The sequence below is a fragment of the Panthera uncia genome (genome assembly GCF_023721935.1).
Source record: "Panthera uncia isolate 11264 chromosome C1 unlocalized genomic scaffold, Puncia_PCG_1.0 HiC_scaffold_4, whole genome shotgun sequence".
NCBI classification, from domain to species: Eukaryota; Metazoa; Chordata; class Mammalia; order Carnivora; family Felidae; genus Panthera; species Panthera uncia.
In genome coordinates, this window is record NW_026057585.1 from 77,113,451 (window position 1) to 77,394,608 (window position 281,158).

General features: G+C 49.0%; 10 protein-coding genes and 1 long non-coding RNA gene across 29 annotated transcripts in view; 8 read left to right on the plus strand and 3 right to left on the minus strand.

Moving 5' to 3' along the window:
- Nucleotides 1-4,133, plus strand: part of CSF3R (colony stimulating factor 3 receptor) — a 475,591-nt gene extending 471,458 nt beyond the window's left edge. For 4 of the 5 annotated variants that reach the window (XM_049617480.1, XM_049617479.1, XM_049617482.1 and 1 more), the window contains 7 exons: nucleotides 577-765; nucleotides 1,144-1,245; nucleotides 1,872-2,018; nucleotides 2,133-2,273; nucleotides 2,510-2,603; nucleotides 2,843-2,924; nucleotides 3,342-4,133. In XM_049617480.1, the coding sequence (XP_049473437.1) occupies nucleotides 577-765; nucleotides 1,144-1,245; nucleotides 1,872-2,018; nucleotides 2,133-2,273; nucleotides 2,510-2,603; nucleotides 2,843-2,924; nucleotides 3,342-3,821 (1,235 nt within the window). In that variant the 3' untranslated portion in view covers nucleotides 3,822-4,133. The remainder of the gene's footprint in view (nucleotides 1-576; nucleotides 766-1,143; nucleotides 1,246-1,871; nucleotides 2,019-2,132; nucleotides 2,274-2,509; nucleotides 2,604-2,842; nucleotides 2,925-3,341) is intronic. The other variant, XM_049617481.1, reaches the window with a different exon arrangement.
- A 596-nt stretch (nucleotides 4,134-4,729) lies between these two features.
- Nucleotides 4,730-12,636, plus strand: MRPS15 (mitochondrial ribosomal protein S15). Its single transcript, XM_049617495.1, has 8 exons — nucleotides 4,730-6,257; nucleotides 6,535-6,579; nucleotides 7,665-7,740; nucleotides 8,637-8,685; nucleotides 9,162-9,246; nucleotides 10,436-10,494; nucleotides 12,039-12,230; nucleotides 12,480-12,636. The coding sequence occupies exons 1-8, from the start codon at nucleotides 6,122-6,124 to the stop codon at nucleotides 12,615-12,617; spliced, it is 780 nt and encodes a 259-aa protein (XP_049473452.1). The 5' UTR covers nucleotides 4,730-6,121; the 3' UTR covers nucleotides 12,618-12,636.
- A 4,032-nt stretch (nucleotides 12,637-16,668) lies between these two features.
- On the plus strand, nucleotides 16,669-42,952 carry OSCP1 (organic solute carrier partner 1). 4 transcript variants are annotated; one of them, XM_049617491.1, is made up of 12 exons: nucleotides 16,793-16,883; nucleotides 24,241-24,306; nucleotides 25,144-25,284; nucleotides 26,352-26,506; nucleotides 30,450-30,617; nucleotides 31,388-31,468; nucleotides 38,263-38,366; nucleotides 38,808-38,936; nucleotides 39,476-39,545; nucleotides 40,926-41,065; nucleotides 42,299-42,362; nucleotides 42,603-42,952. In XM_049617491.1, the coding sequence occupies exons 4-12, from the start codon at nucleotides 26,375-26,377 to the stop codon at nucleotides 42,717-42,719; spliced, it is 1,005 nt and encodes a 334-aa protein (XP_049473448.1). In that variant the 5' UTR covers nucleotides 16,793-16,883; nucleotides 24,241-24,306; nucleotides 25,144-25,284; nucleotides 26,352-26,374; the 3' UTR covers nucleotides 42,720-42,952. The 4 variants fall into 4 exon arrangements, with proteins under 4 accessions (XP_049473451.1, XP_049473448.1, XP_049473449.1 ...); XM_049617492.1 differs by lacking the exon at nucleotides 25,144-25,284; XM_049617493.1 differs by lacking the exon at nucleotides 24,241-24,306 and having other exon boundaries at nucleotides 16,801-16,883.
- Nucleotides 42,953-51,765: 8,813 nt separating this feature from the next.
- On the plus strand, nucleotides 51,766-54,337 carry LSM10 (LSM10, U7 small nuclear RNA associated). Of its 2 annotated transcripts, none has more exons than XM_049617498.1 (2): nucleotides 51,766-52,083; nucleotides 53,553-54,337. In XM_049617498.1, exon 2 carries the CDS (start codon nucleotides 53,576-53,578, stop codon nucleotides 53,945-53,947), a length of 372 nt encoding a protein of 123 aa, XP_049473455.1. In that variant the 5' UTR covers nucleotides 51,766-52,083; nucleotides 53,553-53,575; the 3' UTR covers nucleotides 53,948-54,337. The 2 variants fall into 2 exon arrangements, with proteins under 2 accessions (XP_049473455.1, XP_049473453.1); XM_049617496.1 differs by having other exon boundaries at nucleotides 51,863-51,953.
- Nucleotides 54,338-60,592: 6,255 nt separating this feature from the next.
- On the plus strand, nucleotides 60,593-100,563 carry STK40 (serine/threonine kinase 40). 5 transcript variants are annotated; one of them, XM_049617485.1, is made up of 12 exons: nucleotides 60,593-60,797; nucleotides 79,010-79,154; nucleotides 80,538-80,657; nucleotides 82,394-82,479; nucleotides 82,842-82,985; nucleotides 85,421-85,648; nucleotides 86,526-86,578; nucleotides 91,921-92,036; nucleotides 95,929-96,073; nucleotides 96,218-96,337; nucleotides 96,775-96,859; nucleotides 98,224-100,563. In XM_049617485.1, exons 2-12 carry the CDS (start codon nucleotides 79,151-79,153, stop codon nucleotides 98,440-98,442), a joined length of 1,320 nt encoding a protein of 439 aa, XP_049473442.1. In that variant the 5' UTR covers nucleotides 60,593-60,797; nucleotides 79,010-79,150; the 3' UTR covers nucleotides 98,443-100,563. The 5 variants fall into 5 exon arrangements, with proteins under 5 accessions (XP_049473442.1, XP_049473444.1, XP_049473447.1 ...); XM_049617486.1 differs by lacking the exon at nucleotides 60,593-60,797 and adding an exon at nucleotides 63,370-76,838; XM_049617487.1 differs by lacking the exon at nucleotides 79,010-79,154.
- A 6,434-nt stretch (nucleotides 100,564-106,997) lies between these two features.
- On the plus strand, nucleotides 106,998-109,231 carry EVA1B (eva-1 homolog B). The gene is made up of 3 exons (XM_049617525.1): nucleotides 106,998-107,162; nucleotides 107,564-107,669; nucleotides 107,897-109,231. Exons 2-3 carry the CDS (start codon nucleotides 107,603-107,605, stop codon nucleotides 108,328-108,330), a joined length of 501 nt encoding a protein of 166 aa, XP_049473482.1. The 5' UTR covers nucleotides 106,998-107,162; nucleotides 107,564-107,602; the 3' UTR covers nucleotides 108,331-109,231.
- A 136-nt stretch (nucleotides 109,232-109,367) lies between these two features.
- Nucleotides 109,368-122,765, minus strand: SH3D21 (SH3 domain containing 21). Its single transcript, XM_049618884.1, has 17 exons — nucleotides 122,654-122,765; nucleotides 122,352-122,450; nucleotides 122,040-122,227; nucleotides 121,885-121,948; nucleotides 121,516-121,634; nucleotides 121,155-121,245; nucleotides 120,925-120,980; nucleotides 120,790-120,835; nucleotides 120,539-120,639; nucleotides 120,333-120,419; nucleotides 120,127-120,169; nucleotides 111,220-111,313; nucleotides 111,080-111,132; nucleotides 110,849-110,943; nucleotides 109,852-110,690; nucleotides 109,703-109,766; nucleotides 109,368-109,624 (listed from the first exon to the last, which is right to left on the minus strand). The coding sequence occupies exons 1-17, from the start codon at nucleotides 122,763-122,765 to the stop codon at nucleotides 109,553-109,555; spliced, it is 2,223 nt and encodes a 740-aa protein (XP_049474841.1). The 3' UTR covers nucleotides 109,368-109,552.
- Nucleotides 122,766-123,477: 712 nt separating this feature from the next.
- THRAP3 (thyroid hormone receptor associated protein 3) lies at nucleotides 123,478-199,548 on the minus strand. Of its 3 annotated transcripts, none has more exons than XM_049617499.1 (12): nucleotides 199,428-199,548; nucleotides 172,366-172,471; nucleotides 143,571-143,738; nucleotides 138,323-139,228; nucleotides 136,057-136,770; nucleotides 134,938-135,110; nucleotides 134,079-134,190; nucleotides 132,961-133,045; nucleotides 130,808-130,995; nucleotides 127,716-127,911; nucleotides 127,145-127,288; nucleotides 123,478-125,072 (listed from the first exon to the last, which is right to left on the minus strand). In XM_049617499.1, exons 3-12 carry the CDS (start codon nucleotides 143,705-143,707, stop codon nucleotides 124,851-124,853), a joined length of 2,877 nt encoding a protein of 958 aa, XP_049473456.1. In that variant the 5' UTR covers nucleotides 143,708-143,738; nucleotides 172,366-172,471; nucleotides 199,428-199,548; the 3' UTR covers nucleotides 123,478-124,850. The 3 variants fall into 3 exon arrangements, with proteins under 3 accessions (XP_049473456.1, XP_049473457.1, XP_049473458.1); XM_049617500.1 differs by having other exon boundaries at nucleotides 198,456-199,548; XM_049617501.1 differs by lacking the exon at nucleotides 172,366-172,471.
- Nucleotides 199,549-222,329: 22,781 nt separating this feature from the next.
- On the plus strand, nucleotides 222,330-225,665 carry LOC125912783 (uncharacterized). The gene is made up of 4 exons (XR_007454828.1): nucleotides 222,330-222,514; nucleotides 224,069-224,231; nucleotides 225,272-225,313; nucleotides 225,581-225,665. It is a non-coding gene; the product is annotated as an uncharacterized LOC125912783 (long non-coding RNA).
- Nucleotides 225,666-226,662: 997 nt separating this feature from the next.
- On the minus strand, nucleotides 226,663-250,444 carry MAP7D1 (MAP7 domain containing 1). Of its 4 annotated transcripts, XM_049617509.1 has the most exons (18): nucleotides 250,150-250,442; nucleotides 235,941-236,291; nucleotides 235,672-235,740; nucleotides 234,457-234,620; nucleotides 233,613-233,727; nucleotides 232,060-232,170; nucleotides 230,781-230,903; nucleotides 230,518-230,684; nucleotides 230,272-230,414; nucleotides 229,406-229,734; nucleotides 228,943-229,120; nucleotides 228,717-228,855; nucleotides 228,479-228,583; nucleotides 228,153-228,206; nucleotides 227,936-227,978; nucleotides 227,743-227,833; nucleotides 227,428-227,621; nucleotides 226,663-227,259 (listed from the first exon to the last, which is right to left on the minus strand). In XM_049617509.1, the coding sequence occupies exons 1-18, from the start codon at nucleotides 250,193-250,195 to the stop codon at nucleotides 227,249-227,251; spliced, it is 2,433 nt and encodes an 810-aa protein (XP_049473466.1). In that variant the 5' UTR covers nucleotides 250,196-250,442; the 3' UTR covers nucleotides 226,663-227,248. The 4 variants fall into 4 exon arrangements, with proteins under 4 accessions (XP_049473466.1, XP_049473465.1, XP_049473464.1 ...); XM_049617508.1 differs by having other exon boundaries at nucleotides 228,943-229,093; nucleotides 230,518-230,903; nucleotides 250,150-250,444; XM_049617507.1 differs by having other exon boundaries at nucleotides 230,518-230,903; nucleotides 250,150-250,443.
- A 5,249-nt stretch (nucleotides 250,445-255,693) lies between these two features.
- TRAPPC3 (trafficking protein particle complex subunit 3) lies at nucleotides 255,694-265,662 on the plus strand. 2 transcript variants are annotated; one of them, XM_049617523.1, is made up of 5 exons: nucleotides 255,694-255,865; nucleotides 262,779-262,876; nucleotides 263,122-263,221; nucleotides 264,270-264,452; nucleotides 264,909-265,662. In XM_049617523.1, the coding sequence occupies exons 1-5, from the start codon at nucleotides 255,824-255,826 to the stop codon at nucleotides 265,026-265,028; spliced, it is 543 nt and encodes a 180-aa protein (XP_049473480.1). In that variant the 5' UTR covers nucleotides 255,694-255,823; the 3' UTR covers nucleotides 265,029-265,662. The 2 variants fall into 2 exon arrangements, with proteins under 2 accessions (XP_049473480.1, XP_049473481.1); XM_049617524.1 differs by lacking the exon at nucleotides 255,694-255,865 and adding an exon at nucleotides 256,009-256,137.
- The last annotated feature ends 15,496 nt before the right edge of the window (nucleotides 265,663-281,158 follow it).

The window sequence follows — 281,158 nt, forward strand, 5'->3', positions numbered from 1 at the left end:
CACACAGTCCATTCTGCCAAAGAAGATAGGAAGAAAGCCCTACATTTTCCCGGCTGGAACACGGTCCCTGCGTTAATTGCTCATTCTCAGGGGATCGGCCACCACCACCCCCAGGTTCCCCTGAACATGGGTCCTCACAAGGTGACACCAGAGATAACAAGAGCTCGTACTCCAACTTATGAGCCGCATGACCTTCGGCAAATTACTTAACCTGTCTCAGTTTTCTCCTTGATAAATTGGGGCCAGGGTAGCGCCTTCCTCCTAGGACTCTTAGCGGACTCAGTAAATTCACACGTACCAAGGCCCATAGCCGCACAGACCATGAACTACACAGCGTTAGCACCGATCCCTGTCAGACACTCCTCGGCACGAGGCACTGTGCCAGGCTTGTTCTAGGCATCATCTCATTTGATCTGCATCAGGACCCTTACAGAGGAGCAAACTGAGGTCCTGATGTTGACTTACTCAAGGCCACCCGGTTTGTAAGTAACAAAGCCAGGATTTGAACCCAGGCTTCTGGCTCTGGGACCCGCATTCTTCTTGCTTTTGCTCTCTCACCTCCTACCCTGTCTCCAGGCCCACCCCTGACCAGGCTCCACACCACAGCTCGAGATCCCCACAGCCTCTGGGTGGGCTGGGAGCCCCCCAGCCCTCGGCCTCGGGGCTATGTGATTGCGTGGGGCCTGGGTCCCCCCAGCCCCAGCAGCAGCAATATGACCTGGAAGATGGAACACAACGGAAACATTTCCAGGACGCTGCTGCAGGGTGAGGCAGGCCTGGGGACCTGGGAGGCAAGGAGGCAGTGTTTGTCAGGCAGAAAGCAAGGGGCAGGCTGAACCCCCCTACAGAAGAAGCAGACTCCCCAGTCTTTCTTGGCTCTTTAGTCTCGTCTCATACCCCCAGAATCAGGAAGTTCTTCCCCCAGTCTAGCCAGATCCTCCCTTTTCACAGCCCTGCCCTGCCACCTTCCTAGCTCTCCTCCTTTTCTGCCCTTACGTCCATCAAATGATCTGAAGAGATAGACGAGGCTAGCCCTGCAGCACAAGGCCTGGGTTATTCCCCACTGGAGGTCTGAGGTTAGCTTCTGATCATCTGCAGAGGTTAGCCCCTCACCAGGGGGCCTGCCCCATTTTCGCTCCACAGAGAACATCAGGCCCTTTCAGCTCTACGAGATCACCGTGACCCCTCTATACCAGGACACCGTGGGACCCTCCCAGCACATCTATGCCTACTCCCAAGAGATGGGTGCGTCAGCCACCAGGCCCCTCCCAGAATCCTCCCCTCTCAACGCCTGCCTGGGACCCCACAATCAGGACTATGAGGGAACATTTCCTTCCTCCCCCACCTCTGACCCACAGGAGACCCTCTCCCAACCCTAAGGTGACCCCTGGCTTACAGTGGACCCCTGCAGCCGGACAGAAGTCAGAAACTGGGGTGACAGAAACTGGGGAGTGAGTTGGGCAGAATTCACGAAGCGAGTCTGGCAAAAATCAACCAGTTTCCCTGAAAGAAATCAAGTGTCCTGTGTGGCAGAAATTAGAGAGAAGGCCCGCCATAAAGTCAGAGAGCGAGTGGCAGAAATCAGATAGTGAGCCCAACAAAATCAAGCCTGGCAGAAATCAGGCGGCAAGGCTTTGGAGTCAGAGAACCAAGTGCAAATCCTGACTTAGCCACTTATTAGCAGTCTGTGGAATTCAGTCAAAGGTGCTGGCAACATGAGGCTTGGGCATGGGTCCCCTTGGACTCTCTTCTCCCACTCCCCGCCATAGTGTGGCTCAGTTCTGGGCTCTGGGGAGCCACAAGATGTCCAGCTAGGCTCTCCACTCTTCCCTGCTCCCCGTCAGCCCCTGCACCTCTCTCTCTTCCGGCAGCCCCCTCCCACACCCCAGAGCTGCATCTAAAGCACATCGGCAAGACCTGGGCCCAGCTGGAGTGGGAGCCCCAGGCCCCTGAGCTGGGGAAGAGCCCCCTGACCCACTACACCATCTTCTGGACCAACGCTCAGGACCAGTCCTTCTGTGAGTCTCTGCTCAGTACCTCACAGTCCCAGAAGGCCTGGGAGGGGACGCCCAGCAGCCTTGGAGGGAGCCTCGGCATCTGGGCCCAGGCTGACCATTCTCTTCTACTCCCAGTCACCACCCTGAATGCCTCCTCCCGTGGCTTGGTCCTCCACAGCCTGGAACCTGCCAGCTTGTACCACGTACGCCTCATGGCTTCCAGCAAGGCCGGGGCCACCAATAGTACAAGCCTTACTCTGATGACTTTGGCCCTAGGTAAGGAGAGCAGGGGGCTGGCCAGCCAAGGCTGTTGGGAAGGTTCATCACCCAACGGATCCCTCATTTTGAGGCCTTGCCTGGATCTGCTAGTCTGAGGGAGGAGACTGCGCCCAACCCATGAAGCCCAGGCTGAGGGAGGAGGCCCATTCCTGCCCTCAGAGCCCAATCTGAGGGAAGAGGCCCAGCCCCACTTGCATGCACTCTAATCTCTTCTGGCTTTCCCCTCACCCCAGAGGAGTCTGAGCTGCATATCCTCCTGGGCCTCTTTGGCCTCCTTGTCTTGCTCATCTGTCTCTGTGGGGCTTCCCGGTTCTGCTGCAGACCCAGGTGAGTCCTCTCAAGACACCTACCACCTAGCTACCCCTGCCCACAGGGAACTGCAGGCTGGAGCGGGACTGTCCAGGTCCCTCTTTGCCTTCCCAGGCGTCGGGGCCCATGCCTGGCTCCAGCCCTGCACCACCTCTCTCTGTACTAGGGAGCCTTCAACTGCTAGAGCGGGTGGGAGAAAGGATGGCAAGATGGGAGGGGGCATGCCTGACCCAGCCTTCACCTGCCTTCTTCTCCAGCAGGAAGAATCCCCTCTGGCCAAGTGTCCCAGACCCAGCCCACAGCAGCCTGGGCTCCTGGGTGCCCACCATCATGGTTGAGGTAAGAACCCCCATGGGAGAGGGAAATGGGGCCGGGGGCGCTGGCCCAGGCTCAAAGTAAAAGGAACCTCCCCCAAGGATGAGTCTTCAGGCCTTCCCATCACTTCCTAGCAAGGTGCCCTCCCTCTGGAGTAGAGCAGATCCGAGTTTGCATCCCAGCTCTACCCATTTCAAAGCCTCAGCCATCTCACTGTGAATTGAGGTGAATCTCACACAGAATCATTGGAGACATGCACCGAGCTAAGTCTGAAGCCCATAGCACGCGTCAGGAATGTATGAGGTGCTTTGCAAGTGTCACCCTTTGGGCTCCAGCAGAGAGCAGCAGGAATATCCCCACAACTGGCCCACCGCAGGAAGGCACAGTGGCTGGGATGACTACGAGATAAATCATGTCCTCACCCCACGTCCTTGTATCCAGGAGGCCTTCCAGCTGCCTAGCTTTCGGGACCCCGGCATGCCACCCATCACCAAGATCACAGTACTGGAGGAAGAAGAGAAGAAGCCGGGGCCTTGGGAGTCCAACGACAGCTCAGGGACCTGTGGCCTCCCCACCCTGGTCCAGGCCTATGTGCTCCAGGGGGACCCAAGAACACCTTCCACACAGCCCCAGCCCCCGTCTGGCACCAACGACCAGGTCTTTTATGGGCAGGTGCTGGGCAGCCCCACAGGCCCAGGTCCAGGGCACTACCTCCGCTGTGACTCTACTCAGCCCCTCCTAGGGGGCCTTACTCCCAGCCCCAAGTTTTATGAGAACGTCTGGTTTCAGAACAGCCCCCTGGGGACCCCAGAGCCCCTCGTCCCAAACCAGGAGGATGATTGTGTCTTTGGGCCACTGCTTGACTTCCCCCTCCTGCAAGGGCTCCAGGTCCATGGGGTGGAGGGGCTGGGGGGCATCTAGCGCTTCCTGGGACCCCCGCCCAGGCCTGCCTCTTGAAAGGCCTGGGCCATCCAGAGGAGAGGAGAATATCAGTAAGCCCACCATGAAAAAATCATCTCATCCCAGAAGGGCAGGAAGACTACCAGTATCTCCCTATCTCTGGTCCCCAGCATCCTTCCTCCACCTCCCAGGCCCCATGGGCTGACCCTGCCTCTCACTTTAGTGGCCAGAGAATGCTTCATCCAACCCTGCCCACTAGCCTTCTGTGTTTAATTCCTGTAATTTTAGTCTCTTAAACCGGTTAAAGGTTTGGTTTGTTTTGGTTTCGAGAAACTCTTGAGTGTGCCTGAGTCTCTGTTCTTTTTCTTTTCAGGGCCCTAGCAGTGATGGGGGTACTTATCAGAACTGTTCGTTTGTGTATTCTTTCCTTCGCTCATTAATTCCACCAGCCCACATGTAGCATTTAGGTCCTGTGCTGGCAGCAGGGATTCAAAAATGATTTGGCTCAGTCCACCCTCAAAGGACTCCCATTCTAGTGGTGGAGACTTGAAAACTGGCCATTAGGGCACAGTGGCCAGAGTTATCTTGTGAGGGTGGGGGTGAGGGGTCACAAAATGCTATGGGATATGGGGAATACACTTCAGAAAAGACCAATCCCTATTGGAAAAATATAATTAAAAACAAAATCTCCTGGGTTGCCTGGCTGGGTCAGTCAGTGGAATGTGTGACTCTTAATCTCAGAGTTGTGAGTTCCAGCCCCATGTTGGGTGTAGAGATTACTTAAAAATAAAATATTAAATGTATATATTAAATATTAAATATATATATTTATTTAATATAAAATATTAAATATATATATATATATATATATATATATATATATATATCCTGCCAACCTAGAAAACCTCTCTACAAGGGTAGAAGAAAAAGAAATCTGTTTTATTATTGAATGAATATTAAACCAGAATGTGAAACGCATGTGCATCACCAGCAATCCCCTAAAGAGCTTGAAAAGACAGAAAGAAGTCTTACCCTTGTATATAGCCAGGTGGATACAGATTATTGCATACATTTTCTTAAGATAAACAGTAACTTGTCCTCAATGACAACATCTGTCTTTGTCACACAAAGTTCATCCTAAATTCTCCTGGTAAATGGGGTAGCCACGCAAGTTTACTAATTGTCTTTACCCAAAAGAAAACTAAATTTCTCATATCTTTATGAGAAGAGTCAGGTTTGCTACTCAGAGGCAGGCAGAAACTGGGAGACAGGGCCACTGCCTCCCTTAATGATTACATTTCAAGAGATGGCTCCCAGATCCTTGAGAAAAACATGTTGTAAAACTGGCAAGAGGCTTATTTAGCTTTTAAAAAGATTTACCAGTGCCTCAAAAGGGCAGAGAAAGAATTTACACTTACAAGTTTTCAAAAGTAAATGCTTTAAGCAAAGTGAAGGGGAGAAGAGCTTTCTCCCTCTTTGCACCAGGGAGGATTAAAATTTTATTTTTGTGTCATCAAAAATTTATTTTCCCTACTTTTAATTTGTAGTTGTCCTTACACCCCTCATTTCACCAATATTAACACAGCAAATATTTATCAAATGCCTACTATATAGCGGGTCCTTGGCACACAACTGCCTCAGGTAATCCTCCAACAATGTAAAAAACGGATACTGTTATTACCATTCCCATGTGATGAATAAGTACACCGTGACCCAGAAAGGTGGAGTGACTTGCCCACAGGATCATACAGTGAGTAAATACTGATGAGTAAAATGAGCTATGATTTCAGCCCAGGACTGTCCCATTCCAAAATCAACGACCTGCATCACGAGGCTAACCAGGCTGCCCGAGAGGAGGCTGGAACCCAGTAGTTCTTAGGGGGCCTCGTCGTGGAATACAGGAGGAGAGGAGGTGGAAACACTAGGCTGGGGGAGAAGAATATGGCAGCCCCCACGGGAGCCTGCAAAATGACCGGAGCCCGAGGCCAAGTACATAGAGTGGGATTAAGGGCGGGATGCCCAAGGGGGAAAATGGCATCTTAGAATTTATACAGCACCGCACACCACTGACCAGGCCCGCAATCACCCAGCCCCCAGCCCCGCACGGCTGCTAACCGGACCTCTCCCCTGGACCCAATCGCGCCGCACCCAAAGGGTCTTGCCTTTCCCATCCATTCTCTCGGTCTTCATCTGCTCCGGTCTCGCAACTGCACTCCACTGGTCGAGCCTGAGCCAGCATGGCGGCGCCCTTGTAACGCGGTCCGTGCCGCAAAAGGGACGGCGGCGGCCGTGGTGCCGGCCCCGCGGGGTCACAAGTCGGCATGCTGAGAACAGCGTGGAGGGCGCTGAGGTCGCTTCCAACCCAGGCAGTGGCCCAGGCTCCAGTCCGCGGGCTGCCGGGCGGAGCCTGCGCCAGGCCTCCCTTCCGCCAGTGGGGCCTTCCCTCTCCTCCTGGAGGTGAGGAGCTGAGAACCTAAGCAACTCGAGCAGGGAGGGGGGGTTGGGCGGAGATGGGGGACACGCGGGACGAGGATGGGGAAGAAAGGCCAGCGGGTGGGGAAGAAGTAAGACGAGGTGGGAGAGGCGTGGGGCCGCGGGGTGCGGAAGAAATGGGGCGGCTGCTAGGCGCCGAAGCGCCAAGACCTTGCAGGAAGGGTAAATGCAGGGGCCACAGAAAGGAGTCGAGGCTGGACTGTTTAAGGAGATGGGCCTCGCCCCTCTCTCTTCTGCACAGGTGTTATCCTTCCGGCCGTTCGCGGATATGCCATCCAGAAACCAGGTAGGAGCTCTTGGGGTGGGATTTCCGCGGAGAGAGGGACGTCTGGAGGGACGCCGGGTGGCCAAGGGGACAGAGGTGGCTACTTAGAACCACTCGATGGGGGTGGGCCAGAGGTCCTGAGCAGAAGAGCCCCACGTCCGCCTTGTCAAAAGGCTGTAACCTGAAACCTGCCCGGGACCGGGTGGGGGTGGCGAGCCGGAGCGGGAGCTTTCGGACTGGGTTTGAGTGAGAGTGAGCTAGCAGGGGGAGGGCGTGCTGGGCGTACCCAGGCCTACCTAGAGTCTAGTCTACCCTTCCGTGGTGGAGGGCTTGGTTTCCCCTTCCAAGGCAGTCTGCATCTCTCTTACTAAAGAGATCTCTCTTCCTGGGCACATGATATTGGGCAAGTTATTTCCTCCAGTCACATTCTAAAATGATTGTAGAAGTTATCTATTTGAGAGGATTGTTGTTAGGATTCAGTGATAACACATGAAAAGCATTCTTAGCACTGAGCGCAATAAATGCAGTCTATGTTAGCATTTATTGCTACTAATATTATGTACATAGCGGCAGAGCAGGGTCTGACTGGAGAGGACAAGTTATCTCCCTTGTACCTCTCCCTCATCCCCGAGGGAATAGGACACACACCGAGGCCCGAGGTCGAGGGTTTCCAATTTGTGCTTACATTTCAGGCGTCCTAAAGCTAGGGGTCCCTCCTCAATCCCCTTATTTCATTCATGCAGTCAGCCAGCAACCGTTTGTCAAGTACCTGTTCTACATGAGGCCGTGGACCAGACCAGGGATTCAAAAGGAGTCAAACTCAGTCCGTCCACAAAAGGCCCCATCCTGGTAGGGGATTCGATAACTGTAGAGTCAGAGACGTAAGAGGTGGAGGCACAATATGGGATTTTAGGAAAGGCAATCTACTCCCAGCGTGAAATATCAAGACAGTTGCCTGCGGCGTTTGCAGAGGAGAAGCTGAGCCCAGAGATATCCAGTTTTGCTTGAGACCCTGGGTGCCTCACGGAGTTGGTGACAAAAGCCAGAATTGAGGGTGTGGGCAGCGCAAGTTGACTCTTGGTGTTTTCCATCCCTACACTTGACAGTCCAGCGCAGCCAAGAAGATGACCCGCCCCCTTCCACGCTGCTCAAAGACTACCAGAACATTCCCGGAATTGAGAAGTAAGCAAAAAGAAATCTCTTTGATGAGGTAGGGTGCCCTAAGAGGAGTGAGGAGGAGGAAGGGAAGACAGTGACTGGTCCGGCCTGGCCCACTGTATCTGAAGCTTGGTTATAGAATCAGGCAGAGGACTCTTGAAGCCCAGGCTTGGTGAGGGTGAGTGGCAGGGCAGAATGGCATTCATGGAGCTCAATTTTTTGCCTTTTTTTGTACTCTGGTTTAGTTAGCAGGGAGGCAACATATCTCATGGGTCTTTGTGAAATCTCTCATCTCTGGATCCTCAAAAAAGCCCTCTGAGGGAAGAAACAGTGTCCCCCTTTTATACATTACCAAGTTGTCCTATGTCATATAGCTCCTAAGGGACAGAGCTGAAAGACACCAAAGCCGGGATCCTTCTGCTCAGTCCCTGCCCTATGCCCTAGGAGCTGTCCTGTGTGACATGAGAAGAAAACGATTATAGAATTGAAATGTCTCAAGACAGATTGAACCATACCTTTTGCTGAAATGAAAATCCTCCCTTTGCCCTCCCTGTGATGGGCCTGGAACACTCACACGGGCAGCCCCAATTTTGTGTAGTTATCACATCATTCCATGTTCTCAGCGCAGCACATCAGATTCATGCTGACTGTTAATCCCCGAGAAATGGCTCCCCGCTTCCATGGAGACTCTTTTGTCATAAAAGAAATTTTCAGGGGCGCCTGGCTGGCTCAGTTGGTGGAGCATGAGACTCTTGATCTCGTAGAGATCTACATTGGATGTAGAGATTACTTAAAAATAAAATATTAAAACAAATTTTTTTTAACCATAATTGCTTTTCAAACTAAAATGGAAACAGCATCGTTTCCTCTTCCTCCCCGTCCCCCCACACCTGTCTCTCATTGCTCTGGTTTCCGCACAGGTTTGACGATGTTGTAAGAAGACTCTTGTCTTTGGAAATGGCCAGCCAGGTAAGTGACCTGTGCAAAACCCCGGCCTCTCCTAGTCCTCTCCTCTGGGACTTCTTCCTACCGTGGTAACACTACCCCAGGCTTCTCAAGTCACAGTATTTATCCCAGTGTCATTCTGTGACCACTCGTCCATCCCCCAGACTGAGCATCTCGAGGGCAGGGACGGTCTTGTTCTCTCACTGTATCCCTAGCACCCGGCAAACAGTAGGTACTCAGTAATGATCTAATGCCTGAATGAATGAGCAAGGTTTGGAGACATTCATTCAACAAGCCATTTCACCTGTCATTGGCCTCGGACTCACCTAGATGTGAATAGCTACGTGCTGACCAAAGGCCTTGCCCTGATGAACAGAGTGAAGCCAGGCGCTGAACTTCATGGCCTAGGTTCTATGACTGTAGCCAGGGCCTGTGTGGTATGAAGGCTAGCTCTTAGGGGCTGGCAGACCACACAGATTCTCTGTCTCTATCCTCAACAGAAGGAGAAGCTAAAAGTCAAGCAAGAGCAGTTGATGAAGAAGATTGTGGCAAACCCTGAGGACACCAGCTCCCTGGAGGCTCGAAGTTGGTCAGGGGACCCTTGGGGAGTGGGAGAGCGGCGGGAAGGGGAGGGGGGTCTGCTAGCTGGTACCTGATCCAGGGCTCTTGTCTATAAGTACACTAGGTATTAGATGTGACTTGATAAAGGGAGAGACAAGAAGGACCCAGAGTGATGAAAATTGGACTCTGTGATGCTAGAGTCAGCGCCCAGGTCCCACCTCATACCTCTGTGTGAGCTCAGGAGAGTTTCCTCAGGAACCAAAGCTTGTCTCTGTGTCTCTCTCTACTCTGCAGCTAAGGTGGTATAAAGGGGCAAGTGGTCAGGGCCAAGATTCCACCTCACTCCACAGTGCTACCAGAACTTACTGTGTGTCCAGGAAGGGCCTGCTGTACTGACAGCATCTCCTTGGGGCCACCTTCCGCTTCTGCCTTTGCCCCCGTCTTTGCAATAAAGGCAGGGATCAAATATGAGGCTACCTAAGGAAGGATATTGCAAGAGTTTAGGAGATGAGTGAGAGCTGGTAATTCTGAAAACTCACTAGTGAGGGGTGCCTGTGTGGCTCAGTCAGTTAAGCGTCCGACTTCGGCTCAGATCATGATCTCACAGTTTGTGGGTTCGATCCCCGCGTCAGGCTCTGTGCTGACAGCTCAGAGCCTGGAGCCTGCTTCGGATGCTGTTGTCTCCCTCTCTCTTTCTCTGCCCCTCCCCTGCTCGCACTCTGTCTCTCTCTCTCAAAAAAATAAATAAACATTAAAAGAATTTGAAAACTCACTAGTCAAAAAACAGAAAGGTAGCCACTGGAAGGGCAGAGGCAAGGAGTAGACCCTTGATGGTTTGGGAATCTAGTCTTACTACATTGGGTGGGACCACCAGTGCAGCATTGAATGATTAACAATGATAGCATGGACAGTAGACTGATTCCTGAATTCAACAGGAACGCTCTAAAGTTTTACCATTAAGAATGCTATGTGCTATGGTTTGGGGATGATATGTTCATAAGATTAAGGAACTTGCCTTCCTTAGACTTTGCTTTCTGAAGGAAAGAGAGTCCAAAGTCTTTTGAGATCTTGAAATTCAGAGTGCTTTGGGAGTTGTAGAGAGCTACACAAGAGCACTGGTGATTGTTATTCCTTGAGGTCTTAAAACATAACCCCGGCCTGGGCCCTTCCTTCCTCTGTGCCAGCTCTCATCCTCTGTGGTTTGTGGTTTCAGTTGTTGCTTTGACCGTCAAGATCCGCAATTATGAAGAACACATGCAGAAACACCGAAAGGTAAACCTTGGGCATCGCTCCCAGCTAAACGCCAGCAGCCGGGGGAGAGGAGTCTGAGAGGTGAAGGACTCTGGGTCCAGAGAAGCAACTTGAGAAGCCAGATGGCCACAACGCCAAGGTGCCCGGCCCTCAGCTGCGGTGGAAAAAACATTCCCCTCCTGCCGCCAGTGGAAAAATGGGAGCCTTACCGTGCTGTGCTGAGTGTCACCAATGGTCAAGAATGCAGACTTCAGGGCATGACCGCAGCGTCTGGCACATAGTGGGTGCTCAGTATTTCTAGAATGCAGGAAGGGAGTCAGGTTGGCACTCGGTTCAAATCTCAGCTTTGCCACTTCCACTAACCAGATGCGTGACTTTGGGGAAGTTACTTTACATGCCCAAGCCTCAGTTCTCCTGTCTGTAAAGTGGGGAGCGTAGTAGTACCTGCTGATGGGATTGCAAGGACTAGGTGAAATAATAAAGCACCAGCATGGTCATATGAAGTGTTGAGCCTTGTGCAGAGCACCTCACGTGCATCAGTTCATTTAACCCTTAGAACCATCTTTCTATCCCATTTTACAAAGGCGTAATCTGGGCGTGGGGTGATTAAGTCATTCCTCAAAGCACACCACTGAGAAATGATGTGCTAGGACTTGAAACTAGGTGGTCTTGCTCTGGGGCCCATATTCTCCTTTTGTTTGTTTGTTTGTTTGTTTGTTTGTTTTGCAAAGAACACAAGTTTATTATCTCGTAGTTGGGGTTTTTTTGGGTTTTTTTTCAAGTTGATTTTTTAATTTGTGTTTTTTGAGACAGAGAACACGAGCGGGAGAGGGCAGGGGGGGTGGGGAGAGAATCCCAAGCAACTCCACGCTGCCGCGGGGGGCGGGGGGGGAGGGGGTCAATCTCATGAACTGAGATTGTGACCTGAGCCGAGATTCAAGAGTTGGATGTTTAACTGAGCCACCCAGGTGCCCCTCCAGGGCCCATATCCTTAACCATGATGCCATATCTCAGCACAGCAGTGGGCACAGAGCTACTGTAATTTAGGCAGCTGCCCATATTTTTAATAAATACAGAGTGGTCCGGCTCTGCATGGGCAGCACCTCAGGGTTCCCTGGAGCAGGTTGATCTTGCTTCTTGGCGAGGAGAGTTTTGCTCATTTGGAGTGTGAACAGCAGCCCTCACAGAGGAGCACAGACCTTCCCTCCTCTCCAGCCCAGCTGACACTTTGCTGAGCTGTAGGGAGGCTGAGTAGGTGGCGTAGGGGAAAGAGCATGAGATTTGGAGTAAGACCCATAGATGTGGATTCCAGACCTGACCTCACACAAGGTCCCTGCCTGGCACAGTTCTAGGACCTCCTATGAATCAGGTGACATCTTTGAGCCTTTATTTTCCCGTCTGTAAAATGGCAATAACAATGACAGTACCTACCTGAGAGTTGCACTGACATTTGCATAAGATTGTTGGGAGGTTTCAATGAGATGATGAAATGACCATCCCTTGTTACTGTATAGTGGCTCACACTTAAATAGGACACTAAAAGTAATATACCAACTCTCTCGCAGGACAAAACCCATAAGCGCTATCTGCTGATGAGCATCGACCAGAGGAACAAGATGCTCAAAAACCTCCGTAAGACCAACTATAGTGTCTTTGAGAAGACCTGCAAGGAGCTGGGGATTGAGTACACCTTCCCTCCTCCATACCACCGGAAAGCCCACCACCGCTGGGCGACCAAGAAGGCGCTGTGCATTCGGGTACGAGTCGGAATTGCTGCTTTCATTGGCCCCACTCTGGGACTGTGGTGTTAAGGTCAGAAGGGAGGGTAGTCTGTTCCTGACCGAGGCATGGAACTGGCCCCAAAGCCTTGAGGAGGCTCCCAGGCCGTCAGCCCCATGGAGAAAGGCTGATGTGACCATCCGGGGGAGTCCGTTCTCACCCCAGCTGCTCCAAGTCTGAGGTTTTGCATAGAGTTACAGTCTCTTCCTGCTCCCTTTCATCCCCAGGTTTTCCAGGAGGTGCAGAAGCTGAAGAAGCAAAAGAGGGCCTTAAAAGCTGCAGCAGCGGCAGCCCGGAAACAAGGCCAGAAGAACCCGGAGAGCCCTTCCAGAGCTGGACCAGAGGCAATCAAAGAAAACCAATAAATTGTATTAGAGTTCTGTCTTTCTGCCTTAAAGGATAATAGAGAAGGTGGGGCTCTGTGCACCGAGGACAAGGAGGAGGAATTTGTTCGTTCAGCTCTGGGATCCCAGGGTTTTAGGAGGCAGAGCCTCTGCCCTCACACACCTGAGGACACGTTCTCACAACACCCCTCACACACACTCACATAAACAGCGCCCTGTTGTCCACCTCCTTCCTGCAGAGGGGAGACTGAGCACACAGCAGCACAGAGGAAGTGTGGCCGGCTGGCTGGCTGGCTGGCGGCCGAGTGAGAAAGCCGGCTGTAAGAGCTGCCTTCTGGACAGGGCCCTGGAAGTTGAAGTAGAAGCTCACCAGACAGAAATGGGGTGGGAAGGTGTCCTGGGCCGAAGGAATTGCAAGTACAAAGGCAAAGAAGTCAGCAGGTGCAAGCTGTGTCCAGAGAACACTGGGAACAGGAAATAGAGCTTGACAGGGAAGTTGAAGCTGGGGTGTGAGAGGCTTGATATGCTGGCCGCCCTCTGGGGAGTGGGGAGACGGTCATGGTTTAAAACCAAAGGAGTGAAGACAGCACCAGGTCTGTTTAGATGGTTAAGCAGCAGCAGTGCAGGGTGGGGGATCAGAGGGGGAGCGATCAGAGCACTTTATTGTTTGGGGGGCAGAGCTGCTGGTGTTCAGGTTAAGAATCTGATAAAAGCTACAAGTTCTATCCATGAGAAACTGCACATGCGCAAAACATTCCTTATAAGTTCTGGGGAGTTACGAGTACCCCTTTTCCTGCAAAGTTCACCCATTCATACCAAGTGAAGTGTCAAGGCCTTGACGTCTGAGCGTGCTTGGCAGGTTTGCAGAAGCAAGGGAGACTGTCTAAAAGAGTGAATGAAGAGATGAGGTCAGAGGGAAAAGCAGACACCAGATAATCTAGACCTTTCTGGGTGTGTTAGTCTGCTCAGGCTGCCATTAAAAACCATAAACTGGCTTAAACAATGGAAACTTATTTTCTCAAAGTTCTGGAGGCTAGGAAGTCCAAGATCTAGGTGCTGGACAATTTGGTTTCTGCTGAGGAATCTTCCTGACTTGCAGATGGCCGCTTTCAGACTATGTCCTCACTTGCGAGGGGGGAAAGATCTCTTCCTCTTATAAGAGCACTAATCTCATCATGAAGACTCTACCCTCGCGACCTCATCTAACTCATTACTTCCTAAAGGTCCCTCCCGACATCATCTAACTCATTACTTCCTAAAGGTCCCTCCAAATACCATCATGTTAGGTGTTAGAGCTTCAATATGTGAATTGGGGGAGGTACACATTCAGTCCACAACAGCGGGGAAAAGATTCTGGAATTCATTCTGAGACGGGAAGCCATGGAGGAAAGAACGGGGGAAAGTTGTGTTAAAGTGACGTCCAAGGAGAAGTTGGAAACTTAGATCCAGGACTGCAGCGAGGCCTAAGCTAGACACAAGTTTACAGGTTATGTTTAGATGGTGAGTGAAACCATGGGTGTGGGTGAAATTGCCCAAGGAGGGAGTGTAAATGAAAAAGAAAGGGCCATGTCAGGATGGGAAGGATGATCTCTGAGGGCATAGCCTGACTCAGGAGCAGCTGAGGGGTGGGGGATGGTAAAGTGAGAGCAGAACAGAGAGGCTGGGGTCCTGCAGAATCAGAAGTGGGATGAGAGGCCCAGAACGGCAGACGAGCTCTTCAGATAACACCTCCAGGAACAGCGGGGAAGGCCCTTTATGGGGCAGGACTTGGAGTGGACACAGCTACATGGAGATACTTGCTGGAGGGCCAGGTGCCATCATATAAGGGGACCAGTGGAGAAGTTGAGAAAAGGGACACAACAGGGCAGACCCTACAAGAAAAGCATTGTTGTAAGTGCTTGTAGGCACAGTATCATCTAATCTTTAAAGTCACCTTCTCAGGGTGCCTGGGTGGCTCAGTCGGTTAAGCAGCCGACTTCGGCTCAGGTCATGATCTCGTGGTCCGTGAGATCGAGCCCCGCGTCGGGCTCTGTGCTGACAGCTCAGAGCCTGGAGCCTGCTTCGGATTCTGTGTCTCCCTCTCTCTCTGACCCTCCCCCATTCATGCTCTGTCTCTGTCTCAAAAATAAATAAACATTAAAAAAATTTTTTTTAAGTCACCTTCTCTATCCAACCATCCCATATTGGCACGATTATCCTTATTTTAGCATGGGAGAACTGAGGCTCAGAGGTTAGTAACTTGTCCAAGTTCACACAGCTGGTTAGAGGCAGGCCTAGAATTCAAGCCCACATCCATCTTTATTCCAAGCCTGTGTTCTGCTCATTTTACCACGTTGCCTAGGGGCAAAAAAAAAAAAAAAAAAAATGGCCTGAGACACCATGGAAGGAGTTTATGTTACAGCAAACTTAAATGCCTTTAGCAATCAGGCAGGTTAACATGATGTATGAAAGGCCAGGTATAGCTGCTTGATACATTCCTATCCCAATTATTTCCCCTTTTAAAACTGCAGATAGGCAAAATCAAATCAAAGCCTTGGGCTGCCACCTTTCAATGACCATATAGTATCCAATACTGAAATGTTGGTTAAGAACCAAAAAGTCTTCATGGCGAAGTAGTTTCAGTGGGATGGAGAGAACTGAATCCAAGTTGCAGTGAGGTACGGAGTGAGGATGTTAAGGAAATTCAAGTTGTGAGCGTTGACTACTTTTTTTTTAATGTTTATTTTTGAGAGAAAGCAGGGGAGGGGCAGACAGAGGCAGAGAATCCCAAGCAGGCTCTGAGCTGGCCCCAAACTGTCAGTGCAGAGCCAGATGTGGGGCTCCAGCTCACAAACCCTGAGATCATGACCTGAGCTGAAGTCAGACACTTAACCAACTGAGTTACCCAGGTGCCCCTCGACTACTTTTGAGAACTTGGCTGGGAAGGGAAGGGGACTAGAGAAGGAATGGGAAGGACTTGAGCTGTCAGGGCAAGACTTTGCAGTAGTAGGTGTGGTTATGAAGAAGATGTGCTGTTCCACTGAGGGGGCAAAGCCAATGAGATAGATGAGTTCTGCTGCATTAGGGGGAAATGGGGGAGTGCTGAAGATGTCTCTAAGAAGGTAGTTACAGTCAGAGTGGAGAGTCTTGAATGCCATGCCAGGCACTTAGACTACGATCTGGCAAACAGTTGGAAAGCACAGAAGGGATGTGTCATATGGAAAATGGCAACTGCTGAAATTTAGCCTAGCAGCCAGTGCGGGTGGAGAGAAAACATACTAATGCAGGCAGAAAAAGAAACGAAGAGATAAGTGTGGAAAAGATTTTGGAGGTAAAAGCAGAAGTGGTGACTGATAATAGGACCCAAGGAGACCAGAATTGTTAGCCAAGGCTCAGATTTCAAGTCTGAGTGGCTGGAGGGAAAGAGGATTCGTAGGTTTTAGAAGTATTGAAATTTACAGAAATGGTTGCTCATCAAAGTAAAAACGTACAGCAGAAAACAAGAAGGTGATGCTGGAGCTCATGACGTGAGTGAAGTGTGGGGTCGCTGCTCTCCAAGCAGACAACTGCTCGACAGTGTGAAAGGAGGGAGCTTCAGAGAAACCCCAGCACGCTTGCTCGCGGGGCGGCCAGGCGTGAACAGGACTGGTTTGCTTCACGGAGCACGAAACCCAGGTGGGACTTCACTCCAAGTCTCTTTTAGGACGGAAACGCAAGTTAAGGCCTTCTGGCCCTTCACCCATCCAAAAGATTACTGAGGGCTTTCGGGCATTTTGCACGATCTCAGGGATGCCTCTCTGCAACCTTGTGTGGCGGGTGACCCCTCCACGTATAGGGAAGGCCAGCCTCGCAGAGCTCGGAAAGGGCGGGGCCGGGATTCCACCCCAGGTCCGGCTGCCCACTCCGAAGTTCTGCTCGGGCTTTCCGCGTCCTCCGGCAGGGGGCAGCCCAGCCACCCCAGCTGGAGACGAAAGCAGCGCTCGAACCGCGAGTCCCAATCCACCACGGAGGCGGCAGCCGGCGGCCCAATAAGCGCCCGCCTCGGGCGCCTCCCAACAAGCGGCCCGCTGATTGGCTTCCTCGGCCACCCGCCGCGTTACCCTGGCAACCAAGCGAGGCGACGCGGCGGCTGTGAGTCTAGGCCTCCCGCCACCCAACCCCGGGGCTCGTCGTCTGCCCCGCTGGTATCTGGCACCATGTCGGTGCGGACGCTACCGCTGCTCTTCTTGAACTTGGGCGGGGAGATGCTTTACATCCTGGACCAGCGGCTGCGGGCCCAGAACATCCCGGGAGACAAGGCCCGCAAAGGTGAGAGGCTCCCGGCCCGCGCAGCCGGCCCCACGCCCCGCAGCCCGGCCCCCTCCCCGCCGCCCCGGCGCTCACAGCCGGACCCCGTCCCCCCAGCCAGGCCCCCCTGCAGACTGACCAACACCGCTGCACCCCGCGCTCCTATAGCCAGCCCCGTAACGCCACAGCCCCGTCTGGTCAGAGCCCCTCAGGAGTCAAATTCTCCAAAAAAAAATTTTCGCAGCAGAAGGATTAAATACCCGCGCTAAGGTATATTATTAGGGGACCTGACACCCTCACCTCCAATTTCCTCCCCCCCTCCCTCAAATTGGAGAGATGATCTCCCAATCTCTCTTGACAAATGATCCCTCCCAAATGTAGGAGTCCCAGCCGCCCACCACCTGGCGACAAACTCCTTGCCAGTCCAAGAATCCTCTACTCCAACGAGGTGTGGATTCTCCTGTCCTCTGTGTAGTAGCCTCCTTCATGAACTGGAGGCAAGTCTTGCTCATTTCAGAAGCTATTTCTAGAAAGATGGGGTTCTGGAATAACAGATAAATAAGAAAACACAAGTGACTTTTAAGTTATTCTCTTTACAATTACTGGAAGAGAAGGCAGTTCTGGAGATAATTATATGAGAGTTTCTAAAATGCAAACGCTGTCACCCATACACCCATATACCCCATATATATACCCATATACACCACGTCTAATTTCCAGAGAAATGACCACCCAGAACTCTCTGCCACCCTTATCCTCTCCCTCTTTTCCTTCCTCTCAACCAACATCCGCTTTCACCAAGTTTCCTGGGATTAAGTATGAAAGAAATCTGTATTTCAAGGTAGAGAAAGAAGAGTTGATATAAAGGTAACTGACATGACCCAAGATTAAAAATTTATTCTCTCCAACAGTCTGTATGCTCAACTGATGTTAAACATGCATATTCGGACGTTAAGCATACATATTCAGATATTCACTGTTGTGCCTGTGCGATTGAGTCCAAGTCTATGCACAAAGAGATAAAAAGAGTTCCCTGCAGCATACCCCCTCCATTCATTCTGCACACTGCCGCCTGTGAGCTTTCTAAAATGCAAATCTGTCCATACTCCCCGCTACTTAAAACCCGTTGTCAGCTTTCCACTGCTGTTTGGATGGAGACCCAAGTCTTCGGCAGGATGATTCAGGGCCCTCGCTGACATGATCTCTCTCCACCTCTGCAGTCCTACCTTCCACCACTGCCTGCCTCCTACTGTGTATCTTAATCATAGGTCTACATTTAAAGCATGTGCATTCAGATTTCCATGCTAGTAATCCCCATTCTACCCCAAACCTGCCATTTCTGTGCTAATAGTTCCCCTTCCATCCTGCATTTTCAGCTTAAGAATCATCTCCTTCGGGAAGATGGGGAAAGGGTCTGAGAATCCTCCCATAGCACTCCATGCATGCCTCTCCCTACCTTGTCACTGGCCATGTTATACTGAAACAGTCTTTGGGTGTCTCCCCCCAACGTGAGGGTTTTATTCAGCTTTGTACTCTAGCACCTAGCGTAATGCCTAGGCCAGAATAAATTGGTGTTGAGTCAGTGTTTGTTGAACTGATGATCTAAATTGGCTGTTTTATATGATGTTGCCATTTCTTCCTCAAGAGGCTTCTGTCTTCCTTGGCCCATATGTTCTGTGATTTCACTGCGCCTGATGGCACTAGTGAGCTGACAGGTAGTCCTTGCCCTGGCTGCCTGCATCTCAGAAGACAGTGTAAATTAGCAATTAAGAGCACACTCACTGCAGTCATACAACTGGGTTCCAACTGTAGCTCTGCCATTTAACCAGCTGTGTGATTTTGGAGTGTAACCTCAATGAGACCGTTTCTTTTTCCATAAAATGGGAATCATACATACTTACAGCAAAGTTGTAAGAATTGAATGAGATCTTGTATTCAGCATATTTTGCACAATGAGTAGCAGGTGCTGGCTTTCAAGAGGGGGGGGGGGGTCAGGACAAGACCCTCTGAATGCGAAGGGACCGGTTTCCTTTGTCTTCAAGAGCTATAGTCCTTCTGGGTTTGCTGAGCGCAGCTCTAGGGAGTTTCGGCCATCGTTAGCAATTCACATCCACTCGCTGGTTCCTTCCTTCCACAGTTTGGGTGTCAGACATCCTGTGAGATGCTGGGTGGAGCCTGATCCAGCCGTTCTGTGTATTCACAGAATTCAGGGCTTTGGATCAGTCTCATCCAGCAACTGATTCTAAAACGGGGCGGGCGGGGGGGTGGGGGGAGCTGACATATCTTCCTAACAACAACAATAAACATTTACTAAGCACTTACCATGTACCAAGGACCTCTCTGAAGACCTTAATCCCCACAGCTATACTATCCTTTAGGTAATACTATCCCCTTTTTACAGTTGGGGAAGCTAATTTGCCCAGGGTTACATAGCCAGTAGGAGGAAGAGTAAAGGATTTGAACCCAGGTCATCAGGCTCCAGAGCTCACACTCTCAATGAATATGTCCTCAACTGCTGCACTATACTTCCATACGTGGGGGGACTGTATCAGAATCATTGGGAGGGGGGATGGGAGGTGGAGAAGAGAGGGAGAGCTTTGAAAAACGTATCCAACATACCCCACTGATTTTAGGAAAGGAATGACAGAGGGTAGCTGGCTCATGGGGACTTGTAGAAGACAGTGACAAAACAGGGTAGAGGGCTCAGGATTCACAAAGCTGAGAGACGCCCTTGTGTCCCCCCCATTGAGAGTTGGCGTAGCTGCAGGAGCCACTGTGGCAATTACTGGCGCACAGAGGCCTATAAAACACCAGACACGGTAAACAAGTCCTCGTTGATGCCGTGAATGGAAATCATATTTCTTCTAGGTGTTTTCAGTATCTTACATGACTAATTGGTCTCCTGGAGGCCATCCCGCTCCCACAAGGCCAGCGCACATATTGCAGTTTTTCGCCACAATGCAGCCTCTAGTTTAGCATTCAACAGAAAGGAAGTGCCGTCTCTGTGGGGCAACTTTTGAGTGTTGCATATGAATGTCCCACGTTTTAAGCAATAGCAAGAATAATAAAAGCTGCCTTTGCCTCCTGTCCTCTCAAAAATACTCCTAAATAAGACCCTATTACATTTTGTTTACATTCCTCATTTTACAGAAGGGGAAACTGAGACATAGAGCCAGGAAGTGATTTTTCCAGGACAAGCAGATCACAGTGTAGTACTTACTGAGCAACCAAATGGTGGTAAGATTCTGTTTTTATTTTTCTAGTTCCAATTTAGCAGGCAGCTCTGGATAATCTTGAGCCTTCCCCCCATTCAAAATACTAAAGTGGAATTGTTGCAACCAAGTCATCAGGAAAAATAACAGAAAGTCAAGACATGGTTTTTACCTTCCTGAGGTCCTCAGGAGGACAGGGACGTGGGGCGCACAGCACTAGAGCGACCTCTGCTGGAGCTGAGTGTCATTGCCTGCAGGAGTGCCCGTACCCAGGACCCGATTTTGCCAGCAGCAGGGAGCCACTGTCTCTTAGAGTACCGGGCCCCTTGCAGCACCACCCCTCTGCCCACGAACGCATCAGGCAAGACCGCCTGTAAAATAAATGCCACTGAAAGACAGAGGATGTGGACATTATGCCAAAGAAACCAGTATCTGCTCCAAGAAGGCCAGGTTCTTGGTGCTGCTCCCCCAGTATTTTCTCTCCAAAAGCCTGTGACTTGTGGGGAAAAAGATGGTGAATTTTCCCAGAGGAGTCTAACCTTGCAGTGGGAACCTTTTGCCACCAGTTAGGACATGGCACGGGCTGTGCTTTCAAACTGATTTCTTAGGTGCTGTTGGTGATGTATGTTGAAGGCGCATGGATGCTCGATTATAACTTCAGAAATCACCTCTGAAACAACCTATTTTGCAAATGTTTCCAAAAGAGACCATTAATTACAAAATGTGTTTAAAATGTGGATGCAATAAATAAATAAATAAATAAATAAATAAATAAGAATGTGGATGCACGTAGAACCCTGCTTAGAGGGCGTGGTATTGGAGTTCAAGATTGAAATCTGCCCCCAGAAAATTAAGGAAAGAAAAAAGCCACATTTCATCCTTTATGGGTAGTGTCCAAAGTTGTGCGGTACAGAAAGCAGAGCCAGAAGAGAAGCCAGCTAAGTGTTTGATGCGTGTTATCTGCTTCATCCCCACAGCAACCCTGTGATGTAGGTGCCGTTCCGATCCCCATTTTACAGATGAAGAAACTGAGGTTCAATAAATTGCTTGAAGTTACATAGCTAGCAAATGGTAGAGCCGGATCTCAACCTATAAAGGGTCTTGATTCTCACGGATTTCTCCAGCCAAGTACCTTTCTCCTCATTTGGTTTCCTCTTGGCATGTCCCCACCCGCTTTTGTCCTCAGGGGCTTTCTTTTACAGTGGTCCCCTCATTATTGCCCTCTTTTTACATGGGAGTCATGCATCTATATGTAAAAAGTAAATCAGAAACAAATGGACATTTTTTCCTTTTGGTTCACCTTTTAAGTTTTCTATCTGGAGCAGTTCCATCTGTACTCTGGAAAGGGAAATCTTAATCAAAAAAAATCAGGTTGTAGAAAAAGAAAATCCTCTCTCTACCTACTCTGGGGAGTCTTCCTCATGAAAGTTAGTGTTTGTAAAAGCCTTTGAATAGTGTGTATTCTCACAGCATCAGAAAATGACTCCTCAGGCCTTTCAAGATCAACCCCAAGGTAGCTAGTTTCTCCTGGGTTTCCTCTCCCACGAGGCCCTCCTCTAAAAGACATAGCCTCTCCAGGGCTCTTTTGGAACTCGTTATTTACCTATCGTCCTTTCTGAAGTCTCAAATGGAAGGCAGGGTATCCGCATTAGACGTCACTGCCCACCTGCAAACTAAAGTTTCATAGGCCACAACGTCGGAATTGGTGTTTTTAAAGCCTCCTTGAAAAAAATGTTATTGCTTCATGAACTGGTGTTTTCTTTTTATATGCTTCATGTAGATGAATGGACAGAGGTGGACAGAAAACGAGGTATGCTATCTCTGGGCTGCATGCGTTCAGTCTGCATCCACAGGCTCACTCGGTCCTGTATCGTTGGGCTTCCTGTGGGACCACTCTAAATACTCCTAAGGGAAAACACAGGCGTGAGTTTCTCTTTAGCCAAGACGTTGGTTGTATGGTGGAATCTCTTACTTAAATAAATGCAGCACGTAAGATGAAAACCAAGCAAACTTTGGCCAAAGGACCATATGGCGCCCTAGGTATTTGTCTCTTCTCATCAGTGCCAAGTTTGACAGGGACCACCAAGACAGCAGCTACACATCTGGGGAGACTGTCCTATCCGGTAGTCCTTAAAACCATTACGTGACAGTATCGTGCAGCCAAAGAATTGCGCTTCGACACCGGTGCTCCTCCCCGAGCCGTTCTCCTTAGCACACAGAGATCTCTACTGAGCAACGGAGAAAAATGGGAGCCTGTGGGCTGCAGCATGCATGCACCAGGACCTAATCGTGCCAAATCTTCAGTTTCCCCTTCACCTACAACCAGCAGCAAACCTGAAAATTTGGCCAGTTCCCCAGAATAAAACCTTAGCCTTCCCCACCTTTAAATGTCACAAGTACCTTCCATCACTTGACATTTGGGTGTGGTTTATGCACGCCATCGGCCATCGTCCTCAAGATTTTAAATGCTCTCACCATACCAAGTATGCCGAGGAGATGACATACGTAATATGTAAGAGCACAGACGGTAAAATCAAACACCCATCCTAATTTCGCTTCCACCACCAGCTATGTGACCTTGGACTTTAACCTAAGATTCAGTGGTCCTCCTTGATAGAATAAGGAGAGTAATTCAGTGTTGTCTTGGGGTTTAAATGAGATAATGCACGGAAAGTTCTAAGCCCAGTGCCTGGAACATAGTAAGGTTTCAAAAATGGTAACCACCTGGAAGTAGCAGCTTCTCCCTTTTAGGCTCGGTTCCAAATTGCATATTCCCCATAACAATTAAATGTAGAGCAGAGGTAGTTGGTAAAAACCCAGTTGCCTTCAGGGGTGCGTGGGTGGCTCAGTCGGTTAAGCATCTGACTTTGGCTCAGGTCATGATCTCACTGTTCGTGGGTTCAAGCCCCGTGTCAGGCTCTGTGCTGACAGCTCAGAGCCTGGAGCCTGCTTCAGATCCTGTGACTCTCTCTTTCTGCTCCTCCCCTGCTTGTACTCTGTCTCTCAAAAATAGACAAACATTTAAAAAATTTTAAAAAACCCAGTTGCTTTCATCAAGAGAATTATTTCATCTAGGCCAGGATCCAAGAAAAACACACCTAAAGTCCTCGATACACTTTTATTGCATTTTACCACTTCTCTTGAGCGATTTTTGGCCCACCTCTTGACACATGGTGGAATTTCAGGTGAGACGTGAATTATGAAGGCTGTGAGTATACATAATTGAATCACTGGAATTTATTTTAACTTAGGCATTTAAAAAAATTTTTTTAATGTTTATTTATTTTTGAGACAGAGAGAGACAGAGCATGAACAGGGGAGGGTCAGAGAGAGGGAGACACAGAATCTGAAACAGGCTCCAAGCTGTCAGCACAGAGCCTGACGTGGGGCTCGAACTCACGGACCGAGAGATCATGACCTGAGCCGAAGTCGGCCGCTTAACCGACTGAGCCACCCAGGCACCCCAACTTAGGCATTTTTAAATAACAAGCAGAACCTGACCTCATAGTCAGAACCCAGGACAAGCAGCCCGATATGTTAAGAACTCAGCTACTAACCCTCTCTGATGCACCTGTTAAAAATTACTTCCTTCCCTGCCCTTAGTCCCTGCAGGCTGTCGCCTAGCTCCTAGCACATTCCTGCCTCGTGAAATTAGGCAGAGCTCATGTGAGTGCAGAAAGCTAACACCAAGACAGACCGACAGGTCTGCTTAAAATCGTTTCTCGGGTTTAACTTCAATACAGCATGGACTGCTTCTCTAGGGAAGGACAGCCTTCCGTTCCTCGTGCCCTGGCGTTTATCTCGAGTCCGGTACAGATTTAGGCCCGCCTCAACCAAGTGCTGGGTAAAGCGCATCGTGAGCTGTAAGCCTGTTAATTTGTGCCCCCATACTCTTTCCAAAGACTTAAATTTGAGAGGCGAGAGCCCTGGGTGCCAGAGCCCAATCATAAAACTGTCATTTCTTCTTTGGGGTCATTTGTGTTCACCGCTCTGCCCACAGAGACAGGGTGTGCTGTACTCCTAATGACAGGTAAACTTTCTGGTTGTTCTGGTACAAGGAGCCATGGTGATACGTGGCCTATTCACTTCCCAGAGGGAAAGGTTTCACTTTGCTTTTTACTTTGCCAGAGTGACTAACACTCACCCTGCCATTTTCTTTCTTTTAGAACTGATGTATTTGGGTCTAAGCTGCTAGGGACTCAAAGACTCTAGAGAAACGACCCAGCACCCAGGTAAATGGCAGCTTTTGTAAACACTGACATAACCAGAGCTGATGTGATTCTTCAACTGGAATTCTGCCTCTTTGGCACTCCTCCTTGCCCTACATAAATCTGGAAAATTCTTCAAATTCTTTCTTTTGAGGGCTTATATGTGGCTTTGCATTTGTACCTATTCCCTTGCAAATTCTGCACTTGATCTAGGCTATGTTCCTTGCAGGCCCTTGCTTGTTTTGGCCAAAGACAAAAGACCATTCATGAAGCAAACCCAGAAGAGTTCATATGTCCCCAAACTGTCCACACTGGGGAAATGTTAGTGCACATTAGGGGCATGCTGCAATGGGTTCAAATTGTCCGAGGTGACGCCTACCCTATATTGGTAATGGAGTTCTTCCTCACAAAGAAGATAGAGCCTAGAGTGAAGTCCTAAGGTCAAGTGTGAGTTCAACACTTCTGCAAGGAGCCACAGTCATTTAGTTCTTTTCTGTTAAAAAAGGTGGGGAGGGGGCTTCTGCTCTTTCTCCGTAGCCTTTCCATGTAAGATTTAAAAACAGCCTGGGGGTGCCTGGGTGGCTCAGTCGGTTAAGCGTCTGACTTTGGCTCAGGTCATGATCTCATGGTTCCTAAGTCCAAGGCCCGCATCAGGCTCTCTGCTGTCAGCGCAGAGCCTGCTTCAAATCCTCTGTCTCCCTCTCTCTCTCTGCTCCACTCACCTGCTCACACATTCTCTCTTAAAAATAAATAAATAAACATTAAAAAAAAAAAGATTTAGACACAACTAGCCCCCAGCTCCCCTTTTCCCCCAAAATGTTCTTCGAGATGCCTTTTTTTTAAGATTTTACTTTTTTTAAGGAATCTCTACACCCAATGTGGGCTCAGACTGACAACCCCAAGATCAAGAGTCGCACACTCCACCAACTGAGCCAGCCAGGCGCCCAGATGCTTTTTAGTGCTGGCCTGAGCGCTCAGGGTACTTCTATCCATGACTTAAAGGTATGACCTGACCACACTACCTTGCCTTCAGTCTCTAAAATTCATGGTCACAACCAATCACCTGGTGCCACCTTTGTGTGGCAAGAGAAAGGGGCATTTGTATCCTTCGGTGATAATCACTCATGTTTAGTAATTGATTTTGTATCATTATTCTAAATAATCAGTTTTCTTGCAAGTTTTAATTGCTATGAATGTATATTCTCAGTATTCATATACTCTCACCCTGAGGTCAGCATATATCTGGCTTAATTAAGAATAATCTGTGTTCATACATACCTGGTCCTATTTCTTGTACCAGATGGTTTTCCTAGCCCTCAACTAATGTTATTTGAGCAGCACAAAATAGTTAATTGAATGAGTGAATGAACGACTAGAATTATAGACACTTTGGTTTGCACATGCCTTAGGACTTTTATTCTCACCAGATGGAAACTTTCCATTTGAACAACACTGAGACATATCACCACAGTGTAATATCAATATTATAGATCAAATGTAGAAATCAAGGCATTCTAAAATGGTGCATGAAGTACATGTCTTGTAGAAACACTAGAAATCTCTAACCAGTGGGTAGACTTGTCTATTTTCATAAAGTATTTTTTCTTTAAACAGAGTCAATTACCATTATTGGTCCCATTTTTATGAAATTTAATTTTAAGTAAAAACGTTACAGATTAGCTAAACAGACAAAAAGAGCAATACTGCCTCTCATTTCAAGGAAGAGATCGAAAATGTTCATAGGAATCTTTTTTAAAGAAAGAAGAAACATTTCCCCCATCAAGTGAGATAATACCTGTATAAAAGTGGCTTATAGCCCCTAAAGCATGATACATTTATACATTGTCACATTTATGTTTGCTCTGGGACAGGCTCATAAGGCACTCTGGACCCCGCTTTCTATTGGGACACCTGTGTGGTTTATCCCAAGGGAGCACATCTCACCAGCACATCGGCATCCCCAGCTCTGCTTAGACCGGCCCCTGCATCCCATTCATACACAGAGACCATTTCCCGAATACAGCTTCCTCCAGTACCTCGCTCAGCTGTATCCTCTCTTGTCTCTACAGTTCTGCACGACATCATCTCAACCATGTTCAATCGAAAGTTTATGGAGGAATTGTTCAAACCCCAAGAGCTCTACTCCAAGAAGGCCCTGAGGACCGTCTACGACCGCCTGGCTCATGCCTCTATTATGAGACTGAACCAGGCCAGCATGGATAAGGTGAGAGCAGACAGCTGCCTCTGTCCCCTTGGTTGCACCTCTTGCACCCTTTGTGAATCAGCACAGACTGGGTCAAATGAGATGATGTATGCAATGGTGCCTTGCCAAAAAGAAAAAAAAAAAAGGCACTCACAAGTATCAGGTGTTGGTATTGAGTTTTGGAGTTAGAAAAGACCTCAAGTCATCCATCCCAACCCCTCTGATGTTCGTGTCCTTCCACCTGCCCAGAGAGGGCTGGCATCCGTGCCCATATTTGGGAACACAAGGAACACACCTAGGAACCTCAACCCAACACAGGTGCCCCAGCCTAAACACTAATTCTGCTTCATTCTTAACAAATCTAAGCTTTGTGATGAGGAAACCAGACATTTTTAAAAGCAAATTCGAGACTGCTCAGTCTTTACTTAGAACGTGAACATATCTATTCCTTTGGGGAACAAATTGTTGGGGCACTCTGATTTTTAAAACGATAATTTCAAATAAATAAATGGCAGAGAACAGACAAATCTCCTATTCAGAAGAATCTCCTGTTCAGAGCATGCTCTGCCATCAAGAAAGGAGAGCATAACCCCGCGCTCCCTGTGTGGGGGCTGCACTCAGTGACTTCCTTCCAAAGAGGCCAGTACAGAAGGGGAGGGGGACAGCTAACTTTCAGTGGAGAAGTGACAAACATTACCTCCGCCGGGACGATCAAGGTCCACGTCAACAGTGATGTCATGTCAGTAGTATGTACCCCGATGGGATGTGATGAGGATGGCACTCGACCCCCCCGAACACTCACAACCCCGGTCTAATCGTGAGAAGAACGTCAGATGACATTTGGAGGTCACGTTACAAAGTACCTAACCAGTACTCAAAGCTCGCAAGGCCACCAAAACCAAGCAAAGTTAGAGAAACTGTCACAGCCAAGAGAGGCCTAAGGGACCTGATGACTAAATGTAACATGGGGTCCTGGAACAGAAACAGGACGTTAGGGGAAACTAATGAAATCTGAATGAAATATGGGCTTCAGTTATTTTTAATAATAGCAATAACAATAATAATTTTTAAATAATTTATTTTTTAGTGTCTCCGTTATGTGAAGGTTTTAAAATCCTGAGGACTGACAGTGAGCGCTGAGTGTGCAAAATCAGTGCTCACTTAATGCTGGAAGCTGGGAACCTTGGGGAGACAGACTGGCTTTAACTGTGCCCTTACCCCCTCTCACTTACTTCTGGAAAGTTACTTGATCTCCCTGGGCCTCCGGTTTCTCATCTATAACATGGGGATAATAATAGCTTGTTCGTATCAGTTCAAGGAGGATCCAATGAGAAAACATAGCACACCTAGGCTTGGCACGTAATAGATGTTCAATCAGTGTTAATCATCTTCTCCGCTTTGCTCACTCTTCTGCCTTTAAGAAGGTCTACGTTTTCGTAGAGAAAGCACACAGAATTTGGAATCAAAAAACCTAGATTCTTGGGGTACCTGGGGGGCTCAGTGGGTTAAGCATCCAACCCTTGATTTCAGCTTGGGTCACGATCTCAGAATTCGTGGGATCGAGCCCTGCGTCAGGCTCTGCACTGACAGCAAGGAGCCTGCTTGGGATTCTCCCTCTCTCTCTGCCCCTCCCCCACTCACATGTATGCACACTCCCTCAAGAGTAAATAAATAAATAAAAATTTTTAACCTGGATTCAAGTATCTAGCTCTACCAGTTACAAGCTATGAGACTCAATTTACTGAATAATCTGAATTTTCATTTCTTCATCTTATACCTGTTTTTATCCTTGATTCCTTGCGTGGTGTCCTATCCACAGCAGGTGCTTCATGTCTGGCAATGACGGCAGAGAGTCTCAAATCTATATCTTTAGTATTTTATGTTCACACACACACACACACACACACACACACACACACACACCAGGGTGCTCCTCTTGCCGTAGGATCTGACCATCCTGAGTTCAAATCTCGCCCTGCCACTTACTACCAGCTATGTAAAATCAGGCAAGTCTCTTCGTTTTTAAACTTGGGCTAACCTCTCCATCATAGAGTCTGTGTGAAGAGTAAACAGGACCAAACTAGGTGATGTATGTGATCGTGCTCAGCACCACACTAGATCGTCAGAGCGTATAGTCTCCACCCTGCCTCGAACGTGCCAGTAGCTTCTCTCCCAGACTGCTTCCTTCTGCCCCGCATCCCCCAGACTGCCCTGCCACTGTCAGCATTGGCCTTCTCCTGAGCACTAGATGGAAAACGCATTTCAGACAGCCCTTATCTTCGTCCCCAAACCTAGTCAGGCAGTCGCCACATGGGACGCTTTTCCTTTGAAGAGTCACGTGTGTTTCCTTGCCCTGCCTTTTCCATGCCCACCGTCTTTATACCAGGCCTTACATCTGGATTACTCCAGCAAAGTTTCTTTCATTCTTTTTTTTTTTTTAAGTTTTTATTTATTTAATTTGAGAGAGAGAGAGAAACTGGGAGCAGCGGAGAGGCAGAGAGAGAGGGAGAATCGTAAGCAGGCTCCGCACCATCAGCACGGAGCCGGATGCCGGGCTTGAACCCATGAACCACAAGTTCGTGACCTGAGCCGGAAGCCCGATGCCGGATGTGACAGACCGAGCCCAGTTTCTTTCATTCTTGTAGTCACTAGATGTTATTACACACCTATCAGGAGCCAGGTACTAGCCAATCTCCCCAACTCCAGTCTCCCTTCCGTTCCATCTCATTTTATCATTGCCAGATTCACTGATCTGGCTTAACCACTACTTCTGTCACGACACCTCGGAAAAATTTAGTAGCTCTCTAATCCCCACCACGTCTAGTCCAAATTATTTTGCCTGCCTTGGAGCGCTTGGGTGACTCAGTTAAGCGTCTGACTTCGGCTCAGGTCATGATCTCATGGTTCGTAAGTCCGAGCCCCGCTTCGGGTTCTGTGCTAACATCTCGGAGCCTGGAGCCTGCTTGGGATTCTGTGTCTCCGTCTCTCTCTCTGCCATTCCCCCGCTTGTGCTCTGTCTCTCTGTTTCTCAAAAATAAACATTTAAAAAAAATTTAAAAATAAATAAGTAAATAAGTTTGCCTGTCTTTCTAAAACCTTTAATATTCTAATCTTGCCATACTTATCCAACTTTGTTTCCCACCGACCCCAGCACGAATTCCCCTCTCCAATCAGGCTGTCCTCCTCCTTCTCCCAGGAAAATAGCATACTCCTTGCTGCCTTCAGGCCCTCCTACATGCTGTTGCCCTCAGCTAGAATGCCTGTCCCCTCCCTCAGTCGGTGTGAACCTACGACTGCAGCCTTCTGCTCCCACAAAACCTATCGTGACCACTTTGGTCCTCACCAGTGTCTCGCCTCTTCCCGCTCATGGACGGTCAGACCCCATGGGGGGCTTGTTGATATCTCGTTAAGTACCGTTCAGCGTTTAAAACTGCTCCTACATGGTTGTGGGACCTTACATTTGCCACATGTGCACATACCATCTCCCTGCCTCCTCTCAGCAGTTCCGCAATGACAGGAAATTAGGGAATAATTTTTACACATGTGAAAGCTCAGGCTCCAGAGAGGTGGAGGGACTTGGCCAGGGCCATCCAGCACATCGGCCACAGTGGTGGAGGGCTGGCTTTTGGGTTTTCGCTCTCTGAGGCCAGCACCAGTCCAGGGCCCCGTGGCTGCCGATACTGTCCCAAACGTGTTCCATTAGCAACACATGTGAGCTGACCAGAAATCCTCCTTTTCTCAGGAATGCTCCTCCACTGGTCTGGCTTCATGCTCCTCCTGCTGCTCTGGCTTAATTACTAATGTTATCCCCTTTGACTCTCAAAAGTATCTTGGTTTGAGTGATCACTGACGTGGTCACCCGAGCTGTATGATATGCCGAGAACTGGTTTTCAGTAAATGCTTGACCGAATGATTGTATGGAGGTGCTGATGTCTACTTCTCTGATCCCCTTTATTTTGCTCAGCTCTATGACCTGATGACTATGGCTTTCAAACACCAAGTATTGCTGTGCCCCCGCCCCAAGGATGTGTTGCTCGTCACTTTCAATCATTTAGATGCCATCAAGGGATTCATCCAAGACTCCCCAGCCATCCTGCATCAAGTGGAGGAGATTTTCCGGCAGCTGACTGAAGTAAGAGGTCACCGCCAGCTCATCATCCCTCAGCCCTGTTCTTGTTCTCATTCCCCCTGATAAGAACAGTTGGATTCTGGGGCTCCTGGGTGACTCAGTCAGTTAAGTGTCCGACTCTTGATTCCAGCTCACATCATGATCTCACTGTTGTGAGTTCGAGCCTCGCGTCTTTGGGGCTCTGTGCTGACAGTGCAGAGCCTGCTTGAGATTCTCTCTCTCCCCCACTCTCTGCCCCTCCCTCCTCTCTCTTTCTGTCTCTCTCTCTCTTTCTCTCAAAATATAAATAAACGTCTTAAAAAAAAAAAAAAAAGAACAGCTAGATTCTATGACAGACAGAATAGGCAAAGCCTGCCTCTCTCCCCAAAATTCTAAAAATCTACAAGTATCTAAAAATAGATTAAAAGGTCATATAATAGGCCTTCCCATCTTATGCGCTCTCACCGTTGCCTTCAACGCTGGGAAAGCAATGACACAGAGCACGAGCACGGCCATTTTCTCCTGACCCTTCTGAGAAGGAGTTCACGGTGGATGTTCTGCTAAATCTGAACGGGAGAAGGGAGAAGTGAAGGGTACCATAATGGGGTCTCTCCCCCTGGGGAGGGAGCCGGGCTGGCTCTCCTGCCGCCCCTCCTCCCCCAGCAGCCGAGTTCCCTGAGTCCCCTGTTGGCCTCTCTGGCTCCAGCCCCTGAGTGCCCGCCTAGCCCTGCCTGTCTGCCCTTCCCACCTCACTTCTGGAGGTGAAGTGCTTCTTTCTGCTTTGCCTCTGGCAGACATACGGGGGCCTCTCTGCGGGGGAGTTCCAGCTGATCCGGCAGACCCTCCTCACCTTCTTCCAGGACCTGCACATCCGGGTGAGTGAGTGGGTGGCCCCAGGAGCACCCTGCCACTGCTGTCCTAGGGAAACAGGGTGCCAAGGGGCCAGGCAGAAGATGCCTGAGGTGGCCCAGTTAGTGGTGTCCTCAGCGCTCGGCTCCATGATGATAAAATTGCCGATAACAAATCTCAGCAGTTTTCAAATGGACCAAGGAAGACAGTGATATCGCCATTCTTGCCCAGTTACCTTATGTATCTCTTTAAAATATGGTCTGTTCCCTTCTCCAGAGGAAATGTGTTCTCCGTGGACCGGGGAAGACAAATAGATTTCAACTCAGAGGCCAATTTCATTTTTAACCCTCATGAATAATTTTATTCACCATAGATGGGAGTAATAATAACACCAACATAAATTAAGATCTCTCATAGTCATCGATTAAAATTTTAAAAAATATATGAAAGTACAAATAAGATTAAGTTTTGTATTGCTTTAAAATATTGAAAACCCTGCATCATATTCTCCTCAGGACGGTGCCTGTGTGGACATTGTTTTATGGATTGTGGTGATATAAGCAGCCATATTGATTTCTCAATTCTGACGAGATAAAATCCATTATAATGAAAAGACACTCCTAATAATAAGTTTATAACAAAATCATTAAAATATATTAAACCACAAAATATATTAAGCTTTAATTGCCAAGTAGGCAGGCAGTGAAACATCTGAATGTCCATGAAGAGAAATAGGAATCACATATCCTGACGATATTCCGCTGCTGCTCCGTTACACTTGGCTGGTTTTCCGAGGCTGGTCTTTAAAGGTGTTTCTGCTCGGCCGCAATGTCTGATTGCCTACACAGATTTTCTCTGTTTTCAAAACAGTCTTGATAGTCTTTAGATTTGTTAGTGGGAATCCACTTGAAATCCTGAGCAGTTCTTTACAACCATCCCAATCCCCAACCCCCTCAGCCCTCCAGAACCCTTGCAGAGTTGCCTCCTCAAAGGCGGTCTCCTCAGATCACCTACCCTCAACCAGACTCTCATTCCCATTCCCATTTCCTTCCCTCGTGGACCTCCCTCGTGTTCTTCCCATTGTTTCGGATGTTGGGACACATCATTCCATCTTTGCCTCTTCGTAGAATGTTCCCTATACCTCCCCTCGATTATCCACCGCCCTTGGAATCAGTTCATTCTGTAAAACTAGTCAGTCCAACACATGTTTATTGAGTGCCTACTCTATACTCACTCAGTGTCTGAGATACTAGGGTGAGAGATACATGGGTGAACAAGACAAAGGCCCTGCCTGGGGGAGGTTCTACACTAGTAGGAAGAGACGGGGAGGACAAGTAAGTCACATTCTGGTTCTGATAACTTTTAGGAAAATGACAAGATAAGGTAAAGTTATAGAGAGCAACTGGGATGGAATGTCCCTTTAGACCAGCAGCGTCTCATAGCACTTTCTGTCGCGACAGAGATGTTCTATATCTGTGCTGTCTACCATGATAGCCACTAGCCACATATGGTTATGGAACACTTAAAATACGGCTAGTGTGACAGAGAAACTGAATTTTCAAGTTAATTTTAACAGCCACACTTGACTGGTAGCTACTGTACTGGACAGCACATCCTTAGATGATAGAGTTAAATACATGTCAAGGGCAGCCTTTCTGAGGACAGACACATGAGTTGACATCTCAGGGAAGTGCATCTAAATTGAACGCACAGCAAGTTCAAAGATCCTGAGATGGAAAAAGCGTGATGTGTTCCTTGGACAGAGACAAAGCCAGTGTGAGTGAAGCCTATGTAGACAGGAGTGATACAGTTAACAAGCTGTGTGGCGTGGGCACTGACTCATCAGAACAGATGCCAGTTATAACTAAACTGGTACCTACCAGTTGACTTAGCTTTGTACCCAAGTGAGGAGTTTATTTTAAGAGTAAAGAAAACAAACATTTCAGGCATCCTAAGGTGAACAATAACGTGATCTGATTTGTGTTCTGGAAGATGAACTGTATGGGACAAGGGTGGAAATAGGACTGTAGTTAGGACACTACTGTAGAAATCTGGGTAAAAAATGAAAGTTCTTGGGGCCCCTGGGTGGCTCAGTCAGTTAAGCATCCAACTTCGGCTCAGGTCGTGATCTCACGGTTCGTGGGCTCTAGCCCCGCATCAGGCTCTCCGCTGACAGCACAGAGCCTGCTTCAGATCCTCTGTCTCCCTCTCTATCTGCCCCTTGTGCACTCTCTCTCTCTCTCTCTCAAAAAAAACAAACCATTTAGAGGCACCTGGGTGGCTCAGTCGGTTAAGAATACAACTCTTGATTTTGGCTCAGGTCATGATCTCACTGTTCGTGAGTGACAGCACAGAGCATGCATGGGATTCTCTCTCTCTCTCTCTCTCCCTCTCTCTCTCTCTCTCTCCCTCTCTCTCTCCCTCTCTCTCTCTCTCTGCCCTTTGCTCACTCATGCCCTCTATCAAAAAAATAAAATAATAATTAATAATTATTTTAGGGGCACCTGAGTGGCTCAGTGGTTGGGGTCCAACTTCAGCTCAGGTCATGGTCTCACAGTTTGTGAGTTCAAGCCCCACGTCGGGCTCTGTGCTGACAGCTCAGAGCCTGGAGCCTGCTTCAGATTCTGTGTCTCCCCCATCTCTCTGCCCCTCCCATGCTCATGCTCTGTCTCTCTCTGTCTCTCAATAATAAATAAACATTAAAAAATTTTTTAAATAATAATAATTATTATTATTATTTTATAAATAAAAATTAAATAAATAAACATTTTTTTTAAAGACAATGAAAGTTCTTGGGGCACCTGGCTGGCTCAGTCAGTGGAGTATGTGACTCTATCTCATGGTTGTAAGTTCAAGCTCCACATTGGGTGCAGAGATTACTTAAAAATAAAATCTTAAAAAAAAAAAGAGGGGCGCCTGGGTGGCTCAGTTGGTTAGGTGTCCGACTTCAGCTCAGGTCATGATCTCATGGTTCATGAGTTCGAGCCCCACATCGGGCTCTGTGCTGACAGCTCAGAGACTGGAGCCTGCTTCGAAATCTGTGACTCCTCCTCTCTCTCTGTCCCCTCCCCAGCTCATGCTCTGTCTCTGTCTCTGAAAAAATAAATAAACGTTAAAAAAATTTTTTTAAAAGAAAGAAAGAGAATGACAGTTCTTGCTGCCAGTGGAGATAGTGAGAAGTCTTCACATTTGGGGTATCCCTTCTGGGCAAGAGCAGTTAAGACTTACTGAGAAATTGGACATGGGGAGGGAGAGAAAGAAGAATGAAGAATGACTACGTTTTTGGCCTGAGCAGCAGGTGGTGCCATTAACTGAGAGGGGGAAAGCCTGAGGGAAGTATATTTGAGTAGAAAAATTAATTTTATCTAAGTTTGATTTGCCTATTAGGCATCTGAGTAGCAAAGTCAAATAAGCAATTGAATATATAAGTCATAGAGACGGCATTCAAAGTCTTCTGGTCTCTTGGTGGAGGCTGGTCATCCTCCCTTGTCCACAGGTAAAAAGCATGGTCAGCATTCCACCACCTTCCCCCTTGCTTTCAGATCATTATTCTCCTGCCCTCACCAGCTTGGCCCTCCCCTAGTGAGGACAGACCGGTAAGCCCGACACCACACAAAGCCCTGCACTCATCACTCACTGAAACTGACTGCCCAGTCACTCACCCATGTTCCCGGAGCATTGACATCCCTGGCTGGCTCTCCTCCTGGCCAGCAGAGTCCAGCCACCGTCCTGGGGAACGTGACTGCTCAGGGACATGCCTCATCCGGCACTCCAGACCCACAGCCCTGTGACTTTCATTTCCTCTTTCCATAGGAAACATGCTACCTGCCCCCAGGAACTCATTAGAGAAGGGGGAAATGCACTAAGTGCCTTACAGATGTTTGGTTTTAAAATAGAAGAGCGTAAAGAGGGAGGACACGGGGGTAGGGGCAGTCAGTTCTACCTCAGAGAATCAGAAAAGTTGGGGTGTCTGGCTGGCTCAGTCGGTGGAGCATGTGACTCTTGATCTTGGGGTCGTGAGTTCAAGCCCCACATTGGACGTAGAGATTACTTATATGTCTTTTTAAAAAAAGAAAGAAAGAAAAGTCTTCATAGAGGATCTGATATCTTTTTTAAAAAATGGATTTTCACCAGGCCCATGGGAAAATAGGAGCGGGGTTAAGTGGACATCCTAAGTAGAGAACACCATCTCAGTAAAGGCATGAGGCACATACCTGTTTGGTGTATTTCGTGGTGCAGAGGCAGCAGAAGGCTGCAAGCGTTTGGATATGGCAAGAACATAGGATTCAAGGAGGAACATGGCTGCAGAGAAGAACACGGGCCAACTGGACATTATCTGGCAGGCAGCAGAGAGTCACTAAAGCAGGAAAAGGACACAGCCTGATAGAAGTTTAGAAGTGTCTCTTCACGGGTGCCCGGCTGGCTCAGTTGGTTAAGTGTCTGACTCTTGATTTCCGCTCAGGTCATGATCTCATGGTTCATGGGTTCAAGCCCCGCATCGGGCTCTGCACCGACAGCGTGGAGCCTGCTTGGGAGTCTCTGCCTCTCTCTCTCTCTCTCTCTCTCTCTCTCTCTCTCTCTCTCTCTCTCAAAAATGAATAAACTTTAAAAAAAAAGAAGGGTCTTCACCGCAGAATGGAGGATGGCTCACAACCAGGTGAGGGGGGGGCAGGGAGGCCAGTTAGGAGGCACCTGCAGCGGCCAGGCCAGAGATGACGAAGGTCTGCACTAGGGACCAGGGTGGAGAGGAGGGGCCAGACACAAGGAGTAATTACTGGGTCTGCAGGGCTTGGTGACTGAATGCACACGGGAAGGTGGCGAGGAGAGGAACTCAGACGGCTGAGGTGGTGCCCTGGTGGCGTCAGTCGCTACAACTGGGAACACCAGAGGAGAATCAGGTTTGGGAAGACAAACGATGACCCTGTTCTGAGCAGGGTGTATTGGAGGTACATCCCACGGAACCCATAGGTAGACACGTCTAATAGGCAATGGGATAGATGCACCAAGTGACCAGGGCAGGAGACCAAGTGGCAGCTTGAGATCTGGGCGCCATCAGCACAGAGGTGAACACTGGGAATAGAGGAGGTCACTTGGGGGGAAAAAGGGTGAAAGAAGAGGAGAAGGACAGGAGAGCCACACTTAACAGCTGAGGACCAGCAGAGGGGCTGGGCAAGCAGACAGACCCAACAGTCCCATCCAGCCAAGGGCAGGTTGTCGGGTCAGACACAACCACACACTGGACTGAAATGTATACATTTCAGACCTGCTATGACATAGTCAACCTTATTAGAATTAGGCTCACAGAGAGTCTAGCACATGCATATATTCCCACTTCTCTCTCCAAATTTTCTTTCTCCATGCTTGTATTCTCATCTCTTGGTCACAGAATCTTAAGGTTAAAAATTCCTTAAAGGTCTTCCAGCCAAACCCACAAATCATGAGATCGTGACCTGAGCCAAAATCAAGAGTCAGATGCTTCACTAACTGAGCCACGCAGGTGCCCCTCCCATCTCTGCTTCTAAAGTGTCTTCACACCCACCTTCTTCCGGGCCCAGCTCCAAACCCACACTCACCCCTGCCCACTCCCATGCCTGTGGTCATTCTCCTCAGTGGGCTACTGTGCATATACCATCCAGCATATCCTGCTGTGTATTGTCCCCTGTTGCCATTTTACGCCCGGGTCCTGGGTCCGGTTGGACTGTAATCCTAAGAGTATTAGCTACCACGTATCGAGCACTTACTGTGTGTCAGACACAGCAATAAATGCTTTTTCATTATCTGATTTAGCAGGTAACACTTACCCGTTGAATACATGCTATTATCACCCCCAGTTTGCCAAACAGAAAACTGATACGCAGAAAGGTTGTAGAACTTGCCCAAAACTCAGAGCCAAGGAGTGGCCCAGCTGGGGTGTGAGCCTAGACGGTCTAACATCAGTGTGCCAAACTGCCATCTTACACACTCTTACCCCTTTGCATTTTCACTGCTTTGCACACAACAGATGCTTATTTTTGATGGTATTACAAATAAAATCTAGTCGAGTTTTAGAGTTTGAAGGGATCCTTGAATTTATCTCGTTTTACAGATGAGGAAGCCAGGATCCAATAGAACTGATTAACTACTGCAACCTTGATGGAGTTTCATCTGATCCAGACCTTGACACAAAGTATGCAAACCAGGGGGCGTCTGGCTGGTTCAGTTGGTAGAGCATGTGACTCTTGATCTCAGGGTTGTGAACTTGAGCCCAACGTTGAATGTAGAGATTACTTAAAAAAAAAAAAAAAAAAAAAAGCCAACCAGGAAGTAGAAATCAGCATATTATGGTGTTGGTGTTTGCAGTCACATAAAAGACCTTCAGACTCTAAGGCCAACCGGATCCAGATCCACCTGCTTGGGCCCCTTTCCACTGGTCTAGCACATGGCCGAAAGCTCAGGCTCCAGAGTCAGAAACACAAGGGTTGAATCTTTAGCTCTGCCCCTTCTGAGCTGGCTGGCCTTGAGAAAGTGTCTCAACCTCTGAGCTGCCAATTCCTCATCCTTATTGTTCTCTTTGGGCAAGTCCCCTCACTCTGGGAACCTCAGCTTCCTCATCTTTAAAACGAGGGTAATACAGCTCACCTGGAAGACTTGCCGTGCGGCTCAAAAGAAAGTCTGTTTGGAAAAACACTGTAACTCTGTAGGGCTAGTTACGCTGAGTCTTTCTCGTTGTTAGAAGCTCACTAGGTAACACCCCCAAGCCATTACACACTTTGCATCCTCAGAATGCTTATGTCTAGGAAAATATACCAAGAAAAATGACAAGAAGTGTATTTTTTCCCAGGTATCCTTATTTCTAAAGGACAAAGTCCAGAATTCCAACGGTCGCTTCGTGTTGCCGGTGTCCGGGCCCGTTCCCTGGGGAACTGAAGTTCCTGGACTCATCAGGTGAATTCTCAACAGTAATTGTCAGACCAACGTTTGGGGTGCCAGGAAACCCACATGCAGGCCACCACACAGAATGTGCCGGGTTCCTACCCGCCCCAGCCTTCCGTCAGTGAAGCACAGCAGTTAGAAGGTCAGGTTCTCATCCCAGCTAGGCCACTTAGCAGACACTTGAGGCCAACCACCCAGTTCTTCAACATTCACTTCCTCATCTATGAAATGGTTGCTGTGAGAATGAATAAGATAATAATGCTCTGAAGTGCTTACACAGCACCTGGCACATCACATGTCCTTGGTAAATATTGTTATTATTACCTCAACTAGCATCTTTATCTTGAAGGAGTGCATGAATCTCCTTTTTGTCCTGTAGTACAAAGAATAAAGAAGCCTCCAGGACTACCCGAGCTTGGAGAACATCCCATCATGTCATACTTTGTATTGTAGAATGTTCGACAGCAAAGGCAAAGAAGTGAAGAAGGTAGAATTCAAGCATGGTGGAAACTATGTCACTGCACCAAAAGAAGGTTCTTTTGAACTTTATGGAGACCGAGTCCTGAAACTGGGAACCAATATGTAAGCAAATTCTCCCTCCCCGAATGAATTCAAGTCTGAGGGAGGTCACTTCATTTTTAAAAACCTGCTTGACTTCCCCTATGAAAACCCCTGCTGACAAGTGAAATAATTTCCCCTCAGATACAATGAATGCAGAGCCCTGACATTTTCCAAGGGCCCCCAAGATGCCCAAACATCAGGTAACTCAACAGGTTGAAAAACAAATAATTTTAAATAGCCACGGAAGAGCACTAGCCAAAACCTTTGTTGCCATGGAGATCCAGAATGGCGTGGCCTTCACGTACTGTTCACGTTTTTTTCAGTAATCTACATTACTTTGCGAGAAGAGCCATTTCCACCTAACTTCACAGGTATTTTTCTTTGGGAAGCCATGAAATCTGCGTGGTTGCTACCCACTTAGTTATATTCTGTAATCCTGGCACATTTCTGGATGCTTTTTAATGTCTCAGGATAAAAGTTAACGTGCTGTATTTCTGAGTTAGAAACAAGTCAGTGTAAAAGGGCTGGACAGCGTTTTCACAGTTTTCTGTTGGCACCAGGTACAGTATGAACCGGCCGGTGGAAACCCATATGTCTGGGGCATCAAAAAACTTAGCTCCACGGACGCAGGTGAGCTTCTGCCCTCCTTATTCCTCTTCAGAGCTTGTTTCTAGACACAAAAACCGGGATGGGGAGAAGGGTGGAAACTCTAGACTTCAAAGCCAGCCAGTGTTTCCCTCATTGTTTACACTCTTCTCAGTTCAGCCTTGCAAGTACAAAGGCTTTTAATTGTAGTTTCTCATGAAGACTTCCAGTGATCTGACTAATTAGGTAATTTCAGGCTTGGCTCAACCACCATAATTAAGCTGGAACCACACACCAGGACACGTGAAACGGCATTGTACCCGTGCCACTAGGTCTGTGGTTGCTGAGTCTAGCGCTCCTGTGTTCTGATCATTAAACCGTCCCTTTGCAGTGCTACCCGACATAATGATGCGGTAGCTCCGTTCAAAATGGGGTTTTAGATTCTGTGAATGCCATCTTTATAAATTTTCACAGAATTAGCTACTAGCGAGCTATAGGACAAATCATGAAATAGTTATGTGCAAACACTTATTGAACGACTTCTGTGGGCTGGGAACCCAGGGACACAAAGCTGGCTTAGAAGGAGAAATGGGCCCACAGACCAAGGTGTCAGTATAAGCAAAGGCACCAAGGGACAAGAGAGCATAGTGGTGTTTGGGGGGAGCGGGGAGGCAGCATCTCTCCCACGTGGCTGGGTCATAACGCAATTGAGGCAGGTGGCCAGAGAGCCGCCCGTACCAGGACACTGGGGCCTGATCCCAAAGAGGCTTAAACCATTTGGACCTTGTCATTTAGGCAAGAGGCAGAGGGGTTTATCTCAAGCGAGAGAGAAGTCTACTTGAGATAATGGGCTGGTGGCAGAGCGACAAAAGAAAGGCAGAGTAGCGGAAGAGGCAGAGCAGGGGGCGGCTGGGTTAGAGGAGCCGGGGTTGGAAGGAGGGGTGAGGGTTGAGCGGGGCCTGACAGCAAGAGGAGGGAAGGGATCCCGGGTGTGTTCACCACAGTCACCACCTGAGGGCAGTGTGGTAGCTCCGATGGAAGCAGTGCCCTTGGACCTGGAGCTTTTGCTGAGGCTGCTTGTAAACTCAAGGGAACTAGACTGACGAAAGAGGAGGCAATGTTCTTCCTCTGCAAGGAGGAAGGTCGTCTGAGGAGAACGGTGATCCCTGGGGGCCCTCCGCTCATCTTGAAAGTGTGAGAATCTCTGGTTTGCTGCCTTGCTAAGGGTCCTTCTTCTTCTCATGTGGATTATTTCTGTTTTGGTTAAGCCTCTTTTCTATGCTTTGTTTGGACACATTTCTAACCCGGATAATGTAAAGAGTCATTGTTTTGCCTTGTTCTGTAATACCACCCTGGGTCTCCGGGGTCTCAGCAGGAAATGTGATCACCTTCATGTAGCTAAAAATCATGAAATTGTTTCTGCAGGAAAACATTGCTCCAAACCCTCTTGCTAAAGAAGAGCTGAATTTCTTGGCCAGGCTGATGGGAGGGATGGAGATTAAGAAACCCAGTGGCCCTGAGCCAGGATTCCGGTTGAATCTCTTCACCACTGATGAAGAGGAGGAGTACGTTTTAAACCTGTTTCTTACAAGGCATATATAAAAATCCTAAGTGTGATAAGAACCAAAAAAATGACCACTGTAACCAGTAACACTTAAAATATAGGTGTAAAGGTCACAGAGGAAAAACCAGCAAATTCAATAACCTAGTTAAAGAAGAATCCACCAGGGACGCTTGGGTGGCTCAGTTAGTTAAGCGTCTGACTCTTGATGTAGGCTCAGGTCATGATCTCACGGTTCGTGAGATGGAGATCTCAGCTCAGGTCATGGTCTCATGGTTTATGAGATCGAACCTGACGTGGAGCTCTGCGCTGACAGCACAGAGAAAGTATTCTGTCTCTCCCTCTCTCTCTGCCTCTCTTCTGCGAAAACGCGCACGCGCTCGCTCTCTCTCTCTCTCTCTCAAAATAAGTAAATAAACTTTCAAAAAAAGAAGAAGAATCCACCAGTATTAAATAGCATGCATCTTCTGGATTCATTCAAGAAATAGTTCTAATGTCTTACACAGTAAAGCATAGCTGAACAAGAAGTATCGGAAGTCAAGAAAATCATAGTAAGAAAAATCTGTTAAGAAACCAGAGGGAAGTCAGAGCATGAGTCTTTGGGATATGGCAGCCTCCTCCAAAACCAGTAGGGAGAGTGATCCACCCAGATTTATACAAAGCTTCATAGTTTGTAGAGCACGCGTGCATCATTATCTCATGTGATCCTCCTTGCAACCAAGTATTTGGGGTGGGAGTTGCCCTCTGTTCCTGTTGAACTAACTTCTTCCGTGCACTTCTGTGTGAGAGTCACTCTGGTGAGTGCTGGGGACACAAAGATAGAGCGTAAGACCTAGAGCCTGTCCTCAGGAGCCCGCAGGGTAGGAGGAGAATGCACACAGACACAAGTTAGTTCAGTGCCGAGTCATAAATGTTCTAATGGAGGACGTAGTGATTGACTTTGCACCAGCAGATGAAGGGAGTTGGCATCTGGGCTTGGTCTTGGAGTTTGCCAAGCAGAGGAAGGGGAAAAACATTCTGGCCAAGTTCAGTACATGCAAAGGCACAGAGACATACAGGGACTTGACTTTCTGGAGCATAGGGTACTCTGCTTGGGGATAGGACGGCCAGAAAGCTGGAGGGAAACGGCAGAAGGTGAGGCAGAAAAAATAGGCTTCTAAATTATCAAGCGCCGGTGTGCCACGCTGTCGGGGAGAAAACCCTAACCTTTGACCCATTTCTCTACTATCTCATGCAGACAAGCAGCCCTAACCAGGCCAGAAGAGTTGTCCTACGAAGTTATCAACATACAAGCTACTCAGGTGTGTGCGGGCGATTGCACAAGCCAAACGTTAGTCCCCTCCTCACCTCCTAATAACCTTGAACTTCACTGGCCCTCCCTTCTCTCTAATCAGCATGTATCTAGAGCCCCTAGCCTGGCAATCAGGTGAGGAACTGACCTGCATCACGGTGGCGGGATGAAAATTAAACACCAGGTGCACAGAGAGGCAGTCGTGCTGACACATCCCTTTCACTGCCTTCCCCTCGTGTTTCTCCAACAGGACCAGCAAAGGAATGAAGAGCTGGCTCGCATCATGGGGGAGCTGGAGGTCACGGACCAGCCGAGGCAGAGTGCCAGCAAGGGGGATGATCTACTTGCCATGATGGATGGGCTGTAGGTGTACTGGCCCGGGACCCTCGGCCCCCTGTGGGGCGGGCTCCCCAATAAGGACCCCAGAGACGCCTTGGGGAGCAACATGATGTCGCTGGTTTTCTCCGGAGTGAGCAGGTACCTCCCGTTCCTGTTTGTGTTGTAACTGAACTACACAAGTCTCCCTCAAGGAGCACAGTGTCCGGAAGGCACACACATACCCACGTTCTCACCAAAATATATTCTGCATTTTAAATTGGACCTTCTCCATTTTCTTCTGGTTTTATGGCAACCATCTAAAGCCATAGGGCCATAGGTTCAAGCCCCAGAGCCAGGAAGGGGGCGTGCCTGTTGCGGCTCTCCATTGGGGCTTTCCTGTGGATGCCTATGGCTCATGGGCACCTGTGAATTGTCACAAAACTTCAGGGCATCCTGGGATGTACTCTGCCTTGTAAGCGACTTTGAAATGCGTGGGGAAGGCAGTTGGGGCCCAGCTGAGACAGCCCTCCTCTGCCTGGCACCCCGGGAACCGTAACCTCAGAAGCAGAGTAAGTAAGGCCACTACAGGGAACACGCAGCTGGGCCCCCGCGCAGAGCATGTGGGTATCTGTCCTTCTCTGCACACCTCGCTATCCATATGCGGTATGGGCGTGTCCCATATGGAAGCGTGTGCCAAGGAAATAGTTTGCTTGGTATGTACTCTTCACCCCCAGGGTCTTCCTCTGCCGCTTAGTGTCCTTGCCTTCTAAAGACCCCCGGCATGATGTGCTGTGACACCCATCTCAGCTTCACCATCAGTGGCTGGACAGAGCCTTAAGTGAGTGGAATATGTGGGAGGTACACGTGGTGTGGCACTTTGCCTTTCATGTACCAGATGAGCTACTTCCCTTGGCGGGAAGCCAAGTCTAATTGAGATCCATGTAAAATATCTCAGGCCAGGGCAGCCCTAACTGCTTCAAAGAAGGAGCATTAGCCCACCACCACAGGCTCATCCTGGACCCAGTAACTGGCAGGCTCAGGGCCAGCCAGCATCCAGAGGTCAAGGTCTATTCAGTCCCATGGAAGAAATACCCAGAATGGCAGAAGGCAAGAGAGAAACGGAGCTGAGCCAATCACTGCCTGAGATCGAGCCAGCCACAGGGACCACTCGGGCCCCTCATGCCGTGGCAAGAGTGGAGGCAGACATAGTTCTGGAATGTGAGGGGCAGGGAAACTGCCCTTAGCCTGCCGAAGGCATAGCTTTTGGGTACAGAAAGATAAATCACTAAATGAACCTAAGTTGCTTCCTACGAATGAAAGTTACACTTCCTTACCTACAGAACCCCCCAGAAGGTCCCTTGGGGAGGAGATGCGTATCATGCCACCTGTTAACAGCTTACAAAGAGCCCTCTGTTTTAGCCTCTTTTAAGCACTCTGGCTACCAGTTGGGGTGGCCTGAAGGGGGGACAGATGAAGGGGAAGGCTCTTTCCTGTTCTGGGCCAGGCTCCCACCACACTGCCACAAACCGAAACTCCACGGCCTGCTCCAGGCCTGTCCTGGAGCCTTGGAGGTGGGCCACCAGCTGCTGAGAAGCAGCCACCTCCCTTCACCTATCCCAGAGCCATGCGGATGATTTCAAACGTGTCTGCTTCCTCAATAAATAAACAAGATACAGATCTCTGGTAGGGCAGCCTTGTGATGAGGCAACCTTTGCGTTTCATGTCTCTAGACTCGCACAGCTATTGAGAAAAACAAGTTCACTTGCGTGGTGGTTGAGGACATGCAGAGAAAGCAGGGGAGGCAGGAGGAGGCAAAGAAAACAGAAGACAGGGGTTGATCCGGCAAGAATGTGGACTGAGCACTAGCACTTCATCAGTGTTCATTTAAAACAAGGCCCCGTGTCCGAGGGTATCCTAACACAGTATTCAGTGTGCGTCAGGGGAAGGCGTCCCACGGTCAGAGTCAGGACACTGGGCTGTGGCCCCATCCCTGCCTCAAACTCACCATGGCCTCTGGGGCACTCACTCTCCCTGAGCCTCAGTTCCCTCATCTGGAAGAAAGAGAAAGAACGGGTTCACTGGCTTCAAGCTGGCGTTGAGTTTACAGATTCTTTGGCCCCTCCCCAGGTGGGAGCTGAAAACTGGAATCTATACGTATGCCACCCCCCCACTCCATGCTTTGGGGGTAGATCTACTCTTCCAGCTCCTTCTGTGACCGACCTCCTCCCAGCTCAGCTTCAGCCTGTTCCACTCTTGTTCACATAGTGTCGGAATGCCCTACAGATTAGTAAGGCAAAGTTCTAGAACGGTCTTCTGAACAAAAGGTCTTTAATGGCTCCCAGAAGAAAGACGTAAAAAGTTAACAGTGAAGGGGGTTAAAAAGGGTGGGAAAGAGCATTTAGCTCTCAGTTCTAAGAGGAAAGTCACCTCACATGGTCCATGTGAGTATCTAACAATTCTTAAAGGCAAACTCACTTTTTCCAACCCCAGCATGGGAACCAGATCCTGGAGATCCCCAGGTCTAAACAAGGGCACGTTCCTGCGTCCACTTGCACCTGGTTTGTGGCCAGTTTACATCCAGGAGAGAAGCCAACTTAAGCCATGTGAAACCACAGGAAGAGAAATGCAAATTTTAGAAAATACACCTATTTACCATAGTGCCTAATCATAAAGACCCAAATTGTTTTTTTATTAAATATAATTTTTTGTCAAATTGGTTTCCATACAACACCCGGTGCTCATCCCAACAGGTGCCCTCCTCAATGCCCATCACCCACTTACCCCTCTCCCCCCACCCCCCATCAATCCTCAGTTTGTTCTCAGTATTTAAGAGTCTCTTATGGTTTGCCTCCCTCCCTCTCTATAACTCTTTTTTTCCCCTTCCCCTCCCCCATGGTCTTCTGTTGAGTTTCTCAGGATCCACATATGAGTGAAAACATGGTACCTGTCTTTCTCTGCCTGACTTATTTCACTTAGCATAATACCCTCCAGTTCCATCCACGTTGCTGCAAATGGCCTGATTTCATTCTTTCTCATTGCCAAGGAGTATTCCATTATAAAGGCCCAAATTAAAATCTGAAAACTAATACAACCTTTACTTATCCCTTACTCTCTTTGTTTTAGGTCCTGGGTAACTCCTCTTCAGCTGCCAAATTCCTGGACAGCTGACTGTAGAGGGGGTCAAAGGGAGTGTTTACCAGGGATTGGATTGAGGAAACCCGGTCACAGTTGGATCTTCCCCACATAGTTTTGTGATTCGTGTGAAGTAAATTCTCAGATCATAACTCACCCCTTTCAGATGAGAATTTCAAAATGCATTCCAATGGCCCGTGGATTGTTTGATACTCTGGATTATTGAGTAATGTAACACTCCCCCCACCACACACACACACACACACACACACACACACACACACACATTCTTTTTGTTTCTGGCCTCTGGTGCTTCTGCTGACAAAAATAACATTACCTTCTCTGTTAGTTCCCCAAACCACACAAAACCCTAATTGCATTAGGCCTGGTGAAGCCACACAGCTGGCGCGGGCCCAGATGAGCCGGGAGCAGACCCTGGGCTCCTAAATCCTGGACGGGCACATTTGCCTCAGATCACTCCGCCCTCCTTTGTCTTTACTAAACTCTCTAACTTCCTTTTGAAACACTGGGGCTATTGTTTTTTTCGGGTTTTCAAGAAGTCACGGTAGCAGCCAAGGACCTTCGACACGGGTTTTCTGGGTGTCCTAAAGACCTCTCGGCTCCTGGGACAGCTGCTTCCTGTGCCTTCCCTCATCTCTCCTCCCCACTTCAGCGCATCTTCTATCCGTGCCCTTCTTCCCCTCAGTCACACCCAGCCTCCTTTCTGCACCTCAGACGCACCCCCAGCCCAACTGCTCCCACCCACACCCTGGGGCTCTGCTTCCCCAGGCTGTCCTAGTTCCTCTCTGCTCACTCTCCAGGCTTCCTGGCCGGCTCCCCTCCCCTCCTTCCTACATGCTCCGGTCACCACACAGACCCCTTCTCCCCTCCTCCCGGCTCTGCCCGCTCTGCCAGGTGCAATGGCCTTCTCTCCTCCCCATTCCCCTTGGTCTTTGGAAGGCTCTCGGCCCTGCTAAGTTCCATTCGCTTCCCAAAATTCTCTCCCCCTTTGGCCCCGGTGGCTCACATCCTACTTTGTGCCCACACTTCCCCTCTCTCCCTCGGTGGCTCCTGACGGAGGACTGTCCAGCATGATACAGATGCTGTTGCTGTGGGCATTTTTCAAAGTCTGTCAGAATGGCCAGGTCAATTGCCAGATGACCCCAATTTCACCCTTAGCCTCTCTCCCCGCCCGTCACTCTCCCCTCGCCTCCCCCCTCCCCCTGCCCCCCAGACACCCCCGCAGCACCCAACCTTCATTCTTCTGCCAAGCGTTTGCCTCATTTTCTTTCCGAGAGGCCGTTACTCTCAACTCTTTCTTTGACTCACAAATCTCCATGACCCCTGTCCTCGCCTCGGCTGCAGGTTCACTTTCCCTGAGATCTTCCACATCACCTCACAACTCGGTGTCCAACACTGACATCTTCGCTTGTTTAGTACATTTACTTCACTTTCTTTTTTTTTTTAATATATTTTTCAGTGTTTATCTATTTTTGAGAGAGAGAGAGAGAGAGACAGAGTGCGAGCGGGAGGGGGCAGAGAGAGAGGGAGACCCAGAATCTGAAACAGGCTCCAGGCTCTGAGCTGTCAGCACAGAGCCCGACGCAGGGCTCGAACTCACGGACTGTGAGATCGTGACCTGAGCCGAAGTCGGACACTTAACCGACCGAGCCACCCAGGTGCCCCACATTTACTTCACTTTCAAAAGGCATAGAGAAACTTCTAAAATTAAATATAATACAGAATAGGACAGTTTTCCATAGAAAAGGACTAGAAGCAATGGGTAGAAGTTACCAAGAACATCCGACCACGGAGTCTAATGCCTGGCAGCAAAGTGAGCCGCTAGTCACCAGTGCATCTTCTGAGCACCGTAGAGGGGTTTTAGGGCACTGGGTGCTGAGCTGGAGCAGGTGACCTGGGAACTGCCCTCTTGGGATTCTGTGATTCTCCAACAATTGGAAACTGAACCATTAACAGCTCATCTAAAGGGAACACGGGAATTCAAGGCTCCTGAAACGAACTCAATTCAAGTGGGCCCAGCACTAGTCTAGGTTTTGGGTTGCAAAACATTGAAACCAATTCTGGCTACTTAAGTAGAGAAGGAATCGACTTACAGGGCTCTGGGAACTCACAGTTATCAGGAAGACTGAAGCACCAGGAGAAAATGGCCAGGAAACAAGGATAAGCAGGCAGCAGAGGAAAGGACGCTGGCACCAGTAGCAACCCCAAGAATGAGGACTGGACGATGCCTAAAAAGTCCATGCTGGTTTATGTCACTTGCTCCAGATTTAGAACCTTGTAACGCCTGAGTTTAGGTCATCAACCCATGCCATAGCCAACAAGGATGAGAGACAATATCTGGCCCTGAAGTCATCTGGAGTGGGAAGCCAAACCCTACTCAAAATGCATAGCATGCCTGATTTCCCCAACTGTGGGGAAAGGAGTTTAGTGGCTGAGTAGCCGAAAAATGGGATCTCCCCCACAGGGTCATTCCACCATCTCTCTAGATAACCAGAGTTAAAATATAAATCATTGAGGGGTGCCTGTCTGGCTCAGTCAGAAGAGCATGAGACTCTTGATCTCAGGGTCGTGAGGTCGAGCCCCACAATGGGCATAGAGAGTACTAAAAAAATAGACTTAAAAAATTTTTTTTAGTCATCGACTTCTCCTCCTCCCACCCATCCTCCAGATCTAATCAGCCTCCAGGGAGTCTTATTATTCCATTCGGTCTTTAACATTCAGCACTTCTTTCCATTCCAACTGCTGCCATCTTCATCCAGATCCCTATCACCTTCTCACCACATTCATAAAGCTGGTGTTCCTCATGTAACCGTGGTTTGTAATGTGAAGCATTTGGGCCTCCTCAGGCTTTCTCCCTGTCTCAACACCCAGGAGACCAGTAGGGGAGAAAGTAAGATTTACATAAATAAGGGTGCCTGGGTGGCTCAGTCGGTTGGGTGTCTGACTTCGGCTCAGGTCATGATCTCGTGGTTTGTGAGTGTAAGCCCCGCATTGGACTCCGTGCTGACAGCCCAGAGCCTGGAACCTGCTTCGGATTCTCTCCGCCACCGCCCCCCCGCCCCCACCAAAATAAACATTAAAAAAAATTGTTTTTAAGATTTACATAAATAAGTATGCAAGTCTGCATACAACAAGCAAACATACAGCAAGCAATATGCTATAGGGGTTAGGAGTGAGACATCACTCCCAAACAGGGTTATCGGTGAAGACTTCAGAAAGATACAGCACTTGAGCCAGACTTTGAAGTAGGGATTGGACTTAACATCCAAAGACAAACAAGAGAGGATCCCAGGCAGATGGAGCAGGATAGCAAAGGAAGAGGCAAGAGTTCAGGGCTTGTCTGAGTTGCTGAGTGGCTAGGTCTAACTAGAGAGGAAGACAATGGGCCTCAAATTGTAGTGTGCATTGTTGGATGTGCAGATTCCCGAGCTCCACTTCTGATTCTGTGAAACAAAGCATTCCATCAAGGCAAGTTGTCCCCATACCACACTTTAGGAAACACTGGTTGGAGGGTTTGAGTAGAGAACCTGAAAAGAGATCCAGCTGGAAGGTGAGGTGAAATCAAACCAATGTCAGCACTGGAACCTTTATTCTGTTAATTAATCAAAAGTTTTCTTAGCAGGTAAGTAATATCATAACTGTGCTTTGAATCTGTTGGCAAAGATCATGAGACACACAGGCCAGTAAGATGGTTTTCATATTGAATCAAGTGAGAGAAAGAGGGTCTCAACTTGGATGGCGGCAGTCAGAATAAAAATACAAGTGAGGGGTGGGAGACGCACTTCCAAGAATTTGCAGGGATCAGTGACTGACAGGTGTAAGGAATAAAAAAATGATCCAAGTGATCATATTTATTCGGGGTGGTTGAATGGTTGAAAACTGGTGGTAGCAACCACAGAAATAGAAAAATTCAGGGCAACAACTGATTTGGGAAGAACTTGATAAATTTATCTCGTAGACATGCTCAGTTTCAAGTACCACTAAGACATGGGGGCATGAGCAACAGACAGCTGGAAAACGGAGTTTCATAGAGTGGACTGTGCCCGTGATCTAGACAAGAAACTCAGCACATAGTAGTAGACAACGTGGATAGATGTGACCAAGTTGAGGGTGGGGCTGGGAATACAGCCCAAGAGAAAGCACACGTGTTAGGAAGCAGGAGAATGAAATGGGGCTTAAAAAGAGAGGGAGAGAGATGGGAGAATAAACAACCAGAAATCCATAAAACCAAATGATACAATGCCCCCCGTGGGGGAGGGGGGGCGGAATACCAAGGAAGAGAATGGACAATATAGTCAAGCACTAAGAAGGACCATGAAAGTAAGGACTAAGGAGAGAAAGGTTCTCCTTACAAACCATCAGTAACCCCTGCCAGAGAAGTCAGTGGAGTCTTGGAAGTAAGCCAGATCACAGAGTTGAGTGAGAGGATGACGGCCCTAAGACAGAGTAGCGATTCTCAAACTTTTTCGAAGTGTGAAATAAAATTATAATATTAATTCATTGTAAAAGAACAATAATAGACCCATTAACATATTTTTGTATAAAAATGACTATTTTCGGGGGGGGGGGGGCGCTGGGTGGCTCAGCCCTTTAAGTGTCAGACTCTTGATTTCAGCTTAGGTCATGTTCTGACGGTTCATGAGATCAAGCCCCACGTCCGGCTCTGTGCTGAAAGCACAGAGCCTGCTTGAGATTCTCTCTCTCTCCCTCTCTCTCTCTCCCTCTCAAAAATAAATTCATTAATTAAAAATTTTCAACTATATTTTCAAAAAGAAAAAAATTGATGGGAAGAGTCACATTGTGCTGTGTTCTTGCAAATCTCTTTAATGCCTGTCATAACAGAAGTCAGTTAGATTTTCATATGTGCTTCTGCGTTCAGTCCCTTGCAATACGTTGTTTTGCTTGAAGTGCATGCAGGAAATCCAGCCTCACCAAGATAGGAAATTGGACAAAAGATTACACTTAGAGAACCACGGGTGTAGGGGCCTCCTGAGAAGTTCCTTGTGTGGAAGATTAGGAGAACCAAGAGCAGCTTGCATGGAGGAGGAAGGCAGTTTCTATTTTTAGGACGAGAGAGACCAACTGTGATCCTTGGGAGAAGGGGAAGGCTCGTGGGGGAGCTGGAAATCAATGAATGAGAGTGAAGGACTGAAACAAGCCTACACCTTAGGGAGCCAAGTGCTTTCATGTATCAATGAAGGTCAATTCTCCGAGATTGACATCCTTTTTTTTTTTTTTTCTAATGGGGAAATTAAAGCTTTTACCAAATGACCTCTGAAAAACGTAAATCAGATCATGTCACCCCCACTTTGATACCATCAACTGCACTTGTAGAAACTGAGGCACAAAAAGGATAATTAACTTGTGAAAAGTCAGCAGGGAGCAGATTTGAAGCCAGGCACTGCGGCTAGAGCCTGCACTCCTAACCGGGAAATCCAACCCCTTACCTTGGCTTACAAAGCCTTAAATGCTGAAGCTCTTGCCTTCGTCTCCCACCTCTTGGCATGCTACTCTCCTGCCTTACTGGCTTTTCCGTTTTTCCAAATTGGCGAGCGCCATTTCCCCCAGGTCCTTTGCACAAACTGCTCCCTCTAACTGAAGTGCTCCTCTCCTAGTTTTCACAAGGTTGGCTTCTTGTCATTGATCTCAGCTCAAACGTCACCTTCTCAGGACACCCCTGACCATCCGATAAGAAGCCACCCAGGACTGAAGGACCCTTATAATTTTCTTGTTTTGTTATGGACGCCCGCCCTCAAGTAGTTTTAAGGGTTTCCAGATCAGGGAGATTGTCTCCTCGGTCACCGCTGTTGTGCCCAGAGCCTGGGAGGAAGCCTCAATGAACATTTGTTGAAAGAATGAATGACTCCCGGGGAGGAGAGACTCCAAGACGCAGGCCCACAGTCGCCCGTGCGCGAGCACGCCGCCCGCGAGGCATTCTGGGGATTGTAGTTCTGAGCGCCGCCGCAGTGGCGCGGGCCGGCGCAGGCCGCGCTCTCTATGCTCCGGGAGGACCGAGCGGCCAGGCTGTTGCCATGGCTTCCTAGTCCCGCCGCGGGAGGGAGGCGGCCCCGCCAGGCGCTCGCTAGCTTCGGCAACTAAGCAGACCGGGAAGCGGAAGGAATCCGGCGCGGTGGGTCCCGGACCCCGGGGCGGAGCGCGGGGGCGCCCGGAACCCCGGAGAGCGGCGGGGAGCGGGGGAAGCGCTTCCTTCCCGATTTGCGGAGTAGATTCCATCTCCCCACGCCCACCCCCACTGCTCCGTGAGTAAAGGTTCTTCGCCGTCCCCATTTTCCCGATGGGCCAACAGGCTCGACGAAGCTAAGCGGCTTGCTCGAAGTCGCCCTCCTGGGAAGTGGCAGAGCCCGTCCTAAAGCCCAGGACTGCCTCTTTGCAGTCACCGGGCAGCCCTAACCCTCGCTTGGGCGCATTCTGGTGAAGCCTGCGTGGGGGGTCGTTACACACACACCCCCGGCCCAATCCCCCCATCGGTGGTGTGGTCTGGCTTGCCACGCTTGATGCCGTCCTGCACAGCCCGGCTCGGGTTTGAGTGAGGTCGTAAGGAGGAAGTCCCCACCACCTCCCACTCAGGGTCTGAAAAGAGGGGATAGACGAGACAGTCACGTTGATACAACATCAGGGCGTGTTGAAAGCAAAGTACGTTCAGTGAGATTCTGTTAGCCTCATTTAGCCTGTGGTTTCATAGATGTGGAAACAGGTTCAGAGACATGAAGTAACTGCCCTTGGTTTACAGAATTTGTAGGTGGAGTGAGGGTTCCAACCTATTTTTCTCTGCCTTCAAAACCTATGTGTTTTATATGCTGCCATGTTTTTGGTGTTGTTCTTTTTCAATTTACTTAAATGGTGGCTGCATGGTGTAGACCAGCCATTCAGGGAGCACGGGCCCCAGACCAGCAAGTCACTGTTAACTAAGAACATGTTAAAAATGAACATTCTTGGGCTCCACCTCAGACCTACTAAGTTTGAAAGTGGGGGGGGGGGGGAGTCCAGCTTTCTGCGTTTTAACATGTCCTCAGGTGATTCTGATACTCACATTTGAGAACTTATGGTGATTCATGCAGGGGTTATGATAAAGTGCAGATTCTTTCTGCAGGTCTGGGGACAGACCAGAAATTCTGCATATTCCTAACACGTGCCTGAGTGATGCTGAGAGTTCTGGTCCACAGACCGTATTTTGAGTAGCAAGGGTGTAAACGACATTTAGAGCAGCGGTTCGCAAACTTGGATGCATGTGAGAATTAGTTGGGGAGCTTTGAAAAAGAGGATACCTGGACCCCACCCCTGACCAAATGAATCAGAACCTCTGGGGTGTGGCAGCAGGTAAAAACTCACCAGGTGACTCTAACATGCGGCGAGGGCTCGGGAGTACTGGTGTGGGGTTTGGAGTCGGGCAGTCGTAGATTTGAATCCCAGCACCTCCGCTTATCAACCGTGTGACCTTAGGCAAGTCACTTAACGTCTCTTGGCCATATTTTCCGTACTTATGAAGTGAGTAGGAGTAATTCTTGGCCTCGCCTGGTAGCGTGAGGCTTCTGTGAGATGTGTACGGCACCTGGCATCGAAGGGTGTTCCACAGACACAGAAACCGGGGAAGTAGGCAGACTTGCAGAAGTCTGCGCTGGGAATTACGCGTAGGGCCTGGCGGAGGGGAGTTGGCGATTGGGCCCGCTCGCCTGCTACAGCTCCTGTCTGTGTGCTCCTCCTCCCGCAGCCGACAGCCCTCGGTGTGGAAGAATGGCCGTGAGCCACTCGGTGAAGGAGCGGACCATCTCTGAGAACAGCCTGATTATCCTGCTGCAGGGCCTCCAGGGCCAGGTGACCACTGTGGACCTGCGCGACGAGAGTGTGGCCCGCGGACGCATAGACAACGTGGACGCTTTCATGAACATCCGCCTGGCCAGTGTCACCTACACGGACCGCTGGGGGCATCAGGTCGAGCTGGATGACCTCTTCGTGACAGGCCGTAACGTCCGTTACGTCCACATCCCGGATGATGTGAACATCACGGCGACCATTGAGCAACAGCTGCAGGCCATCCACCGGGTGCGCAACTTTGGCGGCAAGGGCCAAGGCCGGCGGGAATTTCCCTCCAAAAAGTATAAATGAGCCGGCTCGACAGCAAGCCCCGTCCCCACTCAAGTTCCCCCGAGCCAACCGCCTGCGCCGCCTCCCTGCCCAGAGCCCAGAGAGCGCGCGGGGCCAGCCCAGAAAGGGGTGTCTCTGAGAGACACCCCTGTCACAGCTGCCTTTCGCAGGGTCCCATCTCCTAGGCCCCCCCTGGGATCCTGTCTCTCTGCCTGTGGCCTTGAGGCAGGGGACGTTGATCACCTTGTGATGATTTGCATCAGAATCTGATTTACTGATTTAGGGAATCTGCCGAGTAGTTTCCAACCCTCTCCCAGTGAGAGTTACCAAGTGTACTTAGCCTGGGCCACCCCTCAGTGTTCCGGTTTCCCACAGTTGTTTTGCTTTCTCATAAAACTTGGATGCAAACAAGTCCATGCCGTGTGCTTCCTCTGACGTGTGCTGGGCTCCGTCTTGTCCTGCCTAGTAGGGCAGTGGTGCTCACACTTGCAACAGATTGCAATCACCTGTCCCACCATCAGTTCAGATTTCATTGGTATGGGGTGTAGCTTCTGAGGTGATGCTAATAAGCAGCAAATTTTGAGAATTGTAGGCAAGTGCTTCAGTCTGGCCACATGGAAGGTGGCTTTTTCGGTGCAGATTCCCTGTTGAGGAGGTTGTTCGTCTCATTGCTCTTTCCTGAGGTAGAGAGGTTGAGGGAATCCTGGGCCCTCCCCTCAAGTGTGGCGGCTCAGCCAACAGCGAGAGATCAGGCTCCAGTTCTGAGAGTTTTGGGGTCCTCGGGGAAGAAGGGGTGCTCAGGGGTAGAACCCAAGTCTTCGTTGTAGCTGCCTCGCGGCCATACCAGCATGACCACAGGCAAACGACCATCTCAATAAAAGCGGCTGTGTCCTCATCAGATCTCCACAGAGCAGCTGCCGTGTGCCAGGCCCTCTGTTGAGCACACATTGTCGAATAAGATTTGGTCCCTTCCAAAGAGGGGCTTACAATCTAGTGGAGGAGGTGGTCCAGAACCACGAGATGAAATCCAGCCTGAGAACCTGCTGTGCTAGAGTCCTGAGTAAGGCAGGGCCTTTGGCCTCAAGATGCTTTCATTTCTTGAGGGGGACTTGAGAGGAGCGTTCACTTGGGCACTAACAGCCCGAGGGCCCTGCATTCACGTTCTCCATCAACGTGAATTAAAGTGTCGTCCTTGGACCGCCTCATCAGAACTAACTGGGATGTGTCTGGAAAAGCCAGTTTCCTGGCTCCAATCTGGAACCCAGGGATCTGCCTCAGTAACATCCACACAGCCACCCACCATGATTCTTCTGAATACTGTGTATTTCATTGCCTGGAGGTCCCAGAAGTCCCCAAGACTTGACCTTTGCCTTCGGGAGAGAACAGTGGGTCCTAGCAGGGAGAAAACAACTGTTTCCAGGCCCTGCTGACGGCTAGAGTTAAGGGGAGCGATGCCACAGGGTGACTGCTGCTAAGAGAAACCAGAGGGCAGGCACGGAAGGGAGGCCCTCGCTGTGGAAATGTCTGTGTACTTGCGGGAAGCGGGGGAGCCACCCCATCTGGAGTAATGAACTGGCAGGGAGTCCCACAGCGGCCCCCATTGCAGACGTTTCCCACATGTCTGCAAATGTTTCCAAACTTGAAGAGGGCTCATGCTAGGAGTGTGGCCTGGAGATAAAGGAGAAGTCCAGCTCTTTTAAAGGGTGTGCCGGGACTTCTGCAACCTCCGCAGAGCAAGGAGGAGCCCCCAGGCCAGGGAGGGAAGTGGGAAGGACAGTTGAGAAGAGGGGCTCAGGCCGAAGCACTGTGTCCTCTTTCCAGAAGCATCGTGCGCCAGACCCCAATGGGCCCTCCGTCGTCCCCAGATGAGGTGCTGGAAGGATAGACCGGAAGGAGGGGAAATGGGCCTGCTGAGACACGCTCGTGCTGGGCCCCTGGGATAGAGCACAGCGAAGTCTTTAAGCCCCGAGGATATGGGTCTTCTGGCATCTGGTCCTGGGTTGTCAGGGGGAAGGCTGCCAGAGGCCCAGGAAGGCTGGAGGGAGGGAGGTCAGTGCCCACTGGCCTGTGGCAAGCCGAATTCCCTAACTGCTGCCCACCCTTCGTGCCACAGGTATCGCTAGTGACAGTGCTAGCTACTGAGGGAACATCAAGACAGACAAGGGTCCTGCCCTCAGGAAGCTGACATTCTAGACGGGGAGACTGACAATAAAAAAAGTAAAAATTCTTACAGTTGTCATGAAGGAACTAAACAGGGTACTTGAGAGAGAACACGGAGGTGGTTTTATTTTGGAAAGTATGGTCTGAAGAAGCAAAATGTAAACCGAGAAGGAGACTGCCATTTCAAGAGCCAAGGGAAGGCAGAGGAAACTACCAGTGCAAAGGGCCTAGGTGGGAACGCTTGGGGGCTGGGGGCAATAACAGAGCACCACTGTGACTATGGGAGGGGGGAGAGGCAGGTGAGGCTAGAGAAAGGGACGGGGCTGGGGCATGTGATACCAAGCCTTGTGGGTAAGGAGTGTAGCTGGTTCCAGTTTCCCGTGTGTGAGAAATAGACCTTGAATTTTTCCTAATTCAACGGAGTTCCTATGTCACCCTATTCAGCCAGAGTGGCAGAAACTTAACTGCAGTCGATTCAAAGTTATCCTCACTTTCCTTGGAACTGGTCGAAAGTTAGGGCATTTCCTCTTAACGTGCCCAACATGGGAAAGGTGGTCTGGTCTGGTGCTCATCCAATCACACATCCACTGAGATGTCCTCATTTTCTCCTGGTCCTTTGTCATCAGTTTGCTAAGGCTACCACCAACCCAAAGACCCCTTCAGGAGTCACCCATACCCCTCTCAGCGTTCAGAATTTTATTCTGCTTTTCCCAGGAGATTCTTAGGCCCTTGGGCTAGATAGGCCCTGTTTGCCCAAATGCAGCACACAGCTGTTTCTTCAGAGGGTTTTGTTACTTCCTGGCACTCCCCCCAGGAAAAGAGCACAATTCTTCGTGCTCCCCAGTCCCTGAGACCCTGCTGACACTGTCCAGCTGAAAGCTGAGGAGAAGCTTGTCTGTTCTCAGGGACCACCCTAAGTCTCAAGTCTCCCACATGCCCCTTGCTACAGTTTTCTAAATTTGTACGTGCACAGACATTCTCCCATTCCTCCCTGAAGGCTAGGCTTTCGGAATTCAGAAGCTAAAAATGAACTCTGCATTCTGTTGCATCCTTTGTTTCCCGAAGCAATGAAGGCAGAGCAACCTAACTATCTGCATAAGGAAAGGAAGGGACACCAAGGAAAAGATGAAAACCCCATTTCCAAATGTTGTCTTCCCCTTGGATTTGTTTTGCTACTCGTTGCTTTGGTCTTCATTCAAGCACGTGCAAACACCAACGTGGGGGGCCCAGCTGATGACTGAGCCCCCAGGAATTCTGAGTGCTTAGGTGGGCTGGCAGGTCCCCACCTCACCCTGCCTTCCTGGAAAGAAGAGTGCAGGGTGGAAGGGTCTCTGTCATTCGGGGGAGGGGACTGTCAGGGTGGGCACACTGCTTGAAGTTCAGATCTCCCTGGGCCCATACAAGTGACAGAGCACCACCGGCTGTCAGCTGGCTGCGACACGAAGAGAGCATCCAGCTCACTGAGTTCCATCCTCAGCTGAAGGGGCCCCGAGGCAGCAGAGGTCCCTTGAGCTCCTGTCAATGTTCCAGAAAGGACCCGGAGAAACAGCACATGGTATGTGAAGGGTGACCAAGCTGGTATGCTCTCTGCTTCCGGCTGGAGTTACCCCGGTCACAAGCCCTAGCAGCTGTAAAATGAGGTTATAATCAATAAAAAAGGAAGAAATGACTTGATGTAGGTTTAGAGGAGACAAAATCTTATCAGATATGAGGCTCATGAGGGAAGTTTGATGGCAAGAAGCCTGGGAACCACTGACCCAATTCAACTCTGTCATCTTACAGTTTAGGAAACTGAGGCCTGGTTTCCCCAGGGGGAAGGGGAGGGGCTCTCCCCAGGTCTCATGGTGAAGTGAATGGCTGAACGTCAAGATGGCCATCATAAATAGCTACCGCTTGCTGCTGATTGTGGGCCAGGGCCTGGGCTGGGGGCTGCAGGAGGGCAGAGCCGTAGTCTGTTTGGTCCCCCTGGGTCCCTGCCATCTAGCTCAGTGCTCTGCACATAGCAGGCACACCATAAATCTTCGTGAAATGGAAGAGTCCTCTCCTTTCATCATCACAACAACTTTGGAGGTGTATATTAATAGTCTCATTTTACAGATGAGCCAACAGGCCCAGAGAGGTTACGTGACTCGCTCAAGATCGAAGAGCCAGTGACCAACACGGTGGGGATTTGAACCCAAGCCTGTATGACTCACACTCCGTGATCTTGACTACTGCATTACACTGTTCTGCTTCCCACCACTCCCGACATCACACCGATGGCAAAGATAAGCAGTGTCTCCGCTCACCTCAGTGGTGGTGCCCACCGGGTGTGGTGCTGGCATTCAGAACTTGTCATACCCGGGCCCTGGGGCTTGGCCATAAGGAGAAGCCAGAAGCCAGCAGTGAGTAGGGTTCGCTGGGTTACAGAAGCCTGTGGAAGCTCCTCAGGGTTGAAGGTTTCTTCCTCTCCTTCTGTGATAGGCAGATCCGCCTATACCTCGTCAAGCAACCATCTCTGCTGTTGTGACAGGCGTCACTTTGTTATGGCAGTACCATCTGCCAGTATGCCCAAAGTTGGAGAGCCAGCAGGCAGCAGGAGAGTATGTCACCGTGTGTGTGTGTGTGTGTGTGTGTGTGTGTGTGTGTGAGTGAGAGAGAGAGACAGAGAGAGAGAGAGAGAGGCAGCAGTCTCCTCGTGTTGGTGGTGTCCTGAAATGTTCATTTTTCATTTCCTCTGGCTGGCACCTTTCATTTCTATTCATTACCTCTCCTCCCCTCTTTTTCTTCCTTCTCCTCCTCTTCTTTGTTAAAATCCTGTATTTTGAAGCAACTGAAGGTCGGGGGGGGGGGGGGGGGGGGGGTGGGGGGGAATGGTGGTGTCAGCTCCAAGTGATTCATCTAGCTGATAATTAGAGCCCTGGAAAACCCAAAACTCATTCCTGGCAGTCAGGGCTTCCGGAATCCCTAGGCTTTTCCCTTTGTCAGGCACAGAAGCTGGGGGGCTGTGGCCGGGCCTCTTTGTACCTGACTCAGTCCCGAACTTTACGGAAGCCCTGTAACTTGCTGGCCAGGTCCCGTGAGAAGCTGTTTCCATGCTCACTGAATCTTCTCAATGATCCTGTAAGGCGTTATCCCTATTTTGACAGTCCGAGAAGGTCCAGGAACTTAACGTGGAGTCACTCAGCTTGTGGGAGATGCAGCAAGGACTCAAATCTAACCTTTTTGGAATCTGCCACACTTGGTTCAAATCACAGCCCTGCCATTATTAGCTATGCGCCTTTGGACAAGTTTCTTTCCCTCTCAGAGCTCTAGCTGCTGCATCTGTAAACAGACTCCCAACACTGATGTCTCTAAAGTGCTGTAACACAGCAGTGGGAGCTGTTTTGATTCCTGCTGTCACTTAGCCCTATCAGCTTAGTGGGCACCAGGCATTTAGAGAGACAAAGAGACGGACAGGAGAAGGCAGCCAGACTCAAGTCACATCACCTCTCATGTCCTGGCACTGCCTGTGTGGAGACGACAAATGCATATCCATGTGCACCTGGCCACACACCCCTAAGAAAACCCAGCGGTGCACACCGGCTTGGACACATGTGCCCACACATGGATACAGAGTGCCCCAGGAGACAGCTGGAAAGATACCCAGGAGTTAAGACAGTCACATGCGGCGAGCACTCTGGCTCACACCTCTGAGACAAAGGAGTGGGGCCATGGCTGTTGGTGCTGCTGCCACTGAGCCCTTCTAGCTGCTTCTGGGTGCCAGAGGAGGGAAGCCAGGCTCTCAGAGGGCCCCAGTGAGTCACCCGCCTGATGCAATCCTTTAAAGGGCTCATCTGCTGGTGCAAGTAGCTGATTCATGGAGGGCGTGGTTGCTGGAGGAGGAGGAGAAAGGGACCGAAACTGCAGCAGGAGGGACTGAGGCTAGATAGCTGGAATCGTTAATAGGATCTTTTCACTGTAAACCTCCCTGGTCAAGACTCCAGAGATCTTCAGGCTGAAGCAGGGTTTCTACAAAGGCGAGGGGCCCAGAGGGAAATAAATTGTGAGGGCTGAGACAGGAATTCTGTCATCTTATTGAGCCTAATTCCAGCGCTCTCCGCACAGGGCTCCAGAAACCGAGAAATGGAGATCAAGGAAGAGCCATTTCTCTGACAAATGCACTGCGCTGGCCGATCTTCCAGCTGCGGAAGACTTCTCCAAACCCAGCAGGGCGAGTGTAGGGCACTCGAGGTCCTGCGGAGTCGGGGCGGGGGCGGTGTCTGCGTCCCAGCCTCACCGCAGACGTAGATAAGCGGTAAGTACCGCCCCTTTAGAGTCTCAGTCTCCAATCGTTTCACAGGTTTCGGCCCAGACCTCACTCTGAGCCAATCGTCAATCGGATTCCGGACTCTTGCCTGAAGGCTTCCGCCCATCTTCAAGATGGCACCCCAATCCGGAGGCCGTGAGAGCGCAGACACAGGCGAGGGGCGGGGTCCGGGGAGAGGGGTGGGGCTGCGGCTCTGGCCCGAGAGGAGGGGGCGGTGCGTCACTTCCGTTGTCAGGTGGCGGCGCCGCAGCCATGGAGGGAGGCGGCGGCGGCGGCGGTGGCGGCTCGGGTGGCTGCGCTGGGAGGCGGCGGTGAGCGGCTCCCACGCCCCCGGCCCGGCCCCGGCTCCCCGGGACGGAGCGCCGAGCAGTCCTGGCTCCGGGCTACGGACTATGGGCGAGCAGCGCTGAGCACCGGGGGAAGGTGAGGGAGGGGGTCCCGGAGCGGGGAGCCGGGCGGGGGGTGCGGGTTGGCGCGGCGGGCCTCAGCGGCTGTGGCACGGGGACCGGGGTGACAGCCCGAGGCTGTCCCGGTGCGACAGAAATGGCAACAGTGAACGCCCTCTCCTCTTCTGGGGTCTGCCCTTCCTGGGCGGCGGGGGCGGGGACTGCTGCGCTCGGGGTACCGGGCGGCCTCGGGGAGCCTGGGTCCCGCCGCAGCTCTAGGAGGTGGGTGCTGCCAGCCTTGCCCGGAGTCATTCGGCTACTTAGTGAGGCCACCGACGTTTGAACTCAGCCAGGTCTTCCCCAGGAGACACCCTCTGCCTCTCCATGCTTCCCTCCCGATCCCGAAAGGGACTTGAAAGTTAGAACGAGTCCCCAAGGCGGGCCAGCCAGGGCTTCCTCCAGGAGCCCTCACCCGTCGCTGCTGGGGAAATTTTCGCATCGCGGGAGGCGTTCAGATGCGGGTCAGAGCTACCTGCTTGCCAGTGCTACGTTTGGCCGGCCTTTTCCAAGGAGAGAGCACGCCGCTGTGGTCAGTTTCACCTGCTGTGCCGGGTCTGGCCCGCCCATTCCCACGCGACTCGGCCACACCTTCCAGGCCGTGGGTAAGGGCTTTGGGATTTCCGATGCTACGTTCTCTGCTAACCCCCACTCCCTAGGTTTGATGCCCGTTGGCGGAAGGAAGAGATGACAGCTGCCTTCGGTGGCAGAGTAGACTTTGCTCTGTTTTAAGTCACGGGAGAAACCGGTTGGCTTTGGTTGGTTTTGAGAGCAGTGGGGAAGAAGGTAGTCACTCTGGGCTGGGCACCTTTCCCTCTTGGCTTAGTTTTGCATGAGATAAGGAAGAGCAGAATATGTCATTGTAAAGCCAAAAGAATCCTTGTTTGTAAACAGTGCTTGTGAGCTGTTCCAGCACTCCTTGCTGGCCCTGCTCTGCCAGTGGTTTGTGGAGGTTGCTCTCATTTATTCATTCATTCCCCGCATGACAACAACAGTGTCCTTGCCTAGAGAGGCAAGTACCCTATGGTATAGTGGTGAAGAGTGGACTTTGGAGCCAGACTTCCTGAGTTCAAATTCTGGCCCTGCAGCTTCTAAACGTGTGTCAGTAGGCATGTGGTATAAGCTGTCTGTGCCTCAGTGACCTCATCTGTAAAACGGGTGATTACCTAGAGCTGTTGTGAAGATTTAAAAAGTTAACACATGTAGGGGCACCTGGCTGGCTCAGTTGGTGGAGGGTGTGACGCTTGATCTCGGGATCCGGAGTTCAAGCCCCACGTTCAGTGTAGAGATTACTTAAAAATAAAATCTTTAAAAAAATTGGGGCACCTGGGTGGCTCAGTCGGTTAAGCGTCCGACTTCAACTCAGGTCATGATCTCTTGGTTTGTGAGTTCGAGCCCCACGTTGAGCTCTGTGCTGACAGCTCAAGCCTGGAACCTGTGTCAGATTCTGTGCCTCCCTCTCTCTCTCTGCCCCTCCCCCACTCACGCTTTTTGTCTCTCTCTCTCTCTCTCTGAAAAATGAATAAACCTTAAAAAAAACTTAAAAAAAATTAACACATGTAAAACACGCAGAACCATATCTGCCACATGATACATGTTACCTATTATTCTTATTTCAAGAAGCTCATGGTCTGGTTAAGGGAGACTGATCTGTAAACAAGTAGTTAAAATAGGTCTAAAAAAGCTAGTAGCAGCAGGCACAGGGCTGTAGGAGCCCACCCTGGGTGGGGGGAAGATCCTGGGAAGACTTGGCAGAAGTGATGACCCTGGAGCTGTGTCTAGAAGGATGGAAGGCTTAATCAGTGAGAATGAAGGGGTAAGGTGTTCTACTTAGAGAAAGACAAAGGCACGCATAGTTTGGGGTTTTCTTAAGTAAAAGCTTTAATTTACTTATTCATTTAAGTAATCTCTACACCCAACGTGGGGTTCAAAGTCACGACCCCGGGATCAAGAGTCACATGCTCTTCAGACCGAGCCAGCCAGGAGCACCTGAGTACACGCATAGTTTACTCCAGAAACCTCAGATTGTTCAGTATGGTGGCATGAAAGTTGACATGGTGCAAAGTAAGGCAGTATAGGCTGACAAGGGAATGCCACGTTAACAAGTTAGGACTTTATGCCAAGGGCAGTGAAAAGGTTTCTAAGCAGAGGAGTGACATGATTGGATCTGTGTTTTAGAGTGATCTCTCTGGAGTTGGTTCCAGCTGAGGGGGAGAGCCAGGACTGGAGTCATCTTTAGAGGCCCCTGCAGGCCTCTGAGTAGGGAGAGTCGGTGCCAGGGTGGGGGATCTTTGCTGAGAAAGCCCTGGATGCCATGGGTGGCAGGTGGCAGGCTCCCTGCCTTGCTCTGAGCTTCTCTGCCCAGCACAGAAGTACCTGGTGCATGTGTCCCTCTCTTCCTAGGATTGCAGGTCGCACGAGCACCGCCTTCTCCAAAGGCCTGTGGCAGGGGGTGCTGCGCTTGCTCCCTTGTGCCTTTCGTTTGACCTGGGAAGGCAGCAGACTGTGGGCGTTAAGAACCTATTTGGCTCTGCGGTAAGACAGATCTGAGTTCCAATCCCAGCCCTGCTGGTCGCTAGAGGTTACTTATTCTCTCCGTGGCCAGCCTTCTCATCTATAAAGTGGGGACAGTAAGGCCCCTCCCTAGGAGGGCAGTTGTGAGGATTAAGTAAGACGTTGCAGGTTGAACACTTAGCACACACTGAGAAATACTTGGTAAGTGTTATTACAGACTGCAGGAAAGAACTTCCAAGAATTAGTGGGAGCAATTAGTCGCAACTGGAACTGCGTCCCTTGGAGCTGTCAGGAGCTGTCAGAAGTGTCCTGAGGGACCACAAGATCACAGAATTTCATTGTATTCTTTCTGAAAAGGAAATCTGTGGGGAGTTTACCCAGTCTTTGTGGGAGCCATGCGGATGATTCAGCTCAGCTCTTTAAGAGAACCATTTTGGGGGGCACCTGGGTGGTTCAGTCTGTTAGGCATCTGACCTCGGCTCAGGTCATGATCTCATGGTCCATGGGTTCAAGCCCCACATTGGGTTCTGTCCTGACTGCTCAGAGCCTGGAGCCTGCTTAAGATTCTGTGTCTCCCTCTCTCTCTCTCTCTCTCTGCCCCTCCCCTGCTCATGCTCTGTCTCTCAAAAATAAATAAATGTCAAAAAAAAATTTTTAAGAACCATTGTTCTTAAAAATAGAAGAGTACTTGAGAAAAAATTGTATTTTAAAGTATTCATGACAGAAAAGATGTTTAGAGGTTCTTCTGTGTGTCCCTATTAGATACCCTTGTCTGGTATCTGAATTAGTATCACCAAGAAGCATCACACACATTGATGTATGTAGTGGCTCAAAATCCAGGGCTCCATATGTGGCTGGGGTGTGCTGGGTGCCAGGGGCAGAAGGAGAATAGAGAGGTAGCCCCTGCCCTGGAGGAGCTTGTGGTCTAGCAGGGGCCTAAGCAATGAACACTCGCATAGTTTGGCAAGTCTTTCCCAGAAGTCTTGTAGCATGTAATGGGAACCAGGAGGAAGGAGCAGTTCCACTGGGGGATGTGGAGGAGACTGGGGAGAGCTTTGGAAAGGCCTCAGCGTTTAGCTCCCAAATGGCGAGTAGAGTTTTCCGAGGGCTCACAAGGCACCCCAAGCGGGGGAAGAGCGTGGCACAGGCCTGGATGCGTGCTGGTGTATGTGCATCTTTAGCAACCACAAGAGGTTCTAGCACAGGGTGTGAAGGGACCTGGCTGTAGGATGTGCTGGAGAGGTAGGTACCAGGCTAAGATGCTTGAACTTCTCAAGATCTTGTGATGGAACGCTTTGTTTTATGTGGAGGGAACACCATTAGGCCTGCATCTTCCCAAGAGCCCTCTAGCTGCGGGTGGAGGGTAGACTGGGAAGAGAGTGGGTCAGGAGTCCAGGAGGAGGCTGTTGTAATGATCACAGCAAGCCCTTGTGTGGGCCTGGATCAGGGCAGAGGCATTTGGGATGGCGAGGAAGGGCAGAGATCAGAGCTGTTTGAGGAGAAGTCAGTAGGCCTCTAGGAATATTTGGAAGGGATGGTTGAGGGAGGAGCAGTGGTGGCAGGTGACCCACAAGTTCCTGGTTTGGGTGACATAGTGAATGGTAGTGCAGAGGCTTGGGAGAAGACAGTGGCCAGTGAAATCTGCCCGCTCCCTTCAATAAGATCCGAGTGCATCTCACGGGACAGCATCAGTTGTAAAGTCTGTGGCACCCTGTCCAGCTTGGGGCCAGGCTTCCCTCTGGTTACGCCTGAGTCAGCACCTGGGAGAAGGGCAGCTCCCCTCCCTTCACCCAGATTTGCCCAGGGAGGTGACCTTGTGCAGTATTTCAGAAACTCAACTGGCTGAGTCTGCAAAACTTGTGTAATTTCTCCAGCCTTCAGGTGGCCCTACAGAGCAGCTCTTTACTCTGCGCCATCCACACTGCTTCAGCTGATGCGGTCCTGGTCAGCAGCGTACCTCTAGGTTGTACATGGCTTTCCCATTGTTTCCTGGAGATCTTATCTGGAAAGAGATCTTGAGATTGGATTTACTCCCTAGGCTGGGTTAGCAGACTCTGTCCCTCTTCTCAAGAAGGAGAGGTGTCTGCCCGAGGCCACCTAGGACTCAGAGCCACCAGAGAGATGAGAGGAAGTTGCCCTGGTGCCCTTGTCTCCGAGCTCTATGGGAGTGCAGAGCTAGACCAGAATCGATTGTGCTGTGCAGAGAGTGTGCTGGGGGACAACAATTCAGACAGGCCCTTCGGAACGGGGGAGATTTTCACAAGATTTGTCCTTGGGTTTGTGGGGTAAAGAAGGTAGAAGAGAAAGTGGCCTGAAACGAGAGCATTTCTTCCTCTCCCACCTGCTCAGGTGACACTGTGGCCTTGCAGCAGGTGGCCCAGGGCCCACAGCAGCCCTGCATATCCTCTCAGGATCTGTAAGATCCATGAGAGAAAAGGACGGTATTGTTTGTTTTGATTTATACTGTCTTAGAGATGGTCGCATTCTGGCACATGGATGCTTGGGTTGTTTTTCATTATGGATGTGTGCAATGTATTCAGCAAGCTCTCTACTAATAAATTTAGGTTATTCTCTGTCTTCTGCTCTCCAAACAGAGCTGTAGCAACCGCCTGCATATATATGATTTGGCCCACCTTAGGGATGTGCAGGATTCTAGAAGAGAGGTTGCTGCTTCAGAGTACCTTTTATTATTATTATTATTATTTCTTGAAGAATTTCTAGGCCTCCTTTTAATAAACTTGAGTGGCCTGATTTTGCTCCAGTGAGCAAAGGTAGTCTTTTGGGTTGAGGTACCCCATCCTGTGGGGACACTGAGGAGTCCTTGCCCTGAACAGGCTGCAGCTCTGTGGTGGTCATCCTCTTCTGATTGACGGCAGTCTACCTCAGGAGTGAGTTCAGGCTCCCCAGAGCTTTCACCGTCCAGTAGTATACAGGCTTGATGATTTCCAAGCAAGTCTAGTTTTTGCAAAGCCCCAGAGAAAACTGAGAAGGGCTCTTGTCATTCAGAGTGAAGCTGTGCTCTCTAAATATGTTTATAGACTGCCGCCTACTTGGCAAAAGAGACAGAAGATGTTTAGCCTTTAAAGAGTCTGTGACCCAAGGATCCAGGAAGAAGAAACAGTAGCCTGGACATTGTGGTGGGAATTGGCAAGAGCAGGACTGATGTGCCTGTCATTTGTCTTTGGGTTTGGGGCAGAGCTGGTTTGGGGTGTGATAAGGAGACAGACAGCAGGTGCTTGTAGAGAGAAGCTCAGTTCCTTGGAAGACCTTAGCACTGGCTAGCCCAGAATTCTGTGGGGCATTTGGAACCCCATTTCTGGCATCTGCCAGCCCTAGAAAGCAAGAGTCCTACATTTTGCAGCGGGCGTGGAGCTCCTGGTGTTACTGTGTTTGGCATGAATTCCACAGGGTGCTTTCTCCTCTGACTGCTCTCCCAACGTGGTCCCTCCTGAAGGAACCGGAAGGAAACCAGCCAAAAAAAGGCAGATTGCCACCACCTTCCAGGTCCTTTGCTAAGTACTCAGCAGTACAGATTGAATGTTTCTCAGACTCTAAGGAAGGAGGGACTGTCTCTTACGGAGGAGAACCCCTAGGCTCAGAGATGTTAAGTAACCTGTCCACCGCTTCATAGGCAGTAGGAGCAGAGCCAGATTTCCAGCCTACACTGTGTGATTCTAGAGCCCGTGCCATGCCATTCACCCTGGCCCCACTCTGGCCCCAGGGAGTCCAACCCACGTGGAATCTTGGACTCATAGAGTTTTAGAGCTGGAAGGGTCTTTGGCAAAGCTGAAGCGGTCCTTTCTTTGCCAGAAGAATGGAAACTACCACTTTCTGGAGGCAGGTCCCTCCCCCTCCTGCCCTGTGGCTAGTGAGTAAGGAGACTATCAACCGTATCACTTAGCAGTTAAGGGCCTAGGCTCAGATCATACCTGGCTTCAAAGCCCACTTCTGCCACTTGCTCGTTGAGTGACCTTGAACCAGTCACTGACTGTCTCCAGCTTCATTTCCTCCCCTGTAAAATGGACATAATACTGCCTGCTCCTCAGGTAGTAATGGGGATTAGACATGAGGTGTTATTGTCTGTAGCAGGTTCAGACTAATTTCCAGTCCGCAGTCAGGACCCAGGGGCGGCTCTGATGAGGCCCAGCTAAGCTCTTTGCTGGCGGGTCTGTGAGTGTTCTGAAAGAGGCATCGTGAGCCAGCTTCCAGGTCTCTAGTTCGAATGCTTTGGTGGTCCTCCCAGCCCCTCTGGATGCCAGCTGGCGAGCAGGAAATTCCTTCTAGGCATGTTTGCAAGTTACCTGAGAGAGCTTAAGTGTGCCCAGAGTGGTGGTTTTGTCCCTCCCGCCGACTCTCCTGCTGCAGCCTTGCAATGGCACACGGGCTGGTACATTCAGGGCAGTTCTGCATGTGTCCTGTGCCGTACCCCCTCAAGTGTGCCCTCTCTGAGGCCCAGCCTCCCTTGGGCCTGTTACTACTCTTAACAATTCTAATGGGTTAAACATTTTTTGAGATTTAAAAGAAAGTATTGTTATAGTAGCGTATGATAAAATAGTTAAGCAGTATGGAAGACTATAACATAAACTCTCCCTCCTCTCCCTGGGCCCCTCATCCTGCCGGGAAGTATCCACTGTTAAGTTTCTCCTAGAAATTTCCTGTGCATATTAAAAGCTTGTGTATGATCTTTTTGTCTTTACCCAAATGGGATCGTATTATACACATAGTACTGGTTTGTTTGTTTGTTTTTTAATGTAATATATTGTAAACATCTTTACCAGCAGGTGCAGACCTAGTCTCATAGGCTGCATTGTATTCCATTGGATGGAACATGATGTAGTGAACCAGTCCTTTCTTGGTGGACTTTTAGAGTGCTTCCTGTCTGGATGTGTGTGAGTGTCTACGTGTGTTTTGATTTTTGTGGTTTTATCTTTTGTGGTTTTTTGCTGCGACACATGGTTCTGTAGGAACCCTCGTTGAGCACATTTATCTTTGTGGACTTGTGTGGATATTTTTGTAGGATAAATCCCTTGAACTGGAAAGGCTGAGTCCGAGCCATGTATTTTCTTCTGTTGTGTTGGCTGTGGTTTAGCACATGTTTTCTGCGCACCTGCTGAGCCTATGCAGGGCATTCTGAAGTGGACAAGGCCCAGGCCTCGCTCCTAGGAGCTCACCCTCTCCAGAGACGCACGCAAACAGACGTATGATGAGCATGCTCTTGCCATTGTGTGCGCTGTCTGTCAGTGGTGGCTCGTGGATCTCAGGATTGGCCCTGGCTGGCCTCCTGGTGGCTCAGAATAGGTGAGATCCTCATGTAGGCCTCCCCTCTAAATGGCTCCCCGAGGGGCACTCTGCTGGCCCAGCCTGCCATCAGCCTCTGCGACCCTGCCCCTCCCAGCCAGCAGCATTTCTGAACTGTATTGTTCATGGTCAAAGTTGTGAAATTTAATTGAATTTAAATTTTTTTAAGTTTATTTCTTTATTTTGAGAAACAGTGTGAGTAGGGGTGGGGCAGAGAGAGAGGAATCCCAAGCAGACTCCTCACTAACAGTGCCCCAACGCCGGGCTCGAACTCACAAACCGTGAGATCATGACCTGAGCCAAAATCCAGAGTCGGACGCTTAACTGAGCCACCCGGATTGCCCCTGAATTTAATTGCTGATAGAGGCAGTTACGGAGAAGCAGTTTGCTGACCTCAGTCCAAATTGCCTTTCTTACAGCATGATGGTAGTGATTTTTGCTGTTAAAAACAGTATAAAGAGAGAGAATCACGTGTACCTGGGCCTGGCCCGGGCTTTCCCGTCTGTCGCTCTGGAAATCTGGGGTGGAAGGAAGGAAACTTAACATTTGTCTAGTGCCTCCCACACGCTGGCTCCCGGCAGTCCTCAGGGAACCCTGTGCGGGGGCAGCGCCATCCCCCTCCTGTAGGTGAGGGGACCGTGGAGCACAGAAGCCCATATTCAGGTTGCACAGTGGACACAGAGGGTGGTTCTTAGACTCAGCCAGCCTTCCTGCAGTCACTTGCTGTTTTCTCCCCGCGTGATTGGGGCCACTGTGGGTGGCAAGAACCTGAACTCCATGTGGGACCCCGTGGCAGGCGTTGTTCCCCGGCTGAGTCACTGCACAAGGCAGGAACTGATGGTTTGAGCTGAGGATGGGTCCCCTCAGGAGCAAGGCAGGCTGGCATGAAAGGGGAGAGCTGTCAGGGACTTGGTCTGCCATCACTGCGCAAGGCAGAAGGCCCCCCACAGAGCCAAGGGGCCACCAGGAATGCCTCCCGAGCCAGCGTGCTTGGCTGCTTCCCCAGGCTCCTTCTCTGGATGGGAGATACCAGAGCAGCACGGCCTGAGAAAGAGCTATTAAGTCTGTCCCTTCCTCCTCTGACACCCACACACAGTGACGGATTATTTGTTGTCACATCAGCTGCTTCCGGAGGCCCTTGGGAGGGGTGTGCTGGTGGCAGAACTGGCATTGCTGCCCTGGATTCTGCTCTGGTGGCGCTCAGAGTGACCACTGGTGAAGCCCTTTGCCCCATCTGCAGAGACTGGTCTCTCTTCCATTTATTTGTCTTTGCCCCAGAGGGGCCCACGGGTCCACCTGTGTGTGCACAGCCCTGGAGCCTTTCCTCCCGGAATCACTCTGGAACACATCCTCCTGGCCAGAGGCCTTTCGCCTCCAGTCTTCCCCACCCAGCCGTCATGGAGGCCACAGAGAAGCCCAGTGGGGACTTCCTCAGGGCAGCGGGGTGAAGAGGGACATCACTGATTACGTAATCTCCTTGTATGTGAATCTGGCTTCCTAAAGGAGACCAGAGCTGGACCTCCGAGCTGCAGACACTGGGCTCTCTGTGAGCAGTGGGGTCTTTGGGCCCCCGCTGGCCCCCAGGACCGCTGCGCTGGTCACACTGTAGTCCTGCTGGGGAAAGGCGGCGACAGAGGATGGGTCTGGTGCGGATGTGCTGAGGGGGAGCAGGCTGGGCACAGGGCCCTCTTTCTGACCGCCCCTCCCACTTCCCACTGGGCTGAGTCACTTCCTCCCTGGCTGCTGCAGGTAGGTACTCTCCCACACTCCTGCGCCTGCGAGCACACCAGCAGACCAGCAGACCGGGCTTCAGGGGGCGGGGTTCACCCCGGGCAGTGAGAGCAAGCTCTGGTTAGAAGCCGCCAGCTCACTCGGTACCCCCGAGGCAGGAAAGCAACGGCGTTTAGGGAATGGTGTGATGTTGTGTATCCTTGACAAATTGGAGCTGTACATATCCTGCATTTTCAAAATGAGCAAAATCATCACACTGTTTTGGAACAGCGAAGATGACAGCGCATGCATGAATCTTTGTCATCAGGGAGTCCTGGCTGAAGCCAAGGGATTACTAATCCTCCTCCCCATCCCCCAGCTCCATCCTGAGCTCTGAAGCAAATGGCTTCCAGTGGGTTCCTGGAGAGGTTCCTTATAGCCTTCAGACTCCCAGGGAGAGGGTTCATGCCTACTTCGGGGTGGCTGCCATTAAAACTCAAAGGAAAAGCTGACCACAAAGCCCCCGTTCACTCTAGCTAGCAGGAGTAGAAGAGAACAGGTCTCAGGCAGCCTCCTCTGGGCCCGGTAAGCTGGCCAGGGCCTCTAGGCTTTGGCTGGTCAGCAGTAGAAGGGGGAAATCTTTACTTCATCAAGTTGTGAGAAGGAAAGAAAATCTAGGAAGACACTAGAATGGTTCCTGGCAGGCAGTAGGTACCCATTAAGTGATAGTTCAAAAAGGATTGCACCCAGAGAGGCTTGTCGCCAGGGAGGTTACCTCCACTTAGAGCAGGGACCCCTCACCTTCCCCAGCAAAGACCTCATGACACAGCCAGCCACAGCATCGCATCTGGCCCTTTAGTGTTTCCTCTTTTACAGATGAGGAAACTGAGGCCCAGAGAGGGTAGATGACTCTCACAGAAGGCAGGTGACTAGTTCAGGGAAACAAAGCAAGTAAGTGATGGAAGCTGGAATTTGAACCCAGATCTATCTGACCTCAAAATCCATCTTGCCCTCCCACCTGGCATTTGGGTCCCTGGTCTATGCTTCGAAACACTTAGTTCCATGGGCTGTGAATTCCTCTGGTTTCCTGAGTTGATTTTGTGGATGGAAAGTGGGTCTGTCAGGAAGTTGGGAGCCCTGGTAGCAGCACCTGCATGTGAGTATTGGGGTGCAGTGGGGGTGGCTTCCAGAATGCTTGGGTCACAGAGGGCTGGGGGACACCGCCTGGTTGGCTGTTGGGAGGATATCTCAGTAACCCCACCTCGACTTGGCCCCTCTCTCCAGAGAGACCTGTTCGGGGGCCAGAAACACCTCCTTATCCAGGGACAAGCACGGCCCCTCTCTCCCTGCTCACCTGCAGCTTTCTGGCTGGCAGCTCCCTGATTCCAGGAGAATGACTGCTTATGAGGAAATCCAGAGGGTACCCCCCTCTCTCTGGTTGGCGCTCCTAGGACCATAGCCATCATCAGGTAGGGAAGGAGCAGTCAAGGAAGCAGTGTGGTCAAGTACAAGCAATATGGGATTCAGAGTTGGGAAACCCGTGTTCACATTCCATCTCTTTCAACAACCAGCCGGGTAACTTCAGGCAGGTCTCAGTATCTCTGAGTCTCAATTTCTTTTTCTAGAAAAAGTTGTGTTTGAGGAGAGGTGGGAGGGATCAGTTACAGTCATGTACGGGAAAGCGCTTTGTAAGCTATAGAGCTCTGTGCAAAAGTTAGTTGCCCTGAGAGTTCATGTGAGGGTGTGGGCCTCCCATGTGGGCTCCGAGTCCGAAATTCACCATCCAGGAATGAGCCTGGAGAATTTTCGAGGGAATTGGCAGACCTCTAGTGTGGGGGTGTCTGGTCTATAAAGCAGATCTACAGGTCTTAGTTGGGTCATGTGTTCAGATTTCACACTGCTCACCCCAAGCCTTGGTATTTCTTTCCAGGTATAGTCACATAAAATGCAGAGTTGAGCCAGAACTGCCCTTTTCTGGGGATAGCAAGAGTGCTAGGAATTTTTCTGACCAGCAGAAGGACCTTCACACCATGAGCCTAGAGTAGAGGGACCCAGAGGACCTGTCACTGGTGTGTAGGGGCAGGCCGAACTATCATTCACATGCCCCGCATCTTGCTGCAGGAAAGCAGGTCTTTTCACTGGATTCAGCCAAAAGGGGGCTAGTCTGTCCCTTTGCCAGTGAGGGGTCGGGCGCAAGCCTCAGGCACGTGCTGTGAATAAGTCACTCCTCTGTGGGGTCCGCTTTCCGGCAGCAAACACTGTCTAAGCACAACCCCCGATGATTAGCCCGCCCAGAACCCTCCCTGCCCCAGGCATCCAGGCATTTCTGACATGGGGCTCTGCCTGGACAAATGGTTCCCAGCATCTTGCAGCCCACTTACGTGCAGCTGTGACCCCTTGTCTCCCTGACCCTGGATTCTGTCTCCTGCCATGAGCTGGTGGACCATCCATCCGTACACCTGGCGACCAGTTGGGTCATCCCTGTCCCCTGCCCCAATATGGTCCTTAATGTACTCTGGGCACGTAACAAACAGTTCCGCAGTCCATTTTCTCATTCAGCAGTGTGCCAGGCCCCGGGCAGCGTGCAGGGAAGCAGCGGTAAATTGGACTTGCTCCCTCAGGGGTGGTGGAAGTCAGATACACCATGGTTCCAGGACAGTGGGAGGGGACAGAGGTCTGCTCAGTGCTCTGGGAGCTGCAGGAGGAAAGGACTCAGAGTGAGGACGGAGGGAGAAGGATGAGCCAACCAGGGAGAAGAGGGCAGGGTGAGGGTGTTCATGGCACACTCAGGGAATTGTGAGTCATTTGGTGTGGGTGGATCTTGGGGACCTACTAACGCAGTGCAGCCGGAGAGCTCGCCTGGGTCTGAGGAGTTAGGGTTTTTTCCTGAGACCAGAAGGGCATTGGAAGACCCCCGCCACGAAGACAGAAACCCTGCAGGCCCAGGTCCCGGAGCAGAGGAGAACGTGCAAGGTGCTAGAATCTGTTAGTCTGAGCCCCATTTACACAGGTAGCTGAAGTGGGGACTTCTCCCAGAGTCCTTCCTGCATCCTCCCTGATCAGCCGCAAGAGAGGTTCCCCCTGCTTGGTGCACCTGATGCAGTAACCCTTTGATGAAAGTGTGCTGCAGAAAGACGCCACCAGGTGGCAGACCTAGAGATTGCACAAAAGCCTCCTTTTCCCCTGTAGCACAGCGTTTGCAGGGGTGGAAGAGGGTCGTTCAAGACTGAACTCCTGTTCATGCCAGCCTGGCTCTGCCCAACAAGGGTGAGATCCCGCATCCTGCCACTGTGGGCACAAGGAGTCCCTTTGTGAATCTGGACAACAGATTCCTCCAGGGCCTTAGGAACTATTCCGTCCAGTGGCTTGCACTTTCTCCGGTCTCTGACCTCAGAGTAAATTGCAGGCATTGTGACCCTTCGCCCCCAAACCCTTCAGCATCTGTCACCTCAGAGCAAGGGCATTCTTCCGTGTAACCACAGAGCAATTTTCAAATTCAGGGAAATTGACATCGATACAGTCCATATTTAGATTTTGTCAGTTACCTAGTCATATCCTTTAGACCACCCCCCTGCCCAGGATCACACACTGCATTTACTTGTCTCTAGTCTCCATTAATCCAGACTGGTCCCTCATTCTTCCTTTAACTATCAGTCATTGATGTTTTTAAAGCACACAGGCATGTTCTGTTGAATGTCCCTCAATTTGGGTTTGTCTCATGATCACATTCCAGTTACACATTTGGGGCAAAATGATAATAATGTAAGTTGTGATTTTATCAGGAGTTATACGATGTCAGTTCTGGTGTTGGTGATATTACCTTTGGCCATTTGGTTAAGGTTGCAGCTTGCTTTTTTTTTTTTTTTTTAATTGAGGTATATTTACACACAGTGAGTCTCACAGATCTTTTAATTATAGAATTCAGTCATTCTGACAAATGCACGTCTTGGACTAGAGGCACTAGGTCTCAATTCCAGACTCCTCCCCACCCCTCCACTGGATCATGACAGAGGATCCATGTGGGGCGGCCTTATCATCCTGGACAGTCTCTTACTGTGCCCCGAGTTGATAATTGCCAGCTGGTGTTCCAGCCTCTGCTTCCCCCTAGGCCCGTGAACAGAACAAGACAAGAGCATGAGGTGCTGTCTGCCTCTGCCCTCCTATTGCTGGGCACCCCGCCCCTCCTCAGCAGCTCGGCTAGCCCCCTGGGCCTCCTCCGCTCCCCGCGCTGAGCTGAGTGTGTCATTCGGGCTGGACATCAGACTCCCCTGGCCTTCAGTGCTAGGCCAACAGCCCAATGGCAGGTTCAAGGTCTTTTAAGCCTTCACTCTGGGTACCCTCTTCTGCCTTCTTCCCCCACCACACACACCCATTCAGTGCCCATTTAGTAACAATCCCTTTCGGTTTGGGCAGGAGAGATACAAAGCTACTGTGTTGAAGCTAATAATAGCACAGGTTACCAAATGCTTACAGTATGCCGGTAGGTACTTTTACGTGGCTTATCTTACTTAATCCTTAGACCAACTTCCTAAGGTAGGTGTTGTGCTCTGTATTTTGTAGATGCTGAATACGTAACTTGTCCAAGGTCTTATCACTATCAAGTGATGGTGCTGGGGTTTACACCGGATTGGACTTACTCCTAAACGCTTGCGCCGAGTCTGAGGTCCCCAGCCAGTGTGGGTTATGGGGATCAAGATGGTGTTCCCTTCAGCCGAAGGGTGACCGGGCCAGGCATAGGACAGCTGGGGTCCCCTGTTCTTTCACCCCCAAGTGTCATACAAATGGTTCTGTGTCGTGCTGTGAAAAAAGACTAACACACGTTGCTCTAACCATGTTATTGTGCCGCCTTAGTGTCCCGTCAACCGAGACTCTTTTCCCTCCCTCCAGGGCTGATGTGGGTCTAGGCACACAGACCCTTGACACATGTGTAGCAAACAGGATTGAGGCCAGGGATGGGTGGGAGCCCTGCCCTCACTTTTAAGTGCCAGGTGGGCTGACCAGAGGTGCGGGTCCCTGCCTTCAGTAGACACAGCCAGAGGTAAAGTCCAGAAGACAGAAGTCTGCCCAACTCAGGGAATTTTTTGATTTGTTTGTTTGGTTCGTTTTGTTTTGACAATGCCAGGAAACGTGGGAATGGGCGTAGGGGCTGCTGACAGGGACAGCTTGAATCTCGACACCATCGGCTCAGCCTGACCCTAGAGTGTAGACACAGTCCTTTGGCTCCTAGCAGGCATTGGAAGCTGCTAACAAACTGTGGCTACCAGCTGCCATTGTTGTCATACACACACACACACACACACACACACACACACGCACAGCAAGCAGTGCACCGGGCCCGGGTCTGTTGCCTGCTCCTTGCGGGGACTGCCCTTGCACTCTGCCTTGACTGGTTTGGCGTGCAGGGTTACCCATCTCTCCAGGAACCCAGAAGTTGCAGCAGGAAGCCCAGGACAAGGTGGAGTGCAGAACTTTCTGCACAGTGGGCAGGCTCCATCACTGCCTCTCATGCTTGCAGGGGGGATGGGATGCTCCCCCTGGCTCTGTGCACGTGTGAATGTCCGCTGCATGGGGCGTCTGCATACCTGAGTGGAGGGGGTGATTCTGGGTGTGAGTGATGGGCCCCTCCTTGGTTCGGCCAGGCTTCAACTGCTTCCTGGTAGGTGGAACTGAGGAAAGACCGAGCTGGGGAGGCCTCAGCACCATCTCTCTTTGCAACCCACCTCCTTTTGGGGTTGATAGTAGGTATATCCACCATGTTGAACCATGCCCTGCCATACAGTGCCCTGCCTGGCCCTACCCCGCCCAGCTGTCCTGTGTACTGTCACACTGGATTTGGCACCACGGGCCTTAGAATCTTATGTGTTGCTAGTGGCCCGGCCATTGTTGCCTTCTGGGAGAGCTGGGCTGACATCACCCAACAGCTTTAGAGTGAAATGACCTTAGCCCCAAATAGACAGGATAGGGCAGGCATCCCCCTCCTTTGGGCATGCCATGGTGGCTGTCACAGAGCTTTGGCCCTCCAATGCTGGCCCAAGCAAGTGAACCCCCAGCTCTTAGGATTGAGGCCCACAGCTTGCAGATGGGGGGTACCAATCTGGTTCTCTTTCAGTGCCTGCCTCCTAGCCTCCTCCCTTCACCCCCATTGTTGCCTCACTGAGCCTCCTGGTGAGTGCAGGTTCTAAGGGAACCGGTGCTAACTTGGGAGGGTAGTGCATGGAATAGTTGACAGATCAAAAGCTCGGGAGACTTCTAAGCCAGGACTGCTGAGTTACCAGGGAGCTGAGCAGTAGGCCCAGGAAATACCAAGCAAATGGCTGCCCCTTAGCCAGACTGGGCCAGGGTCCTTCACCCCAGCCTGAGGACTAATGTCTCTGGAGGGGCCTGGCCCCAAGTCCTTCTAGACCAGGGTAGCCAGACCTTTCACTTCACAGATCTCACTGTGAAACCAGGATCCCTCAAAGCAGCCTTCCCCACGGGAGCGTTTGTGGACCATTTGCAGGTGTGTCTCTGGAAGAGAGCCCGTCAGGATGATTTTTGGGTGAGGCACATCCTCCCTGTACATCAGTGGGGGTGCGGGGGACAGGAGGGTCTATCCCCAGGGGGGTTGTCTTTGCTCACCCCTCCAGTGAGCCTGTTAGCGGCTCCCCATTTTCCAGGCCTGCCTCTTCACACTGTTTCTTTGCTCCCCCAGCCCTGGTGGCAGGAATGGATGTTCAGGAAGGGAAACAGCCCTGCCACCGCTTCCCTTGCCAGCATCTTTTCCCTCTCCCTGCCCGTCTGCTTCCATCCTTCTGTCAGCCTACATTTTGGAGCGGTTCCCAAGCCATTTGCTTGAGCTGAATCCTGAGTGGCGTGGGTGGGGTCAGGCTGAGCCCACTCATTGTCTGTGCTGCAGCTGCTCCCAACAAACTGTTGTCTAGACCAGGCCCGTGTGGAGGCGTCCAGGCAGTGTCTACACAGATACGATGGAGGCTCCACGGTGCTCTCCAGGGAACCAGGAGGAGAGAGGGGGCTTAGTGTTCCAGGGAAGATGGCAAAGATGATCGGAATGGGAGCGAAACCAGCTCATCTCCCAGGGCAGGGGCAGCTCCAGCGCAGGGCTGCTGACCCAGCAAGAACCACCACCAATATATATGTACCAATGTGTGTGTGTGTGTGTATATATATATATATATATATATATATATATATATGTAAAACCATTGTACCCCTCACTGTATTATATATATGGGGGTAGAGTGGTTTCATATACACACACATATTTTTTTTCCTTGTGGAATTTTTACTCTAGTGGTGGGGAGAAGACATTAAGCATATAAACACGCAAATAAATACATAATCACAAAATACAGAAAATGCTGTGAACAAAAATTCCACGATAGAGTGCTGGGACCCAGTGGCGGTGGAAATATCAGGGAAGGCTTCTCTGAGGAGGTGATATTTAAATTGAGAAGGATGCAGAGAAGTCAACCAGGCAAAGGGCAAGAACACTGTTCCAGACACATTACTGTCCAGCTTTTTAAGATTTTTCTCGAAGCAGTTTCATTCTTCTCGTAGGAATGATCTTGAATCTGCGTCCGGCATAGGCCTCTTTGGCAGAAATCATGGCCAAGCCTAACTGTGGCTTCTGCTCCACTTGGGAGCTATCAATGCCTACTGAGTTACATGGTCCTAGTTACTCTCAGAATGGAGTCATGGGTCTGCGCCTCAGTGGCATAGCTCTGAAAACAAATAGGGGCTTGATGAGAGGCCAGCCTGGTAGATTGGACTAGAGGTGTGCCAGGCCATCTCTCCTGAATTCCATTTCACTGCTGGATTCAGGCTCTCAGGGTTTAGAATAAGGGCCAGAACGGCGGCACGTGAAGATTTAAGCTAACTGGTGAATGTGCACCTGTTCTCAGATTAGGGGTGGCCTTCCAGGAATAACAGGCAAACAAACTAAAGGAAAAGAGAGCTGTTTGACTACATAAGCATGTCACCGTTTTTTAAATTAGCAAAATGTTAAAACATTAAGAAAAACTACATCATATGTCAGCTATAGCCTTAATATATAAAGAGTTTCTAAAACTCAATAAGACTAATACACTCAACCCAGTAAAAAATAGAAAAAGAATATGAACTGATTCATGGAAGAAATAATGCATGCAACCAGTATGTATGTAAAACAGGTTCAACCTCGTGAATAATTGAGGAGTTAGGTAGGCATTTAAACAATGATGTTCTTTTTATTACCCATCAATTGGCAGTTCTTAAAAATTATATTCAGTCCTAGTGCAGATTCTGGGACTTATTCGCCCACACCACTAATGTGGTATAGATTGGGACAGCCTCCCTGAGAGCAGCTTGGCAGTGTATGTCAGGCATCTTTGGAAACATGTGCTCCATTTGACCCTGAAGTTCCCCTTCTTGGAATTAATCCTGAGGGAGAGAGACAAGTATGTCAAGCTGTATGTGTGTAACAATTAATAAAAAAATAGGGAAAAAAACCCCAGATGTCCTGATGGGTGTGTGGACCAATAAACTATGATATATTCTTACCAAGGAGACCGGGTAGATATTTCAAGTGATGCTTCAGGATATTGTCATGTAAGGTTGTTCATAATTTTTTTTTACAGCCTTATTGAGATATATTTCACCTACCATAAAATTCACCCTCATAATGTATTTTAGATGGGAGAAAAGGAAGCTTATAAAACAGTATCACAGTGTGGTCCAAATTCCTGTAATAACGAAAACTAGAAGTGTGCGCACGTAAACATACAGGATGGTTTGCCTGAATGTTAACGGTGATTACATCTGGGTGCTGAGATTATGGGTACGTTTTAATCTTATTTTTGCATATCTGTGTTTTCTAATATTTCTGCGGGGAATGCCAATAACTTCTGTATGAAGAAAAAAATTATAGAAGTTGGGGTTCGGTGTCCCCCAGGCCTTTTATGGAAGGATAAAGGCTACACTCCTAACTTGGCCATCAGGTCCCCTAGATCTGGCCCCTGTCCCTCTCTCTGGGTCACTTCTCACCACCCCCTGTTTCAGGCCATACGCTCCACCAACACAAACTCCTTGGAGTTGGTTGCTTACGTGCCGTTTCTTACCTGTGTGGGTTTGCTCACCCAGGTCCCCCTGCCTGGAGTGACCTTGGCCCCTGCGCAGCCCACTTCGGTATCACTTCCACAGGGTTTTCCCTGGGCTCCCTCAGGGCCAAGGGTCCCTCCTCAGGACCGGGCAGCTGGCCTTCCCCAGGCACCCCTGTGACCCTCTGCCCTCCCTGCCCATTCATCCGTGTACATCTGTGTCCTTGCCCGCCCCCCGCCGTCTAGGACACTGCCTTCCCAAGCTGTTAACTATAGGCGGCTGGAAGGAGCAACTCTTGTCTTTTTAAATCCACATCCAGAGGTTAATATCTTTTAGAATCTGGCTCCTGTGTCCATCTTTCCTCCTAACCCTGGAGGAGATAGGGATTTCCAGGCACATCCAGGTGCATCCTTTAACTGGCTCTTAAATGCACAATATATGTTTTTCTTAAAAGTCATTCAAGAAAAATTTGAAAATAGGAGAAAGAGAAGAAAAAGTAACACCCCCCCCCATGACAACTTTGGGGTGTTCCTCCATCAGAGAGGACCTAAGAGTCAGAGGAGTTTGAGAGAGAAGATCCTCGGGGCAGCCATCCTCACACTTGGTGGGCATGAGAGTCCTCCGGGGCCCCCTCCATCCCACACCCCAGAGATTGGACCAGTGGGGATGCAGGGGGACCCAGGATTCAGCACCTCAGGCCATTTAGCTACAGGTATTTGGGGGGAAGACTTCACCTTGGGAACAGCCACTTCCAGGCCATCTCTCCTCTCTGTCTCTGTGGTGGTCTCTCGGGGACCTCAGTTTGCATCCACACAAAGCCAGTGTCCTCTCTGCATCTGATTGGCCCCTTTGAGATGGGCTGGCTGCCCACCTCTGTAGCCAGTATATGCTGCCTGGAAGGACATTCCCCTTGAGCCCCTGATTAATGCCAAGGAAAGGAGCTGTGGTTCTTTGTCACTGGGAACCTTTGATGCTCCTCCGGGAGGGGGAGGAGGTGGCGGCGGCAGCGGGAACAGCAGCAGCAGCTGTGTGACGCATCCCCAAGTCAGACTTGCAGGCTGAGTTCGCGTGAGGAAACTCGCTGACTTGCTCAGTGAGAAGGGCTCCTCTGTGTCTTGTCTAGAGCTGAGAATGAAGCGGAGAGCATCGGACAGAGGAGCTGGGGAAACGTCGGCCAGGGCCAAGGCTCTAGGAGGTGGCATTTCCGGAAATAATGCAAAGAGAGCTGGACCATTCATCTTGGGTAAGCCTCTGACCACTGGGTGAGGCAGGTTGCAGGGGGGAGGGGGGGCGGGGGGCGCAGGCGCAGTCTGACATGGTGAGCGGGGCGGCAGGCCTAGGCGCAGCAGTGCAGGGTGAAGCGCCACACCCACCACAGTGCAGGGCCTGACCCACCCCGGCCTGGCCCTAGCTTCCCTGCTCGACACGCAGTCTCTTTGTGCCTGTGGAAGATCCAGAGCGTTAGGTCATGTCTTACCAACAGCTGTCATTTTTGTCGTAGCCTCATGAGCCTTAGGTCTGCTGCGGCTGAGAGCTAAGCCGTCTCTTCCCCCATGGAGCCCCGCGTGTGCCCCCGCCCCATGCCACCATGGGAGGCACACAAGCTGCATCTGAACCCAAGGTCCATCATCCAAGGCACTTCTTGGACCATTCTTGGAGGGCACAAGTAATTCCACGAGGCATTTGGTATAGCCCTCCAGAGGTCTTATAAAATTGGCACAGAAGTCCTGTGGAACTTCCCAGTGGGGGTTCCCGGTGGTCCAGAGTAGCAGCAGGGCCTTTCTGCCTGATGTTGGAGGCCCAGCAAATCTGGGTTGCTGGGCTCAGCGTTGCAGGAGTGAGCTGGGTTCTGAGGACACCAACTCTTCCACCAGCCAGAGACTGGGTGTGAGTTTTGCTTTGGGGCGCTGTCTTGGACTTATGGGCACAGGACGGTTCAGCCCCAGGCGTTGATCAGATAGTTCCCCGTGCCTACTATGTGCCAGGCCTGGGCGATTTGCTAGGGCTGCAGCAGTGAACAAGACAGGCAAGTTACTGCACTCACCAGAACTTCATATTCTAGTTGGAAAAAGAAACAGAGTAAACCGTGCACAAGATCATCATTGGGTCAGTAAGGGCCTTGAAGGAAGAAAATAAGATGATGTGAGAGTGACGGGTTTAGAGGGGGTGTATACAAGGAAGGTTCTGTATGAGGAAGTGATACTTGGGCTGACACCCGAGGGTGAAAAGGATGCAGCCATGTGAAAAGCAGAGGAAAGCATCCTGGACAGAAGGAGCAGCAAATGCAAAGGCCCAGAGGCAGGAAAGGGCTTAACAAGTTAGTACCTAAGAGCACAGTGTAGCTGGACTATGGTGGTGGGGTGGGGAAACATAATCAGTTAGGTGGGCGGGAGCCAAATCGTACAAGACCTTGGAAGCCAAAAAAGAAGTTTCAGCTGTATGTTAAGAGCAGTGAAGCGCCATTAAGTGACACTGTGACATTGTCAGAGTTATGTATGATCTGAAAGCTCAAGCGAGGTGCCATCAAAGGACAAGGAGCTGTGTACATCTCCAGAAGTACAGAAGTTCCCCAAACCGGGTGCTCTGACGGGCCCGGCGGCCCCCTCAGACTACCAGGGGAACTCGCCAAAGCTCTGGTTTCTCACCCGGGAGATGCTGATTCAGAGGCTCCAGGTTGCAGCTGGGATCTCTCTTTTTTTTTAAACACACGCTCCTCAGAGATTCCAGCACACAGCCACTGCTGAAAACCCCTCTTTTTGAGAAACATGCCTGTAAAAGCCAGGTGTGCCTCGGGCAGATGCACATCAAATCCTCCACTTCTGGAGGGGAGCCCGTGAGAACTGGCCCCCAGGAGACAAGGGGGGTAAATCAGTGGATGTAAATGACCTTCCCAAAGAAGAGATCTAGCGGAAAGACCGCGTGGTGCCACGAGAGACAGGGCTTCTTCGAAAAGTAAGCCCGAGGCTCTGTGTGCCGTAGGTCCCCGTCTGGGCAACTCCCCGGTGCCAAGCATCGTGCAGTGTTTGGCGAGGAAGGATGGCACAGATGACTTTTATCAGCTGAAGGTGAGTGAAGCACCGGGGGTGGGGGAGGCCTGGGACCCGGGGCTGTCCTGCCAGCCTGCTCGCCCCCCTCCTCCACCTTCACAGCCACACCGCTTGTGAACAAGCTGCTTCTTCCCGGGAGGCAGTCGGGTTCACGCAGTCTCGCTCTGAGCAGGCCCGATTCAAAGGGCTCCACCAGAGCAGGAATCACACTGCCGTCACACTACGGAAAACCTTGCACGTCGTATGTGCACGTGTGAGTGCGCGTGTGCGGTGTTGCATGGCGGAACGTGAGCCCCCCTGCTCCTCTCGTTGTCACTCGGCTTTGTAAAGTAAGGTCTTTTTTGGCTTTTTGGTCTTTTTGTGTGTGTGCCTTCCTAAAGATCCTTACCCTTGAGGAGAGGGGGGACCAAGGAATAGAAAGCCAAGAGGAGAGGCAAGGCAAGATGCTGTTACACACCGAGTACTCTCTGCTTTCCCTCCTCCACACGCAGGATGGCGTGGTTCACCACCACGGGCTCTTCCAGGTGAGTGGCAGAGGGGGCTGCCTGTCCCCACCCTTCCCCCCGACCCCCTCCCCGGCTGGCCTGCGGGGGCCGCCTGTGTGGCTGGAGCAGCTCGCCCGCGCGGCCTCCTGGGAGCCCTGCCAGCCGGGCGCACCAGGACTTCCCGGGTGGGGCGGGCAGGAGGCCAGGCTGCGGCCACGTTAGCTGGGGCGTCCAGGCCACGATGGCCACAGCCTCGCAGGAGTGCACAGTTCTCTCCAAGGAGACCCGCTGTTCCCAAAAGGGAGGAAAGCACGGAGTCCGTTACAGACCCACGGGCTCTTCCCAGGTGTGTCGTGTGGAGAGCTGGCCAGGCCAGGGTGGGAGGGCGGTGAAACCAGTTGTTTCTGGTGCCGACAGTCCTTTTTTGCTGCCCAGGCGTTCCAGTTAGTTCAGCGAGTGTCCCTGTGCCCTCGCGCTCAGATGTGCCAGGTCCCTCAGGGAAGGTACTAACTAATTCGTCCTTGTGCCCTGAAAGGAGCCATCCTCGGGGCAGAACCGAAAACGTGTCTCCGGAAATGAGGAAGGCCCGGTTCAGGGTGCCCAGGAGGCCTCCTGCCCAGGCCCCACACACAGCTTCTGAAGAGCCCTCAGCTAGACGCGCTGGCCAGGGCCACTCTTGCTAGAGGCACCTGGCCCTCGACAGGCCGTGTGGTGGCAGGGAGCCGCAGAGGTTTTGGATCCGGCAGCCCTGAATGCCGGCTGCGTGACCTCAGGCAGGTCACTTCCACCTACGTCTCACCTTCCTCATCTGTAGGATGGAGGCAGCGATGGACGCTCGCCTTGTAAGGTCGGGAAGGTGAATGGGAGTGTGTGCAGCCCGAGCTGTCCCTGTACATGCTCAGCATTGGTATTTTCTTGTCAGCTTGATTTCCTGGATAAAATAAAGGGGAAATGCCCCCCCCCCACTCCCATACATAAACACACTAAGGTGTTTATTATTAGATGCGCAATTAGAGACAACTCTGAAAAATCAGAGTGCTTCCCTTGAGCATGAAACCCAACTGAGCGGGACTGTGTTTCTTTAGTGTTTCATCTCTGATAGCTTCCAAAGCTTGGCCCTGCTTTATGTCATCTTGAATAATAGAACCTGCGTGATTAGAACCATTTCTGGAGTCATCTGTGTGCCAGACACTGCTGGGCCTCTGGGGAAAAGTGAACAAGAGGTGTGATCCGCTCGGAAGGAGAAATGTGGATATTCAGTCCCCAGGGGTTCCCCGGAGGCAAGCGTCAGTCTGCTGGGGATGACACTGAGGGCCTCCCCAAGCTGACAGAGTGAAAGTCCCCGTGTTTTCTGTCTTACTAAATACCTTTTCAGGTTGGGTGCCTGGCTGGCTCAGTTGGTAGAGCATGTAACTCTTGATTTCGGGGTTGTAACTTCACGCCCCATGCTGGGTGTAGAGATTACTTAAAATAAAATCTTAAGGGGCGCCTGAGTGGCTCAGTCAGTTGGGCATCCGACTTCAGCTCAAGTCATGATCTTGCAATTTCGTGGGTTCGAGCCCTGTGTCGGGCTCTGTGCTGACAGCTCAGAGCCTGGAACCTGCTTTGGATTCTGTGGCTCCTTCTCTCTCTACCCCTCCCCCCTTCTCATGTTCTGTCTCTGTCTCTCTCTCTCTCAGAAGAAAATAAACATTAAAGATTTTTTAGAAAATAATAAAAAATAAAATCTTGAGAAAAGAGAAAAAAGAAAATGAGGCACCTTTTCAGCAAGGAAAATGGGCCCAGAACTTGCTATCACATGTTGGTTACAGAACCCACTTCCTGATAGCAGGCATGGGTTGTCTTCCTCTCTCCACAACCTGTGAGGGCAGGGTGCTAGGTCCCTTTGACAGATGAGGCGCCAGAGACGGAAAAGTGAGGTGCACTGCCCCGTGTCCCACAGCTGGGACAAGGGGGAGCTGGGGCCTGAGCCCAACCTTACCCACTGTTACCTGGCTGCCCAGGAGTCCCGCTTCCATGTGAAAGCAGTTGTCTTGGAACTGACAGGTGTCCAGAACACCTGACTTCCACCGCCTCGGACCTAGTCGTGGCTGGAATCCCTGGATATGCCATGGAAGGAGGAGTGCCAGGGCCCTGGGTTTGCTGCCTGGACCCTGGGCTCAGAGCTCCCTTTAGCATTACATTCCCAGCCCTGATCCAGACCCTTTGCTTTGACATCAGAGCATGAAACCTGAGCCTGAGCCGCTTTCACCCCAGCCCCTGGCTGGGCTTGGCCCTGGCACACAGGAAGCTGGACATTACCGAACGGTCTGCTGGTCCAGGCCACCCAGGCCTCGGGCCTCCACCACCCCACACGTGCAGCCTGTTCTAGGCTCTCGCGTGTGTATCTGGCTCCAGAGGAGAGTCCCAAACCCCTGGCCCTGAACCTGCTGGCCTGTGGCCAAGCCCCCGGGTCTGCCCCCTTGCCCCCCCAGGACCGCACCTGTGAAATCGTTGAGGACACAGAATCCAGCCGGATGGTTAAGAAGATGAAGAAGCGCATCTGCCTCGTCCTCGACTGCCTCTGTGCACATGACCTCAGCGACAAGACCGCCGACCTGATCAACCTGCAGCACTACGTCATCAAGGAGAAGAGGCTCAGCGAGCGGGAGACTGTGGTCATCTTCTACGACGTGGTGCGCGTAGTGGAGGCCCTGCACCAGGTGACAACCTGCCCCGCTGCCTGTCCCTCCTCCTCTGCCCGGCGCGTCCTGGGCCCCAGTGACCGAGAGGCCTCCAGGTCCCCCTGCCGCAGAAGGCCACCCTTGTTGCTGCTGCTCAGCGAAAGCAGCTCTGGTCCCCCCCGCCGCCCCTCCCTCCCGGCCGGGTGCGCTTTCCAGAACATCCAGGCAGAAAGCGGCCGGATGACCTGTGCGCCCAGTGGGGCACAGGGCTGCAGGCCCCAGCCCATGTTCCTGGGGACGTGCTGCCCGGGCAGCCTGGTGGAGCACATCATAGCAACTCCCCGGCCGCCGAGAGGCAGCCCTGTGGTCTCCCGGCGAAGGCGACAACTGTGAGGTCCCGCTCGGGCAGCCACAGCCTGTCTCTGAGCTTTTCCTAGGGTTGGGGTGTCAGGCACCCCGAGGTCCAGGTGAGGAGAGCCTGGCCTGTCCCGGGCACACAGCTTCTGCAGGCTGAGCCTGCACTGCTTGCTCGCCAGAACCGGAGGGTTCATCTCATAGCGCCGATCCACGCAGGCGCCTGTGGTTTGGTTTTCCAGCGGGCTATTTACTGGAGGTGGAGAGAGGAGTAGTTTTCCCCACTGGCTGCTGCCCAGAGGGGAGAGAGCTGGGGGAGCCGCCCCGGGTGGGGCAGAGACTGCCTGGGTTCACCTATCACCCCATTCCTGCCCACGGTTGTTGAAGCCTTAGGATGGTCCTCACCTGCCTGTGGCTGACAAATCAAGTCATGAGCCTAAAGAGACACATCATAGAGCTTTTTTCTGCCTTCCCCAACTCCTGGAGAGCCCACGTCTTAGAGGCTGGATCCAACCATGGCCTTAACCTTCGCGTTACAAACCACATGCCTGTTGCTTTCCAGAAAAACATTGTGCACAGAGACCTGAAGCTTGGGAACATGGTGCTCAATAAAAGGTAAGATTCTCTCTTCTTCTTTCTTGATGTAACCTTGGGGTTGGCACGGGCCACACGCTGCAGCTTGCCAGCGCCCTACAGTGCCCCCGTGTTTCTGGCTCAAAACAGCCCACTTCCCCCAGGAATCCCAGGGGGCGGGAGGTGCAGTGTCTGCTTCCTCTGCCGTTTCCCACATGGGAATATGGTGCTTGCTTAGAAGGGGAGTCTGGGGCGCCTGGGTGGCTCAGTCGGTTGAGCATCCGACTTTAGCTCAGGTCATATCTCACGGTGTATGAATTTGAGCCCGCTGCAGGCTCACTGCTGTCAGGGCAGAGCCTCCTTCAGATCCTTCACCCCACTCTCTCTCTACCCCTTCCCCGTGCATGCGCTCTCTCTCAGAAACGAATAAACGTTAAGAGAAAAAAAAAAGAAGGGGAGTCTTAAAGTCCACAGAAAGGGAGCTCTGAGAAGGGCTCCAGATGTCCTCCTTGGGCCATTCACTGTGCCTCGGGAGTGCTCAGTAAATATACAAAAGGGACACATGAGTTGAAGGAGTGACAGATGAACAAAATGAGGCCTTGTCACAGGTCAGGTTCCCAGGAAAGACTCCAAGGTGTGTGTTCCCGAGGGTTACTAGGAGGTGCGCTCAGGGGAGAGGGTGGGATTGGGCGGGGGGAGACACGGAGCTGTGGTACAGTCACGGCAGGGCTTCAGCCTGGAAAACTCGAGAACCAGAGGGCCCCTCAGATGTCCCACATCGAGGCAAGGGGCCAGCCTGGGCATGAGGGCTGTGGCCCGGGTGGCTTACTTTGGCTAAGGAAGCTTCCTGGGAACAAACGCAGCTCAGTGGTCAGAAGTCACTAGTCCCAGCAGCAGGGAGAGGGTGCTCCCCCTTGGAGGGGGTCTGGGTGGCTCACCCTAGCAGCCTCGGTCAGTCAGCGGCAGAGGGAGATCATACAAGGCCCCTGCGTCAGGCCGTCACCCCCTCAGGCGGAGGGGCCCCAGCCTTGCAGGGGCTCCGGACTTCCAGCAGGCACCACCATGACCGGGAAAGTGTAGGGCTGGGAGGGGCTCCCACCTCCCCTACTCTGCCTGGGCTGGCATCTCACCCTCATCACCCTCTCACCTCCAGGTGTTGTGGTGGCTCGGGGGGGCTCGCAGATGGCAGGCATCAGTCTCAGGGCAGAAGTGGTGTGTGTGGCAATTTGTTCCGTGACGGGGCCACCCACCCAGGCGGGGGTCCATTGCCCCCGTGAAGCATCCCGGACCATGGCAGCACAGGGGAAGCTGCAGGGAGATGGGCCTCTGGGGAGGAGGCGTGGGGGTACCAGATCCTGCAGTGCCGGCCTGAGATGCCGTGGGGAGGATGCTGCGGACAGACACGGTTCCAGAGTCCCCGTGCGATGGGGCGCTGACCAGAAAGCACTGGCTGGGGGCCCATGGCGGGGGCGGGGCGGGCAGAGACTCTGGCCGTCTGAGTCAATTCATGAAGGATGAGTAAAGATTGCCAGCTGGAGAAAGTGAAGCAGTGAAAACCTTACCCTGTCATGCTCCACAGGGAGGAGGGAAGGAAACTGAAATTCTAGGGCTGCTCAAACCCTTGCCTGGCCAGGTGGGAGAGTTGGGGAAGCTGTGGAGGAGCCAGACGTAGAGGTCAGGCCTGGCTCAGAGCCCAGCGCCCCCTCTTAGTTACCCGGGAGACCATGGGGATTCATTTGATGATTTGTTATTGACTGATTTGTCCGTGTATTGAGAGGCTGCTGTGGGATCAAGTGCTTCTCTGAGCTTCCGTGTCCTCATCTGTGAAAGTGGAGGTGACCAAACCTCCCTGTAGAGATTGGCCTCAGATGTGGAACTGCCTAACGGGGCCGGGCCCGTCGTAAGTGCACCCCGTGCTAGACAGCCTGCGGCTCACTCCTCCCGCCCCCCCGGGAGACAAGGCCTGCTGGGTGTCGGGTGGCTGGTGGGGGCACTAGTGGCGAGCCCGGCGAGGCCCTGGCCTGCTGTGGGGTGTTGGCCCGGTCACCATCCCACTCTGGACCACAGGCTCACTGCTCACCCAGAGAGGGCACATTTTTGGACCACCTAAGTACGTCTGGCTGCGGAGCCTGCGTCCTCCAGCCTTCCACACGACTGTGTACTGGCTCTAAATGAGCATCCTGAGGGGGTTGTGGGAAGGCACACTCGGGCTCCTGTGCTGCTACCCACAGCAGTCCTCCAGGCCTCTGTGTGTCCGTGGTGGGTCTGCTTCCCCCGTCACTTCTCCGGGCCCCCTTGCTTCTGGGAGTGTAGTCAGGAGGCCATACCTCTCTTGAATAACGACAGTACAGCTAGAGCAGCTCCTCCACGTATGTGTCTGTCTGTCTGTCTGTCTGTCTGGTCTGCACGTGTGTGCGTGCCGGTGTGTGTTTTCCTCGGATTGAGGGGCGCCAGTACCCCGCTCAGAGCCTGTGTCTTGGCTGCATTGCCTTTAATCTAATGATCCCCTTCTCCTGGGTCTTGGGAAGGACAGAGGTTCTGGCCACCTCTTACCTCTCACGGGTGCTCCGGGAGGGGGCGGCGCGCCTGGTGCAGAGGGACCCACTCCGGACGCCACAGCCCGCCCTGTGCGTGTCTGCGGGCACAGCCCGCCCCCCTCGCGTGCACCCTCGCAAAGTCCAAGGCCGACCTGGAGGAGCTCCAGCCCTCGCCTGCCCGTCAGGTCTGGCCCTGACACCAGCTGCAGAGGCAGGGAGCCAGGGAGCCAGGGAGCTGGAGGCCTCTGCTCTGGCAGAATGGAGCGCTCCCAGGGGAGGAAGTGGGGAGAAGTGTTTGCAAGGCAGCTGGAGTGACGAGTTCACCCTGCTTTGGAGAGAAGGCAAGGGTTGGAACCTGAAATCCCCTTTTGGGGTTATATGAGGTCTGCTGTGGGTTCTCTCTCCTTCCTCCTTTCTTTTTGGGTAAGCAAGTTGCACACCAAGTTCCTAGAAAAGGAGAAAAACACTGGTAGCCCGAAGGGTCATAACTAAAGAGTGACTCACGCAGAGCAGATCCTGCTGACGCAGAGCTGCCTCCCTTCGCTCCCGCTGCCCTCGCCCCCTCCTGCCAGGATGAGCCTGGGGGGTCTGGGGGCTCCCAGGGATGTGGGCGCCTCCCGCTGACTTGGGTGGTGGGGGCAGGGCAGGGGAGCATGGCCAAGCTTCAGGAGGTCTCGGAGCTGACCGTGTGGCTTCCCGTGGGACAGACTCCAGGCCCTCGGCAGCGTAGGCCGGCTCGGCCCTGCTGCCCGCCGCACAAGGTGTCCTCAGGCCCCACCAGCCTGGCCCACGCAGGGGACATCGAGGCCTGCGGCACAGTCACTGGGAAGCGCAGCCTGCACTGCGCTCCGGGGCCTGTGGTCACAGTGTGGCTCCCCTCACCTGCCGCCTCAGATGGGGTCTTTCCCGGGGTCTCCCATGACCAGTCCCTGCCAGGCGTGCCCACCATCTGAGGTAATCCGAGCTGGCAGCTAGCACTCAGATACTAGTCACCACGCCCGGGGCCGCATGCTTTCCCTGGGACTGTCTTCTTGTCACATCCTAACACGGTCCTGGGAAATGGGTGCTAATATTCTGTTTGACAGATGAGGAAACTGAGGTTTGCTTCATCAGAGATTAAATAACGTGCCCAAGGTCTCACGGCCAGGAAATGGCCAAGCTGGGACTGGAACTGGGGAATCTAACTCCCCAGCCCACCAGACGCTGCCCTGAGCGGTCCCCTCCCAGGGCCTCGCGCCTGAGAGATCCCCTGCAGGATGCGTTTCCAGCTGCCATCTGAGCAGAGGGGAAGAACGCAGTGCTTCCTCTCCGTGGGGGCCCTGCCGAAGCGCAGCCCCACGTTCAGGGCAGTGACGTGGGCGGTCCAGAGCTGGAGCAGTCCGCTTCTTGACGTGGTGTCCTTGGCCAGACCCTTGGCCCGCACGCTCAGGCTCTAGCCGCCCCTGGGAGCCACCAGGCAGATTTCTGTGGCATCTGACAGGGCAGGCCTGTATGCAGAGCAAGAGTCGGAGGTTTCTGTTTGGAATGCAGAGGACAGACTAACCTTTGTTTTGTACCAAGCCCTTTGCCAGCAGAATTCCCCGAGATAGCTGAAGGGCCCGCACAGCCTCTTGGTCACAGCTCCCAGGGAATTCCGTGCTCGGGCCCGCACAGCCAATACCTCTGAGCCGACCCGCTCTTCACCCTTGAGACTCATCTGGCAGCCTGAGGACCCCTGGGGGCTGCCCTTCCTGCCATCCTCCAGCTTCTCCGCCTAGCCACCAACATGGAGCCCTCTGTGGGGGGCGAGGCGCCCTGCGTCACTGGCCCTCCCCTGCCTACCTGCCCACCCCCACCCCCACAGCCAAGGTGTGGAGTAAGGCGTCCTCCCTGGGCCACTTGATTCTGTGCACATTGCGAGCTTCATGAAAGGATCAGAGCCCTAAGCTCCTCTCACTCATGATTCCCAGATAGGGGGTTCTGTGGTCTTCTAGGTCAGAGGAGGGTCTGAAGCACAAGACAAGGGGTGAGTTAGCTTTGATGGAACTGAAGGGAAATTCAGGGGCAGGGCACTGGTCAGGGACACATGGGTACCAACTGGTGTCAGTCCAGAGTACAGGCTCTGGAGCCAGACAGACCAAGGCTTGGATCCTGCTCTCTAGCCGTGTGACCCTGGGCCAGCCCCTTTATTACTCTGTGCCTGAACTGCATCATCTGTGAAAATGGGACAGAGAGAAAGTCTCCCTCGTAGGCTTTTATGAGGGGTGACTGCAAACAGTCCACAGCAGACACGCAAGCCAGGGCCTGCACCTGCTGAGTACTCCACAAGCATTAGTTTTAGTACTGCCTGTGATGCTGATTGACAATGACAAGGGTGATGACCAAAGGGATCAGCAAAAGGGAACAAAGCCGGCACCATGGGTGGATTCCAGAGCCCTGCTGGACTTACTTTCCTTTGTGTATAAATGAGGGAGCTGAACTAAACCTCTGGTCATTCCAAACCAGATGTCACGTGAGGTTGTTTTGAGAAATCTCTGAAATTGTTCCGAGTCCTAAACTGTAGCCCCCAGGCTCAGCCGGGACAGTGGTTCCCGGGAGTACTTCTGGAGCACTCACCTGGTCAGAGCAACTCATTCCTGTGACCTCAGATGCCCAGGGGACAGCTCAGGTGGTGACAACCAAGGGCAGCTGGCTGGTGTCAGCACCCCCGATGGCACCGCTCACACAGCCGTAGGAAGGCGGTGGGGGCCAGGGGAGCAGAAGAAGATGTGGGTGTGATTCCTTTGTTCCCCGGATGAGAGGTGGGGCAGCCGGGCGCCCGCGGGTACAGACACGGAGGTTTGTTCATTCTCTGCCCCTCTCTCCCAGGACGCATCGGATAACCATCACCAACTTCTGCCTCGGGAAGCATCTTGTGAGCGAGGGAGACCTGCTGAAGGACCAGCGGGGGAGCCCCGCCTACATCAGCCCAGATGTGCTCAGCGGTACGTGTGGTGTGCCAGGCAGCGGGCCCCGAGCCCCCCAACCAGCCAGGGTGTGCAGCAGTTGGTTCCTTCAGCCGGGCGGGTCTGTGGGCAGGCCTGCGCTAGGTGCACTAGGTGCCGGGGCTTCGGTGGCGGTCCAGACCAGTACTGTCCCTCTGTGTGCAAAACTTGGGGCCTTATGGGAGAGGAAGATGGTGACCCTCACGCCGGTGCCTGGTTAATTATTCTCTGAGATCAGTGCTTGGAAGGAATGAAACATATTTCTGTGAGTGTGAACAATGGGTACTTGAAGGACTTTCCTGAGGAAGTGACATTGGAGCTGTGATTGGAAGGATACAGAAGCACTCGAGGGGGTGTGACTGGGCAGAGGAGCACAGAGCAAAGCTGGAGGGCCGTGTGGCTGCTGCTCCGAGAGGGAGGGGGGTGGGGCAGACTAGCAGGGCCTGAGCGAGAACATCATCCCCTATTTCAAGTGTAAAAGGCAGCCATTGAGCAGGTCTTTACCCTGTGCCACCGTGAGTTTGCATTTCAAAGACATCTTTCCCTTTGTTCTGTCCCTGCCTTAGTTGGGTTGGCTCTTCATTTGTTCCTTCCTTCCTTCCTTCCTTCCTTCCTTCCTTCCTTCCTTCCGCCCGTATTTACCAAGGGCCTACCCCGTAGAAGGCCCTGTTCTAGACACTTCAGATACAACACTGAACAGGCAGACAGACATCCCTGCTGCCATGGATGGTGAGCTGACTTTCTGATGGGGCTGAGACAGATAACACACAAAATGAAAAAGCCAGCTGTGTACTGACTGCCTCCTGATCGTATTGCTAAGCGCTAGGCGCTATGCCGAGCACACGACACACATTATCTGTTTAGAGCCACACAGCTACCCCATGAGGAAAATATTCCAAGTCCTTTTTTTACAGATGAGCAAAGGCTAGGAGAGATCAAATCTCTTGCCCAAAATCAGAGCTAATGGTAAACGGGAGAACTGAGGCTCCAGCCCGGGGCCGCCTCCTGCCCAAGCCCATGTCCGACTGGGCTTTCTTTCCTTTCCCCTGCGTCCTTTGCCACATCGCGTCTCTGAACCTTAGGGAACCAAGGGCTCCACCTCAGTTCCCATCCATTCCACACGGAGCTTCCGAGGTTGCCTCCGGGGCCGTCATGCCCGGCACGCACGCACGTACCCCTCCTCGCGGTGACAGAGCTGCCCCTTCCCAGGCCATCACATCCTTGCGGGGAGCAGGCTGCCGTAACCCGCCAGAGCATTTGCAACACCTTGGAGGCCTCCCCCAGCTGAGGCCTCTGCTGCAATGCCAGGCCTCTCCTGGGCAGCGCTGCCACTCTCCAGGACCTCGGGCTTTGGGTTGGAGTCACTGTGGCCCTGCTAGAGGGATCCAGGCACCACAGGTGCACCCCAACTCCCTGGGGACCGGCCCAGCCCGGACGCCCTCCACGAGACTCCCCAGCTCATCCCTGTGGGTGGCAGAGCCAGGATGATGAACCGGGCCTGTGACGTGGGGCCTGTGACCGTGTGGGCTGGGGGCAGAAGGGGCCCCCAGAAGGGGCAAGAGGCCCTTGGTCAGGCCTGCTCAGCGATGCCAGGCTAGCGTGTGCAGATACTGCCTGTAGCTGCCGGTGGCCTGTCTCTGGCCCTTCCGGATTCATGCCAGTCTTGGAGGATAAAACAGGAGCCCAGTGCTTCAGAGAGAGCCTGGACCAGAGACCAGAGACCCGGCCTTCAGCCCCCTTCTCCTCGTGGGTTAAAAGCAGAACGCATCGCCGCCTCCCCTCCCCGTGTGGTTAAGAGGATGGAGCAGAAAGATTAGTTACTTTCATGTCCTGCCCTCTGGGCTCAGTGCCGAGGTCAAGGTCGGCCACTTCTCTTCTTCTGTGTGCGGAACGTAGCCTCAGGCATCGGGCCTGGAGCTGTGAAAGGGCAAACATGACCTTGCCAGCGTAGAGTTTATAGTCTGGTTAATAGCTGCGTGATGTTGGAAAAGTTACTGACTTCTCTGGGCCCCAACTGCACATCTGTCTATAAACCAGGGATGGCAATAGCCCCTACTTCATAAGGTCCTGTGGGATCAAATCAGGCCTTTAACCTGCCGTCTGGCTAATAAACATTGGCTGCAATTATCATTACAAAAGGAAGGCTTGAAGTTCAGCGTTCCCTCAAAAGCGAAGCTCAGGGAAAGGTTGCCTGCCCAGGCAGGGCTCCCGGGAGAGCTTGTCTGCTGGAGGGGGCCTTCCATCCCCCATCCAGGTCCGGGCAGACGTCCTGGGGCTCAGGCTGAGGGAGCCCACACTGCCCCGGCCGCAGTGCCCCTGCATCCTTGGCCCCCGATTCTTTCATGGGCGTCCCGGCAGGAGCCACCTGCGGCTGCTGCAGGACAAGCCGGTGCCTTTTTTGGAGCCATACTAAGAGTAGTAGCACAGACGGACTCTGTTGGTGACCCCACATGGTGGAGCAGGGTCCAGAAAGGGGCTGCCCTTGAGTTGACCGTGGGGTCAACCGCACAAGGTCACCCAGGCTGCTCTTTGGCAGGGCCGGGGTGACACAGCCTTGGAGAAAGCGTGGCAGAGGCTCATCCCCACAAAACTGCCTGCCGCACCAGCCAGGGCAAAGAGACGCTCACTCCCCATGTGGCCCTGTGAGGCCGGCTTCCTGTCCCATTTTGCAGACAAAGGAACAGACTAGATGAAGGAGGCCCGTGGAACAACACTTGTGTGCACAGGTGCCATAGACGCCCATTGGTTAAGCCGCTTGACCCTCAGCAGGCCTGGAGAGACCTTCAGAACCAGTATCTCCCATCCCAAAGGTGTCTGTGGCCACCCAGGCAACTTCAGGACCATCCAGGGATCCTGGATGTCCAGGTGCTGCCTGGTACCCAGGAGGTGACACTGAGGCGCCTGGCAGCATTTCTTCCATGCCCTTGGGGGGCTGAGTCACATTCTGGGGTCTGGGCTGCCGCCGAGTCAGCTGCTATGCCAGGCAGAATGCTGTCCAAGGACCAGGCGGGCGGGGAACTTTGAAAGGCCTCGGTTCTGTTTTGTTTGCGGGAACAGGTCAGGCAGTGACTGGCACGGGAGGAGCTTGAGCACAGGTGGGTGCGTGGATGGCTTGCCCCGAAAGAGGGAGTAGCAGGGCTTCTGTGGCCGGTCGTGTGGCCTTGGACAAGTGACATTCCCGTGCCTCGTTCTGGAAAAATAGAGACAATATCTAATTCATGGAGTTTGATGGAGGCATAATGAAATAAAAGTGTCTCTTCCAATGCTGTTACAACGTGGATGCTCAGTTAAATGTCTGCTCCCTTCTATTTTGCAGGGACGGAAACTGGCACAGAGAGTTAACTAGATATTCATTCCTTTAGCAAAATATTTGGGTCCGTGCTAGGCACCGGGGCTCAGCGGTGAGCCAAGCAGAGAGGCGCCTGCATCTGAGAACTTACCTCCTTCTAGTGGGGAAGACGAGGGAGGGGATCCTTACAGATTGGGCTAAGTGCTTTGGGGTGAGGGGATAGTGATTGGGGTGGGATGGCTAACTGGTCCCGAACCGGGTAGCTCTTTGTTCTACACACACTACTGGCCACCTGCTCTGCGAGCTGCTTTGCTGGGTGCTGGGGCCACAGACCCAGGCCCAGCCCTCAGGAGCTCGCAGCCTGGCAGAGCAGGGCCGGTGTGCAGGTGGGTGGCCTTCGCAAGGCCCAATGTAATCCCTTGTCTTCCGGGAGTCGCTCCAAGGTGGGGCATCAGCCTGCGTGGAGGTAGAGGGAGAGAGTGACAAGGTAGAGGGGTCCCATGGGTGGGATTTCAGGCAGGTGGCTGTTAGGCTGAGGGAATCCCAGCACTTAGCTCTTCCCCGGCTGTGGGCTGAGCGTGTGCGTGTCCATGTGCCCCACAGGCCGGCCGTACCGGGGCAAGCCAAGCGACATGTGGGCCCTGGGTGTGGTGCTCTTCACCATGCTTTACGGCCAGTTCCCCTTCTACGACAGCATCCCACAGGAGCTCTTCCGCAAGATCAAGGCCGCCGAGTACACCATCCCTGAGTGAGTCCTGCTCCCTGGGGAGGGGAGGGAGGCCCAGCCCTCAGGCTTGAGGGACGGAAACAACAAAGTGAGATTTGGAGTCGTGGGTCACAGAGACCCAGCACCAGCCTGCACCGCCTGAGCCCTCTCCCTCTGCCACATCAGGGACGGGCGGGTTTCTGAGAACACCGTGTGTCTCATCCGGAAACTGCTGGTCCTTGACCCCCAGCAGCGCCTCGCCGCGGCCGATGTCCTGGAGGCCCTCAGTGCCATCATCGCATCGTGGTAAGCGGGCAGGTGCTGGGCCAGGTGGAAGGCTGGGTTCTGCCCGGCCTTAGGCACTGCCCATCCCGTTCGGAAAAGCAGCCTAAGGTTGAGCCTGCTTCTTTGCCAGACAGAGTCAGGTTTCCAGATTTTCCCCATGGGCAAGATTGGAAGTGTGCCGGCAGAACTCAGGGTCAAGCATCTCCTGCATGCCAGTTAATGCCAACTGTGGGATTGGCATTATCTGACAGCCTGTGAGGTAGAGATGTCCCCCATTATTGGATGAGAAAACTGAGGCTTGGGAACAGGTCATTCATGTCAAGAATTTGCCGAGCTGTGATCCCCCCAGGTCTGTCTCAGAGCAGTGGGGACCTGGCCTGTCTGGGCTCCGGCCAGCGGGCCTGGGGAGCAGGGGCCAGGGCTGCCTGCGGCCAGCCCGACTCGTCTGTCCCCTGCAGGCAGTCCTTGTCATCTCTGAGCGGGCCTTTGCAAGTGGTTCCTGACATCGACGACCAGATGAGCAATGCAGACAGCTCCCAGGAGGTGAGTCGGGAAGGCCAGATGGGCCATTACCCAGTCCCAAGGGACCAGCGTCCCGGGAGGACAGGCATGGCCAGGGCAGAGATGGCAGCTCCCGGCAGGCCACAAGGCCGCCGTGGCCTCAGCCTCATCCTTTGACGTAGGAAAGGGACACTTAGGTCCTCGGTCTGAGCTGCCTGGGGCCTGCCTTGCATCCGGCTCGGTTGGCAGCCGTGCAAGAGCGCCGTGGGGCAGTGGAGGTGGGGGCCCCGCCTGGCCCTCTCTCAGCTTCCTCTTGCTGCCCAAGCCCTGGCCCTGCTGTGTGCTGGCCCTTTAAACAGCCACATTTCTCTGCCTCTGACTCACAGAGTCTCTCTCTCTCTCAGCCTTTCTGCTCTTCCCTTTCCAGATGATTCATTTTCTCCCAGTTTTCTCTCATTTCCTGCTCCCTGCAATGGAGAAAGTGCCGGGCCTGGGGTGGGGGCAGAAACCAGGGCCTTTGACAGCCGCTGGCAGGTGATCTTAGGGTGCCCCCTGGAGGGCAGGGCTCGGTGAGGCCTGGGAGGGCTGCCGTAAGGCCCCCCCCACCCCACCACCCACCCACTGCAGGAGGAGCCTCCTGGGACTGCACCAGAGACCACTGACCCTTGAGAAGAGAGTTGCAGGCCCTGCCCTGCCTAGGTGCCACCGCCCCCAGTGCATTCCAGTGGGTCCTCCCCACAGGCCTGGGCGGCCCGTGTCCTTATCCTCCTTTCACGAAAGAGGAAACTGAGGTTCAGAGAGGTGAACTAATCTTCCCAGTCACACAGCTCAGAAGTAGTGGAGCTGAGACTTGACCCCAAGTTCCAGTCGAGAGCCCTGCCCTCCCCGTGTGATGACCAGCATGGGGACGGACCACTTTGGTTTGCTACCGTCTGCCTGGGTGCTCCAGGCTCACCCAGGTGGTGAGCCCCCAGCCCCAGACCCCTCTTAGCACTTGACTTGTATGGGCCCCCCGCCCCCCCGGCCTCTCGAGACCGCCTCTGAGGGGGGACTCCTGCCCCTCTTCACAGCTGAGGAAAGTAATGCGACCTCTCCCAAGGTCAGTGGGTTAGGATCGGGGTGGGGGGAAGGGATCCGGCTCACGCCCCAGCCCTGTGCTTCAGCTGGGGCGACCCCCAGGACGGCCAGCAGGCTAGGTCCAGGCTGGGTGGAGGGCTTCGGGGACCCAAACTGCGGGCCACCCAGCCAGACCCGGTCCAAGGGGCTGCTGCCTGGGGAGGGCAGCCTCTGGAGCCGAGTCACCTAACACAGGCTCCCTGCTCTTCTCTCCCCCTCCACCTCTCTCTCTCTCTCTCTCTCTCTCTCTCTCTCTCTCTCTCTCTGTGTGTCTCTGTCTCTGCCCAAAGGCGAAGGTGACCGAGGAGTGCTCCCAGTATGAGTTTGAGAACTACATGCGGCAGCAGCTGCTGCTGGCCGAGGAGAAGAGCTCCGTACACGAGGCCCGGAGCTGGGTGCCCAAGCGGCAGTTCGGCAGCGTGCCCCCCGTGCGGCGGCTGGGCCACGACGCGCAGCCCATGAACCCCTTGGACGCGGCCATCCTGGCGCAGCGCTACCTGCGCAAGTAGCCCCCTCGGGCAGGGCGCCAGCACCACCCGCCAACCTCTTCCCGGCCCCCCCAGCCCCCCCGCAGGCGGCCCGAACTCTCTCCCAGGCCGCGGCGGGGACGGGGCAGGGACAGCGCAGGTCACACAGGGGGTCAGCAGAGGTACCACGAAGCTACCTTGGGAATGATTGCTTGATTGTTTGGTTTTTTAATCTGAGAAGCCTAGATAACTAATCTGCTTTTAATCATGACGTTTTAATCTACCTCTGGCTCTTTAACCATGCTGTCTCTGGACTGAGTGAGAGGGAGGAGGAGGGAGCCCGCCCACCGCCCAGCGGCCAGGCCGGGGCGGCTGTCCCCCCACAGACAAATAAGCTGAAGGCGCAGCTCGCTGCTGGCTCCCAAAACGAACGCCCACTCCCCACCGCCCTCCCCGGCCCCCCCACCCCCAGTCTGTTTCCATCCCTCCCCTCTGACCCCAGGCCCCTCAGTCCAAGCTTTGGAAAACCTTCACCTCATCTTAAGCAGAATTCAGATATATTTATTTTTGTACTGAAACCAACTTCTCTCCCATCTCTAGGTGGCTCCGCCCATGGCCACTCTCTGCCCCCCACCCCCACCCCCGGCTGGACAGCAGGGAGTCCACCGCCCACAGATGGGCCCCCTCCTCATCCCCCAGGCTCAGAAGCCCCTTCTTGCCGGCTCCCCCACCTCCAGCCCACCGGTCCCTCCTGTTTCTGGTGATGGGGAGGCCTTTCTAGACTTGGTTCTCTTTCTCCCATCTCAGTAGCTTCTCTGAGGTGCTGTACACCCTCGCGTTAACCCTGGTTTCCTTCTGCACCCCTCACCGTGGTACCGAGGTGACGTTGACAGATGTGAAAGGGGTGCCTGGTGGTCGGGCGGGGAGGGGCGTGCCGGGCTGGCCGTGGACAGACGGGCCCTGCCCGCACGCCCTCTTGCTCCCCACACCCCTCTGTGTTCGCGGAGCGGTGGGGACATCTCCCCTCCTGTTCTTGCCCCATAACGGATGGGGTGTCTCTCCCAGCAGACCCTGGCCAGGCCCCTTCATGTGGGCCGTGGGGCTTGTGGGGAGAGCTGCAGGGCCTGGGGGGTCTGCCTGGCTTGAGAACAGGCCTGTTGCCCTTTTTGAGCCGAGATTTTGAAGTGGATGCCCGTCTTGCCAGAACACTGTTCTCACCAGAATGCCCTTCCCTCCCGCTCTCCCTCACTGGACTTGGCCTTGCCCAGGGCCAAGCAAAGACCCCTCCTCTGGCCTACCCCCTCCAGGCACCCCCGGAAAGGCTGAGTGTGCACTTCCAGGCAGCCCTGGGCCCCTCAGGTCCTTCCTGTCTGTTCTCGTTCCCCAATGGGGAGGTGACCGCGGCCTGTGTGACCTTGTTTCCCAGAGTGTGAGCCGCCCCCCCCCCCCCCAAAAGCTGACTCACTGTGAGTGACTTGGGCAAGTTCCCAAACCTCCTTGTGCCTCAGTTTCCCCATCTGGAAAAAATGGGGCCACCTCTTGCCAGCAGTAGCAGGGCCGCCCATGCCCCTTCCTCCCCATGCCCCCATCCCAGCACTTGGGCGCCTCATGCCTCTGCCTCAGTGGGTCTGTGGGAGCCCGCCTGAGCCCAGCACTTACTCCCCCTGAGCACGAAGCCCTGCCTCTATCGGCTGGCCAGCGGCTGAGAGCCAGGGCGTTGTGCTGCAGGGGCAGGGGATGTCCTCTTTTCTATATTTATTTCAAAAAGTCTCCCAAGGGAGCAGAAATGCAGTCTGGCCTAGGGCTCCCAGCCCCTGGGACTGTCCTCCTGTGAGGGTCTCAGCCGGGCCCCTGCCCAGACCCTCCGGGCCTTCTGGCCACGTGCCGGCTCTCCCCTCCTTTTCAAAGCAATACCCTCCGGGTCTGCAGGGCCTTATCAGACCGGCTGGGCCTCTGGGTCAGCCCACGTGTCTGATTGGGTTTGTGTCAAAGCAAACGGGAGGAGGCTGGGCCAGCCCTCACTGGGCGTCACACAAGGGGAGGTCCTGTCGTAAAGACACAAAACAAAACAGAAAAAGTCACAAAAAAGTTTGTATAAAGACATATTTTTGTACTACACGGGGACTCTTCCTGCATGTCAGCAATAAAACTTCCTGACCTGGAGCCGGTGTGGCCTGTACCGTCTGCTGTTCTTGCCCTTCTCACCTGTGTGTCTGTGCTCCCCCCCCCCCCCCCCCCCCCCCCCCCCCCAGGCAGCGCGGGCTTCCTGCAGCTCTGCCCCCCCCCTCCAACCCAGGACAACACCCCTACCCCCAGTCGCCCAACCAGCGCCACCGCCTGGATGGGGGACCGGAACTCCCTAGGCGGTCTCCCACCCACTAGTGCGCACCCCCACCGAGTGCCCCAGGGTGCTCTCCCTGCTTGGCCTGCTCAGCCCTGGACCGGTGCAGGCAGGAGGCAGCCCAGAGCAGCCGCTCACAGAGTAGTGATGTGGGAGCGACCACCTGGGGTCGGGGGGACCTGGCCAGCCAGACTGCCCATGCGCCCACAGGCCCATCCAGGGCAACTGGGGTAAGAAGGGCCAGGCAGGCCTTTTCCTGCACTGCCCTCCCCCCTCGCTCCCTTCCATAGGAAGCCACGGGGCTTCCTTCCTTCCTTTCTTTCCTTCCTTCCTTTGTCTGAATTTAGACTTTGCGGATGGAGCACGGAGCGGTGACGCTGGAGGTAGGCCGGCCCCTCCCTCCGCACACCACAGTGCCCCGGAAGACGCATTTCTATGTTGGGGAACCCACACACAAGAGGAGCAGAGCTCCACGCCGAGGAGCCCCCTCCCAGTCAAGCATCCACACGGCAAGAGTGAGAAGGCCCTGGGTCTCTACAGGTACTCAGAGCCGCCTCCGGCCCCTCGCCCCTGCCCTCCACCACGCCCACCCGGCAGCCAAGTGGCCCCCACCTCCCTGGTCACTCCCAAGTCTACACACATTTCCCCCGTCTCACCTGACCCGTAACTTGGCTGTCGAGCTGTCCCGATGCTCGGCCAGAAGGCACGCCCGCCCCCAGCGCGCCATTGCCGCACTCTGGCTCTGCCGGCGGCTGCGCCTGGGCCTCGTCCCCATGTCCGCCTCCTTTCTGTCCCCCCACCTGATCAGCCCCAGTTCCCGTGAACAGGTGTCTCCTGCGCACACGCATGGATCAGGCTTTCCACTCACCGACACAGGCAGGGACTCTGTTTTGCTGACTAGCGTGTCCCCCGCACCTAGAACTGGCTTGACGTGCAGCTCGCGCACCAGAACTGTTGGTTCGTTGATCTAAACTTATCAGATGGCTCCTCCGTTTTTATTGTGAGCCCTGGAAGCCACGGAAGGGGAAGGTACCAGAAAGGTGGGGGGGTGGGGGGCGGGGGCGATCAACAGCCTCCTCTGCTCCTGAGAAGTCCAACAAGAACTGAGCGGTTTCTATCAGCTTTAGCTACCTCGCGGTCTCCAGCGTATCAGGGAAGGCAGACTGGAGCTGCCCAGCTCTCTGAGGTGGGGAAAGGAGGGAATGGAGTCTCGGTGGCTCAGTTGCTCAGGTTCCAAAACCAACCTTGCCTTGACTTCTTGCCCCTCCTGCAGTCCTAACCCACTGCTAATCCTGTCACCAGCCAGGCAGAATCTGACCACTTCTCCCAGCCCCTCCTGTTGCTTCCTGCTCTCCCCGCTCCCACCCTGCCCCTACAACAGCCCAAGGGCCACACAGCAGCCAGAATGAGCCTTTGGGAAGTCCGATTTTGTCCCCCTCCTGCTGACACCTCTGATGGCTTCCATCCCACGCAGGATAACATCCAGATGTCTGTCTGTGTCTTAGAGAGCTCCACACCACAGGGCTCTACACCTGGCCTCCCTCTGACTTGTGGGCCCCCCACCCCTCCTCACTCCCTGTGCCAGCCACACTGGGCTCCTTGCTGATCCCAAAGGAGGGTTCCACCTCAGGGCCTTCGTATAGGCTATTACTTCTGGAAGCCTCTTGCCCCAGATACTTACATGGCTCCTTCCCTGGCTTCCCTCTGCTCAAAATGTCACCTCCTCAGAGAGGCTGTTCCTGAACATGTGGCCTTCTCTAACCCCTCACCCTGCTCTGTGTTCCTCCACTGGGCTTATCACAGCCTCATATCAGATCCTATATCAGATTATTAGTTATATCTGTCTTCCCTCCTCAAACGCTGAGCTCCATGAGGGCAGGACTCCTTGCTGTGCATCTGTGTGGGGGCAAGGGAGTTGGGGGGAGCTTATCAGAATGACAGGGGTGCTGCTGGCATTTGGGGGGGGGTGCGGAGACAGCCCCACAAGGCAGGCAGATTCCACATCCTGCACGACATGAGTGAAAAGTTGTTTACAATGACCAGAGCCAAGAATCTAACTCCCTCTTATACATAAACACAAAGGACTGGCAGACACATAACATACACTGAATCTTCTGGGAATGCAACCCCTGTGTAAAAGTGGAGGAAATCGGTACTCGGTCTTGTTCAGAACTTTACCAAGAGCCCTTCACCGTTTCCGTGACACCACCGCAATGTCCCAGTGCCTCAGAGCTGTCACCTGACTGGCAATTGACCCCGTCACAAACACAGATCATTACCTTTCGTTTATATTACGTTGTATTTTTAATTAGATGTGGAGGTGGGTATATTAGCCATAAGTTTCGTTTCAGGGGCATAAAAGCAGCAACATAAAGTATTGTGAAAAGGCGGCTTTGGGTCTGACTGGGTGGAGAACCGTGACCTAAAACGGCCCCGTGGAAGGCTGGTGGGGAGCTTGGGCTCCGAAGTTCACGTCCAGACCCCACCCCTGACAGCCACATGACCACACACACGTGCTTGACCTGAGCCTCACTTTCCTCCTCTGTACAATGGGAGTCATGCTACAAACTACACAGGGTTACCGGGGGATCTGAAGGTGAAATGTGCACATAGCACTTCGCTAAGTACCAGCTACCGGGAGGGCACTCGTACCCGTAACTGTTACTGTTCATTGTGCAAACTCCACTGTGCCCTCTGCCCAGCACCTGTCCCAGGGCTAAAGGGCGTTCAGAGGGCTGGGCAGGTTTAAGGAAGCCATCGGTTGGTCACCTTCTCTCCTCCGTCTGAGACCCAATCAGCTCCTGAACCCCTCAGTGGGGAGGCCCCAGTGTCAGGAATAGAGCTGCTGAGGCCAATCCCCAGCTCGGCCACTGGGGAAGGGGGCAGGGTCGTGTCCTGCGTGGGGCTTTGAAAACGCCAGCCCCCCTGAGATCCCTCCCACAGGTCTGTTTCTCTCGGTCCCCTGACCTCCCATCAAGACCTGTCTTGGGGCGCCTGGGTGGCTCAGTCAGTTAAGCATCCAACTCTCGATTTCAGTCGGCTCAGGTTATGATGTCACAGATCCGGGAGCTCGAGCCCCGTGTCAGGCTCTGTGCTAACAGTGAGGAGCCTGCAAGGGATTCTCTCTCTCCCCCTCTCTCTGCCCCTTCTGTGTGCACACCCGTGCTCTCTCTTTCTCTGTCAAAATAAACATGAAAAAAAAAGACCTGTCTTTCCTATGTTTCATCTTAGGATCACTCTCTGTGCCTCCCAAGGTGACAAATCTCAAGTCTCACAGGCTGACAGGAAAGCGGAGAGGCAGCCCGCAAGCGGGCAGGGGGGCAGGCCTCAGGTCAGAGGCCGGCAGACAGGGCGGAAAATCAGCAGGTGGACCGACGGGAGGCACGCCAAGCCGTGATACATGCGCAGAGACCCGGGCAGCACAACAGGAAAGCAGGCGGCTGGGCAGACCGGCGGCCAGGCTGGCGGGCAGCGCGAGGCAGGCCGAAAAGCAGATAGGCAGGTGGCCAGGAGGGCATGAGGCTGTGGGGATGGATGGCCTTTGGGCACATCCCCCAGGGCCGCCCGGAGCAGCCCTCAGCCACTTTTGAACCTTTCCAGGGCCAGGCTGCTGCTTCTCCCACCCAGCCGAGCCTGGCCACACGCAACCCCCGCCTAGGGAAGGCGGCGCTCTGGGCCCAGGAACCGGCTCAACCCCCACTCTGCTCCAGCCTGGCCGCCTGCTTCACCGGGGCCGAGTCACGCCTGACCCACTCCAAACACACAAGTCACACACCAGTCCAGATACAGACACCTGTGTCTGCAGGGAGCAATCCCCAGAGGTCCGCATAGCACGCTCACGGCTTAACATGAGCGTATCCCGATCCGATGCCGCCCTCACAGGTCCGGCGGGGGGGGGGGGGGCACGCACGTGGAGCCCCACGAAGACACAGGTGCAAAGGGAGGCACAGCATCCTCAAGGGGGGTCGCGGAAGCACCTCCGCAGCACGCGCCACTGTTCGCTCGGGTGGGAGGCATTCCGCAGCTCGCTGCACCCGTGGAAACCCACCGGTACCACAGCCAGTGGTTAGATTCTGGCCTCACCCTCGCCTCTCCGCTCAGTGTGCCGTGGCCGCCCTTGTCCTCGTCCTGGCCGACTCCTCCTCCCACCTCACCCGTCTCTCGCCGACTCCTCCACGAGAGCCCTCGAGGTTGCGGCATCCGAGCTCAGGCTTCGGCGGCTTACTCTTCCCTCCCGGCCCCAGAGGTGATCCCACCCGCTCCCGGAGTGTCCAATCCATCTTAGGTGTTGAGGGCCCTCAACTGCGCGTCCCGCCCAGACCCCTGGCGGCTTCCTCCCTCTGCCACCACCCCTGGGTATGTGGGGGACATCGCGTATCTAACAATCTAGCCTGAAGCTCTGCCCCCAAACCTGCTCCGCACAGAAGCGCCCTCAGGTGTTCAGGCCCAACATCAAGCCGTCCCCCCACATTTTCCCTCACGTCCACGTCCAAGGCGGGAATTGTTGAAAGCCTTCCGAAGACCGCTTGAAGGTGATGCCCTCACCTCCTCCAGGGGGACTTCCGAGCCAAGCCCCGGGGCGCTGTTTGATCAGATGGCCGCAGTCGCTCACTGCTCTCCCTGTCGCGGCCCATGCTACACTGAGCGCCCACGGGGGGGGTCTCTCCAAAGTACGTCAGGACCCGTGACGCTCCCCTGAGACTCTCGGGGTTCCCCACCACACTGACGGTAAAGTCCGAGCACCCTCCACTTCACCCCAAGACACTCCTGCCTCAGAGCTGGCCCCCACTCCTGCCCGGACACTCCCCCCCACCCCCCCCAGATCCCGCAGTGGCAGGATTCAGGCCTCGCCTCCAGTGCCCTCCAGGTGTTCTCCACCACCCTCTGAGCCTTAACACCCAGGCTACCTTTATCATGTAATGTCTGTAATGTCCTTTCCATGAGGGCAGACATTTGTGTTCTGTTTATGGCCCAACGAACCCCCATTACTAGGAGGTCCTGGGCAGATGCCCTCAGTTAGCATCTGCTGATGAGTGGCTGTATGGATTTATCCACAGCCGTACCCACACCCACACAAATGCTCAGAGACAACACGAAAATGGACGTGCACACATACACATATGGGCAGAAATGCCTCCGCGCACATACACAAAACACCCAGGAGTCCTTTCCCACCCCCATGGGGGCCAGTCTTCCCTTTCTCCATCTAGATCTGCCCTCTGCTTGAACCCAGGCTCAGGACTAGGAGTGGGGGGTCTCCAGCCTGGACAGAGAGGGGGGTCACTGGCCCACAGGCCTCAGGCAGAGCCTTCAGCTATGTCTGCAATTTCCTCTCCCCCTTCCTTCCCTCCTCCTCTCTGAGGCTCCCGCCAAGAAGGCCTCCCCCTCACCCCAAGCCCCAACACAGGAAGGGGGGCCCAGCAGGGGGGGCTGAGAGTCTGAGCAGGAAGAAGCCTCAGGCCGCACACGCGGATCACACAACACATGGTACCCTCGAGCCCTGCGCCCAGGCGGGCATGGATGAGGCCGCATCCCGCATCGGCAGGTTTATCCGGGAGCGAAACGCGTCACTTCACTGCCTCCTGCTCTTGTGAAGGGCACAGGGGGCCAGAAGTTCCAGGCTGGGCTCTGCAAGGCCGGCCTGCGCCTGGCTCCCAGCCGGACTCCAACATTCATTAACCCTGTGTGACAAGATCTCTGCCAGCTGGACACACTCACCCAGCCTGGGCCCTGGGAGGAGGGCATGAGAGCCCCCTCCGTTGTAAGGTGAACATCTGGGGGAGGACTGGAGAAAAGGAGCAATCTTCCCTGGGTGAGGGGGCCTCCTGGGAGGAAGAGCAAGGTGTAGAGGATGGGTTAAGAGCCCGGGGCTCTAGAGGCAGAGAGCAGTGGATTCAAATCCTGACCGTTTGGTAAAATTATTCAACCACTCCGTGACTCAGTTTACTTATCTGCCAAGTGGCGACAATGGTACTCACGTTGTAGGATTGTTAGAATATCGTAAAGGGCACTCACGCACTGCCTGGCACCCAGGCAGAACTTCATCCTACTATTATTGTTGTTATTGGTAGCTTGGGGGCGGGACGCTGCCACCGGCCTCCCCAGCGGTTTCCTGTGGGGGAGCCGGCGGCCCCGCGGGCCTCGCTCCCCCTCCTCCCAGTCGCTCGCTCCTCTCCCCTTCCTCTCCCGGCCCTTTTCCTCCCCGCCTCCCCCCCGCCCCGCCCCGCCCCGCCTCTTTCCTCGGAGGAAACTTTCCGCCGGCTGGTCCATCGGCCCGTGTCCGGCCCGCGCTGCCGCGGCCTGGGAGCCGAGAGGGGCAGGCGGGGCGGCCGGGACCGGACGGGGCGGCAGCGGCCGGGTCCAGGGTGTATGCGGCGGCCGGACGCGCCGGGGCCGGCAGCGGGGAAGCGGGGCGCTGACGGTGAGTGAGCCGGGGCCTCCGGGCCGGTGGGTCCCCGCGGGGCGGGCTGGACGGGAGAGGGAGGCGGCTTCCCCTGCCGGGAGCCCGCCCTGGGAGTGGGGAAGGCGCTCGCGTCTCTCTCCTCCATCCCACTGCCGGGACGTCGAAGCCGGGCCTCATTTGGAGACCCAACGAGGGGGCGGAGTCTTCTGCGGCCCACTCCCCTGACCCCTCCAGTTAGAGGGGCGTCTGCGCCCTGGGAAAGGGTCCCCCAGGCCGGGCCCAGGTCTGTAACGAAGTTAGGGAGCTGCTGTCGCCAAGGTGGGCCCTAGGGCTGCTCTTCCAGGGAGGAGCTGCCCGGAGGAAGCGGGTAGGGGCAGCTCTAGGCTGAGGATTGGGATCTGACCTTGCTGACCTCGCAGGCTGGCCGGGGGGCTGCCCTTCCACCCCCGGAGCGCAGCATGGACGCCCCCAGAAGGGACATGGAGTTGCTCAGCAACAGCCTGGCGGCCTACGCACACATCCGCGGTGAGGGCGGGCCCCGGGGGGGCACGGGCCCCTCCCTGCCCCTCTGAGCCCCCGCTCCACCCCTTCCCTCCCCACCTCCCTCCCCCCCCCCACCGCCCGAGGGCGGCTACCTACTCTCTCAAATAAGGAGTACTGTCCTTGGCCCCCAAACTTAGAAGCGGGGGGAGCTCCCCTAAATGGAATGGGGAGCCAGGGCTCCTGCATGACTTCTGCCCTCTGACCCCCAGCTAACCCCGAGAGCTTTGGCCTCTACTTCGTGCTGGGAGTCTGCTTTGGCCTGCTGCTAACGCTGTGCCTACTAGTCATCAGCATCTCCTGTGCGCCCCGCCCGCGGCCCCGGGCCCCTGCTCCGCGCCGGGACCCCCGCAGCAGCACCCTGGAGCCCGAGGACGACGACGATGAAGACGAAGAGGACACGGTGACGAGGCTCGGCCCCGACGACACGCTCCCAGGCCCAGAGCTATCCGCCGAACCCGACGGGCCCCTGAGCGTCAACGTCTTCACGTCGGCAGAGGAGCTGGAGCGGGCGCAGCGCCTGGAGGAGCGCGAGCGGATCCTTAGGGAGATTTGGCGCACCGGACAGCCGGACCTGCTGGGTACTGGCACGCTGGGGCCCAGCTCCACGGCCACAGGCACCCTGGGTCGTATGCACTATTACTGACCCGTCCCGCTCCCGCTGCGAGGCACTCTGAGTACTGGTCAGGGGAGTGAACTCAGAGCTGCCCCAGGACGTTGGAACTGCCCCTGCCTGCGGTGCTATGGAGGCCCCACCCCCCACAGCTTCCTCAGTGCTGTTGCGCATGGATCCCCACCTTCCGGGACCCCCAGTCCTGCCAGAAAGCCCGTGGGGGACGACAGGACACAGGATCCCCAGCCTCTCTCTGGGGACCGGTTAAGAGATGAAGTGACCAATGAAAACTGCATTCTCAGTGAGTCAGTCTCCCTCCGTTACTCCTGCCCCCAAGATCCCCCAGGCTCCTGCCGTGCAGGGGGCCCCAGGGTTGAGACCCTCCTCGACTCTTTCACCAGGCTGACCACCTCCATCTACCCACCCAACACCTCAGCACACATGCTTGCATTCAGTTCACAGACTCTGCAAAAACACACATTCCACCACCTCACAGCCTCACGCACAAAGAACAAGTTATCACTGGCATTCCTTCCTCACAGATGCATTCCATCCCGCCGAAGGAAGGCGTGGGCACACTTTGCCCCCATCCCTACAAATGCTCTGTGATCATGCATCATGGCAATCACTCACACACAAACACGCACGCACGCACACATCAGGCCCCGGGACCCCGACACCAAGGCACTATTCGCCCCAATGTTAACCGTGTGTGCCTGAGCTGGGCTATGGACTTCGTGTCTGAGCAGAGGTGCGTTCCAGTGAGTCCTTCTGAGCGGACTGTGGGGCCAACTGGGAGGGGTCGGGGCTGGAAAGCAGGCCCGCCCAGCCTCTCCTCTGGCGCACAGCTGGATTCCGGAATCCGGGCCCACGGGCAGAGTCCCACCCCGCCTGGGCCCCTCCGGCCGGCCGTCTCTCCAGCACCCGGCAGACGTCCGAAGGAGACGCCCCCCCACCCACCCCCGCCATCCGGTGGATAAAAATAGCCGCGCGCAGGCCTTGGGAACGGTAATGGGAGCCACATGTTGGCCAGATGTGCCCGGGAGAGACCGCCAGGAATGCGGAGGGCCGGGAGCGCGGGGCCGGTCCCGCCCTCGCCACGCAGGCCCCGCCCCCGCACGGACCAGGCAGGCACGGGGAGCGCTTACACCGCAGTTTACTTTCTTGTGTTTCTCAAAGTCGTGTGGGAGGACGTGGGTGGCCGGGGCCTGACTTCCCCCCAGGTCCCGCCGTAGTCCCCCTCCCGGGCCCCCCCTCAGTGCGTCTGCGTCTGCACGTGGATGGAGTCCCGGGTCCGGGACTCCTGGGTTTCCTGCTTCATCTGCACCTAGTCGGGAGAGGGCGTCAGGAGAGGCGGGCAGGGGAGGGCCAGCCCCCAGCCCCGCGGGATCCGCACCCCACCCACCTCCAGCAACAGGCGCTTCTCCTTCTCGCTCTTCAGCTCCTCCCAGATGTCCGTCAGCTTCCTCCTTCGGACAGAGACCAAGGGTAAGGGGTGGGCTGGGCAGGCTTAGAGCCCCCGCCTCCCTCCCTGCCCTCCCCCTTCCCACTTACTCCAGCTGCACCCACATCCGCTCCAGCGACCTTTTTAAAGACCCCACCTCGTCCTGTAGCCTCATTATATCGCCTCTGTCACTTTTGCTGTCCGTGAGATTTTGTGGGACCGGAGAAAGTAGGCTGGGAGTCTCTTGGGGGTCTGGAGTCGACTTGATAGGATGAGGATTCTTTTGAACAGGGGCTACCTCTTTGGGGGACTCTTGCTCTTTGCGGGGTGCCTCCTCCTTCTGAGTAGCCTCATGCTGCCCAGGTACCTCCTGGGCAGGCACGGACCCTGGCTTGGACTCAGACTGGAACGGGGAGCTGTCCCTCTGATCCACAGGGTATGAGAGGTCAGGGTCCTCTGGCATATGGACCTCTTGGGATTGAGCCTCATTGGCCATGAGAGACTTGAACTTCAGCAGGGCTTGCTCCAGAGAGAAGTGATGGAGCTGAGTGTTGTCTCTGGTGGAGGCCTCTGCAGAGAGCACCTGCTCAGGGGTCAAGACCTTTTCTAGGGTGGGGGTCTCATCCCCAGGCAGGGCCATCTTTGGGCCAGGGGCTTCATCCTCAGGTGGGACATCTGGGGCAGGGGCCTCATCCCCAGAAGTCACGCTGTGTGGGCTGGGAGCCTTGTCCAGAGTCAGGCTCTCCTCTGGGGTGGGGTTCTCTGGCGCTGGGCCCTTGAACTCCAGAATCCGGGCCTCCTCTGAGATAGGGACCTTATCTGGAGTCAGGGTTTCCTCTGGAGTGGGGGCCTTATCTGGAGACAGAGTCTTCTCTGGGCTGGGAGTCTTGTCCAGAGTAGTGGTTTTATTCACAGGAGGGGCCTTTGCCAGGCTGCTCTGCTCTTCCTCCTGTGGTGATGCAGGTCAGGTCTCAGTTGAGGGCTGGGTACCTTGACAGTTTTAATCAGGTCCCCCTTGGCCTGGGATCCTTCCCCCTTGTACGCCACACCCCTGGGAACCAGACCCTGCCCAGCAGTCTCACTCTCCTGCGTCTCAGGCCCTCTTACCTGACTGGTGGCAGAGCGCTGCCGGGAAGTCTGGGTTTTCGATCCCTTTCTACCAGGGTGGCCTGGACCCCTGCTGAGGGAGCTGCCACTGGAGCCTAGAAGAGCAGAACCTCAGGGGTACAAGCTCCCCCGACTCTGGGACTTTCCCCATCTCTGTCCTTCAGCACAACCACCCTGTCCCTGTCCCCCATTCCTCGCCCACCCCCGCTGGAGAGGGGCTGTGAGACCTACCGGAGTCTCGGGAGGGGCGCTTCTGACTGTCTCCACTGGGTATCCAAGATGGCCTGAAACATATCACCATCAGACCAGAAGGTGGGGGGCAGGGAGCAGCCTTTCCTTTGTACCCTACCCACCCCCACCCTGCTCCTTACTTGGGTTTGCTGGGCCCAGTGGGGGCTGTCACCAGCTTCTTGACTGTAGGCAGGGCTGCTTTGGGCATCATCTTTTTTGGTTCCTTAAGAGGAGCTGGGAGGGAAGAAGGGAGTGTGGCACCCATTCATTCCCTTATCCATTCATCTAACGGTTGGTGGCCCTGTCCTGTGCACAGGGGACTAGGGACAGGAGATGAACATTTGACTCTGCCTCCTCAGAACTCTGGGGAAGCCTACCGCCCTCGTGCCGCATGGGCACGGGGAACCATGGGAGCAACCTGAAGGGGCACCTGGCAGAAGACAGTTGTCAGGGAAGGCTTTGGAGGGAACGTGCTTTCATATCCTGCCCATTTTTAATCCATGCTTTTCTTTTCTTTTCTTTTCTTTTTTAAAGTAATTCTGTGCCCAACGTGGGGCTCAAACTCACAACCCCAAGACCAAGAGTTGCACGCTCTACCGACCGAGCCAGCCAGGCGCCCCTATCCAAACTTCTCTAAGACCTGTCTCCTGCTCGGTGCCCATGGCTGTCTCCCTGGGTCAGACCATCTTTTTCCTAGACCACAGCAATAACCTTCCCCAATCCAGTCCTCCCTCTGTAGAACTTCTCGGTCTTCTCTATCTCATTTACTCCCTAAGAGACCTCACCCAGTTTGAAGGATTCAATTAGCAACAACAGGCCAACGACTCCTGCATTTTCATCTCTAGCCCCTGAGCTGCAGACTCACTGTCCAACTGCCCTCTCTGTTTCCAGCTGGGGAGCTAAGTGGCATCATACACTTAATGTACCCAAAACTGAACTCTGACTTGTCATCCCGCAAACCTGCCTCTTTTCCGGACACCCCCTCACGCATTTGCCCACTTGCTCAGATGACAAGATGAGTCATCGCTGACCTCTTTCATTCCCTTATGCTGCACATCCAAACCAGCGGTCCGTCTCGACTGCTCTACCTTCAAAACGTCCTGAATTCAATCACTTGTCTCCACCTCTGCCACTAAGTGCTCTGGACCCAGGCATCTTCACCCAGACTATGGCAACAGCCACCACCCTGCGCTCTGGCTTGCACTGCCCCCCTGTCCACAGCATGTTCCCACAGCAATCAGAGTGAGCTCAGGTCTGGGCATCTGGGCGGCTCAGTTGGTTAAGCATCTGACCGGTTCGGGTCATGATCTCATGTTTCGTGAGTTCGAGTCCCGCATTGGGTGAGCCCTGCTTCTCTCTCTCTCTCTCTCTGCTCCTTGTAGGATTCTCTCTCTCTCCCTCTTTCTCTTTCTGCCCCTCACTCACTTGCGCCCTCTCTGTCAAAAAAACCCAATAAACAAAAACAAAAACAAAACAAATGAGCTCAGATTCTACTGGGGAAGCAGACATAAGCAAAAGTCAAATATGCAATGTGTTGGAGTTATCAGGTATTACTGAGGAAGAAGAAGCAGAGGAATGTCAATTTTATTTATTCTTTTAAGTTTATTTATTTATTTTGAGAGAGAGAGAGAGAGAGAGAGAGAGAGCATAAGCATGTGAGGGGCAGAGAGAGAGAGAGAGAGAGAACCCCAAGCAGGCTCTGCACTGTCAGTGCAGAGTCCGATGTGGGGCTTGAACCCATGAACCGTGAGATCATGACCTGAGCCGAAACCAAGGGTCAGGTTCTTAGCTGAGCCACCCAGGCGCCCCAGGAATGTCCATTTTAAATGGGGTGGTCGGAGAAGGCGACACTGAGATGACATCGGCAGGAACGCAGTCACACGCGGGGACATTCATATTCATGGACACACGACCAGCCACTCTGGCACATGCACACATGCTGGCATTTAGTCACACGCACAGTATCACATGCAGACACACGCACAAATCCTGACGGTGTGCATAGCGGGCTAGAGCATGGATCCTATAGCCAGACACCAGGCTTTGACATCCTGCTCCATTACTTGCCAGCTGTGTGAAAACTTGGGTAAGTCACTTAACCTCTCTGTGCCCCGGCATCCTCATCCACCCAGTATACATCTGGTAGGGTTGTTGTGAGGTTTGGGTGACTTCCTTTGCATGAGGTGCTTAGAAGAGTATTTGGCATATAGTCAAAGCTCAGTAAATGTCAACTTTGACTTCAGCTGCTCGTACTTCGGCTGATTAGGTGCTTGATAGGGCCCTCCCACTGGAGAACAATTATATCCTCCTTAAGATACAATTTTGAGGCACTGTTGGAACTCGAAGAGGTGGGGGAGGTCCATTAAAAAGGAGGGAACTGAGGGGCGCCTGGGTGGCTCAGTTGGTTGAGTATCTGACTTCGGCTCAGGTCATGATCTCACGGTTCGTGAGTTAGAGCCCCACCTTGGGCCCTGTGCTGACAGCTCAGAGCCTGGAGCCTGCTTTGGATTTGGTGTCTCCCTCTCTCTCTCTGCCCCTCCCCCGCACTTGCTCTCTCTCTGTCTCTCACAAATAAATAAACGTTAAAAAAAAATTTTTTTTAATAAAAAAAAAGGAGGGAACTGAGGCCAGAAAAGTAGGGAGAGGGCAGCACTACTGTGGCTACTGAGCCTGGGCCTGTGATGAGCAGATGCCCCACGGTGTCTCCCTTGGCTCTCCACACAACCCAAGCTTGGTTGCTACGCAGCAGTGAGCCCTTTCTTCCAGAGGGCTGAAGTAGTCTCTACTGGTGGGTGCCCTGTAGTTACTGGTGGGAGGCAAGTCCTCTCTGGAAGAAATCTTCCCCTACTGAGGCATACACAACTCACTCAGGTTGGGATCGAGTCATGAGCTCACACACAAAAATCATAAAACACACGAGAAAGGAGGTGACTGAGAATGGAACTCAGCAGACACAACACACAGCAGACACAGGAATTGTCAGAGAACATAGTTGTGTGCAACATGAGCACGAAACGAAGGGACCATCAGGAATAAACAGGCAAATGTGGGAGGGCGGGGAAAGAAAACTGAAACTGCTAGAGATGAAAAACAGCGTTCTCGAAATAAATCAAATGCACTACAGGTTAAATAGCAGATTCAACACAGCCAAAACAGCAGAGAGATCCAGTAAACAGGAAGCACAGTGAGACAAGGAGCAGAAAATCTGAAAGCAGAGGTAAAGGAGTGGATAATGACAGGGGGTCTGACTGCGGCTGAATGAAGGGCCAGACAAATCCTCACCTCTAAAGGCAACTAGAAAGCTGGACAAAACCACCATTTCCATGCCCTGGAAATGGACCAAAGGCATGAGATAATCCGAGAAGCATTTATGCTTGATGGCGTCCTTGCCCACGGCTGCACCTGTCCCTGCTCTGCCAGCATGATCCACACCGACCCTCTGTGGCCTAGGGCAGGCTGCAGGAGTTGGCAGCTTTCACGGCCATGAGAGAAGGGAGGTCACATGATTTGGGGTTTAACCTGAGACTTGGCACTGGTTTCGGAGATATGACACCAAAAGCACAAGCAACCAAAGAAAAAAAATAGGGAAGTGAGACTTCATCAAGATGTAAAACTTTTGCGCATTAAAAGGTACCATTAAGAAAGTACAAAGACAGCCGACAGGATGGGAGAAAATATGTGCAAAGTACGTGTCTGATAAGGGACTTTGCTCAAGATATATATAAACTCTACAGGTCGGGGCACCTGGGTGGCTCCATTGGTTAAGCGTCTGACTCTTGATTTCAGCTCAGAATATGATCTCACGGTTGTGAGATCAAGCCCTGCTTGGGATTCTCTCTGTCTCTCTGCCCCTACCCACCTGTCTCTCAAAATAAAAAAATAAACATTAAAAAATAAAAAACTTCTACAAGTCAAATAACCCAATTTAAAAATGGGCAAAGGATCCAAATAGACATTTCTCCGAAAGATATATAAATTGTCAATAAACATATGAAGAGAGAGTCCACATCTAAGCTGGCACAGAGAGGTGCAGCAGAACCACAATGAGAAACCACGTCACACACACTAGGATGATTATCATAAAAAGGAGAGGAACAAGTGCTGGGGAGGATGTGGAAAAAGTAGAACCCTCGTGCACCTGCTGGTAGGAACAGAAAACGGGACTAGCGCTTTGGCAAACAGTCTGACAGTTCCTCCCAATGCTAAATACAGAGTAGTCACAGCACCCAGAAATCATTTGCCTAGGCATACACCCAAGAGAAATGGAAACAGGTCAACACAAAAACTTGTACACAAATGTTCATGCCCCCAAAAGTAGAAACAACCTCAATGTCCACCAGCAAACACGTGGATGAATTGTGGTACATCCATATGAGGGAATATTATCAGGCAACTAAAAGGAATGAAGCATAGCAGACACCGGAAAAATGGATGAACCTTGAAAACAAAAGGTACGATAGAAAAGGTGTCTTTTTAAGTACTTGAATGTATTAACAAGTCTCTGATGAGACTGAACAAGAAAAAAGAGAGGAAAAAATTACTAGAAATGAAAAAAGACTTTTAAGTGCAGATACAGATTATAAAAGAACATTATGAATGACTTTATGCAAATAACTAGAAAACTGATAAAATGGATAATCACAAATATAACTCATTAAAACTGATTTAAGAATTTAGCCAGATTTTTGGTCAGCCATCAGTACCCAGGGACCAGGAGATTAGACCGCTAATGGTGCAAGGCTCCTAAAATGCAAGGTTTTCTCCCGAGTTCCAAGGTCAAGCCATTTGAATAACAGTTGCAAAGGGACCTTTGCAGATGTAATCAAGTTAAGATGAGGTCATACTCTCCGGGCGCCTGGGTGGGCTCAGTTGGTTAAGCGTCTGACTTTGGCTCAGGTCATGATCTTGCAGTTCCTGGGTTTGAGCCCTGAGTCAGGCTCCACGCCAGACAGCTCAGAGCCTGGAACCTGCTTCTGATTCTGGGTCTCCCTCTCTCTGGCCCTCCCCCGCTCACGCTGTGTCTCACTCTCTCTCTCTCAAAAATAAAATAAAAAACATTAAAAATAAATAAATAAATAAATAAAGGAGAAAACCCAGAGAATCATTTCAAAAGATTCATATAAACAATTTGAGAAAATTCAACACATACTTGTTTTTTTTAATTAAAAAGATTTTTTATGTTTATTTTTGAGAGAGAGTGTGAGTGGGGGAGGAGCAGACAGAGAGGGAGACACAGACTCCGAAGCAGGCTCCAGGCTCTGAGCTGTCAGCACAGAGCCCAACGCGAGGCTCAAACTCACAAACTGCGAGATCGTGACTTGAGTCAAAGTTGGATGCTGAACCGACTGAGCTGCCCAGATGCGCCTCAACACATACTCTTGATAAATATTCTAAATAAACTAGAAATAGAATCGTTGTTAAAGGAGAAGTTTGGAAACATTCCACTTGAAATCAGAAGACAGTAATGATGCTCAATGTGACTACTTCTATTCAATAATGTATCGAGCCCCTAGCCACTATAGGAAAATAGGAAAATAAAATGAAGACATAAGGGGTAGAAAAGATAGAGCAAAATTGTCATTAGTCACAGATGACATAACTGTCTTCAAAGAAAACTTATTAGGAATCCACAGATAAACTATTAGAAATAATAAGAGTTTAGCACCGTGGCTGGCTATAAAATCAATATACAAAAATCAATGCATTTCTATATTCCAAAATAAACAGAAGAATATCTAATTTTTTAGAAGGCACAAGAAAAAAAAATAAAATAAAAGGCACAAGAAAAAAATCTGTGGTATTTAGAAATAAATTTTATAAAAGCTGGGTAAAAATCACACGCGGAAAATAATAAACGATGCTGAAATAACTCCTTGTCCATATGGAAAAAGTTCTAATTGGGTCACTCATTAAAAATCAATGCCACAGAGAATGCAAACTGGTGCAGCCACTCTGGAAAACAGTACGGAGTTTCCTCAAAAAAATTAAAAATAGAACTACCCTACAACCCAGCAATTGCACTACTAGGTATTTATCCAAGGGATACAGGTGTGCTGTTTCGAAGGGGCACATGCACACCAATGTTTATAGCAGCACTATCAACAATAGCCAAAGTATGGAAACAGCCCAAATGTCCATCGATGGATGATGAATGGATAAAGAAGATGTGGTATATATACACAATGGAGTATTACTCGGCAATCAAAAAGAATGAAATCTTGCCATTTGCAACTACGTGGATGGAACTGGAGGGTATTATGTTAAGCAAATGAGTCAGAGGAAGACAAATAGACAAATATCATATGACTTCACTCATATGAGGACTTTAAGATACAAAACAGATGAACATAAGGGAAGGGAAGCAAAAATAATATAAAAACAGGGATGGGGACAAAGCATAAGAGACTCATAAATATGGAGAACAAACAGAGGGTTACTGGAGGGGTTGTGGGAGGGGGGATGGTCTAAGTGGGTAAGAGGCATTAAGGAATCTACTCCTGAAATCATTGTTGCACCATATGGTAACTAACTTGGATGTAAATTAAAAAAATAAATTAAAAGAAAATTTCTTACAAATAAAAATACGCAAAAAAAAAAAAAAATCAAAGCTACAGAGATGAAGGCACTTTAAAAAGCAACACTTCAAATATTTTAAAGAAATATAAATGAGGGGTGCCTGGGTGGCTCAGTTGGTTAAGCCTTGGACTTCAACTCAGGTCGCGATCTGGTGGTTCATAAGGTCAAGACCCACATCAGGCTCTTCACTAACAGTGCAGAGCCTGCTGGGGATTGTTTCTCTCCCTTGCTCTCTGCCCCCCCCCCACTCATGTTTTCTCTCTCTCTCTCTCTAAATAAAATAAGCTTAAAAAGAAGAAATAAGCTTAAAAAGAAGAAGGGGTGCCTGGCTGACTCAGTTGGTTGGGTGCCCTATGTCAGCCCAGGTCATGATCTCCCAGTCCAGTCCGTGGGTTCCAGCCCTGTGTCAGGCTCTGTGCTGAAGGCTCAGAGCCTGGACCCTGCTTCAGATTCTGTGTCTCCCTCTCTCTCTGCCCCTCCCCTACTCACGCTCTGTCTTTCTCTCAAAAAAAACAAACATTTAAAAAAAAAAAAAAAAAATATATATATATATATATATATATATATATATATATATATGACTGTTTTTCTGAATTTGGAGCAGGAAGGATTTCTTAGACAAGGAAAAACCCGCTAACCATTAAAGATTGATATGCTTGCATTAAAATTAAGAATTCCTGTTCATCAAAGAACACCATTATACAAAAAGAGACAACAAACCACAATGAGAAAAAATATTTGTAAGGCATATAACCCACAAAAGATTGGTATTCAGTTTATATAAAGAACTCCAACTAATTATAACTAACCAGGGAGGAGCATCTGGATGGCTCAGTCGGTTGAGCGACTTCGGCTCAGGTCATGATCTCACAGCTTGTGAGTTGGAGCCTCGCGTCGGGCTCTGTGCTGACAGTCTCGGAGCCTGGAGACTGCTTCGGATTCTGTGTCTCCCTCACTCTCTGCCCCTACCCCTCTCATGCTCTGTCTCTCTCTCTCTCCAAGATAAATAAACGTTAAAAAAAATTTTTTTAATTATAACTAACCAGGGAAATAAATGCAAATTAAGTCCAAAAGGAGATGCTCTTTTGTAGCTACTAGATTCACACACACACACACACACACACACACACACACACGTAAAAGCTGATAATACCTCTGTTAAAGAGGATTTGGATTAACAGGATCTCATACAGCTCATACACCGATGGTGGAATATTAAAGTGTACAACACTTTGAAAACCAAAGTGACTTTATGTCATAAAAACTGAACATTCACGAACCCTATAATCTAGAAGTGCCACTCCTAGGATTATATCCCAGAGAAATTATTGTACGTGCACACCAGGACAGAGGCTCAGGAATGTTAGAACTATTTGTTGTAACAAAAACTAGAAATAATGAAAATGTCTAACATCAGGCGATCAGATACATACAGAAGCTGTGGTAAATTCCCTGCAAGGAATATTATACAGCAGAGGAAAATTAGTGAATTTACATCTACATACAACATGGATTAATCTTAGAAATATGATGTTGATTGGAAACAGCAACTCCCAGAAGACTATAAACAAGATATCATTTTTATCAAGCTCAAAAGAAGCAAAAATTAATTAAGCAATACATATTTACCATACATAGGTAAGGAAACTTAAAAACTCAAGGGAATTATAAACACAAAATTCGGGATAGTGGTTACCTTTTTGGGGTAGGTAGCAGAATGGGAAAGAAAAGGAACACACGAACTATTAGCAATATTCTAGTTCTTGGGTTTGGTGACAGATCGCGAATGTTCACGGGAGTCCATTGTTGAGGTTTAAAGCACATATGTACGTTTTGCGTGAAATATTACATTAAAAGATAAATAAAATACCCCAACAGAACTATTCACTGACACGTTTATATGACGTGTGAACACACACACGGTCTCATAGACGCAGACGCATTGATCCATACCTTTCCTTAAAAAAGGAAATGAATCTATGGGGCGCCTGGGTGGCTCAGTCAGTTAAGCGGCCGACTTCGGCTCAGGTCATGATCTCACAGTCTGTGGGTTCGAGCCCTGCGTCGGGCTCTGTGCTGACAGTTCAGAGCCTGGAGCCCGTTTCAGATTCTGTGTCTCCCTCTCTCTGACCCTCCCCTGTTCATGCTCTGTCTCTCTCTGTCTCAAAAAAATAAACATTAAAAAAAAAAAAAAAAGGAAATGAATCTAAACACGCTGATAGCCACATTCTCAAGACACACAAAAAATTATGAACACAGTAATACACTGATTCCTACACACTGATCTGCACACATTCCTACCAGGTCCTTAACCCACATAGAGGTAGCTCCTAAGGGGCTATAATACTGAACCACTGGAGAGCTATGGGTGTTTATGGATGGGCAACTAAACTGGTGAGCCCCCCCCCCCACCCCCGCCGAGAACAAAATCCACCCCCCGCACACAAATCCCAGGCTTCCTGGGCACCCACCTGACTCCCGAGATGCCACTTTCCGTGGGATCAGCTTCTTGATCTGTGAAGAAGAAAATTACCAGAATCTGAAGAAGGGTCCCCACATTTCTAAGTTCACCCTCATTTAGGGGTGAACTAAATGCCCACTAAACACCACGACCCCCAACTTTGTCCAGAGCAGCACGCCCCACCCCCCCTACCTGAGTGTCTCGCTCCATACTCACTGGGGGCGGGGGGAGGACAAAGTTGTCTGGAAAGACTCCTCTTCTGCCTTGAGACTCTCCTTCCCACCAGCCCTTATCCTCTGTGGTCTGGGAGAGCAAGAGGCCATGGGGAAGTGAGCCAGATCCCCAAGCTCCTTCCTTCCAGGGTGCCTCCGCTTCTCCACGCACCCTTCCGGGCCGCCTCCCCTGCCCTGCGCCTTTCATACCTTCCTCAGTACTTTCACCTCGTCTCCTCTCCGCAGCGCCAACTCATCTGGGGCCTCAGGCTGGTAGTCGAACAGCACCCTATAGATCTCAGGGCGGGAGACTAAGGGGAGGTCAGTCCACTGAAGCCAACTCTTCTCCCCGGATCAGTCAGCTGCTCCCTCCCCCATCAGCCTAGTTGGGGGTTCCCCTCTCCCAAGTCAGGGTGGCTCTCAGGAGGGGGTTTCCAGGAAACCTTTGGCTGGGTGCTCACCTGTCTGCAGGTAGTCTGGAGGGCTGTCATAGGTCAGGCTGCTCAGCTAGTGGAGGAGGGAGAGGGTAGAAGAAGCTGAGCCTCCACCTCCCCAAGAGGAACTCACCACTCCTGCGCCCACCGCACCCAGTTTACCTTAGGAGGCCGCTGGGGACTGGGGCTGACTGAAGGCATGTCTGGGTTCCCGAGGCCTGGTGGGGACAGTGAAGTTAGGGGGCTTGCTAATTCAGTTTAGATCGTGGGAGAGGTCAAAGGGGTCACAGGGTCAGGATGTGTGGATCACAGGCCCGGGCCACCGGGAGGGTCACTGGAGATTCCAGAGTCTGGTCACAAGGGTTCTCGGGGTCACAGGGTGCAGGTCTCACTTGGGGGCCCACTGTCCAGCAACTCCACAAAGTTGGATGGAAAGGCTCCCAGCTGCCCGTTCTTCTTCCCCAGCCACCAGCCGTCCTCAATCTGGGGAGGAGGAGGACGCAGGGCCATCTGGTTCTGCCCCAGGGTCTTTCGAGAATTCTTCCACCATTTTTTCTGCCCCAATTCTGCCCAATGGCCACCTCCTCCTTTGCTCCCTCACTTTCCCGTTTCGGCGCCCCTCACCATCCCCATCGCCCACACCCTCACTTCACACATCTCCCTGGGGACGCAAGCGCTCCAGCACCTCAAGCACCTCCAGCCCTCCAGCACCTCCGTCCAAAGCCTCTCATCATCACCACCTCGTCCCCTCACCTCCTTTATCACTTCCACAATCTCCCCAGCTTGCAACTTCAGCTCGTCCGCCTGCTCCGGGCTGTAGTTGAAGTTCACCTTGCACCATCTTTGGGGGCCCCGAGATTTGGCGGGGCGACCTCAGATCGGACCAGAGAGAGAGGCCGCTGATCTGTGAGCCCCAGTCCACTGAGCTGAGAGAGGGGCGGGCCGGGAGCGCCCTAGCAGAAGCTCCAGGCCCCGCCCTGAGGCGGAGCATTGTACCCAAGAACCAATCACAGACCACAGAGTGCCGATTGGCCCCGCCCAGAGCCGCGCCCGTCACGTCCCGCTAGGGGTGGCCGGAGCCGCGCAGGCTCCGCGCGCCCGCCCACCCGGCCTGGCGCTCACCTCGGCGGCGCGCACAGCGCGGGCTCGGCGCCTCCCCGGCGCCGCGCAGAGCCTCGGGGATCTCCTGGAGATGAGGGCATGGGGACGTGGGGGCTCTCAGTTCCTGAGGGCGCGCACTGAGACCCTCCTCCACCCAACCTGCGGCCCGGCCTCACCTGCACCGACCTCTCGGGGAAGAGGCCACAACGACCCCGTAGCTCTCCGCGCAGCCAGCCCCGTGAGGACCCCTCGCACACCTGCCGGACCACGTCCCCGGGGGCCAGATTCAGTTCGTCCTCCTTCTGCGCGCGGTATCCGGCCAGGACCAGCACCTCTGCGGGCGGAGGACCGGGCGGGGGCGCGTCTCAGAAGGGACCGGTCCGGGCACACTGGCTTAGGCGAGAATCCCGGGCTCCGCGTGGAGGACAACGGGAGAGCGGGGCGGTGGTGTGAGCCATTTCCGCCACCCCCAAACCCTCTGCACATACCCATAGCTTCAGGGTCGCGCTCCAGAGCCGGGCGCTGGAAGGACAGTACTGTCCCGCAGGCAGCCGAGTACTGGGCCCAGGTAGAATGGGTGGGACGAGCTGCGAGGTTGTGAAGCGAAGGAGGCGGAGACGCTAGCCGATAGGTCGGGCCCGGGATTCTGGGAGTGGGTGTGGGAGAGGGGGCGGCCCGGCTCAGCAGGTTCGGCCCCCAACCCAGGGATGAGGAGGACTCCAGGGTCCCTGGCCAGTGCTGGGGCCACAGCTCCCCCACGTGTTTATCCCAACCTAGTCACTTAAATTACAGTCTAGCCGCCTCTCCTCTCCCTGGCAGCCGTAGGCCCTGAGGCTCCCCTGGCCTATCTTCTCCCCGCTGGCAAGCTTTGAGCAGCAGGGGAAGAGGCGGGAGAGGCGCATACCAGGGTGGGGCCCCCAGCAGGCTGCAGCTGCTCTGAGGCAGGCCCTGGGTGGAGGAGGTGGCTGTCTAGCGCACACAAAGCTATTCCTAGTGTACTCCAAATTTCTGCTGTCCCTGGAAGGCACGTTACCCCCACAGCCCCACCCCAGGTCAAAGGAGGAGGGCAGAGACCCCAGCTTCCCGCCACCTGGCTTCTTTGGTTTCATAAAACACCTCCCAGATTCTCCTTGGGAAAAGGGCGAGAAAAAAGGAACTTGAAGAGCTTCCGTGGCTCCTGCTCAGAGCCAAGCTCAGAGCTAGTAAGGGCTCAAGTTTAGGGTCCATCTGGTGCCAATCCCATCCAGGCTGGGCTTTCAAGTAATCTTTCTGCTCAGTGGTGAACACGGAAGGCTGAACCTGTTGTCCACGACCCGTGACCTTTACCCCACCACTTTGGAAGCCAAAGTCCTTGCCCATAACACAGGGAAGAAACCTAGTTCTCTTGGGGTGTCCAAGTTACAGGATGATGCAAAACCACTGGGGTGACGAGTTACTAGCCAGCAAAGGGTGGCAGTCTCCTCCCAGAACAACTGGGCACGGAGCTGATGAAGAGACTGAGCAACAGTCTGGGCCCAGCCCTCACAGACATTTGTCTTTCAGCTGCCCTGAAGCTGCTGTGGCAGGTACCCTCCCCCCCTCCCCCCCACTAAGGGTGACAATGACCAGAGTCCATTTACATCTGCCTTCTTCATTTATTTATTTATTTGCAGGAGGAGTTGAAACAAATTTGAAGGGTGTTTTCATTTTTTTCCCCCTAAACATGAATCATTCAAGTAAAACCAACTTAACTATAGAAATGTAGCAAAGTAAGGGGAAAGAAGCACAACAACCCAAGAGGCAAAGGTTGGGGGTGGGGGGAAGAGGTGGGTGCAGTCCGCATATAACATATGCATAAATGCCATATGATTCACCTGCTCAGGACCGCCTCCCCAGAAGGCAAGCACAAGGACCCATTTTAAGAGGATGTTTTCCCCCCAAACATCCAAGAATGTTTCAACTTAAAGCTTAAGGTTAAAAAAAAAAAAAAAAAAGGAAAAGGAAAAGAAAAAACAAACCCCCACAAACCACCCAGCCATAACCACCTTCCTTAATCGATCATAGGAGTTTCTTTTCATTTTATAAAAAGATTAATAAAAAATATTGAAAAAATTATTTTCTCATCTTATATTTGTAAAGATAATAGAATTCAGAAGTTTCTTAGAAAACAGACCAGAAACTGCCATCCAGTTTCCACCCCTGTTGCTGAGAGGATCAGCAGGACTACAAAGTTTGGGATACTGGAGCTGCTGGTGGAGAATGGGATGCCCAGCCCAGAAGAAATCAGAAAATATTGGGGTGTGGGGGGGACGTGGGGTATGGTTAGCAGCACACCATCGGATACATGGCTGTGCAGAAAAGGGGAACACAAGGTGGTCAGAAAGGCCTTGAACTCCTCCTCGACATACAAAACCGATTTTTACAAAGATCCAAGCAGTTTGGTCCCAAACTGAGGTGAACACTTCAAAGTTTATTCACATGCTTTGTTTTCTCTTTGAAGAATCAAAGTTGCCCAAATTAAATCTTTCTGCTATGGTTACTACATATGCCTAAAAAAAAAAAAAAAAAAAAAAAAAGGAAGAAGAAGGGCTTTTAAAATCAGGGTAAGGGAGAAGAGATTGAAAATCAAATTAGTCCTCTTAGCTCCAAATGAAATTAAGAACAAAACTGTTGGTTTCTAATAGGGAACAAACCAAAATCCAGGTATCGCTCTCCCCTCCCTACCCCAGCCCCCACCCCGCACACCAACAACAAATGAGAAACACAGCTAAAGCCCAATGTGTTGTGTTCTGCTCCAGAGCTGGGCCCAACCCCCAGGCCCCTCAGCCGGCCGCCTGTCCAGTGGGACTTGGCGCCAGGGATGCTTTCGGCGGTGATAGGATTCTGCGTGGCTGGGGGGTGAGGGGGGTGGGATTTTCGCAATCTTGAGGCTTCTCTGTTTCGCTCCTCACCAGCCATCTTCCCAGCGCCCTCTCTCCCCTGGGCAGGGGCTCCCATCAGAGTGGCCCCTACTCAGTTGTGGGCTGTAAATTGTCCTTCTCTTCTCGGTTCTCTGTCCCACTCTCGTCGTCTTCAATCTCCCCTTCCTCCCCACTGAACTTGTCATGGGCCCATTTGGGGCTGGTGCTGGATTTCCGGAACATGAACCGGCCTCGACCCCGGGGGAAGGCTCCTCGGCCCCGACCCCGGCTCACCCACTTGTCACTGCCTTCGCCTTCACGGTCATCATGCTGAGAGGAAGGAAAACTGCCATCAGTACTGGAGCGAACAATCGTGGCCAGAGCCCTCTTCTCATCCAAATGTGACTCTCAAACCAACCTTTTGCCCCACCCCACCGTTTGTTCCTTTTGTGTCCTCATCCCTGTGCTCTAGTCCAAAAATGCTACTGATTCAGATCCAAGACGATCTTCCTGTTGTGTGCCTTAGGAATTCTAAGGCAGTGGCTTGGGGGCATTATAATAATGATGATAAAACCCTCACTGAGCACTTAAAGACGTTCACACCCATGACCTCATTTAATCCTCACTTCTACCCTATTATTATCACCCTCCACCATGCAAAAGAGGAAGGAAAAAGGCTTAGCAACTTTAGGTGACTCCATGTTATTTAATACACCATCTCTCAAAGGACAGGTCTGAGAAAGCCAATCACACCAAAACATGAAACTATGTCTGATGTGGGACATCAGGCAGCTACCAGAGGAAGTGATACTCAATACCTCGCTGGGATGTCAGCTCTTCCCGCCCACCCCACCCCCCCACCCCAACCAGCCTGGAACAGGAAGTGAGAACAAAGGCAAATGACTTGGTCACAGTGTCAGACCTGTAAGTGGCAAAGGCAGGACCAGAACCCAGCCTCCCATCTTCTATCCCCCCTTTAATTTCATGCAAAGAGGCAGTGTGGCTGAGCAGAAAAAAAACACAGCCTGCATCTCAATCCTGTTCTGATGATCTCATGAGAGAAGGAGGCTCCAATGAAAGAATGAGAAAGCATTTTGAAAACTAGAAGTTGGTGTTCCCTCACGAGCCGCATGGCTTCAAAAACTCTAAACCATCACAAGCAGGACCTCAGGCTCCAGGGGTCAACTCAGCTAAGGGCCAGCTGCTTCTTACCAGGGCTGCCTGTTCAACAGCCTAAATGCATGAAGCCAGCAATGCTCCTTCAGAAGGCAGATGGGAGACAGGGAGAAGGGCTCTAGATGGACTTTAATCATTCTCCTATAGCAGTGCCACTCCAGCACTGATCCTAGGCCGCACCAACTCCTCCCTGGAGGGTCCAAGGGTCCTCTAGGAGTCTCAACTCAGCTCCTAGCAGCCCCAGAAAAGTGAAGTTGGCTGTACACAACCATCTACAAAACCCGTTTCCTAACTGTGCAACTGACAATACACACCAACACCAGCCCTTCTTGTGGGTGATGAAGGCTTGGCTGCAAGTTTACTTTGGTTACAACACTCAGAGTCACGTGCTGGGACCTAGGCCTGCTAGTGATATATAGCAAGGCGGAGAGAACTTACTCATTGGCAAGGTAATCCAGCCTAGAAGAGCCCCAGTATGAGGGAGACAGGGAGAGCCTGGGAAATGCCTGCTACTTCGGAGTGACCAGAAGCTGAGATGAGAGGAGCCCAGTGTCATTTCATTCTGGAGACAGATCCCCTCCCTCACAGAGACCCTGTGCTGTCTTTTCTATCTATCTTGCACGAGGGAGTGAGAGTGGAACTGCAGACTTGGGAGAGGGTTATGACTCCATCCCTGAATAAAGGCTGGAGGGAGGCTGAGGTTGGGTTAGCAATTAAAAAGCTCACAGACCTATGAGGCACCTGGGTGGCTCCGTTGGTTAAGTGTCTGACTCTGAACTTTGGCTCAGGTCATGATCTCACAGTTCGTGAGTTTGAGCTCCGTGTCGGGCTCTGTGCTGGCAGTGCGGAGCCTGCTTGTGATTCTTTCTCTCTCTGCCCCTTCCCTGTACGCTCTCTCTCAAAATAAATAAATAAACTTAAAAAAAAAAAAAAAGCTCACAGACTAAAAAGGCCAGAGCAAGCCTTCTTGTTTATCCTAGAATCCATAAACCTCTTAGACGATAAAACACTTCTGAGGCCGGGACCAGCTCTCAAGAGAACACTCATCTTTTGCTGGCACTGTGCTGTCCCTCGAGTACAAATCTCCCCCCTGCCCCCTCCCAGTGCAATATGCCTACACACGTATTTAATCACAGTTCTGGACAGATCAATTAAAGGCTTGGTATCAGCTACTGTGTGTGCCCAAGGCACTGCTCCGGCCCTTCCCGCTTATCCCAGACACCTACCAAGTAATACTTCTTGCTTTTGGGTGTGTACTCGGGGTCCCACTCCTCCTCCCGGGTTCTCTTTTGAAAATCGTTGTTGCTGTTATTGTTGTTGTTACCAGAGTAGTTGCCTCTGCCCCAGCCTCTCCCTCTGGCTCGAAATTGCTGTGGCATTAAGTAGGGAAAAGGAACAAAGGACTCTGTCAGGAATGGAGAAAAACAACTCCCTGCCTTCTGTTCAAATCCTGTTCTAGTGCAGAACAGACAGCAGTCCTCTGGTCAATCTGCTGGTCAAATGGTCTCTAGCTCAAGTCTGGAGCCCATACAGAGAGGACCATATGGCACAAGGCCCTCCCTACAGACACAGCAGGGAGTCAAGGTAAGTGGGGAAATAATGAGGCCAGAAGCCCCAAGAGGCTTTCTAGGTAAGAAAAATAAGTAAAAAGAAAAAGCTTAAGGAAGAGGGGAACCACAGATTCTGGGATCTATAGACTGAATTCCTTGTATCAAGGACAATAAAACTAGTATTTGGATAAACAAACAATTGGGAGGAATAGGGGCTCAGAGAAAGGGAGAGGGGGCAGGATCTTACAAAGGTCCCTCGAGCTCTGCCTCCTCTTTCACTTGGACCCACGAAGTCTTTGGTCCCCAGTCTGGACTTGTCAAAGCCTGTGGTGCTCTCTTCCCTCTCCTCCGTCTCTTCAGTGTACTCTTCCGCTTTGTAGGAGTGGGATGACTGGGAGGAAGAGGAGGATGACCTGGACCGGTCTCGTGCTCTCCGGTGCTTCCTACGAAAACAGAAGAGCCAGGGATTTAAATCACCAAGCTCCAGGGTACAGCCCTTGGCTGTACTCACTGGTAAGAAGCACAGGGCAATCAGGAACATATCTGTGATGAAAACACTGAAGACACTGAGTAACCTCAAAACACCCAACTCACCCCCAACTTACCCACCCAGGGTACCTAGGAGGCCTCCTCTCAGTTCTGTGGGTCATGTTCAGTGACAGGTCTATGTGTCAGCCTGTGATGAACATGGGACATACACAGAGAAGGAACAGAACACAGCCCATGGCCCCGTATAATACATTTGCATGAACTAGAAAGGCAGAGAAGAGAACGCTGCATTGCAAGCCATGACGTATCTGGAACTGGGACAGAGGTTTAATATATTACCATGTGTTTAGTGCTTTACATTACTTTTATTTCTCATAGGAAGAACACTACTGGCCTAATTTAGGCCTGTTCTAGAGACTGAACAAACAATATGCTTCAACACTTCACAATGACATAGCAGGTGTGTAGTGAATGGCGGCTGTGATTATTCAGTATTATTTCTCCCACTTTATAGACAAGAGATTCAGGGTGACAGAGCTGAGCAGAACTGGGGTTCAAACCTAGCTCTAATTATACCACTATCCCACATACCACCTCTCACTGAGCTCAAACAGGTTGAGTTATTAAAGCACAGGATCCGGCAAAACTCTTCCCAGAGTTACTTCCCTCCCTTCCCTTCATCTGAGAGAAATTACAGACCAGGACAAATTAGCTTACTACAATGAGTCACCGTCTATGGAGAAGTCGGTGCCAGTCCTGCCATGTGCTAGTGGGGGTTACTGGCTGCCTTTAAGATGGCAGAAAGGCCAGGCTCCCAGGAGTAGAGGACACTTAGAGGTAAAGGCCAGCCAAGCGCCAATAACCTACTGCTATCCTCCCTTCCCATGTTCCCCTCCATTTCGCAAACAAAGCACCCTGCTCCCTCTCCCACCACATTCGCCATTTGAGAAGCTCAAGAACTTAAATATTTAAATCCTAGTGCCTCTTTCTAGCATTTACTCATAAATAGGGGAAATCTAAGTTATCATCACAGGATTTTTCTAAGAGGTTTTAAAAACAAGATCCCAAAAGGCCTCAGACTGGAGTCCCAGTATCACTTTTATTACTTGTGTGATCTTGGGTTAAGTTGTTCTTCAGTCATTCGAGAAACCGTTTTTGTAAACTGAAGAGTGATGGTATATATATATATATATATATATATTTTTTTTTTTTTAATTTCTTTTAATTTTTAATTTATTTTTGAGACAGAGAGAGACAGAGCATGAGAGGGGAGGGGCAGAGAGAGAGACACAGAATCAGAAGCAGGCTCCAGGCTCCAGGCTCCGAGCCGTCAGCACAGAGCCTGACACTGGGCTCAAACTCACGGACTGTGAGATCACGACCTGAGCCGAAGTCAGATGCCCAACCGACTGAGTCACCCAGGAGCCCCTGAAGAATGATATTTAACGAGATTAAACATCTTTCTTCTTGCCCCAATCACAAAACACTAGGGTTTCAACATCACACAGCAAGTCAGGGGAAGAGGTACGTGTTCCAGGGAAAGGAATCAGGATCAATAATCCAAACCCAACCCTGAAATGTTTGAGGGGTTTTGCCTCCTTTCCACCAGAAGCAGTGCTGAGGACTACTGGACCACCACATCCACTCCCTGTTGAGGATTATCAGGTCCCTTTGTCAGGGGGCAGTCCTGGCAAGTGCCAGGGCTTCTGATGCACAAGTAACACAGTGGAAGGAAGAAAAAGTGAGACAGAAGATCTGAGTTTTGATGTCAGCTGATAATTATGTCATTTCAGAAAAATCATTATAAGCTCAGCTTATCTTTCAAATGGGCAAAGTGGGTACCATACCAACCATGCAACTTATCTCAAAGGATTGTTATCAGAAAATGGATAATGAAAACGCCTGCTGGCCAAAGTTCAGAAACAGCAAAAGTGGTGTTGCTTCATATGGGAATGTGTGGGGCTTCAATTCTACGTTTAATGAGACATGATTGAAAAGTCATGGAACTTTCACAGATGTAAACAGAAATGACAGGACCTTGGCATGAATGCTGCCCTATGAAGTTCAACAACGCTACCTTTGTTTAAAGAATATTTGGAACACCTTACTTGGAAGTGTCTGTCAAACTAGATCTTAAAGGGCATTTAAGATCAACAATCTTGGGGCGCCTGGGTGGCTCAGTCAAGTATTCAATTCTTGATTTTGGCTCAGGTCATGATTTCATGCTTTGTGAGACAGAGCCCCAAGAACCCCCTCATCATGCTCTGTGCTGACAGCATTGAGCCTGCTAGGGATTCATTCATTCATTCATTCATTCATTCATATTCTCTCTCTCTCTCTCTCTCTCTCTGTCTCTCTCTCTCTCTCTCTCAAAATAAAGAAACATTAACGGGGGCGGGGGAGGGAAAGAATGTTCTTAAAAAAAAAAAATCAACAACCTTGTCCTATATTTAGTTTCACCCTATGTCTTTGACAAAAGCGTTACTATGAGCCAACAACTTTGAGCCATTTCTAAAACATAACCTCCCCATTAAAATTTGTGATGAAAAAGAATGTATCAAAGAAAATGTCTAAAATAACCCAAAAGGAATTCCCAAATGATTTTCCACTCCATCCCTAGAGCCAAACTAAAGACCCATCTCCCAGGAGGCCTTCTCTGGACAAGGATCATACCCCTACTTTGATGCAGAAGTTGTTTTCAAGCCAGGGACCTTACTTGACAGTTACAGGATATCAAAGAACAAACTGCTATCATCCCTAACCCTAAATGAAACTCTGGTATAGAGCCCAGAAGGAGCAGACAAGAGACCCCACTCAGAAGTCTGAATGAGGGAACAGGGGCTTACGTACTTCTGCTTCTTTGATCCTTTATGAGTTTTCTCTGTTTTCTCAGCTGATCTTTCCCTCGAGTGGCTTGAGTCTCGGGAATCCACTGATTCTCTTGATTTACCTCGTTTAAGATCTCTCTCCTTATGTTTTTTACGACGTTCAATATCAAGGCGCAGATCAACAGGATCATCTTTGTATTTTCCCTCAGTCTGCCAAGAAAGAAATCAAAATGAAGGTTTTTGGGATTCAGGGCTGCCAACTCAACCACCCCACAAACTGTGGTTCCCACTCCAATGGAGCGGTACAGAGGAAGCACTGGGAGTGTAAGGCACCGCACCCAAGCTTGGGAGGGATACAGGACGTCCCACAGAAGTCCCTTCCTGAGGGTCCCTCACAGAACCCAAACCAGTTCTCTGAAATAATGTCTACCTTCTGAAAATGCTAAACATTGATCTCGCCTTGTTTGCTTCCTCTGTGGCCCAGTAATGACTCTGGCTAGCCTACAAGCTGAGAAGGCCAAATTCCGCTTTAGAGGGTGGCTGGTTAGGCTGGGTCAGGCCTATAGTCACCACCAAGAGCGGAAATGCCTGTGTCGTGTTGTCCTTCCCTACCTATGCTGTGGCAGCCACCATGGGTTTATGCTCTCCTTGGAACTGGCTCTGAGCATGCAGCCCAGCAACAGAGCATGGGACACTTCAGCAGCCTTCCAAAATGCTTAGTTACAATGAGAAACAGCTTTAGAGAGGGAACATCAAAAACCATTATGGAAAATTCATGAAGTGACAATACCAGGTCAAAATTTATTTTAAAAAAGAAAAAAGCAGCAGCAGAAAAAGAAAGCAAAACCCCGTTTTTGCTGACTTCCTAGGAAGTCGAAGCCTCAGGGTACATGCACCGCAGATGGACAGCAGTAGCACTGTGCGTCCCAAACCAGGGCAAAGGCTTTCGACAGCTCTTGGGACACTCAGAGCAGAGGGCAAGGTGGATTCAGGATCATTAAGCACAAGGATTTGCCTCATGGGAAGTAAAACTTCTCTAAAAGAGGAAGGAATGGGCAGCTGACTCTGTATTAACATTGCACTTACACAAACTACTAAGCTTTTTGCCGAAATAAGTTTAAGGTTTATTGTTATCATGTTGGTTTTGAGAGGGAATGGGGCCTCTGCACCCTCCAAAGACAAAAACAGAACAAAACAACAAAACAAAGGCAGAAGCTGCTCCCTGAGGCCGTGCACCCCCAGCACCTCTATGGGGTCAGCTCTGCGAGGCCTTGAGGACCAGCTCTCTTCTGCTGTTTCAAAGCCTTGCATTTCACATGGTTAGTGCCGAGCTGGGGGAGTACCGGGGGGTGGGGGAGGCGACAAATGGAGAAAAAGAAAAGGGGGTGGGAGAGAAGACACTGTGCCAGAGTGCCTCTCATCACATTCAACTACCAAGACAATTCTGTCCAGAAGACTTGAAGATTAATATCTTTAGAAAAGGTTTCAGCAGCAATGGAAATCTTTGATTTTAAATTTTAACTGCATATGTGAATGAAGGTCAATAAACACTAAGACTTAAAAAAAAAACCCAAACCTATTATTTCACAGTAAAAAGACTGCATACAAGCTTTAACTTCTTAATAACTATGTTTGCGTGCACATCATTGCAAATGTAGCTGGGCTATCAAAATAATGTTTAGCTTTTAAAGTAACAGTAACCGACAGATGATAAATATGGTACAATGTTAGAAAAAAAAAACTGGACTAGCTGTTTAAAACAGTCTACCATGTTAAGATATGAATATTTCACTCTCCTCTGACATGCATGTCTTTTTGAAATCATGGTTGGAAATAGTGCATGTAATATAGTTGATTTGATAATACTTACAAGCAGAAAAATATCACAAAAAGTTTCTTCTCTCATCATGGGCACTTGTTCCAAAACTCCTCTCTTTTTTTTCTCAAGCTCACCTCAATAGACTTTGGGGTCATTTACCATATTCTAACCACTTCACAAAGGTTGTTGATACATTTAATAAAAATTAACCCTTTGTAGTTCATTTTTAGAATTATGCCCATCCTTAAAAGAAAAACACAAACTTAAGTAGAGAGTAATTTAAACAAACACATTTCTGTCAAGTTCATGCCCAACGCACTCATTTTGTTGGAATTACGATCAAAGCAACAGTTCACCTTGTAGCCAGGTTCCCGTGGGCTTTTCATTTCGTCATGAGCCAAACCATGTTTTCTGAATGTACTGGGAGAAATGTCTATCCTCCTAAAAATTGAAAACAGAAAAAAGGTTTAATATCCCGCAGTATGAATATAGTAGTGGTAACATTTTAGTTCATAAGTTGGGCAACAGAATCATAGGCATTCTTTTTCATTATGTTTCCTAACTTAGACACATACATTATTTACATTCTTTGCTTATATGTTTATACTCTCCCATAGGTGTGTCCGTGAGCACACAGGCGCGTACACACAACATACGCACCAACCTCTCAAACTCAAACTGAAGAAACTTCTCATTCCTTCCCAATATTGTTACAGCCAGGAAGAAAGACTCACCTACACCCACACCTATTATCTCAAATTCACATCAAGACTATCCATGCCCTGCTAACCTCAAAGAGCAGTTTTCATCTTGGGAATAAGAATATAATAGCCCATTATTTACCTATGAGATTCGGTCTAGATGAGAAAACAACGGCCTGGCACGTACACACACCCCAAAGACCCTAAAACCCGAAGATTGTTGTAGAAACAGCATTCTCCTACCTACCTCAACAGGCTCAAGAGCGGACTATTAAGAAATTAAAGATACGGCCAAGTTTGTTTCTAGACAAAGCCCGTAACTGCTGAATATACTGCCACAATTGAATGTGATACTCTAAAACTGTTGGGCTTTTAAACCCTTTGACACAATTCTGCAAGCTCTCCCACCCACGGCAAATTCTTCCAAAAGAACTGATATATGGAACACAGGGGTTGCTTACAGAAACTTAGCATTTACTCTGCCTATAGAAAGTTCACAGTGGTCTCAGGTTACTATTTGTCAGCTCCCAACAATACAAGGATTCATCTATATCAAAAGGCCGGTCTTCCTCAGGCCCAAAGTGAGCAACCATAGTCATTAAGGCATGTCCTTTCCACTCAAACAACAAACGCCCACTGCTACCCTAGAGTCTGGAGAGTGTTTACCCTAAACCCTGCTGCTAACGCACCTGATGTTGATAAAAACAAGAGGAGTTTATTATCTGATGAGCAATCTTTTATGGCCACCTCCAGTGTAAGGCTGAAGTCCTCACCTGTGTATCTCTGGGCTTTTCTTGTTTTTAGCCGCCTCCTGCTCAGTTCCTCTCTTTAGGTATTTAGTAAAGCGCTCATGCAATGTCATTCCTGAGGACCCAAAGTGATGCTCTGTGGGAATTCAAAGAACACGTTATGCTACCAAAGGCAGAATATTCAACTCTTCTGCATGAACCTATAGCCAGAGATGTGACTCAAGTCGTCAAATACACGTAACAAACACGCTGAAAAGAGGGAGGAAAAACGGCTGGTTCAGACACGATCCAATGTTGGCCACTGGGTTTCCACTATATAAGTCCCTTGTCTTAGGACATGGATACAAGGAAACCGAGAGCTCACTTCTCTGTGAATTACAGCACCAACTCCCACTGGAGTTTAGATTTCAGGTAGAACCTGTAACTGGCCCAACCTAGCTTCTGTATCACTTCTCTCAGCCATTCCCAACCTGCCCACCTCAATCTGCCCAGGAAATGGTAGAATAATGTGGGGAAGAAATTCACAGCACAAAGTCTCTGAGAGATCTCTACAGGCTTTCATCTGCTAGAAAGGAAAAGAGGTGCTGGAAAAGCCACTTTTCATACTTCCTTCTGCCAGCATTTTAAACCTTACATGAAGTATTTTACCTATTCTCACGAGCACAGGTTACTATAATTTCAAAATGTTCAAGTCTGTAATTACAAAATGGAAACTCCTCCTTGGAAGGAATTTCTTCAAGCCAGTCTCTAGCTTCAAAGGCCCTTTTGATGAGATAAAGGGCCCCAAAAGGCTCCCTTAGTCACCCACTCATCCTTCTGCTTATAGCAGAGGAAGCTAAGCACGCAGAAAGGGAGGCTCAAGCAGGCTGGGGTCTGCACTCACCTTTAACATGGTGAACAATGGTCACTATATGCTGGGCAAACAGTTCAGAGGGGCTCCGCTGAGACTGAGCTGACTGTATGTGCTGGAAAATGGAACGAAATTCCTGTTCCTTTTTGTTGCTATGGACTAGATCCCGACAGAGCTTGCGTTCCTGAGCCAATAAGCCACTGGGTCTGAAAAAGAAACATAGGGAGGCCCCGTGGAACAAGATATACAGGAAGTCAAAACACTCAAACCCTAAAAATACAATGCTTTTTTTTCCTCAGTAGTTTTAAATTTACCCACAAAGTTCCTTTTTGCTTGCTACCCAAGTTCAAAGTAATTTCAATGGACCATAACTAGGGAAAAGGGCATCCAAAACCTCTCTTCCCTTTTTTCACTGGGAGTCTCTGACAGGAACAAATGGTCAGGGTAAATAAAGTACTCAACATCAGTAACTCTGTTTTTGGAGTTGCTGCTGGTTTTAACACACACAACAAATTGAAAAGTATTTAAAAGATCAACTAGTTTGCCCAGCCAGGGCCACTCAGTGAAGTGACAGTGACGTGGGAGGTGCCTGGAATGCTGCTCAGGCAGACTTCCAACTGGCTGTGCGGTTCTCACACCAGGTATAAAACACAGTCAGTCTGGGCCTTACCATTCTTCCCTAAAGTTCTGCCAACACACCCTTCTTCCACCCAAGCCCCAACTTTAAAATTGCTATGTTATGTGATGGAGGTCTGTAGTAATAACTGACTCTGGTAACCAGCATGGAAAAATGGATTCTGGATGGCTCCACAGGCAAATCGCCTTAAGCACATTTAAGGGGAAAAAAATGGGATGACAGGGGATATGGGGTAGGGTAATGGACAGAGGTCAAGAGGGGACCCAACACCCAGAAAGCCAGTCACTGAAGACTGCAAAGATGCTTCACCACCCCTGTGATACTGCCCCCAACACATAACTCCTTAGTGACACACACTTCTCCACTGAACACAGGTTGACGTATCAGCTATGAAACTTGGATAGCACAGGAAATACAGGAGGGGCCTGTCCTGGTTCCAGAACATCCTTAGAGAGAGGGATAAGGAGATGCCCCTTAGACCACTAAAGCCCTGAGGTTCAAGGACCACACCTCACCTGGCAAGGTCCTCATCAAAAGAGTCCATCCGGACATTGACCTGGGCCTCTCGAGTAATAGAAAAGGAAGACTTCCCTGAGGAAAAGTCTCCTTTGGCTCCTAGCTTCTCTCGGCTCTCAGAGGTCTTTCTCGGGGGAGGTGAAGAGCTTTTCTCCTGGACTGCTTTGTAAGCGGTCACTCGGAAATTCTTTTCAGGCACAAACCCCCGGTGCCCACTTTCGGTTCTCTTGGGCCCTCCCCGATCCTCCTTTTTGGATCTCTCTGAGAAAGATTCCTCCTCCAGCTCCTCGGTTTTCCTCTGCTTTTCCTTCCCTGGAGGCGCATACACCAGGCCCTCCCATTTGCCGGACTTCTCCTCCTCCTGGTTTTTGTTTGCACCTGCTATAACTTTCGACATAAATTTGGGTTCATCATCAAACTCTGATTCCTTCCTTCCCTTCGCTTTGTCTTTATCTTGACCATCCATGTCCTCCTTATGGAAGTCAGCCATCTTCTTCTCAAAGTCATCTCGAAGCTTATACCTTTTGGGAGACTGGCTACCCCGAAAAGACTTTTCAGCATCAGTTTTGGGAGCAAATGGATCAGATTTCATTTTCGCATCACCCAAGCCCGTGTCAGAGAAGCTCCCTTTTTCTTTCATTTTCTCTTTATCAGTGTTTGTTTGTTTCTGTTCCTTATCTTTTCCGTTCTCGGTCTTCTGCTCTTCTAGGTACCTAGTTATAAAACACAAGGGAGACACAAAAGAGGCTTCTTTAAGCAACCTGATCTAAAACAGCACCATTCTTTTTTTTTTTTTTTTTTTTTTAATTCTCTGAACAAACATGTCTTGTAGATTCCAGTGTTACCAAAGGACTTTCTACTTGGTTACTTTCTAGTAATTTCTAAAAAGTGGCCCTTCACAGATCTATGAACTTGGATGCCATTTAAGAGAAAAATACATGGCCCGTGGAGTTGTATCTTACAAGAGCAACCAAAAAGAAAACAGCAAAGGTAATTTTTTAGGATACTAAAAAACAAAAACCTACTTACCTGTAAGTGGTCTAGGAAAAAAAAAATTAAGGTCTTATCCAACCTTCACTCAGTCACTTAAAATCTGCTTTCAGCAAAGTTAACATAGAATGTTCAACCTTGGACTGTTTTGCTTTTTATACAACTCACATTTGGAAATACAAGTCTCAAAAGAGACTTCATGTTTGCTTCAAGTCACCTAGAAGATCTAAATATGAAATATACTGCGAACACAAATAAAAACAAAATACAAGTTAATTGGGGGAAGAGGGCAAAAACCATCCTACTCGTTCTTATGGAAAAGCAGAGCTCATCCTTGAGTCTCCTAATGAGACTCCCAGTCCTGGCAAGGAACCACACTTACACTTTAAAGCAGACTCACTGAAGGCTGGAAAGTACAGAGGCTGAACATCTCATTTGTACCATTAACGAAGCAAGTCTAATCAAGTTACAGTTGAGTTAATATGGCAAAGAAGAATCAAAGGACAGCAGGGGCACCAAAGAATATGCTAATGAGACAGAGAGAGAGAGAGAAAAGGAGGGGGGAACCACCTGCCCGGTTGGTTAAGTACCTCTTGACAACCTGGTCCCAATGTAACTTCCCTGTTCCTTCTGCCATCCCAATCCATCCAACCACACACAAAGGTTCAGGTTCCAACTCACCATGTCCCCCACAGCAGAAGCACAGTCACGTCTTCTAACACACGCAACCTGGTTAGCTTCTACTGGGACACACACCCACCTTGTGATTTTAAAACAAGGGCTTCCTGGACTAAGCCTCAGGCTTTCCCATTTTGCCCAGTCTCCTCAACTGGAGGGTGTGAGGGTACAAGGTGTAGCTCTTCATCATCATGGGCTGATGCAGATTGATCACAGTAGATGGTGGGTCCTACAGGGTCTAACATCTCCAATGGCCCGCTCATTTTGGCAAAGACCATAATTTTTTGATAGCTGACCCACAAAACTCTGTTCTCTGGCTTACGTTGGTAGAATCCAAGGCAAATTTTAAATGTGAAAACATCACTGCAGAGCAGTCTAAAGAAACTTTATGCTACGACACAAATTCAGGGAGGCAGGAAAGCTAGAGTTAAGCTCAAGGTTTCCTTGGGTGATTCTTTTCAAGGTTGCTACTGCAAAGTTTAGGAAACGGGGATTGCCTTATCACCATTAATCAGAGCTCTAACCTAGATCACATTACAATTAAACTGCCAGCTGGCAAGATAAAAACACAACCAGGAGAGGAAACGAGACACTTGCCTCTTGGTATAGGCTGCTCCTCCTGGAGCAGCAGCCTCCTCCTTTTGAGACGAGCCATACGTGGAGCCAGTGGCCGGTGGACTCTTACCCACAGGGCTCTTTTTGGATGGACTCAAGGACCCAGAGCCATGATCGAATGGACCTTGGTGTGTCCCAGCCTGGTACCCAGCACCACTCTGCAGAGTTGAGCCCATCTGGGATGTGCTGGAAAGTGGAGGGCTAGGTTTTGGCACAGGGCTAGGACGGGGTGAGCGCCGCCTCACCACCACAGACTGGAGCGGGCTTTTGAGAGCAGGGCTTCGCTCCCGGGGACTCAACTCAGAAACTGCAGAGGCCCGTGACGCAGAACCAGCAGTGTATGTGGTGGCATCTGGCCACGGTTTCGAGCTGTCAGATGCTTTTGTGTCTTGAGAGGTGCCTCCAGAGAACGTCTGCTCCTTGGCCTCATCTCCTTGGTTATCCCCAGCAGCCTGAGACGGCCGGCTATCCTTGGAAGAGGACTTTTTCTCCTTTGCAGACTTGCGCTTAGAAGATTCAACTCGGCTGTGGTTGGAGGAAGAACGAGACGATGAGGAGCGCCTCGACCTGTCAGAGGAAGACTTATCGGAGTTTCTAGAATGGCTCCTGGACCTCGGTGAAGGGGACCTTCTCTTTGGGGACCGGGATCGGGAACGGCCCCGACGAGGACTGTATGCTTGCCGGTAATTCTGCCAATTCGAGCGGTAGTTTCCATAGCCTCCTCGGTTATACTGGCCCCATGGATAAAAGCCTCTGTTGCGCCCACGGAAATAATAGGGCCTTCTATAGCCTCTGTTGTGACCTCGGAAATCCCGATTCTGATATACTCTTGGGTGATTTCTCTCTCTGTTATGAGCTGGAGAATATGATCTGGAACGAGACCTAGAACTGAAAAGGGGGAGGAGGGAAACATTTGAATTTTTGACACAAGCCCTTTTATTTAAGACATCCCTGCCAACAAAGAGGTAACGGTTTGAGATCCTGTTCTTAAATATTTTATTTTCAAAGAAAGGGCACAATTTAAATATCTGATCCCATTGCTGACCCATATGAAGTACAAATACACAGATATGAATCGTTTTAACAATTACACACTGAGATTGCTTCATTAATACTGTAGCCCTTTTTAAATAGAAATGTGTTTCTACAATGCTTAAAAGAATAATGTTCTTAATGTAGTACACTAAACAAAATCATTTTAATATAGTATACACGTTGCTGAGAATTTCACATGGGATTCTACAGGTCCCTAACCCATTGGAAGCCAGGAAGAACGCAAGCTCAGACAAAGGTCCAGACTAAATGTAGGTCCTCACCCCTTATCGTGGTATAACACTCTACTCCTCATCCCATTCAGCCCTCTCTGTCTATGCAGGACTACTTCCTTGGATTCCACTAAAACCTTGGGTTGTAAACACACAGTCCCAACCAAAGAACACTTAAACAGGAACTTGGAGATGCTACTGCTCAGAGCTTAAAACAATTCACTGAAATCAGGTCAGCAAAAGATACAAAAATACTGTTTTTCTTACTGGGGACCTGGGGGCACCTGGGTGGCTCAGTCCATTTAAGAGCCCAACTTCAGCTCAGATTGTGATCTCACGGTTTGTGGGTTCAAGCCCCACATTGGGTTCTGTGCTGACAGCTCAGAGCCTGGAGCCTGTTTCAGATTCTGTGTCTCCCTCTCTCTCTGCCCCTCTCCCCACTTACACTGTCTCTCTCAAAAATAAACTTAAAAAAAAATATTTACTGGGGACCTGGAAATGGTTTCATTTCTTAGGTGGATGACTTTCTGTTGTTGAATCACACGATCCTACCTAGGTGCCACAAGAGGGCACCATCTGACCATAAACACCCAAGTACACAGGAGGTTCAGTAAAGAAAATGACAAAACCAACCCTCTTCCGGCACCACCACCCACACGTCTTTCAAGTGAACCTAAAGCCAAGTGTTGTGTTCTTCATCCAACAATCTGGGACTCTAACTGGGCAAAGGGGCATTTCCAGAACCACAGGGATTTAACAGTAACCTGATTTTGTAAAAATTACATGTTTATGAATGCTAAGTTTGTCAATGACAGAGAGCTGTTTTGATCCAAAAGCCAAAGTTATCTGTTGGTATAAAAATCTGCTGGGGTTCTTGGACACCGAATGTGCCTTGTCGATTATGATATACATCATTAACATAAAAATATCTAAAATTACTAGAAAAAAGTCTTCGCAAAAATACTTTCTTTACATACAGTAGAATAAAAACCTTCAGTTAACAGAATTTTTCATATTTGGCCTAACCAGAAACAGATTTTATTTGCTTGTTTTATAAATAACTCCATTTAGCAAATATGACAGATCTTAACTAAACAAATGGTGTTTTTGAAAAGAAATTTATATTAATCTATAGAAGATAAAAGTGGGATCCGTCTTCCCACGGTGTTCTTTATCCACCCCAAGAACAATTGTGACTGGCAAAAACGTATCTTATGGCTGGTTGTTAACAGTTACTATTTAAGTACAATGAAAAAAAAACTTACCTTCCATACTTTTCATTCGAAAACAGTAACAATATAAGAAAAGAAGGAAGAGGCGGATGCAGGCTATGAAAGTGTGTATGACCCGATTAAATGGCTATACTTGAGGGAGGTGATGCACCACCAGCACTAAGGAGGGTTTAATTCATGTCCCATCCTCAGAGGCTACTGTTGCTTCTGTCACCAACTACTAGTGCGGGCCCTGTGGCATACCGCATCCAAACCCCGCAGTCATTGCACAGATGCAAGAACATGAGTCTCTGCAGATTGCAAATGAAGTTATTTACAAGAAGTCACTTAAAAGGATACAGTCTGTGAAATACAAGGAAACAATCAATTTTCTCCAATTCTGTAGAACTCAGCAGTTAAGTTAATTTAAAGGCATGGTTTCTCAAACTCTCTGGATAGTATACTTTCCTTGTAGGAGAGGGGAAAAAAAAGGAAAAAAAATCATGGAACAGATAAGCCAGAAATAAAAAGTGAACATCCAGTGGCAAATTTATCTGTTTCTAAAAAACAGAGATGTCAGACTAGAATCGAGTATAAAAACATGTTTTCCAGTGGAGAAATTCCTCCAAAATAACAATCTTCTCGGTATAAGATAGCACATAAAGTGGCTCTAGGCCTACCCCAGCACATACTGCCCGAGATATTTTTCCCTCATTTGCCAAGTCAGTGACCATGCCAAATAATCTGTAGAATACGAAGACATCTGTCCAGACAGATTTGCCCGGAATCCCAGCTACCACAAATACTTCAGAGCTGGTTAGCATTTTTCAATTTGGTTTGTGTGCGTTCAATTTTGTCATTCAGTTTTGGTTGTAGAGCCCTTGTTTTTAAGGCAATTACTTAATTTCCATCTACTAGATTAAGTTTTAAAGTGTTACTCTCTTCAGAACAAACCGAGCTAAAGTGAAGTTGAAATGGCACTGATCAAAAGACTCTGGGGGCAAAGCAGGAGTAGGTTACTAAGAGTCTCTGCTCAGTCCCATGCCTTGACAGCAACTTCCTAAGGTAGATATAAACATATTTTGGTGGGTTTCCCTCTTCTTTTTTTCGGGGCTGGTGAAAGGTAGAAGTTTATTTATATTGACTCTGACACAATTAAGCAACAGTCTCTAGCCTAGGGTTTGAACAAAGTTTGACCTAAAAATGCATGCCCAAAAAACACGGAAGAGAGGGTGAGAGACTAGGACTCATTATCACAAAGTGTTAATATTATCTTAAAAAAAAAAAAAAAAAAATCTAGTGTTTCTTGTTTGAGGAAGAGACTCTGTATATTCTAACTTATAGCAGAATCATTAATAGCGGTACCTGGGTGGCTCAGTCGGTTAAGTCTCCAACTTCAGCTTGGGTCATGACCTCACAGTTTGTGAGTTCGAGTCCTGTATCTGGCTCTGTACTGACAGCTCAGAGCCTGGAGCCTGCATCAGATTCTCTGTCTCCCTCTCTCTCTGCCCCTAGCCCACTAGCGCACTCTCTCTCTCTCAAAAATAAATAAGCACTAAAAAAATATATTTTTTTAAAAGAATCATTAATATTTATGCACACCAACTTTTTATTCACCCTCTGGTCTGAAATTAATTTTTTCAGGCAGGCCTCTCACAGATTCCATTTAAGATGTTGGGAGGAAAAAAAGAATCCCACCAATTCCTTAAGACATTTTAGAAGTGCTTCACAGGACTACAGAAGTAAAGAACACAACTTAATAACTAGTTTTCCTGAGGTTTATTTTAAATTTTGTAATCAATTCATTTAACAAAAGAATTCTAGAAACTTATGTGAAATAAGGAGTGCAGGGCAGGGGGAGGGGGTCCAAGTGGTGAAGCTGAGAAACTACTTCCTTGCCTGGTGCGATTCTGATAACAAGAACGAAGCTATGCAAATATCCCCCTTTGGTATTTAAATACATCGATATTCATGGATAGAAACTTGTATCTACAAAAAAGTTCTTGTCTGTTCACAAGAGAAAATTACAAGTTGTAAAGAATGAAAAACCCAACTCACAATACATGAAAAGAGGAAAGGAGATGGAGGTTTTTCTAAGACATAACTGAAACCAGGAGACCCACTGAAAGATGTGAAACCTGACAGAATTAAAGAATACTGGCAATAAATTCAAAAGAATTATTTGTACACTTAGGCACAGAGATATCTACCAGAGTGATTTTTAGATAGTTTTGTTGTGTTTTACTAAATAGACACAGCTTGTTAGTGACTGGCACATCAGATGTACACAAATGACTCCTGTTAAGTTTTTGTGGTTTAATTACATTATTGAATTAACGAGGCTTCTTGCCTCGCCAAGTTGCTCATAGTATTAATCCCCTTAGCTATCTTTTCTTTGGTGATGATGCATACAATCTTTTGTCCAAAGCCTGCAAAAATACCTCAGGAAGAAATCAATCACGTGTAGAGATTTGAAGCAAGCAGCTCAAATAAAACAAAATGCTCTTTCTTCCAAAGTAGATGAGAAACAGTACATGCTGGCAGAGGAGAAAAGGAATTAGGCAAACAGTATGGCAATCAAAGGTGATTTGGATTTGCAGCGTTTGAACAAACCTGTAATATCTGACAGCCCAACCCTCTACTTGAAGCCAACCCCCCACTCCATTTGACACTCACAGAGTCTAGCAAAACATCTTCAGAGACCCTCACTGACCGATATAATGGTTATCCCGATTTACGATCACATCCCCTTACCTCAGCCTGCGCTTCCTTGAACGAGAAACAGATCGACTTCTGGACCGAGACTTCGAAAATGAACGAGAACGAGATCTTGATGCAGATCTTGAGCGAGAAGAGCGAGATCCAGACTTGGATTTGTTTGTTTTTGACATCTCTGAAGAGAGGGTCACTTTTTAATTACACCTAAAGTAGAAAACAGATGCAAACAAATGAGGGAATACCTTTGCAAACTTGAACTTCTCTGGACACTTAGAAACAATTGTTTTTTTTAAACAAATGAAATGACTGATTAAAAACACTGCCCGTTTATCAAGAGGAATTTCTACGGTGTTCACACTTCATTTAAAAAGATTTTTTTAGGGCCAGGTGGATGGCACAGTCGGTTAAGCAACTGACTCTTGATTTCAGCTCAGGTCTTCACTCTCAGGGTCACGAGTTCAAGCCCCATGTTGGGCTCTGCCCTGGGCATGAAGCCTACTTAAAAAATAAATAAAATTTGGGGGGGAGGGGTGCCTGGCTGGCTCAGTTGATGGAGCATGCAACTCTTGATCTCAGGGTTGTGAGACTGGGCCCCATGCTGGACATGGAGCTTACTTTAAAAACAATTTTTTTATTTTTTATTTTTTTTTTAGGGAAGGATTTCTAAGCAGCACAATCCCAAACAAACCAAGCCACAGCAGCAAATGGAAAATCTGACCTGTAGCTCTGACTTGGAAACACAATAAACCACTTAACAAAGTGAGAGGAGCTACCAATGATTTGGTACACATAGTCTTTTTTTTCAGTAAGCAGACAAGTTTTTCAGACTAAGTCAGCTGTTAAAAGTATTGAGAAGACCTGGGACAGGTTTCCCAATTCTTTTTTTTTAATTTTTAATGTTCATTTTTGAGGGAAAGAAAGAGGGAGAGGGAGGGGCAGACAGACAGCAAGAGACACAGAATGTGAAGCAGGCCCAGGTTCTGAGCTGTCAGTACAGCAGAGCCCGATGCAGGGCTTGAATTCATGAGCTGTGAGATCATGACCTGAGCCGAAGTCAGACCCTTAACCAACAGCCACCCAGGAACCCCCTGGGTTTCCCAATTCTAAGAAAAGAAACTCTATGCAATGATGTCTTGTTACTGAGTGTATGGCAACAGCTGACCATTTCTCTACTCCCTAGGCCTTAAAGCCACGGGGCAAATCCTTAATATTTCATTCCAAGAAAAAGGCTTAAAAAGTGTGCAAGAACAACACAAAATGGTGTTGGGAAAACTGAACAGCTACATGCAAACAAATGAAATTGAATGACTTTCTTGTACCATACACAAAAACAAACTCAAAATGGATAAAGGACCTAATAAATGTGAGACTTGAAACCATAAAAATCCTGGAAGAGAGCACAGGCAGTAATTTCTCTGACGTTGGCTATAGCAACATTTTCCGATATAGGTCTCATGAGGCAGGAGAAACAAAAGTAAAAATAAACCATTGGGACTACGTCAAAATAAAAAGCTTCTGCACAATGGGGTGCCTGGGTGGCTCAGTCGGTTGAGTGTCTAACTCTTAATTTTGGCTCAGGTCATGATCTCAGGCTTGCGGGATCAAGCCCCATGTCAGGCTCTGTGCTGGGCTTGGAGCCTGGTTGGGAGCCTCTCTCTCCCTCTTCCCCTCTCCCCTGCTCCACACTCTCTCTCTCTAAATTAAAAATAAAAATAAATGTGTTTTAAATAAAGCTTCTCCACAGTGGGGGAAACAATCAGTAAAACAAAAAGACAACCTACTGAACAGGAGAAGATATACGCAAATGATACATACGATAAGGGATTAGTACCCAAAATATATAAACAACTCATACAACTCAATACCAAAAACAAATAATCCAATTAAAAAATGGGCAGAAGACACAGACATTTCTCTTCAAAGAGGACATACATAAACAGCCAAGAGACACATAAAAAGATGCTTGACATTACTCATCATCAGGGAAATGCAAATCAAAACCACAATGAGGTTATCACCTCATGCCTATCAGAATGGCTAAAATCAAAAACACAAGAAACAACAAATGTTGGTGAGGATGTGGAGAAAAAGGAACCCCTGTGCGCTACTGGTGGAGATGCAAACTGGTGTGGCCACTGTGGAAAACAGTTAAAACTTAGAAACAGAACTACCTTATGATCCAGTAATTCTATTATTGGGTATTTACCCAAAGAATATGGAAACACTAATTCGAAAAGACAGATGCATCCCTATATTTATTGCAGCACTATTTACAATAGCCAAAATACGGAAGCAGCTCAAGTGTCCATCAACAGGTGAAAATATAAAGAAGTTGTGGTGGAATGGAATATTACTCAGCCATAAAAATGAGTGAATTCTTGCCATTTGCAACAACATGGATGGATCTAGTGGGTATAATGCTACATGAAGTCAGAGAAAGACAACTACCATATGATTTCACTCCTATGTGGAATTTAAGAAACTAAACAAATAGGGGTGCCTGGGTGGCTCAGTTGGTTAAGAGTCTGATTTTAGCTCAGGTCATGATGATCTCACGGTTCTTGTTTTCGAGCCCTCTGCTGTCAGCGCAGAGCCTGCTCTGGATCCTCGGTCTCCCCATTTCTCTGTCCCTCCCCCTGCTTGTGCGTGCTGTCTCAAAAATAAACTTTGAAAAACAAATTTAATTTAATTTAAAAAAAGAGAGGAAAAAAGACATAAACAAAAAAACAGACTCTTAAGCATAGAGAACTGATGATTACCCAAGTGAAGGCTGGAGAGAGGGGGAATGGGTAAAACAGGTGACAGGAAGAGCACTGAGTAATGTACAGAACTGTTAGATCACTATATTGTATACCTGAAACTAATGTAACACTGTATGTTAATTATACTTGAATTAAAAAAAAAAATGCAAGAGTATTCTCAAATACTCTAATACCATGGTACTACATCCTGTAAAATAGAAGATATTAATCCTAAATATAAATATAAATATAATCCATAAAACACAGTCCTGAGGTAATTTATAAAGTGAAGAACTGTCACTTTCTTTTAGCTCTTCTTTAGCATCAAGAGGCAACCTTTTTTGGGGGTCATTTGCCCATGAAAAAACAAAACTGTCTTTTTCCTTGTTTTTCCTCCCCCGCAGGAATGAATGAATGAATGGAGAGCCTCAGAATTGTGCCGACAAGCCCGCTAAGTTTGGTCAGCAAGGCACACTCGCACTCTATCAAGCCGTCTCACTTATTCTCCTTTATACCCTATGACTACAACTGCGGCGACTTCCAAGGAGCAAAAAGTTGAAGGGCTATAGCTTGTGTGTATCAGGAAGAACAAGGGATCGGCCAAAAACCACAAAGCTGGTTAATAGCCAAACCAGGCCAAAATTCTAGGGCTTATTCTATCACACCTCACTGCTTCACAGTTTTGCTGTAGATTCTTTTATGATGCTGACCCTGGCTTGTAAAGGGAAAATGATAATCAACAAACATTTCACCCTCCCTTACCTCTCAGATTTTGTTATTCAGATCTTAGCTCAAAAGCCATCTCCTCAGGTGGCTCAATCTGTTAAAGGGCGGACTCTTGATTCCGGTTCAGGTTGTGATCTCATAATACGTGAATTCAAGTTCAAGTTCGCCCCAGTCTCTAATTATTACACCCCAGTTTTAGATACAAATTTTAAGAGTTTGTAGAAAGGCAAGCAAGTCCAGGAGGCTGCTATCGCACTAGATCATAGGGGAAATAACTATACCCATAGGAAAGAGACCTGATTTGGAGGACGGAAAACCACTCGGAAGCCAGAGACAAAAACGATAGTAAGATATTGCTAAATGAGGGAACCAAAGACCTAGAGTCTAGGCCCTGCCAAAGGGACTGAACTGTTGTGTGCTCCAGCAAGGTCAAAGAGATTTCCATTTGAAGCCGATTTTTGGCAGAAGTGTCACTGTACAAAGCCAGGGTAGAGGACTAAGTAGCTATTCAGGGATGAAGAAGTGGAGGTGTAACTGAGCAATTCAAAGGAACTGAATACGGAAAATGCATTTTGTTTTTCTGGTTGGCCTTCAGCAAATTTTAGGTATAGTCTTGCTGAATGGCTTTTTTTCTGTCACAAATTTAGGGCTATTTCTGCCTCGTGATATCTCTGCCCAATCTTCAATTTTAGCTGAAGTCAAAATGAAAAATCCTTTTAGATCACTGGTATTGTCCACAACAGGTGGACAATAAAAAAAAGAAAAAAGAAAAAAAAAGGATCAGCAAGCTAGTTGAAATACTCATTTCACCCCCAGAAATTGGAAAATTACAAAGCTTATTTTCATTAAGAGGAAGAAAAACTTGTCATCTAAATGCAGATAAAGCCAAACCTAACATTTCTAAATATAAACTTACTAGAATTGACAAGTATGCTTAAGAGTCACAATACTGTGATACCACCCTTACTCCTACTCCTGAAACTTTTTAAACGTGAATTGAAACTGATTTTAAAAACATCATTATACTCTGAGAAAGAAGTGGAGTGACTCTGGATAAAATGAAACCACAGCTGGAGATAAAGCAATGAATTACTTAACTCATTTGAGAGGATGCTAAATAGAGGATAAACAGTTAAATTAAAATTAAAGCAGAACTGATTCTGGCCTTCATGGATCTCAAAGTCTAGAGGTGCTAAAAGACAGCAAATAAGGAAGCAAGCAAAGATGTAATTACAAATTCTGGTAGTTACTAAAAGACAAAGACCACATAATGTTAGTAAGCTTATGCAGAGTAGTACTGACTTATTTTATTTAGATAAGATGATGAAGATAAGATGGTGAAAAGCTGGCATTTAAGTGGTCACCTGAAGAATAACAAACAGCAAATTACAGGAAGAAAAAGGGAAAGGAAATGTCCAAAAGACATGAAGTTTTTTCTCTGGATATCCATAAATACATATAGAAATAAATCCCTTTTAGTATAAGGTAGGGACAAACATAAGTAAAGCCATTTGATCAGATCAGCAAAGTTCATTCGAAACAACTCTCAATTCTATTTTAAAGACTTTCAGACTTTACGTGATTACACACACCTTTTCCTGTTTCTACCATTTCTTCCTTGTTCATGTTCTACAAATATATTGGGAAATGGGACAAACATCACCTTGGAAATCAATCTGGCACCTTTTTACATGTTACAAATTCCTAGCATTTGATTTCTGTTCAAACTAAAATTTCCCCAAAGGGAAGTTCTGCTTCTTCAACAAACCCCACTCTTCCTGGAGAGGCTTGTTTCATTTCAAATACTATAGAAGAGTCTAGTCCTTACAGAAGAACTATGGCTTAATATGGCAGCTCAAGGCTATGAAACGTGCCTCAGGCAAAAACATACCCCCTCAAACACAATCTGGGTAAAAACTTCTTCTCACAATGAAGGTAAGGGAGTGCTGTTCCTCCACCAGCATTATAGAAGAATCCACCAACGGAACAAGTAGCAATCAATACTTACTATCCACTATGTGCCTGGCATGTTAAGGATGCGGAAGCATAGGACCTGGCTCTAAACTCCTATAGTTAAGGGCCTGGTAAGACCCAAATATCCTCAACTTTCCAATAGTCTTTAGACGATGTGGTACCAGTTTGTCTTCCTTCATTGGAAACTCAGAACTTAAAGGAATTCTCCAAATGTGGCCTACCAGAGAACTCTTTAGATACTATTAATGCATCTGAAAATGTCTCTTTCTGGAAAGCCATACCAAGCACATGTAGATTTGGAGCACGTCCCAATATCTTCTCTCACACACCCTTCTGCAGCTGCAAGATGTCTTCCTCCTCCATCTTGTATGTTTATCCGACTACTGTTCTCTTTTTTCCTACCTTTTCTTTAAAACCCAAGAGAAGAATTTCAAACAGCCTTTTTGAAATTATTTCAGATACAATTCAGTCACTTGGAGCAAGAGTTCACTTTCAAACTGTTTCCGCAGAGCCACTTGAGAGCACAGTCCCCCAAGCCTTCCCCACCCAAACCACTCCCTCCTCTAATTACCAAGCAGATAAACAGGCCTTGGGAAAACAGATGCATTGTACTTAAAATGAAGGCATTAAGATATATAATTATATGACTTTTATATCATTAAAAACATATCTTATTATTCAACTCAAAGAAGAAGTAACATTGGCAGACAAAGCCAAAACTTCTCTAAATCAAAAACTCTCAAAGGATGAATTAAATTATTCCTTTTCCCTTCTCACCTCAGATTAAGTTTCTTCTCAGTGTCCCTAAGTGATTATGCCAGCATTACCTTGGCCAAGTTGTAGGCATCTGCTGAATTCACCAGAATAAACATTATGGGAGTATTTACCCCATGGCTGGAACCCTGCAGGTAGCCTACTGAAAGGAGGCAGGAGATTGGGTTCCTAAAACTAAGTAGTGCCAGATAGAACCTCAACAGGCCACACGGGGTTCCAACCTTTGCATGCCAAACAACCAAGCTACACATAAACCAAACAACTATCCTTCACTCCATAAATAATTCGGTTCGTATTTTAAAAGGTCTTCTCAGACTTTATTTTTAAAGAAAGAGCATTTAGGGGCGCCTGGGTGGCCCAGCAGGTTGAGCATCCAACTTCAGCTTAGGTCATGATCTTGCGTTTGTGAGTTCAGGCCCCGTGTCGGGCTCTGTGCTGACAGCTCAGAGCCTGGAGGCTGCTTCGGATTCTGTGTCTCCCTCTTTCTGCTCCTCCCCCTACTCACACTCTGTCTCTGCCTCTCAAAAAATAAAAACATTAAAAAAAAAAAAAAGTTTAAAGAAAGGATTTTATTAGTCAAGCAAATAAAAACTAAAGGCAAACATACAATAACCTAAAAACAGAATGGTAACATGAAGCAGACCCAAATCCTCCCTAATATGTGAAATCAATTCAAACCTAAGTCCTTTAAAGCTTTCTAAACCCATGGAAAGATAGGGAAACGGGAGCTGGGCAAGAGACAAATGCCTATGACAAACAGTCTGATCTCTGGATAGCTGCACCTGAACTATTCTGAATGGCTCCACTGCTCTAATCTAATGTCTGTAGAGGGCTTTGCTGGGCAGACTATATTCCTTTTTTTTCTTTTCTCATTCCCATATCACATTTACTATCTCACAGGACATTCGATTTCTTCAAGAGATCTCACATACCTTGAGCATATTCACAACATTTCGCATGGTACTAACTCTCATTTCAATATACACATTACAACCAATTTAAGACCAAAATCCTAGGTATTCTCCTGATAAACACCAGCCTCTTCCAGCACCAGCAGCTTCCTTGCAGCAATGAAGCATATAGAGGTGCCTTTGTCTTATCTTCCTAAGTTACTCAGATGTATTAACATCATGAAACTTTCATTACTAATGCTTACTCCAAGGACCCATGACAGAAAAGCCAAGTGTTAATTCAAGAAAGCAGCAGTGTTACAAAGGAACATTTATTTTAATGTTTAATTTGGGTTACAGGACCCAAGTAAGCTCTAAACCAAGAGAATTTCAGGAAGGATCAATAAATATCACCCTCTAAGAGGCAACTAATGGTCAAAACAATGGATAAGAACGGTCACCTATGGAATCTTCCCCAAAACTAACCCTCCAAAAAGAAACGCAAGAATCTGAGCATAAGGCTTAGAGTTCTTTTAGGTAAGTCTCTAATTTAAAATGTAAATACCATATGATACACTGAAATATTGAAATGCATAACATCTATGATCTAACTTTATAAAACACACAAGTTTTAGTCACGAATAAATACTGAAAGGAGGAAACAAGCATTAAGAATTTGCATCTTCTTGAAGTTCAGAGAAAGAGAAAGCTAGAATTTAATGACCCATAACAATCATCTAAAGAAACCTAAAAGTACAGGACCATAGAGTACAAACCTGAAAATTAGCAAATAACCCAATGGAAGTTTCTGCTTTGCTTCTGGCTAAGACAGGCTAGGGTGGGTGTTGTTTGTCCCCAGCAATGTAAAGTTTATAGGATACACACTTATGATGACAATGGGGAAAAGGATTTTAAATTGGGACTATCCTGAAGAGTTAGGATACATCATTTCCTCAAGTAGGGCAATTCAGCTATGATGATTTGATGGGCTTACTTGTTAAGAACATCTAGCTTCTGGGGCACCTGGGTGGCTCAGTCGGTTAAGCGTCCGACTTCGGCTCAGGTCATGATCTCACGGTCCGTGAGTTCGAGCCCCGCGTCGGGCTCTGTGCTGACAGCTCAGGGCCTGGAGCCTGTTTCAGATTCTGTGTCTCCCTCTCTCTCTGCCCCTCCCCTGTTCATACTCTGTCTCAAAAATAAATAAACGTTAAAAAAATTAAAAAAAAAAAAAAAAAAGAACATCTAGCTTCTGGGGCACCTGGCTAACTCAAGTCATTAGAGCATACAACTCTTGATCTCAGTCACCGTTGTGAGTTCAAGCTCCACAGTGGGCATAGAGTTTACCTGGGGGTAAAATAAAGAATATCTACTTCCTCCTGCTCTATATCTAGAATGAGTTCAAGTCCTGCATTGGGCGCAGAGCTAGCTTGCAGGGGTGGAGACACATCTAGAATCTGTACCAAGAATACATTCATCAAACATCCTTCTAAATCAGTTTGGCCTCTGAATGGACCTGCCTATCATAAAAGACTGTCCTGCGAACTGGCTTTCTTGCTAGATATGTATCTAATGGAAACGGATTCCTGGCACTTTGATTTATCAATAACAACTGCTAGGGGATGCCTGGGTGGCTCAGTCTGTTGAGTGTTTGATTCTTGATCTCAGCTCAGGTCTTGACATCAGGGGCATGAATTCAAGCCCCGCGTTAAAAAAAAAAAAAAATTGTTTTTTTGTAATTGAGAACCTCAATAACAACTGCTAATATTTACCAAGATATGCCAGACAAGGAGCTACAAACCTTCAGCATTAGCTCATTTTATACACACAAACCTCATTAAATACTATGCTCTGTCCTGTTTCACAGACAAGAAAAAAAAGGGACTTAAGGGGTTAGGTATCTCACCCTCAAAGTTCCAAAGCTAAATAGGTCCAAAATTCAAACACGAATTTTTTTTTTCTTTTTTAAAGTTTATTTTGAGAGAGAAAGAGCACGCAAGCAGAAGGGGGGGGGGGGGAGAATATCCCAAGCAGGCTCTATGCTGACAGTGCCCCAACATGAAGTTTTTAATATGGTGACTCACCATTACCTTCAAGGTTAGCTACTCCATTTGCATATTGTACCCATCAGTCTCCTGTGAATCTGGTCAAGTTAAAGTAAGAATCTCTGGGGGAGCCTGAGTGGCTCAGTCGGTTAGGTGTCCCACTCTTGGTTTTGGCTCAGGTCATGATCTTGAGGTTCCTGAGTTCAAGCCCAGCATTGGGCTCAGCACTGATAGTGCACAGCCTGCTTGGATCCTCTCACACTCCCTCTCTCTGTGCCCCTCCCCCGCTCACTCTTGCTCACTCTCTCAAAATAAACTTGAAAAAAACTTTTTAAATCTCTGAAGCATAATGATCTCTGAAAGAACTTAATTCTTATACCAGCAAAGCTGAAATGTTTAAAGCACAAAACAGCTCTCTTCCCCCACCCCTATCTCCAGCTCTAACATTCCAAAAAAATGGAAACAGGCTCTACTTAAAACAAATCTCAGAACTTCCAGCACAAAAAGTCGTCTCTTGCCAAAGACAGCAGGAATGTTTCTGCCATCAGTGATTTTACAGAGCCTAAATCAGAGAGCTACAGCCAGGTGTAGAGAACAAAGAGCTTCATGTGACAAGAGACTGATAACAAGAAACATGAATATACCTAGGATTAAAAAATGGCCCTCACTTGGGAAGGGAAAATTAGTTTCCACTGTTTATGGATCTCTAACATAACCCAAAAAGGATGAAGAAAGTTCCTGAGGACTGAATCCACATGGGCCTGGACTGGCTGTCCTTTGCATACACCCCAAGACTGAGTCTCTGCTCTGCCAGAAGACAGCACACTTTTCCGGATCAGATGGCACTACATTTGAGGACCGTAAGGTTGCTAACCAAATTAGTTTCACGACCTGGGATGACAAAACCAGGAGGCTACAAAATGAGCTGGTCGGAGATCACGTCTGATTTGCTCTCCAGTTGTATCTTCAGCACTTCGCAAAGTCATTAGCCACAAGACTGGACACTTCACATTTCAAACTTCCTCTTCATTCTCCAAGCTCTCCACCAAAGTAGCAGTTTATCATATATAAATAATACAATCCAGGATAGAATTAAGTATATACCATAGGCTAACCACTGCTGCTGAATGGGAAGTTGAGATCACTCTTTCTTGTCCCTTCTACATCTTACTCCAAGGTACAGAAAGCCAAACTGACCTCCGTGTTAGGGAGATACTGACACTCTATTTATTAGTGCCAGGTCAGAGTAAAACTTCAATGCCACCAAGTCCAGTCAAGACAGCCATGCTTTGGGGGCACCTGGGTGGCTCATTCAGTTAAGCATCTGACTCTTGATCTCAGCTCAGGTCATAATCTCAAGGTTCCTGGGATCATGTCCCATCCCACAATGGGCTCTGCTCTGACAGCATGGAGCCTGCTTGGGATTCTCTCTCCCCCTCCACCGCTCATGCGTGTGCTCGCTCTCTCTCAATACAATAAATAAATTAAAAAAAAAAAAAAGCCATGCTTTTAATAGTCACTAGTGCAAGAAGTAGATATTCTTGGTCAACAAGACACAAAATGACTAAGATAAAGAAAAGATAGACGGAAAACTACCAAGAAAGAAATTCACCATTCATAAAAAGTTGTGAACAAAGCAATGGTCTGACTTGTGCTTTGTATGCCTCTGGATACTTCTGGCTAGGAAAGCAGGGCTCAGGTGAAACATTACACATGTTTACTATTTTATGCTTTCCTCTGGAGATTATCCCTCTCCTGAGTGAGAGACAGAAACAGAATCAAGAGCAGCTGGGGGTATCTCTAGGGTAACACTTTGCTAAGGCTTCACACCCCACCCACATCCCTGAAGAAACTGAACTCAGGTGGGGGAGGGGCCTTTGGGGAGAATGACAATGAAGGGGGTCTCTGATCTGATTTCCATTCAGAACTGAAATTAGTATTATATTTACAGATTTAATAATCAACTCTATTAACTGGCTCTCTTAAATTATTAAGTAAGCTAATAAATATAATACTAATTTCAATTCTGAGATTCTAAAACTTATAGAGAAGAATAATCACACATGCATTAAGTACCTTCCTAAAGGTGGGAAAGGGCCTTTGGGGAGAATGGCAATTTTATTGCTTAAACAACCTAAAAAAATAATAAAAGACTTGACCTTGCCTAGATTATAAAATCAAAATTATTCTGGGGGTGTCTGGGTGGCTCAGTCAGTTAAGAATCTGACTTGGCTCAGGTCATAATCTCACAGTTTGTGTGTTGGGAGCTCTGCGTCGGGCCCTGTGCTGACAGCTCAGAGCCTGGAGCCTGCTTCAGATTCCATCTCCCTCTCTCTCTGCCCATCCCACACTTGCACTGTCTCTCTCAAAAATAAACAAACATTAAAAAAAAAATTTAATATATTCGGAAGTTTAGTGCTGAAATTCTTAAACTTTAAATACTGAATTCTAGGGGCGCCTGGGTGGCTCAGTCGGTTAAGCGGCCGACTTCGGCTCAGGTCATGATCTCGCGGTCCGTGAGTTCGAGCCCCGCGTCGGGCTCTGTGCTGACAACTCAGAGCCTGGAGCCTGTTTCAGATTCTGTGTCTCCCTCTCTCTCTGACCCTCCCCCGTTCATGCTCTGTCTCTCTCTGTCTCAAAAATAAATAAACGTTTAAATAAATAAATAAATAAATAAATACTGAATCCTAAAAATAAATAAATACATACATACATACATACTGAATTCTACGGAATTTGGTAGAACTTCTTTAAAAATGTGTAATATGTGGGTGCAGATGTACATTTAAGATGTACCTACTTAAGCACATGCAGCAAACTGTTAACAGCTGTTACCTCTGCAGAGCAGGAAGGAAGATTTAAGAGGAAGGGGGCAGGAGAAGCGAGAGACATAAAATGAGGGACATAGAATGACAGCTTCTTACTTTACATATATAATTCTCTTAGCTGGTCATTCTACAGATGACTTCACCCCATTATTCTAAACATAAAAGTTGTTGACATTCTGGAATTAATGGGTTGATTCTTTCATCTTTAATGTGGAATCACACACCTATCTACCTTCTTCTGAGATATTTTAAAAAATCTAAAATAGTAACTTCCATGACCCTAAATAAATAAAGCTGCACTGTAATTACTCGAAGTCCATTTGAGAAAGTCTTATCACATTGGAATTGTTTTATTCTTTTAGGACTTTAGAGAGGGTTAGGAAAGGCTTGCTTTACAGTCAACTGAGTTCTATTTCTTTAAAATGTTTTTATTATGGAAGTGTTGATTCATACTCAAAAATAGAACAGTGTAAGGAACCCAAGTGTGCCCACCACCCAGCTTCAAAAACCATCAACTCTCTGCAGGTAGGCTCTACTTATGGTCAAAATGCTAACAAATTTGGGTGAATGTAGCCAGTCTCTGCAGCTATTTTCCTGTATCTTTTCCCTTGAAATAAAAACAGAAAACAAAAAACAAAAGAACGAAAAACAAGAGACTCCTTATATTAAAAAAATTACAAATATAAATATCAAATCATTATGTTGTACACTTGAAATTAAACTTTTTTTTTAATTTTCTTTTTAAAACGTTTATTTATTTTTGAGACAGAGAGAGACAGAGCATTGACAGGGGAGGGGCAGAGAGAGAGGGAGACACAGAATCTGAAACAGGCTCCAGGCTCTGAGCGGTCAGCACAGAGCCCGACGCGGGGCTCGAACCCACGAACCGTGAGATCATGACCTAAGCTGAAGTCGGCCGCTTAACCGACCGAGCCACCCAGGCACCCCTGTTGTACACTTGAAATGAGTATGTCAATTATACCTCAATAAAAAAAACAAACCTGGGATGCCTGGCTGGTTCAGTCAGTACAGCATGTGACTCTTGATCTTGGGGTTGTGAATTTGAGCCCCACGTTAAGTGCGGAGACCACTTAAAAATAAAATCTTAAAAAAAAAAAAAAATCAAAACCCAGATATGCAATGAAGAGACCCAAATCGCTCACCTCTACATGCTTCTCCTTGTGTGCTCTACAAATAAGTCTAAAAGAAGAATCATTTATCAGCAAGTAACAATCACTCTGATTTAAGTTCAAACACATCTAAAGCAAATTCCAAAGTGCAACCCTAAACTATCTCCTAATTCCAGGACATGAGTAGTCCAAAATACCGTTCCCATTGTGTGCTGTTTCATCAACTTGTTTTTAGAAGTGTGAATACTTCATAACAGCTGAGAAGATCACGATGAGAAAGTAGAAAATACATATTAACAAACTGTATGTCTGATTAGCAACCCCCCAAAAAAACCCAACCCAAGGTTTCTAATTCTACAGAGTCCAAAATCCACTGTAAAACTGGTGACTTCACTACAACTGTTTGGTATTTAGGAAAATACAACTTTGTCATTTTTTTTTCCCCGATGTGCCTTTTTATGTCAGCCTTATTATCAACTTCCCTAAAAATAACTTTTATTAATGAAAGCATATATATTTATGCTAACAATGGACCTGTTTACAAAACAAATTCCCAACTGTCCTAACAGTAGGAGGAACCAGCTTGGCAACCTTCACAGAAATCATGCAGTCTGTACCCAGAAACGAGAGGGATAAAAGCCAGCCAGCAAAGCCCACACCCTTGGAGAAACCGTATCTGGCCCCCGGTTCTTATGTCAGGGTTAACTGCAGAAACAAAAGGCCAAACTGTGTGTACTGTTTTCACTACATAAAAAACTAACATGTCAGTTATCCATAGACACACGGACAATATGTCTAAGTGAGCATTAAGAAGTTTCTCTGAGGGTGAGCTATGAAGTAATTTAAAAGTAGAGCAATTAAGGAATGGCCAGCCTAGCATAAAACTACACATACTAGAAATACTAGGCCAGCTTTTATCCACAAGAGTTCAATTCCAAGTGCTCAAAAACTCAATCTCTGTTCTTTCTTTCCTATCCCTAGTGTTTCTTTGGATGGCAAATGAGAACTCCAAAGTATTTGTCTCTTAGAAAATCCACACCCAAGATTATACTGTATGTTAACAAACTTGAGAATAAAATTAAAAAAAAAAAAAAATTCTTTTAAAGAAAAAAATCCATGGGGCGCCTGGGTGGCTCAGTCGGTTAAGCGGCCGACTTCGGCTCAGGTCATGATCTCGCGGTCCGTGAGTTCGAGCCCCGCGTCGGGCTCTGTGCTGACCGCTCAGAGCCTGGAGCCTGTTTCGGATTCTGTGTCTCCCTCTCTCTCTGACCCTCCCCCATTCATGCTCTGTCTCTCTCTGTCTCAAAAATAAATAAACGTTAAAAAAAAATTTTTTTTTTTAAATAAAGAAAAAAATCCATACCAAGCTGAATAGCAAATAAAGAAAAAAGTGACTTTTTGCTGTCACTTCACATTTGAGGGAAATAGGGAATTCCTTTCTAAAAGTTATTTCTATTTACTTTGCATGCTTTGGGCTGCCCTGACCTGTTGGAACAAAACTCATCTCCAAAAGCCACCAGATGATCTGTTACAGATTCTGTGGGTGTATCCAGCAGGGAGCCCATCCTACCTGAGAAAAAGTCTTAACTTCCCTCCTTCTAAGCCCAAGCACCAGTCAGCTAATATACAAGAGACTTGCTCTAGTCTTCTGTTGAGCTATAAACTGCTTTCTTCCTTCCCTCTCCCCACAAAATATCAAGGCCCCCAGGGGAGGGCAGAACTGATCTTTTTCACTGACACTGGTGAGCAATGAAAGGCTGGAAAAAAAAATAAAAAACTGGCACCAAGCAAGTGCACAAGCACCTTAAATGAGGGAAATTTACCAAAACCAAATTAATGCTAATAAACCCAGAAACCCTTACATGGGGCAAGTATTTTTACCTCTCTGTGACTGTTTTTTCAATAAAATGATGATTTGGAACAGTTTCCTACTGTCAAAAAGCTTGAAAATCCACACAAACTTAGGAGGACATCCCTCATCCTTACTTCAGGTATATCTTACAACTGGAATTAGGGGCCCCTTGGTGGCTCAGCCAGTTAAGCTTCCAACTCTTGATTTCAGCGTAGGTAATGATCTCAGGGTCATGAGATCAAGCCCTGCATAAGGCTCTGTGCTAAGAGCACAGAGCTTGCTTGGGATTCTCTCTCTGCCCCTCCCCTACTGTCTCTCCTTCAAAATTAAGTAAATAAACTAAAAACAAACAAACCTGGAATTAAATGGAATAGCTTAAACTTTCAGCTTTTAAAAAAGAATCTCATCCGGGTGCCTGGGTGGCTCACTCCGACTTCAGCTCAGGTCATGATATCAAGACTTGTTGAGTTCAAGCCCCACACTGGGCTCTGTGCTGACAGCTCAGAGCCTGGAGCCTGGTTTGGATTCTGTGTCTCCCTCTTTCTCTCTACCCCTCCCCTGCTCATGCTCTCTCTCTTCTCAAAAATAAATAAAAACATTAAAAAAAAAAAAAAATCTCATCCTTCCATCCCCTATCAACTCTGAGATTTACTGTAAAAGAAATCATTTAAGATTCACATCATATTCTACTCCTTTATAAAAACTAGCCAATCTGCCTGAAACCCCTTACTTTTTTTTTTTTTTTTTAATGTTTTTATTTATTTTTGAGAGGCAGAGCATGAGTAGAGGAGGGGCAGAGAGAGACAGACCAAGACACAGAATCCAAAGCAGGCTCCAGGCTCTGAGCTGTCAGCACAGAGCCCAACACAAGGCTTGAACTCACACTCCGTGAGATCACAACCTGAGCCGAAGTCAGACGCTTAGCCAACTGAGCCACCCAGGCACCCCTGAAACCACTTACCTTCTAACTGTACTTAAAAACTTATCACTTGCATCGGGGAGAAGCCACCTATACCAAATTCAGGCAGCACCAACCTCACTCGGTAAAGATGAGCTCCCAGAACGAGTCTGGGCTCTGCTACAGAATCCTGTCAGGGTGAGGGACACTGCTGCTAGCTTCGTCCCCTCACAGAGCCAGCAAGAGGTCACATTTCCTTTTTCTTCTTCAGTGACTGAATTCACTTCTTGTCTCAATGACATGGCAAGCTCCACCCCTTCCATCTTTCACTTTTTAAAGGAACAGGACCATATTACTTCTGAATAACTTGGAAAGGTAGGAAAAATTCAATGATATGTATTTTTCCCTATTGCACAGAATACAGCAGGCAAAGAGGCACTAATTATTTCAAACCTGATTTCCATACAGGAATCAGAGTTTCATAAAGCTTGCTTGCTTGCCTGCTAGGACATTGGAGAAAATATTAATTTAAGACCACAGTGATAAATCTTTGCTAGGAAACACCTCTATTCACTCTTTTAATCAAACCGCTATTTCTCCTTTAATCAGAAATTAAAACATATGAAAGTCTTAACTAGTGGGATATTCATTCACAGAAGGCAACATAATCAGTGCCTGAAAATTCTGAAAAATGCACACAAATAATGAACTTAGGTCCCTAGTAAAATAAAATGCCTATAAGAAATTTTACACACCAATTAGTTTTAAGTATATATAAGGCATATATATGTACACATATATATGCTTATATAAGCATATATGCTTATAAAGCATAAGTATGCCTCTTAAAGGTATTCTGAAGGAATAACAAGTGTGTAAGTGATAACTTTATTTGCCAGCATCCTGTGTGGTAAGTACAGCGTACGGTTTATCTAATAATGTCATAGCAAAAGGAAGTGACGTGAATAAGAGAGGCATTCTGGGGAACTTTAAGAAAGTAATAATCTCTATAGATTTCAGTTTATTCTTTTGTGAAACGTGGATAATACTAGACATACAACTTCTAAGGCTTCAGGATAAGTAGCAGGTTGGGCTTTACAAACAAAATAGGACACTGCATTGAGATGCTTAACAGAAAGGTAAATACACCATTATTTCAGAATTTAAAACTTAGTCTTGCTTCCTCATTAAAGCAAGATTCACAATCTCTATACACAGGCATACAACGGGAGATACTGCAGGTTTGGTTCCAGACCACAGTAATAAAGTGAGTCAAGTGTTTTGCTTTAAAATTTATGTCTACACTATACTGTAGTCTATTAAATGTGCAATAGCATCGTGTCTAAAAAAATGTACACACCGCAATTAAAAAATACTTTACTGCTAAAAAATGCTAACCATCATCTGAATTTACAGTAAGTTGTAATCCCTAATCATAGATCACCATAACAAATATAATAAAAAACATCTGGAATACTGCAAGAATCACCAAAATGAGACACAGACATGAAGTGAGCAAGAACTGTTGGAGACATGTGCCAACAGACTAGCTTGATGCAGAACTGCCACAAGCATTCAATTTGTAAAAACAAAAAGAAAACAAAACACAAAGTGTCTACCAAGTGCAATAAAGTGAAGAACAGTAAAAGGTAGGTATGCCTACAGTTACTTTGGTTAAGACTGGTATGTGTATATTCCCCAAAAATACCACTGTCCAGCAAGAACCAGGAACACTCTGTTCACTCTATGAGAATTTATTGAATGCTAATTCTTATGTTATACATTACGCAAGATGCAGCAAGCAAGAGAGAGAAGTTCCCTGTCGTGCTGTAATTATACATAGAAAAGTATTTTGCGGGGCACCTGGGTGTCAGTAGGTTAAGCGTCCAACTCTTGATTTCAGCTCAGGTGATGATCCCAAGGTCGTGGGATCAAGCACTGCATTGGGTTCTGCGCGGAGCATGGAACCTACTCAGGATTCTCTTTCTCCCTCATCCTTTGCCCCTCTCCCTTGCTCATGCTCTCTCTCCCTCTAAAATAAAAAATAGTAGCAAATTAAATAAAAACCACAGTAGCTTTAAAAAAAAGTAGGGGTGCCTGGGTGGCTTAGTAGGTTAAGTGTCCGACTTCAGCTCAGCTCATGATCTCACAGGTCATGAGTTTGAGCCTCGCATCAGGCTCTCTGTCAGTGCAGAACCCACCTTGGATCCTCTGTCCTCCTCTCTCTCTGCCCCTCCCCCGCTCATGCTTAGAGTGTCTCTCTCTCAAAAATAAGTAAACATTTTTTAAGAAAGTATTTTTCACTATCTCTTCAGATTCACAATGTGACTTTGGGAGTTTTCTTTTGCAGGCACCAGTGTAAAGTCAGAAATGATGTCACTAGCTGTGCTATCTTTTGCCAGTCACATCTTCTCTTTGAACTGAAGTTTTCTCAGTTGTTAGAAACAGGGGTAACACTTTAATTCATAATAATGTATCATTATTGGTTCATTAATTGTGCTAAATGTACCATACCGGTGTAAGGTGTTAATGAGGGGAAATTGGGGGGTGCCTGGGTGGCTCAGTCGGCTGAGTGCCCCGACTTCAGCTTGGGTCACAATCTCACAGTTCATGAGTTTGAACCCCACATCGGGCTCTGTGCTAACAGCTCGGAGCCTGGAGCCTGCTTCGGATTCTGTCCCCCTTGCTCTCTGCCCCTCCCCCGCTTGCTTGTGCACATGCATGCACATACTCTCTCTCAAAAATAAACACTGAGGGGCGCCTGGGTGGCTCAGTCGGTTAAGCGGCCGACTTCGGCTCAGGTCATGATCTCGCGGTCCGTGAGTTCGAGCCCCGCGTCGGGCTCTGTGCTGACAGCTCGGAGCCTGGAGCCTGTTTCAGATTCTGTGTCTCCCTCTCTCTGACCCTCCCCTGTTCATGCTCTGTCTCCCCCTGTCTCAAAAATAAATAAAACGTTAAAAAAAAAAAAATTAAAAAAAAAATTAAAATAAACACTGAAAAGAAAATTAAAAAAAAAAATAAGGGGGGAACTGGGTAAGGGGAATATAGGAACTATTATGGGTTGAATTGTTTACCCTCACCCCCAGAATTTATATGTTGAAGTCCTAACCCCAAGTACCTCAGAATGGGACCTCATTTGGAGATAGGACCTCCATTGAGGTATAGGACTGGTGTCCTTACAAAAAGAGGAAATCTGGACACAGGGATATGCAGAGGAAAGACAATGTGAAGAGACACAGGAAGAAGACAGCAATCTCCATGCCAAGGAAGCAACCCTGCCAACACCCTGATGTTTTACCTTCGAGCCTCCAGATCTGCAGGGCAATAAACTGCTCTTGTGGAAGTCGCCTAGTTTGTACTTTCTCTCAGCAGCCCGAGCAAACTCATACAAGGATTTTGTACCATCCACGCAATGGTCTAAACCTATCTTCAAACAAAAACTTTTTTAAACAAACAAAAAAAAGCAGGGGGATCTGGTATCCCTCTCTCATGGTTATGAAGACCAAAGCAGAAGATGACTGGGAAATTCCTGTTCAATGGCAAGGGAACCCCAACACACAGCAAGCAACCAAGCTAGCACTAGAATCCAGGTTTCGTTCAGTGTTTTCCACAATCTAAGCTTGCTTCAAGATGCACATAAAGGTGGATGTTAAGGGAGAGAATCTGAAGTAAATTATCAATCTCAAATGCCCTGTCTCAAATGGACAGCACCCCTGAGAGCCACTTTCTAATACAGGACCAGGTTCTGTGGCTTTGGCACCAAAAAAGAACTAGGCTCCAGTCCTGGCTGCTCCATTCATTAGCTGGGTAAGATATTTCCCCAATCTTCCAAAAATGACCTACCACTCACAAAACCACCATGGGAACTAAGTAAGTGCACATAAACTGCCTGGCACATAGCAGATAAGTTCACACCACAAGCTCTGTTCAGCTACAACCCCAGAGTGGTGAGAGGGAGATACTGAGGAACTTTCTCTGACAGCAAACAGATTTCACCACTGAATTCTATTTTCTTGTTATTAGTAATAAGTAATCAGGTATCTTCCTACACAGAACAATAAAGTGCTTTATACCTTTTCTAGCTAAATCAGCATGTATTGCACTGAGAGGTATAAAGAAGCAAGAAAAGGTCATATTCTAAGGTCATGACCTTTGGAGAACAAATCCCTTTGCTGCTAGATGTTAGCAGAGAAAATCAACAGCAAGCTGAGGGGCCATTCATTTGGAACTTGTTCACCACAATATCCCCCAGTGTAGGCAATTTGTGGTATTTTCTCTTGAGAATTTGCTTAAGTCCAATGGGTGTCTACTAATCAGGATCTTCTATGTAATTAATCTTTCATCATTAGAAAAACAGAATGGACAGTATATGCATAGTCAGTAGCTTAAATAATCTTCAATTCACCCCAGAGACTGTTCTCCTATATCCCTAGGGGAGGGTAACGGCAATTTTAGTTCCACTTTTAAATGAGTATATGTTACCACTGGGGAATATCTTCTCATTTTTTAGAGGAAATCTCAGCTTTTCTAACTTAATAAAGGCACTATAGCCTGTTAACTAATGACCTATGGCCTCCTTCTAGTTCTCATTATGGTAAACCTTTTTAAAAGCTGAATTAAACAGCCAATCATGACACTTAACTGTGTTTTTTTTTTTAATGTTTATTTATTTTGAGAGAGAGAGCGCGCGCGAGCCCGCGCGCGCGCAAGCCCATGAGCAGGAGGAGGGGCAGAGAGAGAGGAGAGAATCCCAAGCAGACTCTGCACCACCAGCACAGAGCCCAACACAGGGCTCAATCTCAGGAAGTGTGAGATCATGACCTGAGCCGAAATCAAGAATTGGGTGTTGAACCAACTGAGTCACCCAGGCGCCCGACACTGAATTATTTTTTAAAATGAAATTATTATGGGGCACCTGGGTGGCTCAGTCAGTTAAGCATCTGACTCTTGATTTTGGCTCAGGTCGTGACCTCACAGTTGTGAGATCAAGCGCCACTTCAGGCTCTGCACTAGCGTGAAGCCTGCTTGGGATTCTCTCTCCCCCTCTGTCTCTCTGCCCCTTCCCTGCATGCACGCACACTCTCTCTCTCGAAAGTAAACATTTAAAAGAAAATGAAGTTATTACTACTAATAGCTTCGGCTTAACCAATAGTGCATACTGCAATCACCTCTAGAGCTTTAAGAGAAGTCTATTTATCAAATCTAAAGGTTTTTTTGTTTATTTACTTTTTAGAGAGAGAGCAAGCAGGGAGGGGCAGTGAGGGGGGAGACAGAATCCCAAGCAGGTTCCATGCCCTCAGCACAGAGCTCAATGCAGACTCGAACCCACAAACCATGAGCTACCCACGGAAGATTCTTATTGAGAAAACCTGGAAAGGGATTCAGAACCAATGGCATATGGACACTGCAGACTCCAAGGAGTGGAAGGACTGTGGTCTCCCTTCATCAAGTTATCATCCCACCCCTGATGCACAGCCACTGTTTACAAGTTCTATATCAAGCTCGTTTATAACTCTCTTAAGAGAAGTTGTTTGGTATCTTTTATAAACATTGGTCTTTTTAGGATCAAATCATCTTCTCCAAACAAGTTTATTACACAGTGGTTTAGAGGGAAAAAAATACATGTGTTCAAGTTTATTTCATTTCATGTTAATCTTTCATTGCTTTAAATTGTATTTGGAAGATGGGAGTATGCCATTCAATAAGTAAATCATATTAATTTTTCTGTTCCTTCAGACATATGAGCCCTCAGGACTACACTGTCCAATACATCTATGGCTACTATGCCCTTGAAATGTCCCTGATCCAGACTGACATGAGCCATAGGTATAGAATATAGTATTTCAAAGACTTAGTACAAAAAAATCAAAATATAACTACCTCACTAGCTATTTTTTACATTACATGTTGAAATGAGAATGTGTTGGGTATATTACATAAAATATACCATTAATTTCATTTGCTTGCTTTTTTTGTTGTTTGTTTTTATGGCTGCTAGAAAATCCAGAATTACATATGGCCCATACTGGACTTCTCTTCAATAGTGCCGTCCTAAAGGACAACAAAAGATTACCTATTTTCAAATGCTCAAGTTTTAAACCTGATCGAATATTATTTTGTCACTTTTATTTTTAAGTAAACTCTATGCCAAATGTGGGGCTCAAACTAACAATACCAAGGTCAAGAGTTACATGCATGCTCTACCGACTGAACCACCCAGGCACCCCTATTTTAAGTCACTTTTAAATTCATATTTATTTCTGCAGTTTACAGTCTCTATCCAGTAAGATCTTCCTGTTGATAGAACCACCTGATAATTTCCATTTACATCTGCCCTTCACCAGATAAGTTGAGGAAAAAAGAAATGTCTTGGGGTGCCTGGGTGGCTCAGTCAGTTAAGTGTCCAACTCTTGGTTTCAGCTCAGGTCATGATGTCATGGCTTTGTGGGTTTGAGACCCACATCGGGCTCTGTGCTGGCAGTGAGGAGCCTGCTTGGGATATCTCTCTCTCCTCCCTTGCTGCCTCTTGCCTAGTTGTACTGTCTCTCTCAAAATAAACAAACTTAAAAAAAGAGAGGGAGAGAGAACTGTCTTAAATACACATAAAACTCTACGTAAGAAACCAAAAATGATTTCATTTTGGATTTTATCAGTCACCTGAGTCTACAAAAGGAACCAAGAAGAACCCAACCCACTGCTTCCATTAAAATGAATTAAGGCACCATTCGAAGCTATCTAAATTTAAAGACAACACAACTACCCCAACCCCAGTTAGATCCAAACACCCAACCAGAACTTGGTTTGCATATTATGTGATCAATACAGCTCCTCTCTGGGATTTCCTTTAGGAACAGCATATAAACTACCTATAGAAATAGGTCTATTTATTTCCTAGAACATCTTGTATTTAGTTGCTTTGGTTTTTTTTTTTAATTTCTTTTTAACATTTATTTTTGAGACAGAGAGAAACACAGCATGAACGGGGAAGGGTCAGAGAGAGGGAGACACAGAATCTGAAACAGGCTCCAGGCTCTGAGCTGTCAGCACAGAGCCCGACGCGGGGCTCGAACTCACAGACTGCGAGATCATGACCTGAGCCGAAGTCGGCCGCTTAACCGACTGAGCCACCCAGGCGCCCCTGTATTTAGTTTTTTAATAAAGGAACAAAACTGAATTCATCATTTAGGTATGAAAGATCAGGCTTGCCATAGTTTCAAAATACTAAGTGATGTGGCCCTTGCCTACTTGTCCAACACCATCTCAAACCACTCTCTCCCAGGCACAATGGCCTTCTTTCTGTTCCTTGAACAAGGCAGGCATTTACAGTCCCAGCACCTTTCCACTTGCCACTGTCTTCAAATGAACTCTTCTGCAGTCCCCAGCATGGCTGGCTTCTTTCCCATCCTGCTGATCTCAGCTACTTGAAAAGGCCTTCCTTTAGTATATTATCTAAATGAAACCTCACTGCTCCCCCACCCCCAATTTATCTGGCTGTCCTGTTTATTTCATTCCTGATACTTAGGAAAATCTGAAATTATCTTATCTGCCTCCCCAAACTAGAAAGTAAGCCCCCCAAGAACACAAGTCCTGTCTGCCTTCCATGCTCACTGCTGGTATCCCCAGCACAGAAAGCAGGCTCAGTAATAAGGACTCAAGGGGATACTGACTGAATGAATCAAAAAATTCCAAAGCAGCCTTCAAAGACAAAGAAGGTTAAAATCCAGTATGCTTATTTGAAACACTGTGCAACTGGCTTCCTATGTCCATTCCCTTCTAGTCTTTATTTTCTAATTATCAATATTTAAGTCTCTTGAAGAACTGCCATATTTCTGTATGGATAAAAATATGAAATATGGAAATAATTATACTTTGTTTGCTGAGGGTGGAGAAGAAAGAAAGGCTTGTACCACTAACTAAAAGATGAAATAAGACTACAATAATAAAAACACTGAGCATCAGTACAAGATTAGAGAAATAAATGGAACAAAATACAAAGTTTCAGGGCGCCTGGCTGGCGCAGTCAGTTAAGCATCTAACTCTTGATCTCGGCTCAGGTCATGATCTCACAGTTCATGAGTTCAAGCCCCACACTGGGCTCCACACTGATGGTGCAGAGCCTGCTTGGGATTCTGTCTCTCCTTCTCTCTGTCCCTCCTCTGCTTATATGTGCGTGCGTGAGCTCTCTCTCAAAATAAATAAACAAACAAACAAAAAACTTAAAAAAAAAAAGTTTAGAAATATACCCTCCCTGTCAGGGACACCTGGGTAACTCAGTTGGTTAAGTGTCCGACTTCAGCTCAGGTCATGGTCTCGCAGTTCGTGGGTTCAAGCCCTGCGTTGGGTTCAGTGCTAACAAACAGCTCAGAGCCTGGAGACTGCTTTGCTTTCTGTGTCTCCCTCTCTCTCTCTCCCTCCCCTGCTCATACTCTCTCACAAATAAATGTTAAAAAAAAAAAAAAAAAAAAATTTTAGAAATATACCCTGTCAGACACCCTTTACAAAGGTGGCTTTTCAAATCACTAGATAAAAAGGATAAATCAGTAGTCAGGACAACTTATAACAATTTGGCACAAAAAGTTAGATTCCTTCTTCTTAACATAAACAATAATAAAACTCCTGATATATTAAAGACAGGTAAAAAAGCCATTAGAAAATATTAGTGTCAGTGGCGCCTGGGTGGCTCAATCGGATGAGCGTCTTACTTCGGCTCAGCTCATGATCTCATGGTTGAGAGTTCGAGCCCCGCATCGGGCTCTGTGCTGACAGCTCGGAGCCTGGAGCCTGCTTCAGATTCTGTGTCTCCCTCTCTCTCTGCCCCTCCCCCGTTCAATGGTCTGTCTTGCTCTGTCTCAAAAATAAATATAAACATTAAAAAAAAAAAATTTAGGGGCGCCTGGGCGGCTCAGTCGGTTAAGCGTCCGACTTCGGCTCAGGTCATGATCTCGCAGTCCGTGAGTTCGAGCCCTGCGTCGGGCTCTGGGCTGACAGCTCAGAGCCTGGAGCCTGCTTCCGATTCTGTGTCTCCCTCTCTCTCTGACCCTCCCCTGTTCATGCTCTGTCTCTCTCTGTCTCAAAAATAAATAAACGTTAAAAAAAAAATTTTTTTTTTTTTTTTAAATTTAAGGGGCACCTGGGTGGCTCAGTCCGTTAAGTGTCCAACTTCAGCTCAGGTCATGATCTCACAGTCTGTGAGTTCGAGCCCCACATCGGGCTCTGTGCTGACAGCTCAGAGCCTGGAACCTGCTTCAGATTCTGTGCCTCCCTCTCTCTCTGCCCCAACCCACTCGCATTCTGTCTCTCTCAAAAATAAATAAACATTAAAAAAAAATTTTTTTAAATTGAAAAATAAAGAAAATATTACTGTCTATTTGATAAGCCTATGTAAGCCTATTTATTAATTTTCTCAGAGATAAAAGATATTCTATCCATCATAAGCGGACAGGAATATAGTAATAATAATAAAAAAAAATAACCAGGCACTTCTCTAAATGCTTCACATACATTAATTCACTGAGCTTACAACACTGCTATGAGGTACACACTATTATTACCCACATTTTACACGAGGAAATGATCCACAATCTTAAATACTAAACTATTTCACCTCTCTGCTGCAGAGAACAAAAGGGAGCTCTTGAAAACTAAACATGTAAGAACACATGTTCAGCAATCCCACTTCTGGGTATTTATCCAGAAGCAGCAAAATCTAGACCTCAAAGAGATGTCAGCACTCCCATTCACTGAAGCTCTATTCACAATAGCCAAGATGGGAAAGAATCTAAATGTCCATCAACAACAGGTGAATGGATAAAGAAAACATGGTATATACATACAATGGAATACTATTCAGCCTTAAAAAAAAGAATTCTGCAATGTGTGCCAACATGGACCAACCTTGAGGACGTTACGCTAAGTAAAATAAGCCAGTCACAAAAAGACAAATACTGCCTGATTCCATTTATATGAGGTATCTAAAACAGACACACTCACTGATTCAGAGTGGAATGGCTGTTGTCAGAGCGCTGGGGGGAGAGGGAAATGGGCAGGTACTAATCAAGCACATCAAGTTTCAGTTACGTAAGATAAATAAGCTTTAGAAATCTGTTGTACAACACTGTACCTACAGTCAGCAATAATGTACCGTATGCTTAAAAATTTGTTAAGAGGATGGATCTCATCTTAAATGTTCTTACCACTATAAAATAAATATCATCATCCATGATGTCAGTAAATTGAAAAGCCTTCATAAGAGGTGGGAAGGAAGGTTTGTAGTTTACTGCAGCTGGAATCTCTGACTCACATGGGACAATTTAAGAACTAACTACTGCCTGGGGGACTCAGTCTGGTTAAGTGTCTGGCTCTGGATTTGGTTCAGGTCTTGATCTCACGGTTTGTGAGATCAAGCCCTGCTTCTCCAGATTCTCTCTCTCTCTGCCCCTCCTCAACCCTCTCAAAATTTAAAAACAAAACAAAACAAAAAAAATGATTTCCAGCTTGTCTTGAAGACACAAGCTTCTGCATATATATGAAGTGCATAACTATATTTTTGTAGGGACTGCGGTTGTTTAGAGTTATATGAAGAACTGAGTAAATAAAGATATTGATGAATATGGGGGTGTTTGGTGGGCTCTGTCAGTACAGCAACTCTTGATCTTGAGGTCGTGAGTTCAAGCCCCATGCTGGACAGAGATTACTTTTTTAAACAGTTGATAAGGGGCATCTGGGTGGGTGGCTCAGTCTATTGAGTGTCTGACTCTTGATTTCAGCTCAGGTCATGATCCCAGGGTTGTGGAATGGAGCCCCATGTGGGGCCACGTGCTGAGCATGGAGCCTGCTTAAGATTTTCATTCTCCCTCTCTTTCTCTCATTCCCTCTCTCCCTCCCTCACTGCCCCCTCCCCCACTCGTGCACACTCTCTCTCAACAAGAAAAAAGCTGATGAATGTGAAAATATATATATATATATACACACACACACACACACGAACATAAATGATAAAAACAACAAAGGTTAAAAAATGCAACCCAGAAAATAAAGAGATGGAAGTAGTAGAAAAAAAGACAATTTACAGGATTATCTTGAAAAATTATGTTGAATTCTTGAAAAATTGTGTTGATTATGTTGAAAAATCAACAACATAATTCCTGAAAATTTCCCGGAACTGGGGAACTTTTAAGTTTCAGTCCATTAAGAGTCCAGCACATTAGATGAAAACAGCCACACCAAGAACATCGTCATAAGATTTCAGAAAGCTGAGAAAGAGAAGTTCTGAAGTTTCAGGGGTCAAAGGTAACTTACATCTCATCAACAGTGAAAGCCAACAGGCAATAGAACAGGATCTTAAAAATCTGAAGGAATATTATGTTCCAACTAGAACTCTAAACCCAGCCAAACTAATAATCAATATTAAGGCAGAATAAAGGCATTTTTAGACACGTATGTCTAAACAATTTACCTCTTGTGTACCCTTTTCTCAGAAAGCCAACGGAGAATGGCGCTTCTTCAAAACGAGATTCAATCAAGAAGGAAAGGATGTGGGAAAAGATAATGGGATCTAGCACAAGAGACACAGGAAAAATCATGAGGATGATGATGCTGAGACAGCAGGTATGACCGCTGGGCAGCTACCTTGAGAATATCCAGAATGGAGCAGATTAGAAGGTATCTCCAGGAAGATAAAATTTGTCATATAGCTAAAACATTTAAAGTATCAAGGAAGATTTACACTTCTGGGTAGAGTTTAAAGAGGAATAACTGAGGAAAAATAGAAATTAAGCAAAACAGACCAAAAAAAAAAAGATCTTTATTAGCAACAGAGAAAATAAAAAGTCATGCAAGGGGCGCCTGGGTGGCTCCGTCAGTTAAGTGCCTGACTTCAGCTCAGGTCACGATCTCATGGTTCGTGAGTTCTGACAGCTCAGAGCCTGGAGCCTGCTTCCAATTCTGTGTCTCCCTCTCTCTCTGCCCCTCCCCCACTTGCACTCTATCTCTCCCTCTCAAAAATGAATAAACATTAAAAAAATTTTTTTTTAAGAAAATGAAAAGTTATGCAGAACAGGAAAATTAACCATAGCATGTAACATGACTTGGCTGTGAATAAGCTGTACACAACCATAATACTGTCAACAGTGAATACTAGCCAATTAGGACTGTACTAGAAACCACTACTATCCAAGGTGGGGAGGTAACACATAATACCAAAAACTAGAAAATCAGTAAGCAGCAAAATAAGCTTATTACTTAAAGGCAATATCAAAAGAAATGGTAGAGTTGGAAGTGACTGCGTTAGGGACTAGAAAGGGTTTTTGTACGTTAATAAAAAGAAAAAAGTACAACATATAAAATGCTTTCTAAAGTTAAGGAAATCAAATGCATTCATGAATTTATTCATGTCTATTACACAGTTATCCAAGACAGAGAAAAATGCGAGAAAAGCCTAAATGTCTACCAAAAAGGAACTAGTTAGGTAATTTTAAATTATATGGCACATCCATGATGATGAAATGCCATGAGTCACTTAAAAATGCAAACAGGGAAAGACTTGCTCTTGTTAACAAGAACCAGGTGAGACAAAAAAAGTCCAGCCCCGGTTTTGTTAAACACACACACATCCAAATAACACATGCATGGAAGGAGACTATTCACCAAAATATTAACAATGATTATACATACGTCAAGTTTATGGATGATTTTTTTCAGTATTTCCTAATGAATAAACATACGTTATTAAAGGACTCAAAAGTTAGTTAAAATAAAAAAGGTAAGTGCCGATTCTACAACTCAGAATAGAATCAGAGAGGAGAGCAGAACTACTTTATCATCTTGTTGCAGTTTATTAAGCTGAAAAATAAGCACTGCTTAATAAGAACCCAGGACTTCCAGTAAGGAATCTTCTCGATTCCTTACCTCTTAACACAAGACTGGTTTTATAAGCCAATGAAATAATTATTAGTTCCTTTTACCACCATGCATTTACCTTATTTAAACAATGATTCGACTTGCACCGGATCCCAAAGACACTACCTGAAAAGAACACTGGCAGTGTCACTGGCTTCTCCAATTTACAAAGTCAGGATACTATTCTGGAACGAGAAGAAACAAGCAGTGATAAGACACTTACCCAAACAAACCTTGCAGACTGTATCCTGAAATACAGATACTAGAAATCTCTAAACAAAACCTCTACTTTTTTTTTTTTAACTTTTTAAAAATTTTTTAATTTATTTTTGAGACAGAGAGAGACAGCATGAGCAGGGGAGCACAGAGCCCGACACGGGGCTCGAACTCACGGACTGTAAGATCCTGACCTGAGCTGAACGGACGCTTACCCAACTGAGCCACCCAGGCGCCCAACAAAACCTCTACTTTAACCCTCAACTTCACTCCCAGTGGACACAGGTTTCTTTCTCAAAGAATGCTGGCCCAGGGGTCTTCTGTCTGTCTCACACACGTTTTCATGCATCCAACCCCCTGGAGTAAGGCTGCAGAATGGAAAGCTAAAACCTTCCTCTTGTATCCTGATACTCTCACTGGCAGTGTTTCAGGTGCTACAATTTGCATTATGAAAGACTGACTGGCAAACTCCGTAATTTAACCTGGAGAATTACTTCAGAAGATTTAGATTACTTGAAACAAAAAAAACTTAACTGAGGTATGCCAAAGTGAATTTAACAGATACATTTCAAGTTAAAACAACTCCCCATCCTCATCCCTCAAAGCACAAGAGAACCCTCCTGATCCAGTGGTTTAAATATTCCCCTATCTAAACATTACTAACATGGCCATATATCAAAGCTATGTAGTGTTATCCAAAACAAATAGGAAAACAAAGTTCCAAGATCAGCAAGTATGTAGTTAATGTCCTTACTCCTACATTATTAAAGCTTTATCATTTGTTCACATTGCTATACAGTAGGAAGCACTCAAAATTCAAATAATCTGAAGATGCAGTCTTAACAATCTCTTTTTTTCACTTATTCAGCATTCACTCAATTAAGGACACACTCCTTAACTTTCTATGAAATCTGTAGTTTGCACATAGCAGAATCCTTGCCCAATTAGCCAGGAAAGAAAGGAATGTATTTCCTTAAGCTATGGTCTCTTGGTACATGTGGAACCCTCAGCCTCGAATGCCTCCTCCCCTCCCACCAACCAAACTCCTACTCACTCCTACAGGGGTCTCCTCCCCCAGCAAGCTGCCCCTGGTGCACTCAGGCTGAGTTAGGTACTGCTTCTTGTTGTTACCCTAGGTGTGTCTCCACTTAGATTCATCTCATTGTATCCACCAATGTCAATTTTCCTCAAAGGGCTGCAAACTCTATATACCTAACAATGATATGTATTTGCTTAGTAAACTGAAAACCCAAGCAATAAAATCTTGACCGATGCCAAAAGTAAACGCGTAATTAACATTAGGAAGTGGCAATAAAAACCTACTCTTAAAACAGGATGACAATTTTACTAAGACAAAATTAGTATTCCATCAGACACTTTACCAAAATAATGACAGCGTTTACATCTTAGTTGATAAATGGTAAAAACACAGCACTTTAAAAAACTTTCTTGCAAAATATTTTTCCATATATTCTTGCGGCTTATTCTTAGAACGCATTCCTAGGTTACATCAGCCAAAATTTCCTTGTTTTTAACTGCAAAGGCACAGGTGCTCATATCAGTCAGCTGCAGGGAAATCCCAATGACTGCTCCAGGATTGAGAACCGCTTAATCTGTAATGCACTGAATTAAAGAAACGGACTGATCCAATATACCCATCCTTATGATTCTAACCAAATAGTTCGCTCACGCTCGCTCGCTCTCTCTCTCTCTCACTCACACACACACACACACACACATCCCCTTCCTTCCATTTTACTACCCCATCGTGTTTCTTTCCTATTAATCAACCTCCTCTTGGACACTGGAAAGAATTTTATCACCCCAGCAAGTCTTCAATCTTCCACTGTTGCAATGGGTGGAGAAGCAAATCTAAGGACCTAGCCCTTAGTTATTCTGTGACAGTGAGGAGACACATGAAGCCCTGAGTCACCCCTGCCACCAGTTTTTATGTGCCCTCCCCAACTCGTCCTGTGTCATCTGGACATAGTCATACTTTGCAGCTTGTCTCTAAACCTCCCTTGGTCAAATACCAGTAGACTATTAGCTGGGACACTCTGACACTGCCAACAATATAGCTTTTCCCCTTCTACACAATTTCCCTTCGAAATGTCCACTTACCAAACAAAAATTTATTAAGTACCTACCACATTGCCAGGCACTATCCTAGACAATGGTGTTTCAACAGTCTAAAAATCTCTTCATTTCTGGGGCTTACATTCTAGGAGGAAGTTGGGGGCACAGAGACATGGGTGAACAGATAGGGCCTTGCAAGCCATTTTAAGGACTTTGGTTTTCTTCTGGATAATGTGGGCAGCCACTGGAGTGTTTTCAGTGGAAGAGTTAACATGCTGAGAATTATGTTTTAAAAGGATCATTTTGGCTACTGAGTGTAGCAAGGTCAGAAGAAATTGGGAGATATTGCCTATAATAATCCAGGTAAAGGACAGGAGTGGCTTAGACTAGAGGGTATCTCGGAAGACTCCCGTGTTCCAGATATTACCAGACCTTGAGTTACAACACAGTTCCTAAACCCGACCAAAGGATAAACACTAATATTCTTAGGACCGTAGAATTTGTACCCCGCTATGGTTGAAGACTTAATTTTTTTTTCTTATCTCACCTCAGGCACCCACAGTAATCTTTTACTGAGATTAAGAACATAAAGAAAACACAAAGATGACCGTGCATGCTCCTATGAACCGGAGTTCAGAGCTAGTCTCCTTTAAACCACCAGGCATTACTTGCATGTGTACTACCCTAAAGACTAAAACAGCACGAGGATACCAGTAAAAGTGAACAAAGGAGCACAGTGTCTTCTAATCGAGTTTACCCAAAGTATCCACCAAAGAACAATATTTAACATTAGCTACTTCCCCTTGAAAAAAATAGTAGGGATTGAGGAGATTATGACAGCTGACAAATAAACCTTTAGTGTTCTAGCACAGAAAACTGTGCAATGTCTGCTTTAAGTTCCTTCCATGGCATCAATCAGAATATGGACAATGAATCCAAGGCTGGTGACATTACTACATATGGCTTTGGAAAGAGAGATACTTCCAAATGGGTCATGTATGCAGAGGCTTCTACATTAAGGGGTCAGCAAATGATGCACTCAGACCAAATCTAGCCCAACTTTTTTTTTTTTTTTTTTTTTTTACCACCCACAAGCTAAGAATGATTTCTACATTTTTTAATGGTTGAAAAAAAGAGTATTTCAGGATGTGTGAAAATTCTATGAAATTTTAACTTCAGCATCTATGAACAGTTTTATTGGAACAGAGCCACATTCCTTCGTTTACAGATAGCTGCTTTCACACAACAGCAGAGTTGAGTAGTTGCAAGAGAGACTGCACATAGTGGTCTTACCACTTCGCACTACTACAAATTTCAGTGAAGTGGTTATAGCCCAAGAGTAGTTCAAAAGTACCATGCATTCTGTCATATTACATTTTATTATTATTTTTAAATTACCAGTGTATATCCAGATGGTTGAAACAAGAAGCCAGGGCACCTGGGTGGCTCAGTTGGTTAAGCGTCCGACTTCAGCTCAGGTCATGATCTCATGGTTCATGAGTTCAAGCCCCACATCGGGCTCTGCGCTGTTAGTGCAGAGCCTGCTTCAGAACCTGTCTCCCTCTCTCTCTGCCCCTAACCCTCCCACACGTATGTGTGCGCGTGCACACACATGCACTCTCTCTCCCCAAAACAAACATTAAAAAAAAACGATGACAAAAGTGGACTTTGAATGTTACCCATTTAAGGAAGGGCAAGTGTGAAGTATGGATTATTTTAACAACTTATATGGCAAAACACCGTCTATTATGAAAAAGCACCATGGCTGTACCAAGAAAACAATATCCATCAACATTACCAAACTAAGAACTCATCACAATAATCCCATTTCACAGAATTTTGTTAGGAAGATTAGAAAATTTGGGGCACCTGGGTGGCTCAGTTAAGCGTTCAGCTTCAGCTCAGGTCATGATCTTGCGGCTCATGGGCCCAAGCCTCGTGTTGGGCTCTGTGCTGACAGCTCAGAGCCTGAAGCTCACTTCGGATTCTATGTCTCTGTCGCTCTGTGCCCCTCCCCAACTCATGTTTCTCTCTCTCTCTCCCTCTCTCAAAAACAAACAAAAAATTTAAAACGAGTATCTCATCACAACAGAAAACCTTCACAAAAACAAAAAATAAAAATGAAGCTACAGGGGCGCCTGGGTGGCTCAGTCGGTTGAGCGTCCGACTTCAGCTCGGGTCATGATCTCACGGTCCGTGAGTTTGAGCCCCGCGTCGGGCTCTGTGCTGACAGCTCAGAGCCTGGAGCCTGTTTCAGATTCTGTGTGTGTCTCTCTCTCTGCCCCTCCCCTGATCATGCTCTGTCTCTCTCTGTCTCAAAAATAAATAAACGTTAAAAAAAAAATTAAAAAAAAAAAAAAATGAAGCTACAACCAAAGTAAGTTTCTGAGTGGTTCATTTGTCAGCTTAACAAGGAAAGCCATTTATTTAGTGGGTTGATCCAATCATGTTTGTGGCAGCAGCCAAAGAAATGTGTCCATAGAAAGTGAACTCACTGAGAATGCAAACTGGCGCAGCCACTCTGGAAAACAGTATGGAGGTTCCTCAAAAAATTAAAAATAGAACTACCCTACGACCCAGCAATTGCACTATTAGGTATTTATGCAAGGGATACAGGTGTGCTGTTTCGAAGGGACACATGCACCTCAATGTTTACAGCAACACTGTCAACAATAGCCAAAGTAAGGAAAGAGCCCAAATGTCCATCGATGGATGAATGGATAAAGAAGATGTGGAGAATATATATACACACAATGGAGCATTACTCGGCAATCAAAAAGAATGAAATCTTGCCATTTGCAACTACATGGACGGAACTAGAGGGTATTATGCTATGTGAAATTAGTCAGAGAAAGACAAATATCCTATGACTTCACTCATATGAGGACATTAAGACACAAAACAGATGAACATAAGGGAAGGGAAACAAAAATATATAAAAACAAGGAGGGGGACAAAGCATAAGAGACTCATAAATATGGAGAACAAACAGAGGATTACTGGAGGGGGTGTAGGAGGAGGGATGGGCTAAATGGGTAAGGGGCATTAAGGAATCTACTCCTGAAATCATTGTTGCACTATATGCTAACTAATTTGGATATAAATCTAAAAAAATAAAATTTAAAAAAAGAAAGAAAGAAAATGAACTCATTTAAGACTATTAGCCTTTTGACTGTAAGGGTTGAGGACAATAGGAGCAACATTAGTAGTCAATTAAAAAATAAAGTAAGTGGAGGGAAAAGAAGCTGACCTAAGTAACTATGAAAGGAGTGGAACAGGGAAAACTAACAACAAAAGGAACTGCACATAACCACTGTATTCTAGTTGTTAAAGTTGTTCCCCATGGGGGTATGGGGTAACGATTCTTAAACAATTACACATGTATAGTGGAATTATAGTAAATAAATGGATGGCAAATGGCGAGAACCAAATTTCTCACTGTTGGGAATCGGACGTCACAGACAAGAAAGGAGGGAAAGGCTAGAATGATCCAACGGTACTGGCTTAGAAGTGGAGCTATCAAGGGGCGCCTGGCTGGCTCAGTACCACACACAACTCTTGATCTTGGGGTTGTTGAGTTTGAGCCCCAGGTTGGGTGTAGAGATTACTTAAAAATAAAATCTTTAAAACTAAAATTATTAAAAGTGGAGATACCAATATAAACTCCTGTTTAGACAGATACAAATGAATACGCACAGAAACATCAGAAATATTTAGATACTTCTCTATGTATACAAAATGTATTATACACACATTTCCGATTACGTATACATACATACCTTTCCTTTGTCAGCTGGAAAGACCTATGAGCAATAACATCCCAGCAGCAATGAATACACCTAGCACCAGACCTTGACTCTTTTTTAACATTTATTTATTTAGAGAGAGAGAGCACAAGCAGGGGGAGGAGAGAAAGAGAGAGGGAGAGAGGAAAGAGAGAATTCCAAGCAGGCTCCACACCATCAACGCAAAGCCTGACGTGGGACTCAATTCCACGAACCATGAGATCAAGACCTGAGTCGAAATCAAGAGTCAGACGCCCAGCTGACTGAACCACCCAGGTGCCCCCAGACCTTGATTTCTAATAGAAATAAATAAACAATAAAAGAAACAAAGAATAAAAGAAACAAAGGCTTCTGGGAGAAGTGACGGACTCTAGGGCTGAGGCAAGGAATACACTGGATAAGCCTGGAATATCTTGTAGTGCCAGAAAGCAAGGACTGCATAACAAACAATACACCATAATGTGTACGTCAAAAGGACATTCCTGCCCAAATGAGTTTTCAAGTCAAATCAGAAAAAAAATTGATCAAAATGTAGTCGTGGATAACTCAAAGAATACAATATCCATGAGTCTATATGGATTTAAATAAATGGATGAAAATAAACCAATCATCGTGCAGAATTCCAAATAATTTATGTATATTTCACCCTCCAGAAGGTGGAACATAGCTCTCCTCCATTCCTTAAGTGGAGTGGGGTGAGCTAAGTGATTTCCTTCCAAAATTACAGTATGGGGGCACCTGGGTAGCTCAGCCGATTGAGCATGCAACTTGATTTCAGCTCAGGTCATGATCTCAGGGTTTATCGGTTCGAGCTTCAGGATGGGCTCCTCACTGACAGTGTGCACCTCCTGCTTAGGACTCTCTCTCACCTCTCCTTCTGACCCTCCTGTGCACGCACTCTCTCTCCCCCAAAAAACCTTTCTTAATTAAACAAACAAACAAAAAAAAAAAACCAGGGGCGCCTGGGTGGCTCAGTCAGTTGAGTGACTGACTTCATTCAGCTCAGGTCATGATCTCATCGTTTCTGGGTTCAAGCTCCACGCTGGGCTCTGTGCTGACAGCCTGGAACCTGGAGCCCGCTCCAGATTCTGTGTTTCCCTCTCTCTCTCTGCCCCTCCCCTGCTCACACTTTGTCTCTCTCTCTCAAAAATGAAGAAACATGAAAAAAATTAACAAAAATTTTAAAAAATAAAATAAGAAACAAATCAATAAACCATGTTGATAGCATGTACTCCTTATATATATGACGTGATGAAAATGATACCTCATCTCTGTGGTCTTTTATCACCAAAACCCATTAACACCAGTCTAATCATGAGAAACATTCCAACCGAGGGACATTCTACAAAGTATCTAACTCCTCAAAACTAGCAAAGTATCTAACTCCTTAAAACTGCCAAAGTCACCAAAAATAATAAAAGTCTGAAAAGGTGTACCAGCCAAGGGGAGTCTAAGGAGACATGACAACTAAATATATATCCTAGATGTGATCCTGGAACAGAAAAGGGTTATTAGGTATAAACTAAGAAAATGTGAACAAAGTATGGACTTCAGTTAGCAAGAATGCATCAACACTGGTTTGTTAGTTGGGACCAGTGTACCATACTACTCTGCTAACAGGGGTACGGGTATATGGGCACCTTTTGTACTATTTTCTCAGATTTTCTGTAAATCTGAAACTACTCAACAATAGAACATTTGCCAAGGGGGGGGAGGGTGGGGTGGAGGAGTGATTTCAGTGGTGTTCCTTGGTTCTTGATTCAACAATTATTGACACTGCTTAGCTTTTTACTGGAGAAGGTCAATGCCCAGTGTGAACTAACTGAAGAGTTAGCCTCTATGAATAGTCTATGGGGAACAACTACAGGTAAGAACTTTTCAAAGACACTGAAAGAACACTAATACAACCTGAATTTGAATCTGCTAAGATGTGTCACAAATGACCGTAGTAAAAACATGTCTAGAGAAGAGCATAATTGGATAAATTTACAGAGCTTGTGAAAATGTAAGGTACTTCAAGCATATGGTTATTCACTGTACTATTCACCAGCAGGTACTCTGCAAAAAACTTTTCATTACATGTTGAGCCAGTATTGTCAAGAGTAACCTCCATTCACTCTCAATTCACTTTTGTAGATTTAACCATTGTCAGTTTTGTGAGTTTTTGTCAGAAATAGAAGGTGGATCCTGATTTGCACTACCAACAGCAGTTCAATGGCTTAGCAGCAGTAAAATTTTACTGTGATTTTTTTTTTTTTTTTTTTTTTTTTGAGAGAGAGAAAGCATGTGCCGGGGAGGAGCAGAGGGAGAGGAAGAGAGAATCTCAAGCAGTTTCCATACCCAGAGCAGAGCAGGATGTGGGGCTGCATCTTAAGAGCGTGAGATCATGACCTGAGCAGAAATGAAGAGTTGGACATTCAACCAACTGAGCCACCCAGGCACCACTAGTTGTAATTTTTTTTAATCTGAATTTTTTCTTAAAAAACCACCCTTCAACATTATTATTGAATACTGAAAAGCTTTGAAAATTAACTTTTATTGCAGACTTGCTAATGTTTCTTAATGAATTCAATAAAAAGTTATAAGGCAAAATAGCATTTTTATGGGAATGATTACTATGGCAAATTAATTTGAACAAAAGTAAACATGGGCACCTGGATGACTCAGTCGGCTGAGCGTCCGACTTCAGCTCATGATCTCACGGTTGGTGAGTTCGAGCCCGCCACCAGGCTCTGTGCTGACAGCTCAGAGCCTACAGCCTGCTTCAGATTCTGTGTCTCCCTCTCTGCTTCTCCCTCGATCATGTGCACACACACACATACACTCTCTCTCTCAGTCTCTCTCTCAAAAATAAACTTAAATTTTTTATTTTACTTAAAAAAATTTTTTTACTTAAAAAAATTTTTTTAAGTAAACGCTGTTTTAGCTTCAAGTAATGTCAAATTATTTCATTCACTTCCTGTACTGTCAAAAGTTAACACAAGCAATGAGATCTCTCTGTTCCCACAAAAATCTGAAGCAGACATATTTTAACTCAAACTACACTTCCAGCATATTTCCAATCTTAATTAAAGTGCAAAGTAAATCTCCATCTTTGAAAATCTGTCTGTGAAACTGAGAAGTTTCCATCTAGGGGCGCCTGGCTGACTCAGCCAGTGGAGCCTGTGGCTCCTGTTCTCAGGATTGTGAGTTTGAGCCCCACGTTGGGTGTGATTATTTTAAAAAATCTTTAATGGGGCACCTGGGTGGCTTAGTCGGTTGAGCATCCAACTTCGGCTCAGGTCATGATCTCATGTCTCATGAGTTCGGGCCCCACTTGAGGCTCTGTGCTGATGGCTCGGAGCCTGCTTCGGATTCACTCTGTGTCTCCCTCTCTCTCTGCCCCTCCTCTGCTTGCATGCTGTCTCTCTCTCAAAAATAAACATTAAAAAAATGTTTAATAAAATCTTTAAAAAAAAAAAAAAAAAAGAAGTGGGCTCAGTGGGTTAAGCATCTGACTCTTGATATCAGGATCTTGAGTGCAAGCCACACACTGGGCTCCATGCTGGGCACGGAGCCTATTTTAAAAAAAGCAGCAGCAGCTTCCATCTAATCTTCCACTGGAAATGAATGCTTTGCAGTGTTAATGGCATACAAAAAGGCAAATATCAAGAAATGAATCTAACAGAATTCTGTAATTGCCTTCCAAATGATGAATGTGCCCAAATAAACCATATGCTCAAAAAAATCATATGCTTATGGATTAATATTAATATTTGGCAGTACCTGTCTGTGTAAAGACATTTTCAAAGACACATATGTGAAATCTTCACTACAGATTTCTGCATGAACAAATGAACACTTGCCATCCATGTCGATAGGTAAAGCTAACTTTGAACCCCAGTGACACGAAATGGTATCCCCCAAAGTGAATTCCACTCTTGTAACAAAGCTGCCTTACAACAACTGTACTCAACTATTATATTTTGAATTCTGCCAATGAAATATTTGTTTTCTCAGGGCGCTTGGCTAGCTCAGTTGGTAGAGCATGCAACTCTTGATCTCGGGGTCGTGAGTTCAAGCCCCATACTGGGTACAGAGATACTTATAAAAAGGAAGCACCTGGGTAGCTCAGTCAAGCATTCAACTCTTGATTTCAGCTCAGGTCATGATCTCACACTTCATGAGAACGCACCCCAGGTAAGGCTCTGCACTGCCTGTGGAGACTGCTTGGAGTTCTTCCTCTCTCTGTGCCCCTCTCACACTCTCACACATGCTCTCTCTCTCCAAATAAATAAACATTTTAAAAAAAGATAAAATAGCGGTGCCCACGTGGATCAGTTGGTTAAGCATTCACCTTCAGCTCAGGTCATGATCTCACGGTTCATGAGTCCAAGCCCCCCGCCAGGCTCTCTGCTGTCAGTATGAAAGAACTATGCTTCAGATCCTCTGACTCCCTCTCTCTGCGCACCCCCTCCCACTCTCTCTCATAAATAAACAAACATTAAAAAAAATTTTTTTAATAAAATAAAAATATTTAGAGAACATTTGCTTTCTCTACTGTTATTTAAGTACTCACATTAATAGCCTCAGTTTTGCCTCCTGGCCTCCAAAGCCTAAAGTATTTTCAGAACCGTTAGAGAAAAAGTGTGCCAACTGTGGTTCTACATCATTTGCTTATTTTTTCTTTTTCTTTTATTTATTTGAGAGCAAGAGAATGAATTTCAAGCAAGCTCCATGCGGTCAGCACAGAGTCCAACATGGGGCTTGATCTCACGAACAGTGAGATCATGACCTGAGCCAAAATCAAGAGTCAGACACTTAACCAACTGAGCCACAAAGATGTCCCTACATCCTCTGCTTATTAACAAAGGCATTTAGTACAAATGGCCATACAAGAATAAACTCTTAATGAGCAGTAATTCTCAAAACCGTAGGGGTCTCAAATGGTAAAAACTGTCATTTTTTAATCCTTGTACCTAGTAACTTATAGTAAGACAAATACAATTAGTAATCAACATCCCAAAGCCATTTCCAAAGCACTGGCCCAATAAATAAGAAAAAAACACATGCTTAAAGGCTGACTACCTTTGATTCCCAGCACCACCAGCCAGTAATTTTGACACCTGTGATAAGTTACTTTATTAAATCTCATTATCTGTTTCCTCATCAGTAAAATGGGTTCCTGCTACAAAGAGCTGTTACAAAAATTGAATGAACTGATGTATGTGTAAAGTACCTGAAAAAGTACGTAGCACATGTTAAGCACTCAACAGATAAATATTATCAATCAGGCCAATGTCAAAACCAGAGTTAAAAGACAAGACTTCAACCAGCTAATATCGGTAGTCATGTGGTCATTAAACAATGACTGTGTCTCTTCTCCCAAGAATTCAGAATTTGTATTTATGGTAGACTAGGAAGGTAAGACCATTATACATCTTCAGAACCTCTTAAAGAAGCAGTAACTCTGGCAACAAACCCAAGCCTAAACTTGATCCCAGACTGAAAGAGTTGGCTGCCTAAACGACACCACTATTCTGTGCCAAGGTTATCAATTTACAAGAGAGAGAGGGATCAATATGTCATCCCTACACCTGACAGTTTCTACCCAGATTGGTAGTTTTTAAAATCAAGCTTTCAGGCTACACAGAAGTACCTTGGGGCAACATAACATTCTCACCTGAATCCTCCGGACCAACCAGCAGATAAAACTGCCAGGGAATTCCTAAGAGCTACTTTCCCATCTTTTTATCACAATGCAAAACTTTTACAAGCTACCACTTCCTGAAAACTTAAACCTCTATTTCCTCAAGAGGCTCATGGGTGATTCAGGAAGTTGAGCGTCCAACTCGTTTTTTTTTTTTTTTAACGTTTATCTATTCTTGAGAGAGAGAGAGAGAGCGCACGCACAAGAGAGCAAGGGAGGGTCAGAGAGCAGGGGAGGGTCAGCTCTAAGCTGTCGGCACAGAACCCGATGCGGAGCTCAAACTCACGAACTGCGAGATCATGACCTGAGCTGAAGTCAGATGCTTAACTGACTGAACCACCCAGGGGCCACGAGCATCCATTCTTTTTTTTTTTTTTTTAATAAACATTTATTTATTTTTGAGAGAGAGACACAAAGCATGAGCAAGGGAGGGGCCAAGAGCCAGGGAGACACAGACTCTGAAGCAGGCTCCAGGCTCTGAGATGTCAGCACAGAGCCCGACGCGGGGCTCGAACTCACAAACCGCAAGATCATGACCCGAGCCGAAGTCGAACACCCAACCAATGGAGCCACCCAGCACCCCTTGAACATCCAATTCTTGATTTCAGCTCAGGTCATCATCTCACAGTTTGTAGGATTGAACCTCGTACTGGGCTCTGCACTGACAGCACGGAGTCTGCTCGAATTCTCTCTCCCCCCCTCTCTACCCCTTCCAGGCTTGATCCGGCACGCACACTCTCTCTTAAATAAACATTAAAAGACAATTACCAAAAGGGCACCTGGGTGGCTCAGTCGGTTGAGCGTCCAACTTTGGCTCAGGTCATGATCTCACAGTTCGTGAGTTTGAGCCTCACATCAGGCTCTGTGCTGACAGTGTGGAGCCTGGAGCCTGCTTCGGATTCTGTGTCTCCCTCTCTCTCTGCTCCTCCCCTGCTCACGCTCTGTCTCTCCCTCTCAAAAATAAATAAACATTCAAAAAAAAAAATTTTTTTTAATGGGGCGCCTGAATGGCTCAGTAGGTTGGGCATCTGACTTCGGCTCAGGTCATGATCTCGCGGTTTGTGAGTTCAAGCCCCATGTTGGGCTCCATGCTGACAGCTCAAAGCCTGGAGCCTGCTTCGGATTCTGTGTCTCCTTCTCTCTCTGCCCCTCCCCCTCTTGTGCCTTGTCTCTCTGTTTCAAAAATAAATAAATGTAAAAAAATAAAAATAAAAAATAAATTTTAAAAATTTAATAAAAAAGAAAAAAATAAAAAATTTACCAAAAAAGCAAAAAAAAAAAAAAACCTCTCTTTCCTTGAAAACCACTAGTTGTGTCATATTATTAGTACTAATAGCTTCTTCAGGGCAAGTACCAAATTAAATTCCTTTCTGTATCCCCAGTGTCTAGGTACATGTCTGCTGAATGACAAACAAATGAATTATCAGCCATATTTTGTTTTATTATGGAAAAATAAACATAAACAAAATTAAACATTTTAACCATCTCTGAGCGTACAGTTCAGTGGTATTAAGTACATTCACACTGTTACACAACCATCACCACCATCCATCTCCAGAACTTTTCCATCTTCCCAAACTAAAACTGTGTGCCCATAAAACAATAACTCTCCCACGCAGAACACTCTACCCTATGAATCTGACTGCTCTAGGTATTTCATGTAAGTGGAATAATAAGACTTGCCTTCTACGTATAGTTTATGTAACCTAGCATAGTATCTCAAGGTTCATCCATGTTGTCATGTATATACAGCTTTAAAAAAGAGAAAAGCAGGTACAGAATTGTGAAAGTTGAGTATTAACTTTTATTTGCCTAAGCAAACTGTTCAATTCTTTTTACCTAGTTTTTTTCTTTTTAGTAGTACACGCATAGTAAAAATGTCAAACTGTACAAGAGTATACAATGAAAAGAGGTCTTTCTGGTTTCTACCCTCCTTATCCCCAACTTCTAATCCGCCTCCCTGATTGAATTTTTAATTTTGGAACACAATCACCAAAAACATGTTACCTTGCCTTGACAACGTCCTATTAGTAAGACATTCACTTGGCCTATCAAGACTGGCCAGTCCCCTCTTCTGAAAAGACTATCATAAAGATAAAACAATGTACTTAAAAATTTTTTTAAACATTTTACAAATATTTCACTCAGTTAATACTCATTGAGCACACGCTATGAATAACATCTTTGCTAGGCAGCATACTGTGGCAAGAAAAATTACAAGCTCTGAAATCACATAAAAATTAATTTAAGGAACACCAGGGTGGCTCAGTCAGTTAAGCGTCCAGTTCTTGACTTTGGCTCAAGTCATTTTTTTAATTTTTTTAATCTGATCTTTTATGTTTTTTTCTTTTATCTAATTTTTTTTTTTTTAATCTGGTCTCACGGTTCGTGGGATCGAGTCCCACATCTGGCTATGTGCTGACATTGCAGAGCCTGCTTGGGATTCTCTCTGCCCACCCCCTGCTTACACACTCTCTATCTGTCAAAATAAATAAAAAGTTAAAAAAATCAGTTTAAAACATTCTCTTGTAAGCCTGTTTCCTGATCTATAAATTAGGAGTAATACTACCTCATAAGCTGCTGCAATAATTAAATGAGAAAAACGTCTAAATTTTAGTAGAGTTCCTAGTAGTAGAGCAAGCACTCAACAGTAAAAATAATTCTTGGGGTGCCTGGCTGGCTCAGTGGGTGCAGCATGCGACTCTTGATCTCGGGGCTGTGACTTCAAGCCCCACATTGGGGATAGAGATTACTTAAAAATACAATCTTTAAATAAATAAATAAACAATTCTTAGTTTCTTTCTCTGGACACTGTGGAAAGCATAAAGATGGATCAGAAACTCTGTACCTTTCCAGGTGCTTATAATACAATGGAGTTTATCTCGGCTCAGTTTGCATTATCATTATTCTGCTGAGAACCTGGTTAATACAACTTCCAGCCAGCTTGCACTTAATAACGTTTATGGACCTATTTCTAAATCTCATGAAATAAGTATCTGAAAAAATAATTATGACTTGAAGTGCTAGGAGAATAAAGAGAAAATTCATTACCATCAAGACTATACAGAGGGTGTGTTAGCCTCAAGGCAGCCTACAGCTGACTTTAATCAAAGAGCAGAGTCTTGTGATTAAGAGATCACAATCCACTCTAAAGGCAAAAACACAAGAGAATATGAGTTTTGAACAACTAGGACTAGGAGAGTCACAGAGCATTAAGAACTGGAATCACTCCCCTAGAGATCATATCTAGTACAACCTTAGTTTTACAGAAGGGAAACAGCTCACAAAAAGGAAGGGTTTTACCCAAGATGGTGACCTAAAACTAGAGTCTATGGGGCACCTAGGTGGCTCAGTCAGTAAGTGTCCAACTCTTGATCTCAGGGTCATGAATTCAAAGCCCCACATTGGGCTCCATACCAGGTATGAAGCCCACTTAAAAAAAAAAAGGAAAGAAAAAGAAAAAGCCCTTGGTCTTCAGTGTCCCAATCCTTTCACATCATGATGCTAGCCATTTACCTGTTAAAGAACCTTAAGCCACAGGGGCACACGAGTGGCTCAGTCGAATTGAATGTCCCACTAGGGCATGATCTTGTGGTTCATGATTTCGAGCCCCGCATCGGACTCTGTGCTGACAGCTCAGAGCCTGGAGCCTGCTTCAGATTCTGTGTGTCTCTCTCTCTCTGCCCCTCCCCTACTCATGCTTGCTCACTCGCTCTCTCAAAAATAAATACACATTTAAAAAAATTTTTTTAATAAAAAATTAAAAAACTCACATGAAACTTAAAACCACGCAAAAAAAAAATACGGTATTTTGTTTAGGAAACCATACATGTTTAGTAAAAGTCTAGAAAAACACACAAGTATCATAAACACCAAAATCAGAAGCAAGGTTGAGAGAGAACATTCCTAGAAGATTCAGTTGTGGTAGCAGAGCTTTAGTTCTTAATTAAATTGATCTCTTAAATATACAGGTACTACTTGTATTATTCTTTGTACTCTTTTGGTTACCTTCATATTGCAGGCTTTTTTTTTTAAGCATGAAGAAAAGGTTTATACAACACTGAACACTGGTTGTGCTCCTTTTAGATTCACTCCCTTTCCCAGTCTCTAGAGGAAAAAAAGATTCTCTAGGATAGTGACAGAGAAGTACAAGTATTCCCACATATCTCACAAACTTCCTGGCCAAACACAGATTTTTGCAAACACTTCTAAAGCTTGAAATAAGATTCATAAAGCAGTGCTCTTAAGGTCACATCAAAGAAACAACTCCACATAGGGACACCTGGGTGGCTCAGTCAGTTAAGCGCCTGACTTCAGCTCAGGTCATGATCTCACCATTCTTAGGTTCGAGCCCTACGTCAGGCTCTGTACTGACAGCTCAGAGCCTGGAGCCTGCTTCCTATTCTGTGTCTCCCTCTCTCTCTGCCCCTCCCCCACTCACACTCTGTATCTTCTCTGACTCAAAAAATAAACAAAAAAAAATTTTTTAATAAAAAAAAAAAGAAACAACTCCACATCGAAGGACAAGCACATAAAGATATCTGTTGAATACAGGCAGAATGGTAAAGTCATGTTGCAAACACACAACTAACCTGAATTAGCATCCTGACTCCACTTCGTTGCAGGCTTGAGCAAGGTGTATAATCTAAGTTTCCTCAGCTCTAAAAAATAAATACTGTACACTAATCTTACAATCTATCATAAGAATTAAATGAACCGATGAATGTAAACCACATAGCACACTGTATTCTAAAAAGGCAGTTTGAAGAAAACACAAAATTGGAAGGGAGGGGCTTTTTCCCCAGCAACGTGTTTACATAATTGCCAAAAAACAAAACAAATCCTTAAAGGTAATTGTTTTCAGAATCATCTCCAAAAAACTATGCTGATACACAAATAGCTGTACAATGAAAAGCAGAGATCAGGCTAAATCCCTAGGATGTTGCCTAACTCCACATCAGGTCCAATTCAGGCACAGACTGCTGGGTGAGGGAAAAAAAAAATTACACTAATTGCTATATAACGTGTAACAAGAAATGTAGTCAAGAAAAAGTTTTAAATATTTTCAACAGGAAACTAAGATTGCTCAAGAGTTACTCTAAGAAAATCTTAGTTTTGCAAACATAATGCTTTATGATAAAGAGACAAACATCAAAAAGTGTATCCAGGATTTATATATTTGAACAATGGTTTCTTATTCACCAAAAGGAATAAAGGCAGAATACAAAGCCTGTATATTCCTATAGCTCTGCAGTGATACTTAATACCCAACAAGGAAACCAAAGATCCTCTCCTGAGAAAGTGCCCTCTATTCCTTGTTGGCAACTCTCAGATTAGTTACCAGAATAAGATGAGGTGAGAAGGGTAAAGTCAAAATTCCAGCTGGAATAACATACTGTACATAAAGCTACAGCTCATGTATACTTTTGACTAGCACATAAAATCCTAATTTCCGAATAACCACAGCAATAATTCAGTTGACTACTTTGAAATTAGCTAACTTATCTTTATTTACATTTATGGTTCACATACTCAAATACCTCATTTATGATGAGTGTGGGTATCAGATTTTATCAGGAAGTTAGCACTGAGTTAACCATGTTAAAAAATTCATTAAAAAAATTTCATTAAGGGGCGCCTGGGTGGCTCAGTTGGTTAAGCTTCCAACTTCAGCTCAGGTCATGATCTCACGGTTCGTGGGTTCAGGTCCCACGTCAGGCTCTGTGTGGACTGCTCAGAGCCTGGAGCCTACTTTGGATTCTGTGTCCCCCTCTCTCTCTCTGCCCCTCCCCCAATCATGCTCTCTCTCTCAAAAATAAACATTAAAAATTTTTTTCATTAGGTTTCCTTCTCTGAAAGAGATGTTCAAAAATTATCAAGAGATGTTCAGGGCATCTGGTTGCCTCAGACGGTGGAGCGTGCAACTCAATCTCTGGGTTGTGAGTTGGAATCCCCACCTTGGGGGTAAAGACTATTTAAAAATAACATAAAACAAAACAAGAAATGATCATAACTGCTATGGCAAAGCATTTGCAACAGTTAAATGACACTCTTATGTATCACTCATCCAATAAATTTCAGATCCACTGCTACTGAGCCAAGAGTCCAACCATTTACTGAGATTATTCACTGAAATGGCTAAACTCAAATTCAAATGGAGTTTCAAACAACTACATATGACGGGTGCCTGGCTGGCTCAGTCAATAGAGCACACAACTCTTGATCTTGAGGTTTTGAGATCGAGCCCCACGTTGGATGTAGAGATTACTTAAAATCTTAAAAAAAAAAACTACATGTGAGAATTTCTAGTGTGCTCAACTAACACTGTTTTATTCAACTGTGAAAACAGCACAAGACTAGAGGGCTTTGGTTCCATTTGTGCCTAAACTTGTGTGAGACAGGGTTTTCACTTTTACACATCCAAACTATTTAATAATAAATGACAATATGTGATTATGTTAAGTTTCATAAGATATTAAACTGTACAATTTTTCACATATTCTTTATATTAATGTCAAACATACATACTGTTTAATTCTCTCAAAGAAAGGTATATTTTCATTTTAAAAATGAAAAGATATGGGGCACCTGGGTGGCTCAGTCGGTTAAGTGTCCAACTCTTGATTTTGGCTCAGGTCATGATCTCATGGTTCATGAGACTGAGCCCCACAAAGGGCTCTGCACTGACAGAGGGGAGCCTGCTTGGGATTCTCCCTCCCTCTCTCTCTCTCTGCCCCTCCCCAGCTCGTGCTCTCCCCCCACCCCCAAAATAAACACTTTTTTAAAAGATACAAAAAGCTAAGCAAATATGGTCAATTCTGAAATACATCTTCTGTCATTCTATCTGCAGCAGTGAACCACAAAGTCTGTCAGCTGAATTCAAGCCTGTTATTTCTGAATAAAAGTTAAATATTTTAACTTTAGATCTAATAAACATGACAATAACAAAATGGAGACATTTTATCTGAGGACCCTGTCTTAATTTAGTGACCAATCTACTCCCTAGACCACTACTCTGAGCAGTATAGCACAGTGCCTAGGAGGGGAGGGTTAGAGCCACACCTAGATTCAAATCCTCTCTCTTTCCTTGGGCCTCAGCGTCATCTGTAAAACAAAAAGTTCTTTACTAACCTCCTAAAATATAGGTTTAAATGACATAATGCATGTAAACTGCTTAAATAAACATTTACTTTTGAAAAAAAACTCAACCTATAAATGTGCTTTAGTATTTAGATTGAGTTTACATCTAAGTTTGCTAAAGACATTTTACACCTGTTGTCCCATCATATTAATAGCATTCTCTCTCAATGGTGTCCTGCTTCAAATTGATAAATTATATGGTCACAATACTAATCTGGCAAAAATCCAACTCAAGACAAACATCATCATTAAATCAGAGGAAAAGTGAACTACTCCAGTTAAGAAATGGCACCCAAAACCTCTCCATTCAAGCACTTACAAAGATGGTCATACTTCAGTGTGTATATGTTACCTCCCTTTCCTTCTTTCCCTGCTAAAAGGGAATCCAAAAGCAAATACTGAACTCTAGCTAACAATATGCATGTTGAAGTGTTTAGATGTGAAATGTACAGACATCTGAAACTGACTTCAAAATGCTTCAAAAATGTGGGGCGCCTGGCTGGCTCAGTCAGTGGAGCATGCTACTCCTGATTTCAGAGTTGTGAGGTCAAGCCCCAAGTTGGGCATGAAGCCCACTTAATTAAAAAAAAAAAGGGGGGGGGAGGCGCCTGGGTGGCTCAGTCTGTTAAGCGTCCAACTTCGGCTCAGGTCATGATCTCACGTTCCGTGAGTTCGAGCCCCGTGTCGGGCTCTGTGCTGACAGCTCAGAGCCTGAAGCCTGTTTCAGATTCTGTGTCTCCCTCTCTCTCTCTCTCTGACCCTCCCCCGTTCATCCTCTGTCTCTCTGTCTCAAAAGTAAATAAACGTAAAAAAAAAAAAAAATTACCATAAAAAAAATGCTTCAAAAATGTTAAGATGAGAAATAGTCAAAAGACTTGAATAAACATTTCTTCTAAGATACACAAATAGCCACAAGCACATGATAGCCAACATAACGGGTTTTAATGCCTACCATTTAAAACAAACAAACAAACAGAAAATAAGTGTTGACAAGGATGTGGAAAAAATGGGAAACTAAGATTTCTATCTCCATTTGAAATTGAACAGATACTCTAAAAAGATAAGCAACTTGCCCCAGAGTCCCAGTTAAAAAAAAAAGGTGGGGGGGGGGGGGCACCTGGGTGGCTCAGTCAGTTAAGAGTCCAATTCTTGGTTTGGCTCAGGCCACAACCTCACAGTTCAGTGAGTTTGAGCCCCTGCATCAGGCTCTGCACTGATGTAGAGCCTGCTTGGGATTCATTCTCTCTCTCTCTCTCTCTCTCAATCTCTCCCATTCTCCTTCTCAAAATAAATAAACTTAAAAAATTTTTAAATAAAAATAAAAAATAAACAAAAAAAGGACTTCCATTTCTCATCCCTTGCATCTAATAACTAAGGCCTCTAGGTACCAAAGATCATGTAACTCTATGAGCGTACTCTACTAACACCGCAACAGAAAATGTTTTGCTGAAAATACAAAAAAACAAACAAACAAACAAACAAAAAACAACCTATCAAACTACTTTCATCAAACTACTTTCATGGGGCACTTAGGTGGTTCAGTCGTTTAAACATCTGACTTCAGCTCAGGTCATCATCTTGCTACAGTGAGATTAAGCCCTGTGTCCGCTCCCACTGGGCTGGGCCTGCTTGGGATTCTCTCTCTCTCTCTCTCTCTCTCTCTCTCTCTCTCTGCGCCCCTGGCATGCCCTCTCTCTTTCTTTCTCAAGAATAAATAAATAACTATAACTACTTTCATGTTAGATGTATCCTCCAACACTAAGTAGCCTCCAGAGCAAAAAAGGAAGAGAACAAGCCAACAAATGAAAATATTCTCTTCCTCATTCTATAGTCATTCAATATGGCACTACATTCAAGGTCACTTTAATCACCTAATATGGCTGGCTGAATGGTCAAACAACTTGTACTTGCTAATAGTAAAATGTCCAGCAAAAACTTATGTGACAAATAATCCTGAAACAAAGGGAGAGAACAGGCAAGCTAAAATCTATGCTATGAACAAAGGAAAAACAACATTAACCCAAGAATCAACACTATCACCCAAATTTTCCAAGAAAACAAGAATATCACAAATACACTTTTGCACTTTAAGTCCTTCTAAAACAATGTTTTAAGTATTCAGCTTTCATAATAAACCAAAGAGGTTCATCTCTACTTCCTCCTTGGTTCCTTCCTGTCTACCTTTACTATTCAGAAATACCTTTTAACCGGCATCAAAGGGTGGAAAAAAAAAATCACAAGTACAACAAATGAGAATGGAAATCTCTTCTATATACCCAAACTGCTTACACTGGCCTAAAGAGCTAGCATTATACACAAGAAACTTATTTTTCTACATTACAAATTTCTGCAATGTTATTTTTTTCAATAATCACCTATCTATAAGCAGAGGAAATAAAACTGAAGACAACTACCTGCCCCCACCAAGGGTTTTACAGGTTGTGCCTTGCTTAACTAAACCATAGGGCAGGGGGAGGAGTTAGGGAATCAATGTTGTTTTGATTTTTAAAAATGAAATGTTGGGGAGCCTGGCTGGCTCAGTCAGAAGAGCATGCGACTCTTAATCTCAGGGTCATGAGTTCGAGCCCGACATTGGATATGGACTTAAAATAATAAATTTAGAGAAAAAATGTTTAAATAGATAAAAATGTAATGTTAAGCAGAACCCCAGAGTAAAAAATTAGCAATGCAGAAATGCTCTTTCCTGAGGCACCCTCCTCACTCCAAACAGTATTTGAAGTTCAATGCAGAGCTTGAACTCACAACCCTGAGATTAAGACCTGAGCTGAGATCAGGAGTCAGATGCTCAACTGACTGAGCCACCCAGGCACCCCTCCAAATGGTACTTTAAAATCTCCCGTCCAATCTATACTTGACTAAACTTACAAAAATTCAAGAAAAGCCATCATTATCACAACTTATACAGTTAACTCAGTTTTACAAAATAGACTTTACAGAATGGCTTTCGAAAACAAATTTTTTTTTTTTTAACGTTTATTCATTTTTTGAGAAAGACAGTGCAAGCAGGGAAGGGTCAGAAAGAGAGGGAGACACAGAACCCAAAGGCTCCAGGTTCTGAGCTGTCAGCACAGAGCCCAATGCGGTGCTCGAACCCACAGGCTGCAAGATTGTGACCTGAGCCAAAGTCGGATGCTCAACCGATTGAGCCACCCAGGCACCCCATATCTTGCCCTATTAAAATAGAAAAGAAAAACTGAGTTATTACCCCCCCCCCAAAAAAAAACCTACACACAGAAATTGATAGCAAAGGACTTCACACAGGCATATTAAAAACACATACAACTTTGGTTCTTATCCCTGAGGATAAGAGTCTAAAGTCTTCTAATTAGACATTCAGCAACTTCTCTTTGCTTGGTCTTCTTCTGTGTTCTGAAACAGGCCCAGCTATGCAGTTACAACATTCCAGATGCTAAAAACCAAATCAGGCAGAACAAAAATGAGGACCCTGGGGGCACCTGGGTGGCTCAGTTGGTTGAACATCTGACTTCAGCTCAGGTCATGATCTTGTGGTTCGTGGTTGTTCAAGCCCCACATCAGGCTCTGTGCTAACAGCTCAGAGCCTGGAGCCTGCTTCAGACTGTGTGTGTGTATGCACGTCTCTCTCTCTCTCTCTCTCTCTCTGGCCCTCCCCTGTTCCCACTGTCTCTAAATAAATATATAAATAATAATAATAGTAATAATAGTAATAATAAATGGGCAGGGGTCAGATCAATGCCTTTATGCTTTCTAAAAGCCCTTGGGTTTCTGAGTTTGGAAACAAAATAATACAATGTTCTGAATTTTATCTCCCTCACTGTCCAAAAAAAAAAAAAGGCACCAATATGGAAAACAATTCTTTCATTTTTTTTAATGGTTATTTATTTTTGAGAGACAGAGCACGAGCAGGGGAGGGGCAGAGAGACAGAGAGAAACACAGAATCCACAGCAGGCTCCAGGCTGAGTTGTCAGCACAGAGCCCAATTCGGGGCTTGAACCCACAAACCTCAAGATCATGACCTGAGGTGAAGTCAGATGCTCAACCAACTGACCCACCCAGTCGCCCCCAGAAAACAATTTTTAATGGTGATACAATGTTAAGACAGCAAAAGGACTTCCAGTGCAGGCAGTAGAGACCTATATCATATATCCAGAACAAATTAAAATGCCTACAAACAAACAAGTAATATAAAGGTGTAAAATAATACCAAGTGACACTCTGCTCCGTGTCAGGGATACATGTCAGGCTGTGGAGAGGGCTACGACAAACTGGAGAGGACATGCCCAACCAGAGAAGATGGCTGCTGCAAAGCAGAAACACACTGCCAGAAGAGATTTTTCAAAAGCACACTGAATCCAAATTTTTACATAAAATCTCCTTGGTTTTTTAATGTTGACAACAAATTCAAATTTACAATACTGTGTGAGCCAATCAAAACACATCTGGAGATTGGATTTAGTCCATAAGCTTTCAGTTTTCAACCTCTGCCATATAAAGAAAAACACATGCTTCTCTCAGTGGTAGAGCTATAACTCTGGGGTAGAAAATACACCTTATGCTTCCAATAACATGCTGGCATGTCAAAACACACTACAAAAAAATATGAATATACGTCTAAAACCCCTAATTGCTGAAGGAAAGCAAGAAGAAAATCTTACTCTGTATTTCTACCACTAAAATAGGAACTATTTATTCCAGTGGAAGAAAAATTAGGAAATGGGTTTTCATGAAACCGAGCTCACTAATGTTCAGCTTCCTCAGTATGTGCATCAGCCGGTACCTTGCGAACAAAAAGAAACTAAAAGATGACTCCTATGGCACATTTAACTTTGATTTAAGAAAAAAGTTCCTGGGGTACCTGAATGGTTCAGTCCAGTTCTTGATCTTGGCTAAGGTCATGATCTCACGGTTCTGAGTTCGAGCCCCGTGTTCACTGGGCTCTGCACTGACAGAGTGGAACCTGTTTGGGATGCTCTCCCGCCCTCCCTCTCTCTGCCTCTCCCCTGTTTGAGCTCTCTCTCTTTCCCTCCCTAAATGAATAAACATTAAAAAAAAAAAAAAAAAAAGTTCTCATAAAAGACTAAAAAATGGGGCACCTGGCTGGCTCAGTTCTCGGGGCGACTCTTGATCTCAGCATTTTCAGTTTGAGCCTGACGTGGTGTACAGAGATTACTTTAAAAAAAAAATTAAAAAATTCTTGAAGAAAATCAATCTTTTAGAAAAGGGTACCCGTGACTCTAAACTCTCTTGGTAACCCATGGGCAATTACTTTTTTATGGGTTATAAACCAGCATAACAGACTCTAGAGCAGTGGTTCTTAAACACTGAAACTAATGAATAAGATGGAACATATTGAACTTTGAGGAAATACACTCCCCCACAAAAATTTTACGGAGTTCAGGGGCCCCCTACAGTACATGGACCACGGATTAAGAATGGCCTGTTCTGGGGCGCCTGGGTGGCTCAGTCAGTTAAGCATCTGACACTTGGTTCCAGCTCAGGTCATGATCTCATGGTTCGTGGGTTCAAGCCCCACATCAGGCTCTGTGCTGATGGTGCGGAGCTGGCTTGGGATTCCCTCTCTCTGCTCCTCCCCAGCACTGCTCTCTCTCTCTCAAAATAAATAAACTTAAAAAAAAAAAATAGAAAAGAATGGCCTGTTTTAAACATTAAACCTACACCGTCTCCAAACTCCTCCCTTCTTCCCACCAATACATCTCTATTCTATCCCTCTACTTAAGCAACTGCCATGTCCAGCCTGGACCAATACAACAGCCTCTTAAATGTTATCCCCCATAATCCATCTTCCACACCTCTACAAAAGTGATTTTAAAATATAAATCAGAAAGCTTTGATGGCTTCCACAAACAACCTTACTGTCCATCTGTTCAGTAACTACTCTGTGTGTCAACTACTTTGGGCCTCTTTTCAGTTCTGAAAGCACACTAAATTTTCACCTTCAAGTTTCAGCACTTGCTGTTACGTCCACCTAGAAATGCTCTCTCCTACAAAACTGGCTCCTCACTCTCACCCAAAAGAACTTCTCTGACCACCCTTAGGTCTCCCTTGTTAGCAAAGAGTCCCCTGCTAGGGATCTCCACATTACTTTTCTCAATTTGTCATTTATTTGCTTACCTGCTATATCTTTCCCCCACTATACTGGCAGTTCTCCAAAAGCAAAACCCCTTTGTCTCACATGTCCCTGTACTCCCAGAGCCTAGCACAGGAGCCAGTAGATGGTACGTCCTCAGGCACTATTTACTGAATCAATCTTAGATGTTTACAGAATGACCATGTGAAGCAATCCATCAAAATCTAATATCTGCGAGACGAGCATTAACCACACTTCCTTCAACTCAGGATGTCAACGTGCCCAAGAGAAACAGCCTAGCATCTTAAGATTCTCAGTGGTTGAGACTATCCAAAGAAATAAATAAAATTAATCATCTGCCTCCGCTCCCTCTCAGGCAGCCTCATCTTCTTCCATCTCAGCACTAATCTGTGCTAATCTCAGAAATATTCCAAGCTTCCTCCCTGCAATCTCTCAGTACAGGACACTCACTCTTTTTATAATCCATGATTTCAATGGCTGAATCAAATTCAAAAAGTATCTGTATGTGGTGGCAATGCTAATGAAATATGCTAAAGAACTATTTTTGCTGTAGTTCTTCTACACCACCACTAAAACTGGACTGTACTTCATCTGCAGACTAAAAACATCAGTCCTCAAAACCGGAGACCTTTCACTGCTACCAAAAGGTTTAAAGAACCAAAAAATAAACCTATATTGGACATAACGATTATTAAACGGTGTTTTATGAAAACCTGAATTCACCTATTACAAGATACAATCAAGTCTGACTGGCTACAGAATAAACTTGGTTTCGGTATTGCTAAAGTCTGTGCACTAGTAGTTCACAAAGCAGAATTCCCAAGAAAGAGCAAACTAAGCCCCATTTGCTCCAGAAGTTTTTCATGGCAGGAACCACTTCTGACTTCAACAGGCTACTGTTGGACACCTCAAGCTGTCCAGATAACCTAACGGACAATAGTTGCATAAACAAAAAAGGGGAGGGCCATCTGAAAGGAAAGGAAAATGATAGTGTGACACATGCCTTTCCACTCTGGGCCCAGACTGGAAATCCTGTAAGCGATGAGGATAATAATAATGGCGTTTAATACATGCCAGGTAATGAGCTAAGCGGTTTCCAATTTAATCTCATTTAATCTTCACAAGAACTCTATAAAATAACCCCGTTACTTACCGCTATTTTGCAGATAAGGAAACTGAGGCACCTGGAAGGGAAGCCCCTTGACCTAAAATAAAAAGCTAATAGAACCAAAATTTGAACCCACGGAAGCTGGCTCCAGAGTCCATCTGTTATGCTGCCACCAGAAGCTTCGTTGGCTCTCGCCCGCCAGGCTCTACCATACTGAGGCTTCTCCTTCAATCCAATTAACAATCCCTCCGTAAACACCCTACTACCATTGATGGCTTCGAACTTCTGGGCACCAGCGCTACTCGCCAGCTTCTGCCAAGCTCCACCCCTAAGATTTAGAAAAGCAATGAGAATAGCTGATAAAAGTTGCTGAAGTGCTAAGGGAGGCAAAGAAAATTGCCTTCTACAAGCAGAACACACGCCAATTACCACTGGAATGCATATCGGCTTCACCTCCACCCCAAGAGACTGAAATAAAAGTGGGCGCACAAATGTTCCCGCAGCAGATAAATTTGGACTATGCCTCCTCTGGCCGCAAGGCAAAAAAGAAGGACTAACATTTACTGAGGGCCAGCCACATGCGCCCTAGGAGAAGGCAGAACCAGGCCAAAGGAGACCGAGGGGAGGGGGAGGGGGGCTGGGTTGCACTCAAAGAGTTCGGGGAAAAGAAAAAATCCAAATAATGGGGTTCCTACGGCCAAAGGGAGAGACGAAGGATGTGGAAGCCTCTCCCTCACAGCTTACGAGGAGGAAAAAAAAGAAGTACGAGCTGCTCTCGAGAAAAAGAGGACTAAAGCGTCGGGAGCTAGGCCGAAGCGAGGGGAAGCCCTGAAGGGCGGGGAGGGGGAGGAGCCGAGAGAGTGGGGCCCGCTCAGAGGCCTGGGGGTAGGCGCGGGGAAGCTGCTCCGCGCCGGGCCTGCCGGGGACCCTGACCCAGCCGCCGCGGAGAAAAGACAAAAACCAAAAAGACTGGAGCTGGCGGAGCTGCCCTAATCCCCATCAGAGGCCCTCACTCACCTGGGCCCACCGCAGCGATCGCAGCTGCAACCTCGCAACGGCACAACCGGCCCGAACCTCGCCCCCGCCCGACAGCGCGCCCCGCGTCCCCGCTCTCCGACGGCGGTAGCTGCGGCGTCGTCCCGCTGCCTCCTGGGAAATGTAGTGCTAGGCTGGCCCCTCCTCGCCAACTTGCCGGCCGGCTTAACTACGTTTCCCACCAGGCAAGGCGAGCGTTGGGCCCGCCGCTTTGCGTCACGCGCCAGGTTGTCGGCAGTCACGTGGGTTGCTCCGTTCCATCCCCTCCCCCCGCCTGGGTGGCCTGGGGAAGAAGGAGGGAGGTGGACGGAAGGGGCGGGGGCGTTGCTGACGCCACTACCCCCACCATTTTGGAACCAGCCTGAAGGGAGGGCCTGAGCCCCACCCACTCGCGGCCTGCCTTCGTTGTGGTGGAGACTCTGAGCTGGGAATTTGGTCGCCAGGCTTTCCGTCTCTTCCCTGCTACCTCTCGTTTTGTGACCTTGAGCACATCGCCTCCCCTCAGTGAGCCTTGGTTTCCTCCCTTATGATACGAGACGGGTAATTTCTATCCCGCAGAGTTGCTGCGAGAGTCCGACAAGTAAAGCACATGAAAGCGGCTTGTACCCTGAAAGCAGCGTGACTCAAAATGGAGCTGTTTTTATTGTGATAGCGTGACCTCTATGGGAACCCCAGGAGCCCGATGGGTCAAGCTCCGTCCAGCCTCATCTCCCGCATCCCCTACCCCCACTCCCCCACCCCGGCCTATGACTGTGGGAGCACCGACAGAGATTTTCTAGAAGAGTAGTCCCGTGAAGCTTGTTAAAATGGATGCCACTCACCTATTAAACCAGAAGTTTCCCAGGAACTATATAGGCTTGGAATCTGTGTTATAAGCAACTCTCCAGTGATTCTTATGCACCTACAAGCTTGAGAGCCACATGTATCAGGGTTTCGCACATGCTTGTTTCCTCCAGAATTACTGCACTAGTGAACTCCAACCTTAAAGACTGGCTCAAATGTCACCTCTTCTACGAAGCGTTCCAAGTTTATAAGCTCCTCACTATATGTGCTCCCACCTTATTCTATAATTATCAAGGCCTGTGTTTGTCTCCCCCACCAAACCGTGAGCTCTTTGAGAACAGAGATCGGTTTTGGTGGATTTCTGCAACCCCAGGGCAAAGTAAACATGACTAAATATTGAAGAAATCTGTTATTTCTGCAACGAAAGCTCACCAGCCTCAACTCAACTCTCAGACCGTGCCACATCAGCCCTCACCCTTACTGACCTCAGCAGCAGTATTTCCAGGCTGCTTACTCTTTCTTCCTTCTTTGAGCACTTCCCTACATGTTGTGTAATGTTTCTTGAAAGGTTCTGATTCAACTTAATTTTCAATTCACAGATTTTCTGAGTGTCTGTTACATGCCATACCCAGTGCAAAATACTAGGAACACAATGGTAAATTAGAGGGATACAAAAATGCATAGTCGTTCCCCTAGGTTTCTGAAATACTCTGTTGGATCTCTTCTTACCTCTCTCCCACCTCTATCCGTTCCCTGGCCCAAAACTTACCCCACGGTTCCAGCCTTCTCCCTCTCTTTTCATTCAGCGTCTCCTCGCTCCTTGAGTGATCTGGCATACTCGGGTGGTTTTCTATCTCTCCTGTGCGTTTTACTCCCTTAACATGTTAGCATCAACTCAGTCTGTTTCAGATGTGTAGGAGTCCCCATACCTTGGTATCTCAAACTAATCCTGCTGAAGACTGAACTCTTTTTCCCTCCAATACATTACCTAATTGTGTAGTTAATTGTTTATGTGTCTGTATTCTCCACTAAGCTTTGAGCTCCTCTCATGAAAGAGAACATTTTAGGGGCACCTGGGTGACTCAGTCAGGTAAGCATCCAACTTCTGCTCAGGTCATGATCTCATTGTTCATGAGTTCAAGCCCTGAGTCAGGCTGTCTGCTGTCCAGCACAGAGCCCGATTTGGATCCTCTGGTCTACCCCCCATCTCTCTCTGCCACTCCCCTGCTCACTCTCTCTCTCTCAAAAATAAACACTAAAAAAAAAAAAAAAATTTAAAGAACATCTTTTCACTGCATTCATTTGAGTCAGGCCTTGTACTAGAAGCTCAGGAGGAAAATGATAAGCAAAACAAATGTGGTCCATGCCTTCACAGAGCTTACTTCTAACTGGAAAGACAACATTAAGAAATCTATTGTTGGGGGTCCCTGGCTAGCTCAGTTGGTAGAGCGTGTGACTCTTGATCTCAAGGTTCAAGCCCCATGTTGAGCTTAGAGATTACTTAATTTTAAAAAAATTATTTGGGGGGAGGGGGCGGCTCCTGGATGGCACCGTCAGTTAAGCATCTGACTTCAGCTCTGTCACGATTTCATGAATCGTGATATCAAGAGCCGATCTCATGAATCGTGATTTCAAGAGCCGTATCAGGCTCTTCGCTGACAGCGCGGAGCCTGCTTCGAATTTTCTGCGCCCCCCCCCCCCCCCCCCCCTAGTTTGTGCTCTCTCTCTCTCAAAAATAAATAAGGATTTGGGGACGCCTGGGTGGCTCAGCCCATTAAGCTACCGACTTTGGCTCAGGGCATGGTTTCACAGCTCGTGAGTTGAAGCTTGTGAGTTTGAGCCTCACATTTGACTCTATGCTGTAAGCTCAGAGCCTGGAGCCTGCTTCCAATTCTGTGTCTCCCTCTCTCTCTGCCCCTCCCCTACTTGTGCTCTGTCTCTCTGTCTCAAAAATAAATAAACATTTTAAAAAGGTTTTTTTTAATTAAAAAAATAAACATTTGGGGCACCTGGGTGGCTCAGTCAGTTAAGCATCCAACTTCGGCTCAGGTCATGATCTCATGGGTGTGCAAGCTCAAGCCCCACATCAGGCTCTATGCTGATAGCTCAGAACCTGGAGCCTGCTTCAGATTCCCTCTCTCTCTGCCCTTCCCCTGCTCATGCTCTGTCTCTCCCTCAAAAATAAACGAACATTAAAAATAATTTTAAAATAAATAAATAAGCATTTTAAAAATTCAAAAGAATATTCTTGCATCAAGTTTCTTTAAAAAAAAAAAAAAAGAGAGTCTGACTCTTGGTTTCAGCTCAGGTCATGATCTCACAGTTCGTGGGATCGACCCTGGCATAGGGATTTGCACTGGCAGCATGGAACCTACTTAGGATTCTCTGTCTCCCTCTCTCTCTCTTTGTACCCCTCCCCTGCTTGCACTAGTTCTGGCATGTGTCCATGCGTGCTCTCTCTCTCTCAAAATAAATAAACATTAAAAAAAATTTTAAGTCCATTGCAAAAAAAAAAAGTCTACTGCATGCATGATTAATTATCACTGTGATAAGTGCAACACAGGAAAGTATGTGATATATGCCATTGACAACATAGAACAGGGGTTGGCAAACGATAGGCTACAAGCCAATTCTAGCCCTCTTCCTGTTTTTGGATGGCCAGAAGCTAGGAACTGTTTTTACATTTTTTTAAGTTCTTTTTTTTTTTTATTATTCATTTATTTTGAGAGAGAGAGAGCAAGTGTGACCAAGGGAGGGGCAGAGAGAGAGAGAGTCCCAAGCAGTCTCCACACTGTCAGCACAGAGCCGAATGCGGGGCTCAAACTTATGAACCTCAAGATTGTGGCCTGAGCTGAAATCAAGGGTCAGATGCTTACCCAACTGAGCCACCCAGGTGCCCCTGTTTTTACATTTTTAAATGGTTGGAAAAAATCAAAAGAAGACTAATATTTCGTGACATGTGAAAAGTACATATGAAATTCAAAGTTCAGCATTCATTAGTTCATTATGTATTATCTATGGCTGTTATGACACAGAATTGAGTAGTTTTGACATTCTGTGACCTGCAAAGCCTAAAATATTTATTATCTGCCCTTTATAGAAAAAGCTGATTCTTTTTTTTTTTTTCTTTTTCTTTTAGAAAAAGCTGATTCTGACATGGAATCTAGAGATCCTGACCTAGGCTAGAAGGTCAGAGGAGGCTTCACTGAGGAAGTGACTCATAAACTTGTAATCAACCAGGCCAAGAACTAGGGAAGCACATTACAGACAAAAGGAAAGGCATGTGGGAAAGCCCTGTGACCTGAAGGAACTTGGCACATCGTAAATATTGTTAGGCCTACACACTGAGTGTAATAGGAACTAAAACACAATAAGCCTGATGAGGTCCTAACCAGCCATATCCTGCTGGGTCTGATTGGCCACGTTGAGGATATTGGATTTTATTCTGAGAGCAATGGGAAGCTATTGAGAGATTTATAAGCAGGGGAGGGATTCAGATTTCCTTCTGTAAAGGATTATTCTGGCACAGTGTGAGAATGGATTAGGGCAAACCAGAATGAAAGTGGTTCTTTCAATTAGGAAGTCATACTACAGTAGTTCAAGCGAGAAGATAAAATGTCTTGATCTAATGTGTTTTCAGTGGGGATGAAGAAAAAGTAAACATATTCAAAAGATGCCCAAAAGATATTTAGGAGGGGAAGAACAAATATTGTTACAACGTTGATACTACCCAAAACAATCTACATATTCAATACAATCCCTATCAAAATAACACCAGCATTCTTCACAGAGCTAGAACAAACAATCCCAAAATTTGTATGGAACCAGAAAAGACCCCAAATAGCCAAAGCACTGCTGAAAAAGAAAACCAAAGCTGGAGGCATCACAATACAGGACTTCATGATGTATTACAAAGCTGTGATCATCAAGACAGTATGATACTGACACTAAAACAGACACTCAGATCAATGAAACAGAATAGAGAAACCAGAAATGGACCCACAAATGTATGGCCAACTAATCTTTGACAAAGCAGGAAAAAATATCCAATGAAATAAAAATAGTCTCTTCAGCAAATGGTGCTGGGAAAACTGGACAGCGACATGCAGAAAAATGAACCTGGGCCACTTTTTTACACCATACACAAAAATAAACTCAAAATGGATGAAAGACCTAAATGTAAAACAGAAAGCCATCAAAACCCTACAGGAGAAAGCAGGCAAAAACCTCTTTGACCTCGGCCGCAGCAAATTCTTACTCAACACATCTTCAGAGGCAAGGGAAACAAAAGCAAAAATGAACTATTGGGACCTCATCAAAATAAAAAGCTTCCGCACAGCGAAGGAAGCAATCAGTAAAACTAAAAGGCAATAGACAGAATGGGAAAAGATATTTGCAAATGACATATTGGATAAAGGGTTAGTATCCAAAAATCTATAAAGAACTTTTCCTTTTTTTTAATTTTTTTTTTTTAACGTTTATTTGTTTTTGAGACAGAGAGAGACAGAGCATGAACAGGGGAGGGTCAGAGAGAGGGAGACACAGAATCTGAAACAGGCTCCAGGCTCTGAGCTGTCAGCACAGAGCCCGACGTGGGGCTTGAACTCACGGACCGTGAGATCATGACCTGAGCCGAAGTCGGCTGCTTAACCGACTGAGCCACCCAGGCGCCCCTAGAAAGAACTTTTCAAACTCAACACCGAGAAAACAAATAATCCAGTGAAGAAATGGGCAAAAGACATAAATAGACACTTCTCCAAAGAAGACATCCAGATGGCAAACTGACGCATGAAAAAACACTCAACATTACTCATCATCAGGGAAATACAAATTAAAACCACAACGAGATACAACTTCACAACTATTCGGAATGGCTAAAATTAACAACTCAGGCAAAAACAGATGTTGGTGAGGATGCAAAGAAAGAGGGTCTCTTTTGCACTGCTGGTGGGAATGCAAACTGGTGCAGCCCCTCTGGAAAACAGTATGGAGGTTCCTCAAAAAATTAAGAATGGAACTACCCTACAACCGAGCAATTGCACTACTAGATATTTATCCAAGGGATGCAGGTATGCTGTTTCAAAGGGGCACATGCACCCCAATGTTTATAGCAGTGCCATCAACAATGGCCAAAGTATGGAAAGAGCCCAAATGTCAATAGACGGATGAATGGATAGAGAAGATGTGGTATATATATGCAATGGAGTATTACTCGACAATCAAGAAGAATGAAATTTTGCCGTTTGTAACTACGTGGATGGGACTAGAGGGTATTATGCTAAGCGAAATTAGTCAGAGAAAGACAAATATATGACTTCACTCATATGAGGAATTTAAGATACAAAACATGAACATAAGGGAAGGGAAGCAAAAATAATATAAAAACAAGGAGAGGAACAAAACATAAGAGACTCTTTTTTTTTAAATTTTTTTAATGTTTATTTATTTTTGAAAAAGAGAGAGAGAATGGGGGAGGGGTAGTGAAGGAGGGAGACACAGAATCTGAAGCAGGCACCAGGCTCTGAACTGTCATTACAGAGCCTGATGCAGGGCTCAAGCTCACGAACTGTGAGGTCAGGACCTGAGCTGAAGTCGGATGCTTAACTGACTGAGCCACCCAGGCACCCCCATAAGAGACTCTTAAATACAAAGAACAAACTGAGGGTTGCTAGAGGAGTTGTGGGTGGGGTGATGGGATAAATGGGGAAGGGGCATTAAGGAAGACAATTGTTGGGATAAGTACTGGGTGTTACACGTAGGGGATGAATCACTAGAATCTACTCCTGAAATCATTATTGCACTATATGCTAACTAACTTGAATGTAAATTAAAAAATAAATTTAAAAAAAAAGAGGGAATTTTTTGTGGATCCTGAGAAACTTAACAGAAACCCATGGGGGAGGGGAAGGGGAAAAAAAAAAAAGAGGTTAGAGTGGGAGAGAGCCAAAGCATAAGAGATTCTTAAAAACTGAGAATAAACTGAAGGTTGATGGGGGGTGGGAGGGAGGGGAGGGTGGGTGATGGGTATTGAAGAGGGCATCTTTTGGGATGAGCACTGGGTGTTGTATGGAAACCAATTTGACAGTAAATCTCATATATTAAAAAAATAAAAATAAAGAGATAAAAAAAAAAAAAGAGGGAATTACCTATGCTGCAGAAACTTTGTATCTTCATGGTACCTCTTAGTCACCACTGTAATCTTTCTCTCAAAACTGATAATTATCTTGACTTTTAATATTGTAAATTTTTTTACTATTTCTGTGTTTTATGAATAAAATCATAACACTGTAAAAAAAAAAAGATATTTAGAAGGGGTGCCTTGGTGGCTCAGTCAGTTGACGTCTGACTCTTGATTTTGGCTCAGGTCATGATCCCAGGGTCATGGGATCAAGCCCCATGTGGGGCTCTGTTGAGGTTGGAGCCTGCTTAGGATTCTCTCTCTCCCTCTGCCCCTTTCCCCAACTCATGCTCTCTCTCTCTTAAAAAAAAAATAAAAGATATTTTGGAAATCAAACCTACTGGTCTTGATGATTGACTGAATGAGAGAGGGAGGGAGAATTCAAGTCTCCTTTTCCAGTTGGAGCAACTGTGTGAATGGAAGTGCTGTTACTGCCTCCTTCCTACTCTGCTTGTACAAGTCTGCCCACACTCAGCACAATATATTGGAATCATCCATTACATGCCTGTGTCTCCAGCAGAGAGCCATCTCCCAGAAGGCAACAATGAGCTTGTTCTTTGTCTTCCTAGAGGCCAGCAGCTGTCTAGGCACAGAATTGGCAGCAGTATATGCCTATGGACTTTTCTTGGTTCTTCTTTCTGTGTCTTATAGGGTATCCTCTAACATTCTGATCGCCCAGGTTCAAAATCTTAGAGGAATCCTGGCTTTCTCTTTCTACCTCATCCACCATATGGCATCAAAGTCCAGTGTATTCTGCCCCCAAAACATCTTTTAAATCCCCTGCCACCCCGTTCCAAGCCTTGACATGTCCCAACACCTGAGAAGTGATTAGAATAGTATCTGGGCCAGAGTAAGGAGTAAATAAGTGTTGGCTCTGATTAAAAGCTCTTCCCTGGCCTCCCTGCCTCCTGCCTCCTCCTACTCTCCATCCAGGCCCTGCTCCAGAAGGTAGTCAGAAAGCTGTCTCTCAAGCCCAACCCTCATTGTATTGTTCTCCGGCTTCAGTGCTTTCAGGATCAAACCCTAAATCCTCAATGTGGTCTACAAGGCCCCACGTGGTCTAATCTCCCAACTGTCTTTTCAGCTTCACTTTCACTTTCAGAGGCTGTCCATTGACATTGGGATGAAGGGCAAGCCCAAGGTCTTCCCCCATCTGGCCCCCATGTCCTCACCAGCCTCAGCTTTCAACTCAGCATTCCAGTCATGCGTGCTTGTCTTGACCATCCTCTGGACTTCCTGCCTCCTTGTGAGGGCTCATCCCCTTCTTTCCCAATGGCCCCACCTATCAAAGGCTTTATCTCATCGGTTCTAGTCCCTCTCCATCAAGAGTCCCCCAACACCTACTCTGCATTTGTCAAATTCTGTCTTACGTTGTTGTGATTTCTGTACATCTCCTCCTAACCTGGGAGCAAATAGAGTGACTATCAGTTGCTATGGCTGCTCAGCCCCCTTCCATTCCTCCTCCTCTGGTAAGAGCACTCTGATAATCCTCTGAGAAGCCTTCCCACCCCCACTCTGACTCCAAGATGAGCAGGTGACTCTGGTTGATCAGCACATTTCATTCCTTTGGCCACAATGATTGGTGGGTGGCTCAAACCAGGCTAACAGAGGGAATTAACATCAGCCTGACACCCATGCTGGAACCCTGAGAAAAGAGCCCTCTTTTTTTTCTGGGATTGCTAAACCAGAAGAGGAGCAGCCTGGACTTGTTAATGTCATCTTCACCAGGATTTGGAGAGAGCCTTCCTGAGAATGAAGCCAACACAATTGGAAAGCAGAGTCATGAGTTGAGAAAGACAAATTCTGATGTGAAAATGGTGGGGTTCAGAGCTAACAGCCAAGAAAGAATTCTTGAAACATCTTTGGTAAAAAAAAAAAAAAAAAAAAAAAAAAAAAAAGGTGGCTTTATTAAAACACAGGGACAGGACCCCTGGGCAGAAAGAGCTGCACTGGGGTTATGACGGATAACTGATTACATACTTTCAGGTTGGGAGGGGGTTAGGGATGGCCTAAGTCTCTAAGGAATTTCAGAAGGTTTCCAGGACCTTGAGGGGGCTAGCTGTTGTTAGGAAAAGGTTATTTATCACTGTCTAATAAAATCTTAGTCATGAGACCCTTCAGATGTATATCAGTGGGCCATATGCTTGGAGGATGATTGCTAATGTGTACTTGGGAGGTAGAGATAAAGAAGTTTCCAAAGGAATTTTTATGTATTAAAGGAGACTTACAGGATCCTGGAGGCTGAGATAAGGTTAAGATTGCTTTTTGCCCTTAGCAAAGTGTCATCGTCGAGGCAGCTGAGTTCCCAGAGGAAGGTCACTCTGCCTGTCTCAAGGACCTGTGGGGCGCCTGGTGGGTCAGTTGGTTAAGCTTCCGACTTCGGCTCAGATCATGATCTCATGGTTCTTGAGATCAATCCCTGCGTCAGGCTCTGTGCTGACTGCTCTGAGCTTGGAGCCTGCTTCAGATCCCGTGTCTCCTTCTCTCTCTGCCCCTCCCTCCACTGACACTCTCAAAAATAAATAAACATAAAAAAAATTTTTAAAGAACTCATCAATAGACTGTAAGTTGTAATGAAATTTAATTTGTTTTTCTTTTTTTTAATTTTTTTAAATGTTTATTTATTTTTGAGACAGAGAGACAGAGCATGAACAGGGGAGGGGCAGAGAGAGAGGGAGACACAGAATCTGAAACAGGCTCCAGGCTCTGAGCTGTCAGCACAGAGCCCGACGCAGGGCTCGAACTCACGGACCGTGAGATCATGACCTGAGCCAAAGTCGGACGCTTAACCGACTGAGCCACCCAGGCGCCCCAATTTGTTTTTCTTTTGCCTTTGCTTCCTACATCATATTCCAGTTGGAACTGGCTATACCAGTTGAGCCTTTGAATTTAGCCATCTCTGAAGTTAGTGCCTCTGGACTTTTCCATGCATGAACCAAAACATGAATTGGTTTGAGTTGGGTTCTAAAGTGGAGTCATGACTAACAGAGAGAAGCTGTTGGAGCTTTCTATTGTATACAAGAGGCTCTCAGGGCAAGAAGGAAGCTGGGAAGGGAAAACAGAAGAAACTGAGACCAGCACCAGTGTGTGACCCTCTAAGCTTGAAGGGCCGCCTGTGGAAAAGAGGAACAGTTATCTTTGCTACTGTTCAGACCAGGCAAAGAAACGTCACCTCCATCTCTGCAGAAGAACCAAACCAAATACTCTGGTCAGGAGAACAGTTGCTTGTTTTCCTGTTGATCATTGGCAAAAGGAAACCCTTCATGGCTGAGCTTAAGCAGATGGTTAGTCCTTAGCCAGTTGGCTAGGATCTACCATCAGGGAATATTCTGGTCCAGTGTTTCCCAAACTTGTCTGCACATTGGAATCTTCTCAGGATATTTTAAAACTTCCAACACCCAGACCACATCCCAGGCCAAGTAAACACAATCTTTGGAGGTGGGACACAGGCATCATGAGTTTTGAAGTTTCCACAGGTGGTTCCAACATGCAGACAAGTTTGAGAATCACCAACAAAGGCCCCCATCCTCCTGTTTCCAAGGCTGACTCCTGTAAATCAGAGGTTCTCCACCTACTTGACATTAAATCAACTAGGGATTTTTATTTTATTTAATGTACAAGTCTAGGCTGCATTTCCTGGAAATTCTGACTCAGTTGGTATGGGGGTGGGGCCTTCATACCTGCTGCTACAGATTGAATGTGCCCCCTCCATTCATATGTTGAAACCTAATCCCCAAGGTGCTAGTTAGTATCTGGAAGTGAGGCCTTTGGGAGGTGATTAGGTCATGGTGGTGGAGCCTTCATAAATCTCCCTTATAAGAGAGACTGCAGAGAGCTTCTCCTTACCGTTCCCCTTCTCAATCACTTGCTCCTCCCTGAGGAGAAGGAATATTCTGTGGGATGGTTGAGACGGAGAGAAGCTTCGACAGGCAAATAAGACCTGGGCTCCCCTCCCTTTTCAGACCCTCCTATTTCTGTCCTTTACGTGGTGAATACAGGCCAGCGCTTGAATCAGATTTCTAGAGGCAGGTCTGCAGATCCACCTCTCTGATCCCACTCTCAGCATTAATTAGCCCAAGGACTGGGTAGGTATGTCTGTCCTGCTGGCCCAGACTCCCCCTTGGGTGGTTCTTCCTGAGGTCCAGACGTGGGAGGGGAAAGTATTTGAGCTTATGTCCAAATATGAGCAACTAGCAATAAAGCTCATTTGGCTCTCCATCCTACTGTCTCAACTGGCCTAAGTGGACACCACTCGGTTGGTTTGAACTTGGTGGAAGGGTTGTAAATATCACTCTCAAACCCCAACACTACCATTTGTATCAGCTTCCATTCATTCATTCTTCTGACCAAACTGGACTGTATATTGCATCCTGTGTCCTCTGTGTTCCCCTAGCACAGAGATTGCCACAGAAGTTCTCAATATATGGGGCGCCTGGGTGGCTCAGTCGGTTAAGCGTCCAACTTCAGCTCAGATCACAATCTCGCGGTCCGCGAGTTCGAGCCCCGCGTCGGGCTCTGGGCTGATGGCTCAGAGCCTGGAGCCTGCTTCCGATTCTGTGTCTCCCTCTCTCTCTGCCCCTCCCCCGTTCATGCTCTGTCTCTCTCTGTCTCAAAAATAAATGTTAAAAAAAAAAATTAAAAAAAAAGTTTTCAATATAAATAAAATAAAGTCTTGACTGAATTCCTGCCCCATTTATGAGATAGGAAGGTATACAAAATATGCAGATGAGATACAGTATAAGTCTTGCCCCAGGGGTCTTCAGTTTCACCAACGGCCTTGGAGAGGCAGGGAAGGTTTCCCAAAGAGGAGACATTTGCACTGTCAGTGCAGAGCCCGATTCAGGGCTCAAACTCACGAAATGGGAGACCACGACCTGAGCCAAAACCAAGAGTTGGATGCTTAATGGACTGAGCCACCCAGCGCCCAGGCACTCAGTTGTTAATCTGACTTCATCCTGCGTTGATAGGGAGCCATCAGAGGATGTTATGTGAGCTTGGAAGCCCGTGTCAGCTTTGAGTGGTTGCTGGGGCAGCCCGGAGGGGAGACTCTTACCCTCACAGTGTCTGTGTTTAATTCCCTCCAGGCAGGTCAGGAGGTCTCTCTTGAAGTCTAGCTAGAATCTCTTCTTTTGTATCATCAATTCTTCCTTTTGATTCGTTCAGTGCCTCAGCTGGTTGTTGCCAGCACAGTGGTCTGACTACAAGGCAGAGGTTGTAATTTGCATTTTGGTCGCCTCGAGGTGGGTAGGTTTCCTCCTTTTTGCCTGGAGGGTGGGGACGGAGGCTGTTAAGGCCAAAAGCTGAGGTTGCCAGGCACCACAAGACATCCCTCAGCCAGGGCTTTTGTTTACCGTGGCCGGGCTCTAGGAGACATGGGACTGGGTTATTCCAGAGTGCAGGGCTCCCAGGCTTGGGAGGGAGGAAGTGGCCCATCAGAGGAGGTGGGGAGAGGTTTCCCAAGCCTGAGAAAGTGAACAGGGGTCTGGGTGTCTTTGCTGAAGCTGTGATCTTTCCTTGAATAATAGCAACGTCGCAGCACTCCCGCTCAGATCTCCCAGGACCTCTGATGGGCCTGCAGAGCTACTGTTTCTGGGGAAGGTTGGGTGTGCATGTGTGTACTGAGTGTGGTGGTTTGGGAATCAGAGCCAAAGACCACTGTGGCAAAGCCAAGCAGATTCATGAGGATAGAGCAAAGTTAATTGCTAATCAGAGTCCTCTCCTGAACGTTCTAGACTGAACACACCCTCAGGAATAGTGCTTAGGAGGGATGGGGACATTATCAAAAATTAAATTATATAAACTTGCAGTTAAAGAAAGTGTATTTGAGGGGTGCCTGGGTGGCTCAGTCAGTTAAGCGTCTGACTTCAGCTCAGGTCACAATCTTACAGTCCATGAGTTCGAGCCCCGCGTCAGGCTCTGTGCTGACAGCTCAGAGCCTGGAGGTGCTTCGGATTCTGTGTCTCCCTCTCTGTCTGCCCCTCCCCTGCTCACACACACTCTCTCTCTCAAAAATAAATAAACATTAAAAAAATTTTTTTTTAAGTCTATTTGAGGCACCTGGGTGGTTTAGTCGGTTAAGCGTCCGACTCCTGGTTCCTGCTCAAGTCATGATCTCACAATTCATGAGCTGGAGTCCTGAGACAGGCTCTGTGCTGGCAGTGTGGACCCTCTCTCTCCCTCTCTCTCTGCCCCTCCCCAGCTCATGCGCTCTCTCTCTCTCTCTCTCTCAAAATAAATAAATAAAACTTTAAGAAATTAAAAAAAAAAAGTGTATTCAAAGGTAATAACATTCGAAGTGCATCACTTCCTAATCATTTCACTGCATTCTGCTATCATCTGTGCTCCTGGGCTATTCATATCTGTAGGGTGGAAACGTGGCACGATGGTGCACATCTACACAACACTTCCAGTGACATCATGTTGGCAACTAGAAATCTGCTGTGGTGGCACTATTTATACCACGAAAATAGGCAAATGTTACAAACTAAGTCTCTTCCTAACGCCCCCCCCCCCCCCCAAGCTGTTTGTAGACATTTACCGGCACACCACTGGGTAGAGGATTCCCCAAATATTACTGTGATTGAATTTCCCGCCAGCCTGGCTGAGGGGTGGGGGTGGGGCAGGGGGTTAGAGCAGATAATGTGATATAGAGAAATAAATAAATGTGACATGTTTTACATCTGAGCATTGCGGGTAACACGCATACTTGCTACAAGTGCCTAGTCCAGATGTACTTGGGGGCTCACGTCTCCCTCCTCCTATCAAGACAAGGGTGCACACCCACTCAAAGCACCCTCTTGCACACCCAAGGCACACCTGTGGTACCTTCTGGATGGAATAGGACCAGGAATGCCATGAGGGCAGGGACTCTGTTCACTACTGCTTTAAATTTTTTTTTAACGTTTACTCATTTTTGAGAGACAGAACAGACCATGAGCAGGGAGAGGGGCAGAAAGAGGAGACAGAATCCAAAGCAGGCTCCAGACTCTGAGCTGTCAGCACAGAGCCCGACGTGGGGCTTGAACTCACGAGCCGTGAGATCACGACCTGAGCTCAAGTCGGACACTATACCGGACTGAGCCACCCAGCCGCCCCAAATTCATTGCTGCTTTAGTCTCAGTTTCTCTGGCTTCCGAGGCAGGCAGTTGAAGCCATGCTGGGGGGGAAGGGGGGAGCACAAGGGCTGATGGGAGAACCAGCCAGAAACCAGGAGTTGGTTCTTCTCCAGCACATGGTTATCTAGTTGGGAACAGGGAAGATTGTTAGCCAGGGGCATTTCCTCCCCAGGGAACATTTGTTTTGTTGTTTTGTTTTGTTTTAAGGTTTGATTCAAATTCCAGTTAGTTAACATACAGTGTAATATTAGTTTCAGGTGTACAATATAGTGATTCATCCCTTCCCCAGGGAACATTTGGCAAGATCTGGAGACATTTTTGGTGGTCACAACCTGGGGGGAAGGGTGTACTAGCATCTGGCGGGCTGAGGGACTTAGCAGCAGCTAACTATCCTACAATACACACGACAGCCTCCTCCCACTATCAGAGAACTGTCCTGCCCCAAACATCAACAGGACTGAGGTTGAGAAACCTAGGGATAGAGGACACAGAGGTGAGACACTCAGACCTGGCAGGGCTTAGGAAGAGACAGAGAGAAGGTCTGTCGATGCGTCCCTCCACCACCAATTTCTCTATGTAGAGTTGAGTCTCTCACTCTGTGTCTCGCCCTGCTTCTCTGGTCTGTCTCTGGTGTCCGCCCTGTTTATCTCTTCTTATCTCATGGCCACTCTTTCTCATCTCAGTTGTGCCACCTGCTCTGCTGGATCCCTGTGTTCTGAGACATGAGACAAGCCTCTGGCATTCCTACTCCCTCGGCCCACACTAATCACTCCAGCTGCCTTGGCCTGGGAGCTGAGCCAGGCGGCTGGCAAAGAGGGAGGTGGACAGACAGGGGAGCCTAAAAGTTCCCACTCTCCCTACCGCCCATCCTGTTTTTGCTCCTAGGGCCCCTCTGTGTCTCTGAGAGATCTGGAGCTCCAGCCCGCTCTCACCCTCGGGCCTGGGACCTAAGTCAGTCTGCCCAAGTGGCCTTGCCCTGTCCACTGACCCCTTTTTCCCTACCCCACCCCCAGCTCCTTAAATTTCCTGTCTAGCCTGGTCCAGCAGCTGTTACAAAACAGCTGGGGGCTGGGCAGCTCCTCATCCCCAGCCCCACCCTAGACAGTAAGGGACACCAGGCTCACAACTGCTGCTGAGCTGAAGTTCCCTTTGCCCAGTGACCAAGAACTCCTGGCCTTCTCCCTGGTCCTGGTTTCCAAGACCCAGAGTCCAGCACTCAGAGCCAGGACATGATACCCTGTGCTTGAAACCCAGTGCCCAGTATCCAGGCTCAATTACCAGTGCCCATCACCAGGACCAGTCCTCAGGGCCTGGCCAGAACTGCCTGACCTGCTTTCTCCACTCACCTCACTCGGCAGACACCAAGTATGCTGGGGTCTGCTGTGTGCTGGGCCAGTGGAGCCAGGGGCAGCATTGTGTGAGGCCAGAGACCCTGCAGAAAAGTCTGGTGGCAATTTTTAAAACAGATTTGCGGGGCACCTAGGTGGCTCAGTCGATTAAGCATCTGACTTTGGCTCAGGTCATGATCTCACAGTTCGTGGGTTCGAGCCCCACATCAGGCTCTGTGCTGACAGCTCAGAGCCTGGAGCCTGCTTCCGATTCTGTCTCCCTCTCTCTGCCCCTCATCTGCTCGTTCTCTGTCTCTTTCTCTCTATGTCTCTTTCTCTCAAAAATAAATAAACGTTTTAAAAAACTTTTAAATAAATAAGTAAAACAAATTTGAATGGCTTTTAAGTAAAAATCATTCAGATGAGGATTTAAAATAAAAATTGGCAGAAGGACCAGTAGTATGGGCTGAGAGAGAAGAAAGGCCAGGGTATAGGGTTGCCAGATAAAATCCAGGAAAATTTAAATTTCAGGGAACAATAAAGACTTTTTAAATGTATGTCCCATGTCATATTTAGAACATACTTATACTGAAAAATTATCCATTGTTTGTCTGAAATTCTACTTTAACAGGGGTCCTGTATTTTGATTTGTTCACTCCAGCAATCCCACCAAGGGCTAGGCCTCTCCCGTAGCCCTCATCCAGATTCTCTTTCAGCAGCTTTAGGTGGGGACACAGGGAGGGTTTCTATCATTACTCACTTTCAGGTAGAAGAAACTATAGGGGATCCTATTTTTTATTATTTTTACTCTTATATATCATCTACTTTAAGGGGTCAACATTGGTTTATAATACAAAAAAGTCAAATGTTATAGACATCATGTCTTGAGTAGATGTTCAGTCTTTAAAATGACTTTCTGATGGGCACCTGGGTGTCTCAGTCGGTTGAGCATCCAACTCTTGATTTCAGCTCAGGTCATGATCCCAGAGTCATGGGATCGAGCCCTGCATTGGACTCCGCACTGAGTGTGGAGCCTGCTTGGGATCCTCTCTCTCTCTCTCTCTCTCTCTCTCTCTCTCTCTCTCTGTCTTGCTCTGCCCCTCTACCCTACTCACTCTCTCCCTCTCTCTAACATTAAAAAAAAATTAAAATGATTTTTTGACCAAGTAGTACACTCACATGCTTCAAATTTTCCACAGGTACAAAGAACATGCAGTGAAATGTCTCTTCCACCCATGCCCCTTGGCCATCCAGTTCCCTTCCTCAGTTTCCCTCCAGAGACATCTTATGGCCACAGCCTCATAACTTCCTGCCTCCAGTCTTGTCCACCTGCCTCCATCCTGTGGTTGGCTGGTATTTTCACCTCCAATTATGTTACCTCCCAACTTAAAACCCTTCTGTGAGTTTTCCATGCAATAGGAGAAAGAAGAAACGTCCCAGCTAATCAGAATACAAGGCGCTCAGTGCCTGATTCTTGTCCAGCTTCTGGGACACTTGGCAACATTCTTTCCTGTCTCACGCTGCACCAGTGTGAAACACGACCTGCCTATTAGTCTCCCTCTCTCACTCCCCCAACTGTTCTGGCCTGCACGCTCTGGCTCATGTTTCTCTCTGTCAGACATTTATTGTACACAGACAGCATCTAGTGTGTGCCAGGCACCGGGGCCTAGGAAGGACAGAACTGAAATGTTCCTGCTCTTGTGACTCAGGTTCTGGCAGAGGAGCATTTAATAGACAAACAGTTGGGGTGCCTGGCTGGCTCGGTTGGTGAAGCATGTGATATTTGACCTCGGGGTTGTGAGTTCAAGCCCCCTGTTGGGTGTAGAGATTACTTAAAAATAAAATCTTAAAAAAAAAAAAAATAGGGGCACCTGGGTGGCTCAGTCGGTTAAATGTCTGACTTCGGCTCAGGTCATGATCTCACAGTTTGTGAGTTCGAGCCCTGTGTCAAGCTCTCTGCTGTCAGCACAGAGCCTGCTTCGGATCCTCTGTTTCCCTCTCTCTCTGCCCCTCCACTGCTCCACTGCGCTCGCTCTCTCTCTCTCTCTCTCTCTCTCTCTCTCAAAAATAAAATAAACATTGGGGCACCTGGGTGTCTCAGTTGGTTAAGCGTCCAACTTTGGCTCAGGTCATGATCTCGCAGTTTGTGAGCTCAAGCCCCATGTTGGACTCTGTGCTGACAGCTCACAGCCTGGAACTGGCTTCGGATTCTGTGTCTCCCTCTCTCTCTTCCCCTCCCCTGCTCACGCTTCATCTCTCCCTCCCCCCCCCCTCTCTCTCTCTCAAAAATAAATAAACATTAAAAAATAAAATAAACATTAAAAATAGACAAATAGATACAATAAAGCATTTGTTGTGCTAGGGTAGGTACAGAGCTCTGGGGTCAAAGGAGGCCTCCTAGGAAAAGTGGTTTCTTTTTTTTAAATTTATTTATTTATTTTGAAAGAGAGAAAGATCAAGCACACCAGCAAGAACAGGGAGGGGCAGAGAGAGAAGGAGAAAGAGAATCCCAAGCACTGACAGTGCAGAGTTGAACATGGGGCTTGTACTCATGAACTGCGAGATCATGACCTAAGCCAAAATCAAAAGTCAGTTGCTTAACCGACTGAGCCACCCAGGAGCCTCAAAAAAGTGGTATTTAAGAGTTCAACGGGGGCACCTGGGTGGCTCAGTGGGTTGAGCCTCTGACTCTTGATTTCGGATCAGGTCATGATCCCAGGGGTTGTGGGATCCAGCCCCCGCGTCGCACTCTGCACTGAGCATGGAGCCTACTCAGGATTCTCTCTTTCTCTCTCTCTCTCAAATAAATAAAATGAAAAAAGAGAAAAAGAGAGTTGGACAATCATCAGCCAACCTTGATGGGGGGAGACTGGGAGTGGGCAGGGGAGAGTATCCCAGGCCAAAGAAACAGTTCATGCAAAGGCCAAGGAGAATCACAAAAGCGAGGTAATGGGAACACAGAGAAGAGAGGAAGAATGTGAGGGCCCCAGGGTGACAAGCCCCAAGGAAGCCACTCTACACAGCTGTGCATCTTATCCTGAGGGCAAGGAGGCCTGGGAGGGCTTGAAGCACAAAAGTGTGGGGGTGGATTTATGGCTGCTGGGCAGAGACTAGACTGGAGGAGAAGCCTTGCTATCCTCTCCAGGATGGCCTGGTCTAGTGTGAGGGCACTGGTGGCAGAGTCAGACAGATTTAGAGGTGAGGCGGTGTGAGGAGTGACTTCTGAGGTATCTTCTGGTTTTGCGGACTATTGGATCCTGGGGATGTTCTCTAGGATAGGGTTTCTGAATTCACTTTTGGACTTTTGAATTGGTGGTCCTTGCAAAACGCCCAAGCCAGGATGGCCAGCAGACAGATATATAGGCTGTCAACCTCGGGAAAGAAGTCTGGACTGGAGGTTGGTGTTTGGGAGCCATCGGCATAAAGATAACAATAAAAATTCTATCTTCATTGAGACTTCATCGAGTACTTAGCAAGTGTCAGACACTTTTCTAAGTTCTTTACACGCACTAACTTATTGATTCCTCCCAACAACCTCGTGAGATACGTGTCTTCACTCTTGTCATTTTACAGATGAGGGGAGAAGAGTTAGGTACTATAACCAAGGTCACACAACTACTAAATAACAGAGGGAGGTTCAAACAACAGCAATCCAGTCAGAATCCATGATTTTCACCACACCATACAGCCTCTCACCTAGACAGTTGCTTGAGCCCCAAAAGTGGGTCAGATCAACTTCAGGATAGGGAGTGAGAAGGGCAGTTAATCAACCCTGAGGAATATGAGCCTCTAAAGCCCAGGGGCTGAGTCCTGCTCTTAAATTTTCTTTGAAATGCTTAGTGTTTTCATTTTTAAAAATGAATCTCCATACAAAATTCAACTCGAAATGAGTCAAAGGCCTGAATGTATGTATTAACACTATAAACCCTTAGAAGAAAACGGAGGCGAAAGATTTCATGACATCGGATTTGACAGTTATTTCTTTGAATATGACACCAAAACACAATCGACAAAAGAAAAAATTGATAAATTAGACTCCATCAAAATCAGCAGACTGAAAAGACAAACCAAAGAATGGGAGAAAATAATTGTAAATCACATATCTGATCAGTGGGTAATATCCACACTCTATGAAGAACTCCTATAACTCAACAACAACAAAAACCCCAATTAATAAATGGGCAAAGAGGCATGCCTGGGTGACTCAGTCTATTAAGTGGCGGACTCTTGATTTCAGCTCAGGTCATGATCTCATGGTTTGTGGGATTGAGCCCTGTGTCAGGCTCTGCTTGCTTGAGAGTCTCTCCCTCCTTCTCTCTCTGCCCCCCAATAAATAAATAAACAACAACAACAACAACAAAAATAAATGGCCAAAGAACTTGAATAGACATTTCTCCAAAGAAGATATACAAATGGCCAATAAGCACATGAAAAGATGTTGATTCTCACTAATGCCAATTGAAAGTACAATGAGATACAACCTCACACCCATTAGGATGATGTCATTAAACAAACAAAACAGAAAAGTGTTGGTGAGGAAGTGCAGAAATTGGAACACTTGCATATTGCTGGTGGGAATATAAAGTCGTACAGGTGCTATGGCAAACAGTGTGGCCGTTCCTCGTAAAAATTAAACATAGAATGGCCATATGATCCAGCAATTCCACGCCTGGGTACATGCCCGAAACAACTGAAAGCAGGGACTTGAACAACTATTTGTACACCCATGTTCATAGTGGCCTTATTCACAGTAGCCTAAGGTGGAAACAATCCAAATGTCCATCAACAGATAAATGGATGACAAAATGTAGCATGCAATGGAACGTGATTCAGCCCTAAGAAGGAACGGAATTCTGACACATGTTACAACATGGGTGACCCTTGAAAACATCATGGTAAGTGAAATAAGCCAGTCACAAAAGGAGAAGTCCATGATTCCACCTAGATGAGGTACCTAGAGTATTCAAATTCATAGAGACAGAAAGAAGAATGGTGGTTGCCGGGAACTGGGTGGAGAAGGAATGGGGAGTTAACTATCATCCTGTTAATGGGTACAAAACGTCAGTTTAGGAAGATGAACGGTTCTAGAGATAAATGTTAGTGATAGTTGCACAGTAAATGTACTCAATGCCATAGAACTATACACTTCAAAAATGGTAAATTTTAGGGGCGCCTGGGTGATTCAGTTGAGTAAGCTTCCAGCTCTTGATTTCAGCTCAGGTCTTGATCTCAGGGCCGTGAGTTCAAGCCCTGTGTTGGGCTCTGTATTGGGCATGAAGCCTACTTAAAAAAAATAAAAAGTAAATGTTGCTATGTATACTTTGCCACAATAAAAAAAAAATTGAAAAAATATTAACAAAAAGGATAACTTTAACTTTTATAATATTAAGTGTGGCAAGACATTTCATGTTTGAGTAAATTTGCACTTTCCAAATAAAAATATGATACCTTACAGTTCCCACTGTTTTAATTTGAAACACAAAATTCTGTTTATTGTTGAGTTTTAATGTTATATATACAAGTTTAAGGGTGACTGGCTGGGTCACTTGGTAGAGTGTGTGACTCTTGATCTCAGGGTTGTGAATTTGAGCCCCATGTCAGGTGTAGAGATCACTTAAAAATAAAATCTTTAGGGGCACATAGGTGGCTAGTCAGTTAAGCCTGCAATTCTTGATTTTGGTTCAGGTCATGATTTCGTGATCGTGGGATCAAGCCCTGCATTGGGTTCCAAGCTGAGCATGGGGCCTGCTTGGGATTCTCTCTCTCTTCCCCTCCCCCCCAAATACATACATAAACTTTAAAAGAAAATTTAAGAAAATATTTTCAAAAAGCATATATATATATATACACACACACAAGTTATTAGCGCAAGTGTTCACATAAAATGACAGAATTTAAGTAACTCAAGTCTGTTTCTTTGCCTTTACAATGATTATGTCATTGTTCTTTCTTAAACTACTGTTTCAACTCAGAAATATGTAGTGTCACAGAGTTGAAGACACCTATTGAGCCCAAAGCAAGCTTGAGGGATATCACAATGAATGTGCATTATCTGAAATCTGTGTGTGTCAAGAGGTGACAATTTAAGTGAGATTTCTCCTAATTAACTTCCAGGTAGAACACAATGTTTATTCAAAGGTAAGTAATACATTGTGCTAATCTGAAACAAGCATACATTTTAATAAACTCAACAGTATCTGTAGTAACTATTTAGAACTTAAACCAATAAACTTTTTTTCGGGGAGAAGCTTTTTTTTTTTTTTTTTTTTTTAGGGAGAAGCATTTTTTTTTAACTGACATTGTTTACATTGTTTTAATGTTTATTTAATTTTGAGAGAGGGAGAGAGAGAGAGGAAGACAGCGTGCGCATGAGTGGGGGAGGGGCAGAGAGGGAGAAACAGAATCCGAAGCAGGCTCCGTGATCTGAGCTGTCAGCACAGAGCCGGAGGCAAGGCTCCAACCCAGGGACCACAAGATCATGACCTGAGCAGAAGTCAGATACTTAACTGACTGAGTCACCCAGGCGCCCCAATATTATTCTTTTTTTTTAAGTTTATTTATTGACAGAAAGAGAAAGTATGTAAGCAGGGGAGGGGCGGGGAGCGACAGAATCCCATGCAGGCTGTCATTGTCAGTGCAGCAGGGCTCGAACTCAGGAACCAACCGTGAGATCATGACCTGAGCCAAAGTCAGAAGCTTAACTGACTGAGCCACTCAGGTGCCCCTAACTGACATTGTTTAATATTGCTGATGGATGGTAAAAATAAAAAGCTGACCCATTTTTAGCCATTTTTATTCTGGCTCTTAAATTCTCTACAGACGATGCATCTTTATTGATCACACCTGGGTAGGGAAGACACCTACCATCATCCTACACTTGGTAGGCCACCCCCAGCAACACCGGGGTCCAATTCCACCTGGCAACTGTGGACCTGAGCTGAATGCCCGGGGGCTGCCCTTTGGAGGCATTTAGTTTTTCAGTCCTTAATTTAAAGGACCCTCCCAGGAAACTCCCCCTGACATTCTCTCCCCCTTTGAATCTGGATTAAGTATTTCTCCTTTCTATTCCCACAGGACCCTGTGCCCGGTTCTGTCAGTGACCTCTTACATTGTATTACATGTCCCCAATTCTAGGCTGAGCACCCTGGAAATAAGAACTGGGCCCTCTGAATCAGTGAGTGCTCTAGGTTCTGGCCACATCAGGATATGTCTAACATGTCTGTCTCCAAGTTAAGTGCTTTCAGGAAGGGGCTGGTAGTACCCAGGAGGTGGTGTGGAGCTGCCCCAGGGTGTCAAGGTCCCTCAAGGTGTGGAGGGGGCCTTGCAACTAACAAAATTCTTTTATTCTATTCCTCACATCACTAACCCTAATTAGCAGGTGAGAAATGGAAGCTCACAAAGCCTGGAGAAATTGCTCACGGCTACAGAGTGACTCAGTGGCCAGCTCTGGACATACACTTACCGACCTCTCAGCCAGGAACCCACCACAGCCCTGCGTCCAGTCGGGGCAGCTCGTACGTCACCCAGTTTGCCAATGTGCCCGTTTCACCGGGAGGGGGCGCCAGATGCCCGTTCCTTGGGAAGCCGGGGACGGCGTTGGGGTGCAGGGACTGCTCTTTTGAAGGAGGCCCACCCGGACCGATGCTGTGGAACTGGGGAGTCCCGGTAAAGAAAGGGTAGTGTGTTGGGGGCAGTTTTGTAAGGGAGCAGGGGTTCAGGAGCGTTGGCGGCTGGGATGGAGGGACGCGGTGGGAAGGGCATTCGTTGCCTCCTTCTGGCTTTGCCTTGTCTGGCCCAGTTGGAGAAAGGGAGGGGTCTCCAGAGCGGAGGGCCGCTGCCTCTCCCTCTATTCTCAGGCTCGCTCAGGGCCTGGAGCAGACCGGACATTCCTAAGTCTCCGACGGGAAACCAGGAAATAGACCAGGGGGCCAGCCTCCCTGCAGCCTGGGCCCGTTCTTCTAAAGCCCGCCCTGCCCCAGGACTTGCCCGGAAGAGCCCTGAGGTGTCAGAGGCTCCAATCCCCAGGCTTCTGAACACTGCTTCGTCCCTGGAACTTCCCCTCCACACTTCCCTCCCTCCCTCCTCGCTCCTCCCCCACAGCCTGTGGGATCAGACCCATCCCCTTGAGCGCCAGACCTGTACAAGAAATGGTTATGCACTGACTTCCAGGTCAAACTCATGATCTATCCCCCTACACCTGGCTCTCTTCCCGAGTTCCCTCTCTCCATTAGTAGATCAGTATCCATCTGGTTGTTTGACCTGGAAAGCTTAGAATCATCCTTGACACTTTCTTTCACCTTCCCCATGGCCAATTCGGTTTTTCTCCTCTTGTGTCTGGGTTCCCACCACTCACTGGCTAATTGCCGGTCATTTCTTATCGGAGTTTATGTTCTTGTCTGGACTCACTACTGTCTCTCTACTCCCCCTCTCCGCTCCATCCCTTCTCCAGGTAGCCCTGGTAATCTTTCCAGATTGTCAATCTGATCAGGCCACCCACCTGCTGAAATCTTTCCATCGCTTCCTTTGTGCTTTTCAATAAAGACCAAATTCTTAGCATGGCACATAGGGTCCTGCTTGGCCTGGTCCTTCCTCCCTCTCTGGCACTACCCTCCCTGTCACTCTCTTTGTTCCAACTACAAGGGCCGTGCTCATCACAGGGCCTTTGCACATGCTGTTTCTGCTTCTGCCTGGAAACCCACCTTTCTGCCGTGTTAACTCCTACTCCTTCAGATAGAGGCTCCAGCATTGCTTTCTCAGGGACACTCTCCTTGACCTCCCTGGCCAGGTCAGATCCCCTACTGTTGACTCTCCTAGCACCACATACTTCTCCTTCACATATTTGTCATAGCTGTAATTGTTGATTTGTTTGCAATATTATGTAATTAAGGTCTATTTTTTTTTCCATCAGACTCTAAATTTCATGAAGATAAAGACTGTGTCAATTTTCACTCACTGGAAGTCTCCAGCACCTATATGCCCGGGCACATACCAGGTGCTCAATGTTTCTTGAATAAATAAGCAAATTAGTGTGGCATATTTCTCCTGATCTCTATTTCCTGAGCCTAAGCCTCTATTGTCTCCTCTCTGGACCTCAGCAATCACTTCTTCAGCGGTTTCCCAGTTTACAATCAAGCCTCTACCGGTTTCCCAACCAAGAGCCAGAGTGGTCTAATAAAAATGCCAGGCTGACCATGTCACCCTTCCCACCCCATTTTACAGCCTCCCATGGCCCTCGAGATAAAATCCAAACTCCTGAACACAGCCTTACAAGGACTTGCATGGTCTGGCTCACCTCATCCCAGACACCACCTTCTCAACAGACCTTTCTTAATTCAGCAAATATTGATCGAGTGCCTATTGTCCCAGGCCTGAGGACTTAGTGGTGAGTAAAAACAGACTCCTTCAGATCTGCTTACAATACTCCAGATACTTCTCCTTTCCATGCAGGGCCTTTGCACATGCTTTTCCGTTTGTCTGGGAAGTGCTTCTCTCTTCTTTCCTTTCTCCACGTTGTTGACTTTGCCCAGTCAACGCCTACTCACCTACCAGATCTCAGATTAAACACCGTTTATTCAGGGATATCTTATCCAACCTTCAACCTAAGGCTTCCTCTGTTACAGGCTGTAGTTGCTCTCTCTATTCCACCTTCCTAGCACTGACTGCATTTCCTATTTTTAGATTTGTGTATTTGGTTAATACCCACCCTCCCCACCAGGAGTTTCCATGTCTGGTTTTTGCTTACTATCATATCCCTCTGGTGCTTAGCTGGTGCTCCACAATATACTGAATAAAGGAGTGAATAAATGATTCTTCTGCAAGAGTATTCCGGGGCGGGGGGGGGGGACGGGGGGGGTGCGCCTGGGTGGCTCAGTTGGTTAAGTGTTTGGCTCAGGTCATGATCTCACGGTTTGTGGGCTCAAGCCCCACGTCACGCTCTGTGCTGACAGCTCAGAGCCTGGAGCCTGCTTCGGATTCTGTGTGTGCCCCTCTCTCTGCCCGTCCCCTGCTTATGCTCTCTCTCTCACAAAAATAAACATTAAAAAAATAAAATAAGTAAATACTGCTTTCCTCATTAAAAAAAAAAAAAAAAGTATTCAGAGGGTACTGCTGCTTGGAAAATGTTGGTGCCTCTGCCCAGGTGTGAATATGAGCTGGGGCTTAGGCTGGGGGCTTGGAGGGGTATGCAAAGGATCTGTCTCCCAGGAGAGGGCCTAGAAGCTGTTAGTCCTGTCCTGGCGTCCTTGCGGTTCCTGATCCCCACTACCTGAGATGTGGCGCCCCCAGCCCTCCCCATCGCTCACACCGCCCAGCAACCCTGATCCCGTGCCCCTAGTCCTCTAGGGCTGTCAGCATCCTGATCCCTCCACCTGCAACTCTTCTCCCTGTTCTTTTTCACATGGCTGGCTCCTCCTCAACCTTCAGGTCAAGTCTAAATGCTGCTCCTTTAGAAGACACCTTATCTGAGTAAGTTTCCCTGGTATCACTCAGCCTTTCATCCAGTTCATTTCCTTCGTTGAAATAGAAATGCGTTTTACATTTATTGTCTGTGTCCCTAGAAGAGTTAGAAGCTTTTGATTACATCAAACAGAAAATCTGATTGTGTTGGCATAAACAAGAAGTTGTCCAGTGGTAGGACTGGATTTGGGGTTGGTTAACTCAGTGGTCTTCTCAAGGACCTAGGTTCTTCCCATCTCCCTGCTCTGCCACCCTTGATGTTGGCTTTGTCCTCAGGTTGGTCAGCAGGATGGATGCGGCAACTCCAGGCATCACAGTCGGACTTCATCTCATACTGAGTTTTCCCCTTGTTATGTGTCTTAGTTAACGATTACCGTGTAATGAATCCTCACAAAACTGAGCAGTCTAAAATGATATTTATTATCTCACAGTTTCTATGGGTTAGAAACCCAGGAATGGCTTAGCTTGTTGGTTCTGACAGAGGGTCTCTCATGAGGTTATTGTCAAGCTGTTGGCCAGGGCTGAAGTCATCTGAAGGCTTGACTGAGGCTGGAGAAGCTGTTGGCATGTGGCCGTTGGCAGGGGGGCTTTGGTCCCCTGGCATGCGGACCTCTCAGGCTGTTTGCACTGTAGCAGCCACTCCCTCCAGAGTGGGTCCAAGAGCAAGGGGCGACCACGACAGAAGCTGCAGTGTCTTATATGACCTAACCTCTCGTATGACACGCCATCACTTCTGCTGTATTCAGTTGGTCACCCAGCCCTGGCACAACATGGGAAGGGATTACACAGGGTGTGAACACGAGGAGGTGGGGGACACTGGGAGGTCCTCATTTTTTTTCTCCTAGAAGCCCAAGAGACTTTTCTTTATATCTGCCAGCCACAATTGTGTCACATGCCCGTACCTAAACCAGTCACTCATGAGGGGTTTGGGACCACCATTTTCAGCTCATTACAATCCTGATTCACGCCTGGGCCTGGGATCTATCTCTAACGAAGCACAGAGGTGGGGGGTGGGAGGATCCAGGAGGAAGATGGCCACCTGAACGAAATCATTTCTGTTCGGGCAATGGGAATGGATGTTGCATAGGCAACTCAGTGTCCATGACACTCACCTGCTAGACTGTAAACTCCATGAGAACAGAGGCTACGTCTTTTCCTGTACTGGATCCCTAGCATGTAGTCCACTGCCTGGAACCATATGTGTTAAATGGATGAATTCGTGACAAGATGGAGACTACAGGCAGGAGGTCTAGGACTGGTACCTAGGGGTGGATATCGCCAGGCCCTGGCTCCTAAAGTTCTGAGAATGCAGGAGGCACCTGCTCCCACCCACCGCCAGCCCCAAGGATAGACAGGACTGGCAGAATTATTCTCACTTTATTTCTGGAGAAGTTTGATCAGATGCAATAACACTGATTCCAGGCGAGGGCAGGGGGCACGGGTACCCCTAAAGCAACCAGTATTCTGTGGCCCAAGGTGCCCCCCCAGCCCCAGCCCTGGGTTCCCCCTCAGTTACAGTTAAATAGAGAGAGGAAGATCACCCCAGGGAGTCTTGGGAGGGTCTGCCTCCTGCACCCGCCCCCTCCACGCAGAGGAGTCTGAGCACAAGCTATTTACAGTATTCACATCCACTGTACCCCACCAAACCAAGGCAAATACTACAGGCGGCCCTTCCCCAAGGGAGGTGGCCAGAGAGGCTGTGAGTGTATGTGTGTGTATGGGAAGGGGGTGTCCGCACGTGCGAGCACACGAATGCACTGAGGGGCAGGGCCTGGCTCCAGCCAAAGAGACATCAGTCTATAAGGTGCAGATTAAAAATAACAGAGGACCCACCCCAAGGGGCCCAGGCCACTTCCGGCTTTGTTCTGTCTCTTTCTCTTCCAGACTTCCTGGTAGATGATGCAGAGGAGCCCTCATAGCTATGCCTGGATCCAAGGCAACCCCTTAAAGGACTTCTGAGGGAAAAGCAGGAGGGGAAACAGTCAAGGCAAACCAGGCCTCCTAGCCCAGATGTCTGGGGGTCTTCAGGGAGGAGCGTGAGAGGGCCTGGGGCAGAGCTGGAAGAAAGGGCAGGGCTGGAGAGTCTGAGGAAGGCTGCTGGGAGAAAAGTCAGGGATCCCTACCTGTGACCTGTGGGGGCTGTACCACAGCTTTCTTGAGGAAAGCTTCTGCCTCAGCGAAGGGCAGGAGTGCCTCTGGCGTTCGGCCCAGGCTCTTGTCCCCAGAGGGCCCCTTAGGGGAGAAGCCATTCTCCTGGTGTGCAGGGAGAGGCTGCAGGCCGTTCACCAGGGATCCTGGTGACTCTTTGCTCGGCAGGCTGTGGATGCAGGGCCAACACTCAGGCACCTCCCACCCCAGGACCACTCGGGCACCCCACAGCCCCAGTGTCATCCTGTCTCCCTGCCCAGGGCCCCCAGGATCCAGATCATAGCAGATACCTCCACTGAGGCTCCTGGGGGGCCAGCTCCTCTTTCTGCACTGCCTCCTTCTGCAGCCCTGAGGGCCGAGCCTCCCCGGCTTTCACAGGGTCTATCACAGGGAAGGAATGCCCATCAGTTAGGGGCTGGGGAGAGCAGGAAGTTTGAGGATGGGTGACCAAGGGGACAGAGATGAGAGGAACAGGGCATTTACCTGGGCTGAAATTGTTGGCTTTTGCCTCCTTTCTGTCCAGCTTCTGCTTTGAATTGGAAGAGCAGTCAGACTCAAGGGATATCTGGCCCCAAGGGACTGAGGTGCTGAATTCGCTTTCCCGGCCCAGACCCTGAGGGCGCCCCACCCCCAACCTCTTTTCCTAAACCCACCCCCCCCCCACCCCCCGCTGCCAGCACTGCCTTTGGGGAATCCTGACCTTGGTTTCAGCAGCTTCTGACTTCCGAGTCCTCTTCATTATCTCCTCCAGACGCTGTTGGGACGCCCCACATCAGTTAGACCCAAGTGCTGCCCTATTCCTAAACCTCCCACCAGCCAGGCCCTCGTCCTGTCAGGGCCCTTCCAGCTCATACCAGTCCGTTCCAGGCAAGGAACCAGAACTCACCCCACCTGCTTCTTGGTCTACCCTTTACAAGCCCAAGGCAGGTCCCACTCCCCCAGCCTCCACTATCCCAGTAACTGAAGCCAGAACCCAGCACAGAGCATGGCCCCGCCCACATAAGCACACCTCACGGCTCTGCAGACCTTTTTGCGCTCTTGCCGCTCCTGCTCCTCCCGCTGGAAGTGCTTTTCCCGCTCCAGACGCTGCCGCTCCGCTTCTTCCCGGGACCGAGCTTCAGCCTCTTCTTTCTGCCCAAGGTTCCCGCGAGCTTTAAGCAGCTGGACTCCAGCCTTCCCTCCGGGCCAGCCCCCCAGCCCGCCACCAGGAGGCGCCCACACCCAGCCCCGCACCGCCCGCCCGCCAGCCGGCCCGCGGGGGCACCTGCTTCTGCAGCCGCTCCTGCTCCTCCTGCTCTGCTTGCGCCTTCTCTCGGGCCTCCTGCTCCTCCCGCCTCCGGGCCTCCGCCTCCCTCTCGGCCCGAGCCTCGGCCTCCCGCGCCAGCTGCTCTTCTCGCATGCGCCTGGGGGACAGAGGAAACTCGGGTTCCGTCCTGCGCTTCTTTCACAGCCTCCATAAGGGCCCCTTCAGTCCCCATGGGTTGACTCACTTGTCCCTTTCTGCTTGCAGCCTCCGCTCCTGTTCCTCGCGCTCCCGCTGCTCCCGTGCTTGGCGCCGCTTCTCAGCCAGGAGTCGAGTGGCCTCTTCTCGGTCTGTGGTGCCCGCCATGGGTTTGCTAGGGGTCGCTGGTGGAGCAGGGGCTGGGGGTGAGGTCAGGACAGCAGTATCTGGAGTGGGATCCAGGACCAGGAGTCAGCACATACCAGCTCAGGCACCTCCATCACCACTGCATGCCCCTGCTTCCTGGACCTCAGGGAGACCCACCCACCCAACTTCTGCCATCAACTCAGAGTGGTGTGGTTCTCCTCTCTGGCCTGTGTTCTGGGCCTAGACCTGCTGAGGGCAAGAACCTCCTCTGCCTGTCTGTCAACACCCAGTCCCCAGGCACCCCTGGGCCCATATCTCTGACCACCTCCGCCTCACAGGCAAAGTTGGCTTCCCTGGCAACCCACCTGCAGGGATGTCGGCTGTGGGCTGCTCCTTCTGGGGCTGGGCTGGGGTGGGGGAGGGCACAGGTGAGGGAGCTGGTGAGGCAGGGGCTGCTGGCTCCTTCTCATCACTGGTCTTGCCCTTGTTCTGGTTCTTGTCCACAGGTCCTGCCGAACTGAGGCTCTCCTTTGCCTCGTCCTTCCTCCGAACCCGCCCCTTGGGTGATGCAGTGGTGCCCCGAGGGGACGGTGGTTTGGGGGGCAGAGCGTGGCCTGGCCCTGGGCTGGGGCAGGGGGAGGCAGGCCTGTGCCAGGATGTGGAGGGAGAGGATGGCCGAGCCTTGCCTTTGGGACTGAGAGAAAAGGAAAAGTTAGGCCCTGAGCACAGCAGCCACACACTTACGCACACTCTGAGCATGTCATTTCCTCAGGGAAGTATCCCCCTCTCCCCACTGGGCTGGCTCAGCCCTGCCCACCTTATATGCTCTCACAGAACCAGATTATTTCCTTTTAGAGCATATCCCAGTTCGTGATCACATCCTCATTTGTGAGTCTTTGATTACTGTCTGTCTCACCAATAGCCAGGAAGATTGAAAAGAGCAAGAACCAGCCCTGGTTTGGCTCATCAATGTGTCCTCAGCCCTCAGAACAGTACCTGGTGGGTCCAGTTCATGCATTCAGCAGGTATTTGTTGACTGCTTACCAAATGCCAGGCACTGTTCTAGGTGCTACTGTACTTCAGCCATCCAAACACTCGTACAAAACAACAAATCTGCCCTCAAAGAGCTTTCATTTTCACTTTAGGAGTGGGTGCCCAACAAATATTTGTGGATGGATGGATGGATGGATGGATGGCCTGGTGATGTGCAAGCACCACTGTGCGTGCCCACCTGAGCTCGGCGTTGCTGGCAGAGAGGCGCGGGCGCGGAGACGCAGGCAGTGACTGGCGCTTCTTGAGGCTGCGCTCTCGGGCCAGGGCACTCTTCTCCTTTTCATTTTCCCGCTCCTTGTCCTTCTTCTCCTTTTTCTGCACCTGATAAGGAGGGGGAAGGAGAGCGGGGACCAGAAGTTGAAGGCGCCGCGCTCCCCCCGGCCTGGCCGGCTCCCTGCCCCACCCCTGTGTGCCTCCCACTCACCGGCGAGGCTTCAGGCCGGCGGCGGACCTGGGCCGGGCTGCCCCCGGCGCTGGGCTTGCGGCGCTCCCCGCGCTCCCCAGCTGGGGCGCAGCGGTGCACGCTTCGGGGGGCGCTGCTCGGCGGCGTGAGGGGGCTGGCGGAGGCCGAGCGCGGGCACACGGGCACGGCTGCAGAGGGATGAGTGCGGTCGGGGCGCGGCCCACGAGCGAATCTGGCCCCTGTCCCGCCCCTCGTGGGGGCTCTCCCAGGGCCGCTGCCCCTACCCTGATCCCGGCCGTTGCGGGGCAGTGTGACCGCACTGCGACTCCGTGCCAGGAAGGAGAGGGTGGGTGTCATCAGACGGTCCACGATGCTGCTCTCCCACGCGCTGAGCTGCAGGCTGCGATCTAGAGGGAGAATGCCAGAAGCGGGTTACCGCTGGGGGTCGCAGCAGGGAGGCAGAAGCGCAGGGAACCGTCAGGTGCCGTCGTCCCCCTGCTAGGCCCAGAGAGGCTTCCCCAGGACCCTCACCCCAGTCCGGTGGAGCCACATTTGTCTGCTCTGGGGCCTGACCTTCACTGCAGACCCAGGCAACAAGATGCTTCCCAGGGCAATGCCCTGCATGGCTTGAGGGCCCCCTCTACCACTTTCCCTAGGTGACAGACCCTGCCCACTCCTGCGTCCCACTGTAGCACCCTGCACCTCCTGTTATCAGAGGGCTGGCCTGGGGTTGCATGGCTCCATGGATGGGGGACAGTGAGGGTCCTTGTGCTCCTGACTGAGGGGTGTCCCATGCCAGAGAGAGGCTGCTAGGGGGCTTGGCTGGCCTGGGCCACCCTGCTCTGTCCCCTCAGCTGCTGGGTTATTTTTAAGCCTCAGTCAGGTGGAGTTGGTACAGCAGCTGATTTGGTTGCTAGGCAACAGAACAACCAAATAAAAGCTGGAGAAACTTATAAATAACTCCTACCATGGCCCCTTCACATGTGAGCACCAGGGCATGGTAGGAACACAGGGGCCATGCCACCCTAGTTGCCCACAACTCTGGAGCCAGCTGAGGCCATGGCTAGGGCTCTGAAGGCAGAGAGGGCGGGGTCGTTTGGGCCCCCCAGGGTAGAGCCAGAATAAGGGGCCCGCTCTGCACACACAGCACCCAGGCTAGTCTGGTACTTGGGGGCAAGGCCACCTGCCTAAGGCGGGCCTAGGCCAGCTGGCTGTGGTTGGAGATGAGGCTGCCTGCCCATTCCCACTCTCCACCCCTACCCCCAACACCACCCCCACCCCCACCTCCACCTGCTCTTGAGGCCCCAGCCAGGCCTTCTGTCTGCTGGGACACTGCTCTTTGTCTCTGTTCTCCTCCCCTGCAGAGCACATCTCTGTCCTCAGGGTCCAGACCCATACACCCGGCTCTCCTGAGGGGTGCAGAGCCCTGGGTGGGGTAGAATGGGGATGGAGACCTGGAGTATGTGAGGGCTCCTGGGATCTGGGGTTCTTGCTGAGCTCTGGAAGAGGCTTGGTGGGGGCTACAAGGGGCTCTGGAGGGAGGAGGGCTGGGCCTTCTCTTACTTCTACTGGGGGAGTTCCAGAGCGTGGCAGAGGACTTTGAGAGCCGCTTGTTGATTATAGAGTCCACGTGTTTAGGCAGGTTTACTGCCGACACGGAGCACCTGCTCCCACCTGGAGGGGAAAAGACACGGCATTAGGGCCGGGCCGGACAGGAGCCAGGGGGGGCACTGAGGCCTTCCATGCAGGATGCTCCGCGGGCAGGGTGGGAGAGGGAAGAGTGGGCAGGCTAGGAAGGGGAGGAGAAGGCGGACTTGGCTCTGGGAGGAGGGGATGGGGGATAGGTGACCAGAGACAACCTGGATTGGGGGAGCCAATGGAGAAGGAACAGAGGAAGGGGACGGAGCAGAACTAGAGAAACTATAGCCTTCCTGGCCAGGAAGCCATTCCCTGGGGCTGGGCGCTGCAACCCCTCCCCCACAGCCACCCGGTGTCGGCGCTTGCTGGCACTGCCCTGCCAAGGCGCTATGGCTACCACACCCACGTACCCGGACAAATGCAGACATTCCTAAACAGAAGAACCCCGAGTCACAGTCACTCGCACAAATCCACACGTTCGTACGGGCACACAAAGACAAAGACATGCAGGGGCGTGTAGAGTGAAAGGTACACTTCCACATGCACATGTGTGTGCAGACATGCACAGATACAGAAACACAAACACGGACAGATAATGGGTCGGACCCAGATGCACACAGGCACAAACACATCGAAGCAACTGAATCACGGTATTCGTAACAGCTAACGTTTGTTGGATGCTTACCATGTACCAGGCACTGTGCTGGGCACCACACACATGTTACCTCACTTGATCCTCCCAAACATCTACCTACAACCTCGGAGGCAAGTAGTATCGTTATCCCCATCTTACAGGCGAAGAAAGTGACATCGAGATGTTAGAGGTCACACCGCAAGTGCCAGAGCTGGGATCCTAACCCAGTTCCGTCTGACTTGGGAGCCCTCACTGAGGTACACAAGGCCATAAACACACCAAGGCAAACAAACAAACGCATATTTTGACATACAACACACACATATCCATGAGCACATACACCAGAAGGTCCACAGCTGGAAATACTGAACTCTGCTGTTACGTAAAGACATTCAAACACGGTGGTACATACATGCCAGCAAAGAATCAGACCCCAATCCTGATGGCCCGACATGAAGAAAACTCAGAAACACAAATCTGCCTCCCAAGACAGGTACACAAGGGGGTGGTAGTTTTCTTAAATACCCAGTGTCTGCAAGGCATTAAAGTGTTCTTTTCTGTATCATCAACCGATAGTAATAATGGGAGCAAAGAAGGCTAATCTAAAGTGACAGAGGTTTGAAGAGCAAACCAAATGAAGAGAATTCACCTCTGACTTGATAGCAGAAGTCCTCGGGAAGGGACAATTTGGTTTACAAGGTCATTCGAGAAGACACAGGTCGTGTGAAGCAAGGCATACCTGCTGCAGGGTGCTGCCAGCCCCCGGCACCAACGCTGGTCCCTGTCCCCACTCGTCAGGCCCCAGCCCCACCCACCCACTCACTAGGCCCTCCAGCCCACTCACTGGTCTTATGTCCTGGGGAGCTGTGGTGCAGGGCTCCTGCCCAGGACCAGCGCTGCTGCCGGATTTCGGCCCATGTCTTCTTCACTGACCTCTGGATGGCCGCTTCATAGCGCTCCTGGTGGGGAGAGGGGAGAGGAGAGAGGTCTGGGCTCAGAATCATCCATCATACCTGGGAGAAAGGCCCCTTCTCTCGCCTGTGACAAAGCCTCCCCCACCCAAGAAGTTTTCCCTGACTCATTGCAGGTAACCAAGGTTACTGAATGCTTGCTATGATTAAAGGCCATTTGTAACAGATCCCTTCCAACTTGTTCTTGGGGAGCTTTTCACTGTTCTTGAGTCATTTCCTGGATGTATGAGCTGTTTCTCTGAGGATGGGGTGGGACTTCCCCTGCCCTGGGGCTCCCAGGGAGGGCCGTGTCCCCCCTGGCACTGAGGGTCCTGACCTCGGGACTATGTTTTCCCTTTAGCCTGAGGGCCCCCTGGCAAGACCGGGCCACCTTTTCCTTCCTTTCCTCACCAGTGCACAAGCCAGGGCGCTCCTCATGTCCTGGAACTCAGCACACTCACATAGACACGCCTCTGCATACATGCACACACGGGACACACACACAGACACTCGCACTGACAGCATACGGTTACAGGTGCCCACCCCAGCATGCACAGAACCAAGTGCGTCTGCGGCCGCACGGGTGCCCAGATTGTGCGCTCAGGGACATGACGGCAGATACGAACACAGACATTACCGTGTGGGCACGGATGACACAGAGGCATGAACACGGATGTGTGGACACACACACGTGTACACAGGCCATGCGTGCCCGGCCAGAAGTCAGCACGCACGCACCTTGTTTTTCTCCAGCTTCTGCCGCTGCCGCTCCTCGAGGGCCGCGCGGCGTTGCTCGGCTTTGAGCCTCTGCTCCTCCAGCCTCCGGCGGCGCTCCTGGAGCTGCTTCTCCCGCAACGCCTTGGCCTTCTCCTCCTTCTCCAGCCACACTGCTTTCTTGGCCGCTGTGGGAAAGGAGCCCCGGCGGGGGGAGGGTGGGGGGGTGAGAGGTTCTGCTGCAGTCAGGCCAAGCCTGTCTCCTCCAACTGGGTGGCCCTCCCGGTTACTGTGTCCCCGGGTGGGTCTTTCTCCTGCCTGCTTGGGAGGGGAGATGCCTCTGCCCCCAGGCTCCCCCCCACCAAACTGAAGGGCTTTCTGAAGGCAGGCTCAGGTCTCAGAAGCAAGATTTCCCTGATGGAAGGTCTCTTTCTCCCCCATTGGCCTCATGGTCTCTCAGTGCTAAAGGAGAAATGAGTTCCTTAGGGCCTGTCTGACTTTGGAGCCTGCTGGACAGATTTTCATAAATTGTGATTAAGAGCACGGGACTGAGGGCAGCCTGGGTGGCTCGGTTGGTTAAGCTTCCAACTCTTTTTTTTTTTTTTTTTAACGTTTATTCATTTTAGAGACAGAGAGAGAGCATGAATGGGGGAAGGTCAGAGAGAGAGGAAGACACAGAATCTGAAACAGGCTCCAGGCCCTGAGCTGTCAGCACAGAGTCCAACGTGGGGCTCGAACTCACGGACCGCGAGATCATGACCTGAGCCGAAGTCGGTTGCCCAACGGACTGAGCCACCCAGGCGCCCCTAAGCTTCCGACTCTTAATTCCAGCTCAGGTCACACACAGTCGTGAGATCAAGCCCCATGTAGGGCTCTATGCCTACCACATGGAGCCTCCTTCGGATTCTTTCTCTCCCTCTCTCTCTGCCCCTTCCCCCACCTCTCAAAATGAATAAATTAAAAAAAAAAAAAAAGAGCACGGGATTGAGGGTGAGGTCAGGCTTCTGGGTCTGAATATCAGGTATTCTCTAGTTGTGCAGCTGAGGAAAATGATTTCACCTCTCTGAGCCTCTGTTTTCCCATCCTCAGGAAGGGTCGAGAGACCCATTGAGATAATGAGATAATGCACGTACTGCTCTTGGCACAGTGCACGTAATGAAGCATTCAGAAGTGTTAGTGCTGTGGATAAGAGGCTGATGGCGAGGATAGTGGGGATGATGACGCTTCCCCAACACTCACCCAGGTACTTGGCTCGTTCTTCTCGCCGCTCCTTTGCCAGCTTGTGTCTCTCTCCTGCCTTCTTTACATCTTAGACAAGGGAATGAGAACAGACTTAGGTCAGAGGCTCCCCCCAAATGGGGAGTCAGCCTCAGGGCCCTCCCCCAGGCCTCATCCCCATCTTGTTCCCCATCTCCTCCTGGGCCCAGGAGATTCCGTCCAGTGGCATCATCCGTGCCCGGAAGCCTGAGCCAAGGAGTTGGGCCCAGGACTGGGCACATCATACATACCTTGCTTGGTGGGAGGGCTGTCAGAGGCTTGCACCGCCGTCGGGGATGGCTGGCTGCTCCTTCGAGGAGGTCTGGAATCCCGGGGGCCTGTGGCTGGTGGGGTGGGTGCCCTGCTCTTCCCTTCTGAGAAAGGGGATTCTTCCTGCTGGGGGGCTGACCTAGGCCCCACTGGCCCTGTGGGGCTCTCTGGTTCCAGTGGGAGCTGCTTAGAGCTAGCGGCATTCTTCATGGCAGGTGGGGTGTCTGGGGGAGTGTCAGGGACCAGGGTGGACATCGGTGGTGGTGGCGGCGGTGGGGAGGGGTCACCTTCAGGAGAAGGTCTTGGCTCTGGGGGGGTCCTGGCTGCCACAGCTGGAAGACCAACACAAGAGAAGAGAGAGAGTGAGATAGCACAGCCGTGCCCTCAGTCCAACACGGAGCTCTCTCCCTCATCCAAGTGACTCCTTCATTCATTCACGCAACATGTTTATTGAGTTCCTTCTGTGTACCAGGCCCTGGTCCAGATACTAATGATATCGTGCTGAGAAAACAGCCATGGTCCCTGCCTCCGTGGAACCTACCTTCTAGCAGGTAGACAGATAAAGAGCTAGGCAATCACAGCATAGAATAAGTAAGTACTATGTCGGAGGGTAACCCAGCAGAGATGGTTAACCTGCATTTAGGGGGCTTCCTGAAGAAGTAACAACCAAGCCAAGAGCTAAAGGGTGACCTGGAGTTGGCAAAGCAAAGGGGAGAGGGTTCTGGCAAAGAAAAGAGTATTTGCAAAGGAGCAGGAGGGAGCAGGGTGTACTGGAAAAACCAAGAGAAAGTTGGTAGCACTTGGTGCACCAAATGGTCACATCTGCCTCCCGCCTCTTTCTGCTTCACTTCGGGGTCACGGTGCCCAACCCAAGGCCTGGTACACAGAAGTGCCAGTGCTGGGCACAGGGGACTGGCCAAGAGGAAGGCCATGAGTCTGGGCACAAGTGGGAGGCCATGTTGCTAAAGCCCCAATGTGGGGGCGGGGCAACCAGCTACTTTCACTTTGTAATCTTTTTTTCCTTTCCCAAACACACGTAGATTTCTTCTTTTAAGATAATAATATTTCAGGGCGGCTCAGTCAGTTGAGCGTCTGACTTCAGCTCAGGTCATGATCTTGCAATCCGTGAGTTTGAGCTCCGCTTCGGGTCCTATGCTGATGCTGACAGCTCAGAGCCTGGAGCCTACTTTGGATTCTGTGTCTCTCTCTCTCTATCTCTGCCCCTCCCCTGCTCATGCTGTGTGTGTTTCTTTCTTTCAAAAATAAATTAACATTAAAATAAAAATTTTATTGAGACAATAATATTTCAAGATCCCTGTAAAAGACAGCACAGTGCCAAGTAAGGAAGCCACATGATTTGGTATGTACGTGAATATGCACACATGTGAGCACATGCATGTTATGGAGAGTTGAGAGACAGGTTTTGGAATCCGTCAGATGAAGGCCCAATTCTGATTTTACCACCCCAACACAGGAAAGGAGGGCATGCTTCCCCAGCAGGTAACCTTGGGGAAGCCATTCAACCTCTTTAAGTCTCTGTTTTCCTATCTGTAAAATGGGGATAATGAGCCCAAGCTAGCAGGGATGTCAATGAAGCACCTGGCATGATTCACGTGCCAGCAAACACTTCCTGCCCTTTCCCTGTGGGTCACATAAAGCTCTGCAAAAAGTCCTGTTGACATCTGCTGCTACCCTCTGAGCGCTGAAGGGAACAAAGGGATACAGCCACTGAACCTGGGCTTAGAGAGCAGGGAGCACGGGAAGGTGAGTCTAAGGAAGCATTTTTCGCTCTTACCAGAGCAAACTACCAGACTAAGTGCTCTCCTCTGGGAAATCTGGCCCTCTCAGGAGGTGGCAAACTCCCCATCCCTGTGGGTGACAATGTGTGTGTAGGGAGAGGACACTCCCAAGGAGTCACGTTTGGGACTGTGGGTACCTTTTCCAGGGAGACAGGTATCCAGTGACTGAATGTGAGCTCTGAAGGCAGACTATCTGAATGTGAATTCTGGCTTCCCCATTAACTGTGTGACCTTGGGCTAGTTACACACCCTCTCTGTGCCACAGTTCCTGTGGGGATAGTACCTACCTCGCAAGATTGTGATTTTAGTGCTAACGATAACCTTTTAACAGTTACGTATATTTTAAGAGCTTCCTATATTCAAAGCAGTTTACAGATACTCGTTTTAGTCCTTACTGAAAATACTTAGGCAGGAGACACTATAAATATCTTTTTTACGGATGGGAAAAAGTAAAGCAATTTGAGGTCACTCAGCTGGTAAGTGAAGGAGTCTGGACTTGAACCCGGCACCTGTCACCAGCGTCTGTGCTCTCAGCAATCACAGCCTCCTGTCTCTGTTTAAGGCAGTACGAAGTAGTATGTGTTATGCAACCAAATCTGAGGATCACAGTTTTCCCCTCATTCCTTCCCTTGCAGCTTCCTAGGCTCAGGCGAGAGCCCCAGCAGAGGCCCTGTGTCCCTAAGGGCCCATAAAAGTCTGCCAGCCTCTAGGCTCCGTGACGGCCCACCCAGCTTTCCCCACACCAGCTTCGGAAGGCTGCCTGGCTACTATTAGTCTACTTCCCAGCCACCCACAAACTCCTTTCCAACTCCAGTGGGCAAGAAAATTAGCAGCTATCACTCAGCGCTTACTGCATCCCAGGGACTAAGCTAGCCCTCTGCATTCCTATCCTGCATCCTTATATGAGCTCTGAGAGGTAGAGATTCTTACCCCCGTTATACAGATGAGACAGTCAAAGCTTACCCCACCAAGTGATTTTCCCAGGGTCATAGAAATAGCATGTGGCATGGGAATGCAAGCTGGTGCAGCCACTCTGGAAAACAGGATGGAGGTTCCTCAAAAAATTAAAAATAGAACTACCCTATGACCCAGCAATTTCACTACTAGGCATTTATCCAAGGGATACAGGTGTGCTGTTTCGAAGGGGCACATGCACCCCCATGTTTATAGCAGCACTAGCAACAATAGCCAAAGTATGGAAAGAGCCCAAATGTCCATCAATGGATTAATGAATGGATAAAGAAGATGTAGTATATATATACAATGGAGTATCACTTGGCAATCAAAAAGAATGAAATCTTGCCATTTGCAACTATGTGGATGGAACTGGAGGGTATTATGCTAGGTGAAATTAGTCAGTCAGAGAAAGACAAAAATCATATGACTTCACTCATATGAGGACTTTAAGAGACAAAACAGATGAACATAAGGGAAGGGAAGCAAAAATAATGTAAAAACAGGGAGGGGGACCAAACATAAGAGACTCAAATATGGAGAACAAACAGAGGGTTACTAGAGGGGTGGGGGAGGGGGGATGGGCTAAATGGGTAAGGGGTATTAAGGAATCTACTCCTGAAATCGTTGTTGCACTGTATGCTAATTTGGATGTAAATTGAAAAAATAAAATTAAAAAAAAAAAAGAAAAATAGTGTGTGGCAGAGGCAGGATTTGAACCCAGGGCCATCTGGAGCCAAAAAGCTTAGGTGTGTGAAGTACTCAGCTTGAAGGCTGAGGGTGAGGCCTGTTTACTGTCATTCTTCTAGCATCTGTGCGTGCTACGGGTGTTGCAAGGAAAACTGGTGGGTGGATGTTTGTCTACACCTAGGCAAATCACACCCACCAGGCAAGACAGTGAATCTCCAACTAGGTCCTGAGTAGCCGGGTGCAGCTTGGGAGGAGGTGGAGGGATGAGGCCTGGGAGGACCGACCCTCAAGTGTCAGATGCAGTGGAGTAGAAAGATCTTAGGCTTCAGAGTCAAATAGGCCTGGGTGGGAAATCCCAGCTCTGCTGTGGGACCTGGGGCAAGTCCTGAGCCTGTCTGAGCTGCAGTTTCCCCACTGAGATGTTGGTTCCAACAGCGAGTGGGTACATCATCTCGGGCACCTGGCAGGGGCTCAGGAAACGGCACCTGCCCAGACGACTCTGTCCACTTCTCCCAAATCTCTGCTACAAGAGTCTGCTTGGGTCAGGCCTTTACCCCTGCTGCTCCATGACACTGCTCTTCTCAAGGCCACCAATGACCTCCACACTGTGAAAGCAGCAGCCGTTTCTCAGTCCCCGGTTTGCTAACCTGTGGGCTGCATTTGACACAGATGATCCCTCGCTGCTCCTTGAACACTTTCTGGACTGGGCTGTGGAGACAACACACTTTTCCTGGTGTTCCTTCTACCTTGCTAGCCATTGACTCCTCAGTCCCTTTTGCAGATCCGTCTTTAATTGCCTAACCTCTTAGCGCCCGGTGCCCCGGGGCTCAGTGGAGGAGTTCATCTCTTTTCCATCTGCATGTACTCCCTTGGTGACCTCATCCAGACTCATGGCTTTAAATACCATTGCTCTGCTGATGACAACCGAGTTTGTATCTCCAGCCCAGACCTCTCCCTTGAGTTCCAGTTTCGCTCATACAACTCCCTATTTGACACCCCTGCATGTCTTACAGACACCTCGGCTTTAACACATTCCCACCTGAGCTCCCTATCTTCCTCCCAGAGCCCTGCTCCTCCCTGTTTTCCCCATCTCAACCAAGGGCAACCCCGTCCTCAGGCCAAAAATCTTGGGAGTCATTGTAGAGTCTTTTCTTATCTCACATCCCACATCTAATCTCTCAGTAAATCTTTCTGGCTCTGTGTGCAAAGTATGTTCTGAATCCAATCACTTCTCACCATCTCCACTTCTATCATCTTGGTTCAGCCACTGTCATCCCCTATAAAGACTCCCTGCTGGGGTGCCTGTCTGGCTCAGTGGCAGGGCTTGCAAGTTGATCTCAGGGTTGTAAGTTCAAGCCCCATGTTGGGTGGAGAGATTGATTTAAAAAACAAAATCTTTAAAAAAAAATTTTTTTTAACGTTTATTCATTTTTGAGACAGAGAGAGACAGAGCATGAATGGGGGAAGGTCAGAGAGAGAGGGAGACACAGAATCTGAAACAGGCTCCAGGCTCTGAGCTGTCAGCACAGAGCCAGACACGAGGCTCGAACTCACGGACCACGAGATCATGACCTGAGCCGAAGTCGGACGTCCAACTGACTGAGCCACCCAGGCGCCCCTAAAAAATAAAATCTTAAAAATAAAATTAAATAAGGACTCCCTACTGCCATTCTTTGTTCCCCTTTCAACTTTTCTCAACACAGCAGCAGAGTGATTCCGTTTAAAAATAAGTTAGATCAGGGGCGCCTGGGTGGCTCAGTTAGTTAAGCGTCTGACTTCAGCTCAGGTCGCGATCTTGTGGGTTCCTGAGTTTGAGGTCTGCATCGGGCTCTTCCAGCCACTGTTCCAGGCATTCCCCTGCTGCAGGGCTATGCACTTGCTGTTGCTCTCTGCTGAGAATTCTCTGCGCCCAGATTCAGCGTGTCTCACTCCCTCCTCTCCTTCATGCCCTTACTTCAATGTCACTTCTCACTTACACCCTCCCTGACCCTATTTAAAATTACAAACTGCAATAGAAGTCTCCTTCCCCTCTCCAATGGTACGTTTTCTTTCCAACACTATTTTTCTCTCAAGTATTAACACCATTGTAACACTGTCTCCCATCTCTAGAAGATAACCTCCATGAAGGCACACATGTGTGTCTGTTTTGTTAGCTGTTGTAACCCTAAGACCAACAGGGCTGGCACATAGGTGCTCCACAACTATCTGTTGAATGAAATAATCAACAGACTCCACCTTGGCTGATATCAGCATCTCTCTTACCTGGATGACTACAACGTCTTCCCACTGCTCTCCCCACCACCCGTTTTCACTCTGCTCTCTACTGAGCAGCCAGAGTAATTGTTTCCAAATGTGAACCTGATCACGGTACTTTTAGACACCTGAAACCTCCCAGTGGCTTCTCATTGCTCTAAAGATAAAAACAGAATTCTTGAGTGCAAACTACAAGTCTGGCATAGTCTGAAGTCCCTGTCCCCATCTCCTGTACCTCTTAAATCTCTTCTGCCTGTTCCCGACTTGCTTTCTGTGCTCCTCCTATACTCACCTTCTGATTCTGGTAACCATTCATACTCCCTCCTGCCACAGGGACTTTGCATATGCTCTTGCTACACTTATTTTTTTAAGTGTTTTATTTATTTATTTATTTATTTATTTTCAACGTTTTTTATTTATTTTTGGGACAGAGAGAGAGACAGAGCATGAACGGGGGAGGGGCAGAGAGAGAGGGAGACACAGAATCGGAAACAGACTCCAGGCTCCGAGCCATCAGCCCAGAGCCTGACGCGGGGCTCGAACTCACGGACCGCGAGATCGTGACCTGGCCGAAGTCGGACGCTCAACCGACTGCGCCACCCAGGCGCCCCTATTTATTTTTGAGAGAGAGAGAGAGAGAGATGGAGCATGAGTCAGGGAGGGGAGGGGAGGAAGGAGACAGGCTCCAGGCTCTGAGCTGTCAGCACAGAGCCTGACACGGGGCTCGAACTCACGAACCATGAGATCATGATCTGAGCCGAAGTTGCACGTTTAACTGACTAAGCGACCCAGGAGCCCCTGCCCTTTTCTTGGTTAAACCTCATTTAGCCTCCAGATCTTAACTCAGACACCATTTCCTCAGGGAAGTCTTCCCTGGCTTCTCTGATCAGGACAAATTCCTTCATGGCTTCGTGTGCCTCTTGTTTGGAGCACTGTGACTAATACAACTTCAAACTTCTTTGTGGGCCTCTCTTGTTATTGTCAGCCTCCCCTTAGACTGGGAGGAAGCCCGACAAGGGCTAGGCCATGTCTGTTTTGCTCACTGCCGCACCAGTAGCAGCCACCAGAGTGCCAAGTACATGGAGACACAGTCATGAGATGCTGCTGAACGAGAATAAAATGCCATACCAGAAAGCCACCCTGGCCTAGCGCAGTGCAAGAGAAGGAGATTTTTACTCTAATAAAGAGTAAATCCAGGGCGCCTGGCTGGCTCAGTCAGAAGAGCATGCAACTCCTAATCTCAGGGTTGTGAGTTTGGGCTCCACGTTTGGTGTAGAGATTACTTAAAGTAAATTAACTACATTTAAACAAAAAAAAAAAAAAAGGAGGCCAATAATTAAAAATAAATAAATAAATAAAGGAGTACCTGTTCAGGAGCCAAAACAACAATAACAAAAAACAAAACAAAACAAAAAAAACAAGAAACAAAAACAAACAGAAAAGGAGTAAATCCACGTGGCAATTTATTGCAAAGGGATAAACACTTGAAGGGAAGCAAAACAACACCATCTCAGTTGCATTTGGGCAGTTTCCTGGATGAGGCACTCAGGTAGAAGTTAAAAATAATAATAATGAGTGTTTGACTCCAGCAGCTCAACAAGAAAGACTTCTCAAGAGGGGCGCCTGGGTGGCTCAGTCGGTTAAGCGTCTGACTTCAGCTCAGGTCATGATCTCATGGTTCCTGAGTTCGAGCCCCACGTCAGGCTCTGTGCTGACAGCTCAGAGCCTGGAGCTGCTTCGGATTCTGTGTCTCCCTCTCCTTCTGCCCCTCTCGTGCTCTGTCTCTCTGTTTCTCTCTCGAAAATAAATAAGCATTAAAAAAATTTTTAAGAAAGACTTCTCGAGAGGCAAACAGGACGTTTGGATCTCTTCTTTTGACCTGGTGGACTATTGACCCGAAATACAAATATTTTCCTCAGAAGTATGCCAACACTGACGAAATGCCACTGGGACAGGGTTACCCAGAACAAATCATAGTAAGCCAAATAAATTATTTGGTATGGTTAAACCAATTTCTGATTATTGCCACTTTCACTCATCAAATGTGATCCTTCGGCCATCGCACTTTATTTTTGGCCTGGGTCAAATTGTGAGGTTTTAGTTACTGTTAGTTTTATTTTGCTTTGCTGATATCTACTAGAAGTATTTGCTAAGAACTGGATAAGAGACAGATAGTTTGTATTTATTTCTTGGCACAAAGAGCACCAGCAGGGCAAAGGTGTAGGAGCTGATCACAGGGTCACAGAAAGTCTTATCTTCTCAAGAGCCCCAAGAGGGACCGCGTGTGGGGTCTGCAGAAAGATCCGGGCCAAGTCTCTCAGAGGGTGTGTCACATGTCTCAGAGTGCCTGCTTACGCCCCATCTCCACCCTCTGGGAGCTGGCAGTCCCTTTCCTCTGGTCCTTCCCTCCTTCCATACCAACAACTGCTGCTGGGCCAAATATTCCTCTCACAACACTGATAACTCAGTCTGGTTCTTCTGTTTGCCTGCTGCCCCTGTCCCTGCCAGCGTGGGAGATCATGGAGAGAAGGGACTGGGTCATATGCCTTCTTCCAGCCCAGGGCCTCACATAGGACCTGCCGGCACAGAGCAGGGGTTCTGTGTCTGTTTAATGAACACACGGATGGATAAACGCATGGGCGGGATGGGGGTACTGTGGAAAGCCACCTAGCCAGCACAGAGTCAAACCCCGAGCTGCTCCAAAGCCTCACCTCTCTGAACCCTAAAGGTCCTGCTCATACCGGAGCCCTGTGTGCGCCCTGCGGGCAACTAAGCCCAGGAAGGGAAACAAGCTAAGGTACTGAAGCTCTACCGTATGCCAGGTACTTTCCCTCATCTCATTTCATCCTTATGACAGCTCTAAAAGGAAAGTTCTATGGATGGCCCCCCTTTCACAGGTGAGAAAACTTACTCAGACAAGTTCAGTGAATTACTCATGTCAGCATCAGAGGTAGGATTTGAATCCAAGGCTATCTGATGACAGAACCCTTATGTCACAGTGTTTCTGGTAGGCGTCACATCACCTTGCCTGTTCTCTGAAGAAGGAAGTGATTCGGTGGTTCCCCCAGGGAGGTTCCCCCCAAGATGGCGAAGGGTGCAGGTGCGGCAGGTAGGCACTGAGCTCAGAGGGCAGGAATGCAGGATAAGGCAGGCTCCTGCCCAGGCTGGCCACCAGGAGACAGGAAGTGAGGCACCTGGGCAGGAGATGGGGGGAGAGTGGCCTTCCTCCAGGGGTCAGAGCAAAGGAGTGCCCAGAGGAGAGCTAGCAGAGGGGGGTGCATGGACAGCACCCCTGGGTGGGGAGCATGGGGAGGCAGAGAGAGGAAGCAAGACAGAGATGGGCACCTGTAGCCAGAGCCTTCCGGCTCTCACAGCAGCTCCTCGGGTGGCAGACAAATGAAGATGGCAAGGCCAACCGAGGGGCAAAGACCCATAGAGACAGAATACATACCACAGAGAGAGAGAGAGAGAGAGAGAGAGAGAGACTCAGACAAAGTGAACGGAGCCTGAACAATGGTGAGAGACAGAACAAATTCTTTTCTCCCTTCTCTCTCTCCCTCCTATATACACAGGAGTCAGACTTAGTGGGATTTGGAACTCGACAGACACACAGATACACACAGACACACACACGGAGCCAGGCATCCCTCTGAGGCACAGATGAAGCCTCAGAGACCCACACAGCACTCAGAGACACAATGTTCCCGGCACACGTATACAGCCCCATTCCAGGTCGCTTCTGCCCTGCCCCTTCTGGGCACTCCTTTACCCAGGCCAGGGGAAAGTCCTGTTAACACCAGCAATAGCTAATGCTGTGTCAGGCACAGTTAAACACTTTAAACGCATCAGTCCCTTTCTTCTTTACCCACAATCCTATGAAGCAGATGTTATTACCCCATTTGACAAATGAAGAAATAGATTCAGAGAGATTAAGACACTTGCTTAAATCACACAGCTGGTGAGTAGCAAAGCTGGGATTTGGGCCCGAATCGGCATGACAGTCTGTACCTTCACTCAAAGGGGTACAGCCTCCTGGGTTTCCCCTCCTGGAAAGATCTGATCTGGAGGGTGGGGCAGGGGAAGGCAGGAAGGACAGACTCTGCGATATGCCTTATTGCCGGGCTGGGACAGAGGGGACCCTTAGGGGGCAGCATTACTCCCGGCCAGTGTAGAGCTGAGCCAGCTCAGAGAGCGGGGCAGCCTGCTCCAGCAGTCCTCAGGACCTGGGCCACAGGCCCTTAGCGGCAGGGCACTGGGGCCAGGCCTCGGGCCTCTGTGGATGATAAAGCCGGGATCACAACTGAGACCGCAGATCTGAAGGAGCTCTCTGGCCTGGTTGGCGGCCATTGTTCCCAGCCTCCAATCAGGAGCACCCACTTCCTGTTATTTTAGGCGGCAGGAAATGACCCCATCCCGCAGCTCAGGCCCCACCACGGGTCCTCCCTCAGCCTCAGCAGGGCTGCCCGGGCTGGGGCCTACATGCTCAGGGCAGGGGCCTGGGGATGGCCTGCTGGCTGCACTGTCCCTACTGCCTGGGTCCAGGGCCTCCTTCTGAGCTGACTTACTCAGACTCCAACCGGGCAAGATGCACAGGGGACCCAGGGCTCTGCTGGCTCTACTATGCCTGCCAGAGAATGGATCATGGGGTCCCTAAGACCAAGATGCCAAGATGCCAAGATCAGTCATGCAAGGGAAGCATGTCAGACTCTATCACTGGCTGGCTCAGCCACAGTAGTTCAGTCTTGAGGTTTGGTGCAGAGGCTTTAGAGCCAGATGGACCTGGGTTCAAATCCTGCCTCTGTCAGTTCCTAGCTGTGAGACTTTAGGCAAGTGACTTTCCTCTCTGATCCTCATCTGTAAAAGGAGGATAACATTAGGCCCTACTCAAGGATTGTTTTGAGGATCAAATGAGACAACGCACATGACAGGCTAAGCATCATGCCTGGCACAGAGAAGGCCCTTAATAAATAGGAGGCTGGAGATAAGTTGGACTTATCCCTCGTAAGAGCCTGAATCTCCTCCTATTGGTGAGGAGCACTGATGGAGGTAGCAATACCATGCTATGTACCCCCTACCATGCTCTCTGCTCCCCTCAGGGCAGAGCTGCAGCTGAGGGGTGGTGGAGGAGATGCTGAAGGCTGTGCCCCGGGGTGCCAGGCAGCGCTACCACAGCCAACAAAGCTGCATTATCTGGGCCTGGCTCCTTGGCTCCCTCACTTGTCCCAAGGCCCAGTGGGGAACCAAGGACATGGCTTCCTGCTGCTTGCGGCCTAACTTCCAGCCTTGGTAGACCCGAGACCTGCCCTGGCCACTCTCAAGTGCCGCCACTCCAGTCGGGGCCCTGCTTTCAGCTCATTCCCCCTCCCTCGGCCCTGCCCCACCAACAGCTGATGCCCATCCTGAGGGAAAGGGGGAGTAAACTGGCCTGATGCCCCTTCCTCCTCGTTTGCATATGCGTGACTGCACATTAGGGGCTCATTAGAGGCCTCATTTACTGGGCCCAGTGGCCTAAGCAGGGACGAAGCTGTCAGTGAGAGGCACCAGCTAGGCTGGCTGCTATATGTAGAGACAGCTCGTTGTGTCAGTCTCGCTAACTTCTACTCATCCTTTTAGGTCCACTTCAAATGCCTCCTCCTCTGTGAAGCCTTCCACAAGTAGAGCCCACTGACCATTGTATCACCCTTATACCTGGGTTCCCCTACAGTGAACACATCGCCTTCCGTCACTGGGTCAGGAGCTCCCAGAGGCTAGTGACTCTGTCTGATTCACTTCTCTGCCATCTGCATAGCCAGCACATGGCAGGCATCACTATGTTGTGCTGGATGACTGTCTGCACGCACCTCCTGGGTCTCTCTCCTGCTTCCACTGCCCTACCTCAAGCACAGGGGCCCCTCTGTCCCCCTGATACACCCTGGCTCATGTGTATCTAGAACTCCCCTCTCCCTGGCCCTCTGTCTCATACTGACCTCCTGAAATTCTAATTAATCACACCTCCTCCTCAGGCCTCCAAAGGAATTAAAGACAATAAACAAAAGAAACAAATAGTTAGAGTTTACTGAGCACTAACTATGTGCCAGGGCTAAGTGTGTCATGTGTTCATCTGATTTAATGATCCCAATATCTCCATGAGATAATTTCTGGCACTATTCTCATTTTATAGATGGGAAAATTTAAGACTCGGGTTAAGCAACTTACCTGAGGCCGCACAGCAGTAAGTAATGAAGGGGAAACTTAAACTGTTTGATTCCAGAGTCTACATTCTTAAGCAAACCAGCTCCCAATTCCTGTCCTCACCTCCCCCATATTTTGTACCTCCCTGTTGGCACCAGTTCTGATGAGCATAACCACAATAATGGTAATAATACTGTATTGCGGGCGTCTCTGTGCCAGTTTCCTTTAGTACATCATCTCTAACCCTCACATTAACCCCACAAGGTTTGATAACATGACCTCCATTTTCCAGGGGCATAAACTGTGGCTGGAGGAGGCAAGTCACTTGCTCCAGTCCGCACCTGTCCCCTACTCCATGTTGCCTCCTAGTAATGCTCAGGGTGCAAAGGGCACTCAAAGATGGCTGGGATCGTGCCATGTGCATTCAGTGTCGCAGCCCCATGCCTCAAACTTGACAGGGTACGTGCCACGGGCACCACCTTTAGTGCCCTTGGCTTATAGGGGGTTCCTGTCACCTTCACCTTCTCTGTGTGTAGGGATCAGCCACCAGCCTGATCTAGGTTCTCCTGTAACTCTGTCTAGGTCCTGTGTATAGAAGAGTCTTCCCAACCCAGGACCCTGCATGCAGGCCCCCTCAGGCCCGGCGGTATAGCCAAGCATGTCCCCCTCCATGCCCTCATATTCAGTCCTGGCATCCCACCCAAGTGCCCTAATTCTAAACTAGACTCTCACTCAGGCCCTCATCTGCAGCCCAGTAATCAGGCCCATTCAGGCCCCAATGTACACATCAGTGCCTGCGCCCCTCTGATTCAGACAGCCAATAAGCAGATGAAATGGATCCAGTCTAGGACTCCCTGGGTGTCCCCTCTCAGGCTCAGGAGAGACAAGACTGACCCAAGTGCCACTGTTCCAGTACAGGCTACAAACCTCCTAGACCACAACAGTCTGATAGCCCCCTCCCCCACCTGCGCCTTCCAGCTCCCACACCCACACGGTCCCCTGGAAGCACCCACGCTGGCATGGGGAGGAGCCCACCCACAGCCAAGCTGTGCCGCCTCCTCTTGGGCTCTCCGCACCCACAGACACTGTTTCATGCTGGGCCTATGCCACAGGGGTCAGGGAGGTGGCAGGGATTAGGCTCTAGGACTCTATGGAGGTGTGAGGTTGGGGCCGCCTCCCCCCTGAGTCAGTGGGAACGGAACTTGGGTCCTCAGTAATCATGTTCTTCCCTCCCCTTCCAGGAAGAAAGAGAAAAAGAAATCCCTCCCTCCGACACCAGGCCCAACCAGAAACCTGTCCCCACCCCCTCATCAGCTGCTCCCAGATCCGAATGGGATTTGCAGAAGTCCAGGGCACTGGTGGTTGGTGGGGTGAGGGGAGGGGAGGGTAGCTTTGATGGTCTGGGGCCTGGAGTGTGTGTAGGGGGGCGGGGGTAGGCATCCAGAGCCTCAGGCTGAGTGAGGAATGATGTGGCAGGTCCCGGGAGTGCGGCCTTGAGCCTTCACCTCATTCTCGAGAGAGACTCAGGCCTAAAGAGGGTAGGAAGGAGGGTGGCCGGATACGCAGATTTACTTCTGTCCCCTTCCTCCCCAAATCGGGCTGGGTGGGCTCCGGAGTAGGCCAGGCTGCAGAGGAGGCGGCCCACCTCCCAGCTCCGGCCCTCGCCCCAAACAATGCCGCCTCCCCCTCCCCCTCGTCTTTATCCGGCGGGTTACTTGGCAGCCGCAGCTAGAGACCTCCCCCTGCCCTCCCCTCCACTCCCGGCCGGCAGCAGCAACAGGCCCTTTGCGCGGCAGCTGGAGGGATGGGGTGGGGGCGAGGTCTGGGCCAGGGCCTGGGCGTCGCGGGGCGCCAGGGCCTAAGTTTCGGTATGCAGGGCTCCAGGCCTGAGAATCTGGACCCCCAACACACACATTCAGGCTGGGGTCACACTTCCCCACCTGGGATGAAGTGGGGGATAGACGTCCCAGCTCAATTGAAAAGGATCATCAGGGCCTGGGGTGGGTCGGGAGGGGGTGCAGGAGGAGAAACCGAGGTGGCACTGGGTCGGGGCAGAAGGGTCTCTCCAGCAACTCGGGCGCGGGGTCCTCGCGGATCCCGCCGCCCAGTGCGTCCCAGCGCCCAGAGTGGGGGAGGGGACAGCTGTCAGAGGATGCGTCTGTGGCCCCGAGCCGCCGCCGCTGCAGCCTTTATTTTTAAACTTCCAAGTGGTCAGAGGGCGCGGCGGGGGAGGGGTCTCCGCCCAGCGGGTTGGCCTTCTCCTCGGCCTTCCTGAGGCCCCGCGACCTCCCCCCATCTCTCCGGTGCGTGGATCCCGGCATACCTGGGGGTGCGCCCGCACCCGGCTCTGCATGTGAGCCGCTCTCCATGGCTGCGGCGTCACTGGGGGTCTTGGGGGTCTCAGCGGCGGCGGCGGCGGCGGCCAGCGGCCAGAACAGGGGTCCCACGGTGCATCACGCCCGGCCCGGCCCGGCGGGCAAGACTCGGAGGCGGGGGCGCTCCGGGGAAGGTCGGGGCTGGCTCGGCTGGTGGCCTGCGAGGCTCGGAGTCGCCGGGCGCCCAGTGGCTGTCGGATCCGGCAGCGATCCCTCTCCCTGCCCGGCGCCGGCCCAGTCCCGGCCGCGGCCCAACCCTATTGTACCGCCGGGGCTGGGCCTGGCCTCCCCGCTGGCGCGTACCAAGTACGACGCGGGGAGGTCTCCGCCTCAGCGTCCAGGGACCGAGCCGCCGCGCGCCCGCCCCGTGCGCCCCGCCCCGCCTCCGCCCTGGAGCGCGGGCCCTCGAGCTGGGGACGCCTCTCCTGCGGCCGTGGCGGAGGGGACGCCACGGCTCCCTGAGGACGCGGGTCCCTGTGACTCCCCCTGCGGCCGCGCGTTGGTACGCGCCACAGCGAGAGAAGACTATGTAGGGAGCGCTCCGGTGACTCACCCGCGGCTAGGACTGGGGGGAGTCGAGGGGAGCGGGCATGGGAGCCCCCAATACCACCCTGGAACCTGGAGGCTCCGGCTCCGGGGCCCCGGGGCCTTGGCGCTAGCTTCAAATCCAAATTCTCCCCCAACCCCACCTCAAACCAAATCCACCCCGGGGGTGTGGAGAGACCTGAAGGAGGGTCCCAAGGAGACCCCTAAAAGGACTCTGCTTTCTCTCTCCTGGGGATGGCTGGGATGGGAGAGGCCCGGAACCTTGCTGCTGCCCTTCCTCCAGTATCCTATGGTTGGTGTCTTCCCTGCTCCTCAGGGGTAATTACAGGCCTGCACCAATGCTTTACTCAGGTCTCTAATCTGCTGGGTCCCTCCCAGCTCCAAACTGGGTGGTCTTGGCCCTGAACCTCCCCCACCCCTATCGGGCGACCCCTCCGATCTCCCCGGAAGGATTTTCTTCCCTGTGGCCTGTCGAGGAGGCAGTAAGCCTCTTCTGACTCCCCTCCCCCAAATAGTCCTGCTCACAAGCTCTTCGCGGTGGATCCCCCAATCCCCTTGTTGGTGCCAGCGGAGGTGGGGCCTCAAGCCAAGTCTGGCCAGCCTGAGAAGCGAGGGGGGAGCTTGCTGGGAAAGGTGGATCGATGATGGTGCTGCAGGGATTGACAGAGGGGAGGAACGAGGAGGCACAGCTGAGCCCTGCCACCCCCTCCCTGCCCTTTGTCCTGACCTCCAGAAGGTCAGTTCTCTGGTTCTCCATTGTCCAGAGATTAGGTCCAGTGAGATGCAAGCCTCCTGCCCCTCTTTCCCGCCAGTGTCTTCTTTGAACAGCTCCAGAAAGCAACCATTTCAAGGGGGGTTGAGGGACAAAAGGGTCTGGGTCTCAAGCAACCTGGGAGCAGCCTGACTAGGAGGAGTGAGTAGTTGGGGACCTAAACTCTCTTGGAAGGGTGGGGGAGGGAATAGTGCTCCCTCTGGCCCCAAATCATTAGAACATGATGATGATGGAAAGCCTGCAAATGGAGCTGCTGACGTTAAGCTAGTGTCTTAACTTTTCTGAAACCCAGTCTGCTCGCCTATAAAATCAGGAAAATGATAGTACCATGAGGTATCATGGGGTCATTGTAAAGTTTAAATAAGGCAATGCAAATGAGATGCTTAGCACAGAGCCTGGCATATAAAATGTGTGCAATAAATAAAGATGATGATGATGATGATGATGATGATGATGATGGAGTTTTAAGCATAAAAGCAGACTAGGAGGAGGAGCAGATCTCTGTTGTCAGCCATCCCATCTGCAAAGTGAGGGGACCATGTGGATGATGGAGTCCAGGACTGCTCTTTATGAGGTCAGAGGCCTCAGGGCCTGCATTTTCCAGAATTGAACAGGCCTACCCTGAGCCAGGATTCATGAACGAAACCCAACAGGGGGAGAGCCCTCTAGGGTAGATCTTGAGGATGAACAACCTGGGTCTTCAGTGAGGGTGGGAACAGTGAGATACCTTCATTAGCTAGACCTCAAGAGTAGTGGAGGAGGAAATAAACGGTAGCTAAAGATGAAAAGAGAGGCCAGGGATGGTCTATATAAGAGGGTCTGAATGCCAATTGACATCATGTAGATGACGACCGTGGGGAGTCGTGAAAGTTTCTTTGCAAGGGGAGGGGTGAGCACTGCTTTAGAACTGGAAATTCTCTATTGTGTCTAATGATCCGGGACTGACTTTGAGGAACTCATGGCAAAGAGACAGTGTGTGGTATTAGCCTATGTCAGTCATTCTCAACCAGAGGCAATTTTGTCCCCCAGAGAACATTTGGCAATATTTAGGGGAACTTTTGGTTGTCAGAACTGGGGGTATCACTGGCATCTAGTTCTTAGACACCAGAGATGCTGTTTAACATCCTACAATGCTCGGAACAAAGCATCATTAGGCCCAAAATGTCGACAGTGCCAACGCAGAGGAACTCTTCTCTAGACTGAGGGTGGAGGCACCCGTACCCCCTCACAAGATGCTAGTGGTGGGGACCAGCAGACCATCTGGGAGTTAGCCAACCTGATGGACGTTTCTCCCAGCCAGCCCCAGAAGGCTTCCTGTACAGTTGATGGGTCCAGGATGAGTCTTGGGAGGATGGCTAAGGGGAACCAGGAGTGCGTGCACCAGTGTCCTGTGATTAAGTCAAAGCAAACAAACGGAGAGATGGAGTGGGCTCCTCTCCATTTAGTCCCTGACTGATCAGGATCCCTGGCAGGTCCCAAGTGCTAGCAACTGAGAAGGTTTAGAGTATGTGTGTCTCTCCAAGTTTGGGGCTGGATGACAGCATCTGGGAGCCTCACGTGCCTCTACCCCCATATATTAGACATCCCAGAGAAGGAAGAAGTGAGATACTTGAAATATCAAGGACTGAAGCCCCAATAGGATGCCTTGCCCGCTTTGGTGAGGGGCAAGGAACTCTGTTGGCTCCCCTGTGACTCCATTACCACCCAGGGCAGTCCCTCCTCCTCGGAAACAGGCACGAATGAGCTGTTCCTCTCACCACGAGGCTGGGCTTGGGCTAGGGGGCAGAGATCAGAAATAAGTCCCCTTCCCGATCCCCCAGGGGGAGGGCAGGAGCAAGAGCATTTACAACCTCCTGGGTTTGGTGGGGCAGGGTCCAGGACGAAACTGATGGAGGGGTGAAGGAAATCACTGGGAGATTTGACACAGAGATATGAATCAGGAGGAAGGCCCAGGAGGCTGCCTCCACACTCACAAAATAGGAAGTGGGAGGGGCCTCATACTGGGGGCAGCAGAGAGAACAGACACCAGACTCTCACTCCCACCCCACCTCAAGGCACAGCATGGTGAATGGGTTAGAGACCCATACCACTCTCCTGGGGAGCCCTCCAGGCCCACTCCTCGAGGCTGAGGGTGGGGAATGTCCTCAAGGGCAGTGGTGACACCAGCGGCAATAAGGCCTCCCTCCCACCAGCTTGGAGACAGGAAGGGACAGGGACTGACTGGAGGGGGAGGAACTCAGATACAGGACCGAACAGGCTCACTGTTTGGGATTCCTGGGAAGGGTCTTTGCCTAGAGCCCCTGCTAGGAATGGGAAGCTGTCCCTGCTACATTCTTTTCTAGGGAGAAGGAGACAAGGGTGAGGAGTAGGTGCCTAGTGTTCTGAGATGTCTGGCCCTGAGCAGTGGTTGAGAAGGATTGGGATTTGGGAATGATGGGAGCTGTACCGAGAGCCCTTGGAGCAGCTGTCTAAGGAGGTTTAGGTTCACATCTGAGTGAGGGAGGAGACCCTATAAATCAGCTTAAAATGGACCCCTCCCCCATCCTTAATTCAGGACTTGTGGCACTGGAAGGAGGAGTCCCAGAGAAAAAGACACCAAAAGGAGCAGTCACAGGCAGAAGAAGAATCTCAGAGGTCATAAGATGGGCAGGGAAAGGCTCCGCCTTCAGCTTCTCCAGAACCACCCTGCCTGACAGCAGTCTGGGTGGGGTCGGGCGGCTGGCCGTGACTGTGACTCAGGTTTCTGTGGGCAGCCAAGGGCAGCCGGCAGGGAGGAGCCCAGACCGACAGACAGACCAGCCAACTGCAGCTTTCACCTCAGCTGTCCTCTCTCCTGGGAATGCAGGAGGTTCTTCCCTGGCTGCGCTGGCCGCTGGGGGCTAGCTGACCCCCTGCCTCCTCCCCTGCCACAGCCCAGCCCTCCAGTTCCTTCCCAGAACTCTCAGCCAAGGCACTGACACAGGAGGGAGAGTCAAAGGTCACTGCCTCTAGGGAGGCCCCAGAATGTCTTTGTCACAGGGAGAAGGGTATAATAACGATTGGTCCTGCACCCTGAGGGAGAGACTGGGAGAATCTTGGGAACTGGCCTTTAGCCGGAGCAGCCTGGGCCTCCCCAGTCTTCCCCAGCCGGGCTGGCTCACGTCTGGGCGGACTGGTTGTCATGGTGAAGGCTAGGGGCTAGAATGCAGCTGCTTACAGAGTCAGGCTACCAGGCTTAAGTGAGGAGAGGGTGCTCAGGGACTCCCAGGCCAACCTGCTTACAACTGACCGGCCAGAGGGGATGGCTGGAGCTGAAACCGAAGAGCTATGGTCAGGGACTGTAGGACTTCCCTTGGTGATGGTGAGGGTGTGGCCAGCACATTCCCCTGGTGTTTCTGGGACCTGTTGGCTGTTTTTAGAGAGTGTCTGGAAGAAAGGGAATGCACATTTATTTTGTGACCAAGTGCTCCGCACTTGTGTCTCACCAATCTTCACAACAACTGAAAGAGATCCAGCAACTTGCCTAAAATGGCAAAGCTGAGATTAAAATCCGGGACTGGCTGCTACCAACGCTGGCGATCTTTCTTTTCCAGGGACCAGGCAGTGTAGTTCTTGGGGAAGGGGAGGGAGACAAAGTGACCTGAATTTTAGCAAACAGACTGGATATTCCATCATGAGGCCACAGTGGTAGGATGCAGGTACTGGCTGCTTTTGGAGTTTGGGAACAAATGACAGTTTGAAAAAAACCACTAGTGAAATGCTTGGCACATAGGTTCTCATTAAATATTTTTGCAGTAAGAAGCCAGATTTGTGTATGAGCCGTAGCTAGTTTTCTGGGACATCCTGGGAGCTTCTGGCTCTGAATTGCAGCAAGAGCGGAAGAAGCTAGTTCGAAAGGGGGACTTTCCAAGACCAACCCAACAAGAGAGGAATTTGCGGAGCATCTGTGAGGGTGAGGGGGTGGGCGGAAGGGAAGTGTGTGGACTACACAAGATTCCCGCAAGCTCCGGACGCCACCCAGCGGCTATAATGTAGCCCTCGGGGAGCCAGGCTCTAAGAGAGTCAGCCGCGCGAAGCACTCTGGGACTTGTAGTCCAGCGGGGCTGCCAACGGAGCGGTTGGGTGTTGTAGTCTGACGTTTACCGGGCGGGAATTATCCTCATCCGCCGGACCACGAGTCCCGTGGTGCCCCGCGGCAGGCCGCGCAGGCGCGGTGAGTTGGTGCCGGTCAGTCCCGAAGGCTGAGGGGCCGCGGCTGGGTGGAGCGGTGTCCAGAGGGGTCGCCGAGCAGGTCTGTGGCGAGGCGGGGTCCGGCGGCCGGCACCATGTCTAGGCAGGCGAACCGTGGCACCGAGAGCAAGAAAATGGTAACTCGGAGCGCGTGACCTCGGCGAGCGGGGCGGAATGGAGGCGTTCTGGGGAAGGGGCCCGGCGCGGGGCGCAATTGGAAAAGGGCCTCCTATGAGCGCAAAGTGCTTTCGCAGGAAGGAAGGAGGAGGGGGCTGCCTGTGGGCCTGGAGGGGAGAATCACGCCGGGGACGTCCCGGGCCTGAAGCAGGTTGCAGGGCCGCTGGAGTAGCTCAGAGATCCCTCCCCCGACGCCTGAGAGCCGCCGTGTGCTAGACCAACAGCGACGACGGTAATAGTAACTACCACTATTGCTCTCTTACTGTGTGTTAGGCACGGAGCCAGGCACTTTACGTACACGGTGTCATTTAATTCGCTAAGTAACTCTCTCAGGTAGATAATGTTACCGCAGTTTTACGGCTCCGAGAGGTTACATAACTTCCCCAAATTTACATCTAGGAAGAGTTAGGATTTGAACTCATGTCTCTGTAGAACTTCCAAGTTTCAGACTACTGGGCCCTACTGTCTCTCACACTGTGTTCTGGGGATGGTAAGAGATGCTCCGATACTGATCCTGCCAGAAAGGAACTTTTATTTGGAGGAGTAGGCAGGGTGGCAGTAAGTGGTACCTCTCTGGTGAGGGGCGGGGGGCGGGGGGACTCCTTTCTTGCCCTGGGAATAGTGGGACACCATGTAGTCTGGTAAAGTTTGGTTGCAAGTGGCAGCCTGACCTGGAAAGTAAGGTAGATGACGCTTTCCTCCAAATTAAGGGGACCTCTTGCCAGGTGTTCTTCTTTGCCATATTCTTCCCTCCTCCAGAATTGCCCATGCTATCTTTCTTTCCCGATTTGGAAACTCAATCAGGGGCCCTTTGTTGACACTCAGCTCTAGCGGGGTGATTAAACATCCCTTATACCTTGGCATCTTACACTAGGAACAGCCACCAAAAATGGGCCACAGGAGGCCCTAACACTCCAAAGTAGTACCTGACTTTTTTTTTTTCAGACCCCTTTTGAGAAGCTGCTGATACCAATGGATCTCCTCCCGAGATTTTTTTTTTTAAGTTTATTTATTTATTTTGAGCGAGAGAGTATGGGCAGGGTAGGGGCAGAGAGAGAGGGAGAGAGAATCTCTAATGGCGCAGAGCTCTACACGGGGCTCGAACTCACAAACCATGAGATCATGACCTGAGCTGAAACCAAGAGTCAGACACTTAACCAACTGAGCCACCCAGGTGCCCCTCCCCAGAAATGTTAAATTGACAGACATGTACATGGACACTTGTGGACATTGTTGGAATTTTCAAGTCTTGTTTGATCCTCAATTTCCTTATTTATAAATTGGGGACAATGATGCCTACTTAAGATTAAGTGAGATAACAGTGTACAATGTATGGGACATGGTAAATGTTTGTTTCCTCTTTTCCTAAGATATGAGGAGATGCTTAGTTTTCATATCTTAGTTTTGTTTTGTACTTTTTTTAAACCTGAAATCCCTATTGAAATATTTAATACCATTTTATTTATTTGTTTATATTTAAATATTGAGAGAGAGGGAGACAGAAATTCTGAAGCAGGCTCCATGCCGACCGAACCACCCAGGTGCCCTTTTAATACCATTTTAAACAGGAACCTCCAGGTTCCACCCTTAACACCAGCAGCAACCCCCTCCGTGTTCATTCTGCTTTGGTGAGGGGAGAATTAGGGAGGGGAGCAGCACACTCCTGCCTCAAGGCTTTTGCAACTGCTAGTGTCTCTGCTTAGAACTTCCTTCCCCCAGTGAGTAACCCTAACCCTCATGTAGCTACTCCCTACTTCATTCGCAGTTACTCAAATGTCACCTCCTCTGAAGAGACCTTTCCTGACTACCTGACTAGTTTTCTGTCCTCTTACTCTACTCTGTTTTTCTTCATGGCGCTATTCCGTTATAAATTATATACTTGTTTCTTTTCAGTCTTCCCCATGAAAATGTAACCACCAGAGCAAGGATTTGTTTTGTCCATTGCTCTGTTCCCAGCATCTGGGATGATGCTTGGCTCTAGGGAATCAATATTTAGTGAATGAATGACATGAAGGTTTGGGGCACCCTCTCATTCATTTCCTGCTGCTGCCTACTTAAGGGCCTGTCACATGATCCTCTTGCTGGCCACCTGGTTTTGGTATGCTCCTCTCCTCCTGGGGGGGGTCTCTCCCTCTAGCAGCCCTCTTCCCAGTTGGCCCAACCTTCTGCTAATTACTGTGTTCCCACTTAAACCCTCCAAGACTTAAATGATTAATATACCCAAAGAACTAGACCTCTGCTTTTAGTCTGTGCGAGCAGAAACAGCCCATGTATCTGGCAAACTTTTCCTGAGCCCTAACTATATGGGTGGCTCTGTGCTAGGTGTTGGGAGAAGTGCAGAGATGCAGTCCTAGTCCCTGACCTTGAGAAGCACATGCTATGAGAGAGGCAGAAAAGTATATAACACAGGGGTGTAGTACTGTCCTGGCCTAACTGCTTACTTGCTGTGTGACCTTCATTGTTGTAAGCATCAGTTTCACCATCTTTAAAAAATAGATTCGAAAGGGTAGTAATAGTATCTGTCATGGGGTTGTTCTGAGAGTTCATTGACATCATGCATGAAAAGCTAACAGTGTGACAGTCCCCTCAACACAGTTGGCACTCGGTAAATGTCAACTAGCAAGCATCCTTGTTTGTACAGATATTAGCCTTTATGTGTCTGTACAGTGTTTGGTTCTTGAATTCCATGGACAGTCAAACCCAACTTTATTTTGTGTTATGTTACTAGTAACCCAACCCCAGTGGCTGTATTGTCCAGTGCTCAGGTGGGTTACTACTTCAGTGGCAGCACTCAGAATCTCCATACAGGAGGCCGGAGGGTAAGAGAGAGGGATCAACTCCCTCCTGTTACTGACCTTCAGTCCCAGCTGCTTGGGGCAGTCACACTGAATTATTTGTGTTGATAAAAATAGTAAATGTGACTCTTGGAACATTAGCTCCAAAGATCGGCCCCCCTAGGAAGATTTGTTTGTCCGGGGCACTAACTGAAAAGGCTTTGAAAACCATCAAGTACAGTAGCTCACCTGAAGTAGGGCTTGGCTTTACTTGCTCTGCTCAGGTTGTACCTATAGTACTTGGAGATCGTATTGGCTATTCTGTGGTTTCTTGGTCTGCAAAGCATTTAAAGTCCGTTATCTCATTAGATCCTCCAGCATGACAGATTTTACTGTTGCCCGTGTTTGTGTGAGGGGATTGAGATTTAGCAAAGTAAAGTGACTTACCTAAAATCCCACAGCTAGTAAGTGGCAGTCCAGACTCAGAATCAGGTCTTCTGACTACAAACCCAGTATTCATTCATTCTTTCTTTCTTTCTTTCTTTCTTTCTTTCTTTCTTTCTTTCTTTTTAATTTTTTAAAGTTTATTTATCTTGAGAGAGAGAGAGACAGAGGGAGGGAGAGCATGAGCAGGAAAGGGGCAGAGAGAGAAGGGGAGAGAGAGAATCCCAAGCAGGCTCCGCACTGTCAGCACAGAGCTCGATGCAGGGCTCGAACTTACCAACCACGAGATCATGACCTGAGCCAAAACCAAGAGTCAGAGGTTTAACTGACTGAGCCACCCAGGTGCCCCATAAACCCATTATTCTTTCTATTTGCCTTATTAGTTATTACAAAGTTCTTTATATTGATTCAAAAATCTCCCTCCTTAAACCAATTCAGGATACTCTCTGATAGCACACTACAGAGAACTAGTTTAAGAATAAAAAATAACAGGGGCGCCTGGGTGGCTCAGTCAGTTAAGCGGCCGACTTCGGCTCAGGTCATGATCTCGCGGTCCGTGAGTTCGAGCCCCGCATCGGGCTCTGTGCTGACAGCTCAGAGCCTGGAGCCTGCTTCCGATTCTGTGTCTCCCTCTCTCTGACCCTCCCCCGTTCATACTCTGTCCTCTCTCTGTCTCAAAAATAAATAAACGTTAAAAAAAAAAAGAATAAAAAATAACAGCATCTACTTCTTTTGTAGGTACTGTACTTCTTGTGTAGGTACTATGCAGCAGGCGCCCTATATATATATCTCATTGTAGCCCTCAAGGGCAGATAGTATTGTCACCGTTGCACAGATGTGAAAAAAACTGATGTTCCAAAATACTAAGTGATGGCTTCGATCACATAACTTTTTACAGGACAGTGCTCAACTATTAAGAAGACTGAATCTCAGTTACTTAACCTGTCACCTATAAAATGGGGATGGATGATGTTTGCTAAACTCCTGGTTGTTATTAGGATTAATGAAAGGCATTCTGAAGATTTTATAAATGTAAATGGCCCTTGTTACTAAACATAATTAAAGCACTTAAAAATGTTGCAGAAGAGATTCATGTTTTTGTTGGGAAGGAGAATGTGGTTATTATGTTCAATGAAGAAGTTGGATCAATTGAATTAGCTGACCTTTAAGGTCCCATGAAACCTTTTGTCGTAAGGGTCACAAGGACTGAAAACCCAGGTCAGCAGTAACCTGTCTTCCTCTTCTGTTTTCTCTTTTATTCATTCCTGTCAAATCACATTGGTCTCTTAGCTGTTTCTCAAACATGGCAGACATACTCCCATGTCAGTGTCTTTGCACTTGCTTCCTACAATCTTTTCACCCAGGTTTCTTCATGGCATAGCCTTACTTCCTTCAGGTCTTTGCACAAATATCACCTTACTAGGCCTTCTCTGACTATCCTATTTAAAATTGACACCTCTTTCTCTCTCCCTCCCCTTTTCTCTCTCTCTCTGTCTCTCTCTCTCTGTCTCCCTCTCCCTCTCTCCCTCTCTGCGTGTGTGTATCCTTTGCTGGCTTTTTGTCCATAGCTCTTATCATCATCTGGCAAACCATATATTTTATTCAATTTATTATGTATCACCCTCCTATTAGATAATCTCTGGTACATAGTAGACATTGAATGGATGACTATTTTCTGTGCCACAGCTCCACTCCTATTTTTAAAGTATGAAGACCTTTAAGTGATGTATTTACATTGCACACTGTTCAAGTGGGCTTGGTTCATAATCAGAGATGGAGACAGAATTGCAAATTAAGAGAGAGTGTGGAGAACCTGGGTCAGGAATCTCATTCCCAAATCCCAGGCATATTGATTCTGTGACCATGGACAGATCTGTTTAGAACCTTGATTTTTTTTATTGGTAAATTGGGGGCTGCTGCGTGTATAAGGTGCTTGATAACATTGTGATATGCATGTTACTTGGCATTATGGTGGGCTGAGGCCATTGGAGTCTCTATCCAAAGGCTCATTAATAATGGAAGGAAAGCTCTCCTGATTTAATGCAGTGGTGCCAACTCGATAGACTGGTAACTGCTGGATTGTCTCCATCCATTCATGTCCAAGCCATTCTAGTGCCAAACCCGTAACTTTACTAAAAAATCATTGGCCTCCTTAATAGCTTCCCCTTAATTGCCATATTTGGTAAATGGTCTCTGGGAGACACCCTGATCTGACTGTTTTAGTTTAGTTCAAAAAGCCTCCTGGTTCTGAAACTGATTCTCTGACTCTCTAGTGCAGGTAAGTTTTTTGTTATTTTTTAGGGGGGCTATTAATATTGAACTTATGGGGAACAGTGGGTAGAGTGAATATTGGCTTAGAAACTCTTGTTTTTTGTCTCCCAAAATTACTTTTGTCAATAATTAGCTGTTTGTCTTTGGGCAGATTACTTAATCATTCTGAGTCTCAGTTTTCCTCATCTCTGAAATGAGATTAATCCCTGCCCTTTCTGCCTTACAGAATTATGGTGGGGTGGAAAATGAGACTATGAAAAGTAGAAGGCAGTATGTGAGCAGAAGGCTCACATTATCATTCTTGCAGTGACCTCAGCACCAGGCCAGGGGGACGAGGTGAGGAGCACTGAGGTCCTGAGAGCCTGGGCCTTAACATTACTTGGACTTTCTTCCCCAGAAGACTTGAGGACAGAAAGGTGCTCTGCCCCAAGTCTGACGAGCTTCCACTCAGAAGGGAGCGGTTGGGTGGCTGACTTGATCTTTCAGCCTGCCTTCTGTGTGGATCCATTGCCCCAGATGTGCTGTTAGCATGTTCTTCACTGTGTTTAGCTCCTGACCTCCTGCTTTCATTCTGTAGTCATGGCATTTGTCATCCTTTCCCTTCCACATCTCTGTTTCTTGGTAGGTAGGTGACAGGAGTCTTTATCTGAGACAGGGATTCTGTGATTTTAACTGTGGTTGTAGTAGAAACCAGTCCAGATCAGGGCTGTGTTCCAGGTACACAAAAGATTGGACTCCTTTCAGAGTGACCCCATTCCTGGAAACATTTTCGCTCTGTGTCAAGAGGAACATTATTTTTCCTCATTTTGGTGACTTAGGAGGGGGATTATCAGAGCAGCGGACTTTGTCTAGGACTTCCTTTCCTCCCCACAGACAAGGCCCCTGGGTCCTTGCTGCTCCTGGGTGGGGCGCTGGGAGTGAGTTGAGGCCAGGACACCCCAGATATTCTTAGGTGTAGAGAAGCCATTGGTCACACCTGCTAACATACAGAAGCTAATCTGTAACTGTCTGTTTCAGGTCTGTCTTTCATGGTATCTAGTGGATGACTGCTGCTCCCACCCCAGATTCTGGTGACCCAAGCTTAGCTTGGCGGTTGTGGTGGGGTCCTGGGTTAGCAGAAACCCACCTTGATATGTTGGAAGAGTGACTCCTCTATGCATGAAGTGCCTTCTACAACGTGTTCTGTAGTAGGTCTGGCTGAAGCCCTGCCACCTTGACCCTGGGGAGCCACACTCGTTGGCACTCCATAGAGGAGGATGTTCTTTCTCACCATACACAGATGACCTTCCTTTGAATCCTGACAGCTGCATTGAGGCTGATCTAGACTCACTAAACTTTGTTTTTTGTGCATCTTGGTTCTTACTGTCTTTTGAATGTCTTTTAGAGCTCTGAACTTTTCACCCTTACCTATGGGGCCCTGGTCACCCAGCTATGCAAGGACTATGAAAATGATGAAGATGTGAATAAACAGCTGGATAAAATGTGAGTGAGCTGCTCTGCGGGAGGGACAAGAATGGGGCTCCCTAGTGCACAATCCGCATGGTCCTTTAGAGCCCAGAACAGGATTCTCTTTTGTAACCAATATTTTGGATACAGTTTCCACTGAGCTCATGTATTGAGATGTTTTGGAATTGTCCCCTATTTTCCCTTTACCACCAGCAGCCTTATGTTCAGACGTAAGACATTCACACTCCATAATACAGTCTGTTCTCTTATTTTCTTCCCAGGGGCTATAACATTGGAGTCCGACTGATAGAAGATTTCTTGGCACGGTCAAATGTTGGAAGGTGCCACGACTTTCGGGAAACTGCAGACGTCATCGCCAAGGTCATTATCCTGGGCCACCTTGTTGTGCTGAGGGATGTCATTGGGAGGCACTGCTTACCACACTCTCCATCTCCCTTAGAGAGGCCCTTAGTATTCCAAAATACTAGTTAGGCAGCTGTCTGGTCAAAGGAGTCTTCCTGGTGGTTTGGGAATAGCACAGATTATGAAAAGGGAAGAGTGGTTGGGATCATCTGTGTGGATGAAAGCCCCACTGAAGTCAAAGCCAGGTCTCCTTGACTATGAAGATGTAGCAGAGCAGCCTGGGGGTTAAGAATACAGACTTTGGATTCAGACAAACCTGGCTTCAAATTCTGGCTCCAGTACTTACCAGTTAAGGGTAAGTTGCTTTTAACCTTTTAATTATCACTTACCTCATCTTTAAAAAAGGAAAATAAGAGCTGCCTCACAGAGTGATTGTAAGAAGTAAAGGAAATAATGAACATGAGCATTCAATTAAAACGAATACACTTAACTTAGTGTGCTTATAGGAAATGGTCACTATTGATAATATTAACATTATGTATGGTAGAATTAATAATAAGTGATAAAACGCCTTTAGCTTTGTGGCGTCCGTTGCCTAAAGGTTGGTTCTTTCTGTTGTAGAGCATGCCGGCCCCAATCCTACAGAGAGCTGATAGTGAAGAGACAGTGTGAGGGTTTGGAATCAGGAGGGTGGATAGAGGGAAGGATGTCTTCAGAGTAATTCTGCCACAGTGACTCATACTTGCTTTCAAGAAGGATTCAGGTAGCACAGAGGACAAGGAAGTGGACCGTGCCTCTCATGTGCTGGTTCCGAGAAGCCACCCCGTCAGAAGAAGTGTAGGTGGGCAGCAAGTTGCCTAATTGTATGACGCCTTGAAGGAGCGGAGTGTGGAATTGTGCACAGATGCTTTGTCTTTTTTGCCCTGAATGCCTAAAGCTCCAGTGTTTTGCAAAGGCCACAGTTTTGTTCCCAAGCCATTTAGTTCTCCTTTGCCAGTCCCATCACCTTCCCTGGTGTGCGGTCCCTACTCCTCTTCCACATAGTGCTGTCATGTGTTCCTGACAGGTGGCGTTCAAGATGTACTTGGGCATCACTCCAAGCATCACCAATTGGAGCCCAGCTGGTGACGAATTCTCCCTCATTTTGGAAAATAATCCCTTGGTGGACTTTGTGGAACTTCCCGATAACCACTCATCCCTTATTTATTCCAATCTCTTGTGTGGGGTGTTACGGGGAGCCTTGGAAATGGTGAGTGCGGCTCTTTACCTCCTGGGACACCTGAAATGTAGTAGGGGCTTGATAAAGGTTTGAAGGAATGAGAGAAGGAGAGAAAAGAAAGGCCTTTGGCTCCCCTCAGCACTTTGCTACCTGAGATGTGACGCTGCTGAGCATAGGATCCAAGGTGGATGTTTCTACATGGTGATGATTCTTGCTGATAGTAGTGCTGTCAGCCCCCAAAGCCCAGGAAATTCCCAGATTGGCTTATTTGGGTAAAGGTCTCATTTGTGGGTGCTCTTTGTTAAGTCAGCCTTACAGATCGGGGCCACTGCTTTCTACAGGGACACGAACTGGCAATCCTATCCTTGCGAGAAACTAGCCCCCTTGTTGGGACTGCCATGGATGAGTCAGCTACAGCCTGTCCCCTGTGGTTCCCCAGAGGCTGCAACTAGGCACCCGCCCCTTCATTTTCCCACTGTCCCCCAGGTCCAGATGGCTGTGGAGGCCAAGTTTGTCCAGGACACCCTGAAAGGAGACGGTGTGACAGAAATCCGGATGAGGTTCATCAGGCGGATTGAGGACAATCTCCCAGCTGGAGAGGAGTGACCATCCCCAGGACTTCAGGGTAGCTAGCAGGAAGGAGCACTTGTTGGAATCAGAAGCCTCAGCTCCCTCTGCCCTCTAGAACTCAGTGACTCTTTTAACATGGTTGTTACATATTTTTCTGTTTCCATTCTCCATGCTAATAAAGAGCAGACTGCAATCTAGTCCATTTACCCCACAAGTGTGTACATTCAGGAGGGAAACTCTTTGCTCCCTCTCCCTTCAGAGGGGTTGGATGCAGTCATCTCTGGTTGGACTAGAAAGAGCTCAACTGTTTTACATTCCTGTTTGAATTTTCCAAAGCAAAACCCGTTTGATCCCATTAAAGAGGCAAGCCTACCCCACATCTATTCCTGGGCCTTCAGAAAGCCATTGGTAAATGGCTGTAGGGAATCCAGGGTTGTGGGACGGGGGAGGAGAGGCTGATAGGGATGGACAGGAATTACTAGTCATGGTGTGACACACTCTATTGCTTGCCAGGAAAGGGGAGCCATGCTGGAAACACTGACTTCTGGGAAGCCACCCAGGTCTCATTCCTCCCTGCTGTTTGGAGGCAACATCTCCTCTTTTTACAGAGGGTCCATCCTTTTTTCTTACAAATTCTTCAATAAAGACACATTCTTGAGTGAAATCCTAATCATGTTCTGTTTTCTTTCTGGAATTTGATTGCAGTGGAGTGAGGAGACCAGCTAAATCCCTGGACCCTGCCTTGCTTTTACCTGGTCTAGAAATGGCTTCTCCCCACAGACTAGAGAGTCTGGGAAGCCTGGGAGCAAATACTCCTTCAAAGTCACTTTTGGGTTTATTATCTAGCAAAATCTAGAAGCAGACCATTACCGCAGATATACCTAAAATGGACTACCTTGAGCTTTTTGGCCACTAAGTTGGAAGGCTTGGCTAGAGAGACCTTGTTAAGAATGGGGAAGGGAGGGGCGCCTGGGTGGCTCAGTCGGTTAAGCGTCCAACTTCAGCTCAGGTCATGATCTCGCGGTCCGTGGGTTCGAGCCCTGCATCGGGCTCTGGGATGATGGCTCAGAGCCTGGAGCCTGCTTTGGATTCTGTGTCTCCCTCCCTCTCTGCCCCTCCCCCGTTCATGCTCTGTCTCTCTCTGTCTCAAAAATAAAACGTTAAAAAAATAAAAAAAATTAAAAAAAAAAAGAATAGGGAGGGGGCACCTGGCTGGCTCATTCAGTAGAGCATGTGACTCTTGATCTTAGGGTTATGAGTTCGAGTCCCACGTGTGGCATAGAGTTTACTTGAAAATAGGGATGCCTGGGTGGCTCAGTCGGTTGAGCTTCTGACTCTTGAGTTCAGCTCAGGTCGTGGTCTCATGGTTCATGGGATCGAACCCCGCATCTGGATCTGCTGACAGCATGGAGCCTGCTTGGGATTCTCTCTGCCCCTGCCCAGCTTACGTGCACACATGCGCGTGCTCTCCCTCCTTCTCAAAATAAATACTGAAAAATAAAAATAGGTGAAAGCCAGATGGGAGGTTTGAGAGGATGAAAGGGAGAGGACGAAGAGTACTAAATTTTTTTTTCAAGGAGTTTTTTTTTTTCATTTTTTTTTAAATGTTTATTTATTTTTGAGACAGAGGGAGACAGAGCACGAGTGGGGGATGGGCAGAGAGAGAGAGGGAGACACAGAATCCGAAGCAGGCTCCAGGCTCCGAGCTGTCAGCGCAGAGCCCGATGCAGGGCTCGAGCCCACGAACCGTGAGTTCATGACCTGAGCCAAAGTCAGACGCCCAACTGACTGAGCCATCCAGACGCCCCTCAAGGAGTTTTGCTGTAAAGAAGAGCTAAGAAGTAGGGTAGTGTCTACAGGGTGATATGAAGTCAAAGGAAAGTTAAACCTCTGGTGTTGGGTACGATTTTTTGAGTGCTTACCGTGTGTCAGACGTTGTCCTAGCACTTTGCATTACCTAATCCACGATAATTCCATTATTCACAATAACTCCATTTTGATTTAAACTTTTTTTAAGTTTATTTGAAGAGAGACTGAGACAGCACCAGTTGGGGAGGGGCAGAGAGAGGGAGAGAATCTCAAGCAGGCGACCAGCAGCCAGCACAGAGCCTGATGCAGGGCCTGAACTCATGAAACTGTGAGATTATGACCTGAGCTGAAACCACGGGTCAGACGCTTAACCAACTGAGCCACCCAGGTGCCCCAAAATAAGTCCATTTTTAGAGGGAAGACGACAAATTGCCTGAAGTTATATGGCCATTAAGGGGAGAAGCTAGGTCACAAAGCCCATGTTTTGTTTTTTGTTTTTGTTTTTTTTTTTTTTGCTTTATTGACATTTTTTCTTTTTTTTTTTTTAATTTTCTTTTTTCTTTTTTTAAATTTACATCCAAATTAGTTACCATATGGTGCAACAATGATTTCAGGAGTAGATTCCTTAATGCCCCTTACCCATTTAGCCCATCCCCCCTCCCACAACCCCTCCAGTAACCCTCAGTTTGTTCTCTGTATTTATGAGTCTCTTCTGTTTTGTCCCCCTCCCTGTTTTAATATTATTTTTGTTTCCCTTCCCTTATGTTCATCTGTTTTGTCTCTTAAAGTCCTCATATGAGTGAAGTCATATGATTTTTGTCTTTCTCTAATTTCACTTAGCATAATACCCTCCAGTTCCATTCACGTAGTTGCAAACGGCAAGATTTCATTCTTTTTGATTGCCGAGTAATGCTCCATTGTGTGTATATATATTCTCCACATCTTCTTTATCCATTCATCCATCGATGGACATTTGGGCTCTTTCCATACTTTCGCTATTGTTGATAGAGCTGCTATAAATGTGGGGGTGCATGTGTCCCTTCGAAACGGCACACCTGTATCCCGTGGATAAATACCTAGTAATGCAATTGCTGGGTCATAGGTAGTTCTATTTTTAGTTTTTTGAGGAACCTCCATACCGTTTTCCAGAGTGGCTGCACCAGCTTGCATTCCCAACAAAGCCCATATTAACTGTGATGCGTGGTTCACATGGAGAGGTGGGAGGGGAGCAGGCCTGTGGGCCCCTCTCCCAGCCTTACAGAAGTTAGGATAGCTTTTCAAGGGAGGGATCAGAGGTTGTCAGGCCTTATTGGTAGCACTGTTCTTGGAGACAGCCTAGGGCCTTGAGGTCGCGATACTCAGGTTGTTGGGGGGAAATGGGGCCTCTGGGCTTTTCTCAAGGTTAGTGCACAGGCCTGAGGTGATGCATTGTGCGTTAAGTTTGTCTTGGTTGTGTAGGTTAGAACCAAGGTTTTGGGACGCCAGTAACAGAGGCAGTTTGCACACGACCTGCCTCCTCCAGTTGGGTTAGGCCATCAAGCAGGGGTGGGGAGGGGGTGTCACTTTTGTATTCCCAAGTATAGGGAGGCTCCCTCTGGGATCCTGTCTTTTCTGAGCTTCTTTACCTCCCCCTCCAGACACAAATTAGGGCCTAGGGCAGGCACCCCCTTTCGGTCAATGGTATCCTTAGCACCCAGTATAGGGCTGGGTCCAGTCACCCTAGAGTTTGAGTGAATCAAGGAGGTAAAGAGAATGAATGTGGGCCCAGATGTGGACGCGCTGTGCGGTGCCTGGGCCCTGCCTAGGAAAGTGAACCGCACCCTTCCCTCCTCCAGGGGGCTCTCACCCTTCCTCTTGTAGCACCACCCCCACTTCCCGGCAGCCTTTTGTATGGTATGAGGTTTTAGATATTTCCTTTCCCAGAGTTAAACATGGGCAGCATTACAGAGTCGGCAAGCTGTGGAAACAAAGCCCCCTCAGTGATTTTTCCCAGTGGCAGCCCCACAATTGTGTGATGTGCACCCAGAGGCTGAGGGAAGGGAGGGGGTGGGGACTATGGAACTATTGGGAACATCACCTCATCATCTCTTCCAAATAAGCCAAACATATGCAAGTCCAGCAACCAAGCTTCGAGGTCCCCTACCACATCCCCACCCCTGGAATTAATTCATTATGAATTATATATCCCTCACCTTTACTCTGACTGAGGCTGGGACAGCCCCCCAAGGCTGGGCCATTCCTTGTTCTCCAGGATGTTACCGGCATGCCCTCCCAAGCAAGATGGGGCAGGTCTGTCTGGCTTTACGGCAGGGGGGCTGAATAATGAGGTCAGCAGCCTGGGTTGAAGCTAAATTCTGGGGCCTGGGGCCGGAGTCCATGCTGGTGGCCTTTGGGCTTGGCACTGGCTCCGCAGAGCTCAAAGAAAAGGCCTTGCTCTTCAGCCTTTGGCCACCAGGGGTCTCCAGATCACCACTCTGTTGTCCTAGCGTGACCGTTGGACCCCTGGTTTTCATAATTTGCTAGAAGATGCACCTGATGGACAAATCTCAGAAGCTGGTTAGAATGTGGACGCGCTCCCCCCTTCCCCCCAGTCACTCCCACAGGATCTGACAGCAAAGCTTACATGCTGCCAGGCTAAGTGAGGGCGAGGGCCTAGCTACTGAACCCAGGGCATTAGAGCACTTGGGCAAAGAAGTGTGTGGCCCCTGTGCATACCCCAAACTCTCATGCTGGCCTCAGTTGCACAAGCTAGCCCTGAGCCCTCCTCTCATCAACCCCTCATCTTCCTAAGTGGAGACCAGAGCACCAGCACTGTTCCCCTGATGTAAGAGAGTCCTATTCCTGCCCTAGACCTCCACGCGTGACATTTCCATATTTAGGTTATACTTTCCCCTGGTGGGTTGGCCTCCCCTATATTTGTACTGGGCATCCAGAGAAGGAGGTGGCAACAGAGGCCCAGGACAGAAATTGCATTAAGTAAAATTAAAATAGTCTCCTAACAAGTAGTTCATTGTGGATGGTTGGGGGTGCTGGTGCAGGAAAGGCATCTTCTGGTTCTCTCAGAGCTTAAGTGCTACCATGTGCTGTTCCCTGGAAGCCAGAGGGCCGGTGGGGGCGGGGGGGGGGGGGCAGGGAGGGTGGTGGTAGGCAAGGAGCCTCGCTGTTACGGCTCCCCAGCCTTTGATGTAGAGCCAGGCCTGACCCTAGGACAGCCGAGGGCCACTGCCAGGGTTGCTGTGGGACACAGCGCATTCCTGGGGGCAATTTACGCTCCTGGCAGGAGGAGAGGAAAGTTTCTACTGTGGGGAAGGGGGTGGAGGGAGGGCGCTGCAGAAGAAGTTAGGGGGTGGTTGTTGTGAGGGACAGTGGAGGGAGCCAAGGCATAGGGCGGCACCATCTTACCTCGCCTGGTAAGCCTTCACTGGCTTGGGCGGAGGCCTCCTCCGGGAAGCCCTCTCTGATGGGCCCAGAGCTGCTGAGGAGCGGCACCCTCACTCTGCACCACACACGTGGGCCAGCCCAGGTAGAGCCCCAGGGGACGCCCAGAGAAGCAGCTGTTCTTCCTTCCTGGCTCTGGGCGCCTGGACTGTCAGCCGTGGGGACGTGTAGGACTGAGCTGGGCTGAGGAGGGCTGGGGGGATGATGTGAGGGCTTGAGAGTGTGTGTGTGTGAGCACGGACAAATGTTATTCATAGCAACAGCTAATATTTGTTGAAGAGGGGCTACACGCTGGTCAATGCTGGTCTAAGTGCTTCACGTGCATTTTTCTTTTCTTTTTTTAAAATTTTTAAATGTTTTATTTATCTTTGGGAGCGAGAGACAGAGTGTGAGTGGGGGAGGGGCAGAGAGAGAGGGAGACACAGAATCTGAAACAGGCTCCAGGCCCCGAGCTGTCAGCACAGAGCCCGATGCGGGGCTCGAACCCACAAACTGTGAGATCGTGACCTGATCCGAAGTCCGACGCTTAACTGACAAGCCACCCAGGGGCCCCACATACATTTTTCATTTAGCCTTCCCAATAGCCCTATCCCTATGCCCATTCTGGAGATGGGAAAACTGAGGAACACTGAGCTAGTACATTGTAGATTCAGGACTTGAACCCAAACAATCCAGTATTGGATACCACACTCTAAATTATGTGTTACATGTGTAAGTGTTGGGGTTTCAGTGTGTGTCTGTTTCTGTGTATTCCTTGGGGAGTGTGTCTGTATGTGAACTCTTTCGCTTAACAAAAAGAGTCCTGTGCTGGGAGCTGGGGAGATGCTGGGAGCTTCCGTCCATGGGGGAGCAGCCCAATGCAGTGTGTGTAGTGGCGGGGAGGAGGAAAGGGACAGAAGAGGTTGTAGACCAGAGACAAAGGCAAGTTTGGGTTCTGCTCCTTACTGGTTATGTGACACTGAGTGAAGGATTTGAACTCTGAGCACCAGTTTCTTCATCTGGTGTAAAATGGGGCTAATAATGCCTGCCTTATGGACTGTTTTGAGGATGAAACAAGAAGAAGTGTGTAAATTTCCTGGCATATTCTGGCTGTTCCCTAATTGGCAGTTATGTTTAACGTGATTGCGAGTACAGAACCGTCTTGCAAAACTACTGCTTGTGGATATAGGAGGGTCTGAGTGTGTGCAGAGAGTAATTTTGTGAATTCAAGGCTGTGTCCGTGGTGCTCATCGCTGTATCCCCAAGCATCTAGTGCTACTTTTTAGCACAAACTGGGTGCTCAATAAATGTTTATTGCCTGCATGCCGACTGAGTGTGAGGATGAAGTGAGGAGGGTCCATAGACAGAGGGGTATGTGGACCTCCACCAGGACCAGCTACCTAATTTATGGGGCTCGGTACAAAATGAAAATGTAGAACTCCTTGTTCAAAAATTATGAATTTCAAGGTGACCCCGCAGAGCAGTAAACCAAGCCTGTCTGAGCAAGGAGCTCTGTGTGAATGTGCAGGCAGGCATGCCCATGAAGCCAGCCCTGGCCTCCACTTGCCTGAGTCCCCAGCTGTCCCCAAGCCCAGATACCCAGGACAGAGTACAAGCAGACTCCAACCATGGTCCACCATGCTTCCCAGCTTGCTGGAGGAGAGGTGAGGAAGGGAGGGATTACCCACCTGTGGGCAGGCCAGGAGAAAGCGGAGGGAGGGCCCAGTGACCTGCAGACCTCCTCGCCAGGGAGGCTTTCCAGAGCCAGGCCATGCTTGAGAGCAGCCCTCGGCCCTCCATCCCTTCAGGAGCTCCCCGCTCCCCCCACCAAGCCACCAACCAGGGCTCTGGGTGGTCTGGGCACATGTGGTCACATTTAGATGTTGATTGAAGCAAAATTGTTATAAGATTAGAACATTTAAGGTAACTTTAATTTCCACTGCATTACTGGGATTTTTGAGGATGGGGCCGAGAGATCCCCTGGGGTGGAAGTGAGGGGGTGGTGGGGGTTGCAGGAGGGTCTTTATTTCTCTAGTCCTGTAGGAGAAGCCTCTGGCGACTGGAAGAAAGGAGGGTGAGACAGAGAGAAGGGCTTCCCAGGAATTGTAGAACCAGTCCTCCAGCAGATGTCAAAGCTGGGGGTGGGGATGAGGTGGGGGTGCAGAATCGCCAAGGCACTAGTGGAGCAGGAATTTACCAGCACCACACCCCTCCCCCGGCTATCTGCACACCCTGGGCCACACATCTGTGCAAACATCCCTCCCCCCTCCTCAGCTTGCCAGACAGATGGAGTGGTGGCAAGAGGAAGGTTCCATCCAGGCCCTCCCCAGGCTTCAAGCTGAAGTGGTTGGAGCCTAGAGAGTTTTCTTATTGGCAGATCAAGATAGAAGTTTAGAATGAATGGGAGAATCGTGGTAACAGTAGTAAAGATTATGCACATTAATTGAGTCACTGGTATGTGCCCGGCCTGTGTAGACTTTATATTCATTCTGTCTTCCAAGAGGCCCTGTGACACGGTGGGTAGACTTGGGGGCCAGTCTGCCTGGAGGCAATTCCCAGCTCACCCACGTCCCCAGCTATGTCACTCTGGGTGAGTCAGTTAACCTGTCGGTGCCTCAGTTTTCCCGTCTACAAAGGGGCAACTATAATGATACCCATCTCAAAGGGTTCTTGTGGGGGATCAAATGAGTTAGTCCACATAAAGCACTCATACTAGTGCCTGGCATGGAGGCAGAGCCCTGTGAGAGTTAGCTGTTATCATTAGGGACTATCAGTCTTTTTTTTAAACTTATTTATTTTGAGAGAGCACAAGCAGGGGAAGGGCAGAAAGAGAGGGAGAGAGAGAATCCCAAGCAGACTCTGCACTAAAAGAGCCTGATGTGGGGCTCAAACCCATGAACTGTGAGATCATGACCTGAGCTGAAATCAAGAGTCGATTAAGCTGATTAAGCCACCCAGGCGCCCCTCAGTGTCCCTCTTTTAAAGAGGAGGAATTTGAGGTTTGGAGAAATGAGGCCACTTGCCCACAGTCACAGAGAAGCAGAACTGGGATCCAAACCCAGGTCTGCTTGACTCCTCAGCCCACGCTCTGAACCATCAGGCAGATGCCAGCATAGGTTCTGCCAGGGGCTGCGCTAAGCAGGTTGCACGCCTGGTCTGGTTTATTTTAACCACCCACTCCATTTGATATCCCTGCTCAGGTCTAGAACAGTCCTTTTTAAAAAAACTTTTTATATTAAAAAAAAAGTGGGTTTTTTTAAGTTTATTTTTGAGACAGAGACAGCAAGAGTGGGGGAGGGGCAGAGAAAGAAGGAGAGAGAGAATTCCAAGCTGTCAACACAGAGCCCAACATGGGGCTTGAATCCACAAAACCATGGGATCATGACCTGAGCCAAAAGCAAGAGTTGGATGCTTAACTGACTGAGCCACCCAAGTGCCCCAAAATTTTAAAAAAATAATAAAAATTTAAAATAATGTCTATGCCCAATATGGGGCTTCAACTCATGACATTGAGATCAAGAGTCACCCCCCTCTACTGACTGAGCTAGCCAGGTGCCCCTAGAATAGTCCTTGAGTCCTCTCTGCCAGCCTTTGATTCTGATCGCTGAGGGAGCTGAAGCCCAGAGAGGGGCAGCAAGTTGTTCAAGGCCACACAGCAGGTGACCTCAGGCAGAGCTGACCCACTGATAACCAGACGGCACTAGAAACAAACCAATTGCCCCTGGCAATTGGGATGGCCTAGCCCAGAGGGGAGCTTTGATGGCAGAATCTGCAGACATCTGGCTCTAGGACACTCATTTCCTGCCTTGAAGTTTGCTATGCAAAGAGCTGGTGGACAAGGAGGCAGCTGTGGCAGGGTCACGGCAAGGCTATCTCGGCCTCTGTTGGGGGATGGGCAGCTGAGGCCCACCTGGAGAGTGCAGTCAACACCAGAGCTATGGGACAACAGGACAGGTCCTGGACTGGGGCTCCCTGAATGAAGGAGGTGAACTCTTTCTCCCTGCAGGGCATTCAGCAGCACCAGAAGAGAGGGGCCCATGTATGCCACAGAGAACCAGGCCCAAGCGCTTCAGGAAAGTTCAAGGAGTTAGGAGAATCAGGCGGGATCCTGTGGGGCACTGGCTGAGCGTGTCAGTGTCTGTGCATGCAGCCTGTAGGAGCCCCTTCCCCAGCACCAGTGCGCACACCCCCCCCCCCCACACCTGCCTGCTTGCCTCAGCAGCTCCCCTTTCACTGACCGCCTCTCCCTTCTCTAAGAACAGCTCACAGGCGGATTGATGGCTTTGATTCTCACAGCCAGCCTGTGAGCTTTTCAGATGAGGAAACAAAGGTGCCGGAGGTTAGGTAACTCGCTTAAGGGCATGCAGCTGGGGAATGGGGTACTTGGACTTGAACCCGGGCAGTCTAACTCCAGAGTCCATGCTGTCAGCTTTCAGCCCCTGCTGCTCAGCTCCCACCCCCCTCCCTGAGCCCTCACTCCCCATCTGATCCCTATCAAGGGCCTGGTTCTCACACCGGCTCTGGGGGAGGGACCCAGTTCTCCACCCCAGCCAGTGTTCTCTTAGGTCCCCTGCCCACTGGCCCCTTCCCCTTCTTAGGAGAGTACCCCAGCCCGGCCTCCTATAATCCGTCAGGGCTGGCTCAGGCCAGGAGGCCAGACCCAAAGACCTCTTGCAATCTCCTCAGTCTGAGGGGTAGAACAGGAGTGGGCCCAGGATCTGGAGGTGGGCAAGGGCGAGAGGCCCCAATGAGGAGTGGCGCGGCTGGTGTATACCTTGGCAGGGGGACAGCAAAGTGGGAGGCCCTTGGAGGGCAGGCGGTAGGAGGGGGAAGGGGCGATGGACCTGGGCCCAGACCCAGATTCAGGCTGCTGTGGGCCCTCCCTGCTCTTTTTCTAGACCTGTTGAGGGCTCTGCTCTTTCCCACTTAGAATGCACACACACACACACACACACACACACACACCCTCACCCAAACCCCCGCTTCGGCTGGCCTCAGTTCATCTGAACTCCCCCACTGCACTCCGCCTCCACTTCTCCTGGGGCTGTTCCTTTAGCCTCTGCAGGCTGCCTCCTCCCCTGGCCTGCCCTGCCCCACACCCCAGCCACCAGTCCCTAATTGCCAGTCCCAAAGCATGCTCTTCTGTGACACCTGACCCTGGGAGGCTCCCTGGCCTTCTAGAAACACTCTGCCTTTGCCTTCTGAGTGCTCTCCTGGTTTTTCCCATCACCTCCCCAGCCATACCTTCTGGATCTGCTTTACTGACCCCTCTCCCTCTGCATGCCCTTGAATGTTGGCATTCCCTGTGTCCTGGTCCTGGCGTGGGCTTCCTCCTCTTCCTGCACTCCTTCCCTAGGCATTGTCCAGGTCACATCAGTCATCATCTGTCACCATGAGCCCCTAATTTCTAGCCCAGAACTCTCACTTCCCTTCTGGATACATGGAAGCCCGACAGGCACGTCCAACTCAGTACATCTGAACACCCTTCTTCCGGACCACCACCTCCTGGTTGCCTAACTGCAAACCTGGGCTCTGTCCTTGATAACTCCTTCCTTCTAGGTTCCTCATCCCTACATTCAAATCCTCCTTATTCCACTTCCTTAACTCTTCTCAGCCTTGACCCTTCCCTCCAACCCCTACTGTCTGCCCCTTGGACTACAGCCAGGATTATTCCAGCAGCCTCCTCACCAGTGTCCCTGCCTCTGTCCCTGCCTCCGCCTCCTGCACAATCAGGGGGCTCTTTCTTCTTCTTCTTTTTTTTTTAAATTTTTTTTTTAACGTTTATTTATTTTTGAGACAGACAGAGCATGAATGGGGGAGGGTCAGAAAGAGAGGGAGACACAGAATCTGAAGCAAGCTCCAGGCTCTGAGCTGTCAGCACAGAGCCCGACGCAGGGACCGCGAGATCATGACCTGAGCTGAAGTCGGATGCTCAACCGACTGAGCCACCCAGGCGCCCCAGGGGGCTCTTTCTAAAGCACAGTTCTCACTGCTCTGCTCCAGTCTTCTGTGGCTGCCCATTTTCCTGAAGGTGAAGTCTGACCAGCTTCAGCGTGTCCTGCTAGATTGCACAGCATTGGTCCCTGCCTGCCTCTGAGCACAGAGGTTCACCTCCCTAAACCCAATGTGCAGCTCACGACTGCTCCTCCTTCCATTCCTTTGAGGGCCCCAAGCCCTACGCCCTCAGCTTAGGTCACCATTTGCAGGAAGCCTTTGTGGACTGCTCGTTTATGGGCCACACTCCTGTGCTGCCCCATCCCCGCACTGGCCACCCCCCTGCCCTTCTTCTCAGTAGCAGGTTTGTGTCCCCCTGGACGGTAGCCCTCTTGGGCAGAGGGCCCAGACCCAGATGCAGGGTGCGCGAGGATGAAAGGGGACGCGCGGGTGTGTGGGGTCTCAGCTTGGGACCCAGGGAGGCCGGGGCGGGGGCGGGGGGCGCACGTCGAGGCCCCGGCAGGGCGCGCGCTTGGCCGGGCGGGGCGCGGGCCTTGGCCGTGGCTGTGGAAAGAGGAGGGTGGAGGCCCCGCCCCGCCGCGCCCCTCCCGCCGCCCCAGCCCCCCCCACCCCGCGCCGCCCGCCCACTCCGGCAGCCGCGAGGGGCGGCCGGCAGAGCGACGCGGAGCCCCGCCGGCGCGGACCTCGACGACACCCCCTGCCAGGAGCCCGCGCGCCCGGGGCGGCCCTCGAGGGCAGGGAGCGGCGCCCGGCGGCCGCCCTTGCAGGTAAAGGCCGGGAGGCTGGCTCGGACTCCGGGGCTGGGGGCTCCCGAGGGCAGGACCCGGCCTAGGCTGCCCCTGAGATTGTCTGGGACAGCGAGATCAGCGACTTGGGCCGCGGCGTGGAGACGGGATGGGACCTCCGGCCAGAGTGTCGGCGCTAGGATGAGAGAGCCCATGCCGTTCCTTGTGCCCCGTTTCCCCCAGGCAGATTCCCGGATAAAGCTCTCTCCTCCCTTCCTCTCCCAGAAGTGGGGGCTCCAGCATCAGACTGCCGGGTGGAATCCCAGATGATGGGGCTCTGGGCACATCACTTCACCTCTGGGAGTCTCCCTTCCCACCTGTGAAGTGAGAGCGACAAAGCTTCCCCCACAGGGCGGTGGAGGAGACAGGAGGGGTGAGGGGCCTTAAAGCCCCCCTCTAGCCCTGGGCAGGGGAAACCCCTCAGCTTCTCCCTTCCCCCTCTCTCCATCTCTCTGCCATTCCTGGCTCGCTGGCCACCTTCCAGTTCCTCTGTTTTTCTGCTTCTGCCCCCAGGTCCCTCCTATTGTAGGTGTTCTGGCAGCACCCCCAAACTGGAGACTGAAGCTCAGCATCCCCCTGCCCCAGCTTGGAACCGAGACTTGCAGGGATGAGAGGGCCCTTGCTTGGCCCAGAGGGACTGGGGTCTAAGGACCCCAGGACAGCCTCCCCAGTGTGTGTGTCCAGAGGCTGGAGACGGGGTAGCCCCGGGAGTCCCTGGGTGGAGAAGCCCGGTTCGCTCCCCATTCCCCAGAAGTGGTCAGCTGGGGAAGGGCAAACTCTCTGAGTTTGCTTGTTGCGTGTACGTGTGTACCAGTGTGTGCGCCTGTCAGTGTGTGCACTTGCGCGATGCGAGGGGGACAGTGAGTGTCTGCCAGTTTATTAATGTGTGTCGGTGGGTGCTTGGGTGAGACCCCCAGTGTGTGTGAGAACATGCTAGGTTCCACACAGGCCTCCGTCAGGGGTCCCTCGCAACCCAGAAGTGTTTCCTCTCGTCTGGCTTCAGTGCCTCTTGCTAAGACCCCTGTCCTTGTCTGCTGGCAAGGGTCCATCCCCTCCTCAGAGTGCCCTTAGCAAAGGCCACCTCTGGGGAGCTGCCATGGTCATTTGAAAGGGTGGGGAGCTGGGGTGGCTGGGGTTTCTCTCTGGGCGTTGACCCTCACTGCCCTGAGCAGATGGAGTGCCCTCAGGGAGCCCATTCTAGAGCCCGGGACAGGGAGGGGGGGGGGTGTCTGGTGGGCACCCACTCTGCAGGGGAGCTGGCGGTTTTGGTCGGGGCATAGATGCCTCCACTGGGTTCTCGCTGGGCTGGTGACCACTAACAGATCCTTGGACAGTCATCCCAGAACGATGAGGGCATACCACAGACACATTCACAGCCACACACAGCTACACTCCCTCCCACTGACAGTCATGCACAACCACACAGGTGAACATGCTCTACTGAACACACACCACCACAGATGCTGAAATGACAGGGCACGTGTGTGCACGCGCACACACACACACACACACACACCCAAACTCCTACAGACACATGGCAGGCCCCATGTGGCCCAGCCAGACATACTCAGGACAACACGCATTCACACACATGCTCACACACTCAGGCACACTCACCAGGGTCTCTCCCTCCGGTTTCACTTTGTCCACCAGAGTGAAAATGAGCGTTTCTGCTCTTTGGCTCAGTGGAAGAGGAAAGAAAAAATGGAAGTGAATTTGTCTGCTAGCAAGAGGGAGGGGAAAGATACCAAACAGGGCTGTCAGCTTAACCACCCCTCACTACCTCCTCTGCTCCTGGTCTGAGCCAGACCAAAGGTTGGCAGAGCCCCAGTTTCCCAGCCCTGCTGGCCCCCCAGCCCACTCCAGACCCCCCAGCAGCAGGCATGGGGGGCTCCCCTTATGGGACGGTGGGGCCTCAGATGAGCGGGTCCCATCTGTGGCCCGAGGCACTTAGAGTTGGAGTAGAGAACCGGAGAGGCACAGGGGCCTGTCATATGGGGTGCAGCTGTGTCTCAAAGTGTCTGTCGAGGTACATGAGAGGGAGGCACCGTGCAAGCCAAAGTGCCGGAGGGAGGGCCTATCAAGGAGGCAACACCAAAGAGGTGACTCTGGCTAGGGCTTTCAAGGAGAATGAGAACTTTGACAGGTGCAGGTGGTGAAAAGGGGGAATGGAGGCCATCCCAGTCAGAGGGAACAGCAAGTGCAAAGGTATGGAGGTGGGAAGGTTCTCTTAGGGGACAGTGAGCAATTGGTGGATCACACAGAAGGGGAATGAGTGGGAGGGACTGAGCACTACTTTGGGGTCAGATTTCCAAGAGCCCTGACCAGAGAAAGGGTGTGAGCCACACAATGATGCAGTCTGGGAATCACTGTGGTTGCTCCTGGGGCAAGGATAAAAAGGCATCTTATAGGCAAGGAAATCACTGAGGAGGCTGGGCCCATTTGAGGGTGAATGCAATGGCTGCCGAGGTGGGTGGCTGGCATGGGGATGAGAGGAAGCAGTAAGGGGAGAGACTGGTCAGGCCTCGGTGATTGGCTGTGGGGGTGAGGACAGGGTCAGCCAGGACCCTTCTCCTGGGTGATTGTGGCCTGTCTCTAGTGGAGGCAGGTGAAGGAGAGGTATGGATTTGGACCCTGGAGTCTGGTATGGTGAGATAGCGAGGGACTGGGTGTTGAGTGTGGCCATGAGTTTGGGGGTGTAGTGTCTGGGAGGCCTGGGGTGTGTACAGAAGCCCGAGTAGGGGTGTGAGGCCATATGTGTATACACAGGTGCCCAGACATCAGCCAGGGAAGTCACACTCTCAGAAAGGGAATTCCGGATCCACTCTGTTCTGTGGGCATTTCCAGGGTCCTGGGGTGTGGGCAGTGGGTCTTGAGTGAAGGCAGTGTGTGCAGTGAGCGGAAGAGGTGGCCTTGGGAGTCAGACAGACCTGGGTTCCTTTCCATGTGACCCTGGGTAAGCGGCTTCCTCTGTTTCCTCATCTATAAAATGAGAATGCTAATGTTTGTCTCCAGGGGTCATTTTACCTGCAGAGAGGTAAGGAGTGGTCCCAAGTCACATGTGTCATCAGGGTGTAGCACCTGGGACTTTCCCCCACACTTCTGATCAGTGTTGGTTGCACCTCTCTGGGCGGATCCTGGGAAGGGACGTGGGAGGACTTGGTCCTGCTTCCAGATTCTTGGAAAGGTCCGAATTGGGAGGCGACTGTGCCCGTGCCACCTGGATTGGCTGAGATTCCTGGCTCTTGGAGGGCAGAAGGGGGTGGTAGAGGGTTAGTGCTTCGTGGGGGGAGCCATGCCGGCTTTATCATCTCAGGGGTGGGCTCAAGGAGACTCAAAGAGGAACTTGCCTGAGGTCACACAGCACCCAGTAGCAGAATTGAGACCAGAGGCCAGGATCCTGGCCTCAAGCCTCCCTTCCTTCCAGAGGCCGCTCCACTAGCAAGAACCATCAAGGACTTGGGGTGGAAGGAACTTTATCACCTGAGTTTCTCTAACATCAGTTCTTTCTGTCCCCTTGGGGGAGGGTAACAGTAAGAGTTTATTGGGTGCCTACTGTGTGCCCGTTCCTATGTTCACAGGTCTCATTTAGTCTTTGTAACAGTGCTGCAAGGCAAGAATCAGCGGCCCATTTAACAGAGGGGAAAGTGGAGATTCAGAGAGGTCAATAATCTGGCCAAGTGTCAACTTGTTGAGTGCTGAGCTGGGATTCACTCCCAAGTCTGTGAGGATGCCTGACTCATGTGCTTCCCACCAACCTCCCGGGTCACTGCCCTCTCCGGGGCCTGATTTGGTGGAGAAAGGGATGGAAACTTAACTGTTGAGCATCCACAGTGCCCCCAGACATTTTCACAGCACAAGGCACTTTTTGTGGGGTGGGGAACATGGGGTGTAGCAGGCATGAGAAGGTCAGGCCCAAAGAGCCCGGAAGAGAGGGGCCTAGGATGGTGTTTTCTAGTGTCTAAGAGCCCACAGTGGTTCTGGTGGGCCCTACAAGGGAGGGAAGCTTCTGAAAGGAAGGGGTCCTGGTTTTGGGTCTCAGTTCTGCCACTGGCTGCTGTGTGATCTCAGGTGACTTCTCCTCTGGGGCCCCATATCCCATTTATGAGATGGGCCACTGATGCCACCCTGGCTCTCCTTAGAGCCTGTGCCGAGGAGCGATGTAGACTGGGGGGTGGAGGGGTCATTTCTCCTCTCCGG

What these genes read in the sequence shown, in the direction of transcription:
- STK40 (XM_049617485.1), top strand. An exon ending in AGCTGGACCATTCATCTTGG is followed by an intron (nt 80,658 to 82,393) that starts GTAAGCCTCTGA and finishes TGTGTGCCGTAG; the next exon opens with GTCCCCGTCTGGGCAACTCC. An exon ending in ACCACCACGGGCTCTTCCAG is followed by an intron (nt 82,986 to 85,420) that starts GTGAGTGGCAGA and finishes TTGCCCCCCCAG; the next exon opens with GACCGCACCTGTGAAATCGT.
- TRAPPC3 (XM_049617523.1), top strand. Translation starts at nt 255,824, where the DNA reads ATGTCTAGGCAGGCGAACCGTGGCACCGAGAGCAAGAAAATG. An exon ending in AATAAACAGCTGGATAAAAT is followed by an intron (nt 262,877 to 263,121) that starts GTGAGTGAGCTG and finishes TTTTCTTCCCAG; the next exon opens with GGGCTATAACATTGGAGTCC. An exon ending in CTGCAGACGTCATCGCCAAG is followed by an intron (nt 263,222 to 264,269) that starts GTCATTATCCTG and finishes TGTTCCTGACAG; the next exon opens with GTGGCGTTCAAGATGTACTT.
- MAP7D1 (XM_049617507.1), bottom strand. Translation starts at nt 250,195, where the DNA reads ATGGAGAGCGGCTCACATGCAGAGCCGGGTGCGGGCGCACCCCCAG. An exon ending in CTGGAACTCCCCCAGTAGAA is followed by an intron (nt 230,904 to 232,059) that starts GTAAGAGAAGGC and finishes TTCTCCCTCTAG; the next exon opens with ATCGCAGCCTGCAGCTCAGC. An exon ending in CACAGCCGACATCCCTGCAG is followed by an intron (nt 229,121 to 229,405) that starts GTGGGTTGCCAG and finishes ATCCCACTCCAG; the next exon opens with ATACTGCTGTCCTGACCTCA.
- OSCP1 (XM_049617494.1), top strand. Translation starts at nt 16,772, where the DNA reads ATGTCGGTGCGGACGCTACCGCTGCTCTTCTTGAACTTGGGCGGGGAG. An exon ending in ACCAGGCCAGCATGGATAAG is followed by an intron (nt 26,507 to 30,449) that starts GTGAGAGCAGAC and finishes TATTTTGCTCAG; the next exon opens with CTCTATGACCTGATGACTAT. An exon ending in ACTTAGCTCCACGGACGCAG is followed by an intron (nt 39,546 to 40,925) that starts GTGAGCTTCTGC and finishes TTGTTTCTGCAG; the next exon opens with GAAAACATTGCTCCAAACCC.
- THRAP3 (XM_049617501.1), bottom strand. Translation starts at nt 143,707, where the DNA reads ATGTCAAAAACAAACAAATCCAAGTCTGGATCTCGCTCTTCTCGCTCA. An exon ending in TTTGATGAGGACCTTGCCAG is followed by an intron (nt 135,111 to 136,056) that starts GTGAGGTGTGGT and finishes TTTCTTTTTCAG; the next exon opens with ACCCAGTGGCTTATTGGCTC. An exon ending in AAAGGATCAAAGAAGCAGAA is followed by an intron (nt 127,912 to 130,807) that starts GTACGTAAGCCC and finishes CTGTTTTCGTAG; the next exon opens with GAAGCACCGGAGAGCACGAG.
- LSM10 (XM_049617498.1), top strand. Translation starts at nt 53,576, where the DNA reads ATGGCCGTGAGCCACTCGGTGAAGGAGCGGACCATCTCTGAGAACAGC.
- SH3D21 (XM_049618884.1), bottom strand. Translation starts at nt 122,765, where the DNA reads ATGCGCCTCTCCCGCCTCTTCCCCTGCTGCTCAAAGCTTGCCAGCGGG. An exon ending in GTCCCCAGCGGCCTCCTAAG is followed by an intron (nt 120,836 to 120,924) that starts GTAAACTGGGTG and finishes CTCCTCCACTAG; the next exon opens with CTGAGCAGCCTGACCTATGA. An exon ending in AGCGCTCTGCCACCAGTCAG is followed by an intron (nt 110,691 to 110,848) that starts GTAAGAGGGCCT and finishes GCATCACCACAG; the next exon opens with GAGGAAGAGCAGAGCAGCCT.
- EVA1B (XM_049617525.1), top strand. Translation starts at nt 107,603, where the DNA reads ATGGACGCCCCCAGAAGGGACATGGAGTTGCTCAGCAACAGCCTGGCG. An exon ending in GGCCTACGCACACATCCGCG is followed by an intron (nt 107,670 to 107,896) that starts GTGAGGGCGGGC and finishes TCTGACCCCCAG; the next exon opens with CTAACCCCGAGAGCTTTGGC.
- MRPS15 (XM_049617495.1), top strand. Translation starts at nt 6,122, where the DNA reads ATGCTGAGAACAGCGTGGAGGGCGCTGAGGTCGCTTCCAACCCAGGCA. An exon ending in CCTTCCCTCTCCTCCTGGAG is followed by an intron (nt 6,258 to 6,534) that starts GTGAGGAGCTGA and finishes TCTTCTGCACAG; the next exon opens with GTGTTATCCTTCCGGCCGTT. An exon ending in AGAAGGCGCTGTGCATTCGG is followed by an intron (nt 12,231 to 12,479) that starts GTACGAGTCGGA and finishes TTTCATCCCCAG; the next exon opens with GTTTTCCAGGAGGTGCAGAA.